This window comes from Cupressus sempervirens, chromosome 5, assembly GCF_028749045.1.
Source record: "Cupressus sempervirens isolate cs-2001-9-10 chromosome 5, ASM2874904v1, whole genome shotgun sequence".
NCBI classification, from domain to species: Eukaryota; Viridiplantae; Streptophyta; class Pinopsida; order Cupressales; family Cupressaceae; genus Cupressus; species Cupressus sempervirens.
The window spans coordinates 561726145-562014502 of NC_143122.1; the positions used below are offsets into that span (position 1 = coordinate 561726145).

General features: G+C 33.6%; 2 pseudogenes; one reads left to right on the plus strand and one right to left on the minus strand.

Annotated features, from left to right (window-relative positions):
• The first annotated feature begins 12991 nt into the window (after window positions 1-12991).
• On the plus strand, window positions 12992-202735 carry LOC149557170 (uncharacterized; annotated as a pseudogene).
• A 13846-nt stretch (window positions 202736-216581) lies between these two features.
• On the minus strand, window positions 216582-217670 carry LOC149557171 (eugenol synthase 1 pseudogene; annotated as a pseudogene).
• Between the last annotated feature and the right edge of the window lie 70688 nt (window positions 217671-288358).

A 288358-nucleotide genomic window follows, 5' to 3' on the forward strand; every position in this document is an offset into this window, starting at 1 on the left:
CATTTCTAACAAAAATTTCATCTTCATGTGATATGATGAGCTTGAACTAGGGTCAAGCTGTAACTTTTGAGCACTAGCCTTCATGTCCACATCAATCTTATTTAATTTTTCTTTAATATCCCTTGTATACTTGGTAACATCACAAGGCTTCCCAAAAAGTAATAATACATTTGTAAGGGATTGTTCAAGGTTGCTCAAAATTGTGGATAATTCTACCTACTTTATTGCAATGTGTTCAAGCACCTTATTGTCAAATTTTTTCTCTACCTTTTCAATGAGCTTCTCTTGGCTAGAAGTATCCTCATTGAACTTATTTACAACCTCTTCTAATTGTAACAAAATGTGTTGAGATGGATCAACATCAACACCTATAGCTTCAGTAATTATTTTTTTGGCATTCTCAATTATTGTGAATTCTCTATCCCTCTCTTCTCTTAGCTACTTTTGCCTTGCCTTTTGCTCTAAAAGTTGATTGACCAGTCTCATTTCGTTGGCTGAGGTAGTGTCCAAATCTATCTTAGGGATAATAATTTATTTATCCAAGTCTTTGCCTTACCAGTAAGAAAAAGTTTTAGAGGAGTCTTTGGTTTTACTTTAGTGCTTACTTCCTTGGATTTAGAAATAGAAACAATAGTTGATGTAATTGGACTAGCAAAAAAAACTTGAATTGGTCCAACTAGAGGAAAACTGAGAGAAGTACCAACTGTATCCAAAATTGATGTGCTTTCCAAAAATGATGTATCAATAGGTAATGTACAAGCTGGAATATTTACAATTAAAGAACTAACTAGAACACAAATTGGTGCAGTTAGAGCTATGGAAGACAAAATTTTAGAATGAATTCGTAGACTTACTATACATGGTGCAAAAGAAGTTGATACAATTATGGAATTGATAGTTGTGCACATTGGTGTGATGGATTGCTCAGGTGCTAATGAAGAGGGCTGCAACTCGGTAGATGAAGTAACTGATACTTCCATTGAAGATACCTGGAGCTATGAGGTGGCAGGAGCAGATGATATTTCTGATGTAGTTGCAATCGATCTTGCTGAAGCTGACTCCAACCCTGATGATATTGCTGGCTTAGGTGGAGACTAAGGAAGGGAAGCAATGACTTCTATTGCAATCTTCATTAGATCATCTTCTTCATCCACTTCCTCCTTGTCTTCCTCTGCAGCTTCTTCCCCTTTCTCTTCATCATCAGCCCTTAGTGCCTAATAATCTTCAACATCAATAGTAGCACATGGAGTGCTATCATCTTCTTCATCATCACTATCACCATCATCATCCTTGATCTCAACTAGATCATCACTAGGCTTATACAAATGATAGATATTCTTCCACATGTTTGTTGCATCTCTTACAACATGCTCAATGTCCTTAATTAAAATCAAACATGTGTGGAATTTGATCATCATTTTACCTTCATTATCCTTCATTGCTGCCTTTACTTCTACCTCAGTAAGATTTGGCAATAGTTTCCTCAATGATTGTTCATAGATGTCTTTGGTTGTCTGTGCAGTTGACTCCCACCTTGGCAAAAATCTTACTAATAATTCTTTTGAGATCTGAGAGCAATCTAGTCTAGGCAATACTTCCATTTTCCCATTTTGGTGAGTACTAGTTCCTCAATTTGCATCTTCTTAGCATCAATTCTGGATTCAAACTTTAATGCCTTGAAGTTTGTGATGCCAACTCCCTCTTCCATCTATTTCAGCCTTTCTTGAAAGGTAAGTTGGGGCTTGCTGAGCATTACTTCCCCTTTACCTTTGCCTCTCCTGGTAAAAATAGTTGTGGAGGCCTTTGGAGGTTTAGTAATGATAACCCTCCCTTTTTTCTTAGTTGGCTCTGCCTCCTTTTCTAATTCTTTCTCTTCATCATCTTTTTCTTGATCCTCTTCTTCATCTTCTCCTTTTTCCTTGGTAAGTATTAAGGGACCAGTGGCAGTTTTCATCTTGACAATATTCCTCTTGCCTTTGTTGATTGCTTGAGGTAGCTTGATTTCCAATTCAATTCTGGCTTTTTCCTCATCATATGTGCCAAAGACTGGTTGCTTGGGATCTATAGGCTCATTTACCAGTGCTTCAATGATGTCCCTAGTTTCATCAATATTGACTCATAAGGGAGAGGTTTCGCCCATGCAACTCGGGGCCTAACTGCCTAAATGTATACATTAGCACAGTCTACCATGAAACATACATCATCTTTATAATCCTCTACAAGTTTAGGAGGAATCCTAAACCTGTTGTTCATTCTTTCTTTGAAGTCTTCAAAAAAAAATTTCCATTATGCTATCAAAGTTTACACCCATTTCTACAATAAAATCATTTATCTGATACAAAATGGGAACATCCTTTCTCCATACGACAGAACCTTTGGATGGAAAGAATTTTTTCACAAAAAAGAAAAGACACGTCAACAAAGAACCAAATTTGCAAGGATTATTCTTTGATGACCTGATGTTGTCCATATTCTTGTTTAGTTGCTTCAGTAGTAGCTCTGACAGGTCAAACTCCATGCTTTTCTTCATGATTTTGAATGCTAAGTCTATTGCCTCAAATGGCACACTGTTTAAATGACTGGAACTATAAATTTTGTAGGCAATTACATGAATTCCAAACCTCAAGTTCACATCAGTAACAATGCTAATTTTCAAACCTCTACCATCCCACTTGGCTAGGGTTTTCTTCTGGAGTTCATCCCAACCTAGGGTTTTGGTGGTTTTTGCTTTGGTCAGAATGGGAAGGCTAGTAATCTTGTGAATCATCTTTTTGGTGATCAATATGGGCTGCTCCAACCATAATTGACCATTGTGAACATGGCTAAGAATATACCTAATCCATTTTATTTGAAAGCTTCTTGGCAAGTGTGATATGTGTGTCAACCCTTTTATTTCTAAGTGCTTGTGCTCAGGTTATAATGAGCCATCAACATGCATTTCTTGTAAAGCACTATCCACTTCTAGGATTGTTATCTCTTGAATTGAACACTTAAAATGAGTGTGGATATCATTAATTTGAAGTACCTTTGGTGGAATTTGTGATTACGCACCATTAGGGTCAAGTGCCTTTGCCACTGTTGGAACTATCTTGAAATTTGGTGCTTTCCACTCTACACCCTTAACCAACATCTTTGATCCCCTTTTTGCCTTGCTATTGTTGGTGCTTCTAGATGCCATTGTTGCTCAGTAAGTGATGGAAATTTTTGAACAAATTTCTTAGCTGCAAATTCATTCGAAATCTCTTGGAATCTCTTGAGTGCAACTAAAAATCTCTTTGATCTGAGAATACTGAAGATGTGGTGAAAAATGAACTCAAATTTTTCCCTTTTTGATGAAAATTTGCCATTAATGCTAGGTACCATACTAATGTAGCGCATGACAGACTGTCATCCACTAACCTAACTTGGCAAGAGTATCAACTTGGAAAATGAACTAAATTCCTTTTATTCCTGACCTCACTTGGTAAGGTCTTCAACCAAATTTTCTCAATGGAGTCTAATGCAACTTAGTAAAGGATAACCTTTCTGTGATCCTGGTGTATCTGGAATACTGATTGGATCAATTACATTCCTTATATTTGTTGGAATTGCTTATGATTTTCTTGTTGAGTACAGCTCCAACACATTCTTAGGAATTTAGTTTGAGGGGATGGAGTCACCCACTTCTTAAGTGCCCTCACTTCCATGATTTGAGCTTGTATCCTCAGTAGATTTAGGAATCCATTGCTGCCTCATTTGTTTCCTTATGTTGTCAGCCCTTGCTTTCTTTTCATCTTCAACTTTGCCTATATTCATGTAGTTTTTAGCTATATGATTGAGTTCGGTGCATGTGTAACACCTTATAGTAGTATCCTTGTTTCTTAGGTGATGCCTTGCACAATTTATGCCAGTGCATGCATATTCTCCACAATAATGACATTTGCACTAGGTATTATAGTCCCATCCAAATATTGCCTTTACAAGTTGTTCAGCTAGATTGAATGATTTGGATCTGCATTGAGATGCCTTGTGACCATGCTTTTTGCATTTGTGATATTTACCTTCAAATTTTGGTTTTTCCTTGCATTCATTGGCTTTGTGACCATGCTGATTGTAGTTGTAGCACTTTCCATTGAATTTTGTTTTTCCATTGGTCCAAAATTTGTTTGATATATGACCAATTTTCCCACAATGATTGCATGAGGGCTTTTGATTCCTTTTTGCACCTTGCTTGGAAGATTCACCTTGTTCTTCATTGTATCCAAGTCTTGCTTTACCTTTTTGCCTATGAAGATTCTTCTCATTTTGCTGATTCAATTGATTCATGTCTTCTTGTGATTTCAACATTCTCTCATTGATTTTTTTTTTAGCATTTATGTCATTCTTCAATTTTTCAATGATTTACTTTTCAGATCTTAGTTCTCTCATTATTTTTTAATTAATTTCCCTTTCATAATTTAGATCACTTCTTATTCTTTCATTCTATGCTTTGAGTATCCTGATTTCTTCATTTGCTAGAGTGATTTGATCAATGAGGTCTTCATGCTGATTGGATTGATTTTGTTCTTCATTGTTTCTTGCCTCGAAGTCTTCATTTGCCTTTTCCCTTTGTTCCAAAATTTTACATAGCCTGATTGATTGGATTTCTTGTTCTCTTTTGAGTTTCCTTACTTATTCTTGCAAAGAGCCATTCTTTGCTAGGAGTTCTTTGATTGCCTCATTAGCTTCATTTGAGTTGCTTGATGGAAAAAAGTCTTCAATTTTTTCTTCAACATACTAATGGTCATCCATTTGTCTTGCAAGTTCCTTCCTTTTTTTTAGGGATTGGGAAAGATGCTCCTTTGCTTCTTTGAGTTGAGGTATGGCCATCTCTAGATCTAGCTTTTCATTTTCAATTGCCTTGTCAAGTTTGAATATTTCCATTTGTCCTTAGATCTTTGCTCAAGCTCTCAAACTTTTATCTTGAGAACCACAATGCTCTGATACCAATTGTTGGAAATATTTAAGATATGACAAGTTACTGAGAGGGGGAGGGGTGAATCAGTAACTTTAAAAATTCTTCTTTTTAAATTTACCACAAATGAATCTATGCTACTACATGCATTAATACTGAAAGATAAAACATTCATCACACAAAAGAACACAATGTTTTGGTGACCCAGAAACCTTCCAAATAGAAAGTAAAACTGGGGTGGGGATGATACCTACAAAACTTCAATACTATAGCATAAAGTTGGCCTATTAAGGCTTGTATTGACCACTTCTAGTGATTTTCCCTGTTAGGAGCACAAAGGACTAGTAGGTCCACCTTGTTAGAGGATTTACAAACATACAATGAAGTATGCACTCAATTAAGAGATTTGTACAAAGACTATTAAGTCTACCTTATTAGAGGATTTAGAAATCGATTCACCTGTTAAGATGAAACAATGGATCTACTTACAACTAATAGCTGATAAGATCCTTTATGCACTGATCACCTTATGTGATGGATAAATTTTTTGCCTTTGCATTGACCTTGATGTATTCCTTGAACTGCTGCTGATAATCCTTCACATGTATTTCTCAAAAATACTTCACATTACTTCTATATTGCTTCATACATATGATATCTTGCAATACACCTTACATATATACCTTTCAAATTTACAAAACTGCAAGGTCGACCAAAACACAATTGAACTACACATTACAAAGTCGGCCCAATAGTAAATAACTTGGGTTCACTGAACTGACTTGGTGACCTTCTGATACACGGTGTCCACTGCATTACTTAGCATCATCATGCACTTAGTGGAAGTGAAGGCTCAATCCATACTAATCACTTGGAGTAGTTTTGAACTCAGTAACCACTAGTGACTCAATAGATGTAGTGTCACTTGGTAGATACTACACACTAAGTTTTACCTTGCTTCACTTGGTAAACACTACACATCCATCGCTCAATAGAAATTGACTTCATGTCCTATAAACTAATAACTCAGTAGATACTGTGAAGCTCAGTAACCATTATTTGTTTGGTGAACACTGTAAGCTTGGTAAACATAGTTTAACAACACATTCACTCGATAGCTTCAAGAATGCTTGGTGTGAACTGCTTAACTACTAAGCTTACAAGGTAACCACTAAATGCTTAGTATAAATTGTAGACTGAGTGATGAGCTCAGTAAGCATTTAGAACTGAATAAGTGTTGTCACTAATGACAAATACAACATAATGCCAACATTTCATGCATTGTTTAAACCTTGTACATCTTCCAAAAGCAAGAAAGTGACATCTGTAGATCTTGTAAGATATGATAGCTCATGGAAAAGACTATGTTTTTTAGTTTGTAATGTAGGTCCACATTCCAACTGCATACCTCATGTACTTCATAACTAGATCCTAACTATGCTTCGTGAAAAGTATTGGCCCATTGGATATGTGTCTCATTGTTGCTTCTCTACATTGTTTATTTCTTGAACACTTCTAGAATGCGAGAAAGTTTATGCATTAATCTTTCAAGATCTAATGGCTTGGAACATGCATGATCTTATGTTAAAGAAAGGAGGCCCAACTGACATCTAAGACTTTGAATTTTAATTGGCCAATAGCATGTAGTGTTTCATTCAATTGAATTTTGAATTTGGTGATGTAGATGATTATACATGTTTTAATTCATTGATCCAATTTCCACTTAGGTCTTCACTACCTTTGACCTTGTTTATTTTCCATTTTTTTATTTCTCTGGTTCTCTTGCATGTGAATTCAACTAATCTTGTTTTCATGATGTTCATATGATTTGCATATCATCTTTTGGCCTCATCCTCATCTTTGTCATTTTCTATGCTGAATATTGTTAGAGTAAATAATTATTTATTTACTCTTTAGTTAAGTTTACTTAGGTTAAATGTATTTGTCACCTAGGAGTTAGCATACCTTTACGTTTTGATTTGTTGACAACATAGAAGTTTGTATACATGTTGTGAACACCTTGTCATACTTATTCTATCATCTACATGGAGGGTAATCCACATTTCGTGGATGTATGCTTAGTTGTCATACTTATCTCCTAATGCTTTCTAGCTTATTCTAGAAGCATTCTAGAGGCCTTTATATATAGGTTCTCTTTGTGTGTATTGTACAATCAATTCATTCTTTATATCAATTCTTCTTTTTTGCTCATCAAGAATGTCTAATCTATGGATCTGGCAATTCTTGCCTCCATAGTTTTTTGCCTCTCTCTTCAGTGATAGTTGTTTGCATGCAGGTGATTCCTAGGAGTTGTGGGGTTGATCGTTCATCAACTTCAACATGGTATTAGAGCTCGAGATCTTCATGCCCCTATTCTATTATTAATAGATTTGACGTTGGTTTTTAGATCAGAGCTTTTGGCGATTGTTTTATTGGATCTATGGGGTCATTTTTTCATACACTTTGAGTCTAAACAGACATCACCATTGAGCTCAAAGTATTCAAAAACCCCCATTTCCATATAAAATATATCTAGTTTGGATGCTGTTGAAATCTGAGGCAATTTGTTTTTGCATTCAGAGTTTTTTGACTTTGGAAACGCTTCTCAAGATTTGCCTTGGGAGCCATACACAATTCATTCAACTCATGTTAGCACTATTTTTGATAGAGCCTTGGATTTGCCTACATTTTTTTTGGAACATCAGTGGTTTGTGTGTTGAGACTCCTAAAGTCTTCACATTTCATGGTTATTGGTAGTCCTGGGAGCTATCAATACGTGCTTTTTGGCTCCTCCCACATCTCTACCATATCCACCTTGTTTATCGGCCTCCATTCAAGCCTGCACCCACTAATTCTACATTTTTTAAATTATTGAATGGACTTGTGGTCTTGCTGTTACATGTGAATTTGGAGGAGTTATTTGGCCTATAACTGCCCAAGCTGTCATGTGACTTCATAAGTCTGTGTGTCAACTTAAGGTCTTGCTAAAGTTTATCATTTTTTCTAAGTGATTTTGAAGACTGCTTAGCTCGGGTGCAGTGGTAGCTTGTCAACTATGATTTTAGGTGGTTTGACATATTTGAGTGCATGGTTTTTTAATTAAAACAAGGTGGTGTCAATTTTTTTTTAACAAAAAGGTACCTTTTCTGCCCATGTGCATGTACTTGTGTTGAACATCACACATGCACTCAACGCATGCTAGATAGAGGAGCCCACACTTTTGAGCAACTCCCATTGGAACCCTAAGTAGCCCTACATGAAAGTGTTAGTCCTCACCAACATTAGCACCCGGGTGGTCTCAACTAGCATGGTTGTTCCTTCTAGGAGAACCCCCACATTGAGGAAATGAATGAGCTCTGTCTAAAGCTGAGCTCCCTAGTTTGTGCATTTGTGAGATGTGGCTCCAAATTTAGTGGTAACACCATAAGTGTCCATGCCTTTGCACATCTATTGCACAACCCAATTCAAGCTCTCCTCCACTCTGCTCTTCGCGGCCTCTACATCCACATAGTGATCATGCATGGGAATTGGTGGTTTCATGAGATTTTGATTGAGATCTCCAATAGTTTTTTGATGGGTGGGACCTTGCCATGTTCCCTTTCTCACACTCATGGCCTTTTTCTATGCCATGTGGCCCTCGCCATGTCTACTACCATCAGAATGTGCAATTTTTTTTGCATGAGTTTTGGGAGTTTTAAATTGGTGGCACTTTTCTATCTTTGTGCCCACGTGGACCTTCTCCTTGAATTTTGGTTCTCCTTCATTGGATTTTATAGATTATTTTCTAGCTAGGCCACTTCTTTGACTCTTGTAAATTGATTTTGGGCAGTTTCCTGAGATATGGTGGTTTATGGCCATCAGACCTTTTTTTGAATCCAACTTCCACTTTTTCCATCTACTGCATCCCTTTTTCTGCATATGTTTTTTGGCATGTAGATTTTGGCCACCGATTTTAATCTAGCACTATCCCTTAGTTTTTCAGGTCTTATTTTTGGTGGTTGGATATTTTTTCCAATAGGGGTCAGTTTTTAGACTTTTTTTGCCTTGACAACCATTTGATTGTCAAATTTGGGCTCTTCATTTGCTGATGTCAACACTACATCACTACTTCCTGTCACCTCCTTAGTTAATGTTTGGACCTATCTTCAATTTTTTTGCTCATATCTTAGGAATATGGACTCCATTTTTTGCAAATGATATATCATTAGAGAGCTAGTTTTGAGCCCATCACAGTGGTACAATTAGTTTTTAGTTTTGATGGGTTTTTTTGCTGTCAAAGTCCAAAGTTTAGTTTTGGACTTTGGGAAGCATATCTTGAGCATCTGATCTTTGATTTGGGAATTCTTTATATCATTGGAAATCTCTTTCTAAGCTCTTTCTAGTGATGCTAGTTGTTTTTTCTAGATTCTACTCTAGGAACATTCTATTCAGTCTTCTTTATTTTTGCATTCTAGTGGATAACTTGGTTGTTTTAGGTCCAAGGATCGATTACTTTTCTTTACATGATTCATCATGACTTATACTATCTTTTGTATTAGTTGTATGCCTTTTCTTATCATTTTTGATATCATTTGTAAGCATCTTTACACAAACACACTAAGATAAAGTGTCACTCCTTGCATTTCAGGATCTTGAATGTTGTTTTGAGTCAATTGTACTTGTACTCCATTATAAAGTGCCATGGGGGGAAGTTTTTTTCCTTTTAGTGCCCTCTTCCTTTGTCAAGTGATTTTACCTTCCATGACATTAGCCCCATGATGTGTTAGTGAAACGTGTCTTTATAGGTGTTTGTACCTCTTCCTCACTCTTGATGCTCTTGGTTTTTTTTGCAGGAGAATTTTGGCCCACTTTCTCAATTGCCTATCACCTCACCCTATCTGCATCAGGGGGGTTCTTCTATTGTTCCAATGCTTCCTTGGTTTGATGGTTCGATGGAGTGAGCTATATATTCAGTATTTGATCCTATATACTAGGCAATTGTAGTGGCTAGCTACCTATGCATTTTGGTGAGATGGATCATCTACCATATAGACATTCTTCTTGGCATTTATTCTTTGGATGTTGTAACCTTCTATTTCAAAGGAGGTTCTATAGATTAGTAGTTTCCTTTTGATAGATTTTGTGGCTTCTTCATACTTTAGTGATGTTCTTCATGATCTTCTCTTTGTTCCTATTTTCTTGGACATTCCTCTAGTTGGAGGCTTCTTCAGTCCTTCACTATAAAGAACCAACAAGGAAGAGGACCCAACCCCCCATAGCTCTAAGGAAAAGACCCCTAATGACAGCTCAAGGAAGTGCACTAGATCCAGCATGAGGAAGAAGGAGACCCTGGATCCTGACTAGGATTACTCAGAAATGAAGGAGGTGGTGGGTAGACTATTAGAGCTTGAAATCAATGTAGTGGAAATTCTTAGAGAGATCTCCTAAACACCCTAGATTTTCTTGGATTATTTGGCTCTTTGTATTGTCTCCTTGGCTTTTTTTTTGGTTCCTGTCCTTTTATGTGGGGAGAAGTTTCAAATGTTTGCTTTTAGATTCTGTTGTTACTTTAAGCAGTCTCTTTTTATTTGAACTTTATATTGTATGGGTTTTAGGAACCTATTAAAACTTTTTTTCCTTAATAAAAAATATTGTATATTTTCTCATTCAACATTAGACTCCTAGCACAACCATGTCTAAGGTTGTAGGGATAAAACACATTGCTGCTTCTAGTTGCGATAGTCATAGACAAGGACAAGAAGCTAGAACCTAGACAAGGACTACACTAAGACTGAGTCTCAAAAAGGACAAGATAATAGTAAGAATGTTGTTCACTAAGGCACAAATAGTTTGACTTAAAGGCTAGAATAGCCAAAGATTATGACCAATGTGACACAAAGTATGACAAGCATTAAGACAAGGACCAAAATTACTTATGAGACAAGACTAGTCAAGGTGCAAGACACAAGTCTTCAGCTAAGCGAAGTGTTGCTATTTCAGGACTGTTTGCAGATAGAGAGCGATAAAAGGATGCAAAAAAAGATAGTGTTCAAGCCGCAGATAGCTAAAACAGACCCAAATTGGTAATGCTAACACAAAGTCTCACGCGAGAAACTTTTATAGGCCGCGCGAAGAAGTTTTACAGGCCACGCGAATAAGTTTCCTAGATTGCACAAAGGTCAATGATAGTGTTTTAATTTCACGCGAAGAAGTTCACAGGTTCATGCAAAGACTGACAAAAAAGGTTTAATTTTGTGCAAGAACAAAATTATTTTGCACAAGGACCAGATGATTTCATGCGTGACCCAAATGATTTCACGCGAGAAGGCAGACCAGTTTTACAACAGCAACTAATTTTGACAAGGTTTCTGGACTTTTTAGACAGATTGGGCAGATTTTGGAGACAAGTTCAATTTAACAGACAGTGAAGTTGACCTCGCAAGATGTTTGGACAGTGCTTTCAGTTTGCAATTTTTTAGTTTGATTTAAATGAAAATTATGTAGTCAAAATCAACTCGTTGTTTTGGCAAATTTGATCATTTTAGTAAGCAAGCAGATAAACAGGCACGTAGAACAGCAAGCAGGTGATATCAAGCATGTCTGAAAATAATGAGCAAGGGCAAAAGCAACCTTGCGCATGAACAATCAAGTGACTTAGTACGTGCTGATTCCTAAGAGAGCTAATTATGTATGTTTTCAAAAGGTTTTACAGTCACGCATACATCCCTAGAAAATAAAAGTTGGCCTCTCTAAGGTTTTTAGTAATATTTTGACTCTGCAACTTTTATGACTCACAGGGGTGACCTCTAATCTCGGTACATTGAGGTTTCAACACAGTCTAAGAACTTAATCTTCAAGAGCTGTTGGGGAGATCTGACAACCCACAATGAACCACACCGATGGAGATTTCTTCCACAAGGACATTTATATAGCAGTTGTCATTACCACGTCAAAAATGGCTATTACCACTCGAGGTTCTGTCCACGCAGTTTGCCCTATAGAGGGATTGTCTGCTATGGTTAACCCTCTCTAAAGGTGACTAAATCACAATAGTGTACCACAAGGGGACTTAGCTTCCGGATTCAAGGTTTTGACACCTTTTCACTTTTAGTCCAATCAAAGTAGATAGATTAATCTGACACGCTAAACTAAGAGTATCTCTTAAAGATCTATGATATCAACTCCCAGTGATCTATCAACCTCTCTGGAGAAGGGATGCCTCAATCAACAAGTTGAAGATTCATCTATCTGCGAGATGCTCAAAGTATCCTCCCCACCTACAAGGAGTCCATCATAGAGAGGAGTTTCACTAGGAACCCACTCTCTCAAGATCCATGAATAGTGTTCATGGGGCCTAATTACTATATGTGTACAGATGTTAATTCCCAAAAGAAAATCTATCCAAAAAAAATCAAAGAGAAAAAGGTGGTACACTTAATGCTTTAACTAATGCGAGATGAGTCCAAAGATGTGGAACATTTGACCCCTCACACAAGCCAACACGAGTCCACAACTCAGAAACTAGTGAGTTCTAGAAAGCACAAAAGGGTTGCCTAGTGGAGCATTTAACGCTTCTTTCCTGTAGACCCCTCCCTTTTAACGTGGTGCTCATCTTGCAACCACCGGGTGAAACGAGGCGCCGACAGATTAGCAAGTCCAATAACCCAAGATAGCTAATTATATCTATCACTAGTAACTAAGCCTACTAGATGAAAAATAATGGAGATCACAACCTAGTATCAAATTATGCATGTGTTGTAAAATGAGAACATGGAAGGAAACACACACAAGCTTGACACAAGAGATGTTCATTTCAGGTCCAAATGAAGTGTTATCAGTCAAAGAGAATTACCTGGTAATCCTCACAGCGGTAATCTAATTGTCCTGCTAACTACTGTTATGCTATTCCAAAAAATTAGAAAACATAAAAAAACTAGAAACAGTGAGCAATTAGCAAAAAAACCAGAAAACACGAAAATCAATGCAAAAATAGCCTCTATCAGCAGAGTCTCGCACAAAATTCCTGACAGTCCGCACGAAGAAGTTTTTTGACCTGTGCGAATTTCTAATACGGCCCGCATGAAGAAATTAGTGCCACGCAAAGATTCGCATGCTCAGGCACTTTCTCACATGATACAGAAAGAATCTTCATGCAAAGATTCTGGATCCTTGCGCAAAAATGAACAGTCTCGTGTAAAGATTCCTGAATCTGTACAAAACAGTACAGACAGAGAACAAAAAAATGATTAAAAAAATGTAGAAAGAGGCCAGAAAAATTGATTTTCCTGGCCCCACAGTGGGTGCCAGAAATGTATATGTGAAAATGCAGCCTATGCTAACACACACACTTCAACATGGTCCTTATTTGCAGATTCATCCTAGAATGAACATTGGATTGTTCATCCAAAAATTAGCCGGTAAGGTGACCTATTGCCTTCTATCTAAAGGGAATCGCTTGTTAGATATCCTCAGATTTGAGGTGTTAAGCAATCAGACCCTCTATAAATGAAGGATTTAAAAGAAAATATGACTAATCTATATGAGAATGCAGATTAATCTAGAATGGAGTATGCACTTTTAATCTAAGAACATGTAAAAGAAGATTATGCTAAAATGTATGCATATTATGCTAAATGAGATTAAACTAGAAAATGAATATCTTATGAAAATAATGAGCTCAAATGAATGCACAATCCAGTAGCAATTCGATACAAATTCTCATTCAACCTCCAAAATGAAGAGATGAAGGTCTCTTAAATAGACTTTCCTGGAATCCATCAACTGTCGAGATTGATTTCAATCAACGGTCAGGATTGAAGATGAATTTTAGTCATAAAGGAAGATTCCCAAATTAAAGGGAATTAACTAACTCAGATTTGAGTGTAAGAGTCAGTCAACTCAGATAGACTTTAGTGTAAAAGCAAGTGATCTGGGTCACTTCTAATTTGATCAACAGTGAACTGGGAATTTTCTTTTTTTGAACTGAAGAGAGATTTTGGTGAGATATTTAATTTAATAAAATGAGATATGCTCTCATAATTACCTTTTCTATTTAATTAAATAATTCTATTTAATTAATTAGAGACACTTTTCTTATTTAATTAAATAATTCTATTTAATTAATTAGAGACACTTTTCTTATTTAATTAAATAACTTCATTTAATTAATTAGAAATGGCTTCCCATTTAATTAAATAACTTTGTTTAATTAATTAGAAGTAAGTTCTCCATTTACTTAAATAATTTTGTTTAATTAATTAAAATAGGCACATTTATTAAATTAAATAAATTTAATTCCATAGTACATTAGCATTAGGATATAATTTAATTTAATTAAAGTATAAATACTTAGTAATTAAATTAAATATTAATGAATAGGTTTAATGTGACTAATATGAGTAAATACTATAGGAATTAAATAATAAGCATGATGAATGTAGATTAGGGTTTTTTGCATCTGACAATTAAGTCAAGTAGCGAGTAGCCGAATAAGAATTTTCCTAATGGAATAGGACTTTAGGATTGGTCAAAAATAGACCAGAATTGGTATCATGGCAATGAGCCAATTTTAGGGTATTACAAGTATGGCCCAAAGCATGACTATGATACACCTATTGTGAGGAAGAACAATAATTGTGTGATCTTTTAATTCTAGTGTTTACCTTATGTTAAAAAATTCCATTTTTGTAATGAATTGGAGAAAGGGTCACTATTGTTTTTACATAGCATTTTGTCTCATGTGAGTGCACTTTCTGTGGCCTCACAATGTGATGAAATGTGAAACATCTTTTGGGTTTCATTGAAGTTCCCATTGATGATTTCATTAGTAGAGTTGAGGAAGTGTTTCTCCTAATTTCATTGGTTTCATGCCAGATCCTTTTTATAGTTTAATTTGTAAATGTGTTGTTGTTTTGGCTTATGTCTATTACGAATTTCTCTTTCAATAATTTTCTTTAAATCTCTTGTTACTCTATCTTTGTTTTGTTATCTTCAAACATTTGGTTAAAATAGGAACTCATATAGTTGCAGTGATAAATTGCATTCATCATAAAACAAAAAATAAAAAAAATATATTGGTTTTTTGGTTATGTTTTAGCAAAGTTGTGTAGAATTGGTGGATACCAGCAAAGGCCTCCTTGTGAACATTCACATTTATCTTCAACTGAGTTACCCAATAGGTTGAAAAATAACCATCTGAAACCTTGGAGTTGGTCATCAATCATCTTTTCAATGTTAACGTTGTAGCTTTAGTCGAATTGATTTGATATGGTATACATTATTGTTATTGGTAATCATCATTTACTATATATACTTATCCATGTTAACAATATATATTATTGTATATAATACATATATATTATTATATATAATATATATTTATTATAGTATATAATATATATTATATTATATGTATATTATTATACATATTATTATTCATGTTAATATAATATTATTTAAATGGTGATTACACCATAGAGACATGTCTCCTCTCATATTTATATGAGATCCAAATTTGCATTAGGAGATCATCAATAACAATGGCTATGATTCTACATTTACAGAAACAATCCTAGAAATTAGCATGTTATTAGAGTAGGACTGCAAATGTAAGAAATAACAATATGAAATAATTTGACTTAGAAATTTCAAATTAAGATAACACTATTTATTTATAGCCCAGATTGTATCAACAAGACCATGCTTGATGAGATTCATAGTCTTGTTAATGATCTGCATGACTTAAGACTACATTGATGAGATTCATAGTCTTGTTAATGATCTGCATGACTTAATGATCATGTGGGCCTCATTTTCACTATAAGCCTAGTTGGACCTGTGTAGGAAAATTCCATCCTAAAGTAGCATAAATTAATACAAGTGAACACATTAAAGAAACAAGTTTTAAACACATGTGAACTATCCAAATCAAATATGTTTGCATTAATAATTGGACCAAAATTCTTTAGAAGAATTCTTCCAAACACTATTACTAGGTGCTGAAAAATCCAGGATGATTCTTCAAAAAAATTTTAAATACTATCATCATCCATAAATATGCATTGGATTTGTGCATTCACTATGGACTAATTCTAAAAGTGTGCAAGTGTTTTATGAAATTAGAAAGGTCATTAGTGAAGTATCTAGAGCCAACTTATTGGTGCATTATGGATTGAGAGGTTTCAAATGATGAGGAAATGTTCAAAACTTGAACTGATATTCTGTATAGGTAAGAATGCACACAAGAATCACCATCATGATATATTCAACCATGCAAGAGTATAAATTCTTACAAATATTTATTTCATCAAATGATGACTACAATGGAACATTTCCTTTAAGTAATAAAGTTAGTAGATATATAACAATGAGAAAATGAATAGTTGTGGAAGTTAAATAGCCCAAAGATTATCTTATCATATCTAGCACAAGTTATTTGATAAAATAGAGGTGCACAACAACTTTATGATATTGTAAGAATTCAAACTTTATATCCAATTGCCAAATAATAGATATATTTATTGAAAGATAAAGGGAGTATCTCTATTTCCAAAGTATTACATTGAACAAGCTGCTAAAAAAATATGACATCACCATATTGCAGTGTGAAGATTTAGAGGGTTGTGGAATGATATAACCCTAAAGTTTGAAGACTAATTATTGTATGTGAGATCCTGTTGAAACTACCAAGATTAATAAAATATCTTCATGTTAATAAAAATAATGAATACATAAAGGAAATTATTTGCTAATCTAGAAATATGTGAGAATTAGAGATCATGTCCTGCAACATGAGAACAAATATATAAGTTTTATGTATACATGTGATGCTGAGTATAGAGTGCCATGGAACATATATTTTAACACTATGATATTATCCAATTTTAACACTAGTTTCATCCATTCAAGATGAAAATAATGTTGACATTGCAATTAAGTTTTTTTATTAGTGACACACACACTTAATCAGATGGTTGTATCTACCAAGCTTATAGTATAGTTAATAGTGTGTTTCCCCACTTTTCATTCTGAATCCATGATGCAAAGTGAAAAATGTTATGTCTTGGTTAAGTCTAAGTGTGCCTGGGTCTAGTTTTAATCTTTCTTAGGTACAAAGTTTCTCCATCAGATTATCCATTCTTTGCTTCCTTCAAATCACATGGCCGGGTAGGTTCCCTCTATGTCATGAGTCTGTGGTAGTCTAGGACCTAATCTAATGGAGATTCTTACAATTCACAAAGTGATCTTTGGTAATGAACTTGTTTCTAGCTTATCATATTTTTCATGAGAAATAAGGGAGCTTGCAAAGACTAGAGTATTGTCTTCTCTTCGATGGGTTTTCTACCCTTGAAGGTGATTTCCCGCAAAGACCAACAAATGAGCCTTGTAGGCTGAAGCAAGAAGAAAATAAGTTGTCCTATGGATAAGTCATATCTCCATTATAGTCTTCCACCTTGGAAAGCATTTGGAATCCATCATAGTGCTCAAAATCACCTCTAGTGAAAAGCTCTAAAGAAGCTTCTCCACAGTGGGCTTTTGACCCATGAAGTCAATTTTTTATGAAGGCATTGGTGAAAGAGAAAAACAAGTAAGTGGGCCCCACTTCAACTTTCATAGCCCTTTTGTGATTTTCTAAAACTAAGAGGCATATTGGCTTAAAGGGTAAAGTCAAAATAAAAGCATGGGTGAAAAAATGGAAATCGTCTTCACCTCAGTGGGTTTCCAACCCTTGAAGGTGATTTTTCGTATCTAGTAAGAAAGTGGCTTCAAAAGAATGTTGGGCACACAAATTGATCACAAGATACTTAAAGATGGTAATGAAAATAAGTTAATTATATTTGGGAAGGTATTTTGAGAAAAATCTAACTCGACAGATATTTCCTTACGAAGTACTCTGTTTTCAATTCTCTAAAATTGGGTAAAAAAATGGAAAGGTAAAGTTGAAATAAAGGAAAGTTTCTATTAAGCCAATGAAAATAGTGAAAATACATGGAAATATCCATTAGGAACTCTTGCATTTACTGATCTAATAGATTCATCCTTTAATTCATTCATGTGGTGTAGATCCTGAAAATTAATGGATGGATTAGAATACCTATATAGAGGGAAATATAATAGTTTTAAAAATCAACACTTTTCTTGAACTATTATATTGCCAAAATTGTGTAGCATTTTCAGATTTCCTATGTTGCAAATTCATTTCTCTGTGCCTAATACGGATTTGAATTTGTGAATTTTCCTATATTCTGATAGAATGGTAACCAGATTCATTGGGTTCGATGGACTAGGTGGGATCAAGTCCACATTACAAAGTTGCATAGATACTTCACTACATTTCTATGACATGCAAGACTTTCAAAGGAGGTTGAGGTCAGAGCTGATCCACCCCATAACTGAGAAACTCTGAGGGAGTGAATTAGTGGAGGTAGCTAGTTTCTCGGTGGCCATGCAAGCTCTAGAATTGATTTTTGAATGCATAAATCATTACAACCCAGACACCAGGCAAATTTTTTTACCTAATCATATCGTGCTAATCTCAATTGATAGGCAAACTATTGTGAATTTCCTCAGAATCCTAGAACAAGAAGAATTCTCAGAATTGATAGTAGGAGGGGCAATTTCTGAGTTCTCCTTGAAGAAAATGGTGTGGAGAAAAGAAATTATGAGATCCTAGTTCCAAAAGCTATGGGGCACTAAGAGTAAGGTTCCTAAGACTCTTTTCGACACTAATCTCAAGCCTAAGATCATAGACATTTTGGTTCTCTTACGTAGATTGAAAGGTGAGGTAGAAGCACTTAATTTTGTTGAATAATATTTCTTTCTGGTGCAAATTATCTATTTAGATACACATTATGTTGACTAGGCTTATGAGGTAAGTGAAAATTTGTCTAGAGCTCTCAGTGTTGTGAAGTTCTAAAACACCTTTTAATTGTATTCATTTCTAATTTACATGTTAGCATCTCTTCAATTGTAGCCAGGTTTTTCGAGATTAGAAAATTTTCCTAATGATGTAACAAGAAATGCCCATAAAGGAGATTCAACACAGAAGTTATGGTGGCCATTAGTCAATTTGGGAATTATTTTATCCAATTCTCAACCTTTTCCTATTTGTGTCTTGTAGCTTTTGATGGATTCCCTTTGAAGCTACCTAGATACTCGAGTGACATGATTGTGTTGATAGAGATTGTGAGGTAGGAAGTCCAAGTGAACATGCTAAGTGGAAGCCTGAAGAAGAAAAGGTATGAATTCCCTATGAAGGTTAGGGCTTATAGTTGTGAGTCTTGATCTAATGCAAAGAACATGCTCAAGGCCTTCAAGATGAAATACAAATTGGAAGCATATGAGGTCATAAGACCTATGTTCAATCCTAATGGATATGCAAGGGATGTGTTACAAATTGAGAGTGTGATCAAACATATTACCACTATAGAAGATTATTGGGCAGATTGCAAGGATGAGCTGGAGAACCAAGATCATGCTTTCGCTAGGCTCACAGTGGAACAAGTAAAGACATATGGTATTGATCTCAATGTTGAAGGATTGGAGGATGATGGGCAACATATGTATAGTAACATATATTTAACTAAGATAAGGAACACTCCTATTAGTTCAGAGCCTTACATTGATATAGAAGAGGACTTTGATGTCATGATGGCCCAAATCATTAAGAGAACTGGGAATGGGTTGAATGGATCACTAAAAAGAGTCAGAGTAAGAGCACAACCACTCAAGCTTTTTCAACAACTACTACTCCCACTTCTTCTCAAAGTGCTACACCTAGTGTCATAACAAAAACCACTCAAGGACTAGCTCAACCTATAGGAGGAGGTGATCAACCTCCAAACAAGAATGTTTCAATAACTCAGACTTGTTAGGATGGTTCTCTACCAGTTATTGGAACCCAAAATGGTGCTGAAGAAAAGAAAACATAGGAGCCAAAGGATAGTGCTTCCACTCCAGTCCCATCCCCTCATGGCACTCCAATTCCAACTCCTCACACTACTCTAGTTCCATCTCCTCATACCACTCTAGTTCCATCTCCTCATCATAGCCCTATCCCATCAATAAGTGCTTCACTTATGAGGCCAAGTGGTTCCCTTATACAAATAGTAGATTTGGGAGATGGAAAGAGCAATAGCAGTGAGTCTACTAAATCTGATGAGGCAACAAAGAAAACCTAGGAGGTGGAGAAAAGTCAAAGCTCTTTTGGGCTCATTGCCCAAGATCCAAAGAATCCTTTCTCCTCAACTACAATGGTGGTGACCCTAGCTAAAAAGAAAATGTTTAGCATAGAATCACTTTGGACGACCTCCAAGGTAATAGGTACTAAGTCTTGGTTGGAGGACACTTTGGAAAGGAAGAGAAAAAGGAAAGGTGGAGGCAACCTTGCCAAGGATATTGTTTCTATTGTAGTTCATTCTGGAGCAGCTCTTACCAAAGTTAAGAAGCAGAAGACTTTGTCCATACTTGGGCAAGTTCTAGAAATAGGGCACTTAATAATGGAAATAGCCAAGCCAAAAAAAGAAGGAAGAATCAAGGACATGATAGCTAATGATTTCACTTTGCTCTCAATTGATCTTCTAGAGGCTAGACATGATACAAAGGTTGGCTTGTGGAGGTCAAGTAATGAAGTAATAGAAGGATAGTTAGAAAGTCTAAAGTTGTCAAAGATCAGGATGAAGGCTAAGATAGAAGAGTTGAACAATTTCATCAGGCAACTAGTCACCCCATCGGCAACTATTTCTAGTATATCAATGACAAAGAATCCTACTGCAGTTGAAGTGCAAGCCCTCATTTCCCAGCTTCAAGAAGATAGACAATTCAGTCAAATCAAGAAATAATGGATTGAGAAGCTCAAATTAGAAGGAGTTTCTATCATAGAACAAATTGGTAATGTTATCCTTAGATTGGAAATATAAAAGGATAACCTCATATCAAATAGTAATACTCTAGCTAGATAAAGGACAAAGTGTGATGATTGCATCTCCCTTCTAAAGATGATCATCCAGATGAAAGCAAAGGAAGCAGTTGAGGCAAAGATCTTGAAGAAGGGAAATGAACCCCTATTCGAGTGGCTTTAAAGCATGTAGTTCAAGCTAGAAATGACCCAGCTAGCTAAAAAGGGACTTAAAGAAATAGAGGATAAAGAAAAGAAGACTCAAGATAGAGGATTCAAACTCATGAAAGGGTTACACACTAATTCAAAAACTAGTGGCCAGGGAAAGGCTCTCATTGGAATAGATGTAATGAAAGGTAACTTTTCTACATTTTTGGATAATCTGTCCATAGTGGTTTCCAGTAGTCAAAATAGAGTTGCAAAACTCCAGATACTCAATGGATGTATACACGTGGCTATGGAGGAGTTTCCAAATTAGTTGAATGTAGTGAAAGAGCTAGCTAGGGAACATTCAAAATGGCTCATGAGATTCACCAACATACACGTGCCTAACTATGAAGAGCTAATTCCAATTATAATTGTTGCTAAGGCATATAGAGCAAAATTAGAAACGGGGAAGAAGTCTAAATGATTTACATTATGCCTTCTTTTCTTTTCTTTTTTGTAATTTTTGTAATATGATAAACTAGCATCTTGCCATTTATCATTTTTAGAAGATGAACCAATTAACCTTCTATTGTAAGGGTCATCTCAAAACTCTATATGCATGAAATTTAAAGATTAATGAAAGGTTGGCAAATTTTTGGTGTGAGATACTTGATGTTGCAAAGACAATTAATGGTATTTTGTGTCAATTATTTCCTGTTCCATTTTCTGTTATTTCTAGTTTTTGTTTTCTCTTTTGTCTAAATGGAAGCAAGGAAAGGACATAGTTTCACTCCCTTGTTTCGAGATAGAGAATAAATGTGATAAGAATTTTTATTATTTTTTTAGAGAGAAATCTCTTGAATTTTTTTTACCCATAACTAATGGTAGTTTAAATTCAAATTAGCTAATTTGAATGTTGGCTAGAGTGCTATTAAGCCTCGTGAATGCATAATATGTGTGGGTTCATGAACTTAATCAAATCTTCAAAAATCTTCATTTTGTCTAAGTTAGATTCTATTTAGGTCTAACTTGGTTTTACCTCTTCTATTCTCAGGTCAAGAACATACCCCTAATTAGCTTTAGGAACAAAACATAATTCACTGAAGATCTATCATTGGGAGGTGTATCTATCAATATAGAGAAAAGCCTATTTATCTGTGAGTGGATTTTTAGCTATTTGTAACCAAATATTTTTCCAAACTTGGGTATTAAATAGTAATAATCAAAAGAATAAATCTATTTACCAAAATAGTGTTAACCAAGTAATTCAGGTTCTATTGAGATGTACAGTTGCTACTAAGTTCAAAGAACAATATTCAGTTTGCACCAAGCAGTATCTACCAAGTTGGTGATTATCAATATAAACTAAGCTTCATAATGTTTACCGAGTTCCTCAGCAGAAACTAAGTTCTCCAGTGTTTACTAAATTTGCAATTTTAGTAATGTGAATCTAGTGTTGATCGAGCTATATACCAAGTGATTCAGTTTATACCAAACTTGTAGTGGTAGTATTGATTAAGCTATGTAGTGTCAAACAAGTGATTTAGTTTATATCTCAAGTTTCATAGTGTTCACTAAGTCACCAATGCAAATCAAGTTTAGACTACTTAGAAGTGATCAGTATAAATTGAGCTTCTACATCTACCGAGTGCTTGATGATGCTGAGTATTGACAATGGTTGCCGCATGTTAGAACCTCACCGAGTTGGTCTTCAGAACTTGAGTACTAGTAGTTGGGATGACTTTGTGTATTATGGTGAAAATTGTATTGTAGCCAACTTTGATGAATTATAAATTGGATTGGTATATATGTAATGTATTGTATCACATCCAATAAGATGATATGAATATGAAAGATATATACAAGAGTAGAAGTGCAAAGTGAAAAGGCTACAAGCAGTATAAGGAACAACAAAGATTTATCTATCATAGCAAGGTGATCATTATACTCCAAAGGAATCTCATTCAACAAATCAAGGTTGCAGATCAAAGATCAACCACTGGTTCATGCTAATAGGTTGAACAGTTAAATCCTTTCACAAGGTAGACTTAATAGTCTTTTGAAAATCTCTTTACCGAGTGCATACTTCACTCTATGTTTGTAAATCCTTTTGTAAGGTGGACCTAGTAGTCCTTATTGCTCCTAATAGGGTAGATCATCAGAAGTGATCATTGTAAGCCTTAACAAGCCAACTTTATATTGTAGTACTAAAACTTGTGGGTATCATCCCCAACCTAGTTTAACTTTCTATTTGGAAGGTTTTTGGCTTACCATATTGTTTGTCAAAGTGTTATGAATGTTCTAATGCTTTCATTATTTCATGAATTCAATTAGATTAGAATACATATGTAGGATTAATTGGTAAATTAAGATTTAGTTTTATTAGTTACTGATTCACCCTTCCCCTCTCAATAACTTAGTGTATCTTATATTTCCAACAAATGATATTAGAGCTTTGTGGTTCTCAAAGAAGAATTCTAATAGCTTCAACAAAGATTAGAAGCCATGGAAGTATTCAGACCTGATAAGGCTATTGAAAATGAAAAGCCAGATTTGGAATTAGCTATTGGGCAACTTAAGAAAGAAGAGGAACAACTTTCTCAATCCTTGAAAAGAAGAAAAGATCTTGTAGTACATATGAATGAAAAACTCTAAATTGAAGAAAGAATTGAAGACATCCATTCAAAAATTAACTTGGATGAAGCTAATGAGACAATCATAGAACTATTAGAAAAGAATAGTAACCTTCAAGAAGAAGTAAGAAAGTTGAAAAGAGAACAAGAAATTTAGTCAATAAGATTGTGTGAAGTCATGGAAGAGAAAAACAAGATAAAAGAAGAGATAGAAGGAAAGAACAATGAAATTCAACATCTATCCCTTCAACATGTAGTTCATTGATTAACTTACTAATGAAAATGAAGAGATCATGAATCTAAGATCAAAGAATGAAAGATTGTAGAATGATCTAAACACTTAAAAGAAAACCAATGAGAGGATGATGAAATCTCAAGAAAACATGAATCAATCTAATGAGAAAAACCAATAGAGACAAAAGGGAAAAGTAGGAATTGGATATATAGAAGAAGGTGAATAATCAAAACAAGGAGCTCAAAAGAATAAAAAACCTACTTGCAATCATTTTGGTAAGCTAGGTCATACATCTAACAAATTTTGGAGTAATGGTAATGTTAAATTTAATGGAAAATGCTACAATTGCAATAAGCATGGTCATAGAGATGATGAATGCAAAGAGAAACCTAGATTTGAAGGCAAATGTCACAAATGCAAGAAGCATGGGCCCAAATATTTTGAATACAAAACAAAGATATTGAATCCACTAGAATAGATTATAAATGCTATATTTGGTTGGGACTACAACACTTGGGGCAGATGTCATTACTGTGGAGAATTTGGAAATATTGGAATAAACTATGTGAAACATCACATGAGGACAAGAGACACCACTAGCAGATGTTTTATTTGTACAAAACTTAGACATCCTACCAAGAATTTTATGAACATTGAAGAATTGAAGATGAAAAGAAAACCAAGGCTAACAACATCAAAAAAAAAATGAGACAACAATGGATTCAAAAATATTTTCAGAATGCAAGTCCAGGCAATGAAGCACATGTCACTCAAGAATTGGGTGACTTAAACATTTCTACTTGATCTCCCACAAGGATAACTAGGACTAAGATTTTGAAGAAGATATCTCACATCAATTCAAGTCAACAAGAAAGAAAGATCCATATAAACATTCAAGATGCAAAGGGATCACCAAGTATCTAAATTTTTTTTGGACCTTACCAAGCTAGGTAGGGTTGCAAGACCTTGTCAAGTAAGGTCAGGAGTAACTAAGCCATTATGTGGACACCAAGTCATGAATGGCTCTATCAAGCCATTAATTCAAACTAAGTGGAAGACAGTCTGTAATCAACCAAGTGATCATACCAAGCATTTATGGCAATTTAAAAGTAAAATTTGTTAAAAAGGATGAAAAAAAATTCATTTGTCACCATGAATCTTCAAGAGCTTATGTGAAGAGCAATTTATGTGCATCCAAGTGATCTATGCAAATTGGTGTTGAGGTTTTCTATATTTTTTGTAAACCCTACTGAGCAATGGCATCCTCCAATAGAAAAACCAAGAAGGGGTCTAAAATGTTGGTTTGAGGAGTTGAGTGGAAAGCACCATATTTCAAATTGATTCTAGCAATTGTAGAAACACTTGATCCTAGTATAGCTCAGTCACAAATACCACCAAAGGTACTGCTGGTTAATGATATTCACTAACATTTTTGTTGTTTAATTCAAGACATAGGAACCCTAGAAATGGATGAAACTTTGGAAAGGTTGTGTGTGAATGGTGCATTGAAACCTAAGCATCAACACTTGGAAGCCAAGGGTTTAACCCACATTCCACACATGCCCTCAAACTTTTAAATAAAATGGATAAGGTTTATCCTTAGCCATGTACATAGTAGGAAGTTATGGTTGGAGTAGCCTATCTTGATAATGAAGAAAATGATTCATCGAATCATAGGACTTCCAATGTTGGCCAAGGAAAAGACCACCAAAATCCTAAGTTGGGTAGAACTAGAAATGAAAAATCTTACCGAATGGGATGGAAGAGGTATAAAGATTAGCTATGTAGCTGACATGGAGATAAAATTTGGAATTCACATAATTACACATAAAATATATAGCTCTAGTGGACTCAATAGTGTATCATGTGAAGCAGTGGGTCTCCCTCTCAAGGTGGTGAAGAACAACATGTCCTTTGACCTTACTGAGCTAATGTTGAACTAATTCAACAAAAACATGGAAAGCATCAAAACTTTGAAGAATAACTTGTGTGAGTCTGGATCACTTTTAACCTATTTATTCTTCTTTATACAAAATTTTTCCCAGGGTATAATATAGTGGAAAATTTTCGTATTTTGGGGAATTTGACATTTTGCTAGTGTTATTTTTGGTGATTTGTAAGCCCTTCCATGGTTTCCCTAGTTGCCAAGCTTTGTTGGATTTACTTGGTTTCCTAGCATTGTAATCACTAATGAAAACATTATGTTTGAGTTTTTTCCTGGTGGTATTCGCCTTTCATGCAACTGACCAGGTAATGCTTAACAGGAAATACTTACTGGGTTTCAAGTTTCCATTTCATGCAGTATGGGGGAATTCACCATCCCACTTTCATTTTACCATGGAGGAGTCAGCTCATTTCACGTTATGGAAAGTGGAGGAGCCGACTCATTTCACCAACACACTTTCATTTTGTCATGGAGGAGTCAGCTCATTTAGCATGGTAAATTGGTAATTGATTTGTAATATGTATAAATCCAAATTCACGTAAGCAATGAGACATTCACTAAATATGGCTGAAACTCCATCAAATTTTTGGCAGTGCAAGACACATCATGGGCACAACTTAGACTCCAAAGATAGCTTCCACAAGTGGTAGTATACTAGTATGTGTTGTAAAATACTCTCCTTGAGCTTATCTAGTTTAATTTAATCAGAAGCTTATCTACAGTTTCCTTTCTTATCTCATTTTCGTTAGAATTTTTTCAAAAAGTGGACACAATAATAATGTTGGTACTCAGAACCATTCTTCCTATCTATGTAATTAGAGTGTCAACTATTCAAGAGATGATATGTGATTCCAATAATAAGATAAATATGGATGCTCTAGTGGGAAGATTGACAATATTTGAGATAGATAATTATGATAATTATGTTCCTAGTTCTAGCAATCTTGAGTCTACATTTGAAGCCAAGTTGTCACTCAAGAAGAAAGCTAAAAAGTCTAAAGGAAAACAATTTGAAAGTAAAGAGGAAGATAGTTCTAACAATGATCTTGAAGACATTAAAGCACTTCTTGCAAGAAGATGCCCCAAAGGAAAAGGAAAGTACATAGGTAAAATTTCTCTAACATGTTTTTCTTGTGAAGAAGTTGGTCAGATTGCTACAAGGTGTCCAAATAGAGAAGACAAAGAAGAAAAGAAGAATAATAAGTACAAAGGCAAGAAGGATTTCAAGAACTACAAGGACATAGGTAATAAGTCTTGTTTCATGGCTAAATATTTTGATAGTAGTGATGATGATGAAATGGTTTACATTGTTGTAAAAGATGAATTTGATAATGAAGAAGATAAAATGACACTTATTTCTCATGTTAGCAAAAATGATACATGGATTATTGATAGCGGTTGTTCTCATTATATGAATGGTGATAAAACAAAGTTTAAACATATGGAACAATATGATGGTGGAAGTGTAAGATTTAGAAACAATGAACCATGTTGTATAGAAGGAAAATGTCGTATTTATCTAACCAATGAACTTAGATGTGACAATGCTTATTGGGTTGAAGGATTGGAACATAATCTATTGAGTGTCACATAGTTGAATAACATTATATTCAAGGTAGAATTCATGAATGGGAAGGCCAAGCTATTAGATGGAAAAAGAAATCTAGTTGGGTTTGGTAATCAAACAAAAGATAACTTATTCTACCTAGATCTAAGTGAAAGTTCATGTTTCATTTCTCAACTAGAAGAAAGCTAGTTATGACATAAAAGATTGTGTCATGTGAACTTTGATAACTTGATCAAGATAAGAAAAAACAAAAGAGTGAGACGTATTCCTAGTCTAAGGAAACTTGATATGGGTCTATGCAAGAATTGTCAAATTGGTAAGATGGGAAAGACAAGTTTCAAAAGCAAGAACTATCATTCTAAAGAAGTCTTGGAGCTAGTTCATATAGAGCTTTGTAGACCTATTGGAAAAGAGAACTATAGTGGATTTAAGTATTTTATTTTATTTGTTCTTGATTATTCTAGGATCATGATAGTAATGTATCTAAAAGATAAGTCTGAAGCTTTTCAAAAGTTTAAGTGGTATCTTGCTAGAGTAGAGAAGGAAACAAGAAAGAAGTAAAAATGGTTGAGATTAGATAGAGGAGGTGAATTAATTTCTAATGAATTCAATGAATTCTACATTGAGAAAGGAATCAAAAGACAAGTATTAGCCCCTAGTACACCTCAACAGAATGGTATAGCAGAAAGAAGGAACAAATCAATCATAGATTGTGCATGAACCCTAATGATAGAAAAGAATGTTGCAATCAAATACTGGAAGGAAGAAATTAGTATAATAGTTCATACCTTAAATAGAGTACAGCTGAAGAAAGTCTCAAATCAAACTCCTTATAAATTATGGTATGGCTATAAACCTAATGTAAGTTACTTGAAAGTATTTGGTAGAAAATGTTATATTTTTAAGGAGACTAGGAAAGGTAAAGTTGATGTCAAAAGTGATGAATGCATATTCCTAGGATAATCTAGAAGAATTAAAGCACACAAATGTTTGAATCTAACTACTTATAAGGTCATAGAAAGTGCACATGTGAAGATTGATGAATGTGCATAAAAGAGTGAAGAAGAGAGCAACAAAGAACTTGAAGACTACAAATTTTTTTAATTTTGAACCTAATACATTGCCTAATCCAATTGGATGTAAGTAGACTTCACTCTTGAGTCCCCAAAATCTCTAGAAGCACTCAAGTTGTAGCCATTGCAACTCAAGTCATAGTCTAAAGGACCCAAGTCATAGTTAGAAGCTACCAAGCTACACCCAATGCAACCCAATTTTGAGTCTGAAAGACCCGAGTCATAGATAGTGGGACCTGAGCATGATCCAAAAGATCATGGTGAGGCAAGTGGAAAAAGTTCTAAATCTAAAGTACATATACTTGAAAGATATGTCAGCAGGAACCATGCACTTGAGCAAATCATTGGCAACAAATCAGATGATACAATGACAAGGAAAAATTGAAAGGTACATGTTTTCTTACTAAATTTGAACCTAGAACAGTTAAAGATGCTTTGGATGATGAAATTTGGACTGAAGTAATGAATGAAGAGATAGAGCATATAGAAAGGAATAAGACCTAGAATCTTGTTCCTAGACCAAAGGATAAGAATGTAATTGGCACAAAGTGGGTTTTTAGAAATAAGCTAAATGAAGATGGAGAAGTTTCAAGAAACAAAACAAGGTTAGTATTAAAAGGTTATTCTCAAGAGGAAGTTATTGATAATGGTGAAACTTTTTCTCTTGTTGCAAGATTTGAAGGTGTTAGGACTTTACTTGCTTATGCTACACATAAAGGACATCAAGTGTATCAAATGGATGTGAAATGCAAATTCTTGAAAGGAATTCTAGAAGAAGAAGTCTACATAGAGAAACTTGAAGGTTTTGTAGATCCAAACAAAAATGATATGGTTTGTAAACTGCACAAAGCAATATATGGTCTTAAACAACCTCCAAGAGCTTGGTATGAAAGAATTCATAATTAATTGATGAAGATTGGTTTTCAAAGGACAAATGATAACAACAACCTATACATCAAAGAAGGACTAGACAAGAAGATTGTGTTGGCAAAAATCTTTGTGGATGATACATTGTTTACTAGAAATGATGATTTGTGCAAATCTTTTTAAGAGGAAATGAGTAAGGAATTTGAGATGTCAACGTTTGGAAAAATCAAATTCTTTATTGTCTTGGAGATTCCATAGAAGAAAGATGGTATCTGCATTACTCAATCTAATTATATTAAGGAGATACTAAAGAAGTTTTGAATGGGGGATTCAAGAACAGTTGGAACACCTATTTCTACTAGACACAAGCTTTCCAAAAATGATGATTCCAAGGAGGTAGATCATACCACATATAGATCTATGATTATACACTACATTATGTAGTACATAACAGGCTTGATATTGCTCTTGCAATTGGTATGGTAGCAAGGTTCTCAAATAATCCTAAATAAAATAATATGATGGAAATAAAGAGAATCATGAGGTATCTTAAGGGTACTAAAGATTATGGATTATGGTACAAGAAAGGAGGCAATTTAAATTTGAAAGCCCTCACTAATGTAGATTAGGAAGGAAGTGTTGATGATAGGAAGAGGCATTCTTTCTTGGTAAGAGACTAGTGTCTTAGAAAAGTAAGAAGAAAAATCACACCCCTCCATCTATATCTGAGGTAGAGTATGTTGTAGTAGCAATCAATTATTCCAATATTGTTTGGTTCAAATAACTGTTGGCAAGTATGAAGGTAGAAATCAAGGATCTAGTGGTTATCTTTTGTGATAACACTAGTGCAATCAATATATCAAAGAATCATGTGTTGGATACCAAGACCAAGCATATTGCAATAAAATATCATTTTCTAAGAGAATTGGTACAAGAAAAAGTGGTGAGATTAGAATATGTGAATACTAAAGAGCAAATTGTAGATATACTCACCAAGCCATTACCTAAGGATGCATTTTTGTATCTAAGAGGTAAGCTAGGGGTTATTCCCCTATCTAAAGCTCACTAAACAAAAATCTAGTGATGCATTAACTAAGCATTCTTGAAGATAAGTCAAATTGATGCAATAATGAATGGGTAAATTGCATATGAATTAGTAGATTAGGTACATTGAAATTCATTGAATATTTTCTTTGGCATAAGATGTCAAAGAGTGAGAATACTATCATATCACAAAAAAATTGTTTAAAGATATCAAAGAGGGAGAGTTTTCTATCAGAATAAAATGTTGAAGATAGAGAAAACTTGGAGAGTTTGCTAACAGAGAGAGACACTAAAGTCAAAAGGAGAGATTGATGTTAGAGAGAGTTCACACTGATAGAGGGAGTTCTCATGGATGAGAATTAGAATGAAACTAAGGATATTATCCTTTATTTTACTTTAAATTTTTTATTGTATTATGACATGTTGTGTTTCCATCAATGCCAAAGAGAGAAATTATTGAAAACAATTGATCAATTATATATTGTCTTTGATGTTACACAAAATGTTATATCTTTGCTAGTTAGTGTATGCCAAGATGACTTAGGTAATGAAGACAATTTCCTATGTCTACTAAGCATTCTAGTATTTTCCAAGTTTAGAAGATAGTGTCTACTGAGTTCACTCTGATGTCAAAGAGTTCACAAAAGTTGAGTGTTAATTGAACTCACTCAGTTAACAAAGGAAAGTTGGATGGAACCAATGTTAACCAAACTCATCCAGTTACTAAAGTAAGTTTACAAAGTTGTAGTATTAATCGAGTTCACTTGGTTAACATAGAAAAATCATTTTAGTGTTAGTATCTACCAAGTAGGTTGGCTAATAAAGAACTTTCTTGTTTTTAAATATTGAGTTTAAAGGTTTTATTTTTTGGTTCTATCCGACTAAAGAGATGAAATATTATTGTTATAAGTTGTATTCAAGCTGACTTGACAATGTATATGCTATAAGTATAAGGTCAAGTTGAGGATTGAATATGTGTGAGAATCTGTGGAAAATAAGATGCTTAGAGGAAGTGAATTGGAAGGATAATTAGATTATCCTTGTTGGGTTGCAAAGATTAATCTAATCAGAAAGGATCAAGTATTCGAGCTAGAACTGAGATCTGAAATTAGTAATATAGTTGCATTAGTAATCAAGTCATTTCATTGTTACTATCTAACCATTGTAGCAGTGAACTAAATCTCTTAACAAAGTTAGCCTAACAACTATTTGCCAAATCCTCTAACAAGGACACTCTTAACAAGGTGATTAAATCCTCTAACAAAGTCACAACTAATAGTGTGTTTTGTAACCTTGTTGGCTCTTAACAAGGCTCACTTCAAAAGAGTGAAAAATAGTAACTAGTTGCAATTGGTAGTTTTTCTCAAATTGAGTTTCCAAATTAAATCTTGGTGTCACTTATGTTCATGCCATTTCTTTTATGTGTATGCAACTAAGTTAATTATGATTAATCACACTTACTATCTTAAGATCTACATGTTTAGTATTTGTCAAGTTATAGTTGATATTATTGTGCTTGTTAAGTTAAACATATTGTTAGTGTTAACCGAGTGACAACAATTTCATTAGAGTTTATGTTTTGTACTGACAACTAAGGGATCTAGGATTTATTTTAGTGGTAACTGATTCACCCCTCCTGTCTTAATTAATCCTCTTATATTTACAACAAACTTGACACATAATTTGAAAGTGGTTAAAAACTTTCTATCAAAAAGTTGTAAGAAAAGAATTTGTAGAAAATTGAATTTAGTTTCTAAAATATTAGGCGTTATCTATAGAAAAATTATTTGATTGGTCAAAATTTTAGATTTTAATGCAATACTACAAAAATTTTAGGAAAAAAATAAGAAGTAGGTGTACGTCTAACCACCTTAATCAAAATCAAAAGATAATATTTTTTAATACAATTATAGATATAAAAAGTATACTCATGCTCGGATGTAAAGCATATTTTTGGGTATTTTTATTCTAAATAATTAATCAATTATGAATTTTCTACTATACCATTTTTAGAATTTAAAAAATCCCATGTTTGACCACCTTGACTAGTTCAAAAAAATTCAAAATTAATTAATTAATTAATTTTTCCTTAGAGTAGTCAAAGCATAGAATGTGATGCATATTTTAGATTTCAAAAATCTTATACGATTTGAAAGTGATAGTTATTTTTGAATTAGTATGTCAATAAACACTTTGTAGCTAACACTATTATAAAATAAGTAATAATTACTTACTAAAATCATAACTTAACAAAAATTATATTGATGGAAAGCTGAGAACATTCTCAAGAAACCCCTTTGGTTTCATCAAATTTGGATGAAAAAAAGTTGTTAGCTACATTGTTGAAGTCAAAAACACACAATAATAGGCCAAAAATATATTTTTGGGACATTTTTGGGTTTTGAACATGGAGGGTTGTTATCTAGAGAAAAATCAAGCCTAATTGGTTACCTAATACCCATTCCCAAATTAGATACCCATTCTCAAATTGGATACCCATTCTCAAATCAGATACACATTTTAAAAATTATTTTAAATTTTTTTTAAAAAAATTTCATTTAAAAATAATAATAGTATGACCCCTTTCTAGGATCCTTAATATGTTTTTTTAAAGGCTTAAGGACCCTTAACCATACATATAATGGTTCGAAAGGATCAAAAGGTGTCATAGGGTACACTTTGACACTCTCTAACTCATTGAATCACAATATGTCTTCTTATGGGTCCTAGGACCCCTAACCACATAAATGACATGATCTAATAGCTCAAAATGGTCCTTAGAATACCCTATGACCCCTTTTGACCCATTTGATGACACTAAGTGTGATTAGGGGTCATAGGATACTTTATTACCCCTTTCTACTCATTCAAACACATGATATATGTTACTAGGACTCCTGGGAATGTATTTTCTTGTTTAATGGGTCAAAAGGGGTCATAGGGTACTTCATGACACCATTCAAAAAATTCAAACACATAATGTATGTTCCTAGGGGTCCTAGGACACCTAGGAACATATGCTATCATATAATATGTTGAAATGGGTCATAGTGTACTCTACAACCTCTTTCAACTAATTTGTGTATGTCAAAAATGTAAGCACACTTCTATGAGTCATTATATCCAAGATTTCTCAAGAATGAGGCCTTGCATGGTGGCTCATAGCTCTCTATTCATGGAGTGCAAGGGTTTGTAATAAAGGCCTTCAGTTTGACCTAGTTTGTGCCCATGCAAGTGCACCATAAAATAAGAGATTCAAGATTCCAAAATGCATGTAATGGAGATGAAAACTAATCTATATGATAACAATGCAAAACAATGCAAGAAAGGAAATGTAATAACAATGTAATAATAATCTATGAAAACAAATATGGATCTAAGCTAATATACAAATGCAAGGATAAAACCTCATGATGATAGCCACAGATGCATGAGAGAAGAAGACAAGAAGATAGAAGTTCTCCATAAAAAGCTTTAGTATTCAAACTCTTTCTTCAAAAATTGCTCTCCAAACCTGCATCATAACAATAGCATGCTAATGGATGCCCAAAATTAGAAGAGGGCTCTCCCTTATAAAGAAAAATGTGGAAGTGGGAAGCTTCTCACAACAAATATGGGATAATAGAGTTTGATCATGTGAGACAAAATTCCACCAATGAGAAAAAATAAGAAGAATTAAATGAGGGAAGGAAAAAGGAATTTATTTAATTTTTATTTATTTAATTTCCCTTTTCACATGAGATTTATTTAATTAAAAGGGAGCAAGTTCTTTTAATTAAATAGGAAATATTTAATTAAATTAAAAGAGGAGTTTTTCTCTTAATTAATTAAATGTGGATGAATTTAATTAAAAGAGAGGTTTTATTTTAATTAAATGGGGACTTATTTTATTTAATTAAAAGGGAGATTTTTTTTTAATTAAACAAGACTTAGGATAAAATGATTAACCTTAGAAAAATAAATAATCGAATTTGATCAAAGAAATTGATTTAAATTGATCTAACAAAATATTGCAAACCATTGATTCAGGAAATTGATAAATTGATAAATTGAATAATGGGGGCCCATAGTCTAGGTGACCATTTTAGGTTGCATACATTTGCCCCTCTTTGACTGATGTGTGACTGATTTGGGAACATACATAATCAAAGAAAGAAATCAAAGTGTGAGATCGATTTGGTATCACAAAACAACCCAAATGTGTGGTTGATTCAGGAACACATTAGGATAAAGAATTCAAATAAATTTTGACTTGAAAAAAAGTTGAGGATAAAATTAATAAAACTAAATCAAGGATTGAAGTTGATAGGTACTACCCCCTCATGATCAAAATTGAAATGAGATAGAGGAGAAACAACAAATTAATAAATTTGATCAAATCGAACAAAAGATAAAGTTCTTGATGTAAGATGAAAGAGATAAGAATCACAGAACCAAGGTAGATCATCAAGCATGAAATATTATGTCCCAAAGATGAGTTAGAAGAAAAGAAGTGGGGTAAAAGAAAATGGAAGACAGAAGTTTGGAAGATATAGAAAGAAATAGAAAGAGGAAAATATGATGCCCCAAAATCAATCAAATATTTAAGATAGAAATTTTGATTAAGATCATGAAAGAAGATAAGGAAATGAAGATCAAAACATGACCACAGTTGATTAAAAGTCAACAAGAAAGATGAAGAGGAAACCCTTTCAAACTCATAATGCAGCCTAAAAATGCAAATTAACATAAAGTCTAATAATGCAAGCTACATGAAAATGCAAAGGTGTACTTGCAATATAGAAACTGTAACATAGGATTTTGTGTTCATCATTCATTAGAGGATGCAAATGAACTTATTTTCATCATTGGGCCATTATTAATGGATATCAAAAAATCACACAATCATCACTAGTCACAAATGCAACTATGAAGATATGAATGTGATTTATATTGGATTGGAATGCGGAAAGATTCTAACATAAGCATCAAAGATATAAAGGTCAAGATAACTTTGATGTTAGCTTACCCAATTTAATGTAGCAAAACCATGCTTGCATCAAGGTATAGATGCTAGGATGACCATAAGAATAGTTGTGCAAAAGCAGTCAAGGATGATGTCTTGAATCTTCTAAGTGTTTCAAGGGGACAACAAAAGACACTTTAGAGTTTCAAGAACACACCCACAAGGAGAAAAGAAATAAAAACATGCCCCATGCCCCAAGTCCTATAGTTATGCATCCTAGAGAGACTTAAGAACAATGACACTCAACAAAAATTAATAACAGTCAGCACACAAAGAAAAGATCATGACATAGCTCAAACATTAAGTGTTGCATTTAAAATTTAAGTATGTTAACAGATATTGAGTTCTAAGGATAAAGATCAAATGCTTGCAAGTAGGGAAGATCACATGACAAAAATAGGTAAGACCAAATTGATAAGTGTTGAAAAAAACTCAATGTTAGGGGTAATATTGAAAAATACATTTGGGGTGGTGTTGAAAAATACTATTTTTGAGGTGTCCTAAAGAATAAGGTAGCCAAGAGACCAAAGCTAACACAGTTATGCCCCCTAGACAAAAACTAATTCCAAACCAAGGCAACAAGGACAAGGCATGATGGAGAAAGGCTAAGTGTCAAGGATACACACTAAGAAACAGGGTGTAAAGGCCTCAAGTAGTGCCCGTTTCCAGGTTTTCACCACTTGGATTTTGTTTTCAAGACTTTTTATAATTTTTTTGGAGATATATCAAAGTGCTTCTTACTAAGATGATCATTTTTTCAGGACATTTTTCAATTTTCAAATTTTCACAATATATAATTTTTTTTGGATTTTTGAAATATATGTTTTTTTTGTATTTTTTTAGGATTAATAAATATTTACAAATAATATACAATGCCCCTAGATAGAATGAGCATCAAATTCTCAAGCAAGATCACATCATGCAGTCCCAATGTCTAGCAAGGTGGAGGACAAGAGTGATAAGCAAGTTGGTGGCAGAAACGAAAGACAAGAGAATGAAGGAGAATAAAGGGAAGAAATCCTCAAAGGAAAACTCCTTAACAATACCCAAGATAGGGAAAACTTGTCATGTAAAGCACATCTGGACAAGAAATGAAAGGTCATTATAGGATAATTCATGAAAGCATAATGTAAAAGTGGGAAAGATGCAATCCAAAGGAGTAGACATGTCAAGAGGCTTCATAGCATCGTGTTTTACTCTTTTTTATTAGATCAAGACCAAAGGGGCAAATGGGAAAAGGATAGAAAAAGACTAGAATGAATGGAGGCAAGTAGATATGAAGGCTAAACATGAAAGGAATGAAAACAAGATCATCATAAGATAGCTCACAAGATAGCCAAATGTTTTTGTATAGGTCAACATTGTCAAGATAAAAGAGAGAAGATAGAATGGATGAAAGATGTAGAAGAACTACACATGATGCTTGACTGTCAGGTTTGCATCATGGTACTTATCTAAGGCAAAAGGGAGTGGTTTTTACCATAGGATGAATTTATTTCTCTTTACTTTTGCTACTAAGGTGCCTAATTACCAGGTTTTCACCAAGGCACATTTTCAAATTTTTCATTTCTTCTTTCTTTTTTTCATAAATTTTCAATTTTTTCTTTCTTTTTTCAAAATTTTTGTATAAAAAAAAATTGAAGTTTTTTGTTTTCAATTTTTTTTAGGTTTTTTGAATTTTTTGGAAGAAGTCAAGATATTTAGATAATGCTCCTTGAATGTTTAAACCATGACATTCAAAGGAGTTGAAATGATATGCTCAAAGATGTTGATAGGGAAAGGAAGATGGAAGACAAAAATGGAGGATATAGCTTTATGCAAAGCGAGTGAGATTGGAAGATGGAAATGAAGGTAAGATCAACGTCAACACACACCTTGAAGGGTGGCAAGAGGATGGAGAAAATGTGCATGAAGGAATATGGTGAGTGGATAGAAGAGGTTGTGGTTTAGGCGCATGGAATGGAAGAATGCTTTTGGAAGAAGATGATGTGGAATTCTTTGGAAGCTTTAATGTCAACTTCAATTTTTATTCAACATTATAATCTCTCAAGAGAGAATTTGGAATCCATATAGCCATATGCCTCTTTTCATTTCTTTTTGATGATTTAGAGATAATATCTTCAATGATGGATTTTGGAACCCATACTTGTCTTATAAATTTTTTCTTAGATATCTCTTTTGACTTTATGCCCCCATGTTGATTAGAGGAGACATTTCAGTCTTCTTTTTTATATGGATTCTTGAATTGCTTCTTTTTCTTATATTGAACATTCAGGTTACTTCCAAAAGACTTGGGACTTGTGGAATAAGAAGGATGATATGACTAGTTTAAGTAAGTGGGTGGATGAAAATGATTCAAGGATATGCATCTACGTTGATCTTAAGGAAAGATAAGAGAGGGAGGGATGTAAAGACCCAAGATGGATGATGGATTAGGAGACTTGGGTGGGGAAAGTGAAGGGACATAAGGGCCCAAGATGGATGGAAGATGTGAAGCATTTAGTATTTGTGGGGGAGGTCCAAGGATGGATGTGGAAGATACAAAAGGGTAATCAATAAGATCATCAACATCTATAGAGTGAGCATTAGAATTTTCAATAGGATCATGAACATCTTGAATAGAATCAACTTCTTTGATAGGAGTACTTGAAGCTTGAGAATACTTAGGAAGAGTAGAAAGTGGAAGGGAACATGGAGTGGTAGAACAAGAAGATGGAAAATTTTGATCTTGACAAGGATCTTTGGATAGCATAAGTGTAGAGTTTTTCTCTTGATTTTAAATAGGATCAACATTGGAAGTAACAACACTATTTTTAATAACCTTAATGGAAATATCATCTTTGGAAGATGCAACAGTATTAAGGTCATTTTGATTCTCAATGAGCTCAACAATGTAAGTAGTAGCTTGATCTTTCTTAGGAGAAGACTTAAGACATTGTGGAATGAATGAGGAAGGGCAAAAAGAATCAAAAGGACCATGAAATGAATCATAGACATCACAAAAATAACTGGATGACATGGAGGGTTCTTGATCTTGATCTTTCCTTATATTCTTTTCTTTATCATTTTTAGAGTCCTCTCGACATGAAACCACTCCTAAGGAGAAGGAAGCATGTTGGAATTGTATGTAAGACTTTGCAATAGATGATGAATGACTAGCTGAAGTAGGCATTATAGTACATGAAGGCTTAGGCTCTTTAGGTTTAGCATTGTCAAAAGTATTTGTAGCTAAGTGGGGGTTAGCTTGAGTTTCTTCAAGAGGTAGCCTTTGAGGATAACTATAGGGAACCACATGAAAAACATTAGGATATTTTTAAGATGAAGGATTGGTATAAGATTTGAGAGACTCAGAATCTTTAGGGGATGTATGGATAGTGGAGGAAGTACAAGATGGAAGGGAAGCATCAGAAGACAAAGGTTCAACATTAACATGATCTTTCTCAATAGTGTAATCTTTATTTTCAGCATGAGGGTTCATAGAAGAGGAACTATTATGCCATTGATGTTTTATTTTAGCCCAAAAAAATGCTTTCTCTTCCTAAAAAAATGTAGTTTTATCATTTAGGTATTGTTCACAAAATTTATCAATGTTCTTTTCAAAATTTGAGTCATATGGATTACTATCAATATCTATCCATGACTTATCCCCTTTAAGCATAAGCATAGGACTAGGAGGACTTTTAGGACTCGTAGGGATATAATAGTCATCGTCATCATAATCATTGTCACTATAGGAATTATAGATAGGCATATCACAAGACTTTTCATATTTCTCATTATGGTATGTCTCAATAAGAGGAATAAGACTCTTGGTAGAAGTAGAAGAAGAATCATATCATGAAGAGGTAGGTGAAAGCTACATGAATGATATTTAAAAGAATCATGGTAAGACATGGAATATGAAGAATGTGAAGAATCATGATAAGAATTAGAAGATGAAGAATGTGGATGATATTTAGAAGAATCATGATAAGACTTATAAGATGAAGAATGTGAATGATATCTAGAAGAATCATGATGAGACTTGGAAGATAAGGAATATTTAGAAGAAGGATATTGTGATCTGATCTTGCATATGATCCTAGCAAGAATGTTTGATTTCTTCCCTTATTCAATTATTTTTTTCACAAGGTTAGCATCCATATATCTATTTTAGTAACAACACTTTTCAAATTCAAGAAGGAGGTCAAGTTCATCTAAGCTCAAATGAGGATCCCTAACAAGATATTCAAGATCCATGGTTCTAGAAGAAGAAGAATTAAGCATGGAAGAAGAGAAAGGGTGAATAGAAGAAGGTAGACTATAGGATAATAGGAGGAAAAGAATCAAGAAGAGATCAAGAAGAGAAAGAATGAAAATGGGAGATTAGAAAGACATGGAAGATGAAGAAGAAAGAAGATCAAGAGTCATTTTGTGAAATTTGATATCATTTGAGTTCACTTGAATGATGAGCAACATATAATAGCACTTGTAACCAACATGAAAGAAAAGGTACTAGTTGATAGGATAGCCCTAAGAAATGTTGGTACCAAACTAGGATAGAAAAATCACTCACTTATCCAAAGAGAAATGATAAGATAAATATTGCAATAGGTGTAAACCAACACTACCATAGAGGTGCCCAAAAATTTGGGTGAATACCTTAGCACATATGGAATAGGAGGATGATTTACTCAAATTTTAATTAATTAAAATTGAATTTTGATGAAAGTGGATGGACAAGAGATTACTAAGACTCTCCAAGCATAATATCAAAGAATCCAAGGTATATCTTTCTCAACAAGGACAATATCTAACTCACCAACTCCAAACAAGGTCACTTGTGAAATTAAAGATCACTAATTCAAGGGGTCTTTTGGTGTTTTAAAACTACTAAACCACAAAATGTTCAATACCAGAATGATAACACTCACATAACCTAAGGATCAACTAATTCCTATTATCAACTATAATGAGTAAACCATTTGGACCCAACTTCAACAAAACTATGGGTGGTTTCCTACTCTTTCAGCTCTACAGAACCAAGGTGGGTATACCTAGGGATGATTCTGATGCAAACTGCAGCGTAAAGATTCTTCTAGTTTCATTTTGATTCTCATCTATTACCCACTAACACATGAGTAGTTTACTTCACCTTTTTTTATTGTTCTCAAACTTGTATGCATCCCTTATTAGTAGATTTGGTTGTCTTTCTCCTTGAATTTACAAATATTCTTGGAAATAGCAGCTACCTAAGACTCAAAGAATAGATATAAATGAGTATTGACCAATATTTATAACTTTAAACATAATTCAATGAAAAATGATTTTGATTTTATAATTGTTTTGATATGCAGCAACAAAATTTATCCTTGTTCACTTCTGACTTATATGACTAGTGCCTTATCCGTTGGGCATAAAATTGACTATTGGGAGGAGATCTAATTCAAATAACTTGTAAATGGATTAATCAATTATAATCACCCATTCCCATTCTTATGAAATATCCTTTTCATAAATTCATTAAACCTACTGATTTACTGAAGTATTTCTATAATTCCTTGAATTAAAAGTAATAATGAAATCAGTATACAACCCATCTAGATTGCATTCAGTCAATTTAAACCTTATTTAAATGACTTCAAAGCAAATAAACACATAAAATGGAGACAAAAATTGATGACACAGATATAATGCAAATACCCTTTTGTATTATCCTTTCAGATGACTAATACAATGACCAATAGAAATGAAAAGCCCAGAATAGCTTACTGATTCTGTCATTACAATATACCATCAAAAAGTACAACTAGAAAATAAACTCAGAACAGCTACACACTATTGGACCGACTGTGTTTTCTCAAAATACTCAAAATTATACAAAATTTGAACCATCACATTGCCTTGAAAACTCACTCATATAGGCATGAGTTGCAACAAGCAAAGGGAAAATGTGATTAATATGTGTCCTTTTATGAAAATGAATATACTACCCCTTCACAAAAATATCTGGACACCTTAACTAAAAAAGAAACAATAGAAACAATTTCAGATGATAGTTGGAGCATAAAATCTTTAACTTTGTCTTCTTCTTTAACTGCTCCCTGTTGGTAAAGCTTTGATTTCTGCAATTGCTTCCCAAACAAATACTTCTCTTTTGGTGGGCCATTCACATTCCTTGACTGTTGTTAGTTCATCAACAATTATCTGCCACCTGGCATTAGTAAACACCCTTCCTTCTATGATAAACCTATTCATTTCAGTTTCAACCTTGAATAGGGTATCAATTAGTTCATTGAAAAGACACTCATCAATACCATCTTGGAAAATGGATACCACTTGTGGCAAGTCTATAATGTGATCAAAAGAACTAAACCACTCACTAAAATCCTTTATTTTGTCATTAGAATTAATAACAAAAAGAATTAAAGAATAAAAACCATTTGTCAGCACTTTCAATTTGCTTCGAATTATTGCTAGCTTCCCTTTGAAGATTTGCAATAAGTCTTTCACTTTATCCATACCTTCCTTCATAGTAATAAATTTATCTGGGAGATCTAGCTTCTTGGCTAACAAGGGTATCAATCTGTCAAAGAATTGCATATATGGCCCTCATTGTTGAAAAATACGCTCAAGCCATCTAATTGCATCCTTGCATACCTATTCTGCAGATTGTAGATTGATGAATGCATTATAAGCATCTTGAGATATTCTTTTCAGAATGCTTATTCTATGATTTAATACATTCATCAAAGCATTTTTCTTGGTGGCACTATCAGATTGGGAAACTTCTATTTCCACACTAATCACATGTATTGGCACTGTTACCCCTATAAGTATTTCTTCTGTTTGGGCCTCCGCTTCTACATTGTGCCTTCTTTCTTCCTCTTGCCTTGGTGCATGTTCTGCCTCTGGTATTGTCTTGAGTTATGCTTTGAGGGATATTAATTTTGTTTCCAAATTTATAATTTTCTCCTGCAACTCTTCTATTCTCTGCTTCTGTACATGGCTCATTTTGAGCTCTTCTTCATACATCTTTCTAATGTCAAGGCATTCATTGCACATTGCAGCTAGCTTATCCTCAATTTCATCAACCTTTTCCTCATTCATGAGAGCAAAGTGTTTAACCAAACTAGAAATCTCTTTCCTAGTAGTGCTCTCCAATGTCCACACAATCATATTGCCCTGTGCAGTCTCCTTTATATCCATCATTTTGGGCTTCTTAGTGTCAGGGGCTACACTCCATACTAATAAAGTTTTTGTGTCTACATTAAAACCTGACCCTCTTTTAAAACCTTCATTTCTAGTAGCTTCATAATTGATGGCCTTGTCTTGTCTTCTCATTTGATCTAGAACAAAGGCCTTCTCAATATCCCAATGTGGTATTAGAATCATACCGCTCCTATGTACCAACTCCCTAGCTTTTGCAGTAGTCATTATTTCACTCTCATGATCATAAGCCAATAGTTTTTCAACTAATTCCTTATTCTTCTCTAGATCCTCTCCTAGCATGAGACTCAATGTGAGCTCCATTTTTTTAATTTTATAAAGAAAACTTTTAAACTCTGATGATTTAATGAAATCATCATCCTCCATGAACTTTTTAGATTGAATGAGCCTATCATCCAATCTTGATGCTGCAACCTGAAGATCAGTAGAGGCCTTCCCTACTTCTGTAGCCCTTTGGTGCAAATAGTTTTGCCTAATATCAGCAAAATACTCACTACTCCCCAAAATTACTCATAGGGCTCTTCTTACCACCTTTTCTAGGATGTGCATTGTCTTTTGTCTCTTATTCCCTTTTGGCACCCAAGTTGAAGCTGATGGTTGCTCCTGTTCTATCTCAATCTCCAATTGTGTATCTAGCTCAGGGGATTCTCTATTTACAATGGCTTCCTCTCCCTCTGGCTCATGCAGCATTTGTGACATAATGTGGTAAAAATTATCCAACATTCTCCTCAAGTTATTAGGACATGGAATCTCTGTATAAAAACCCTTAAAATCAAGGTTGGTCCTCTTCAAAGCTTCCTCTACTCTCCTTGTCTCTTCATATTTTCTTAATAACTCATTTGCCTCCCCTATTGCTACGATGTTGGAAATTAGGTCCTCTCCAAGGATTGGCTTGCTTGGAGGCATAATGTATCCCCTAATGGCCTTGACCTCATTGGTAATGTAATTGTCAGGGTCATACATCCTATAGGACCCAGTAGAAAATTTGTATTGGCCTAAATACTCACTTAATTCCTCAAATGCATTTTTGCCTATTTCAAAATCTCCTACTTTAAAGGTTCTACAGACAAAAGTAGGCTTGTGAAAAGAGGGAGGGATTATTTCTTTATTCATCAATAAAAATTGCCAAAAGAATTCAATAATAGCCAACCTAGGGGGGTAAATATTTAGGAAAAAGATGAGGAGGTTGTGGGCATGCAAACACTTTGATTAAAGTGCACTCCTTAAACAAAAAGATACTCCCCTAGTTATGATCTAATTTGGTTTTTTCATCTAAGAATGAGGGCCTAAGAAAAGGCTTTAAAACATTTGGTGCCCTAAAGAAAGTATGATCTAATTGTCTCATAATAGGTGAACTAAACAAATTAAAGAACATAAGGGCATTTGAATAATAGAAATCCTTATGCCAAATACAAGTCTAGAGTTACACAGGAAACTTACCAAATTCATCAAAATTTTGATCAATGAAGTCCCTACTGATGTATCCAATGTTGTTATATAGGCTAAGGTGCGTCAACATTGAATAATGGTGGAACTTGAAGTCTTTCAACTCTCCCTTCTTTGCATCACAAATCTACATGTGTATACTATCAATGATGAAGGCCACATAATCATACTCCTTATGGTGGAAAGGGTCCTCTATACGATCTTCTACACCATCACTTCCCAACACCTTATGCAACCCATACACTATGTTTTTGAAATAATTCTTAAACCTACTCAAAGGCAAAAAATCTCCCACCTTTTTTGGAAGTAACCCTGCCTTTTTTTATCCTGTAAGGAATATATGGCAGCATAACATTGTTCACAAAATAGGTTTTATTCCTATCAAAATTTCCCTGCAAATTTGCAATGTCAATAGGTACATCCATTTGTTTGATTAATCCAAAGGCTTCAACAAAAGAAGTTTTGTCCAATGTGCATAATACACTCCCATTATGCCTATGGAATGTTTTGGTTGTTGGATTGTAGGAATTCATTAGGGCCTTCAACAAATCAACATCAATGAACACTTTTGGAAATATCAATTTTGCCATGTTTATATTCCATGGGTTACAGACTAACACATTTTCTGTTTTATTCTGATAAAAGTACATAAAAAGATCATAACAAGTCACTCTAGGGCATTTAGCATCTCAAACAAAAACATATGGGTCTCAAAAAATATGGTCATTTGTAGAAATTGTGTTCAATGATCCTGGGAGAATTTTCAACCAATCCCCAGCATGCTTATTTGGTTTCCTGATTCTTGTCTTCTTCTCGGTCTTAGCAGTAGATTTCTTCCTTTTTCCTTCAGGTGTGACTTCTACAACATTGTAACCCTCATCTTTGACTTCAACTTCTTCTTCATGAATCTCTTCAACTTCTTTGTCAGCCATGTTCTCTTCAAATTATATTTTGATTTCTTCCACACTAACATAGAACACACAAAGCTCTACAATTTTCAAATTTTAGAATGGACTAGAAAACAAACTCTTCACAGTGGAAAATATGCTGACATTCAATCAAATCTTTGATATTTTAATCATATAACTACCAACTTTTTTTAATAAATTCAGCATGCACAAGCTTTAAAACTACCAATGCAAGTTGTTAGCAAGGTATATCAACCTCAAATTCTGATTTGGGTGAACTTTTCAATGCTTTATTTTACTTGACTACGAGGATTCTATCCTTTTTTCTTACTTGGTATGACACATCAACAACTTTCTTCTCAAAATCCAGTCTCCCATTCTTATGTTGAGTCAAACCTTCAATCTTTGTAACATCAAAAATGCCCTTGATGAATCTCTATGATCACTCGGAGATGCTTCAGCATACCCTAATTATAAGAACGTAATAATGTCTTGGCACTGTAATGAAAATCCCTTTTACATTCTTACGATTCCCTTTACCCCATATGACCTGAAACCCTTTCACTTGATACTTCCATTTTTACAATTTAGGCTTTCATCGTATAAGCATAAAACCCTTATCTTAGACTTCTTCACCTTTTATGCCTATACGCAACCCTGTACACCGTAAGATCTCAAACCTTCTTAGTTGACACCTTCACTGTTATGATTTAACCACTCCTTGTATGAGCATAAAAAAATCTTGTTAAGACTTTCTCATTAGCCTTTACGCTCACACGTACACATATCAACAAAAACACTAAAAAATTCTTCTAGGTTGCTCTGCTTCTTCATTACTCGAGACATCATAAGACTTCAAAATTTTTCTTCTAATCATATGCTCTTAGCTTCACCCATAGCATCGAAATATCTTTTAGCTTTCTTTTATTAATCCTTTACACCTTTACGGGTTACCTTCACCTTGTATGATTGGAGAGCCTTCTCAAATGATAGCCCGCTCCTTCATTTTCCCTTTCTCGTAAAAGCGTAAAGAACCCTTTCCTTTATTTCCTTTATTTACCATTTTACGCTTATACGTTTAGACTGAACTCATAACCATGGAGAAAGGATAAAACAACCTTTCACTCATACACTCACCTTGCAAGTGTAAGGGCATAATGACAAAACTTCTTTTTTCACTTATCAACGACCTAGATCTAATCCAATAAAATGAAAAAATAATATTGCTGTTGATTTTCTGCACATGCAAAATTTAAAACTTAAGTTGTATGCCACACAGGCTGGGCCCATCTAACATCGATGTCATGTCTTCATCTGATTTGCTTGCACCAAGGCCCATCTGACACTTTAATAGGTCCCACTCGGCACGTTTACTGCTAGAACAAGGCTTTACGATTATCCGTGAGCTAAAAAATGTATGTATGTAAATACATTTGAACCTTACTTTCATTCTTACAGAATCTTTTTACTCGTAGAACCAAAAAAAATTCAAGCACCCTTTCAGATCAAGCTTTACGCCATGCCAGGGTATCACACCCTTACGCTATCTATTGAAACGTATATGCGTAAATCATAACTCAAAACATCTCTACCCTTTCGCTCAAACTGCATACTCGTAACCCTGTAATAAGATCTTTCAAAGCACAACAAACCTTTATGCTTCTTCACTTAAAAACCATTCATATGATCGGGGAGCCTCTTGACAGACCATTCTGCTATTACGAAAAACAAAAGCATATCCCTGTAGAACATGAAATCGTTTATGCTGTTATGCTACATTATGAGATGTGACCACAGAAATAAAAGGAAAATGGTATTATGCTCTTACATGAAACCCTACACCGTAAGACTGTAAAGGATGAAACTTAACCACTTTACAAACCCTTTTCAAAAAATTGAAAGGAAACCTAGGGTTTTTCATACTTAGGGCATTTTCATGGCTATGTTAAGGGATAAACTTTGAGAATTTAATAGAGTTTGACAACACATGAAATAGGGCATGACTAGGGTAACCTAAAAGTTTAAAAACTAATGAGGAATGGAGACCCTAATCTGCTTAATTCAAAGACCGAAATGATTTTTCACCCAAATTTTTAAAAAATTTCTATACTGTGAAAAATCAGACCAACAAGGTCAAGGCACAATAAACCAAGGTGCAAACAAGCTTCTAAGAATTGGGTAAATAGCCTAATTTGAACTAGATCAACTTAGGGAGATTGGAAATAATAGGACAAAAAAGCAATTTGATCATAAAGTCTTGACTCAGAAACTCAATTTTTTTTCATTTTAAATGTCCAACTAGGTGTATTGATAGATTTTTAATCATGAACCAAGCATGCAAGACAATAATCAGGGATTTTAAGAAAATGTCTTCAAACAATGAGCAAGAGACAAATCAACCTTGTACATGAACAAGAACAATGTCATAGTATTAATATAATTCGTAGAACTAGTATTGTGTATGTTCTCAAAATGTTTTCCAATCATGCACATTGATGGAGACACAACCAAAGACTAGAATAAACACATAGGAGAAGGGAAATAATATTATCAATGAAAAATGCCCTATGGGATTACAATAGTATGATTATGGGGAAAGAAATCCTCCACACAATACTTTCTCTCTAACTCCACTGAGAACTGCTGTTACAATACCAAAAGTGTTCTTAAATAAGCCTCAAATTTTTTAGGGTTAGGAATACATTCTAGAATATGCTAGTTGGCATGCAATACCAAAAGATAAGGTTCTAGAAGTCATGCTCGAAGTAGGCATAAAATTAGAAGAATCCAAACATGGTAGTCTAGCTTTCTGGAGGCATAACTTTTGAACCATGACTTCGATTGACAAACCATTTACATTTCCAAAAAGCTCTCAAAGTGCTCTACGACTTTATAGACTAGCTTTGCTCATCCCCCATTTTTTGGCCCCATACGAGGCCATTTAGTGCCCCAAATCTAACTTTGAAGCATTCTTAGGAGGTCTCCAAAAAAATTAAAACTACAATAACTTTCTCACTATATAGCCTTTTGACCTGATTCTTTTTCTGGAGCATTTTAAATTACAAGTATAATCATGCCTCCAACTTACACCCTATAACTCATCATAATTTTGGCTTAGTTCCAAAATAACTCATTTTCTACATTTACACATATCCCAAGGTGCTTAAGGTGCTTAAAAACTAATGAGAGTTGGAACCTTTATTTGACCCAAATGGGTATCCAAAAATAAAAGGACATTAAATAGAAACTATATCTAAGCATATTTTTGGGTGATACAAGATTGCCCTTATAGCACTAGATGCTCCTGCATCACACATAGTTCTAGAAAAGAAAATTTGGCAGCACTATGGTTCTTAGTAATGTTCAACTCTATAGATTTTGCAATCTACAGTGGGAAAAATCCAATCCCAACACACTTGGGTTTTGACATATTCTAAGAATTTAATCAATCAAAGATACTAAAGAGATCTGATAGCCCAACAAAAGACTACACCTGTGAGGATTTCCCCCACAAGGACATTTATATAGTAGTTGCTACCATGACATAAAAAATGGCCGTTACGACTTAAGGTACCATCGACATGGTTGACCCAATAAAGGGAATGTCCACTATGGCTTAACCCTCTCTAATCAAAGAAAACTCACAAAGTTGTACCACATGGGGACTTGGTTTGGATTCAAGGGTTTGAAGTTTTTGATGTGCCCAAAATGGAACAAAGCATACTCTAGCCTCTTCACCTTACCCAAACATAGCAAACAAGATTTTTTGACGTGCTAATTTGAAATCACTTCATCAACTATTTGGGAAATCCAAAAACAAATATCACCAATCTCAAAAGAGAAAGGACTAGTGGATGTTGAGGACAAATCCAAGTAGAATAGTGAGATAATAACAAATATCCTTCCCTACCTATAAGGGAATGAAGCTCAGTCTCTCAAGATCTTCCAAATAGTGTTCATAGGGCCTAATTACTATGTGAAACATAGATGCACGAAAGAAAATCTAGATCCAATTTTAGAGCACCAAATGAAGTGTGAATATATGAAAGCATGTAAGAACACTCAAGCCAAACACATGAGAGGGTTCATTTTACTTCCAAATCCAAATGTTATAGAGATCCAAAAAAATACTTGGTAATCCTTGCAACACATCTTTTCTCCATTTTACCTTTCATTTACACTTGAACACTCACTTGCAATGAACAAAGTAACAAGAAAAATAAGAAAACACAAGATATGCAATATATATCCAACTTATGCAAAACTAGGGTTAGATCTAAAAACCTAATTTTTAAGAGTGATAATAATCAGCAAATAACCCAAATGAAAGCTCACATCATGCATTGATCCATTGTAAAAATTAAATGCAAGATATTCATTAAATGCCCTTTTTCTTTATTGATTTTTGACCTAGTTATCAAGATTAGATGTATATGATATGAATTCAAATCTAAATCCCTAAATGTAGAAAAGTGAACCCTATCAAAAATTAGATAGCTTTCCAAAAATGTCAAAATTTTGAAAATATCTTTTCATTTGTTCCCTAAGGAGCCATTTTTCAAAATAGACTAGTTTTTGCAAATCAAATTATTGAGCCCTAATATGATCTATATAATCAAAACATAAAGAATGAAATCTTTTTAGAGTTCAGAGAGCTTTCCAAAAATGTAGAATTTTTCAAAAAAATTGCTAATTTGATCCTTACAATTATTTTTCATTAAAAATAAAGAAAAATTATTAAAAATTATAAATAGCTCAGAAAATTTGAAAATTGGATTAAAGCTTGTCTGATATGTCATCACCTTGCCATTAAAAATTAGATCAAAATACCTAGCTGTTTGGGAGATATGATCAAATCTTTTAGATCTAGGGTTTTTTTTCTCCAAACAAATCTGCACAAGGGGGTTAAGTTCAAAATATCTAAAACCAACAAGCAAAGGTGAGTTGCCCCATGGTGGGCACCAAAAATGTATGTCTAAAATGTAAGCACATTTCTATGAGTCATTATATCCAATATTTCTCAAGAATGATGTCTTGAATGGTAGCTCATAGTTCTTTATTTATGGAGTGCAAGGGTTGTAATGAAGGCCCTCAGTTGGACCTAGTTTGTGCCCATGCAAGTACACCATGAAACAAAAGATTCAGGGATTCAAAATGCGTGCAAATGGAGATGAAAACTAATATATATGATAACAATGAAAAACAATGCAAGAAAGGAAATGTAATAACAATGCAATACTAATCTATGAAAACAAATATGGATCTAAGCTAATATGAAAATGCAAGGATGAAACCTCATGATGGAAGCCACAGATGCATGAGAGAAGAAGACAAGAAGATAGAAGTTCTCCATAAAAAGCTTTAGTATTCAAACTCTTTCTTCAAAAATCACTCTGCAAACCTATAGCATAACAATGGCATGATAAGGGATGTCAAAAATGAGGAGAGGGCTCTCCCTTATAAAGAAAAATGTGGAAGTGGGAAGCTTCTCACAATCAATATGGGATAAGAGAGTTTGATTATGTGAGACAAAATTCCACCAATGAGCAAAGAGGAGAAGAATATAATGAGGGAAAGAAAGAGGAATTTATTTAATTTTTATTTATTTCGTTTCCTTTTTCATGTGGGATTTATTTAATTAAAAGGGAGAAAGTTCTTTTAATTAAATAGGAAATATTTAATTAAATTAAAAGAGGATTTTTCTCTTAATTAATTAAATGTGGATGAATTTAGTTAAAAGAGAGGTTTTCTTTTAATTAAATAGGGACTTATTTTATTTAATTAAAAGGGATATTTTCTTTTAATTAAACAAGACTTAGGATAAAATGATCAACCTTAGAAAATTAAATAATCGAATTTGATCAAGGAAATTGATTTAAATTGATTTAACAAAATATTGCAAACCATTGATTTAGGAAATTGATAAATTGAATAATGGGGGCCCATAGTCTAGGTGACATATGTTCTCATTTAATGGGTCAAAAGGGGTTATAGAGCACCCTATGACCCCATTAGATCAATTCAAATAGATGTTATATATCATTAGGGGTTCTAGAACCCCTAGGAGTATATGTAGACACATAATGCATCAAAAGGGGTCATAGGGTATTCTATGATCCCTTTCAGCTCATTTTTACACATTATATATGTTTTGGGTCCTAGGAACCATATGAACATATGATATCATTTAATGGGTCAAAAGGGGTCATAGGAAACCCGATGACCACATTCGAGTCGTTCAAACACATGATGTATCTCCCTAGGGGTCTTTAGGAGCATACATTGTCATATAATGGGTTGAGAGGGGTTACAATGTACCCTATGACCCATTTTGATCCATTCAAATATATGACATATGTCCTTAGGGATCTTAGTACCCACAAGAACATACATAGTTATATAATGGGTCAAAAAGGATCATAACGTACCTTATGACCCCTTTGAATCCATTCAAATAGATGATGTATGTCCCTAGGGATCCTAGTACACCTATGAACATATTTTGTCATATAATAAGTTGAAAGGGGTCATAGGGTACTCTTTGACCCCTTTTAACTCATTTGAGCACATGATATATGTTCCTTGACATCCTAGGAACCCTTGGAACATATTTTATCATTTAATAGGTCGAAAGGGGTCACATGGTACCCTATTACCCATTTTGACCCATTCAAATACATAATGTATGTCCCTAGGGGTCCTAGGAGCCCTAAGAACATTTGTTATAATATAATGGGTTAAACAGGTTATAGAGTACTCTATGACCCCTTTTGAGTTGTTCAAACACATGAAATATCTTCTTAGGAACATATGTTCTCATTTAATTGGTCAAAAGGGGTCACAAGGAACCCTATGACCCCATTTGACCCATTCAAACACATGATGTATGTCCCTAGGTGTCCTAGGACCCCTAGGAAGATATGTTGTCATATAATGGGTCGAGAGGAGTCATAGAATACCATATCACCCCTTTGGATCCATTCAAACACATGATGTATGTCCCTAGGAGTAATATGTTTTGTCATATAATGGGTTGAAAGGGGTCCTAGGGTACTCTACAACCATTTTCAACTCATATAAACACATGATATATGCTCCTATGTTTTCATTTAATGGATCAAAAGGGGTCATAAGGAACCCTATAACACAATTCAACCCATTCAAACACATGATGTATGTCCCTAGGGGTCCTAGGAGCCCTAGGAACATATGTTGGCATATAATTAGTTGAAATGGATTATAGCGTACTCTTTGACCCCTTTCGACTCATTCAAACACATGATATATGTTCCAAGGGGTCTTAGGACCACTAGGAATATATGTTCTCATTTAATGGGCCAAAAGGGGGAATAGGGCACCCTATGACGCCATTCGACCCATTGAAACACATGATGGATGTCCCTAGGGGTCCTAAGACTCTTAAGAACATATGTTGTCATAAAATAGGTCGAAAGGGATCATAGTGTATCCTATGACTCCTTTTAAATCTATTAAAACACATCATGTATGTCCATAGGGGTCCTAGTACCCCTGGAAACATATGTTGTCATGTAATGAGTTGAAAGTGGTCCTAGAGTACTCTATGACCCCTTTTGACTCATTTGAACACATGATATATGTTCCTAGGCATCTTAGGAGCCCTAGGAACATATGTTCTCATTTAATGATTCAAAAGGGGTCCTAGGACCCATAGGGTTATATGTTATATATCCCTAGGGGTCCTAGGGCCCCTAGGGTTATATGTTATCATGAAATGTGTTTAAAGGGGTCATAGATTATCGTATGACTCCTTTTGACACATTGGAACAAATAAAATTGGTCCCTAAGAGTCATAGGACCCCTAGGGACATATGTTGTCATGAAATGTGTTCAAAGGGGTCATAGGTTATCTTATCACCCCTTTCGACCCATACAAACAATTATAATATGTCCTTAGGGGTCTTAGGGTCCTTGGTTATCATGAAATATGTTGAATGAGGTCATAGGTTATCCTATGATCCCTTTTGATCCATTAAAACAAATAAAATATGTCCCTAGGGGTGCATATGTTATCATTAAAAATGTTGAAAATGGTCATAGGTTATTCTATGATCCCTTTCAACCCATATGAACAATTACAATATGTCCCTAGTGGTTCTAAGACCCCTGCAGACATCTGTTGTAATGAAATATGTCGAAAGGGGTCATAGGTTATCCTATCACCTCTTTTGACCCATTTGAGCAAATGAAATAGGTCTCTAGAGTTCGTAGGACCCCTAAGGACATATGTTATCATGAAATGCATCAAAATGGGTCATAGGTTATCCTATGACCCCTTTTGATCCATACAAATGATTATAATATGTCCCTAGGGGTCATAAGACCCCTAGGAACATATCTTATCATGAAACATGTTGAAAGGGGTCATACGTTATCCCATGACCCCTTTCGACCCATTCAAACAAATAAATTAGGTCCCTAGGGGTCCTAGGACTGTGAGAGACACATGTTGTCAAGAAATGTGTTGAAAGGGGTTATATGTTATCTTATGACCTCTTTTGATGCATTCAAACAAATGAATTAGGTCTCTAGAGGTCCTAGGACCCCTAGAGACATATGTTATCATAAAATGTGTCAAAAGCTACCATAGGTTATCCTATGACCCCTCTTGATCCATTTGAGAAAAGTTAATAGGTCCTTAGGGGACTTAGGACCTCTAGGGACATATGTTAGAATGAAATGCATCAAAAGGGGTCATATGTTATCCTATGATCCCTTTCTACCCATTCGAATAAATGAAATAGGTCCTTAGGGGTCCTACATGCCCTAAGGACATATGTTGTCATGAAATACATTGAAAGGGGTCATAGGTTATCCTATGATCCCTTTCAACCCATTGAAACAAATAAAATAGGTCCTTAGGGGTCTTAGGACCCTAAAAGTCATATGTTGTCATGAAATGTGTCAAAAGGGGTCATAGGGTGCTCTATGACCCCTTTAGACTCATTTGAATACATGATATATGTTCTTAGTGGTCCTAGGACCTTTAGGAACATATGTTATCATTTAATGGGTCAAAAGGGGTTATAAGTTACCCTATGACGCCTTTCAACCCATTTAAACACACTATTTATGTACCAAGGGGTCCTAAGACCCTAGGAACATATGTTGTCATATAATGTATTGAAAGGGGTCATGGAATACTCTATTACCCCTTTTGACTCATTTGAACACATGATATATTTTTCTAGGGGTTCTAGGACCCCTATGAACATATGTTATCATTTAATGGGTCAAAAGGGGTCATAGGGAACCCTATGACTTCTTTCAACCCATTCAAACACATGATGTGTGTCCTTAGGGATCCTAGGACCCCTAGGGACATACATGATGTGTTATAATGAGTTAAAAGGGGTCATAGGATACTCTATGACCCCTTTCAATGCATTACATGACATTATATGCTCCTAGGGGTCCTAAGACCCAAGGACATGCATGTTGTGTTTGAATTGGTAAAAATGTGTCATAGGGCATGCATGACACATTTTGACCCATTACATGACAAAATATGTTCATATGGTTCCTAGGACCCCTAGGGACATACATGTTATGTTCCAATGGATCAAATGGCATTAACATATATCCTATGATCCCTTTCAAGCCATTACATGACAAAATATGTTCTTGTGGGTCTTTAGACACTTAGTGACAAACATGTTGTGTTGAAATGGGTTGAAAGGGGTCATAGGATAACGTATGACCCGTTTCAATCAAATACATGACAACTTGTGTTCCTATGGGTCCTAGGGCCCCTTGGGACATGCATGTGTTCCAATGGGTAGAATGGGGTCATAGGGTATCCCATGACCCCTTTGGACCCATCACATGAAAAAATATGATCCTAGGGATCCTAGGACCCCTAAGGACATACCTCTTATATTCCAATAGGTAGAAAGCGGTCATAGGGCATCCAATAACCCCTTTGAACACATTGCATGAGAACATATGTTCCTAGGGGTCCTAGGACCCTTATCATCATGTGTGTTGTGCTCCAATGGATCAAAATCCTATGACCCCTTTCGACCCATTACATGATAAACATATGTTTCTAGGGGTTTTAAGATCCTAGGGCCATACATGTTGTGTTCTAATGGGTCAAAAGGGTCATCAAATACCATATGACCCCTTTCGACCCATTACATGAAAACATATGTTTGTAGGGTTCCTATGACCCCTACGAATGTATGTTGTCATGTAATGGGTTGAAAGGGTCATAGGATAATCTATGACCCCTTTCAACCCATTGGAATACAAAATATATGTGTATAAGGTTTCTAGGACCTCTCGGAACATATGTTATCATGTAATAGGTCAAAAGGGGCCATAGGATACTCTATAATCCCTTTCTACCCAAAACACAAGATGTATGTCCTTAGGCATCTTATAACCCCTAGGAAGATATGTTGTTGTATAATGAGTTGAAATGGATCATAGGGTATCACATGACCCATTTGGACTCATTGGAACACATGTATATCCCTAGGGGGACCCCTAGGATCATACATCATCATATAGTTTATTAACTTAGGTTACTAATATATGTAATATATAATAATAATAAATATGATATATAGTTATATAATAATATATAATAAGTAATATATATAAAATAATTATATAATAAATAATAATTATTAAATACTATATGATAAATTTTAGTAACTATATATAATAATTGGTTCCCCCTAATTATGCTATAAGTATATTATACAAGGACTTGATTTAACTTATAAATTGGCCCCCCTTTGAGTTTGGTAAATAAAAATAAATATTTCTCTTAAAAATTGGTCTCTACTCATTTTGCATTTGAATTTGGCACCATGATTTGGGCACATAGATAAGGTACTTGTTATGAAATCGGATACCCATTTTCAAATTGGATACCCATTCTCAATTTGGATACCCATTCTTAAATCAAGTACCTAATAAGGCAAGGTATTACATTTTTGGTTTGGTATTAGGATGGATGGGAAAAAAGACAAAGTAGATTTTAAAACACTTTTAGATGTTTCAAAACTACATATTTCTCAAATCACCCCTTTTTGGCACACCATGGTCTTGCACATACCCTAAATAGGCTTATAAGGATAAAACAATGTTGGTAGGGTAGTGTCTAGACTATTAGGATTAATAAAATATAGTTTTAAAGGTAGCTTCATTAGTTTATTGACAGCTTCATCCAATCCAACCATAGTAGAAGGATGGTTCTCATCGAAGGCAAGGGGCCCATTAAATAGAATTTCATTTAATCATGGTTTAGTAGAATTAGGCATATGAGGGATTAAACAATTTTTTTTAAGGGTAATAATTGAGGAAACAAATATTAAAATAAACTTAATATATTTAGGAGAAGTAATTAAATTAAATTTAAACACTTTAGTCAATGGGTCTTTATAAATAAATAAATTTTGATTGATGTTAAAAAGATAAAGCACAATTTAGGCATCTACATTTCCCCCCCTTTTTGATGTGGTGTCAAAAATGGAACTATGTCAAGAAAAAGAAAATAAGATACTCTAGAGAGAGAAAGGGGTCCTAGAAGTCATGCCAAAAAAATAATGGTGGAGTAGTGTGGCCCCTCAAGAAAATGACAATTTGTTTTTTGAAAAAAATCTCTAAAAGGGCTCACGTGAAGAAAGGTAGAAGGAAAAAAAGAGGAATTGGACAATTAGGGAGAAATGGGATAGAAAATTTGGACTAGGATGAAAAATGAGTGTTACGGAGCCTATAAATACTCCCCTAAGGGATTGAGAAGATTCATTGTCATACACTCAAAGTTTAAAAAAATAGAACAAGATGACAAACGCATAAGAGAGACTACATCTCAGAGAGTGAGTGGTGTCTTTACTGCTTGTGTGACTGGTGTGTGCACATTGTGTTAGTGCGCCACATCAGATTTAAGAAGACATGACAGTTGTACAAGCATTCATTTTCATTCATTACTTTCTTAAGTAGCTCTAAAGAATATTTTTCAACCTCTATAATAATGCTTCCATACGATTTCATCTAATGAACAAGTTCCTTTGTCTTAGATATTGGTTTTCTCAACTAATCCTTGGGTTTTCATATAAATCTATCATCTTCCTTAAGTTTTATCTTTTAACTCATTGTTTCTATTTCTGCTTGTTAACATCTTCAAGTGTAATCTAGATCTATTTTTTGATACTAATAGATCCCATTATAATTCTCCTCAAGTTTTTAATTGAACTTCTTTCGAGGCACACAAATTTGATACTAATTATTAAGATTGAATAATATTGGGGGTAGGGGGTGATGAATCAATATTCTAACACTTTTATTAACTTCAAACCAATTGTAAAAGTACCATAAAAAATATATGAGAAGCAAACTAAAGCATGACATGTAAGGAATCAAAGAACTCATAACATTGTGATTTATTTTTTAACAAAATCTAGTTAAGGGAAAAACCCTGGCAGGAATGTTATCCACAAAGATCTCACTATGACAGTAATAAGTGCCCTATTAAAGGCATAAGTAGAGAATAATATTTTTGGAATGCACTTGCATTGAGACAATTGCCTTGAGCTTACTACTCATATAAAAAATAGATTTGACCCTCAATTAGGTTCACCAATCAAATTAAGTTGGATTGAGTATCCTTTGCCAAACTAACTAATTTAATCTACTATGCTTGAATATGTAGAATCTTCAATCAAGATGATAATGTGATGCCCACTGATCAAGAGTAAAATACTCTTGTATCAAATCTACCAAAATATACCACTTATTGAAACTAATTCTTCACACAAACCAACAAATTGGTCAATCATCACCAAATTGCCATGTCCATACAAAATTACCAAGTCGATTCTCATTAGGGAATATCTCCATGATGCAATATACCCATACCTTGTGAAGACTAGATTAGAAACAATCACATGTCTTCTTCCATTCTTTGTAATAAAATGCCCTAACTCTTTTGACTCTACTTACATTGAACTAATCTATATGTCTGCATGAACACAACTTTCATTAAATTAAAAATCTCTAAGTATAATTCTTTCAATAAATCATTTTTTCAAAAAAATGGTCATGAAATGGAATAGTAGTTTTCATCAATGACAACATACCATGTTCTTCTGGTCACTCTTGTCAATAGAGGATCCAAGGAATATTAAAAATACAAAAAAGAAAGAAATTGTCTTCCTATCTCAAAAGTTTGTTGAGTAGAACCCACATAGAAGAGAAAGTTATAGAACTCAACAAATAACCATTGGAAGTTAGACTAGGAAGTGACCCTCAAGGGAAGATCCTTAGCTAAGTCAAAAACCACATGCTAGGGTCTGACAAAAATATCAACTTGATTTTAATAATTTCAAAAATATCATTTTTTTCACTATTCACAATTAAAAAACCATAAAGTAATTATTTAAAACCATCATTATCTTTGTACCACCTTCAAGGTTCCACATTCGTTGAGCCCAAGACTCCAATGTTGAAATCTACAACATAAGCACCAACGAGATAAAAACAAAAGAAGAACACCTTCTACAAACAAAGGTAAATAGATTAAAATTAAAAATTTCTCAAGAACAAATAATACAAAGTTATTAGAATAAAAATAATGAATTTATTTTATGGAAAAATATCTCTATATAAGAAGAGGAAAAATACAACTAGATATTTGATATCAAAACTTGAACACGATCTGCAAACTAGAGATTAAAAAACTAGAGTTAAAATAGAGTCAACTAAACTAATCTAGCCTCAACCAAGTCAACTTAATGATTCAACTATGCATGATAATATTTTTGGCATATACAGAATTATTTTATGGCAAAATATTAAATGTCCATGAACAAACAAACTTATGTATGAAGAAACATAAATGTTTTCTCTAACACCACCTTAAGTGAAGCTTGAGGAGAAAATAATCTCTAAGCGTGAAATGTAGGTGCCCCCCAAAAATAGGAACATATAAAACATCCTTGAGTCACAAAGAAGTTGTACAAAATTATCGAATGATAACTTCTATAGTGCTAAATGAAGAACCTCCTTTGAAAAAAGGATGGTGATCAAGATCAAGAAGACACAAATTTGCATGAGTGTCCCCAATGACACACTTAGAAATATGAATAAATGGAACAAAATGGAAAAATAAATGTTAGTCAAAGACATGGATGGCACATGAATTTGAATGAGTGACCCCAAATACACTAATCAATCATGAAAGTGTATGTTATGACCAAAAAAGTCGGTGTTGATAGTTTAACTATCTGTTTAATGAGGATAAGTTGCCTCCACAAAACTAGAATGCAAGTGTCAAAATGAAAAAAAATTCCATCTGATTAAAATACAACCATTGAAAACCAAAGTGTACATAGGAACAAATAATGAATACACAACTCACTCAAAATAAAAACCAAGGAAGCACTACAGAAGATCTCCCATAATGATGACAACAAATAGACATGATGGGACCGCAATAACATTGTGTCACTAATTAGTACATGGAGAAGAATTTGAATGCATGATAAAGTACTTACAAATGAAAAATGGTATGCAACCAATGCATGTGTACACAGAGTAAACATATCTAGGGATTTGATGTTTTCATAGAGAGAAACTCACATACCATAAATATGTGATGGAAAAAGAAAAGGCACTACACAAACCACTCCAACACTTTATAACATAATGCATGTACAAAACAAGGGATAATAGAATGCACAAAATCATTCAAAATAAATACATATGTGTGACACGACTATAAATAAAAACGTAGATGAAAAAATTGTTCAAAATGCTAATTTAAGGAAAAGTGGTTGAAATACATGTAGAACTGTCTAAATGAAGTCATTAATCCAAACACAATCCACAAGCCAAAAATACCGAGTAATCATCCATAATGTGAAAACATTAAAAAAATTTGACTAAAATACACCTAAGGTAGAATCTCAAAAGAGTGATTAGATAGATATGAAAATCTAATATCTGAAAGATCTTAAGCCATCCAAAAATGATAGTAAAAGAGAATATATAACATAGAAAACAATATCACCGGCATATGATGTACGCATTTCAGCAAACAAGTAATGAAAATAAAAAACATACATTAAACAACAAATTGAATTCAGACCTGGAGAGAATTGAAAGTCAAGGATAATCATTAGAACAAGTCCAAGTTCTATCATAGAAAATCAGGTCTAAGTGTTAGAATTGCATATATATTTTGAAATTTCAAAAATCTAAAAATAAATTGTGTACTTAATAACTTCTAACTAGTTCTACATCTGGGCTTCAAACTCAAAATTTTATTAGAAACAACAAGATGAATTTGATCTCTTATGAAATCTGTGGAATCGTGGTTTGTGAATGCATTTGGATGAAAAATTTGAATGAAAATTAAGTTGATAATTGAATTATTTAAATATGGATTCTCAATTTTATTTAGATATGATCAAGTCTTGTAGTTTAAGGGAATTCACTCTTGCACTTTAATTCAAGTTTATGTCAGATTTCGAGTGGAGTATCCAATAGTTGAATGGTTCAACTGCAAGCATGATTCCCATATTAAGAAAAAAATGGAGACCTAAAACCACAAGTTGTTCATTGAGAAAGCGAGGTATTTTCAAGTTAAAGATCAAGATAAAAATCCAATTCCAAGTTCAAGACATCCAAATTGAAATTCAAAATGAAAATTTCACAAGGAAATGAACAAGTTGAAGATAAAGGAAAGAAATCATTGCAAACTTGGATTTCCTTTGGATTTCCAAATTCAAGTGAAACAATTTACTATATGAAATGCTACAATGCAAGATCATGGTAAGGACATCAAGATGAAATTGAGATCTCAAGTATAAGTGTGAGTTCAAAGTCAAGATAATAAAGAAAGCTTTTGAGGTGAAGAGCTTCATAGGAAAAAAGACCACATGAAAATGAAATAATTTGACAATATGAGTCCTCGATGGATTGGGGACATAATAATTTGAGTTTAAATACACAAGTACATTATTGGTCAAATTTTGACCTAAAGTTTTGACCAAGCTCTTAATTGGCTTGTTTAATACTTTTTTTGTTTTTATGCTTGAGTTAGTCAAAATTTTGACTAACTCAAGTTCAAATAAAGAAATAACAAAAAGTTTGTTTGTTTGTTATTTCATCTCCATGGTGCTATTGGAGCTATTCGAGTTGAGGATTGTGGGAGCTATTAGAGATGAGGATTTTAGGATTGTGGGAGCTATTGGAGCTGAGGAAATTGTGCATATCTCATGGGAGGCATGTGGTCAATTTGATAGGATTTAGTTAAATTTTTTTGCTCCATGCTTCCAGTGCATACCATATATGTGATGTGTTTATTTATTATTTTTTGACTTGCCTATGCAGTGCCATTGACATCAAAACTACATCTTTCTTTGAAACAAAAATTTTATGACAATTTTAGATTTGACAAAAGTGTGCTAGGGAAAGGGCCAAGTTGTACATATAAGAATAATGCCATGAAAGTACCAAAAAAGGGGAGAAGAAGAAATTTATTCTTATTGGGATCTCCATTGAGAAGCATAAACCCCTAATGAAGCAAAGTTCTCTCCCCATTAGCAATAGGTGAGCCCCTATGACAAGCCACAAGAAGGGATCTCCTACTAAATGATAGGCCCGGATGGGGAGTTCTTCTAGTTGGAATTCATTAGTTTGGAAGCACCTGGTTGATTGCTAAAAAAAAAAATTGTTTAGCAAAAGAAAACTCTGTAAGATTTGGTATCATTGATTTAACCTATAAATGTGCATCTATTGTTATTAGTTTGATATTTTTCATCTATGTTAAATGTGGTATCTATCCATCTGAAAATAAATCACAATCCATTGGTTATGTTTCTATGTTTGATTAGTTTATGGCATCATCATTCTCGGCTTTGAACTTATTTGAATGATTATCATCTCCTGCTACCCCAATTAAATCATTGTAAAAAATCTTCATATCATTATACTGGTCATACATGTCTGTGTTGGACTTTGTATGAATGCTATATTACTAAAAGAGGGATAAAATTTTTATTGAATACCAAAGAGAGTAGAACAACACAAGAAACAAAGAGAGCTAAAAAGCTTTATCCTAGTCCACAAGTTAAACTAGAATCTGAGATAAATCAAGGGGAAGCATCCTATGATCAATAATGTTCCAATCTGATCCATGCTCAAAGGTCCATTTAGCTAGACAATCAACTACACCATTTCACTCATGAGGGATATGCATAAAAGACACAAAATCCAAAGAATTACATAACTGAATGATCTGCTGAATAACCAAAGCTTAATGCCAATCCACATGCACAAGGTTCTGACTATTCAATAAATTCACAACTACCTGCAAATCAGTCTCACATATAATTCTTTTCTAGCCATGTTGACAAAACTATTCCACTACAACTAGGATAGCCAGGGCTTCCATGAGGTTATTAGTATGGTGGCCCTTGTATATAGAAAATAGAAACTAAATATCATTAGAACTATCATGCCCAACTATCCCAATACCAGCCAAACTAGGATTTCCATGAGAAGAGCCATCTGTGTTGATTTTAAGAATGCCCACCTTAGGAGGAGACCGATGCCCCTCACGATTAACACACTGAGAGTGTTTCCTAACTCTATTCCCAAAGCGATTGTGGAGGATCGAGGGAGTGCTTCCCTAAAGAGGAAAGGAAAGGCATGAGTAAATACCAACATCTCTAGGATCCAAACCTACACCAATGTCACCTTTAGCTAGGAGTGTTTCATGAAGAGAATTAGCAATTTTGCCCCATAGGTGCTTGATCTCAAAGTACACATCATGAAAGATCCTCGTATTCCTCTCAACCCAAACATGCCATAATATAAGCGAAGGGCCAATAGTCCAAGCAACCTGAAGAAAAGAAGTCTTGGAAGGGGGATGGCCCAAATGGTCCTAGAATTTAGATAGAGAGGAAACATGCTAGCAAGTGCATCCCCACACACTCCACTAAAAGTGCTAAATATTTTTGGCAAAGGGGCACTGGAAAAAAAGGTGAGAAATAGTCTATAAACTTTTGCAGCATAAAACATAGATGGAAGGCACGTGGAAGCCTCACTTATAGAGATTTTCCCAAGTAAGACAATGATTGTAAACCAAAATTCAGAGGAAAAAGTTACACTTAGGCCATGAAAAACTATTCCAAACTTTCTTCCACCAAGAAACCTCCACCTCCCCAAAAAGTTGCTTCGTTAGCACAAGGTACCCTGAAGAAATAGAATACTTACTAGAAGAAGCACCTCCCCAAGCCAAAACATATGTTTCTATAGAGAGTTGCACTCCCTAGAAGCCAATATTTGAGATAGTTCCAACCAATCCCCCAAAGAGCCACCCAATGACCAATCAGAAGAATTCTTCTATTTGTAACCCATAGCAAGGCCCAGATTATAAGCCTCCTTATAATGAGCCACAATATTCCATCCAATAGAAAGGAAAAAATCATAAAGAGACTGCAAATTTGGATGAGAGGATAAGAGAGGAGGAAGCCCATTCCAAGAATTAGTCCAAAATAGAGCCTTAGTGCCTCTGTTATAGATCCAAAATAAACTTCTCTTCACTAGGTGAGCACAAATCTTGAGGGTATTCCACACCATAGAACCTCTTCCCTCAAGAGAAAACCTAGAAATATCTGAAGGTTCAACACCAGATAAATACTTGTGTGACAAGATACAGGCCCAAAGCTAAGACTAACTAGAACACCAATGCCAATAGAGCTTGGTAGTAAGAGCTTGACTGTACAAGATAGAATAATGAAGGCCAAGGCCTCCTTCCTTTTTTGGCCTACAAATGGTATCCCAATTGATGAGGCTCCATTTGGAATTTTGGAAATTGCCACTCCAAAGAAATTGGCAAGAGAGAGCATCAAATTCCTTAAGAAAATACATTAAGGCAGCCTGAACCATGCTTGCGTATATGGGAAGAGCCTGAATGATTGATTGAAGGAGTGTCGCCTTGCTAGTAGTAGAGAGCCACCTATGAGTCTAATGATTGAATTTTTGTTGAAGTTTGTTGAGAAAGCTTTGCCAGAAAAGCCCAGTTTCTGCAAGAAATCCCAATTGGATCTATCACAAGCCTTAGCCATATCAAGCTTAATGAACATGGCCCATTCCCTAGAAGTACACATAGAGTGAATAGCTTCAGAAGCAATAACCACCCCATCCAAAAAAAATTTTCCTACCACAAAACCCCCTTGTTCCTCAGAGATAACCATGGGAAGCCAAACTCTAAGCCTCTCTACTAGGAGCTTAGTAATGATTTTATAGACCACATTACAAAGAGCAATTGGCCTAAAGAAGTCCAGCTGATTAGCCTCTTCCTTCTTCAGAATTTGGACTAAGAAAGTAGCATTTAAGGCCCGAAGAAAATATTTGTTGGAATAAGACTCCTGAACCACATCCAAAAGGTCATTATTGATAATATCCCAAAATTCCTAAAATAATTTAATAGGGAAGCCGTCAAGCCCTAGAGCTTTGCTTTTCTGCAAGCCAAAGACCCCCTCCAAGTTAGACATACTAATAGGCCTCATAAGAGAGTCATTCATCTCCTTGGTCACAACAAAGGGAATACAAGACAAGATAGTATTCTCCTTAATCTCTATTGGAAGTAAATCATCTAAAAACAAAGTAGAGTAAAACTAAATAGCTTCCTTGGATATAGCCCGAGAGGAGGTCAGACATATCCCATTAGAAGTAACAAGAAAAGAAATGTAACTCCTGTTATGTCGAGCCTGGACAGATTTATTGAAAAAAGTGTGGTTCTCATCCCCTTCTTGAAGCTAGTTAACTTGAGCCTTCTATTTCCAAGAAATTTCTTCTCTAAGATCCCACTCAGCTGAATCAGTAGAAGCTCAAGATTCTGCTATGCTAAGAGCTTCAAAAAAGCCCAAATCCTAAATCTGCCTAGTAATAACATCAAGATGATCCTGAGCCCACTTCTTCATAATGTGGAGATTACCAAAATAATTCCTATTCCAATGCTTCAACTTCCGTTTAACATATTGAAGTTTTTTAGAGAAGGAGAACATAGCAGTGCCATAGGAAAAGCCTCCCTATCTCCACTAGTGAGCCATTAAGTCATGAAGAGAAGAGTCTCAAAGCCACATCAGTTGGAACTTAAAGGGGGGCTTCTTGGGGAGAACAAAATATCTAGCTGTGAGCTTAATAGGCTAGTGGTCAAAACCTCTCCAATCAAGAATTTTAGAAGAGAGAGAAAGAGAGCCACAATTCCAAAAGCAAGAAACAAGGAACCTGCCCAAGCATTCTAAGATGGTATTAGTTCCAACACTTTGATTGTTCCAAGTAAAGAGCCTGTTGAGAGGTTTGACATCAGAGAGATGTAAAAGATCAATATTTTGTTGAAGAATCTCAGAAGAAGGACCCAAGTGAGCTAGCCCACCCCTCTTCTCCTCCAGACTAAGAATAGAATTGAAATCTCCAGCCACAATCCAAGGCAAGAAAGGATGACAGCTTTTGACATGCCTAATATGTTCCCAGAGCTTAAGCTTGCTAGGGTGATCAATAGGAGCATACATATTAGTAACAAGAATCATCTCTCTAGTTTCTGAAGAGGATGCAACCATTGAGAGAGCTGTGAGGCAAGAGACCTAGTAAAGTGGCATAACTTTCCTAAGATCCTAGCAAATGGCAAGACCACTTGAGCTCCCCAAAGCACCAACACATTGACATTGGCCTAGAAACCAAATTTTAGGAGCACATCTAAACATGGAATCCACTAAAATCTTGGTCTCCTAGATACAAAGGATATCTAGAGAATGATCAACCACCAACTCATGAATAGATTTTTGTCTAGGGATGCTATTCAATCCCCTCATATTCCATGAGAGAATAATCATTGGGTAGAGTGGGGAAAATGCTCATCCAAGGTCGTGATAGCCCAAAACTCTACTAGTAAATCTCCTGTAAGTTTAATTTTTTCCTGATCCTGCTTTCGTCCAACTCTTGAGGGAGTAGCAAAAGAGACTTTCTTAAATGGACTTTGCATCAGGCCCAAAGCAAGAGAAGATCCCTTTCCTTTACCAAAAGAAAACATATCTTTAACCAAATCTGCTAGAAGTTCATCCTTTTCCTGTGGAGTAGGAGAAACCACAATGGCATCAGACTCAGGGCCAATAGAAGTCTCTGGCAACAGTTGAACTACAACATCCTAGTTGCCACTAAGAATAGAACTCCTCCCCTCTAAGCTAATAACCACATACTGAGCCTCTATAGGAATACCTTCTTCTATGACCATGTTGTCAAGAACCTCAAAATGATTGATCCCTGAGTCCACTTGCTAATCTAGATGAGATCACTTCTAACCCCACCCCTTAGCATGATTTTGAGTTGAGATAACACCATCCTTATTAGGACCAATATTATTGGATGGCCCTTGCCCCTCACTTGAAGTGTTCATTTGAGATTTTCCTTTACCTATACTATCAGTCTGAACATTTCCTTTTCTAGTACTAATAGTTTGACCATTCCCCTTACCATCATTGGCCATCCTTGGGCTAGAGAACCCACTAGGGGTACCATTGCCTTTGGAGGCTTGAGGGCATTAACACTATAAATGGCCATATGCATGAAAAATGTGGCAATAGAAGGGAATAGATTCATAGTCTAGCTGTTGGATCCAAGAAGAAGAGCCGAGGAAAATTTCTAAAGAATCTGGCAAAGGATTATTTAAATCAATTTCAACACAAATACAGGCATAAGAAATAACCTTTTTGTCTGGTGATTGATGTGTTATATTAGTTTGCTTTCCAAGCACAACAACAATCTATCATAAGATATCCTCGTGCCAGAACTCCAAAGGAAGCCACGATAGGTAGACCCAAACATGAACCCTCGAAGGAAGATCCTTAGCAAAATTGAACCCCATATGCCAAGTTTTGACAAAAAGACCTACACTGTGATAAAAATATGGGCCTCCCTCAAAGACCTAGTTCCAATCTAACATGCAAGAGAAATTCACCAAAAAGTAGCTATTACTAGCCAACATTATATCCATATCACCTTCCACCTACCATGAATGACAAATCTAGGTTCCAGAGTTGACAGGAAAATCTGAATACCAAGAAACTTGCATATCAATTCATGTGTGGCCAAATAGTCCACATCTTCCATTACTGCTTCTAGAGGAATAACTAGCATAGGCTGATCTTGACTATGCAAAAAGCAGCCATTAACTTTATTTAACTTCTGGCGCTTGCTAACATAAAATGGCTCCTTCCCCTATGACTTTTCCCTAGGAGAAGATCCATCACAACCAGAGGCTTTGGAAAGAATGAGACTTCTAGGGGCCCCACTCATGGCCATAAGAACCTAGCAAAAAAATGCTGAACTAAACCTCAAATTTGTGCCAAAAAATATCAAAAAATCTTGTTGTCGTGCCCTAGTCGCTCCCAATTTCCAATCAGCATTTGTATGAATGCTATAACTTTCTAGGTCATTATATCATTATGATTGGAGTAGTAAATAAGAAGAGGAGGATGTGAATCACCAATTCATTAGGCATTCATTTAATTGTAATATAGGTCAACATTATGTTTTCTAGTTTGAGACTAAACCTAAACTTTTATAACTTTCTAGGTCATTATATATAAAAGTCTGGGTTTAGTCTCAAACTAGAAAACATAATCTTGACTTGTATCACAATTTAATGAATGCCTAATGAATTGGTGATTCACATCCTCCTCTTCTTATTTACTACTCCAATCACAATGATAGAGATTCTTTAAAATGAAATACAAGCCATTCAATAAGCTAATTGAAACATGTTGAAGTAGTACTACAGTCATAATTGTAACATGTTCAAGAAAAGTATTCGCAAACAATGATCTACATAACTTCCTTCAAATATTATTTTAAATTTAGGAGCCTTTCATCACTACTACATTTAACATCATTTTTCGACCAAAAATTTTGACCATCAACTAAATAAATTTAGGGTGGTCGAAATGTAAAGACAAAAATTTCATTTTTTTACATATAAGACCCGTGTTGGTCAAAATTTTGACCAACATAGGGCTTATACATCCGCAAATTTCAAAAAACATTTGCCCAATTATGTTTTTTGCACCCAGTTTCATTTGACATTTTTGGAGCATTTTCGCATGGTTATCTCTGCATTTTCACATGGTTATCTCTGAGCCCAATTTCATTTCAGGTTTTCTCCACCCACTTGATTAATGATGCCTGCTAGCCCTAGGAATAATATGAAAGGGGGCCCTGCATTTGTATCAATATAGGGGGGGTGGAATAGTAGTTTGAAACTCTCAATATTGTCTTTCTTTCATTCTTCCTGATGTGCTCGACTTCGAAAGCTCTTCCATTCACGACCTCCAATCACACCTGCATCTCTGGTGGTTAAGGAGAGGGATTTGTCTTCAAGCATATTTCCATAGGTACATGTGTATTTTTGTTGTAGGTTTTTATGATAATATTGAAGATGGAAGTGAATACTATTACTATCATTATTATTTTTTATGCCAAAGTTCAGCCATTTTTGTGTAATATAAATGGGAGAGTCTCCGCTCAAGTGTTTTTTCTCAGTGATGTTTTGATGATAAGTGTTAAAAAGAGTCTAGTTGCAAAAAGAATGTAATGTACTTGTTGTTTCATTTTATTGAAAGTGTGTAGATGTAGATTTATCATTTGGAATGTTGGTCTATTGTAACAACTATTATACTTTTTGTTATAGTAATGAAAGAAAAGAAAGGAAATGTATATGCAGAAGCTATAGTTGTAAAAGCTTAGAAGAAATAATAATGACAAATTTTTTGTTTTATAAATATAGTTGTGTTGGTATCATATTTTTCTTGTATTTTTTTTTTAATAATACATAATTATATTGTATCATTTAGACAACAGTTTCATATTCAAAAAAAGAACAAAAAGAAAATAAAATTGAGTGTGTTTCTCTCTTCAACTCTAGAACATTCAACTTAAACATCAACACATAAAGATAATAATTTGAAATATGGTGTGTTTAGTGCTTGGAGTTGTACCCTCAATACCTAGGCCATGTGGGCTATAAAATATGATATTTATGTGATTCTATGTTAGATGATGATGATGATAATGAATAATCACCATCTACTACTAGCTCATGTAGTGATAAAAGGTCTTCAATGCACCTCTAACTACAAGTATGCCATGGAAAACTTGTGATGGAGATGACTCCTCAAACTAATACACTATCATGAAATTTTTTTGATGAAGATGACACCTACAAATACTGGACTATCTTCAAAAACTTCTGATGAAGATGGCACCTAAATTTACTAGACTATAATTGAATTGATGTACTTTGGATCCTTCACCGAAAGTCTTTGTAATTTTGTTAAAAGATGATTTATCTTTTAGGTCAACCAAAAGAATCTCTCTCCTATATTTCAACATTACATTTAATTGTTGCATTCCAATTAGGTCTTCCTACAAGGGTTTCCATTTGGATGAATAACAAACTTGTTGGTGTTTTAAAACTACTAAGCAACAAAATGCTTAATACCAAGATGGAAATACTCACATAGTCTAAAGACTAGCCAATTCTTATTATCAATTGTATGTGCACACCATTTGGGCCAAACTTCTACAAAACCAAGGGTGGTTTTCTACTCTTTTGGCTCTGCAAAACCAGGGTGGGTATACCCAGGGATGATACAAGACTGGGAAAACTGTATGAGAATTATCTTAGTTTCATTTTGATTCTCATCTCAAATTCTCCAATACATGTACAATTCTTGATACTTTAATAAACACATCCCATATAACAGATATGGCAAAAAATCTTCTATAGGTCTGCAGATTTTCTCAACAATAATGGCTAACTAAAGCTAAAACATTCCATGCAAACAAGTAGAGGCCAACTTTGAAGATCTATAGGAAATAAAAGTAAAGTTGATTATAATTCTACATTTTGGCAATCATGTGTGACACATTTCTCTTTCAGCTGGATTAAATTTGATTAGTGCCTAATCCATTGGGGTTCAGAGTCTACTACAAATCTCTAGATCTAATTTGTTGCCTTACAACAAATTTTATCAGTAATTCTTATCAGAAATCGTCATTCAAAATCCTTTCCACTAGTGCAGCAACCTTATCAAATTCAACAAAGCTTTTACTTAATCCATTGAATTAACAACCATGATAAATAGATATAAAACCTAATTGAACTGCATTCAATTGCACAAGCCTTTACTTATACAACATCAAGATAACCAAGTAATCAAAAGGAGACAAAGTTTAGAAAGAACTGATACGGGGACAATTCATAATTTGTATTCATTTTCCTTGAAAATTGTATACAATTTACAATAGACTCAGAATGACCTTCAGAAAGAAACACAGATCATTCTATATTCATGTATTCTCAAGATCTGACAGAGAAAATACATCATGAATTTTTGCTCAAAAATGGTGGACCAAAAATAGACTAAGTGTATCACTTAGCAAATAGAATTCGGACCTTTTCTCTTGCCCTAGAATTTCACTTATATAGTGTGAAATGCAACAAGCTTCAGGCTAAGAGAAACTGACAAGTGTCTTTTATAAGGAATATCTACATACACCTATAACAAATTGAAAAAACTATGGGTAACAGAAGATATCAAAATCAAATCATTCCTTTCGGTGGGTCAGCTTTTGTTACATGTTCTGATGTTGTTGAGTTGGCTATTGATATGATTCATCTTCATATGTAACTGCTAAATTAGCCAATGATGAAGCATTTTCTAACGAGGGCACATTAACCTCCACCTACAGGCTTCCACCACCTTCATTCTGCATGGTAAGGACAACTTCTACCTTTTCCTTTTCTTTAATTGTATTGGCATCTTGTGGTCCCGGTTCTGCAACTGAAAGTGACAGGTTTTTCTTGTCTTCTTCTTCTGATTGGGTTTGAGTAGTGATGGTATCAATGATTTGGACTTCCTCACCCTGCACCTCATCACTATTAGTTTCATCTACATCAAACTGTTCACTAGAAGGCATTTCTGCCATCCACCTGTCAAATAATGTGTCATCTAGCCAATTGAATTGCAAAATATGCTTCTATTTCTTTATTATATAATCAACCTCATTATCAATATCACCAAATTCCTATTTTAAAGAATCAAAGAATATTTTGGCTTTTATCATTTCTTCTGTTGTGGTGGCCCACCATGCATGCCCTATTTCATTTATGACTTGATTCATTCTTAAATAGAATAAATCATCAAGTTCCTTTGCCCATTCCTCTTTGCTTTTCAAACTATTTTTCTTATCTAGGGCATGAGGAAATAAATTGAATTTTTGGCTCTTATATTTGTCTAAGTAGCCTATTATTATCTTCTGTAAATGTATCCTTTTGCTATCAAAATCAGCAAGGTTAGAAACAATGTCTAAGGTTTTATCAATCTGATCACGAGAATTATTTATAATAGATAGACACAATTAGGTTATTGATTTCTCCCTTCTCACCCATTTGTTCACAATAGGCTTTAGAGCCTCATCATCTGCTTTTAAATCCTCCCAAATGTTAATCACCCTAGCCAATTGATCATGGATTAGTGGCCATTCAACCTTGTCTCCTAGATATGTAAGAGATGTTCTTAGTTTATCTTCATATTTAGATTCCAGCTCTACATGTAAGGCCCACAGTTTACTCTTTTCTTCTTCAAAATCCTCAACAGTGTAATACTATGGCCCTTGGGGTGTGTCTAGTATTTCAATGAGGGGGGTAGATTTGAAAGGTTCAACAGGGGGGTGAGGGTATGTTATTTTAGGCCTGGTGGATTTTCGCAGTAGCTCGTTCTCAAGCTCAACTCTCCTTTTTACCTCTTTATTTTAGGCATCCACAACTGCCTCATATTTACTTTGTAATTCAAAAATTTCCTTTTCCTCCCTTTTAGTAGTAGCCAAGGCAAACTGAGAATAATCCACATTCATGTGGGCTGCCTGTACATGTGAGGTATCATCAACTCTTCTCACAATAATATTCCCTATCAGTCCATAACCATTAGGCTGTGCTGATACAATCCTGGATCCTCTTCTTAATGACCACATAACAAGAGCAACTTGATCATCACTAAAAGCAGTCCCTGGAAATTTTTTTTTATTTGGGTCTTGTAACTCCAGTCTATTAGAAACAAAGTTAAAAATCAATGCATCTGTAATATCCCAATTAAGCAACAATAGTATGTTAGAAGTTTTTACCATTTGCCTTCCCTCCTTAGGGGTAATGTTCTAGAATTCTTGCATCATTTGCTCCTTTATTTGGTTTTGGATGGAGGCTTCATCCATTTCTGGATTCTCTGTTCTCATGTTCTTACATCTTTCCTCAAAATTGTGGATGTTTGCCCTCCAAGCAAATTGATGGAAAGCCCTAGACCTTACAAAACTATCATCTGACAAAAATTTCTGGCTAGCTTGTTCCAAAATAGGGTCCAATTCCCTTCCCTTAAAATCAGCTACAGTCAGCTCGAGGCTTGGCACATGAGGTTCCTGGGGGTTCCCTTCATCGATCTCTGCTTGAGTGACAAAAACTTCCCCTTGTGATCCAATTTGTTCAATTTTCTCAATAGTGAGTTGCTCCTCCCCAGTTCTCAAAGGGGTTTGTGAAGGTGAATACTCCTCAACATGAGAATCCTCCTCTCTTATTATTTTCCTCCTCTTAGGGGAGGGCTCAGTAGGCCTCTCTTCCAAAATCCTACTAGTGGACTCAATTATTTGTTTTCCTTTGTCCACTGTATTTTTTTTATTTTGAACAATAGTATATCTTGGCCTTTTTTGGACAATTAATTGACCTGCCTTATATTGGGAGTAAAACCCAATCTTCCCATTACTTCCCTGGCCTTATCTAGGTAGAACCTAATAAATAATTGCTTCTTTTCATTCATTGCCTCTATTATTTCAGGAAAATTATTCATAAGTTTTCTCATCTTATCTACATTTTTAATTACATCGTCCAAAGGACTATAATCTGGATCAAAACAATGAATGAAATCCAAAATTTTAGAAAAGACTTCCCACTTTTCTTTCCTAGTCTCTTGCTCCTGCAAGGAGTACTCATTCCTTATTAAGTCTTCAAGAAAATAAAATTCATGCTCAATTTTACCAAGCTTAATTCTCTTCCTTAGAGCCAAATGATAAAATCCTTCAGAATCACAAAAATGAGGATGGGAAGTGGCCATCTTATAAGGATTCAAAATCTTGTGTAGAGAAAGCCAAACTCCTTTTCTGATTACAAAATGATGAGCCACTATGCAAGTAGGAAAAATTGACCCCTTTTGTCTTATCAATAGAAGGGCTTCCTCCACTCCTCCCAGCTACCACAATATCTCAGCAACTCCTACCTTAAAAGGCACTTGGTAGGGTAGTACGTGAGGGCTTCCTTTAAAACCATATATTCTAAATATAGTAGAAACAGAATATGGAATGACATCTCCCCAATTATGTGAAACTTTCAAACCACTTGGGTTGTCCGTAGGCCTAATGAGATTCATTAATGCTTTGGAGATTCTGGGATTGTCCCTTAATAGGAGGCATCTCAGCTTTGAAGTAAAATACCTATCAAACCTGACAAAACTGGCATTCTCTACATCCCAATTCATATTTGCACTCCACAATTGAACTGGTAATGCTTCCCCACTCTCTTCTCTATCTAATTCCATTTTTCTACTAAAATATGTTACTCCCTTGAATAAGAACATGTGCATTAACAGAGAATAATGGCCAAAAGTTTTTTCCACCTTACTCTTAGCAATTCCAATCAGTCCAATGTGAATCTCCTCAGCTAAGTAAGAAGCAAAATAAAAAATTATATCCACACCAAAAGAGGAAATCTGAGTAATCATATACATAAAATCCGCAGGCATGAACTCTTCTTAATCTCTCCCAAAAACTTTACACAAGGACCTATATATTTCTATAGCCCTAGAATTGAAGTATGCCCTTTTGAAAGGCTCCCTGGAGGATGCTGTTATTGCTGGCAGTATTCCAATTCTACCTATGTGTGCACTCAGTGCTCCTTGCCTAACTACATCTCTCTTAGACATATACTCATTTTCTAACTCTTTCAAATCAATGGCACATGATAATCAGTGATAGGCCCTAAACTAAAAACTTCCCTAATCTCCTCTGCGCTGATTGTAATCAAGATTTCACCATAAGTTCTCCTCACTACCCTAAGGGCTTGGTCGTAATTCTTAGCTACAGCTTCCAAAAGATCATAATCCATGAAAACACTGGGAACCACCATTTTCCCTAGACCAAATTTCTAGATGTTGGCATGTGGGGCAAAAAGGTTCCTCTCTGAAAACCATTTTTTGAATAAAACAAGACTAGTCTGTGAAGTTGTTGCATCCCTAACCCAGTTTCCTTTGTCATACAACCCATCTACTATTTTTAGCCTAGGGTTTAATGAAGTTAGCCTCTTAACTTCTATAGTTTCAATAGTGGAAGAAGGGAGTAGTTCAAGCAAATCATCATGGACATTCCTATCCAAATAGTTCTCTTGACTAGAAAATGCTTTCTATTTTGGAGCCATTTTAATTAACTCTTGAAGGAATTGAAATAGCAGGAGGATTATAATGCAAGTACTTACTTTGAATTTCACTCTAGTTCTTCTCAATGTTACTGCAATCTTTCTGTGAACAAACTGCTTCACAATCTTACCGAATCTAACACGGTCTTCTCAACAACTATTTCTGCTTAGAAATGATCTGAATCTTTGTTCGAGTACGGTAGAATTAAGAAAATCTTCTATGCTATACTCTATTTTTCTTCACATGCAAAGCTTTCATCTCTCATAAATGCACAGGGTGGCATCACCTTCTATATTCAAATTTACACTGTGGATTTATGAAAAATCCTATGATCCAGGGATGCAAGCAAAGACGACTCATGTTCCTCTTGACAAGCTGGCAGTCAACCCAATGAAAATTTTCCATGTGTACCTTTCCTTCATTGTTGGCACCTCTAAACTGGACCCACAGAACTCTGAGGACACATGTCACTTAGGCGCTATCTCACTATACATAAAGAGTGAGCACCTTGCCATAGCGAGATAGCGCCCGTCATTGATCCTAATTTGATCATGCGGATGAGATTTGATGCATTTCTCAAAAGAAATATGGTGGGCCCCTTATCGCCATGTCGCTATTTGTAACCTTCGTGCAACTCGCCATAGCGAGATAGCGACGATCATGGATTTGAGATAGATCTGATGATCATTCTTTCATATATTTTGTGAACAGGGCGTGGGTCCAATCATTGATGACATGATGAAATCCTAGCTATATTACTTGCTGCTTGGGGCCCATATTTTTTTATTTCTCGGCTAGGTGCTATGTTGCTAACGGTGAGAAGAACAAGTTCCCGATAGCAACATAACGAATCTCGGTGTCTTTGCTTTTCTCAGCGTATACGTGTAGCCCTTTAGATGCCAACATGTTCCAAAGCTTTATAATTGATATCTGATGGAGTACTTTCTAGGACCCACTTACTCTAAAAAGTTGCCACAGTACTACTTTTTGTCTGGTCACTATGTCGCTAACGGTGAGAGACACCAATTCTTCGATAGCGACATAGCGATTTCTAGTGACTCATCAAAATTTAGGGTCAGAAAGATAAAGGCGAGTGAAGTCATAACTACCCTTGTTAATGCATCTAACACATAATAAAATAGCATGTGCACCACGTAGCCTAAAAAAACTTACGATCATCAAAAAATTTAAAAGTGACTGCCGGCCATTATTTTTGGTGAAGGCATCATGTCGCTAACGGCGAAGTGCCTAATTTCTCTGATAGCGAAAAAGTGACTAATCAGAAAAGCTAAGATTTCTATTGACTTTGTACCTCAATGTTGTAATTCCTTTTTAGGTTCTAACATGCCTGTTGTAAATGTGATGAAATATCTCTAAAACAATACAATCTCCAGTCATCGTATTTCCACTTGATAGTATCGCTTTTCAACTTAGCGGTGGTCGCTATGTCGCTAAGGGTAAAATACTTGCATCTTTTCATAGTGAGGTAGTGATTACCATAGATCTTTTAGGGATTGGGCGGTCAGAAACACAAAAGAAAAGATGTGACTCAAGGCGTGGAAAGTTTGAAAAGGATGGGAATCTTTTCATATTTTTAGTTTCGCGCCTAAAAAATTTAAAAGAATACAAGACCTAGGGTTTCGACAAAAATTTGCTTCAAAGACCTACAAAATATGACTTGGCTAGAAACCCTATTCACCATAGGTGGATCCCAATCTGAATTCTTCTATACCTTGGACAAAGGAATTCGATTATGCAAAAATTCAGACCAACAAAACTATCATGGAAAAATTGTGACGAAGATGCCACCTACAACTATTAGACTATCATAGAAAAATTGTGATGAAGATGACATTAAAAACTATTGGACTATCATGTGTACAAGTCACAGAATGATTCCAACATATGAAATTAAGTGTACTACATAGGATAGTGATGACTGAATTTTTGTGCCCTCCAAATTTGGTGGTTGTAAGATTTATACCAATTTCATTTGTGGGATACACACTCTTTAAATACTCCAGGCAATTCCTGAGTGCGGATGTTTCAATTTCTTAGTGTCAAAACTTGAATATATTTCATGCTTATCATTTCCTCTAGCAATTCTTATGTAAAACATCATTAAAATAATTGTTCCCTTTGACAACATCAAAGAGTGTATATATACAATATTTTAAAAGTTGTTTTGTGCTAAATGAACCTTTTTTGATCAAGTCTTGTAAATATCTTGGTTGGTACAACTGCAGATTTCTTACTGGCTTTGTACTAGTACCCAAGATTAACATTGATGACATTAGTAGAATTCCAAGTTTTGCTCTTGTATTCCTATTAATTGTACTTGATTGTCGAATATGTTAAAGAAGAAACAAATGCTAGTTAATTTACAGACTCTAACTAACCTGAATTGCTTGATGTATTTTTTAAATGTTGAGATGCATATACTAAGAATTTTTTGTTGCTGCAGGCCAAGCCATAGCTGACAGACAGGTCAAAGCTTCCAACTATTGTGGATCCTATGATTAAAGAGTTTCTGAACTTGAAATATCTTTAGCAAGTAAGTTGCATGCAAAATATTTCTTTTGAAGGGAATTGACATTATTTTTAAAAATACATTCAGTTTATACAATTTTACTCATGTTTTGGTGGATAAAAACTTAACGTTCTTTCACATTTCTTGCCCATTTTATTGCATATATGAAAAAAGACACAATCTTACCATTTTCCAATAGCTAAATGTCTTTAACTATGATTGGAATTTTGCATAAAATGTATTTTTTAGGTTAGATTGTCAGCTAGTTCTGGTTGATTTCCATTTGAAAATTAGAGGTGCTAATCCTTTCATTGAAGATAAAATTTATAGTGCACTACATATCATCACACTTACCCAAAAAAGTTGAGCCAAACATTTGATTATCTAGATTGAAAGTCATTTTCCAGTTCATAATCTTAGCAAGAAGAACACCATAAGTGCTTGTGCACCAAGTATTTATGATGAAGCAAGAAGGAAAGAAAAATGAAAAAAAATGTTGAGTCGAGAGATAGACATTGGAAAGAAAGCCGTTGATTATAAAAAGTATTAAGATCAAGTTTAAAAATAATGTTTTAATTGACAAGCACAAAGCAAGATTAGTAGCTAAAGAGCAAAAAAATTTCCTTGTACATCCGTGCACTATCTCCATGATTCCATGTTTGGTCCTTAGCCTCTTTGCAATAACCACATGATCGATGATTTCCAAATAGTGCCAACATAGTATGTGGAAAGGCCCTTTCTAGATCATATTTCAATGCAACAATTTATCAAACAATGGTGCTTTGAGGGGACAATGATCATCTTCAACCGTGTGACTTTGGCTCATTGCTTCAAATTTGTTAGAGGATAAAGAAACTTACTGACTATAAACAACAGGTATGTTCTTAGAAAAAAAATCCATACTCATTGTGAATAGCAGGTATGGACTTAATGCATATTTCATGAGTTGTGGTTCATAAAAACCCATACTCATCAGCTTGAATTTTTTGTTTAATACCCAATGCATTGAGGTGATGTTTACAATTTGAATTCATAACAACCATTTCTCATCAACTTAAATTGTTTGTTTAGTACCCATTGCATTGACGTGACACTTACAAGGTTGAAGTATTGCAACTTCCTAGAAGGTATGCCTACTCAATTCCATGATGATCCAACTTTCCTTGATCCTTGGGAGAATGATGCAAGAGCATCAAGGTCAAGGTTGAAGGCATGAGAAGACATTAAGGTCTCAAGATAACCAACATGACCATGTTAGAATAGTTGATGTAATAAAACCCTTTGAAGGTCCTTTTTGATATGTTTGTAATCATTTTAGTTACATTTGAAAACATTAATTAACAAAAACCATATGTGCAGGTATAAACATTAATCAGAACATGTCCAATTTATTTGTAGGTATATTTTCCTGTGAAGAAAGACCACACCTGACAATATGAATCTAGAAGAAAATAATGAGACAATGGCTGCATTGTGGGCTCAATTTCGAAGAAAACCTGGTAAATGTTATTGTCCTTGCAAAAAGTGTAAGGGTTTAAAGAATGAAAGAATTCTAATCACAACAGCCCAGAGTCATTGTAGGCAATACGGTCATGTTGAAGGGGGCCACAATTTTTGTCCATTGCTGAATGTGGATTTCCTATTGGAGGAACATGGAGGTGTGAATATCCAAGCTGAGGATAACGCTCCCATGGAAGAAGATGATAATGTGCCAGAGGACATGATTGAAGAAGATGGTATTGGGACAAGTGATGAAGAGGCTCACAATGATGGTACTAGCCAATCTGATAATAATGATGAAGATGGTCTTGATATACCTTTACTTGAGAAGGCACATGAGCCCTTATACCCTGGCTCCCAAACAACTCTATTGTCAGCTATAGTGTTGTTGGTGAACTTAAAGGTTATGAATAGCATATCCAATGTAGAAATGTCACATATGCTAAGGTATCTCATTTTTGTCATCTTCAAGCTTAACATACAATTACTATTCATTATATTAACAATGCATATTTTTTGTTGTAGGTTGATTAGTGAGTTTTTGTTACCACCATCAAACATTTTGCCTCATTCATACCGAGAATTATGTAACATTATGGATCAGATTGGAATGAAGTATCAGACAATACATGCATGTCCCAATGATCACATTCTATATAATAAACAACATGAATTTGCAACAAAATGTCCTGATTGTCATGTTAGTTGATATCGGTCAGATCAAATAACAAAAAAAGTGCCTCACAAGGTTCTTCGATACATTCCCATTATTCCACGTTTGGAACAATTATTCAGGTGCGCTAGCTTGGCACAATTTATGGATTACCATGCATGTAATAGAAGTCAGGATGACATTATGTGAATGCCTGGCGATGGTTCTGCATTTAAAGAGATAGAAGAAACATGGTCACACTTTAAAGAAGAACCTCGTAATCTGAAACTTTCATTGGCAACGGATGGTGTCAATCCATATGGAGATATGAGATCTGTTTACTCAGTATGGCCTATTTTTGTTATTAACAATAACATTCCTCCTTGGATGTCCATAAAGAGGGAGCACATAATGTTGTCAATGATTGTGCCAGGTATTTTTTTTTTATAGTTATCTAAATTAATTTATAAATAGTGCATGAAAATAGTTATAATAATTACGTAATGTTTATGTTCATTCAATTGCCAGGTAAATACCAAGTTAAAGATATGAACATGTATATTGAGCCCATAATTGATGAGTTGTTGAAGTTATGGAATGGCATCACTATGTATGACATCTCTAAACTGATAGGACATCGACAATTTCAATTCCATACAATGCTTGTATGGACAATACATGATGCCCCTGGGCTGACTCATTTTTGCGGTATGTTATATTGTTAAGATCAAATCTTTTTGGTCTATTATAGTGCTTACACATTACTATCAAATGCTTAAGTTGCGCATGATAATTGTACATGATCCAATTATACATGATCTTTTAGGTCTTCAGACAAAGGAAAAATTGCTAGTCTAGTTTGTGGTCCGAAGATGAAATGTCGTCATTCAAAAAGTTTAGGAAAGCAGGTGTTTGATGAGTTTAGACACTTTCTCCACAATAATCATAGGTTTCAAATTGTCGAAAAACATCTTTTCAATGGGAAAGAAGAGACATCATCAAGGCCACAAAGAATGACACATCATTTATGGAAGTTGGAATACGATCGACTAAATTGTCGAGGTAATGTCCAATTTGTCGCCCAAAGTTTACAATTTGTATTTCGATATTGTCTTATATTTACTAATGCTGTAACTGATGCTCATGAAGGTCATCAAGGCATCAATGACCAACTTCCTAGAGGAATGAAAAGTTATCCTACTCAATTTAGTAGGTTACCATACTACAAGGATCTCCCAATCGTGCATTTTTTTGATGCTATGCATATTGGAAAGAATGTAACAGAGACACTATGGAAAATCTTGAATGGAAGGCATGATAGAGAACAAATTGCTAAAATTTTTACTAACATTGATGAATCTAATCATGCACTAAAAGTTTTCATTGAATCAAATAGGAATGGAGATCGCATAAATACCAGTGCCCTTCCTTGGTTATTAACGGAGCAACAAAGTGATGCATTAAAAGAAGTCATAAAGAAAACAAAATTTCCAACAGGATTTGCTGCAAATATAAGCACTCTTCTATCAAAGAAAGGTGATTTTGGGCCAGGTTTGAAGACACATGATTGGCATACCTTCGTCAAGATAAGTCATGGTTTCTATTTACAGTATATTTTTAAAATTGAATGTAGTACCAGTTGCATTATTTAATAATATATTGGAATGATCATTTTTTAATGATTACAGTTCGTCCTACCTCTATCCCTTCCACAACAGTTTGAAAATAGTATTAAACAAGTTATATATGATCTTGGAAAATACATGAGGTTAGAAGAGTGTTTTGTCTTAAATTTGTAGCTTTTTATCTGAAATCTATTGTATACTTTTATTTGAAATCTTCTCTATGTGTTTTTGCGTGTTGAATCTCATTTAGGTGGTTATCATCTAAAAAAATTGATAAAAAAGATATAAAATATTGGAAGAGAAAAATTCCATAGCTTATGTATGAAATGCAAAAGTGTTTACCTCCAACATTTTTCAATGCTCAAGAACACTACCTCATACATCAAGTTGAGGAGATTGAATTGTGTGGACCTATACAAGCTAGATCAATGTGGATGGTTGAGAGGCATTTGAAATTTATGAAGGGCTTGGTTTGACAAAGAGCATGTCCTGAGGGTTCTATGATAGAGGGATATATGATATACTAGACCATGGTGTATATCAGTGAATATCTTCCAAAGTTTGCAGCAGGTATCCATCTAGATCGCATTTGGGATCCCAACTATAATGATAAAATCAAAAGGGGAGTACCTAACAGGGAAAGGTAGGTTGAGGAGAGTGAGAGGTAATTATAAGTTCTTTTTTGTAATTTAACAATTCTTATCCATCATCAATATATATATATATAAGTTGTTTCTAACTGGTGTAATTGTCTTCTTTATAGTTGGTCGTGAGTGGGATGCACTACACTTGTATATTGCAAACAATCTTGATTGGATGACAGTGTGGATTGAACAGTCTCAAAAAAATGGTCGCTCATTAACATGGGATGGTGTTGTATCGTTGGTTAAAGAAGCTCATCGTAATGGAGATCCCAATGTTACGCCAATGGTACTTGATCTAATATATGGCTTAAGAGATACAAAGGTATGCATAAGATTACTAATCATGAGACATAAGTTTAATATCAACTCATAGATCAATGAGAAGATTCTTTACATGTTTGAATAATTGCAGGTCAAATAGCACAAAGCTATGTACTACCATGGCTATAAATTCCGTACAAAAAAGTTAGATGAAATGAAGAAAACGTGTGATTCTGGGATAAGTGTTGTCTTCGCGGTCACCAATATTTCATCTAGAACTAACATACATCCTCAACAATCTAAAAATTGATACTATGGAATTTTGGATGATATACTTGAGTGCAACTTTAATTCATTCAAAATAGTTTCATTTTTCATCAAATGGTTTAGGTTATGACTGAATCGAAATGATCTCGATAGGACTATTATTGAACACAATAGTGGATTTACTATGATTAATACAAGGTCATTTGAGCCAGTCAAAGATGAGCCCTATGTTCTTCCAAGTCAATGCGAGCAAGTGTTTTACTTTGGTGTTCCAAACAAACCAAGTTGGTCATTTGTTGTTACACATGACCCAAGAGGAAGGTCGGTAAAGTATAATGTGATCGAAGAAGAAGATATTGAAGAAGCACAAGAGGAAGTAAATGATTATCAAGAACAACAGTTACCCAGTGATGAAGAAGCAGAAGATGGTGATGATTTTGGTCATGCTAATGATAATGGTGATAATGATGATGATGATGCTGATGACGATCATGATCATGGTGACAAAGATGGTGATGATCATGGCGATGATGATAGTGATCAAGAGGATGATGATGGCGATGAAGATGGTGGTGGTGACGATGACGATCAAAGTGATGAGTACGATGATGGTGATGATGATGATGATGATGATGATGACATGGATGGCGATCATGATGATCAATGAAATCTTCAGGTACGATCAATGTCAACTATGATGGGGTCTTGTATGACCAAATATTTCTTTCCAAACCATATGTGCACATATAAACATTAAGTAGAACATGCCAAATATTGTTTTAGATATAAACACTAGTTATGCTAAATTTTTAACTTAAGACAAATGATTTACATATACAATCTACTTTATTATTAATATTTTTTTGGTAAGTCTATTACTTTAATTTCGCTGCTGATTTCTAAGACTTACTAATTTTTTTCACAGAGCAATATGGATGCACCATGTTAGACACCTTCAGTAGAGGTAAACATTAATTATTATAAATTTTAATGTTAATATAGAAACAAATGTCCTATTATTATGTTCTTTTCTTTATGCCTTTGGAGTTATTTTGATGAAAGTATACAAATATTTGATGTCACAACTGATAGGAAAAAGCTACAATGATCGCTGATCAAATGCAATCTGAAATATGGGCATCATATCTACATGACATTGGCCTTAGTACTGACCCTGTATTCATCACCCAACAAATTACACAAAGATACACTGATGAGCTTGTTCAAATTATCATCAAGGGTGACAGAAGTGAGGAGAAAGAGGCACTGAGAATAGAATTGGACCATAGAATCCAATCTTTGAAAGTAAGCAATAATTTGACTAAAGTAGTAATAGAAGTTCAATAGATATTAATATTTTATAGTATCTTATGGATCATGATCTTTGATTTTATGTGTTGTTGTATAGACATATGTGCCAGTTGCGACATCACATGCTAAACATGGTCAGGGTTGTTTCATAGTACCTTCGTGTAAGTAACACTTTGTTTGTTTTGATCAACATTATAACACTTACCTTTTTTTTTGTTGACGTTTCTCGCTAGTATCCCATTTGATGTTTATCCACTGCAAATGTCTTTGCTAACAATATTCTATTCTTTAGCTCATGATGAAGTGTGGACTCCTCCTTCGGTTGGTTGTCCACCATTGTCTTCTGCATTGTCGGCAACAAGAACCATGCAAACATTATCGTCTATGCCTAGTAGAACTGGTAAAACCTTGTTTTGCTATATTTTTTAATGTGCTATATTTTGCAATGTCTTTCTACAAGTTGATGAACAATGAAGTAGCACATTAGTGCTTAAATGATGTCTACAGAAGCTTGCATACACACAAACACATGCATACACACATACATACATATATATAGCCACACATAGAGAGACATGGACATAGGCAGGGAGGTAGACCAACAGAGAGTAGTACTAAAATTTTCATTTAATTGTTATGATGTTTCAGTTGATAGAGCAACAGAGAGCAGTACTACTGAAGCTGATCCATTTCCTGGAGCAGTTCGTGTGATTAGTACTGGTTCGTATGAAGGGACATTATTGCTGAATAAGAAAACTATGTTTCCATTAATAGAACGAAAGCTTCCAGGTGCTTTAAAATTGATATTTTTTAAAGTGTAAATTGAGTTTACTTTTACATTACTCATTTTGGACTGATAAATCCTTTATGCTTTTGTAGGTAATAATGCTTTCTTTGAACATCTTTTTCATATGACATTGATCTAACAATCTATTTGTTTTTAAAAAGGTGGAATTTACAAGCTGGGGAATTAAAAAATCAGCTAATTGCATCCATTGAGGAGAAATTTGGAAAAAATATTTTTGACATTGGCCTACTTCTGAAAAGAGCAACAAAGCATATAAAGACTGTGAGGGATCAATATAGAAGGGTTCTTAAGGATAACCCAAAGTACGACTGTCCTCCTATGATTCCACCAATGGAGTGGAATGAAATAATAGAAGATGCAAAGGAGAAAAGACTATGTGAAGATAGAGATAATGAAGCAGCACAGGGCAAAAAGAGGTATGCCATTATAGTATTAAGTACATTGTAATCATGCACTAATTATTGATATTTGTAAATATATAACCTAAGATGTTTGAAATTGTTCATAGATTGTAGGACACATCCCTGGCTACAAAAGCGAGAATAGAAAAGGTTGGCCAACACAAACTTGGCTCTGGTGGCTATATGAATCTGCAGTCTCGACTTGTAAGTAGAGCAATGAATTTTGTTTTTTTTTTTAATATAATGTTGCAAATAGTTTTTTTTAATGAAACCATACATGGAAAACTGACGTTATCAAGAAAAAACCACAGGGCACAGATTTCAATGTGGAGGTCACAGATGAAGATAGAAAAATTGCCTTGAAGGAAGGCTATAAAGTTGTGGTTGCACGCCTACGTGAAGAATCTGTAAACCTTGCCCAAGAATCCAGTGTGCCAAATGATATCTCACAGGTAAATTGGTCAGATGAAAAGTAAATGAAATTAAATAGTTGAGAAGATTCTTTTTTGGTATTAGTTTTAAACGTAAATTGACTACATAACAATGTGCATAACATTTTACTGCAGCCTTCATATCCTACCACAGAACCTGCTCCTGATGAAGGCCATGATGTGCATTATAGTGGTGGAGGTATTAATTTGCTATTGGAAATTAATTATGCAATTATGAATACAATTTAACATCTTCAATTGGAATTTGACATGTATCCTTTTTTTGAATATTTCAGAGCATGTTGAACATTATGCTGAAGGACTGGACCATGTTCCAAGTGTTCAACATGTTGACGTGGTGGCAGATCAAAATGTTAATGTACATGATGTGGCATTGTCTAGTAAGGAAAATGCATTTTATGTTGTACTCGTACTTAATTACAAACTTGTAACAATTAGAAAAAGAAAAAGAGTATGCCAATTTATCGCATTCACTTGTTCTTGCAACAGAGCCCCCTTTAGTGCAGCAACCTCCTGCTCCTCCAAAGAGAAGGAGCCATTGTAATTTGACATTACATGTGCCAGAAGAGGAGGAGAATGAAGCAGATATGGATGTCCCTATGAGCGATTTTCTTAAGAGAGCTCAGAAAAACAAAAAAAAAGAAATGATGTTTTAAAAATCTTCTTTGATAAACCTTGTTGGATAATGAAAGAACTTTGTTTTAAGTAATTATCTATGAATGATGCATATTAATACAGATCTTTATTTTATGTTAATGAATATTGTTATGTGTTAATGAAGTTTTGATTAGTATTGTGTATTAATGATTTTTATATCATATTAATGAATGTTATGTGATTGTATTGATTGAATGTTATAGTTCATAAATGGATGAATGAATGAAGTATGTAATTAGATGATAATGGGTACTTTAGATTGATGTTAGGGGGAGGGGGGTGAGGCTAGATGAGCTTCCACCTTCACGTGGTTGGCCTTGTTTAGTAGAGAATAGTATAGTATTCTTGAAACCAAGTGAAGCTCAAAATAAGCCTTCACATGTCTGTTCACTTAGGTCTGATTTAGGTCTTCCACAAATTTGGCTTATAATTATGCTCTTGAATCTCTTAAAATCTTCTTTGTATTCAAATGATATTTAATGAATTGATTGATACAAATTTCCTCATACTTGAATCCAAATATCATTGTCATTATCAAACATAACACAGACATAAAATCATTTTGGTTATTCGCTTGTTATACAAGTTAGTCTTATCTTTTTGGTTTTCACAAGTCATGCACTTATGCATCTTTGGGATATCCACAAGCTATTAGAGATGTTTGGATGGTTCATGTCCTTATTTTTTTTGTGTTGTTTGTAGGGTTTTTTCCATGAAGTCTAAGGACAGACATGTTGGATGTTTGTGATAGACATGCCCACCTATAAGGAAAGTATCAAATGTACAAAAAATGCAAAGAAAAGCTTGTAAGGGTTTTAGGTGTCTTTAGGCCTAGTATAGCTCGTAAGGGTTTTAGGTGTCTTTGGAAGGGTTAGTGAAGTTATAAAACCTTTGAAAAGGTTAGTGAAATATATTAAAGGCATATATGATTGTAAGTTGTCGAAGTTGACACTTTGTGTCAACTAGACAACAAATTTCAGTTTATAACTAACTGGTAACAGTCAGATAGTTAGACAGCAGTGGTTGTTTACTGTTGTTTGGTTATTTAGAAAGGATTTGTTGAGTGTTTGGGGGAGAAGTAGAGTTGGGGTGGTGAGACAAGGCATTGTGAAAAATTATAATCAATAAAATAATCCCGTTCTCTGCAATTCAGTCTCTGTCCCATGGAACAGTGAGTTCCTATGATGTATCAAATGCATTTTGACTAATATTTAATGTGAGAACATTTTATTATTTTTGTTATCTTGTCCAGCATTCTTTTAATTTTCATTGTGGGTTGAGTAAGGAATAATAGACTAGTGCATTCAAACCAATGACTGGTTAGACACAGTCAACTATACTTATTCTGAAGTTTCCAATGTAGATTCTCTCCTACCACTTGTAGTCACTATTATTGGTGGGAGACAATGAGGTTGTGATAATTTATTTGTACTATATTAACCAAATGCAAGAGAGTGGGAAAACTTGGTATGATGATTGAAAATAATTTTGATTTTGTACGATGATTTGATATGCAGCAGTAGAATTCATCCTTGTTTACTTCTGACTTATAGGACCAGTGCCTTATCCATTGGGCAAGAAATTGACTATTGGCGGGAGATCTAATTCAAATAACTTGTATAAGAATTAATCAACTGCAATCACCCATCTCCATTCTTATGCAATATCCCTTTTATGAACTCATAAACCCTACTGATTTACTGAAGCATTTATATAATTGCTTGAATTAAAAGCAACAATAAAACTAGCATACAACCCATCCAGACTGCATTCAGCCAAATAAACCTTATTTAAATGACTTCAAAGTAAGCAAACCCATAAAATGGAGACAAAAATTGATGATCCACAGATATAGTGTAAATACCCCTTTGTATTATCCTTTTCATATGACTAATACAATAACCAATAGAAAACCAATTGAATGCTCATAATAGATTGCCATTTCTGTCATTTAAATTTGCTTATCAGAAAGTACAATGGAAGCAAACTCAAAACCTCTGCATACTATTGGACTGACTGAATATGTACTCTTCTTGAAAGAAACAAAAAATTGCACAAGTCTCAGACCATCACAATGCCTTGAAAACTCATTTATATAGCATGAGTTGCAACAAGCAAAGGGAAATTATGATCTGACAAGTGTCCAAGGAACAAAGCATCATACAAAAGACAAAAACAACCACAACAGAATGCCAGGTGTATCAAATATTCCTTCAAGTAGGCCCATTCCATTTTTTTTTGTGAATCATCAACTTCTAATTTGTCTCTCATTATTTCGGCTCCTCAGAATATGTGGCTACCAAGCTGGCCAAAGAAGGATGATCTTGTGATACCTCCAAATCAGTTTTCTCCTATGGGTTCTCACTACTTTCACCCTGAGCAGGCATTATTACCTTTTCCCCTTCTTCTTTTTTCAGTTTTGGTGCAGAGGTGTCAATAACTTGCACCTCGCCTTCCAGTTTCTCATCATCATCTGAACTGTCCTCCTCTAATGGCTTGTCCAACAGAAGATCTTCCATCCAAGTGTCAAATTGTATATCATCCGGCTAGTTGAACTATAGGATATCATTTTTCTTTTTTAAAATATAACTAGCCTCCTTTTCAAAACCAACAAATTCTTGCTTCAAAGAATCAACAAATAATTGGACTTTAACCAATTCCTCTGTTGTGATGGCCCACCAGGCATGCCCCTTTTCATTAATAACTTTATTTATCCTTGTGCAAAAAAGGTCATCTAATTATTTACTCCACTCTTCCTTATTTTTCAATTTCTTCTTTCTATCCAAGTCACAAGGAAATAGATCAAATTTTTTATTCTTGTACTTATTCAAATAGGAAACAATTTTCAGTTGCAGAGCAACTCTCCTGTTATCAAAATCTGACAGGTCATTAGCAATATCATACAATTTTTCAACATGGTCATGGGAAGACTTTATAACTAAAAAAAATAGAAGGGTGATTTCCTTTTCCCTTCTTCCCCATTTATTAACAATAGGCTTCAGGGTATCATCATGAGTTTTCAATTCCTCCCATCTATCTATTACTTTTACCAACTGATCAAAGAATAAGGGCCACTCAATTTTGTCCGCTAAATACATTAGAGCCTTTCTAAGCTTATCCTCATACTACGTATTTAACTCTACATGTAAGGCCCATAGTTTGCTCTTCTCTTCTTCAAATTCCTGAGCTGTATAATATTCATGCCTTTGAGGTGTGTCTGGTATCTCTGCAAGGGGGGTGGATTTAAAAGGTTCCACTGGAGGATAGGGGTATGTTATTCTTGGCCTTGTGGATTTCCCCATTGCCTTGTTTTCAAGTTCAATTCTCATTTTTACCTCCCTATTATAGGCCTCAAGAAGTGTTTCATATTTATTCTGTAACTCAGACATAACCTGTTCCTCCCTCTTAGCAGTGGCCAACACAAACTTAGAAGAATCCACATTCCAATATGCTGCCTGTACATGTGAAGTGTCAGCAACCCTTCTTAAAAGTATATTTCCCATCAACCCAAACTCATCTGATTATGATGGTGTGGCTCTAGATCCCTTTCTCAATGACCAACTGATCAATGCAGCTTGATCTTCAATGAATGAAGTGCCTTGGAAGTCTCTTCTATTTGGGTCTTGCAACTCCAATCTACTTGAAACAGAATTGAAAATTAATGCATCTGCAATATCCTAATTGGGCAATAATAAAATGTTAGATGCCTTTATCATTTTCCTCCCCTCCTCAGGGCTTATATTCTGTAATTACTTCATCATTTCTTCTTTAATTTGGTTTTGCATGGAAGTTTCATCTATTTCTAGATGCTCTATTTTCATCTTTTTACATTTCTCCTCGAAAATGTTCATGTTTGTCCTCCATGCAAAAGCCCTTGATTTCACAAAACTGTCATCAGTCAGAAATTGATGACTTTCCTACTCTAATACAGGGTCTAACTCCCTGCCTCTATAATTAGCTATTTTTAGATCCAAACTTGGGAGAGGAAGTTCTGGAGGGTTACCCTCATCTAATTCTACTTGAGTAATAAAAATATCTCCTTGTGATCCCATTTGTTCAACTTGTTCACCAGTGAGCTGCTCTTCTCCAATCCTTAAAGGGGACTGGGTGGGTGAATATTCCTCATCTTGAGGCCTTTCTTCTGTCATTACCTTTTGCCTCTTAGGACTAGGCTCTTTAGGTTTCTCCTCTTGGGCTATACTGGTAGATCCTATTATTTGTTTGCCCTTGTCTATAGGAACCCTTTTATTCTAAATTATAGTATATTCGAGCCTCTTTTGTACAATTATTTTATCATTTCTCACATTTGGAGTGAAAGCCAACCTCCTCATGACCTCTCTGGCCTTATCAGGATATGAATCAATAAAAAAATGTTTCTTTTCATTTATGACCTCCATTATTTTAGGGAAGGTATTCATGAGCTTACTTATTTTGTTAGCCTCTATAATAGCATTATCCAAAGGATCATATTTATTATCAAAACAATGAATGAATTCTAAGACTCAGGAATAAACTCTCCATTTTTCCTTTTTAGTTTCCTACTCCTGCAATGAGAATTCACTCCTTATAATATCCTCTGGATAATAAGAATTGTGCTTGACCGGTCCCAACTTGATTCTATGCCTCAACATCTAATTGAAAAATCCCTCAGAATCACAAAAACAGGGATGAGAGACAGCCATCATATACTGCTCCAAAATTTTATGCAAAAAGATCCATCCCCCTTTTCTAATCACAAACTAATGGGCCACTATGCAGGTAGGGAAAATTGACCCTAATTGCCTTTTCAACAAAAACATTTCTTCCACTCCCCCTAACTGCCATAAAACTTCAGCCATTCCCACCTTCAAAGGAACTTGGTAAGGAAAAACATGAGGGTTCCCCTTGAAACCATAGAATCTAAAAATAGTAGAAACAGGGTAGGGGATGATATCTCCCCAATTATGTGAAACTTTCAAGTCATGGGGGTTATCCATAGGCCTGATGAGACTCATTAGTACCCTAGGGATTCTGGGATTGTCACTCAATATGATGCATCTCAATTTAGCAGCAAAATATCTATCAAATCTGACAAAACTAGCATTACTTGCATCCCATGTCATATCTGCACTCCACAACTGGACTAGTAGTATTTCCCCATTCTCCTCTCTGTTTAGTTCCATCTCATTACCAAAATATGTCACTCCTTTGAACAAAAACATATGCATTAATAGAGAGTAGTGACCAAAAGTTTTTTCCACCTTGCCCTTCGCAATCCCAACTAAACCAATGTGAACTTCTTCAGCCAAAAAGGAAGCAAAATCAAAAATAACATCTACGCTGAAGGAAGCAATCTGAACCATCATGTACATGAAACCAATAGGCATAAATTCTTGCTCATCTTCACCAAAAACTCGGCATAAGGTCCTGTATATCTCTACAGCCTGGGAAGTGAAAAGACTCTTCTTAAAAGGCTCTCTAGAGGCTGCAGTAATTACTAGCAAACTTCCTATTGTACCAATATGTGCCCTTAGTGCACCTCCCCTAATTACATCCTTCTTTTCTTTATACTCATTCTCTAATTCTAGCAGGTTGATTTGCACATGGTAGTCTGATAATGGTTCCAAGTGAAAAACCTCTCTAATTTCTTCAACAGTAATCGAGACCAGAGGCACACCATCCTTTCTTCTTACAACCCTAATGGCTTGGTCATAATTCTTAGCAATGGCTTCAAGCAAATCATAATCCATGAAAATACTTGGGACTACTAACTTTCCCAAATCAAAATTTGAGACATTAGCATGCGGGGCAAACAACTTTCTTTCCGAAAACCACTTTTTAAACAAGATAAGGCCAGTTTGAGTAGTTGTTGCATCCCTAACCCAGTTCCCCTTGTTATATAGGCCATCACCAATTTTAAGCCTAGGGTTCAAGGAAATTGACTTTTTAACTTGTGCAAGCTGTAAAGTAGATTATGGGAGTAATTCTAATAAATCATCGTGGACATTCCTATCCATATAATTAATTTTCCCAAAGAATGGTTTCTTAGGAGGCATTTTGACAGTATTGAGAGAATTGGAATGCCACAGATGTTATAATATGAATACTTACTTGACTTGCTGAACTTGTTCTTCTCTGAACTTCTAAAATTTCTCTCGAATGATAGAATAATAGTTTCACGTCTTTACCAGGCTTAACACGACACAATCAATCAGGCTCTTGTGCTCAAAAAGTTTGCAATCTCTGTTCACATGGGACTAGAATTAATGAAAATCTCTGTTTTATTCTTTGTTTCTCCCACACGCGAAGCTTTCACTTATCATAAATGCGCCAAACAAAAAAATAGAGTGGCATTGCACTTTCTTTCTTAAACTTGTGCTGTTGATACTTGAAAAATCCTACGATCTAGGAATTACAACTAAGCTGACTCAGCTTTCTTCTTAACACATTGGCAGTCAAGCCAAATAAAAAACCTCCACCTCTACCTTTTGTTCAAGGCTGGTGCTTCAAATCGGGCCCATACATGACTACGCACACGTGTCATCAACTCGCTAACTTGTTATACATAACTCTCAAGAACCTTTCCACAGTGAGCTAGCGATGATCACTGATCTTACTTTAATCATGTGGTAGACAATTAAAACAACCTTTGAGAACACGATGGTGGGTCCATTGCTCGTTAACTCGGTATACCTAATTTTTGTACATCTCTTTATAGTGAGTCAATGAGCATTGTCGATCCAGACTTGATCTTGTGGACAACAATTTTACTTCAACAGTAGTGGGCCACACTCGCTAACTCGCTATACTTAAATTCTGAGCACTTCTTCATAGCAAGTTAACACCACCCTTTGATCCCAGCTCAATCTCATGATCAAAAACCTTCATACCTAGTACATGGGAAGTGGGTACATGATATCACTATCCATGATATGGGCCCTACAGATTTCTACCAAGCATTGGTTGAAAGTTTGACCAATGAATGGTAGAAAATGCGTTGACAACGCCAACATTTTTCGACCATGTATTCGTCAAAGTTTCAACCAACCTACTAGATGGTCAAATTTTTGACCAAAAAGTTTTCAACCAGTGCCATCAAGTTTTCCACCATGCATTGGTCAAAATTTTGACCAATGCCCCACAAATTTCTATCAAGCATTGGTCGAAAGTTTGACCAATGAATGGTAGAAAAAGGCTCAACAACCTGGACATTTTTTCACCAACGTATTGGTCAAAATTTTGACCATCTAGTAGGTTCGTCAAATTTTTGACCGAAAAATTATTGACCAATTCGTTGGTCGAATTTGGTCGAAGATTGGTCAAAAAATGGGTCAAAATTTTGACCAATAAAGGTCAAAAAATGAGCCCAAATGTACTAGTGCATGGTTTTCCCCCTTCTACTATGATTATAATCAGAGACACCACTTGGTGATAAACTTAGTACAAAGAGAATTGTAAGTAGATAATTTTTCATTGATTATAATATGGGTGAATTTGAGCAAGGTGACCAAATTTTTCTTTCAAAACTATATGTGTATATATAAACATTAAGAACAATATGTCCAATACTTTTGTAGATATATACATTAATTAGATCAAATTTTTCTTTCAAAACCATATGTACAGATATAAAGATTAAGTATAATATGTCCAATATTTTGGCAGATATACACATTAATTACACCAATTTTTTCTCTCAAAACCATATGTGTAGATAGAAACATTATCTACAACATGTCCAATAATTTTGTAGCTATATTTTCTTGTGAAGAAAGACCATTCTTGGCAATATGAACCTAGAATAAAAAAATGAGATAATTTCTAGATTGTGGTCTTAGTTCCAAAGAAAAGTTGATAAATGTAATTATCCTTGTAAAATGTGTAAGGGCTTAAAGAATCAAAGAATTCTAATCATAATAGCAAAGATTCATTATAGGAAACATGGTCACATTGAAGGGGGCTACAATTTTTGTTTATTGGTGAATGTGAATTTCCAGCTGGAGGAACATGGAGGTCTGAATATCCAAGCTGAGGATAATGCTCCCATGGAAGAAGATAATAATGTGCTAGAGGACATGATTGAAGATGGTATTGGTGTAGCTAATGAAGATGATCACTCACATTTGATAATGATGATGAAGATGGTCTTGATATACCTATACTTGAGAAGGAATATGAGCCCCTATACCAAGGCTCCCAAAAAACTCTTCTCTCTACTATAGTGTTGTTGGTGAACATGAAGGTTATGAATGATTTATCCAATGTAGCAATGTCATGTATGCTAAGAAATGCCATTTTTTTCATCTTTAGTGTTAGCATACCATTATTATTCATTATATTAACAATTCATATTTTTTGTTGTAGGTTGATAGCTAAGTTTTTGTTAACAACATCAAACATTCTACCTCATTCATACTGAGAATTATCTACCATTATGAATCAAATTGGAATGAAGTATTAGAAAATACATGCATGTCCCAATGATCACATTCTATATCATAAAAAAACATGAATTTGCGACCACTGCTACATTTGACCTCATTTTGATACCAAAAATTTCAACCATCAATATATATTTTTTAGGCTGGTCAAATTGTAGAAGGAATTTTTTTATTAAAAAAATCTAAGCCAGTGTTGGTCAAAATTTTGACCAACATGGGCTTAATTTTAAAATGAAAAATCACTTTCTATTTCATTGAATTGGATGAAGTGTGCAAAGGAGCTAGAGCTACATAACCTTTACCACTCAAAATGATTGGTGAATGGAGTGGATTAGAAGGAGTAGAGTAGGAATCAAGTTCTAGGTTGTAATCCTTCAATTAGCATGGGATACCAAAGCAAGAAATGGGGGGACCAAGTCTAATAAACAAGGTGGGGTCAAGTATCTAAGCTAGATCAGTAAAGGAAAGTAGGTGAGAGAGATGGTTGAGTTTTTTTGTTTAGAACCATTATAATATAGGCATGTCAGGCAATTCCTCTGTTATGAGATGAACCATAAGGAATCACCACCCTAGCTAGAGCCCTACTATTATAAGGGAAAGGGAAATTGGAGTCATAACATTGCTAGTTATCAACATAGAAATTCTATTAGGTGGGATGGTGACTCTCCATCTTCATCTATTACTAGGGTGTAGCTAGTGATGCTGTCAATGCCTCTGCTATCTAACCTATTATTACCATGTTGGTGAAACTTAAAAAATTTATGCTACTGCCTTTTGATGACTTTATTAACAAGATATGAAATGGGAATAGGAACTGATGAACACCCTTGCCCTACTATATTCCCAATGATGAAAAGGCACTTGTTCTCTACAAGCCAATCAATCCTCCAATTTTTCTAGGTCTTCCAGCAGCTAGCTCACCTGATCTTCCAATCAAATTCAACACAAATTACTTTTCAAACTATAAGGGTAAGTACTAATCAATTCATTATGCATTATATGTTCTAGGTTTTTTTGTTAATTAGAATTCTTACTAATGGTTGTATGTGATAAACATCCTATAGTGGTTTTTAGATATCTTTTATTCTAAAGTGGATTCAATTGATTCAATTTTTTTAGCTATAAAAATATCAAAATAAAATGTAGCTTTAATTGTATGAGGTGGCACTAATTTTTTTTGTGTTGCTAGCAACATGGGAGATTCAAGGGAGGGGAAACTTTCCTGACCTATTTCATCTTGCAAGACAATCTAAGCCTGCATCAAACATGAAGGCATTAGCAAGTAAACCTATAGATAATCACCTTGCAGTAGTTCCATGGACACCTTCCTAATTTCCCACATGTGTGTAGGAGTTTTCATTAGATCAGAAAGCAGGTTGTGATAATGTCACTAGAAATGAGGACCACATGATAATGGATGATGATAATGAGGTTTTGATGGAGGAGAATCCAATCTTTCAACCACAAGCAATCATTGCTTGTAATAATGTAGCAAATGAAATCAGTAGTGATGGATTGCAATGGCACCATTGCATGACCCCTTAGTCGCCACTCAACACATAGGTGATGTGGTCATATTAATGAATTTTTGAACTTGAAGCCTCTTTCCATGATGAAAGGTATGGTATGTGTAATATATATATTTTTATTTTTATAAATGTGGAAGGATTACAAAAAACAACAAAAGAATAATAAATTGATGTCTGAAGATGTAGATAGATCTGTTAAGTGTAATATATAAGGAACAAAAATCTAGGGTAGTTGTTTCTTAAGTCTTTGCATTGAAAGGAAATAAACATTACCACTTCAAGATATCAACAACAAAAGTTAACATAACAAGTCTCAAAATAGATGTCAATTCTATACTAAGTGATGCATCATAATAGTAGTTTTAACACTAGTTTTTGGAGTTGAAATACTAATCAAAGTGTGTGTTTCTCAAGGTTTGTACATTTTGTTCTCAAATCTATACATTTAAGACAATTGGTTCCTTGAAAGTATCTTAGGATCAATATATAACAATATGAGCTTGGAATTAAATTTTGAATTGGCTTGAACATAGAGTCCCTCACCAAACTACAAGGAATACCACAGAAGGTTGATATGAGCAACTAAAAAAGTAATTGAACTAGACAAGCTTTGTCTTATAGGCACTATACAAGATTGTGAACCAATCATCCAAACATCTATTAACCATGTTAGTCTACAATTTGAAAAAAAATTCAATGTAACTCATCAAAGAAAGAATATGATGATTGTGTGTTCATTCTTATGGCTATCAATTTGGATGGATGGATCATGAGAATGATAAGCTTAGAGAGGCTTTATTACCAACTAGCCTTTTTTGATTTCTTAAATATCTACTCAAATGAATTCTAGTTTCTATCATAAACCACTCTACAAGAAATCTTGTTAACAAGTGCTTGTCGTACCATTTTAGTTTTAACCCTTTTGGATATGTTGAAAGTTAAAAACTATAATAAGGTTTGGATTAGTGTCTCACTTGAAAAAGTGTTCAGATGACTTTTAGCTATAGTTGAATCTTTTTCTGACAACTGGAAGGATCTTTCTATGCAACAGATGCTTTAGGTTCCACATTCAATATAGGCATTTTATGAATAAATAAAACTAATACTTCCATGTGTAAAATCAAGCTCAAATAGAGCAACATTTTGTTTACCTTTCTTCCAAGTCCATGTCCTTCATAACTATAATGGTGTTTACTATATAGACTTCAAATCAATACCATGAAGTGGCTCACAAACAATGATATTTAGAGTTACAAACAACATAAACATCAATGTTGTTGTTAAGTATCATCTTTTGCATCAGTAGGATAATCAATAATATCTTTAAAATCATCTATTTCAATTTGAATTCTTTTTATGCATAAGATAAGATTTTCATTTTTCATATAGCAAAATCATTTTTGATTTGAATATAGCAATATCCAAGTTAATCTAAATGTAGCAAACTCTTGGTTCAAAATTTAATTGTAGGAATTTCCCTTCTCAAATTTAAATATTGAAATATTGTAATTATATTTATCCTTTTCTAGAGATTTATACAAATAGAAATTTCTTCATTTTCAAAATAATTATCACAATTTTGTTTAATCCTTGTTCATTAGTTTAGGCAAATAGTTAACTCCTTTCATAATTGAAGCAATATTTAATTTTTGGTTGATTTTTTTCTATAAAAAACTTGTTTCTTGTTTAAAAAAGCTATTGATATTAACACACTAACTACATGTGATGAGCCTTCCTATCCATGGGTTTTAAAAGATCCATTTACTTGACGGTCTATGTGCCATGTCACAATGTCACAATGGCATATCTATTATCGCACTAGAATAGTCACAACCCCACATATTAAATAAGATAAATTAGAACATAACTTAGAACCACATTCCGATATAACTTGAATGCTACATATATGTATGCAATAAATCATTTATTTTGTAGAATTTTTTCATTATCTATGTTACTCGGTATAGTTTTAGCAGCAATAAAGTGTCTTAAATGTACTAATTTAAAAGTTTCTTGTTGTGTAGGTTTTGTTTTTAATTATAACTCATATGCACATATTTTTATTTTTGATAAGTGATATGTTTTTAATATTTTATTACTTCAAAAGAACTATTTGATGGAGTTTCTACATTTTTAACAACAAAGGCCTAAATGCCTTGTTTTTTTTATTCCTTCATATTGTTGCAGCTTATTCATGGTGATCTCAAAAACTAAGCATAGCCTCCTTGGACTCATTGAACATTACACCTCCCACTGTCTCAACTTTATTCTTTCTTTTTCCTTAATAGGAGGCAACATTGCATTGGGGATTAGCCCTTTTTACAATGTTGCCTGGTGTCACTTTTGGCTTTCTCCTCCATTCTTCCTCCATCCTTCATTGGTCCTCCTCCCACTAAGCAATAAAATGTAGTAGCTCATTATGCCACCCTTAAATTCCCAACTAGCTTCCAAATTGGCTCCTTGGTTCTAAAAACCATGAATAGTTGCACCCCCTCTATCTAGTACACCTCCAGTGACTTTGTCATGCAAAAACCACCCCTAACCTCAGCTTAATCCTACCACTTTTGGAAATTCAAATGCCCTTCTGATTCCATGTAGAGTTCTATCACTCTTGCCACTCTGCTTTGTCTCGTGTTAGTAGAAAAAGCCATACACAAGACAAAGACAAAATGCCTACATTTGTCCTTAGACAAAAATCCCCCCCAATAAACTCCTTGAACAATTGACACAAAATTCTGAGAAAGTCCTCATTAACACATAACACCTCTCCCAATCTCCTTGGTGTGATTTCATCACACAGGCTTGGAGTTTGTTTTTTCTTTGGCATCATCTAATAAAAATTTGCTTCCATTCTTATTGTTATTATTGTTCTCCTCTTTACTTTTAGGCATTGACTCCTACTTAGAGAGCTACTAAATTCTCTCCTACATCTAGAAATTTCTCTCCATTTCCTTGCATCACAAGGAACGACACTAATCTATCACTAAAATCTCTTTCCACAACTAGAAATCACTAGCATGTGCCCATGTACCACAACACCTACACCCAAGTTGCCAATCTCTCCTCCTCCTAATTGCTTTGTCACTACCAATAAAGGAATTTTAAATCAATTACAAAACTATATTTTAGGGGGATGAGAAGTTAATTGATTTATTTCCCTCCATCATATCTATATTTTCTTGCAAATCAACTCCAACATTAGCCATCTTTTCCCCAAGCACATTCCCTTCCCACCCAGTGTGACTAACTTGACAATCCTCAAATCCCTCTAAACGCCATCAAATCATTCTAACATACTTGTCTAAAACCAAGTCTCCATATTATCCTAAATTTATCCATTAATTACAATCTACGAGTCTCCAATTAGATGAATTTTCTTTCCACCTAGTTTCTTTGCCATTGATTAAGAAAATTTTGTAACATTTTTTGTTCGTATTGGCAATGCCTTTGCTCCCAAAGACAAAATATTGTAATAATAGCCAATGATTTCAAATTATATTGCAAGATCATCTAGGCATTCCTTTTTGAAGAACAAAAGATTTTCAAGAAAGTGTTGAAGATTCAAAAGTCCAATGAGAAGACTACTAAGAGTTAGAATTGGGGATATGATATTATAACCTGCCTTTTTTTTCCTTGTAGGTAATCAAGATCAATGGTAACCAAATATTTTGGCTAATCCTGAGAGAAGTAGATTGTTTCCTTTTTCACCTTATGGGTAGCTATGATTGTACTTGTTCCCTTTCTTCACAGAGGGCTTGAGGTTTTATTAATCTTATGATCAACATGTATTTTTCATCATCTATGGAAACTCTTTTTCAATCACATTATAGTGGATTATAGGTATTTAATGCTTCTTGCTCATTTATACTTAGTGTTACATGTTGAAAATTGCTAATTGATAATAAAAAAATTAAGATTTATTCTTATTCGCTTTTTGAGGTTTGATTGTATTTTTTTAATACAAATAATATGCAGAACTAGAATTAGAATACTGAGTTTGAGCATGTAAGGAATTAAATAAATCATAAGCTGTAAATTGGAACAAGGTTTAAAGCTTAGGCTTGACTATAGAGAAATTTTTAGAGGAGGTTAATTTGGGCAAGGTTCCTAGCTCAAATAGAATTGGTAGAGAAATGAGTCAAAGAATAGTTCAGAAGGCCAAACATTCAATTCCAATTAAGTGATAGACTTATTAGGGATTCACCAAGAGACTCACATAAAGAACAGGTCTAATTTTCTTTAGAGTATGGAATTATAGTTATAATTGGTTTCATGGTATCTAATAGTCTTCCATATCTAACAAGAGCTTTTGATATGGCTCATTCTTCATGTTTTTTGATTCTATGGAATAAGTATGGTATGATATTTGATCCTTCATAGATGTCTAGAAAATACACTAAATGTGCACATTAAGAGTATGGAATTATAGTTATAATTGGTTTCACGGTATCCAATAGCCTTCCATATCTAGCAAGAGCTTTTGATATGGCTCATTGTTCATGTTTTCTAATTCTATGGAATAAGTATGGTATGATATTTGATCCTTCATAGATGTCTAGAAAATACACTAAATGTGCACATTAATTTCATCTTGGTTTGTAATTTAAGTCCATCAGAAGTGAATATTCATCATGTTCTTGATTTGCATATGTTTCTATTGCCTGTAGATGTCTATTTGTTTGTAGTTGACTAGATATTAAGGCCTAGTGGCTACTAGGTTTTATCTGGACCTCCAATACACTAGAAGCAATATTTAAGTGCTAAAAAATAGACATTTGAGGACTTGAAGAAAGAACAAGATGAAATTTAGGATTTTTCCTATAGTTTATGTTGGCAAAAGATTGTTGAAAAGAAAAATATTTTAATTTAGAAAAAGACATTAGATCACATGACTCCTTTTGGACATATCAATAGCATTTCAACACTTGTTCCATTGGATGAATAGCTTCCATCAAATTGTAGGGTACAAATTTCTCTTTTTTTCTTCCCTTGATTCCCCTACTTGAAGTGATGACTTTGTAACATGAAGCTCTTCATTGGACATCATCATGCATGTTCTTTCCACTATGTACTATAGCCATGAGATTTGTGTGTTGGATCAAGCTATACCTTCTTTGATTTAATTGAATTTTTTGTAGAGCACAAACCCAATTAAACTTCACCTCCCTTAGTCCTTGGAAAACACTTATATTTAGGAATAATCTACTTTTGGCTAGAATATATGCTCTAGTATGCTCATTGCAATTCTTATTTTAGGATATTACACTGCTAGAAAAAGAAAACCATCAAAGTTGGCACTAGGTGGAAGTTCAAGTGGATATATTGATCATTGAATTCCAAGTTGAATTTTTAATTAACACCAATTTGAAGAAGTTTTTGAATGACTATCTCAAAACTTTCAACTTATTTGTTTTATTTTTCATTTTCAAACATTGAGCTCGATACAAATTCATGTTCTTATTGCCTTTAATGTTATTGAATTTTATTTTCAAGTGATGAGGCTTGATGAGGCTTGCTAGTTCATCGATATCCTTTTGTCATTGAAGAATCATATTTATAGGTTAGAAGTTAATGTATGTTGTGTTGCTCTTATTTGAAGGCCTATAAACTCAATTGCATCTTAGAAATTCAATATTTAGATCTTTTAAATCTGCTTACTATTATTTATAGTAGTATTCCATCATGAAAATAAATGTTGATGTTTTTATGGTTAAAGAGTATTGCACTTGCAAAACACACTAAAACCTGCAACAAACTTACAATAATAACCAGACATTGCACAAAAATTTGGAAAAGCTTTTCCTCGAATAAATTTAGAAAATACAACACATATCTTCACGCTCAAACATAGTATGTTGATTGTTCACAATGAAGAATGCATATGATGGAGAAATATCAATGAGAATGCAAATTGTTTGACTTAGTGTCTAAAATTCTAAACAATAAATCATTTGAAAATCACATCTAATAGATACAAAAAATTCTAGTAGCAACAGGGGTGGTCTCCTACACCAAGGCATACCAACATTAAGGACTTAATTGATTTGACAAGAAGGATATCATTGTTGATGTTGATAGGACAAGAATGACCTAAAATTTGGTAACACGTATGATTGTTCTCAAGTTCAATTAAGGGTAGCACTTTTGAGTATCTTCATAATCAAATGAGTATATGCTTTAAATATATCACTTTATATTTCTTATAATGATTTCCTATAATGGATTATGTGCTTAATTGTTCATTCCATCTACATGTTTGAATTGGCAAGAGTTTGTAATTCTTTTCACAAAATAGGTAGAATGGGGAGAATCAATTTGTAGATGTTTCAATTACTAGAGCTTGTATGTTTGAATAATTTTTTACATCATGTAAACTAAAACCATCCTCTTCTTTCTTCCCACTTTGAATCTTCAACAATTGCAAGTTACTACAGGACCTCTGGATGTTTCCAACCACTATCCAGCAACATACCTTATCCTGTTCAGCTTGTTTTTCCACATATAATGAATTATTTAAAACATGATTCAATTGATGAAAGTAGTTCTCATGTGATTTCTTAAAGAGCAAGTACATTTTAGTGTTATTGATTAATGATATGGAACCTACTATCTTGTTCATAACCATAGACATTGCATGAAAATGATAGATGAGGAGAATATTAGGGAAGCTTAGTAATAATTATATGTTTTTTGATGACTTCAAAAATATCTTATTTGTGATACCAATCATTTGTAGAATCTTCTGGCACAAGGTTTTCCAATATGTAATAAGAAGACTGCAAGGGTGACCTATTTAATATATATGGATATTTTCCCAAATGATTTGGGCTAGTGATGATACTAGTCTATCCTTCATATCTAAAACTTTCTCCAACACATCTTTAAGAAGAGAAATCAACTCTTTCATCTTCATAATACAATAGTGGAGTTTATTTTGGTGATCCTAACCATCTACTAAATAAACTCAAAATTTAGAAAGCTTTCTAATCCTTTTTTGTTGAGTTTGAATCCCAAAAAGTGCATGAGATATCTGATAGACAATAAACCCTTAAATAGTATTGAAACCAAATGGTAGACATTTTATGTCTACAAACAAAGCCTATTTAAGAAATTCAAGAAGCATAATGTATGTCCTATTTAATTATTCTAGTTTTGGAATCCTCCTTGAAATAGTTTGCTTATATATTTCCAAATAGCTTGAGAAGTTACTTAACCTAATGATTACCTACCAAAATAATTGATCACAAGGTCATCGAACATCTATATTTTGTGTGCTATTTTGGCCTCCCATTCTTGAACACCTACGATCAGTTTGAAAATTCCATATAGGATCAATCATGTCTTTTCTAGCAAATAAGGTTTGCATCAAATTGTATTATCTACTAGTGCAGGGAATCTATATTACTCTCTAGGATTGAGGTTCATTGCATAAACAGGCCCAACATGATCTTGGAATAATGCATGAGATCCTTTTCTAATATCTAAATATGTTGGATTTTCATTTTGATCCTTGACAACTTCTTTAATTACACTAGAACATATCACTAATCCTTCACAACTCTCAAGAATCAAAGGGTCAAGCAACTCACATAAGGACCAAATGTCATCCTAACTTAGGTAAAATGAATTATAGAGATAAAAAATTTAGGTTTGGACTATCCTAACAAGGTTGTCTAGATTGTACTTTGAGGCTTTCGATACTTATTTTCTAGGTACACCACATTTCTAATTTAAATATGTCAATTCATTCAACAATATAGAAATAATAATCAAAAGTAAGAGGGCTAAAGGTAGAGCACAAGTGGAAACACTAATTTGAAAAATTTAGGGCTTCACTAGAATACATTCCAATTCACATGAATGGTAGAAAAGTAGAAGGGTTGTGTACCTAGGTACCACTATATTTAATTCATAACCTTAGATTATCTAAATAATCTTTTTGGTAGTGATGAATCATAGGGAAACCTCCCCTCATATTTACCTAGTCAACCTATTACATTATGGCCTTAAAGAATAATGGAAGCTATTAATTATCTCATCTTTGATTATTTATTTCCTTAAGGAGGAGTTTCAAACAAGAGTTGCAACTTTGTAATAGAATACTTGACACAGTTGGATGCAGACATAAGATATTAAGGTGTACCTAGAAAATCTCCAATATTTGATCAATAGAAGTTATTTATTACTTTGATTCTCTAGGCCAGTGTGCAATTTATGTATGTTATTCTCCTTCTCAAGATTTCTCCTTTGTTAAATTCTCTTGTTTAGAGGTAAGAGTTTCTTATGGTCGTGCATTTTCTATTATTGACATTTTTGATAATTTGTTTCTACTCCCATTGACTTGTTTTGTTGACATGAGTGTGTGTGTGTGTGTGCATTAAAACATAAATATATGTTTGTTAGGGCATTTTAAGATAGTTTTTTATACTTGACAATGCTATTAGAACTAAAATAACAATAACAATTGAAATGTGAGAGTTACACATAAATTAAATGGACATAGATATATTAATTTTTGTTTATGTACCCTAAGTAAGTGTAATTCATAAATGCAAATCAATTTTATGATTCCACAATCTCTTTCGAAATGAGAGGTTGATACCCATTTAATAGTTTTCATTAGTAAAAGGTCTCAATTGGTAATTTAAAGTTCACAAGCACACATAATTAGATAGACACTAGATATTAATTGGTGCCCATGTACCCTAAATAATCATAATTCATTTATAATAATTGCATAATTTATTTTCAAATGAGAGATTGATCCTTATCTAAAGAGGTTTTGTTAGGAAAAACTTTTGAGTATTTGAAATAGATACGATCTTTTAAGAATAAGGGTCTATAGGATCTAATATGTTGCTTTTACTTAAAGGTTCGTACTAAACTAACAAGTAATCATGCTTCATGCTCCAGTCGAAAGCTATGTTCCACAAGGATGCTTCACCATCCCTTGATCTTTGTTCTTCCCATTCCCATGCTATATTCCTAATGAAATATGGATCTAGGGTTTCAAGGAATGCTCTTTTAACATTTTCATGTTTGTTTCCCCTCTCACTCCACCTCCATATTTCCCACTTACTACCTGATCTCTCCACACAAAAACAAAAAAAAAATGAAGGGAGGGGGAAGCGTTGGATTTAATTACATAAATTTTTTCCAATTTAGTGAAATGAGAACAATACTCCAATATTAGCACTGTGGACTAAAAGTTTGAACTAATGATCTTAGATACTTGATAATTATTTCGTCATGAAAATTGCTTTTAAAGATGAAGCTTTCCTCATAGAACATATACGAAACATAAAAGTGATAAATCTAATATTATTGTTTTGTTAGAATATCTTTAGAATCTGTGATACTACATAAGTATAGTTGACTTATGTCCTCGCTCCTCACATTTCTATGTCTGATTGCAGGAACTAAAAGAGTAGTGTGATGTAAAAAGGTAGATAGTAGTTTATTTATTCTTTACTTCCCCCCTTTTATGTTAAGTGATACTGTTAGAGAAATATATTTTTATGAGTATATTATCAATTTCAGACAAGCATACAAGCATATTCATGTAGAGAGAGAAAAATAAAAATCTAAGACTAGTAAAGGGGAAATATTTACCTCTGAACATTTGTAGTCAACTAAAGAGGACTATGAGAATGAGGTGGCACTCCTTGTTTTTCGATTGAAGTCTTTGAAGAAAGGGCAATCTCACAGTCTTTTAACTCAATCCACTCATCACTATACCACTCAGGTTTATAACTGCAATGCTTGCACTCTTCCCTCACTATCTTTTTAAGTTTTAAGAAATCAATCCGTGGCACCTTTCTCACCAATTCTTTCCTTTTCTCAATGGAACAAATGAATTTATATAGAAAGGGGCTTGCTACTCTTGAGGCCCTTGAACCTCATGTAAAGAATATTTCTAAGGAGAAACATATTGAATATCAAATTAATGAGCTAGAGGAAGATGATGGAGAACTGAGTTTTGAATTCTATCTAGAATATGATGAATCTACCACTAGTTCTGATAATTCCATGGACATACATTGCATTTTTTTTTTTTTAAAGCATAAAAAGGGGTCTATTATAAATCATCATACCAAATTCAATTCCAATTTTCAAAATCTAATTATTTCATACATGTGAATTAGTTGTGTGAGAATAGATTTTGCTTAAGGATATAAGGCATATCAAATTAAAGTTCCTTGATTCAAAAGTTTCTATACTTATTTTGGCATGATTTTTTATTTTATTTAAAATACAAATGGTAGATATTGCTGACCTATTTATATGCATTGAATTCTACTTGCTATTGGTTTGAAGAAAAATCAGACTTGTTTGGAAATCAATGCAAATTTGTGGGTGAAGAACAATGGTAAGAACTATAATAGATGACTCAAGAGGGTTTATCATGCCATAGAATCGGGCATTGATTTTTATATAAATTATGTAAAAGATGACTATATTGATTTTAATAAATTGGTTACGCACTTCAAAGATTCAAAAGAATGTGAACCAGCAGTATGCATTCACTTTTTTTGGTATTGGTTTTGCCATATCTTTGACTAAAATTGCATTTGATAGTGTCAAATGTATTAATTCTAATATGCAATTTATATTCCTTGGTCATGGGTATGTGATCTGAGACATTAGATAATTCTAGAAATTCAATTTTGGATATTTATTGACTCAAGTTAGTGGGAACCTATTCTGTTTGTTTGGAATCAATTCATATAGGAAGGAATTGAGCCTGCTTTTTGAAATATCAAATAGTGTTGGGGGATAATATTCCTGCAACATTTTATAATTAGACTCATGATATTTGAGTTAACCTTTTGGATGTTTTCCTCTTGTCAGTAACAACTTTATAGTGCTTGGAGTATGGAGATTTTTTTAATTCTTTGAGATTTCTAGTTGTATTTTTGGTCTTAGTTTGACTTGCATCAAACACTTGATTACATGTTAGAGAAGGTATTAGTCTCCCCATCTCCTAATTTACAGCTGAATTTACTACACTAAGTTCAATTCTAATTTTCACAATATAAATAATCAAATTTTGAATACATGTATGATTCACATGTATGAAATAATCAGATTTTGAAAAAGGGGTCTACTATAAATTTTAGTTCAATTCCAATTTTCCATGAGGATCATAATTTTTTCTTTATTATCTACACTGTTATTATTGAATCCTTGTTATATTTTGTTTGTTAGAGTAAGAAACAAATTTAAGATGATTTAATTTTTTGAGTGATCTAAAACATTAATATGTTTGTGTGCATAGGCAAGACCCAAAGAGGTTGAGTATAGACTTAGTACTACCAAGTGTCCAATGGTTGGCAGTAAATCAGCACCCTTGGCACCATCCATGCATAGGAAGTCTAACAATATTGACAAGATACAAGATACAAGCACATTAACACAGTGAAATCTGCACACTTATGGTCTACCAATTCCAATTGGTTGTGGAAGTGGGAATACAACTGGTAGAGCAAGTAAATTTGCAATAGGATAAGGGACAACAGGTGGAATTGAGACTATTACCTCTTTGTGGCATACATATCCATTATCACAATCCAATAATCAATATACAAGATCATAAAAGAATGAGTTGAATCTTGTTGAATCAACTAGAAACCTTCATACTACTCACATATTGAGTCAAAATGGCATATCAAGAGGTCAACCACTTTTGAAAGAACCAAATGCAAGCATTCAAGCAAACACATTGCCTATTCCAACTTTAATTGAAAGGATACCTATGGTAAGGTTTGACATTCCATATGCTTCCGATTCTAAGAGAATCAAATGACATGTTGTTTTTGGTCCATTAACAGGTCTAATCAACCAAGTATACCTGGCAGTGGCCCATTGACATCTAAGTGTATAGATTCTTAATTCAAATCTGGCCCTATCCTTTGTTCCTGAATATCTTGTCGTGGTGGTCCATAAAAATTCTCTCCCAATGTCTCACCTCCTAATCTATCTCCACCCCACAAAACCACACTATACAAGCTTCCCAAGCCACCTATTGATTCAGTGAAGCCCTTAAAGTCTTCTAACATATCTAATATAACTCTTTCAACACCTTTGCTAGGTAAGAAGAGTCAAGAGAATTCAATCATACAAAATCTTGGATCAACAATCCCAAAGCCTACATATCCATTGCCTCCACCTCATCCTAGTCTTGCAACTTGTAATCTATCTATACCACCCAATTGTCCAAAGGGTCAATTTTTGCAGCTACCAAAGAGTACAAAAGTCTCAAAAACTATATAGCTCCTTGAGGAAGCTCTATCACCACCTTTGGTGCCCATCCCCTTTCCTAGCACTAGACCAAAACAATCAAGTATAGATATTTTTGACACATCTAGAGAATCATCAAAAGTGAGTATGCTTTACAAGAATATATATTTGGTTTTCTTTTTCCTTGAAAATTTCCTATTAAATCATATAAATCATAGCGTGTGACCATGCCTTTACAATCTTTTAGATCTCAAAGTATTATGTAAACAGTGAAGTATATAGTTTACATGTAAGTATTCATACAAAGATTGAAGAAGTATGATATGTCTACTTTGATGAGATAATGGGAGTTTGTGTCTGATGTTCATGATATCATTGAATCTTGAACAATTAACCCTTAAGAGTTTTAATCATAAGCACTCTGATAATTCAAGTATAAGTTTAAGTATGAACATATGGTTACTTTGAAGAGGCAAATATGATTTTGCAAATATGATATCACCATCTCTAATTATTGTCCATCTTTTTCATGTGATGATCTTGTTGTGATGCTATCTCAGTTTGAGTCTAGATGCACGTGCATTTCTTTATCTTGATAATTATAGGTTAATATGACCGTTCTTGGCTACAATAAGGCTCCTTAAGGGCTTGATTATGGTGTGTAAATATGAATAGATTTGATTGATGTCCTTTGAGAAGTAATTTAGTATTCTTTAATATATTTTGAGGAGGCATGATGGTAGAAGTCACATCAAACCATTTTGTCTCATGCAACAAATCACACTTCTTCATGTAACTTAATCAAACTTGGTAATTTGGTCAACTAATTATATTTCCTTTAGTAGCATTTATGGATGTTTTCCTTAATATATGAACTTTTGTTGTTTGTTATAAACAAATTGTAGCAATGGATTGTCTTTTCCCCTTACACAATATTGCTATTATTATCGTATTCATTATGTATATCATCTTGATAAGTCGACTGGCCACTTTTATCAGTTTGCTTGATCCATTCAATTGTAGACTATTGATTCCTCGATTGTCCAATGATCAATTGAACTCATCCTAACCTATGCATTAACTAAAAGCTTGATATATATCAAATTAGATATATAAGTGGTACACATATATATACTAATATGCATACAAGTCTGTTGAGAATCTCTATTGTATTATCTACTAATTCATATCAAGTTGAAGACATTTTCTATAGTTCAACATACTGATAAGGGATTAGGTTTAGTATCATTGTATATATTCTAAGTATCAATCTTTCATATGGATGATTACGCTATGCATATTTACTCTTTATATAACTTGTTGTGCATATTTACCTTTCATATAACTTATTGTGCATAGTTGTGCATTTTACCTTTCATATTACTTTTTATGCATAGTTGTCAAGCTTGCTTACACTATTTAATATTTATTTCTCATTCCACAACTTCTATATTTCTAGTTTACATGCTATTCAATTTCTCTAAGGGTGAAGCTTGGTTGAGGTAAGTCAACTGTATGCTTGTACTCATTTTCATCTTTAGTTTTACCTTGAGATGTTTTATGTGTTGCTGCCATGATGGAAACCTTCTCTCCAAATGAAAGAGTTGAGCAAGGCCTATCAGAAACTAAAACAAGAAATGAGTATTGTTTTATTGCAGAAAATAGATGCATTACCAAATTTATTGAAATTGGGGATGGATGTAGAGCTATGTTTAAGAAAAACTTGTAAAGAAGAAAGTGCAAGGCTAGAAGAAGAAGCCAACAACCTATTTCCTCTTGGGGCTATACATGTAATAGTTAAAGAGGATGCAATGCTACCCCTAATTGGACATTGAAGAATTGCCTAGTCCATAGCCCTTAAATCAACAATGTTGAGCAAATCAAGATTAGAAACCTTATTCAACACGCTTTCACTTTTTCCACTTCAACATCTACATTAGCACTCACATAGGGGATAGGAGCCCACAACAAAGATGAAGACCATCAATCTATGGTGCAAGTTAATTAGTGGTGAAGTAGACAATGAAGAAGTGCCCTCTCGACATCCCTTACAACCACAATGTTGACCTAGTGGAGATTCGAAACCTTATATTAATGGTGGCTTTGACCCCAAAAAATTGGCTACATCTACATCACTCACATAATTGATGGTACCCTATGCATAAATGTCCAATTGTTCCATGTTGTATCAAGCAATTTTTTCTTATCCAAGCTATTTAATTTACAACCTTTTAAATCTCTACAAAGATAAAGTTGGAGCAAGAGAATTTTTCTTCTCAAAGGTGTCCTCTGATTGTAAAGCATCCATTCCATTATCTGTTGAATAGATAATGGAATGGATGCTTTACAATCAGAGGACACCTTTGAGAAGAAAAATTACGAATAATGGAATGGACGCTCTACAATTAGAGGACACCTTTGAGAAGAAAAATTCTCCTGCTCCAACTTTATCTTTGTAGAGATTTAAAAGGTTGTAGATTAAATGGCTTGGATAAAAAATAATTGCTTGATACAACATAAAAGAAAATTTTGACCAAACATTGGTGGAAATTTTTACTAATTCTTGATAGTTTTCTAAAATTTTCACTAATTATAAAAAAATTCAACCAAACATTGGTGGAAATTTTGACCAATTCTTGATAGTTTTTTACCAAGACTTGGTCAAAATTTCCACCAATTATAAAATTTTTAGATCAAACATTGGTGGAAATTTTTACCAATTTTTGATAGTTTTCTACAAAGAATTGGTTGAAATTCCCACCAATTCTAAAAAAATTTTGACCAAACATTGGTGGAAATTTTGACCAACAATTACAAAACAGAGCTAGAAAAAATTAAAACTTTTCAACAAATGTATTGGTTGAAAATTTGACCAACATATAGGTTGGTCAAAATTTCAATGAGAAAATTAACCATGAACTGCTTGGTCAAAATTTTAACCAAAATTTGTCAAAAATTGAGCTCAAATTTACTAGTGAACAGAATGCCTTGATTGTCATAGTAGTAGATATCAGTCAAATCAAATAATAAAATAGGTGCCTTACAAGGTTCTTCAGTACATTCTCATTATTCCATGTTTTGGACGATTATTTAGGTGCACTATCTTGGCAAAATTTATGGATTTTCATGCACACAATAGAAGTCAAGATGATATTATGTGAATGCCTACAGATGGTTGTACATTTAAAGATATAGAGAAAATATGGCCACACTTTAAAGAAGAACTTCATAATCTCAAGCTTTCATTGGCAGTGGATGATGTCAATCCATTTGGAGATATGAGATCTGTTTACTCAATGTGGCCTATTTATGTTATTAACAATAGCATTCCTCTTTGGATGTTCATAAAGAGGGAGCACATAATGTTTTCAATGATTGTACCAAGTATTTTTCATTTAATCGTTATTTAAATTAATTTATAAATAGTGCATCAAAATGGTCATAATAATTATGTAATGTTTTTGTTCATTCAATTACTAGGTAAACTTGTACCAAGTTAAAGATATAAACATGTATATTGAGCCACTTATTGACATGGATAACTTTAAGAAACCTTGCCCAAGAAAAATATGTAAAATGCTGACGAATTCAACATTATCTATATAGGAAACATTTCTAATCGAGGGCAATTTTTTCATTTGAGGAAAGAGAATTATTTTCTATTGGCAAAATTTTCCTTTCTATATCAAAATTTAATAATAACTGTGTTGAATTAATTTTTATTTATTTGGTATGCAAATAAATTTAGGTGACTTTTTTGTTGGTCATAAACATTTTCATAATGTAAGAGGTGAATTAATTATTTCATATATGACAAAATACTAATATAGTTGGCTAATATGTTAGTTTCTAAAGAGAGATTATTTAATGTTTTGGTGAATTTATAGAGTCAAAAGTGGTCCATGGCCCACATGCCAAGTGTACATTGTACAATGTACTTGTAATATGCTAACCCATTAAGATTAAACTAATAATTGTCTTTTTTTATTGCCAACTTGGTTGTCATCACTTTTAATGTTGCCATTTTTATGGTGAAAGGAATTAATTTGGACTGTCAATGTAATATAGATCAATGGTTTCAGCTCCATTTTGGGCCTAATTATAAACAAAATACCATAAAGTCTGAATCTTCCTAAAATTAGGACACATGTCACAAATACCAAAATATAAAATATTTGGCTAAACTGGGGTAGTTGGAGACACACGTAAGTAAAATGGTAAGTGATGCTCAACCTAAGTGAAAATATTATTTTATTTTAAGGGTGAAATATCATTGTCCAATAAGAAAACATTAAGGAAAGGCTAGCAATTTTTTTTAAAAATTCTCTTCTAAATGTAGATTACATTGACAATTGGATCAGGATTTGGGACCAATTATGTGTAAACTAATGAGTGATTAGCCTGTGATTTGGACCCAAATTATTTAATATCTCAGTGACATGGTTGACCTTATATATAGGTTTTATTTACCAAATTGTAAATTATCAAAGATACAGAATAGCCAATTTTCGAAGATTTTCCACAAAAAAAATCATTTCTTATTAATAACTTGTTGAAGTTATGGAATGGGGTCACTATGTATGACATCTCTAGACCAATAGGACAAAGACAATTTTAGTTCCATGCAGTGCTTGTATGGACAATACATGATGCCCCTGGGCTAACTCATTTTTACGGTATGTTATATTGGTAATGCCACATATATTTGGTCTATTATAGTGCTTACACATTATTGTTATACGTTTAAGTTGTGCATGATAATTGTACATGATCCAATTGTACATGATCATTTAGGTCTTCAAAGAATGAGAAAATTTGCATGTCTAGTTTGTGGTCTGAATATAAAATCTCCTCATTAAAGAAGTTTAGAAAAACAAGTGTTTCATGAGTTTAGGAACTTTCTCCACATTAATCATAAGTATCAAATTAGTAAAAAACATCCTTTTAATGAGAAGGAAGAGACAATATCAAGGCCACAAAGAATGACACCTCATTTATGGAAGTTGGAATACGATTGACTAAATGACCAAAGAATGTCCAGTGTGTGGTCCAAAGTTTGAAATTTATATTTTGATATAGTCTTTTATTTAGTAATGATATAATTGATGCTCATGAAGGTTTTCAAGGCATCAATGACCAAATTCCTAGAGGAACTAAAAGTTATCCTACTCAATTTAGTAAGTTATTGTACTACAAGGATCTCCCAATCGTGCATTTTATTGATATCATGCATATTGGAAAGAATGTAATAAAAACACTATGAAAAATATTGGATAGAAGGTGTGACAAAAAAAATGCCAAAATTTGTAATAACATTCATGTATCCTATCATACACTGAAATTTTTTATTGAATCAAATAACAATGGAGACCGTATAAATATGAGTTCCCTTCCTTGGTTATTAATGAAGCATCAAAGTGATGCATTAAAAGAAGTCATAAAAAAAATTCTCATAGGATTTGATGCAAATATAAGTAGTATTATATCAAAAAAAGGTGATTTTGGACTAGGGTTGAGAATACATGATTGGAATACCTTCATCAAGGTAAGTCATATTCTCCATTTAAAATATATTTATAAAATTGCATGTACTACCTATTGTATTATTTCATGATATATTGAAAAGATTATTTCTTAATAATTGTAGTATGTCCTACCCCTATCCCTCCCACACTAGTTTGACAATAGTATTAAACAATTTATATATGATCTTAGAAAATACATGAAGTTAGAGGTGTTATTTCTTAAATTTATTGTACATTTATTATATTTATGTCTCACTTTAATTTATATGTAATTTATTGTATATTTTTATCTAAAATCTCATTTATATGTTCTTGCATGTTGAATCTCTTTTAAGTGGTTATCATCTAAATAAATTAATAAAAAAGATATAAATATTGAAAGAGAAAAATTTCATAGCTTATGTGTGAAATGCAAAAGTGTCTACTTTCAACTTTCTTCAATGCTCAAGAACACTACCTCATACATTAGGTTGAGGAGATTGAATTATGTGGACCTATACAAACTAGGTCAATGTGGATGGTTGAGAAGCACTTGAAATTTATGAAGGGCTTGATTTGAAAAAGAGCACATCCTGAGGGTTCTATGGTAGAGGGATATATGGTATACCAAATGATGCTATACATTAGTGAATATCTTCCCAAGTTTGCATCAAAGATCCATGTAGATAGCATTTGGGATCCTAACTCCATTAACAGATTCAAAAGGGAGTAGTTGATGGGCAAAGGTAGATTGAGGAAAGTGAGAAGTAATTATAAGATGTTATTGTAGTTAATTAATTATTATCCATCATCAATATAAGTTGTTTATAACTAGTTCTAGTTATTTTCTTTATAGTTGGCCATGAGTGGGATGCACTACATTTGTATATTGCAAACAATCTTGATTAGATGATGGTATGGATTCAAAAGTTTTAAGAAAATGGTCACTCATTAATATGGGATAGTGTTGCATTATTAGTTAAAGAAGCTCATCATAATGTAGATCGCAATGTTACACCAATGGTACTTGATATAGCATATGGTTTAATTGATAGAAAGGTACATAGAAGATTACTAATCATGATCCATAAGTTTAATATCAACTCATATATTGATGAAAATAATCTTGAGATATTTTAATAATTTCAAATCTAACACCATAAAGCTATGTACTACCATGGTTGTAAATATCGCATTAAAAAGTTAGACAAAACAAAGAAAACTTGTGATTCTAGGATACGTGTAGTCTTTGAGGTCATCGATATTTTGTCTAGAAATGATATATACATCCTCAACAATCAAAAAATTGATACTATGGCATTTTGGATGATATAATTGAGTGTGACTTTAATTCATTCAAATTATTTCTATTTTTTGTCAAATGGTATAGGCTACAACTTAATTGAAATGATCCTGATAGGACTATTATTGAACATGATAGTAGATTTACAATGATTAATACAAAGTCATTTGAGCCAGTAGGAGATGAGCCATATGTTCTTCCAAGCCAATGTGAGCAAGTGTTTTACTTTGGCATTCCACATAAACTAGATTGGTCATTTGTTGTTAGACATGATCCAAGAGAAATGCTAGTAAAGTATAATATGGTGGAAGAAGAAGATACTAAAGAACTAGAAGATGAAATAAATGATGATCACAAATGACTGTTATATAGTGAAGAAGAAGAAGAGGATGATGATGATTCTGGTGATGCTAACAATGATGATGATGATCATCATGATCATGATGATGATCATCATCATGATCATGATGATGAAGAAAGTGATGATCAAGGCAATGATGGTAATGATTATGGTGATAAAGATGATGATTATGTTGATGAAGATGGTGGTGGTGATGACAATAATCAAAGTGACAAGTATGATGATGGTGATGATGATGACATGGATGAAGATGATGATCAATGACATGATCAATGAAATGTATGTTGACATGTGATCAATATCAAGTATGATGGGGTCATGATTCATTTTTTTTTGGGAAGTCTTATTTTATTTTGTTTTTGATTGCTAAGAATTACTCATCTTTTTTCATAAGGAAACATGGATACACCATAAGGCACAGGAGGGGATGCACTAGCTCACACACCCTGTTTGGTGAAGGTAAACCTTAATTACTATAATTGTACACATTATATAGGAACAAATGTCTTATTTTTATGTTCTTTTATTTATGGATTTGGAGTTATTTTGATGGAATTTTACTGATTTTTGTTTCACAACTTGATACTTATTGATAGGGAAAAGCAAAAATGACAACAGATCAAATGCGATTTGAAACTTAGGTGTCACTTATAGATGACATTGGGTGTAGTTCTAACCCTATCTTCATGGCCCATAAACTTATACAAAAATATAGTGATGAAATTATTAACCTATTCCTTGACTGAAACATAACCGAGGAGATAGAGGCACTAAAAGAAGAATTGATCCTTAGAGTCAATTCTTTGATGGTAAGTAGTAATTAATCTTAAGCAATAATAAAAGTTCAATAGATTTTTATATATTATAGTATCTTATGGATCATGATCTAAACTATTATATGTTCTTCGTACAGGATTTTGTGACACCTATGAGATTGCATGGTCAATATGGTGAGGGTTGTAGTGCACAACCTTCATATAAATAACACTTTCTCTTTACAAAATTATAACACTTAACTTTGATCTTTATCCATTGTAACTAAAAACAAAAAATGTTGCAAATGTACTTGCTAACAATTTGGCTTGCTCCTTTGGACATCCTTGCAAATCACAGTTTGATTTATGCTCCAAAGTCCATAAAACAACTCCTATGAGAAGAAAGAATGCACCAGTTGTACACCAGATTCCTCCAACAAATTTTTTACTACTATAATTATACAATGATAACCCTAGTATGCGTATGCAAATTAACTCTAGTGCACCAAAAAATGCAATGCGAGAATCATATGAGAGCTATAACCTATAGATGATTATCTTAAAGTATAGTAGCATATATAAGAATAGTTCTACATACCAACCTTTGAAGCAACTTCTTGCACAAGCTCATCATAATTGGGGCTTGATTTCCCATTTCCAAAAGGTTCAAATTTGTACAGAAGGGCATAAGGTAACAAGGCCACTACAAAAACAAACATATTAATAATGAAGCCCTTCATCATGTTGGTGCTACCTTCCATTGTATGCTCAAGCTCTTGAAATTTGACCTTTTTGGGCATAGCTATCAAAAGATGTTTGCCATTATTAGGAAATACCCACCCACATGGTACTAGTTTGTCTTCACCTGGCCATACTATATCAATCATTTTCTAACCCACAATTTGCTGGATGTGTGACTTAGAAACTTTGATTTCTAGAGGAATAACAGAAAAGCCAGATTGATTTTCCTAATAACTTACCTTGTGAAATCATATTCCAACTATATTGAGGATCTAAAAAGTAGAACCAAGCAAATTTCCATTTTTATCAAATTTTACAGGACTAGTTAAGCTAGTGAAATTTGTTTGTAGAAATATATTCCACAACTATGATCCTCAAACAAATACCTTTAACTCTACTAATTATGTTTCATTTCCACTTAAATTTGAGAGCTAAGGATAACTTGTAAAATGAAAATTTCCTCCTTTCCTTAAGAAATTGTCAATTGAATGGGCAATTGTCTAGATTGCATCATAAGAATATAGTCCAAATGCATTCAAGTGGACTATATTGTAAAGATTGTTCCACCTTACTCTAAAAGAATGGTCCTGATTTGAAATTGGAATATGCTTGTGTATAGCAAGGACTCCTTAGAGTGAATTCATGGTTTCATAGTCAAGTCTGTCAGAATCTAGAAGGGAAGAAAGTCAATCTATGGCTATCCAAATATAGGCACTGTTCAACATTCCAAGGTACAATACCTCAGAGAATAGATCAATACTCATGTCTAGATTCATATACACAACAAAACCCTTGACTCCATCAAAGCTAACTACACCAACACACTTCCAATATCATTTTTATTGACTCTAGGAGGAAATGGTATTTTGTTAACAATCTTAGCATTAACATCTTCTACCACATCATTCAAAGAAGCTACTCCATTTCTCCCCTAATTATCATCTGTATATTCAACCACAATATATTTCTAGACATAGAAACCAATTACAGCTACAACCACCATCATTCCATACATATCATTTGTATATGTAACCACAATAAGAAGCTATTCATTTCTCCCATAGAACCAAATCATTCCATACTAATATGATGAGAGAGTTGGATCTATTTCTCCAAATAAAAGAATTGGTACATGAAGTTCACTGGCTACATGTGAAACAATATGAGCAATAATAGAAGATTGTGTCCCTTCTAGTGCAACATTATTTTTGTAGTGCCTCTCCCATTTGACTTTTGTAAGTCGTCCTGATGGATGCACCCTTGATGATCTTTTGTTGTGATGGATCATGATTGTGACCCTGAGTGGTCTACACCGTTGAGGTGTTTGGATTTATGTTTCTATATTAGTTGCTTTGTGTATGCTTTTGGGTGATCTTTGAGATTATGATGTGATTTTTGGTTCACTGAGGTTTGTGCCAGTGGTTACCAGGATCGATGTGGTATCATGAGGTTGTTCCATGATTATCCTAAGATGTGTGCAGAGATTGCACTATGTTCTTTTACCATGCTACACTGGACTAGGTTCCTGTAGCAGTGGTTAGTCATGTTTATGACTATGTTGCTTATGTGTTTTAAATGCCTTTTTAATGTAGAGTAATCAATCATTATTAAATGCATAAGTAATTAGAATGGATTGTTCTTGTTGGATTATTTGGTTATGTGCTGCAGGCATTTACCTTGTTATATTTCTGATTAGAGAGATATTTGTTACTCATGTTATGTTTATATTTGAGAGGACCTGAGGGTCAGATGTTACATCTTGATTCTAGTATCATAGATTTTAGACTACTATGTTGTTCAGTAAATCATATTTCATTATGATGCCATTTTTAGATGACAGTGTGTTTTATGATGATATCTAGTTATCTAGTATTTGGACATACCTCTGATTTTGTTATGTGATGGATTTAATGCTATGGTTATTTACTTCATTCCTGCATTGTTATGCTTTATGCGAACATGAGTGATGTAAATAGATTATTTTAATATAATTAAATAAATGGTTAAATTAGGTGATTTAATGCATTTATTTCTTTGGCTATGTTATCATATGCAATTGCACTTGATCGTGTTGTTTAGTGTGCAGGATTATATCCCTGGTAGTGGCACATGGAGTTAGTGATTCAACCATTCATATTTTACCAATGTCATCCTTATATGGTCGACGTATCCTTTATTAAAATGTTTAATTTAAACCTTTCAGTGATTATTAAACTGAAACTCATTTGTATTATGTGATTAGACCAGTAAGCGTGTTTGTGCATTTAGAGGTTCGCATTGTCGCGAAAGTTATTTAGGTGATTTCTGTGTTTTTGGGTTTTTGGGCTTTTTAATTAATTTATTTTAATTTCTAGCAGTTTTGCCATAGATGAATTCCTATTTATAGGAATAGCCTGTTTTCGTTTGGGTCGATTCAGGGTTTAACTAGATTGGCTGGTTATTTGCCCTAATCGATTATTCACTCGAAAAGTGAATAAGTATCCAAAGAGGAATTTAATTCCTCACTTCTCACTTTCAAATTGGAAAGTTGGAGAGTAAAACCCAAAAAAATTCTCTTCATGAGGATTTACTATTTTGTTCGTTGTGGGAGCTACGGGTGTAGGATCGTCGCAAGGTTGGGCTCATCGGATCCAACTCGGGGAAACCTTGGATTGCCGTGATTTTTAGCTACTTCTGCGAGATAATTATTTTATGGTTTAGATTCTCGTTTTGCCCTTTTGGCTGTGAGGTAGGGCTTTCCTGTTTTATTGTTTTTGCTCCATTTCTGCTTCTGTTTTTGGTAGCCATTTGTTTGGAGGTTGAGAACTAGTGTTCCCCTCCGTTTCTGTATGCTAGTTCTACCCGATTGGGCGGGTATGAACATTTCCCTATTTTTTTAGATGAGGGTTTGGGATTTTGCACCGTTATGCTGACCATTTTTGCATATGTTGTCCGATTCCATTTATTTTTGGATTTTTGGGGTTTTTGAACCCAAGGGAAAAATGGGTTTTAATTTTGAAGTTTTTAAAAAATTTTGGAGTTTTTACCTCATTTTGCGTGCTGCCCTATTTTCTCGAGTTTTCTTGGCACAATGTGGGTCATGGACCTTGATGATCTATTTGGATATTAGTCAGATCACTTTTGTACCTTTTTGTTGCATTGGGATGCGTGTTGCATCCGTACTCTCGACGTTGTGTTCGGTTGAGTGATTTTATACTCGTTATGGTTTTTATTGGACCTTTGCTTTTGTTTCGTGAACGCTAGGATTCGTGTAGAATCCATACTCTCAGATTGAGGCTGGTTGAGTGAGTTCACGATGTTTGGTCTTGTTACATCATTGGGATTCATGTAGAATCCATACTCTCAGATTGAGGCTAGTTGAGTGATTCCATGATGTATGATTTTATTGGCTTTGGGATTCATGTAGAATCCGTCCTTCCCATGTTGCTTTCAGTTGGGTGTTTTCTTTGCATTGTGTTCTCATTCCTGTCCTTGTGTTATGATCTTCGTGATGGTGGTGCACCACACACGAGTACGTGCGCGTATATTTTTTGGGTGACTTGCGAGGCCCGATCTTCCGTGGATTTGCCGAAAGTTATGATCATTGGGGTTGGGATGGGAGTATGCATGCCCATAGGCACTTGTTGTAGGATGAGCATGGGTAGGGTAGGGTAGCATCTGGAGGGGGCTTCTATCTCACAGCTCGGGGTTCATGGTGCCAGAGGTTGATGGAGGATAAGAAGTTTTAAGCAAGTGATAACTAAATAAAATGTGTGATTGTTAATAAAACTTAAGATAAGTAAAATGTGTGAGCACCCGATTAAGTTCGAGGACACAATGTGTGAGCACCCGTTTAAGTTTGAGGACACACGATCCGAGCTTGGGATTTTTGATGCCAAGTGACTCTCCAGGATGTCAGCCCCTACATAGTAGCCTATTGAGTGTCTGACCAGGACCTTTACTCCTTTCATTGTCTTAGGTTCTTGGTTTAGCCATCATACTGTCTGGCGTGAGTGTTAGCCTTGGATGTTGTGCTTTATGTGTGTTTGTGGTTGGATCATTATTTCCATCAGCACGACGGGTGTGGACCTACGGGTGCCATTTGGTTGGGAGGCGTAGCTACCTTCACCACTGCTAGGGACCGGTGTACAGAGATGATCTTTGTCCTAGTGCGACCGTTGCTGGATGTTTTCACTTGGTACTTTAGGTTCCAGAGTATGCTTTCTTGTGATTTATGCTTTCATTGGGATGCTTGTATATCATGTTTAGATGATGTTATTTTATTTGACGCATTCCCTTATTATGATGTTTAGCATATGATTAGATGATGTTATTTGATTTAGTAGTATATATGTTGCTTACTACCATTTAGCATGTGATAGGTGATGTTATCTACTGTAGGATTATCTTATGCTTTACTACTAGCATGTTAGATTTCCTTGTGCTTGTATTGTTGCATGTTTTTAGTAGTGACATCCCTATTACAACAGTACCGACAATTTGGTCAGTGGCTTGGGATGTTACGCGCGGGGGATGGCTAGGATCCATGATGGTCTTATGATGCTATTGACAGTTGGGAGGAACCACACACTTATTTGGTTGTTTAGTTTTGAAATGTTGCTTTTGATCTCTGCGATGTTTATATTTAGCGTGTTCTTTGTTGCTATAGTTTAGATGGTTTATGTTCTTCATTCTATGTTGTTCTTGCACTCAAGTGTTCATTCCTCGAGCCTTTGTGGATCTGGCACTCCCTGGTGTGGAGGTTCTTTGCTCTAATTTTGGTCCTTTTTGCTTCTAGGAGTGTTTTCATGTTTCTTTGGGCGACATTTGTTCAGCATGGTGTGACACTTTAAAAAGTATCGCACGCCCATGCAAACTATGTCATACGACACTGTAAAGTATCGCATGCCTTCTTGAGAAATGTCATACGACACTGGAAGAGTGTCACACGCCTTCTTGAGAAATGTTGTACGATGCTGAAAAGTGTCACATGCCTTCTTGAGAAATGTCGTACGACACTGGAAGAGTGTCGCACGCCTTAAGGAGAAGTATCGCCCTCCCTTAGTAAAAAGTGTCGCACGATTTTTGTGAAAAACCTGTGCGTGCTATCAGCGGGCACTTCTCTTCATGATCCGTTCTTTTTGAGAGTGGTTTTGGATACCCTTTTGGGCGTTCCTCAACCCTATGCTGTGGCATTTTGAATTCTGTCAGTTTCTCTTGAAATCGAGTTTTCATGTTTCTATTTTAGTATGTTGGGGTTTAAAATATATCGTTTAAGTATAATTTAACTTATACTTAAGATATATTTTAATATATGCAAAAAATCATTTGAGATAGGTTTCAGACCTCTCGGAGATAAGTTATGGATTCTAGGAAATTTTAGGGCTTCAGAAATCCAGACTTAGCCAATTTTCAGGGCTTCAGGATTTCAGGCTTAGCCAAATTTTGAGATTCTACATTTTACCCCAGCTTGGTGTTTTGTTGATGAGTGGTTTTTTCTTGTGCCCTCATCATGTGCGTTGTTGTTGTTGGCATTGTTTGTGTGTGTCAGTTTGGTAGTGGCATTCAGAGATTCGTTGGTTGTCGGGATTGTGTTGAAGTCTTCCGTTGCGATCTTTGTGATCCCTGTATGATGTTGTCTTGTGCATTCATACTTGTAAAAAAAAAATATTTTGGCTTGATTTGAATCCTTGTTTCCAAGGATCTCCGGGTGGGGCATTACAATTTTTTTCATCAACATTATAACACTTAACTTTGATTTTCTGATGCTTCTAGCTAGTATCCCATTTGATCTTTATCCATTGCAAATTTCTTTGCTAACAATGTATTTTTCAACTCATGATGAATTTTAGATGTCTCCTTCAATCACTGCTTTGATATTTCCAACTGCATTGTTGGCAGCAAGGAGCTTGCATACATCTTTGAGTATGCCAAGTACAACTGGTAAAACCTTGTTTTGCTATATTTTGTTATATTCTAATCATGTATTATTATTATTTTTGGATGGATACTCATAGACCTATTTTGTGCACTAATAGATACACTTACATTTGACAGAACAATAGATACCACTACTAGTGAAGGTGAACCAATTTTGTAGCAACCCGTGTGACTAGTACTGGTTCATTTGTAGGGACATTATTGTTGAATAAGAAAACTATATTTTTAAAAAATTACCAAAGCTTTCGGGTGCTTTAAATTTTTTATTATTTATAGTGTAATTGTAGTTTACTTATACATAAATCATTTTGGACTAATAATTCGATGATTTTTTTGTAGGAAATGATGTTTTCAATGATCATCTTTTTGAAATGACATTGAAGCTATTTGGACTCGCCATACATAGAATGTACGTAGTTTCATATCATTGGTACAATATTTTTCTTTTCTTCCATTTATTTTACTATATTAAAGGTATTGGTCTAGCAATTTTTTTTAAAAGGTGGATTAATGAACAGGGTCTTGAATTAAAAATTTAGATCATTACATCTTTTGAGGGCCTCTTTGGAAAAAACATTTTTGATAGTGCCCTACTTCTCAAAAGAGCATCCAAACATATAAAGACTATGAGGGACCAATATAGAAGGGGTCTAAATGATAACCCAAATTATGAGCATCCTCCTATGATTCCACCAATGGAGTGAAATGAAATAATAGAAAATGCAAAAGAGAAAAGGCTTCATGGTAAAGGACTTGAACCAGAAAAGGGAAAAAGAAGGTATGTCATGATAGTATTAAGTAGAATGTAATCATGCACTAATTAGTGATCTTGGTAAATATATAATATAACATGTTTCAAACTGTAGCTATCTTATTATTCTCAAGAATACTATAGGCATTTAGTATATTGGGAATTTCATGTCTAGTTAAAAGATAAAACTATATGCATGACTCTTTGTAGGTGCATTGTATCCTTTAACACTATATTATTAATATAAATTATAAATGTGGATCTATACGAAGACATTTTTTTTTCTCTTTAGTTACCTGAGACATTATGATATTAATTCCTTTTAGATCAAAAACTTTGTATAAAATCTAGAGAAGTCAATATATACACCAATAATTTATCTAGGAATGATGTCTGAAAAAGATAGCAATAAAAACATTACTAACAAAATTAAGTGAAGAGACATCATAGAGTATTAGGATCTAGTTTGCATCATAGTGAAGAACACATTGAATAACCTCGGTATGGCAGGACACTTTTTGTCGTTTTGTTCCTATGATTTAAGTCTGATCATCCTCACATGCAAAAAGAAATTGGTAACATGCATCTACTGTAATATCCCCTGTACTTAAATTTTTCTTTCAATCTAAAAGATCTGAAAGGATCCAAGGTTGTGAGTAACCAATTATTTCTAAAGGTTAAATTAAATTATATATCTGATTATAGAAATTTTCTAGTTCACCCTTGGTTTTATTCAAATTTGAACTCTTTTACACTAGAATTTATTAATGAACACCTTATACATTGATAGAAGAAGATAATAGATAATATTATCCACACCGAAGTTTGATATGATTTAAGGTAATCTATTTTGAACACTAGTTTGATATTGAGAGTTGACAAGGGTATGAAATTATTTTTCTAGATATATTTTGATGTGTATAAGATAGTACTTATCCAGTTGTTGTTTTCTAGTTAAACCTCTATATTCTACGGTAGTCTATTGATGACTTATCTAATATAATATCATAGTACTAGTGCATGCTTATTCTGGTCATAGATGGGTCATGTATACTCTTAAATGAATGTGTGTTAGGTTATGAAGCCTTTCCTATTTGAAATTTTCAAATATGTAATTGATAATTCTCCTCCAATCTGCTAGTTTATATATATGATTTCATCTTTCTTGATAACATTAAGTGAACTGGAAAACATGTGAATAGTTGTGTTTCACACCATGGCTGCCTTGTATAGGTCACATTAATTGAAGCACCAAAGGCACAATCATTGTAACCCTCATTTGAAAAAACATCTATGGGTTCATATGAAATGCTGGGTTTAGCTTTATTGTTATATCTTTAAGGGTGGATGGCATAACTCACCTGGATGTTTTGGTTAGAAATCATTTAAGCATTGGCCACACTAATTCCACCAAACATTTATCAGATGCTGCTAAACCTTGCCTTGATTTCTCTGTATATTTCTTCGATGCCCCACTTCACTCAAACCATCAAATAAGCATTGGAATTTATCATTCAACATTTTATTTAATTGTTAATGAGATTTATTTTGCATAGGCACGTTGGAAACCTCAATTGATAGAAATTTTTCTTCTTCATTCGATGTTTCATATACTGTTATACTTACAATGATTAGGCTTTATGAATTGGGATACACTATAGAAATTGTAGTTTTCTCGAAAGGGACTCTGGGTACTATATCACTATAGAATATAGCGAACTCTTTTATCACTATATGAAGAAGACCTAATCTTGACATAGTAATGCATGATGAGGAAATTATATTGCTATGACATATGGTGATCTCTTTTATCCCTATGCAAAGAAACTACAAAAATAATATAGCAATGAGCAATAAAGGAGACGTATCACTATAACATATAGTGATAATTGGAAAATAGAAAAAAAATATAATAATTACATCAATGAGCAATAGATATTTTGTATTGCTATATGTCATGGTGATGAGTGTTTTCAGTGATTGAAAAGGAGGAGATATCACTATAGAATATTGAGAGAACTCTTCTATTGCTATATAGAGAAGGCTTAATCTTGACATAGCAATGAGCGATTAGGAAATTATTTTGCTATGATATATAGTGATCCCTTTTATCGTCATGTGAAGAAACTTCAAAATAAATATAGTGATGAGCAACAGAGGAGGCTTGTCACTATAACATATAGTGTATTAGAAAACAGAAAAAAAATATAATCATTACAACGATGAAAAATAGAGATGTTGTATTGCTATAAGTCATGGCGATGAGTGTTTTCAATGATAAAAAAGGAGATATTACTATAGAATATAGTGAACTCTTCTATCTCTATACAAAGAAGGCCTAATCTTGACATAGCAATGAGTGATGAGGAAAGTATATCACTATGACATATAGCAATCCCTTTTATCGCCATGTGAGGAAACTACAAAAATAATATAGCAATCAGCAATAAAGGAGGATTATTGCTATAAAATATAGAGATCATTGACAAACAGAAAACAAATATAATGATTATAATGATGAGAAATAGAGATGTTGTATCACTATAGGTCATGGTGATGAGTGTTTTTAGTGATAAAAAAGGAGGAATATCACTATACACTAGTACATTTGAGGCCATTTTTTGACCAAAATTGGTCAAAATTTTGACCCAATTTTTGACCAAACTTGACCAACCCATTGGTCAAATTTTTTCTCATAGAAATTTCGACCAACCTACTAGTTGGTCAAAATTTTGGCCAATACATTGGTTGAAAGCTGTCAACATGTTGGCCCAAGTTCTACCAAGCATTGGTCAAAATTTTGACCAATGCCAGTAGAAAACTACGTAGCAATGGTCAAAATTTTGACCAATGTTTGGTCAAAAACTCCAAGAATTGGTCAAAATTTTGACCAATGTTTGGTTGAGAACTACCAAGAATTGGTCAAAATTTTGACCAATGCTTGGTAGAAAACTGCCAAGAATTGGTTGAAATTTTTTTTAGGCTCACACTTGTTGAGGTCCACTTCAACAATGGCCCTTCCTGTGAAATTTTTTTGTTAAACCTTTCTAATGAGATAATATGTTATGAGCTCTTCATCAGTGGGATGGAACATGAATCTAGGAGGCAATTGTGCATCACCCATATCACGACTGTAACTAAAGTTAAGAGCCTCTATTATTGAATTCTCTTCCCTATCTCCCATATTCATTTCCTTTGCTATGGGAAATAGGGAAGAGAATTCAATAATAGAGGCTCTTAACTTTAGTTACAGTCATGATATGGGTGATGCACAACTGCCTCCTACATTCACGTTCCATCCCACTGATCAAGAGCTCATAACACATTATCTCATTAGAAAGGTTTTAGACAACAATTTCATAGGAAGGGCCATTGCTGAAGTGGACCTCAACAAGTGTGAGCCTCAGGGAGGGTTCAATTCCCTCCTTTATTATTCACTATGCGTATAATCCCACACACCCATTTGATCTTGAATGATGATGTATTGAGTGTTGAGTGTCTATGATGAGTGCTCCAAAACCATCCATTTCATGCCTTCATCTATACACAATGTCTTTCTAGTTTCTTTCTACTTGCACATCCATTTCATTTCATATGATCATCTAAAAATTTTGTCACTCTAAGCTCTCAACTATTTCCTCTTGATTGATCATCTCATAACTGTTGAATGAGATCTTTGGGATAAGCTATAGGCATCCATCAAAGCATAAAGGATTTTGTCATATGGTGTAGATCAAGTAGTAGCATTTTCCTTCGGAAACTTCCTTGCAAAATGGAAGCATAGATAAGTCATGTGAACTGTTTGACAAGATTCTTGAACATAATTTGGTCATCAAAAGACATGGTTGTTGGATATGCACAAAATAGATATATTGGGAGAATATATTTGTTTAAGTTGCAACTGCCCTGGTAGACATGCATGAAAAATATGGAATCCTAGATGAATAGTTCAATTACATCCTCCTCCTAGAGGAAGGCTACAACAAATACATAGTTCAATTGAATGGTCTATAGATACCATCAAGATAAATAGCAACTATGGATAAATCATCATATTAGAGAATCGCAACTATGGATAAATCATCATTTAGAACTATTTTCAATAGTAGCTACGATATCAATCTGCATCATACATGGAAGAAGTTGAAGAGTAGTCAATACACATCAACATCATGAGAAGTGGTGATTTGGCTAATGAACCAATTACTAAATCAATATGGAGTGATATAGAATAACAAATGTAGAATCTGTAATGGGTATTCTGGTTCCCAAGTGCTGATAAGTATGATAGCTACTATGAAGACCAAAAACCAAGTGATAATTGATCAATGATCATATGTATATCCAATGATGGTCCATGGTTACTATGTAACAGGATGATACACAAATCAGGATAAGTTGTATCAATAAACATAAATAATCAAGAGGACATCAATCAACATATGATTGAGCAATAATAAGCATACAACACTCATAATCAATACTGATATGGAGGAACAACAATTATGTTAGGATAATGATTAAGTGAAAAAATGACAAAATTTGAGATCTATTGAACCAATGAACCATATTATTATACTAACTCATGCACATTGACGAGTGAGATTATTACTATTGGCATCCAATAAGGAGAATATTATAATCAATAACTAAAGGCTGATTAATTATTGAATGAAAAGATGCAAATATAACAAGGAAAAGGTGCATCTAGAAATGATCATAAAGGGATAAAATCTTCATTATTAAAAAATGTTATACTAACTGATCTTATTGTTAGAAGACTTGTCACCAAAAGGTGCGATTAGCAAAGGAAATGAAGGGACATGAGACATGTCCCATACAATGGCACTCCTCACTCAAGGATGCAACTATAAGAAAGTTTTTCCATTGATCATTCAGAAATACAATACAAATTATTCAAAACACAAAATAATTTAACACAAATGTCTTATATTCTTTTAAAGAGGTTCTTCTAAATTTATTTCTTCTTTCAATCATTTTATCTTTATTATTCCTAGCTAAAATAAATGAATATTTCTAAGTTTTAAATCTACATAAATAGTGCACAACTTTTATTCAACAGAGATATGAAGAATACTCATGATAGATAGTCATTGTTAGTATGCTTCAGAATACTGTCTACTGGCTTGTTCTCGTATGTTTTGATTGTCTCCAAGTAATGAGCACACTCTTCCACACTGCAATCTCCAAACAACAATTCTAATTAAAGAAAAAAAAATTCTCCCATTTAAAAGAAAATAAAATAGTTTTTTATGCATGTTTGACCCTATGTTCTGAGGGTTCCTTGGTGGGGTAGTACAGAGGATCCGTGGTGTCTTCCTAGGAAAGTCTGCAAGAGGTTGGAACATAGTAAATTAGAAGCAAATCCCAGTAAAAATGTATAATGTATAGTAATATTAAAACATGGAAGGATTGCTACCAAAGAGGCAAAACTGATGCTAAAGATAATAATCTAATTTTGGAAGGTGAAGTAAAAGCGATTGCAATAGATGATCTAGTACTCAATTATGAAGTATTTTCCAAGACTTCAAAAATTGTGGCAAAACATTCATGTGAGCCAATATTTTAAAAAAGAAGCCCCATTTTATACATTTGTGAAGTTGTATATTAGAAGTGTTACTCAACGTTTTGACTTTTACTAGCTTTAAGGATGAGTCTCTTTAAGGAAAAGGGCATGTTGTGTGCCTAGACACAAAATAACATTATACTTGTTTTCTAGCCTATAGCCCCAGTTCCCAAAAATACATCTCTTCTTTTCAAAATGCAGTAGACAGAACCACCATTGTTTGAGTACTCTTTCTTTATAGTCAGGAATTTGTAGCTATAGTTTATCTTAAGAGAGCATGTACTTCCCATATTTTTCAAATATGGTGTTGTTTGATATTTTTTTGCAATTCATTCTATGAATTTTTAAGGAACTCCTCAGAATCTGCACTATGAAGGAAACAAAACAATATTCAAAACTAAAATGAAAACTATTTATTTCATTAGTAAATAGTAGGGAACACAGTCCTCTAATGGTAGAAATGATAGCTTAAGGTGAAAAAGTCTTCTAAGGAGATGCAAGCAAGATGATTAAAGAATTTTTTCATTCTTGATAGATAGAATCATACCTCAAAAATCCATCCACAAGTTCAATGAGAGGTTCCCAAAAGTCATGCTTTTCATTGTATGACCTTGTCACTAATGACCGATTTACTATTGAATTTAAGTGATCAAGTCTTCGATGTAAACTAGACATGATGCCAGTGAAACAAGTGTTCAACAATGGAACCATCTACATGGACAAATGAAAAGTGAAAACCAATGTCAAACCATTGATGGATTCCATGATTTAAACATCATCATATAGATCAAAACTATTGAGATATAAGATTTATATAGCCATTTTCATCACTAAATTGTGAGAGTACATGCAAGCAAAGTGTCACATTACAACATTCCTACCCATGAAATTCTTACCAGACCCCCAAAATCATCAAAAAGTGTTTTTGAAATCCTTTGTACTTGGGCATCGATCACTAAGTTAGTTGGTTCATGGGAATTGGTCTGATCAGCTAGTCTTAGGGTAAACCTTCTTGGTGGCCTTTTTATTCCAATTCTTAAAAGCAATGTACTAGCCTGTAAATTGCCTCACATGGTCAGATTCTAGAAAAAAAAAAAAAAAAATCTCAATTATCCTTCTACAAAAGTGATCAAAAAATTATACCTCACTATCTAGCATCCATATGCTAAAGTCTTCTCTTGTCTGTTTAATTTTAGTTGTGTCCCAAATACTGTTATCAGGGAATTGAGCTCTAGTTACTAAATCATTACAAATACAATGCAATGATTTGAATTCACCTAGTTTTGGGGGAGATTTTCTTGCAATTCATCCTAGAGAAACATATCTAGGAGGAGCCTGAGGCAACCAGAAGGAGATACTTTCCACGCCTCTATGCTTATATATATGTCCCATTTTTATGAAGTCTAATGGTGGTTTTAAAAGAACCTCGTCATTTAGGTCATGAAGAATCAAACTTTCATTTGGAGGCTCAAATCTACATTCTAGAACATTTCAACAATAGGAGAAATGTTAATAATAGTAGTCGCTTGAAGTACAAAATAAAGAAAAGCATTATAGCAATTGACCTATATAGTGAAGAATTGAACATGTAAGGAAGATAGTTAAGAACCAAGATTGATGTACAACAATTAAAAATATAGATAAAGTGTGCTTTTCATATTGAGGTATAAGTGGCATCTACTACTATTTCTAGTGTTGTTGAATGAGTGCAGCTCCAGACCACTTAACATTAGATCGTTGTCCTTGTTGTGGCTGAACTAGAGGAAGATAGAAATTTGGAATAGGTGCATTTCCTAGCCTAATACCAAGGACAAACTACTACTGATAACCAAATCCACTAGCCTACAACAAAATTGGCATCATATCATAAAATACCAATGAAAACAATGCTGAATGAAGAACTTGCAAAAATTTGGAATGGTTTTCCAAGCATGACATGCTAAAAAGGGCAATTTGTTCTTATATAAGAACATAACAAATAAAAGCTTATGAACATTGAGCTTTTCATTTCAAATTGGTCACCAAACAAAAGTTGACACATCCTTTTTTTCAAGATAAGCATAGAGCCATTTGCAAGGTATCAAAATTAAATTTGAATTGATTAGCACAAATTAATAGCATCAGCAACAAATATATCAAAAAATATGAATATATATATCATATTTACTTGAGGTGGCATGAGTGTAGGTGGCCCCTGTCCATAGAACATTGGTTGGCTTAGACATAGACCTCTAGGAAGTTATATAGGAAGATGAGTTGGCATAGCTTGTGCCACGCCAACTGGATTTCGTATTTGTGAGAATTATGCCTACATAAAACAATCAAGAGATGCCAAATTAGTATGGCATTTCCACTGATAGAATACTAATAATTTCAACCAACCAAATAGACATTGTGAATAAATAATTCCCAGAGTCATACTAGTTATAACAATATATTGAGTAAGAAAATACATTCTAGTAATAAACACACATTTAGGAACCCAACAATTCCTAAATTTCTACCCAAACTTAACCATCTAACCTACTGACTATATTATTAATACTCTTCCACCCCCTATAACCTCATGACCATTCTTTCCTACTCTTATCAGAAATAGTTCCATCAAGATAGCTCAAGTCCATACTAAATGTCTTAATGATTGAGTTTCTATATATAGTTATCTTATTTAGACTACCTAACTTTGACTTTCAGTAAATTTGCTAAATCTTAGACATAAATTGTAAGATAAGCACAAGAATTGAATATGGATCCATCTTGCTGAATTGGTTTCAAAATAAATAGCATGGAATCAAGTTTTTAAATCTACTTCTCAAAATAAGAATGAAAAGAAGTACCTGTAACCTTCCTCTTCTCTCTTCTTTGTGCTGAGCTAGTGCAACATAGAGTGTCTTGTTGACTACTATTTTCCCATTCATTTCTACAAGCTACATACATAAACTTACAATCTTAAGACAAGAGATATCAGAAGACAAGTTTCAGGAGTTCAAAATATTTAATAAACATTTACATCTGCTCAAAACAAGCCATATTTATAGCTTGAGATGCTTCATCAGGAGTTGAGAAGGCCACAAAATCGGAGCCCCAACTATAACATTCAATCAATACAATCACATAAAATTCATTAATATGATATAAAATTTCATTAATACGCAATAATCAAGATTGTTTGCCATTCATTACTGATGTAGAGGAAGGGTGGTGGTCTTCAAGATACAATGAGAATTTAGAAATTTTAGAGGTTTAGGCACTCTAGCCTATCAACTACTTCAAATGCTTAAGAGATCAAACTTGTCAAAGCCTTATACTACACTCCTAAATGATAATTTTAGTGTTATAGGCTATTAATGACTTTGATTCAATGGATTCTAAGGTTGTATATCAATCCCATACTCCACATTTGGTAAGATTCTCACAGTCTGTCACAGAGACCTACTTCAGCAACCAAGTGGCCCTGTATCAGAGCAAAAAATGGAAATAACTTTGTTTTTACTCAAAACCCCTAGCAAGAAATGTGCATTTACAGATACCCTTTTGGGAGTACTACAACATATCAAAAACTTCTTGTTGACTATTTTGGACCAACACACCTATTCTTAATAGTTACCCTATTTCAATGCATGAAAATTGTCCAAATTAACAAAGAAAGTATGTGGTAGATTAGACCTGGTACTTCCAACTCCTAGATAGTGACATATTCTATCTCCAATTGCTCAAATCCAAAGGCAATTTGTCTCATGGGCCCTACAACACCTATATCCCTAATTGGTGTCTTCCAACCCTATCAACTAAGGCTTCCTCAATCCACTGTCTCCACACGACCCTACAATGAATTGATGATAGATTCACCATCAAATGAACATTGTGTAATGTTCCCAAAAATAAAATATACCCATTTTTTGGCTAGGTTAGCCACTGCAATACTCGGTACCCAATTTCAACACTTGTTCTCACTACTCAACTTGTGATCACAGTGTTCCCCCATGATTTCTGTATATACATAGTTAGCAACATCTATAGACAAGTTTGGAAATGACCTTCATGAATATTAGGCCTTTATATTCATGGAATGGTCCTCATTAATCCTAAAACCCGACTGCTATAATAGGAACAATCAAAGACAAATCACTGTTCTACAACTCACACAACAACAAGTTCAATGTAACGACAAAACACATTCAAGAATAGATAAATTGAATGATTAAACTTGCTAATTTTATTAATGCATCAACCCAAATCAAATTAAGATTCTACAAAGTGAAACAGTCCACAAAAAATTCAAGTTTTTATTGTTGTCGTTCTCTAGTTCATACACCTAATCTCACTGCTCCCTCCATACACCCGATTCTTACATAGATAAAAGCTTCCAAATAACTTCTTTAAATGGTTTCAACCAACTCTCATTATCAGTTTCTAACCTGATACATTTCCTTCAACTTTAAAGAAATGGTATTGAATCCAAGCATGAACTTGTCCAACCTAAACATTAGGCAATCTAAAAATTACAAAAATATAAAGAAGTTGCTGACCTGGTTATACATGAACACAAATTGAAGAGTATTTCTAGCCTAAGAATAATGACGATTAGAGTTTAGTGTGTAAAATATCAATACTAATTTTATGACAAAATTTCATCCTTGAAGTATCATGCATGTCCATGGTTGAATTTTGCAAGTCTTCAAGCACTCACCTTTGTTTTCGTAGTTCATCATATTGTCTCTTTCAATTATCATGTTCCAAAGTTATGTTATTGAGTTCTTCAACCCGTTCACTATATAAAGCAACCTTCCTCCAATACCTGAAAGATTATAGAACTTAATAACATTTATGTACATCAAAATCTTTGAACATCATAAGCAAATCAAAACTTATGATTTCTTTATTTATATTTTTTCAAGTAAAAATTAGGTAAAGAATTTTACTCTTGTACTGAGGGTGGACTTGGAATTTTCATCCTTGAGTTTCCAACTACCTTTCAAATTGTTCACTAAATAAAATTTCTGAACCAATAAACTACATATGGAAAAGTAGATGGTACAAGAATTTACTCTTGTATGGAGTCCAAGCTTGGCTTTCACTCCTTTAATTGAGCCTACAATAAAGCTACTTTCTCGAGTACTATTTCAAGGGTACTCAATTCAAGCAATTGTTCATTTCCTAGTGTTGTTTGAAGCAAATTAGGATCAATGCCTTCAATTCAAATTCTACAAGGACAATAGCACCACAAAAATTTATCAGCATATCAATGTCTATTAAGAGATTGCTTCAAGTTCCAGTCCCTAGATCAAAATAGAGCATACCATAGTTTGATAGCCATTCCAATGCCCACATTTGAAGAGTGCAACTCACAATTTGGCAGGCATGCATATGTAATAACATGCCCAAAACTAGGGCTTTTGCATGCCTAGAACTGGTCAAGGTCCAATAATGTTCCCATTTACCTATAAATCAATGAAAAAGGTAGATAAATGACTTTAGATCTATTCACAGGGTTTGACCAAGTAAGAATAAAGGAAACCCATTGCTCAATATGTTGTTCAAGTGCTTTGTTTAGTTCTTCTAACTTTTTAGAATACCCCTGGCCCTTTGCTTCCCATTCTTTAGACATCTTCTTGACATCTTCTAATTTGTATTGCACATCAACCTGTAAATGAAGCATATTTTTTATTTAGTTAATAGCAAAACTATTTGATCATGCATGAATTGTCTATTTCACTAAAATCATGTATTTTGCCCATCCAAGGTTTTCAAACACTTTATGTGAGTTTTTCCTTTAAACAGAGGCAAAGACCACTTGCCTCTCCTAATTGCAGCTCATCCACAACCTTTTTGACTTCATTGTATTCATTCTTGGCTTTCTCTATCTCTTCATTATGTGTGTCTAATAGCTACAAAGTGAAATAGTCAAGCCTCATAACAAATGGGAAAAGAACTCATATATGTGAATACAAGACTCAAGACTATCCTAAATAAAAAAATTGACAACATAAAAATTGTTAAAACCATATGAGAAAATATCCATCTATATAAGCACGTCTATCAAACTGGGAAAGACATAAGCACAAAACTCATAGAAAAGTAAAACTTCTTGTGTCTTTTTATAGTTTTCTTGCATCACAAGTGCTTTTTGTTCAATCTCTTTAAAAGCGGCTATTTTTTCCTCTTTCTCAGCGGTGACTCTTTCTTTTTCTTTTGTTGACTCCTCGATAGCTTTCTGTAATTTCTATATAGTTTTCTTGCCTGTGGTAATCTGAACCTTACGGCGATTTATTTATGTGCTTGATTTGTCAATATCCTACTCAAATGATGTAAACAATACAAAATTTGGAAAATCAAACAAATAAATTTAGTAAATTTAACATAGCCAAAAAACACACTAATGGTACTTTCACTCTGCAATTTTGCAACTTTAGATTTTTGCTTCTGTAACTTTTCTCCTCCTGCATTCTCCATCTATATGAAATTAGTTTTAAATTTACTAGAAATGGATTGTAAATAAGGATTGCTAGCCTTCTAAGTTCATGAGATCTCATGTACACTAACCCAACATGGATTGAACAAAAATCCTATCATGCTCATGGGCTATGAGGCAAATAAGTGTTCCAAGGATTAAGGAGGACAGTCAGCCTCCAAGGTGGGCTGAGGCATGGAATGGACCGAAGATCATATCATATTCATGGACCAAGAAGTGTATGAGTGTTCTCAGGCCAGAGGGTCTTATCAAGTATGCCACACAAAGATGGATGAATAGAGAATTCACCCATGTTCTCACAATACAAAGACAACCACCCTTGAGATTTATGTTCAGAAAATATTTCCAAAAAATTCTTTACATTGATCACTCTTTAATTCTTACAAAAATGGTCTTGTCATTGATATTTCATAAATTGAACTGAATGTTTCAATTTATATGCCTTTTAAAATGAATAAAAGCCTAAAGTGCAAACCTGATTGTGAAATAAAATTATTTATTCTACTTATTAGTTCTTTTTCTTTCTCTTCCTTTTCTATCACTAGCCCAAGATCTTCTTCTTTCTCTTCTTTCCCTTCAACAACCAAATATATCAAAGCATATATATAATATACTGGTGATATTATATGAAAAACATTTGATAAATGTATCTTTGATGAATTGTTTTTTAGAGGTGTTAAATGTATCTTTGTTGGCTATGACAATAGTTTTAAAAAGGAAAAAGAAGGGTAGAATTTCTTTGGGACTCACCAAACCTTGGTTGAAGATCGGACAGGAGATCTCAAGATAAGACAACTTTTTCAGTACGTTGAAGCCTTTAATGCTCTGCAACTTCCACAAACTATCGATTTTAATTATTTCAATTCAGCTTAGATATTTTTAATTCAAGACATCCAGTTATATTAAGATATTTTCCTCTTTCTAGATTAGAAAAAAATGCCAATGTTGTTAACCCTAGACAATTGTTCAAATCCAAACTTAGTAAAATGCTTGATAAACTTCCAATCTTTGTCAACATTTTGTTGTTGGATAGAATAAGAAATTCAAGATTAGGAAAAACAATTCTAGTTGAGGAATGTGTTTCAATTTATATAAAGTGTTGGGACTAATGTTCTCTCCCCCATAATCACTTTTCAATCTCTTATTAGAAAAGTTCCCTTGATGATTAACTTACATTGAAGAAAGGCCATGGCTAGTCAGTTACTCTGGGATCTTCAATCTTTCCAAAAAAGGATACAATAAAAAAAAACATTTTTTAGTCACCATATCTTCTACATTGTCCATGAAGGTTTTAAATAGAGAAAACAAAACAACAAAAATAACATAGATAGATCACCAACAAAAGTAACAAAGATGATCATAGATAGAACTACATAAAAATCTATTGGTTATTCTTATTTATCAAATGTAATAGCAATACATATATATAATACAATGTGATTTAATAGATCATTCAAGTTTTAGCAACGTTCCTTTAAAGCTCGAGTTTGACAGAAAACTTGCAAAGTAATAGAACTAATGAGCAACTCTATAGTCTTTAATTAAATCCTACTCAAACTCTATGACACATGAACAAGAAATAAAAACTTAGTTAGACTAACTCAAACAATTTTCTGAATAGATACCTTGTTTTGGTTCTACTCAGGGTTTGCTTAACCTATGGATTCAGTTGTTTTTTCCACCATTCCAAGATCCTTAGTATTATATTTAGTAATGAATGCATTAATAAACCACCTACTAAATATTATGCCCATGATTGAGGGGGTCATCAAGGAGTTTCAATATAGTGAATTTTACAGAAGTAGAGTGGAGATAATACTGAAGTTGGAGAAGAGTGAGAAGAGAGCAAAATAAATTAGAGTATAGAGCTCACTATAGTTTAAAGTATGCTTTGGGGAAAATAGTCGCAAGATAATTTATCAGCTCATAGCCCACTTTTTACATAATTGATGACCCTTTTAAAAACATTATTTTTGTATTGATACGTTTCTAGATTCGATTGTGTTAAGATTTTTACCATCAACATTTCGAATCACACTATGTGATCCATCAACCTATTTTTTTTTGCATCTCTTGCTCTTCATCCTGATGATGGATCACGTAGTGTGATTTGAAACGTTGATGGTAAAAAGCTTAACACAATCGAATCTAGAAACATATCAATACAATATAATGGATTGTGGAAATTTGTTCTCTTTAATGGTATTTTTCTCTATTCATGATGTTTTGCTTTCTTAGTTAGGTAATAATGAGATTACAGTTGATCATTTAAGCTACTTTCAAATAAAAATTGTAAGTGCACTGTTTTCATTATACATGTCCAGTTAGAATTAAAGTTCCAAGATGTCAAACCCTCTATTGAGGATCTACTATTGATATTTCATAAATTGATATAATTTCAAATGCCTTATGCCTTATCCTAGCCATTAGGGATTCCCAATATGCATGAAAAAGAAAACACAACAATCTAGACTTCATATTCACATCCCATCCCAGATATAACAATCTAAATTTTCCATGTCCATTATCGAAACAACCTTTCCTAACTGTGATTAGACAACCAAAGATAAATAAATAATAAAAAGTATTGAAGATGGATTAAACTGATACCAAGAAAATTTAGTTTGGAAATTGTTGATTTGCAAAATCCATGTAATAACCCACAAATCACTAAACAATTAAATCAATAAGAATTAAAATAGTCACACACTTAAGAAATTTACTCGCTAGAAGTTGACAACCCATTAAAGAGGAAGATGGCCAACAGTGACCATTTTCACTAGGGTGAATAATTAATCTCCCTTAAGAGATGATATTTTTAGAGGCTGATTATAGAAAATTAGAGTATATTAATAGAAAAACAAGACTTGTTCTAATCACAGGGAGTACCCAAAACATAGGGATATATAAATAGAAAAACAAGACTAGTTCTAATTATTTTAAAAGTCATATATAAATCTTCTTCTTAGCCAAGTATTATATACAAGGCATTTATATAAGTATTTAGGCATTTATTTAGGGTTTTTGGACTAATGATAGAAAATGAAGAGAAAAAAGAAGAACTAATAAGTAGAATAAGGATCCTTAGCCAAAAGATGCCTAGTTATAGAATCAATATTGGCTGGTGTGTTGATGAGATCCATGAGCTTCTATTGCTCATGAAATGATAATCTTCAACCTCCATACCCAATTTCAGGCCTCCATTATCATTAACATTAGGCAATTGTTTCTTGGCCTCTACCATTAGACCAACAAGAAGAAATAGCATTATCAAGAATGACAATGATAATGGAACTCTGGTGCACAATCTAGGCACCATGAGTTGAAGACAATGGAAATGCATGGAAATAGAAGAGGGAGAAGAAAATACTTAGTATTCATGGTTTTTGATGTTCAATGTGGTTTGGAGACGCGGGAGATGGAGGGTTTGCATGTGGATGTGAGTACCACTTGTTTGCTTGCGGCATCATTATTGCTCTCTTCTGCCTCATTATCCTTGCTACCCTATTAATTCTTTGTAGCAAAACAAGGAAATTATATTAAAGAAATTTTATGATTTCAATGATATGGGGTAATTATTGTTGGGGTAATTATTGTTGTTGGTGATGGTGGTACATTGCAAATTAGTCTTTCTTTTGTTGGATGCAGCAATTCCATGGCAAGCTGAATGCTCATCTATGTCTCAATATTCTACTATTTTTCAAAATGTTTGCAAGAATACATATAGCCATCATAGGGATTTATGAACATTTTTTGTGTGAGACAATAATCTTCAGCCATGTAGATAAACATGATGCTACAACAATAAGTAATGAGAATCATGTTATTTTATCAAATACAACCAAATGGAAAGAGACATAGAATTTGAAAAGCTTTCAGTAATATTCAAAACAACATTTTCCATTAGGTACAAGGTTTGAATCTACAGCTACATAAATAGTAGAGATATCCATAAATCTCCATAATGTATGTACTTCAAAAGGAATTCCAAATGAAGATGGAAAAACCCTCATTAGCAGGAATGAAGTTCAAAACAAGAAAGCATGAGAAACCATAAGACATTCACTACTATTCACATGTATCTCATAGAATTTTAGAGCATTCTAGCAAGAGTAAAGAAAGAGAGCAAATACCCACAAGGGTTTTTGTGAAAATGAAGCTATCTACAAAATTTCTTTAAAATTGGCAGCCAAGGAAAGTTCAAACATCTTAAACTTTGAATTCTAGAAAGAATTTAAAGCCACATACTCATAGCTGAGTCCAAAGAGTTTGTAAGTAAAAGTTTCTCAATACCAGTCAAGATAACCCAAAAAATTGAAAATAAAATGAAGAAGCTAACCCTTTAAATCAAGGAGATATGTATCAGCAAAGAAGCACATTTCATTGAAAAGAGAAACAAGCAACAAGAGTTTCCAAAAGTTCTCAAGTTATTATTAACTTGCAACAACAAATCCAGATCTGGTGATGCAAAATAAAATGTTTCCCAAAAATTAAAGATAACTTACCACTATTTGAAAACTTTGTCTCTTCATGAAAGATGGCTAGAATAGCATAAGGAAATTTTTTTTTAAAAATAAGTTGAGGCTACGTTTTGTGATGGCCAAAAACTCTAGCAAGAGTTAATAATGTAGTGAAAGACCAAGCGCAAAACACTTCGGTAAAACTCCAAAAGATTAGACCAATTTGTGGTTGTAGGTGAAGACTCCAATGTGCTAGTGAAATGCAAAACTAGGCAGGATAAACTGTAAAGACAAAGCTCCAAATCTTCAATCCAAATGACAAAAGGAACAGAGATTCCCACCTCTTAGGAAGCATACGTTTCGTGTTAAACAAATAGAAAATTCGCAAATAAAACTTTTTTTATTTTAACACAATGAAGCCCGTGTTGGTCAAAATTTTGACCAACATGGGCATGGATTTTAAAAAAAAGATGTTTTCCCTTGCATATTTCGACCAATTTAACCCCATTTTAATAAATGGTCAAAAAATTTGGTCTAAAAATGGGGTCAAATGTACTAGTGATAGAATATAGCAAGCTCTTCTATCACTATACGAAGAAGGCCTAATCTTGACATAGCGATGAGTGATGAGGGAAGTATATCACTATGACATATAGTGATTCATTTTATTGTTATAGAAAGAAACTATAAAAAAAAAATGTGAATGATGAAGGAGGCTTATCACTATAAAATATAGCGATCATTGACAAACAAAAACCAAATATAATCATTACAATGATGAGTGATAGAGATGTTGTATCACTATAAGTCATGGAAATGAGTGTTTTTGGTGATAAAAAAGGAGGAGATTATAGAATATAGAGAACTCTTCTATCAAAAAGGAGGAGATATCTATATAAGTCATGGAGATGAGTGTTTTTGGTGATAAAAAAGGAGATATCACTATATAATATAGCAAAATCTTCTATTGAAAAGGAAGAGATATCACTATAAGTCACGGTGATGACTATTTTTAGTGAGCAATAAAGGAGGCTTAACACTATAACATATAGCGATCATCAAAAATTTGGGAAAATTTTTTACCAAAGCAAAAATTGGTCAAAATTTCAATGACAAAAATAGTGAAAACATAGTTCATCAAAATTTTGACCAACATGAGTAAAAAATTTGACCAATTTTTGTCAAAAAATGAGTCAAAATGTACTAGTGAGATATATTTCATCTCCTAGAGATATACAATAAGATAGGTATATCCTCAATGAGAATTCAATAAGGACAAAATTTAACATAAGATAATCAATAAACTTAAGGAAGAATAAATTCTTGTGTAGTGGTGATCCATTAGAAGGTCATTGATGAAATACACTTAACATTGGAAAATATTCAAGAAGAATTTACTCAACTAAACAGTGACCAAAAAGGGAAAAATTGGAAAGGAAGGTTATAAGTTGTGACTTTGACGAACAAACCAAGATTCAAATTTGGAATTGTAAAGTCTTAGAAGGAGACATTACTTAGAATTCTTTGTGCTTAAATTTATAATGGATAGGGAGTGTGTCAAAGGGGAGGAGTAAATCATTCACTTTGGGTAAAAGAATCTCAAGCAAATCATGTCCAAACTCAAGAAATAATAAATCTACCATCCACTATAGAATTAAGCATGTATGGAGTAGGTAGGGAGTGTGCATAGGGGGAGGAATAAATTGCTCACTTTGTGGCATGATAACCCTAAATAGATCATATCCAAACTTGAGGAGCAGTAAATTTACTATCCACTATTGAACTTGCACATAATGAGTGGGTAGGGGGTGTGCACTTGGGGAGGAGTAAATTATTTACATTGGGGAAAGTGAATCCCAATATGGGAACCCCACATACATTATGTCCAACCTTGAGCAATAGTAAATCTACCATTCACTACAGAATTAGGCATGTGAGAGAAAGAATGCAATGAAGGGGGCACTATTGTAGTATTAGGTACAAGAAAGTTGTTAAAATACACATTTTCAAGAACTTTTAATTGCCACACAGAGGAAAGACACACAACAATTACGATCAAAGTGGTAAAACATTTCCTTAATCATTTCTTATTTCAAATTGTAAAACATAATCTAACAAAGTTTTAGCATGTATAATTTATGTCTACATCGCACATCTTCATGCATTAATGTGTCCACTTTGTGTATGCATATTAATGTGTTTTCTTTGTCTTCTTTGTGTCTTCATGCATTCATATGTCTACATTGTATTTTCATTGTGTCTCCATGCATTAATGTGTCCACTTTGTGTATGCATATTATTTCCATTCATATGCTCTTACATAGGTCATTACATATTTAAACCACCTACTTTTGCAAGTATTTAACACATAGGTAGGTAAGATCATGAACAAGACCATAGCCAAAGCATTTCACAACAATAACTCAAGGATAAGCAAATTTGAAAGTGTGGACTTGTCATGAGCCCTAATTCTAGTATGTATAATAAAAATATATTTTAAGTACATACACTATTTAAATACCTTATTAAAATTGTTAATATGATATTAATCAAGGTAGTATTAATATTTATATGTAAATATTAAATTTTAAAAAATATAATCTCATTTATTATTAAATTAACTATACTATAATAAGATTTTATATTTTATTATAAATTAATAAAATATTAAATGAGATATAGAATTTTATTAGATAATATTAATTATTCTTATATAGAATAAAATAATATTAATTAACTCTCTCATATAAGATACCTTTTAAAAACCAAAAGATGTAACTTTTCAAATATAAGGTATATAAATTTTAATAAAGGAGAACAATGGGGATTATCAAGGAATCATTATAAATTAAAGAGTAATAGAGAAAAGCAAGGGTCATCACATTTAAACACTACCATACCCTATAAGAGATATAGAAAAAATGATATGATTAACTTATTGATTCAACAGTGATCCACAATACATGAAGATTGCTCCTTTATTTATAATGTATATATGTTTGAATATATAGGCAATAGAAATGATAATCTATAAATTGCACAAGTTGCGATCATATGTCTTCCAAAGGTAGATGATCCCCAATTTTACAAAAAAAAGTGGAAAAATGGGAGGATGATAATGTGATAAGAGCACTAAAGAAGGTTCTCACAAGTAAAGAGGTATGTACACCAATAACTAACTCTACCTAGTGTGGATTTCTCCCACACCATGTACTAGAATGAAATGAAAGATCATATATGTGTTTACACATAACTAATATATAATGCATTATCCTAAGTAAACTTAAGTAAAATATAATTAAGAGTATTTAATTACACTAGAACTTGTCATGTCCACCTTCCAAGAATAGTATTTTTTAGTTACCCCACAAATAACAAACCATTAGTTATACTTGAACCAAAAATGATATTAGTATAGGTGAGATGATTTGAATATATATATTATTTGGTCACAATAGACAAATAAATTAAATAATCTTTCAAATTGTGACCTAGGATATTAGAAAATATCTTTTGGCATTTTTTGTGACTCTTTGGAAGCTTATGGTAAGTTTTGAAATTTGACAATTTACATGAAAAGTGGGAAATATTGAAGGATGTGACCAAGCCTAGAATTTGATTGTTGTATTGGTTGTATTTGTACTTTTGAACCATATATAATAGGTTGAAATATTAGTAGACTATATGAATAGATAGGTTAAATATTTATAAAATCATAAAAATTACAATTAAATATATTAGTAAACCATCAAAATTTATGATAGATAATTTAGTATTATATTTTATAATAAGAATACATGTGATTCTATAATAGGCACAATATATAATATATTATGTTATTTTATAATATAATATATATTTTTATTTTCATTATTATATATTCATGTTAATTTAAAAATCTTTAAAATTAAACATATAGTTTTAAAACTTGCTTAATTTATTTGAGATTTATATATATTTTTAATTTTAAAATATTTTTTAATTTTATGATTTTTTTATATAAAAAAACCAAAACTAGGGGGTTGGCCTATTACAACCATGGTGGCACAACCAGCAAAAAGCTAGCCAAAAACTAGTGGACAACCACACACAACACCCTTAACATTTACATCAAAAACAAAAGTAGCAAAATAACAGTAATTAAAAGTACTAGGGATCCAACCCTTAGGACCAACAGAGTTTAACAGTTTAACAAAAATCATATAGGTGGTCATTGCATCATACCACCTATAGCCCAGAACTAAGTTTAACAAAAGAACAAGACCATCACCAAAGGATGGAGAGTGAAAACCAGCAAAGTACCAAACATAATAGAAAACAAAAGGCCACTAAGTGGCTTCTTTTTTATTTCCTTTTCTAGCCAGGAGTACCTTGGCACAATCTTCAACAAAGAAGCCATAGAGAAGCTTTGAGTCCTCCTTCTCCAAGTTATCCTCCTCTGACTCATTAGCCAACAGCTAAAGAGTAGTGACAATCACATGAGTCACCTTAAGGGTGAACTTTGAGAACAAGGAGAAGCCCTCCTCCACAACATTTCACATGTGTTTGAGCTCTTGGAGATCTTTGTGGGTAACCTCCCCTTTTCCCTCTGTTCCCAACTTTAAATCCTTGTTGTTCACCAGAGTTTTGCTGCTATCTCGCACCACAAGATTGTCAGTGGGGGCCTTTAGGTTTACCAGACCATCTTTTTTAACTGAGGAGGAGATGGTGTTAGGGGAGTCAATCATAGTTTTGTAGTTCTCCTACTTTTTAGTTGGAGGTTGTGTGATGTTGGAAGAGACATGGGTGGGGTCAAGGGAGGGGTCCTTGATGGGATTGTTTGCCTCAAAATCTGAAGTACATCTAGGGTATCTTCCCATTTCTCCACCTCTTTGTCCATTTCATCTTTCCCCTTCTCCTAGCCATCCCCTAAGTTATTATCACTCTCCCCAGAGTTAGTGTCATCCTCCTCCCCCTCTTAAGTGTGACAAGCCAATTTCTTAAATCTTCCACAAGTCTTAGCAATTCTTCCCGGCCTTCTTCTACCGCCATCAAATTCCTCATCCAAATCCCCAATTTTAACCTCACCCTCTTTTCCATTTTAATTCTCTTATTAGTAGTTGGTTTCAAGGCCATCTTGTTCTTCCTACCCTTAACAAGTGTTTGGCTAGGAGAAGGCTAAGGGGTGGGGACATAACTACCATGCAAAAATTCCAAGCGTAGGGGAGCCCCAGAGGGGAGGAGATTGTCAATTGCAATCACACGAGGTGGGGCAAATGGAAAAGTGAAATTGGAAAAGATGAAACATGAGCCCTTGGTGAAGGATAGTGAAGTTGGCCCCTTTCTTCCTTTTTTCTCTAACATCCATTATAGTCTCTTCAAGCATGTGCATTAAAAAGAAATGAATGGAAACAAGCTTCCTATTACAAAAATGGTTAAGAAGTAGGGAGTGATATAAGTAATGCACATTGTGTCTTCCTTCTAGCATCATGTATTTCATGATCATCAAACAAGCATCATCCCAAGGTTCTGACAATTTATCCCTCCTAAAAACACTGTGGTAATAGTCTGGGGCCTCATCACCTCTGAAGAAACTAGTCATACTTGCCTCATCAACCACCTTCATAATCTTCTACCATTTCCTACCAGTAAAGTCTAGTCTCATCACAATGGCAATAGAATCCTCATTCACCTAAAACATAATGCCATTTATGGTCACATGCTTATCCTTCCAACTAGAAAAAAATTGTTGCAAATAATTCTCATTGTAGCCAGCCATAGCCTACATATAGGGGACAAACCCTCCTTCCTTCAACAGAATCCAAGTGGCCTTCCTTTTGGAGAAATCTCCCTTAATTTTATGATTTTTTATCAGATAGGAAAGTTTTTTTTTGTGTATTATTATTGACTTATATTATTTTATAAATGAAACACATGAATTTAGAAACTTATTCATAAAAAGTCTTTATTCTATTTATTTATAAAATATTTAACATTAAAATAACTTATTAAAGGTAATGGTGAGTGGGAATGGCTAGAGGTACTTTGGCTAGGGTTTTCCTTCCTATTGGCATGATTTTTGGGGCTTCCATTAGGGTTCTAGGATCTTCTAGTGTTGTGTTTGCTAAGGCCAGTGGTGTTTCTTCCTTGGTTTCCATTCCTACTAACTTTGTTTCGTCTGCTGAGGATTTAACCAAGGGTTTTTTTTGTGCCATCTTTTATTGTTGGGGCTTTGACTAGGGTCCAAACATCTTTTGTTGTCTCTTCTTGTGAGGTGGGTTATGCCTGTGCCCTAATCTCCCTTCCCGCTAGTGTCATGTTAGCTGTTGAGGTTCTAGTTGTGTCTTCAACTAGTACTTCTCCATCTACTAAGGTTATTTTTTCTATGGTTGCGGCTTCATTCTCTTCTTCCTCTATGCATTTAGTGTTGGCTAATGGGGTTGCTAAAGTTTTATTGGTTGCTAGTGTTTCTATGGGCAGTGGGGTTAGGGTTTTACCAATGATTGGAGCTTCTAAGTCTATTGGGGCTTTGCATGTCTCTTAGACTTGTTCTTTATCTAGGGGTCCATTATTGGCTAAAGCCTCTAATCCATCAACTACTAATTTTATTTTGGAGGGAATACTCCTAGGACCATTCCTTCTATTGGAATACAACAACCTTGTCCTATGTGGGAATGGTATCTGTTGGAACTTTTGATGGTGATGGAAATGGTGAAAATGCAAGTTTGAAAGACATGTAGTCTTTTCTTATTACTGATCCTATTGGGATTTCTTTGGATAAGAAAGTTTTGACAGAAATTAAGGAGGCTTCCTTTTATTTTTCCTCTCATGGGGTTATCTATTACTTCATGGGTGTTGTGGTTTTCGCAATGTAAACTCTATTTTTCCTAGAAATGGGGACCCCCTACTTCTTCTTTTTTTGGTTTTCTAGAACCCTAGTCTAGGTCCAAGTCTTTTTTTAAGGGTTTTATCTATTGTTTCTAGTTAGATGAGGATCCTAGTTTGAAAACCTAGATCTTGAAAAACAAATTTCTAAGAGTTCAAGTCATTTTTTTTGCAAAAAAGGGGTGCACTAGCACACCTCATTGAGTGTGCTAGAGCACCAAAGAAATTAAAAAAAATTATCACTTGGTGATGCGCAAAAACACAACAACACAACTGGACAACACTATGTGGTGTGCAAGGACCCAATTCTATAAAACCTGGGGAATCTTCTCCCTCTTCTCACTTGTCTTCATTCCTTCCAAATCTAAGCTCTTGCACTATAGAACCACAACTCCCTAGGTATGCATCATGTCTCCATCTCCACTCTTCCCCTACACACACAAAGACATAAAACAACATTAACACTCAAAAATGCACATTGACGCACCTATCTAGGTGCTATGTTGTGCACCTTTTACCTTGTAAAAGCTAGTAAACTTTAAAAACAAAAAAAAAAGAACAAAAAATAAGGTGCACTAATTAGGTGCACTAATCTAAACCCCTAAATAAAAAACATCCTTCATGCCTAGTAAATATAGGGTGTAGTTAGGTTTTTAAGGTTTTGTTCATGTCAGTTTTAGGGTTTGATTTAATCATTTTTTCTTTGACTATAGACTAATTGACATGGTTTTTGTGTAGATTCAATGGCTTCTTCATCACCCTCCCTTGCTGCAAAGATGGTTCCAAAGCCCATAATATTCAAGTTTCAAGGTGTTCTGACCAATTCACACTTTCAAGATGATTATTTAGAGATCCAAGACACTAAACTAGCCCAGAAAAATTTGGGTGGATTCTTGGCATTGTTTAACTAACCAACAAAGATATCCCTAATGATATCCGCATTGATCTGATTAGGACTTGTTAATGCAACATCATACCCAGTATCGATACAATCTTCAAAACTAATCATGACACTAACAGAGAATTATGTTCCTGAAGAAAGGGTCATGATGAGCATAACTGGAGAGATCATCCTGGATCTCCAACCTAATAACATAGAGAAAGTATTCCATATTCTAGGGGCAGATCAATTCATTAGATTGACTTATCACCAAGCCAAGAGATGGTACAGGGAACATATTGATGAAGCTTTCAAAATCATTCAATCTTTGTACCTCATTGAAAAGACATCATATCAGGTATATTTGTTAGTTGCAAGACCGATAGATTATCTGAGCCTCTAAAAATGGGGTAGTATGCAAGATGCAAATGCATGGCCCTATATAGTATATCCTTAGCTAGTAAAGAAGAAGCTTCAAGAGCATAGAAAGGAATACAGGATCATAAATGATGCATTTATATTTACAGTAATCCAGTTCATTGAAGGCAATTATGCTAAGAGGATGTCAGAAGAGGTAGTTGCAAAGATTTCAAAGGTTGGTGCTGATTACATCTAGTATTGAACATTCAGATATTTGAGGGTAGCAGGTACAATGATCAATCAAAAGAAGCTCCCTAGATACCCAAGTGACAGATTAATAGTATTGGAGATTGATCAAAAACTCTTGTTTGCATACGATAGAGTACGAAGGCAACACAAAGTAACATGGGTATGGCCCATTAATATAGGACTATTTAGTGTGGATCAAAGACAACTTATTCCATCTTTTGAGTCTAAGTGGGACCCATATCCATTGGATGAGTATAATTCTCCTTAGCCTTATTTTGACAACATTGAAACAGTGCAGTATTTAGCTAGCAAGACATTTCAACATGAGGATGTAGTTGAAGATCATTGGATGAATGTAGTAGACAACTACAATATCTGCATAAGGGATTATTATAGGATGAATCTATATATAGTAGGGAGTGCTTTGAAGATAAAGATTCCATTGAAGATCATGTAACAAGATACTAAAGATATCCTTGATCCACTATTTAATAAGGACAAGATTGGTGATATACCTATCATGAATGTTGAGGTTGATAAGGAAGAAAACTCGAACATCAATCACAGGGAAAGGATCACCATCAAATTAACAAAGGATTGGATTAAAAGTTCATTCAAACTTGATCCAATTCCTCAAGCCATAGTCTTCCAAGCTCAAGCCTATCCAGCAAAGGGTCGAGGAGCTAAGGTCATAATACCTACATTCATAGCTTAGGCCCTTGTGAGGCTAGAGATAGTACACCAACTTGGCAAACAAGTTAGATATTATAGAGCTCAAAAGGGTAAAGGAAAGAGGAAGATAAATTCTCCTCAATGAGCTGAGTTAGAATAGGAAGCTACTCAAGTATCACCACAACCTGAGGTAGAAAATGTAAAAGGGTCTAAGAATGTGGAAGCCGTACAAACTCAAGACAATCCTCAAGTGTCACTAGTTGAACAAGGCCAAGGAGAAGCTAAAATTGAAGTACAAGAACTACCTTCATAAGAGGAACAAGCCTCCCCTTCTTCTCTTAAGAGAAGAAAGATTAAGACCCCAGTCAAAAGGAGACATAAGCTTATTATGAGAGTTATCCCTTTCCCATCCATCCCCAAACATATCTGAGAAGAAGTGAAAGAAGAGGATGATGAGGATGAAAAGGATAATCTACCTTTAAACTAGAGGACTTGTCTTGCAAGAGCCACATAATCTAAATGGAAAAGAAGCTCCACAATTATACTACCCTTTATTCCTGTGCAGTCTATTTAGTCCACTACATTAGAAGATGAGATGCAACAATGGATAGATGAGTATGATGTTGAGGGGACTGATGTCTTTAAGATATTAGATTTTGATTTTATGTTAGTGGGTACTAAATTTGTAGGAGACAAGATAAGAAACACTCCAACCAATCAACCTCAACAGGAGGATTGGAGTTAGTTACCACCTATGCCAGAAGGACCCAAGGTAGCTCCATCATCCCTAGTGCAAGTCACATTGTGTGTAGATAAGGGTTTGACTACTCTGCTACCTCCAAATATTGAAGAAGAACAAGTTCTAGCAGAGAAGGAGGAAGAGCCACAACAAATACTTGTTGATGAAGTGTCTAAGGAAGGGAAAAAATGTGAGTATCTTCAACAAGTTTCCCAAGACATGGAGGTGAGGGTTGTGGACTCTACAAATATAGAGACTCCCAACACGGATCTCTTAAAAAAGTAAAGGACTTTAGAAAGGGGAGATAAGGGTAAAAGTATTGTTGAACAAACTCCATCATCACCAAAAGGAAAATCTCCAATGGATCATATCCAAAGGCAGCTAAAGAAAGAAGTGATAAGAAATAAGAGGTAGCAATTCAGCACTAAAGAGGAGGATAGAATGGAATTGATTGAAGTTCTAAGGAAACCTAAATCACCACCAAAGGATACATGAGCATTAGCCTTCACTACGAGTGATTAGAACTAGGACTTATTTGCACATGTGGCTATTCCTCTACATACATATGTCAAAGAATTGAATCCAAGAGATTATTAGATCAGGGAGGTCATTCTTGGAAAGCTGACCTTAATTACTAAACTAAGTTGATGGTTACAACAAGAATTAAAGAAGTATTCAGGAGCTTAGAACATGATGGAGCTGAATTGGTAACACTTCAAAGAAAAAATGAGATCCTAAAAGAATATCTAAACAAAGTTTTTGGTCCCTAAGATCCTACACATGCAGAGGAGATTTTGAACACAACATTGGAGAGAAGAGATAAGGGAGCAGTACAGTTGGACCCATTTTTGAAAGCTTGTCAGTAGTGGAGAGAAAGTTTTGAGGAAAAGGGTGTACAAATTATGTAAGGAAACCTAAAGCTATTACACATTATGTAGGATAATGTGGATAGACTAGTCACCATTTTGAGTCAAGATTTTGGTCTAATGGATGAAGTACATACTTGGGGCAAAGACTTGCAAGAACTTCAACCAATTAAGTATTAGATGCTAATGGAGGTGTATATGGCTAAGGAATTAGATAAAATCAATGATTAGATAGAAAATATTGTGGATAGTAATAAAGTAATGGAGACATTACATGCGAAGATTCATAGGCTCAAGGATCAAACACAAGAGAAAATTTTGGAGCCTAAGAAATATTATAGTGATATGTGTTTAGACATTTTTGAAGATGGTGTGAGGGATAGATTAATAAAGATAGAGGTGGTAGTTAAGAAATTCTAATTTTTTTTGAGGAAGCTGCTAATGATGATTAAATCAGGCAAGCATTTAGAATGGAAGAAGCATTGTTAGACTTGGATGTAAAATTAGGAGATTTTGTGAAAACTTGTATTAAGGTGGGAAACTATAGGCAAAAAGTGAAAGACAAATATGAAGCCTTAGATTTTCCAAATGTGGCTCAAGTCACTAAGATCATTGATAAATTCAAGGGCAAATACCAAGACATAGCTCTGGTATAAAGGGGAACAAAATCTAGAAGCCATAATTTCAATTTTGACACTTAGTGAATTTTTGCATTTTTTGAACCTACTTCTGAGGTGCACAAGTGTGCTTTTTCAGTGGTGTTCTAGAAGATTTTGAAGATTTCAAAGGTGCACCAACAGTTAACTACCAATTCTAAAATTAGAGCTTTCTATGCATCAAAAAAGCATTCTAATAGCAGTTTAACTCCTACAGATGCCTAGTGAAGATGGAGCTCCTATTTTTGGCACTTCTAGACACTTCTATATTGATGAATGACTTTATTCTTCTTATTTTCTCATATATTTTTTATTTTATGGCATGTAAAGGCTCATACATCCAATTAATGATATAAATATGGACAGAGTCCTACTAAGCACCAGTTAGAGAGTTAGTTTGTACATAAATAGATTTTATTTATTTACTTAGAAGCATATGTTTACATAAAGATATCTCTCACTCTGAAAAACAAATTAAGGAGAGGATTTCTTATAAATTCAAGAATGTAATATGTATCCTAGGTCTTCATTATTTTGATGCACTAATATATGCTTTTGGTGCTCGCATTTGGAGTATAGTGATTCTTGCCTGGATGTGTTATATTTTGTGAATGTATGTTCATGAAGTGTAATTGAGCCAACAATTTTATTACATTATTTTGATTGTTTGATCTTTTAATTTTGGTGTTTACTACAGTTCTACAAATTCTACTGATGTGCTTAGTTCAAGAAGAGATCATCATTACTACATAGATTTTTGTCTTGCATGAGTGCACTTTTTGTGGCCTTACGATCTAATGAAAAGTGAAACATCTTATGGTTACTAAATTTCCCATCAATGATTGCATCAGTGGAATTAAGGAAGCATTGCTCCTTCTTTCATTGGTTACCTACCAATCTTTTCAAAGGATTAATTCACAGACACATTGTTTTGATATTTTATTTAGGAATTTACTTTTCATGTTATTTTCTTAAACTTCTTATTACCCTATCTTTGTTATTTTCTTTTACAAACACTTGGTTAATTTAGGAATTCATATAGTTTTTGATTTGGAAAACAAGTTTTACAGGGATCTTGAAATCCAAATTTTTATAGCATTTAAACAACTTTAAAGCATAAAAAATATAGTTAATTTAGGAATTCATATAGTTACATTGTTAGATTGCATTCATTAAAAAATAAAATATACAAAAATATATTTCTTTTTTTTGTGTTTTACTCTTTTGAAGTAACAAATAGTTTCTACATCTTATCCAACTTATTTGAACTAGCAAAGGCCTCCTTTTGAACAATCACATTTATCTTCTAAGCAAATTCCAGTAGGTTGCAAGATCACCTGGAGACTTGGGTTTGATCCCCAAATTAACTTTTCAAGAGAGGAGTTTGAAAGGATTTCTATTGTTAAGAATCATGCAAAATGATAGCTCAACAATGGGTTTGTGGCCAAGTCTTCTGGATTTAAACAAGTAGATTTTTGTTCATTGGGAACATATTATCTCAGGCACTATTCACATTTTCCCTATGGCTAGGGGTTTTTTGTTGCTAAATTAGATGTTGTGGAAGATAGGAATTTGATTCTATATAATAATTATTTTACATAGATAATCATTACATGCTTATTGTGAAACCTTGGACCCCTAATTTTTCCCCATCCTTAGAAATATTTAACACAATCCTGATTTGGGCCAGGTTTCCCTATCTTCCACTTCATCTTTGGGTTGATACTCTTTTGGAAGCTATGGGAGATGTACTTGGAGAATTTTTTTATGGTAGATGATTTATCTAATGATAATATGCACTCTACTTATGGTTGTATTCTAGTAGAGATGGATACTTCCAAAGGTATACTAGAAATGATTATTTTATAACACTCAGGGGTTCTTGGATTGAGGATTTGGACTATGAAGGGATTCATTTTAGGTGCAGAAAATACTTTAAAATAGGTCACCTTGTAGCTCAATGTGGTCTACAAAAAGTTAAGGGTAAGAAGTATTCCTCTTGGTGGGAGGGTGTCTTTGTTAAACAATACACTATTTATAAGAAAAACTAGGTTTCAACTAAGGCTAATGGTGTTATTCCTAAACTTGATTCTATTTTTCCTAAACCTGATCCTATCAAGGCTACAAAAACTACTCCTAGTATTAGACAATTTGTTGCTTCTACCTCTACTAGAGACTTTGCTAGTATTGTTGATGGCCAATTTGCTACCCTATCTTTTTCTAGAATCTTTGTTCCTCCAATGGCTATTAGTAGGTCTGGACCTAGGATTTTGAATGTTGGCTTTATCTAGTCCTCTATTGTTGGTTCTATTGCTAAAGGTGCTATTGTTGGTTATGTTGCTGGTTTTTCTAATTTAGGCTCTACTACTATAGGTTTTGTCACTACTACTAGCTCTGATACTACTAGACGCTCTACTACTATCTCCTCTTCTATTGTTAGAGGTTGTGTTGTTGTTATTCCCATTGAATTTGGATCTACTAATGATATTCATGTTGGTCCTATAGTTGGATTTTTTACTAATGCTATTATAATTTCTACTAACTATACCATTATTGCTTGTAGTTCTATTATTGACATTGTTATTGTTTCTAGCTTTGATACAACCAACTCTACATCTTTTGTCTTGGGTACTCGACTTCGCTTCCCAAGATTGGCATAAGAAGGCATCTATGATGGAGGAGGGGTAGACTCCTATTATTGAAAAGCATAAGAATAAATCCCCTCTTCAAATTGATATGAATTTGCACTCCCATAAAAAAGGGGGAATGGAAAAGAATATTTTTTTCTATTTTTCTCTTAGGGTGTGTGTAGAATATGATTCATTTGTTTTATTTGCCTTACTCCCATATTTTGTGGAGTTTTAGGGTCCCATCAAATCCTTTTGTTTGTGGGGTATATATTTTGGTTGCCTTCCCCTTTTTTCTATTGTCTTATCTTGGTTTCATTTCTTTTGGTAGAGCTTATTGAATAACTTGTGATGTGGGTTTCAGGTCCCCTTGTCTAAAACTTGCTATATTATGGGTTTCAGGGTCCCTTGAAAACCTATTTTCTTATTAAAAAACTCATTAAAGGAAACCAATATATTTTTATAAACAAAAAATGAAGTGAATTTATTAGATTATCAACCCATCATTAAAAACTCTTATGACATGCAAGGGTGGTTGTCAAATTCTAGGCTCAGATGCAACTACAATAGTTCCCATTCTTGACATACAAGATTCTCATTCCTTGGTTTTAGGATTTTAGTGCCCAAACTTTCATTTAAATGTAGTTTTAATTTATATAAATTCTTGCTCCATTTTTCATTCATTGTAATTCCCCACCGAAGAGATCCTTGGAACAAGGATAATATACTTTTCTTTTATAGGTAAGGTGCAATAACAATAACAACTTACACTAGATAGCAATGGAAGACTAACATAAACGAACACCAAAGATCCCCCAAGTGTCACTACTTACCAACTTAGAATCAAAGATCACATGAATCATGAGAATACCTAAAGTAGATCCAGATAACATCCATACATTCCAAGAGGGAAGTACTAAACTATGAATCCCAAGCAAGATGTTCATTTTAAGCCCAAAGTAAAAGTTCCTAGCATGGTAAAACATAAAATGTCAATTTCTAGCTAATCATAAAATAACAAGTAATATAAAGTGGAGAACCTCAAGTGGTCTTGCACAAGGTAAGGGCTCAAGATTACATCCACACATCTATTGGACACCATGCTGAAAGACAATGTTGAACCCTAAAATTTAGCAAAGTTTGAAATCTTGAAGCCATTAAATTTTCTAGAATCTCTATCGTAACACTTGGAGGGATGGAACCTATCTCAAATGAGTCATCACATATGTAAAATATATCTTAAGTATAAGAAATATCTTATACTTAATGATAGATTTTATATACCCTATAATTGATTTGTTTTGATCTAGGAAGATGCAAGACCCAAAAAGATGTCCAAAAGTATATAAGTTACATCTTCTTGAAGTGTGTGGAAATACTCACTATTTTCCATGCAATAAAATAGCTTGAATTCTCATGCTATTTAGGATTTGATATTGGGAAAGTATTCTCCATGAACCATGCAAGACACCCAACTAGGATCACATGAGACTTTTCTCTACCATGCAAGTAACTACATACTCATGTGAGACTTTTCTCTATAATAAGAGATAATGCCCTTCCCATGTAGAAATAAATATGGCAACAAAGAAAAAATGCAAGAAGGAATGTGTAAAGATATGAAACCTCCACATCACAAAGTATCAGATCCATGTAAATTTAGGAATGATCACTCGAGAGCATAAAGGTAAATCTAAGAACTTAAATAAGGTAAAATACACATCTCAATACATGCATCCATCTAATCAACATCATTAATAAATGAGAATAAACAACATTATCGTGAAAAGGAAATGATAAGAAAAGAAGCAACCAAACTAAAACAATCATGCTCATTTCCTCCCTACCATAATGGCATCATGAGACCTCAAGGGTCCAAATCATACCCCCAATCATGAATCTTAATTTTTCAACAAGAAGATTGGAGTGGCCTCATGAGATATTTTTTATCAATAAATCATCCATTAATGTCACAAGAAAAAATAAACATCTACATGCTACTCTACCAATATCATCACTAATTGAAAGCAGTGGTAAGATATCTCAATATGAAATGAGATACTACAACGTGGTAAAGGAATGCATCAAGTAAGATACTAAACACCATCTAAAAATGATATTAAATGTATCGAAGATAAAGAATAAATGACAAGGAAACATACTCTAGATAGACTAAAGTACCAAGTGAAAATTCAACCTAGCCTCAGACTAGAAGTAGACCATCTCTATACACCAATCCCCAGTAGTGGTATAGGGAGCTATGCCTCCCAACTATGTGGTACCCGTAGGCCCACACCCATCTTTATCATGGCCGAGATAATGACTCAAACGCAATCACATAAGATACTCACTAATGATGAACAACCACACCAATCAAGTATGATACTGACATCTATACGATCATGAAGACAATGCAATACATCAGGTCACTAGTCATACCCACTATAGGATAACTATGTAAGGACTCAAGTGGAGTGTAAGTTGCTTGGAATAAGAAAGACCAAGCTAAACTGGTATGGTAAATTAAATCCCTTGGGAGGCCACATACTCGATGCAGTAAGATCAACTCCAACAAGAGGCCACACAACCCTTGTATGGTAAATCAATTCCCTCTAGAGGCCATGCACCCTTTCCCTTGTATAGTATGGTAAATCAACTCCCTTAGGAGGCCACATATAATACAAGTATTCTATTATCTTATCATTAAGTTTTATTTCCATATATTAATCTGGTTATCATTAGTTTAAAATCTCTTCACATTACCTTGTTGACCACTTCTAGGTCGAGGTACACTAGAGAAGCCATTTCACTATGTACACTACATAACCATGGTCGCCACATGATGAGTTCCTATAAGAAATGCAAGTTTCTAACCCATTCCCCAAATGAAAAATCCATCAATCATCTTATATCTAGGAATTTAGGTCTCGTAAGATCTATCATATGCATGCACACATGCTCGTATATGGGCACAACCAACTTCATGAATGTAATCACATAATAAAAATGCAAAGGTTTGATATGAGAAATGCAAAATTAAACAAGTATAACAATCTCACTTAATTGGCCCATATTTGGGAGTATAGATTCGACATGAATCCCAATATCAAAACACCAAGCATCATGAACTCAGTCAACCTACCTAAATTTGAGAGTATATATTCTACATGAATCCCAATGATGATAAAGTAAAACTATGGTTGCATTGGAAACCTAACAATATTCTAGATCCATGACCCAAAAAATGCCTATAAATACCTAAAAAAACTAGGTGGCACACAAAATAAGGCGATTTGAAAATCACTCAAAAATTAACATTGTAGAAAATTGACAAAACTAAAACCATAATCCAAATAATTTCTAAACTCGCAAAAATCAAATAAAAATTGAATTCTAATCTTGTATGAAAAAACCCAACATAAAAACATAAAAATTCAAACTAAAACCCCCCAAAACTACTCAATTATTCACACCTGCCCAACCGGGTAGAACTAGCATGCCACAATGGAGGGGATCACTAGTTGTCAAACTCCAATCAATTTTCTATAAAAAATAGGAACTAAAACATAGCCAAAAAAATAAAACAAGTGAATCCTACCTTGCAGCCTAAGGGGCAAAACCAAGAACGGATGGCATAATACAATAGAATGGCCATGAGTGATGAAACCCTTGGCAAAGAAGGAGTTTCTTTCTTTGAATCCAATGATCCTATCCTCAGGATGATCCCATGAGGTCAACTCTCACAAGAAACAAATTTCTAAATTATCACAAGAGGGTTTTAGAGGATTTGCTTCAAAATCCCAAATTTCAAAAGTGAGAAGTGAAAATAAATTCAATTTTAGCCAATCTATGCACTTTTACAAAGTGACTTATAAATTGAATTATTTAAATTAGATAATCTAATTAGACACCTTAACCCAAATAAATCTTGCAATTCTAATTCCTTGGAATTCAACTAAGGAAAATTAGCCACTAAATTAATTTTTTTATCAAATTCCCATTAAATTATTAAATTATAATAAGTAATAACTTCCACAACCATCATGAGCTCCTAAATGCACAAACACTTAATTGGTCTAGTCTTACCAATTAACCACAAGGTTTATTATTTTAATTAAACATGATACATCACCCATACAAGGATGACATTGGTTCAGTATGAATAGTTGAATCACTAACTCCATGTGCCACTTCGAGGGATATAAGTCCTACACAATAAACTACTTGATCAAGTGTAGATGCATGATACTAATATAGTCGAAGCAACAATGTGTGAAATCATGTAAATGATCATTTAATTAATTTCATGAAAATTATTTATTTAAATCATTTATTTTTACCATAATAAAGGTTATACAAGAATGATATAAATATTTGTAGCACAAACACATCAACTAGCTAATGCAACAATAATCAAATCACCCCGGGGGTATATACCACTCATGGGTCACAATCATGATCATTTACAAAGAAAGATCATCAAGCTTGCATCTATTAGGATGGCTTACAAAATTCAAATGGGAGAGGCACTACATTCATTTATTTTAGTTATTAACTATTAAGTATTAAATCTTTTCTTTTTCTTTAGAGGTTGACAAATTTGTTGAGATAGAGGATCAAGAAAAAATAATTGAGGATTTCCAAATGAACTACATACTACAGTCCAGGGGTTATTAAAGTCAAATATTTTTTAAAGTTTTCCATCATGCAAAAAGGTTTCAGATTTCATAGTTTGTTTCAACATTTTAAGGGTTTATTAGTATTTTTGAGGTAAGTTTTATGAGATTGCATTCTTAGTTTTGTTTATTTAAATCTTTGACAAAATGCTAGAGGTTGCATTTTACCATATTTTCATTATGAACATTTATTTCTATCATTGAATTTTTTTTGGTGAGTTTGGTTGAGTTTCATATTAGACAATGTGGTTCTATAATGCTTTTTAGCATTCTATTTGAGTTTCCTTCTTAGAAACTAAGTAGCAAAAACCCATTGATAGGCTTGAGGTAGTGGATTTTCTATATTGATATGTATTTTCATGCATTTTTAAAAAAAAATTTGTTTAATTTTTTTGGTGAGGTTTGTCTCAAATAATGGTATTTGTCAACAACATATTTTGTTTCTAGAGTGAAATGAAGTTGTAAAAGTTACTATTTTAAGTAAATTAATTTTATGATACTAAATAAAAATTTCTATGGTAAATTGTGAGCCTCTCATCTGGTAGATCTTGGATTGGAGTCTACTCAAACTTAACACATAATAATAATTATTTTTTACGAATAATAATATGTCATGCCCAAAATTCCAAGGCAAAACACGACTAATTTTTTTTTTTTTGAATGGTAATCTTTAAGATGTACATAAGGATCTGAACATTGCTATACTAGTTTATATAGGACTAAAAGTTCAGATTACCTATCGGTTATCATTTTAGGGTTGCAACCAAAACTCAAACCTTTAAACGAATTGATCCTTATCAACATGGTGAAGGTCCCATCCTTCTAGATTAGGTACAAAAATAAATTTTCATAACATTATAGTATATTTTCTATGAGGGAGGTGGAGTCATAATAATTTGCTTGAAAGCCACATACTTTTCTATCAGGCATTAATGAGCTTGAAAGTGACTAAAGATATTTTTCTTAACTATTTTATTTATGTGATTAAGTACAACTATGCATACATTGTTTCCACAAGATTTCTCATTTTATGGAGTTGAATTTAAGTCTATTCATGAGATAATTTGATAAAATCATACGAGAAATGAATTTTAAAACAACTAGCCAGGAATCTCTCTGAACACATGTATTAACCTACACATTCTAATAGTCAAACAATTGATAATATCCACTTATTGATAAGTTTGCATGAACATTAGCAACTAAGTGTTGGATACTTATTATGACCAAGTATTTGTAGCCTTGCCTAGGTAGAGTGAATGCTTCTTGGAAGAAAAATTTGTATTTACTATTGTAACCCATTTAATTGCTTGTCAAAAATAAGTACATGTATTTATCTCTAATTAACTATTCACTACCAACACCCAAAGTTAATTGAACACACTTAATATTAATGAATTTAGATCCCAATATACGTGATCCTCACCTCATTTTAAATTTTAATCAATTAATCAATTAATTTTTTCTTTTACCATTCTAAATTGTACATAGAATAATTAAATCGCCCTTTCACATTTATACAATTTTTATTTGATACTAGCCTATGCAGCATCCTAAAAGATATATGATTTGCATCTCCCTATATTTTATATTATAAATATATAAGTAGTTCACTATCCTAACTAACTCATATACACCATTTTATCATAATTACAATACCGATTATCTACTTTAACAATTAAAATTAATGTTGTCTCACTACTACCCAGTTAACAAATAAGCTTCACACTACTAATACATAGCATTTAATATTATACTAACTAAACCTCTTTGCTCCCCCATTTCTAAGCGCTCCACTTATATGCACTATTACCTAAACATATTTACTTCTAATCTAATAACTTAATTCTATCCTAATGTTAAGACTTCCTAACTACCTTGCGAACTTTCCAAAAAACTTCAAACCCACTTTTCCCTATAACCCATGTGTCTTCCTATTAACTCATCCTTCCTAACCCATCCCAAGTGCATTGAATGAGCACTACTCCCCAAGCACTCAAGTGCTCGTACATGTTCACCAAGGGCTGCACTATGATTATTCCACTTCCTCTCCTTCTGCTCGCACGTGCCATAGGGAGGCCTTGTCTTGGTTAGATAGTATGAAGGCAACATGCAATGGAAAGTGTGGAGGGGTCCCTTCCAAAGTTTATAAGTATATTTTTTTTTGAAGTTCGCTTTTGTATAGAGGTTGGTCAATTATCTTGGGGACTTAAAAGGGTTTTAAGAAAAACATTAAAACATTATCGATGACTCTCATATATATATATGTATATGTATATGTATATGTCGATGTGACTAAGGATCACGTGAATCTTTAAGGATCGTTTACATATATCTATTTATTTTCTATTTGATATCATAGGATGTAGGACTTTAAGTTTTCAATTATTTTATTGATCTACCTATGTAAGAAGGTGCTAGAGAATATTCTATTTGAATATTATATTAGACTATAATAATAGGCATAATAATAGGTAGAGGATTATTTTTCCTACTTGCCATACAAAATCTAGAGAGTGAAAGTTCATGTACAAGCATGCTTCACTATGGGTTTAATGTATTCTTTCTCTCTTTTTATTTTATAAGACTATGATTATGGGTTTGATGATGGCTTCTCTATTTCTTTTAATTGTAAATTGATATTATTCTTTTGCTTCCATCTAATCTATAAGGTTATTAATGCTTACCACCTCAAGAGTTTAACATATGAGATACATTTGCACAAGATCAAAGATATGTTTCCAAATGATGGATAACCTCATGTATGGAATTGCTTATTAACTAGAAACATAGTGAAATATTTATTATGCATGCACGTGACTATTGTAACATATGAATTTTTATTTCTATTGCATCAAAATAATGAGATCACCTAAGTTTAAATTGAATAACTATTACACATAAGCAATCTATAAAGTTTAACTATTGATGGATACATGAATTTTCATGAGGAGAAGTAACTCAATTACATAACTTCCACATAGAATTCACAACAATGGATGTTCCTTTACACCTGAACTATTTCTTTCCTTCTTTAAACAATTATGAATATGATATCATCTTCTCCTACAATGTCATTTATATGCATAACATCCAATCTCAACTTACACATTCATATTAATATACAATAGGATGTAAATTTCTTTCCCAATAAATAAAACCACAATCAAGATTTTTCCATCATAATACATTACAAAATGACATGAAGGAAGATAGCTCCTTTCAAATACATTACGTATTGAAATAAATTTTTCTTTGTCCATGCAAGGGAGGAAACCCTAATTTCATCATGGATCCAATGAGCACAAAACTTGCAACAACATTTACACAAGAACCATGGAGCCTAACCTCCCATCCTCGGCTTCTAAGAAGCCACTCATTGAGCTTCACCATTAGAATCATCAAAAAATGGGTGAAGGTGGGCTCTCCAAAAGAGGCTAATGCCATATCCACATAAAAATATATACATTTGCAATTGCATAAGGCCTCTTCAAGGCTGCCTCTTCAAGGCTATCAAATACATCTTCCTCATCACATCAATACACGTATACCTCCCATGATACAAATGCCTCTTCAAGGCTATCAAAATACATCACTACACTTATTCCTCCCATAATAACAAACAAGGCATATGGCTTCAATGGAGCCCATACTCCATGAACAACAAAACCCTCTTCAAGAGGAAAATTTCTTAACTTCAATGTTGAGCCTAACTAACCCCTTCACCCAAGGTACCTCTTCCATCCCAAGGGTGAGCAAAGCCTTGGTCCAAGCTAAAGGAAATGATGGTTGATAAAGAGCTTCCTTCTCCTTAGCTTCCTCTCCAAACCCTAATTGTCTCCAAAACTTAGTGAGTGGGTGAACACCCCATTGGTTTGTCCAAGTCCAATAAAAAGACTCTCCCACTATCTCTTTTTGGCAAAAACATCAAGCTACTATCTCTTATAACTTTGTCCCTACCAAATTTGCTACTTTTGACTAAGTGAAAAGATGGGGGTGAACTGATGGGACAATTCAGTTTTTGAATTGGTGGAAGAATGCATTAGTTAAGGGGCCCCCTAGGCTAGCTAAGCAATAAAATGGTCAAATTTAGGCCTCTAACATTTTGTGCTAACATACATGTAGCTTATTTTCACAAAAATGGCACTTTGGGACCACATATTGACCCTCTAAAATCTTGGTCAAGTTTGAATTTGAGTTTCTCTTGATGGTGACCCATCCTATACTTTCTCCAAGCAATTTTGCTTAAATCTTTTGAAAGGCAATTAGTTTAAGGTTAAGTGCTACCATGACCAAAATCCTAGGTGACATGTCATTAACATAAAAATAATCACCAATGTCAAGTGACACATTTAAAAAACATTACACATCACCATGACATGTCTCTAATGTATTTATGAGATTAAATTTACCACACACATGCAAACTTACATTTATGAAATAAATACATCACAACAAGGCTTTGAATCCTTCCAAAGATTCACCTTGGCTATATTGTGTCCACATAAGTTTGGGCCTTGTTTCCCCAATTAAATTCCATGGTTTAATTGCCTGCACACTAAATTTGAACATCAATAGCCCAATGAAAAATCATATAAAATACATGTACAAAGGTGGATGACACTTTCATATTAAATAATTCACCTTAGGATCATATATAATCAATTTTCATTTTCTAATCATTTTCATATAAAGCATTTAAAACATTAAAATATCAAAATCTGCATATTAGCATTAATATCTAATCACATGATCTGATTAACATTTTGAACCACATCAAAATCCAATTCCTATCATAATGATGAAATACTAATTTTATAAATGTTAAATCAGCCGACCTAAAAACTAGTTCCAAATGCCTATCTTAGGTGAAAATCACCAAAATGTAAACATCACAACTAGTATCCTTTGGTTCAATTAAACATATTGTGATTACTAACAACATCTTGTTATCATTATGAGACTAAACATCATAAGTTGTATTAATTATGTTAGGTAATCAGGATGTTTGCATAGTCATGTCACATAGTTTCAAAATTAATCATCAAATCAATCCATTACATCTTGTTAGTTATTATATTATATTCACATGAATTATCACATCTTACTTATTATTCACCACAACATATCCATCTAATACTAATTTCACAATAATTGGCTTATTATGTTTACATCATACCAACTTCTACTATGTACCCCCTTATCCAATTTTGATAATAATTTCCATCTACATTATTGGTAATTCTTACAAGGGTGGTGTTTATTCATCTTTCTTAAATAATTCATTATCCTAATAGATCATAAAATACCATGAATCTATTGACATAGTTGCTAGGTTATGACATTTCGAACCTTTATTCCATATGGCCTTAACTCATCAACCTAATGCAACTAAATAGGTTATTTAACCTAGCAATAACTAAAATCTATATCCATCTCAAGAAACATCTTGTAGTTCATTATTGATAAGTAAGTTATCACTCATGACGCACATAAATTCTAAAATCTTCTTACCCTCATTTTATCATAAGATGCATGGATAACTATATATAATTCACATCCTCTTTACAAGAAACTAAAACATATCATCTTATGTCCTTGCTCTCCCTAAATCCTAATCATATCCATAACATTTAGGGTTTGAAATAAGGTAATATGGAAGGGGCCTTACATAATAATAATAATAATAATAGATAATAAATTCTCTAGGCTTAAAGCTCAATTATGCGTGTGCGCGCGTGTGTGTCTATACACACACACAAACATATAAACACACACATGTTAGGAAAATTGCATTGATGGGGTCCAAAACCCAATAAAATATATTTTAAAGGGGATTGTGGAACTGCACTAAGATCAACCATTGCCACAAAAGAAACATGATTGATTCAGTAGCCCAAAGGTAGCTTAAATCCAAGAAACACCAATAAACAAACACTAAAAAGGAATGGGACAATAAAGAAAAAAATTTTAACAAAATAAAAATAGAGGGAAAAGAATAATCCCTACATAAAATTATACAAAATGAACTACCAAGGAAAGACCTCTCCCCAAGCAAGAGAACAATGGGTTTTGTCTTGGCTCCCACAACCAACATGACTATCAACCTCATAAATATATTCATCTAATAGTAGGCTAAGACTAAATCCAATCCCCAATGAATACTCCCTTCCACCTCCATTGAAAGGGAAGCTAACTTCTATAGGATCACTAAGAAAAAGATAAGATATAATCAAAACCAACTTTCAAATTCATCCCACCCCCCAAAACAAAGTTATGAGTTAACACTAGACCTAGGCATAAACAACTTCAACCTCACAATATGACATTACCTTCATAGATGATTGAACCACCTTGATAGCCCTAGAAAGTTGAAGAGTAAACCCTAGAATTTACTCAACCCACCAAAACACCATAAGAAGGTTCCTTAAGAGGAGGAAAAGCTTTACCTCTATAGAAGACTTCCTAGAAGAAAATAAAAGAAGTCCCAAAAGAGTCTACCTAAACTTTAACCTAGTAAAATAAAAGAATCTCAAAAGAGTCAAAAACTCCCAAAACCATGAAACTCTTCTAAATAAAAGTAATTACAAGCCAAATATGTTATTTCAAAACTTTCAGCATCCTCCTAGTAGCCAACACTAAAAACAAACAACAAGGCCTCGTCAATCAACACAAATTCAAATTTTGCTCCAATAAAGAAGATGAGTTGAAGTGAAAATAGCATTGTTAGAGCTACTATGTTGATAAACATATTGTTCTTTCCTTTTACTCTTTGGATGTTCTATGTTTGTGAACAACAACTGATTACAATAGTTGGAAAGTTGTTACTAAGTGACTAACTTCCCTTTGAATTCTTAGGTACAACTCCCTTTTGTATTTATAATTTGCAATGAATTATGTTTATTCCTAACTATAAAATGGGGTATGTTTTTAACTCAAGAATAGGAAAGGTGTTACATCCCAATTTTTTCCCTAAATTTTTTAAAGCTAAATATAGTCATTGAACAAAAATAATTTTTCATGTTCAAGTGAAATTAGCCATTGTTTTATCATGGTAGTTATAGCCATTGTTTTATTTATTCACGTTCATGTGAAATTGAAGCAGTTATCTTAAACCATTGCATCAATCTTATTATAATATGAAATTGAGTTAGTTAAATTTAGCCATTGTGTTCATGTGAAATGAAGATAGTTTTTAGCCATTATACATTTATGATGAATCAGTTAGTATTTATGATGAAATTTCCTAACGATATTATCTAACAAATTATGAAGAGAATGTTTTGGTGAGAATGTTGTTTTAAAGGTTGCAGGATGAAGACCAGAGAAAGAGGGGAAGCATTACGAAGTGAGGTCATCGAAATGGGATGGTCATAAGATCCAATCATCAGGAATGATAGGTTTTACCTAAAAATTGCCTTGGCAAGTTTATTTGGACTTGACAACAAATTTCTCGGTGGAATCTGCATGAGCTAAAATTAAAACAAAAAATAATATAAATAATAAATATAAACCAAAATTCTTACCTTAATTAAATTTATCGAACATAATATACTCTCTTAATTAAGATCATATATATATATATATATATATATATATAAACACAAAATGACACTTTTACATTAAAAATTATAATTCAATAATGCCACCTTGTACGCACATATTTATAACCTTAATAAAGATAATAAAATAATATGAAATTATATTATTAAATTGACCCTTCATCTTTCCTCCTCTTTCATTTTCTTTTTCCTCTTCCCAGATTCTTTCTTTTCAAATTTCGAAGTCGAAATAAAATATTGTAATGGCAAGAAGCCATAAGGTCAGATTTGATTTAATAAATATGTGGCCTTGTCATCTATCAGGATATGAATATCAATCTTCCTTTCATTCTAAAAAATGTCTACAACCCTGCCAACCACGATACCCATAACACCATTATACTCTCATCTTTGCATTGCTAGTTGTCATCTGTACCTGCAAAAATCTGAAGGAAGCAACCAAGCATAGATATAGTTAACCTGACTGTGTAGCCATGAGTCAAGTAAGGACATGTTTGAGTTTTATTTTCCATATTTCATTTATAGATTCTTGTTCTTTATGAGTTGGGTTTTGATTCAAACCTTATGCAATACTTCAAATTGTAACAATCATGTTGTTTACTTTATATTTTGAATTCTTGTTAATGCCTTATAGTCTACATCCATAAATTGCTTATTGAATAGTTGGGTGAATAATAGAAAATGCCGACTATGACAAAATTAAAGTTTGATTACTCTTTTCTTACTCAAAGTAATACTATATGCCATTACTTGCAATTTTCTTTTGATAATTCCATTGTCAAATCATGTTAAACTCTATTTTTTTTGAAAGGATATATTCCAGACAAATATGTTTAGCATTATAAGAATAATGTTCAAATTCTGAATTACCAAGGAATATTTAGGGCTGTAGAACCAGGATATTATGAAAATATACAAGATAAAATGGTTCAAGCACCAAGGATACACCGATCTCATGACCTATTGATGGTGAAGAGGTGTGGATGAACCTGATAAAATAAAAACAAGAATGATATCATTAATTGAAAATACACAAATTAATCTAATGCATTTTGCTCATGCAATTCCACTTTGATAATTAGTTGTCAAGTTGAGTGGTGGAGATTAGGTTATAAAACCCACCTCTGAAATCCCTAGCCAAGGTGATAATAGGCATACTTGCCACAACAAATTGATCTTGTTGTTATCCTAATGCCTTAGTTATTCAACCAAATAGATGTTGGAAACTCAACCCACTTGATTACTCTGATGGATGGATCAATGAATGTCCTAAGCCCAACCTCAGGGTAGGGAGGGTCGTTCTATTAATTTAGAACCTGTGAGGATAAGTAAAAAGGTCCACAGTTGGGAGGTTAAGCCTATGATAATGCTTCTCCTTTGACCAAAGTCAGAGCTTGGACAACAAATTGGAAAAAAATTTCAACTAAATCAGTATGTTCTATTCAACTTTTAAATTAGTATTTTTCCTTTTTCAGCTGAAAGTTTCTCCTTTGGAAAAGCTAGTTGTTAACATAAAAATCTAGTTAGTTTTTCGTAACATGTTAAATGCATCTTTTCATTTTAGAATTTAGCTTAGATTTAATTTTAGAAAATAGTCTAGAATTAATTTCCGTATTTAGTCTAGATTTAATTTCAGCAATTAGTCTAGAATTAATTTTCATATTTAGTCTAGATTTAATTTCAGATTAAATTTTAGTTGATTTGTAAAGAATAGATTTGTTTGAATTGAATAGAAATGTAAACTTAATATTCTATTTTAAGACAATTTTGAGTTGTGAATATGAAATGCAAATCAGTTAGTTAAATGATGAAAGTAGTAGTAGAAAAACCCAGCTGTTACAAAAGGAAAACCAAGTTAGGCCTAAATAGGAACTAACTTAGGCAAGGATGTGAATGCTAGGATTAGTCAAATTTGTAGATTCACACATCTTATAAACCCAAAAGTTTAACAATTCCACAACAAATGCTATCTACAACTAAACTAATATTAGCAAGACTCTAGTTCTAGGAACAGAAAAGACTAACTTGAAAGAAAAACATAGAAAAGAATCTCTCTTGAACTTCTAATAACAATATTATTATCTTCAGCTCACTGTTTCAAAATAGGGGAATAAAACTCTGTTCATTCCTTGATTCAATTCAATCCAAAAGAGAAACATAAAACTAAAATGAAAATAATTGGAACAAAAAATGATTGATACAAAATACTATCAATTTTTCTCTGCAACATCAAGTATTTCACCAAAAATTACCTGACCTTCTATTAATATTTCAATTGGATACATATAGGATCCCAAGATGACCATTACAAAATGGGATTTAAATTGGTTCATCTCCTCAAAATTGACAAATGGCAAAGATCCAATTGTTAGTTACAACCATTACATCAAAATGTGAAAGGGTGAGATAAGAATCACTTTTCCTTCTTTCCTTTTTTTGACTTTTCCCTATAGGATTTGGTGTTGACAATGGTTAGAATCAACTCCTCATGTCTATGAACATGAATTTTAGTGTATCTTAAGAGCCACTTAAAATTATCTCTAGCTAGATCCTTGAAAATATTCAACCACTCATGTATTTCCTCCATAGCCACGTGTATACATCTGCCAAGTTTTTGGAGTTTCAATATACTTAGTTCTGGTGGTTAGAAGATTTCTCTATTAAGCCATCTAGATAATTGGAGAATTTATTTTGTATAAAAAGAACTCCAATTATCCCTTTTCCTTGTCCATTATCTTGGAAATTTGTATGTAGACCTCTTAATAATTCATAGTCTCTATCTTGATCCTTTTTAACTTTACCTTTTGTTTCTTTCAATCCTTCCTTTGCTGCCAGGATCATTTTAGATTTGAATTGCATGCTCTATAGTTATTCAAATAAAGGCTCATCTCCCTTAGGTAGAATCTTTTCCTCCACAACTTCCTTACCCTTCATGTGAATAATCATCTTCAGTAGGGAAATGAAATCTTCACTTTTGACTTTCTCTATTTCTAGGATAACTTGATTAGCTAAGATATTATCCTTCTTTATTTCTAGCCTTAGTACCACATTGCTAATTTTCTCTATGATTGAAAGTCTCTCATGTTGGAATTACAATAGGAAAGATAAACTTCTAAGGGTGGGGGGGCAGCGAATCAGTAGTTAAAACTTGAACCCATAAAAATTTCACCACACATCCACCCCATTCATTCAATAGATAAACTGAAATAACATGTAAGCAATCACACATAACACTAGATATGCTTACCCAGAAACCCTCCAAGTGAGAAGGTAAAATTGGGGTGGGGATGACACCCACAAATCTTCACTGTTGTAGTTGTAAAGTGTATCCAATTAAGGTTACAATGTTTTGATCATGAATCATGATCTACCCTATGAAAGGTCTACCCTATTAAAGGCTTACAAAGATTGTTAGGTCTCAACTTGTTAGAGGATTTCAACACCCTATTAAAAGTGTTCCTTATTAGAGAACTTCAACTTACAACTAAGTAAGCACCCTATTAAAGAATTTTATACAACCTGCTAGTACTACTCTATTAAGAGATTTGAATGAAATTACTTGTTAAAATGTCTCAACATAGATCTTGTGATTAGTACTTGCTTACCTGATGATAGATAAACTCTAATCATTTATCTTCTTGATCCTTCTTGATCAGATGTCTCAATGTTGTATCCTTAGCTCTATCCTTTGTTCTTCTCTAACTGATTCTACAATTCACTCTTTCTTCATAACTTCTAAGTCTCCATGAATGCTTTGTTTGTGCATGTAAACTTCTCTCTTTGCTTCTTTGACATTCATTCAACATTTATATGAAGTTTAGGGTTTTGTCCTCCTTAAGAAGACTAGAAGACTTAGGGTTAGGTATGAATCTAAGGCTAAGATTCATCCATATTACTACTTAAACCTTCCCATTTTTTGATTGGTTGCATGTAATTGCATGGGGAATCTAAATAGAGATTCATCCTTATCTCCAAAAGATCGTCATCTAATCTTAAGTTGGCTCAAAAATAGTTTACATAATTGTTTGTGTAAGAATTTGGTATATCTATGATACCATATAAGAATTTTTCTTAGGGAAAAATCACCCAAGATCAAGGAACTCAAGCACAAGCACAATAGTAGACCAACAAGGTATGATTAGAATAACAATATCCAAAATTGATTTATTGTCATTCAATGTTCTATCATGTGTTCAAATGCACTAGGAGTGCCTATATATAAAGGCCTCTAGAATGCCTAGGAATCAACAACATGACAAGTCATACAACTAGGAACATCTCCATTAGGTGTGGATTATCCTCTATTAAGCATGGCAGTAAGTGTGATGATGAGAGGATAAGCCTAAAAATGTGTAGCATGCAAAATAATGTTGTAGATACCATGTACTATAATAGGAGTGCAAATAACTATGTTGTCTACATGACAACTCAGTTAATTATGCAAACTCCAGTGTTGTAGACACCATATGTTGAATTAGAGTTTCTTACTTCTATGTTGTCAACATGAAAACTCATAAAAGTATGCAAACTCCTAAGTGTCTCACCTAAGAAATAATAAAATAATGCATTAACCTAAGTAAACTTAAGTAAGTGTAATAAGTAAATACTTATTTACACCAACAGTTTGTGCCATTACAAACAAATATGTCCAAATTGTGTCACTCAACATATGAAGTCTTTGATGCTCGGTATGCACTATATTTCTACTCTGACTTAGCACCTTCACTGCTTGGCACCCACTATTTACTTGGTTCCTAAATCACTCAGCATGGTCTATCTGCTTGACACTTGAGTGACTTGACACTCATTGCAACTCAAAATTGTCTAATATTTATATGTTGTGCTTGGCATGTATTACTAGTTTGACATGAACTAAGTAAATGTCTTAAGTGTGTTGACACTCACTTGCCAAAACCAATTTGAGATCAACAACCTCCCCCTTTGACATGAGTGTCAAAAACACTTGAATATACATAATCAATCTAAATCTCTTGAGCATAACAAATCCATGACTTGGATTGTATACAAAACTTCAAAATTTCAGAAATTTGCAATAACTTATATACCTCAAGATTTTATAACTCCCTTTGAGTTAATATATCTATTATGTATCCAAAATCTGTGCTCCTCTCTGAGTAAATGTGTCTTTGCTGATACTCTTTGACTTCAAATGCACTAATACTCTTTCATGCTCTCCCTTAGCTAATATCTCTTCATAGTATTTCTTCCCTAATTATGTATCTCCCCCAGATTTTCTTTCTCTCATATTCTCTATCTCCCCCTTTCTTTATTTCTCCCCCTTTTTGACACTTATGTCAAATGGGCTATACACATATAGTGTGTTTTTCCCAAAAATATTTATGGACATCCATTATGATCTTGAGGGCTACATCCAAATTGTCACATGCAATATCCAATGATTTGATTTGGATTGTAAGCTTGATAGCAAGGTGCACTAAGCGATCTAAAGTAAAAAGATTGGGGACTTTCTTCAGTAAAGTCTCAGCATAGCCTAGCTCCTTGTGCAATATCTCCATGTGTGAGGTGAGACATTCATGTATACATGTCTATTTGGCTCTTATGCTAGCCTCATCTACTATCAATATACTATAATGCCCTAAATTTATGAGGTAAAAACACTTTTTTTTTTAAAACATTATTATTATACATCAGAGATTTTTCAATAATAATGATGATCAGTTAAGGATTTCATACTAGCATTAGGTTAAGGTTATCTTAAGGGTAGGATGGTTATGACTGAGAGTGCAAGTATCAAGTTTCAAGGACATGCCGGTCATTGATTGACCGTCTTCTATGATCTACAATTGTCCTGTATATTAATGTAGGAGGTAAGGAAACTTTACCTATACATCACTAGCTAATGAATGCTTCATTAAACTTGGCCACGATGTTAGGGTAAATCTTGTATGGTTCTTCCTAAATCTATCTTAATGAGGATGAGTTCATTCATTATTAGTAACACCACTACTCACAATTTTCACCATAACTATAACTTGGTAATGGTTGGGTTGTTCCTCTACTTTCCATTGTTCATCAGATAAAGTTCATATCCTTATTCTATTATAATTACACATTATAATCCTAATTGTGGGACATGGTAAAAGACTCTAACTCAATGACTTAAAAAGAAGATATATCTAGTTACTTAAATGATGGGTATACATATAATGTCCATACACACTTTTAAGGTTCTATTAGAAACATAGCTAGGACTATACTTGAATATATCTATGTACGATCTGAATGTAAGCCAAATTTACATATATAAGTATCATCATAATCATCTACTATTCCAACCCCTTGACTATTCAATGGACCGTCTAATCCCATCATAATCTCAGTAATTAAACCATTATATCTGACATGCTTCTTTTTTCTCCATTATAATAGCTAACCATATCTTATTAAAGTATACTTAGCCCCATTAATTACTTTAATTGTTGCATCAACCTAACCCTAATATCATTCTTTTTATCATTTCATTGACTCCTAACTAGTCACTTTTTTTACCACTTCTATTATTATTACTTCTTTAGTCACTATTATTATAATTATCATTATTATTATCATCATCTCATTTACTAATCATGTAAAGTTAGTTACCAATTAAATCCTTATTAGCTTACGTTTACATATATCTCATGTATAAAAATGTGTGTCAATGATAAAATGTGGTACTTAACTCTTTACACTTGAACATTTATGTCAATTATAAAGTATTTAATTTATTATTCAATGATTCCCCTACACTAAATACATAATTTCCTAATTAATTCAACTCTAATCACACTAGCTACTAATTTAAGTTATCTAATCATGCCATTCCATTAATTGTAACATTTACCATACTTATGTTAATAATTGATTTTACACTTCATAATATATAGCCCTAACTCTTAAATTACTACTTATAACCACTCACTAATACTAATGATGCACTACACCTTATACCAACTACCCTATACTAGCACTTTATACTACCTTTTTCCCTACCACACATTATTTCCAATCAGAAATCCAACTTAAGCCATGTGTCTACATACCCCCTTGACCTTTCCCAACCACTATATCCCATGCAAATTTACCCCTTGACATGACTTTTAAAAAAACTCCCTTTTACCCCTATATACACACCGCCCCCCTGTCCCCTCCTCCCCCAAGATATGGACCCCCTTTATTTCAGTCAACCAAGGCCTTGACTAAGGTGGGTGACTTCTTTTAAAGCAAGTGGAGACATGGTACACCTGACTTATGTCAGGTTGGCAAGTGCTAAAAGTGCTCATGGACTTGGAAAAAGTGTGGGAGGGGTAGATGGGAAGGTGGGACCCCTTCCCTCCCCATAAATTATATATATATTTTTGTGTTAAAGATATGTTATGGTCACCTACTTTAAAGTGGGCTTCACTTGATTAATATATATATTTTTAAATTGGAAAACTTGCTTCCAAGGTACTTGATCTATTCCATGTCACTTTATAAGCTGACATATATTATGATGTAGGTGACTTATTACTAGTGGTTAGGTTATATCATAATTTGAATTTATATTATTTCACTCTAGGGGTGAATATTATATTGACTATATTGGGAGGGGTTTTAATTTGTTCTTGCCATTCATTTTCCATAACATAATTTGCACCTATAGGCCTTACTTTTGAGATTCTTGAGCTTTTTCTTCCTTTATCTTCTAATTCACCAAGTATATATATTAGATTGAGTTCATGATTTTTTTTTCCCTATATGCTATCTATTTCATTTCTAACTCATAGTGTTAATGGTGTGTCTTATTGATTGTCATGAAATTAATATCTCATTACATAAATTGTTTGGTTTTAGGGCCCATACAATCTAATCTTATCAATTGCATTACAATATATTGCTATTGGAAGTTAGGAATTTTAAATGCAGGGAACATCAACATCTAACCTCTAGTTTATTATTGATATCTATTAAATCAAATCTATTGAAGACACATTTTATACCTACATATGATTCAAGATTGAACATATAATGCATCTAGTTATTTCTATGAGAATGGAGAGCAATAGGATAACAAGGTGCTAGTTTCATTTACATCTTGCTAATGTCTACTATGATACTATATTCATTTTCCCAATATATTGATATTCATGATAATGGATCTTCAACAACAATACAATGTAACTCTCTCTACTATTTCTCTTTTAACTTGCAACAAGCTTATCACAATTGAACACAAGGTGGTAGAATCTTCTTTTCAACACTACATAATGTAAGATTTGTACACAAGATGATGCACAATCCTTCTAGTGACAAATGACTAGGAGCAATATCAACACTCTTACAATCACAAATAGAAACACATAACAAGATGGAGTTTGCTGCTCCATTTTCAACCAACTAAAATAGTATATCCTTCTCTTATGTTATAAAATCTTCATGAGTTGCAACTAATCAATTGCATCAAAAACCTACAAGATCAAAATTATAGAACCATGGAGCATCACCTCCCAACTTAGGCCTCAAGTAGGCCACCCACTGAGCTAGGGGAAACAAGGCTCAAATGAGAGACATTCAAACATCATCATAAGACAACAACCAACATGAAAACAACATTTTAACAACACATTTACAATCCCCAACCAAGGTTTGCACAATGATTCACAAGTGGAATCATAAACTTTGGGTGAAGGTGGGCTCTCTAAGGAGGAGAATTCCATATCCTTATGCATTAATATTTTTTTGCAATTTCAATATGCCAAACAAGGCTTCCAAGAAACACATTCCATCCAAGTGTTGGGCCCATTTTCTGTTGCACCAAAAGCCATGACTGTTAGTGAACATGGAACACCACATAATTAACCACCTATGGGCAGGGGAGCGCATCGCATCACCCAACAATCTCCCCCTCGACGCGCATACCAGGTGCTTACGCAGGTCGGGAAGGCACCAGGGAGATTTGAACCCATGACCAGGCGAAAACCAGGCTTTGATACCATTAGTGGAGCAATAATCTTCAAATTCATGACTGCAATACTCACCACCATTATCAGATCTGAGACATTTTAATTTCTTACCAGTCTCATTTTCAACCAAGCATTTCCATTTCTTAAAAGTTTGAAATACATCATATTTCTGTCTAAGGAAATAAACCCATACTTTTCTAGTTGCGTCATCAATAAATGTAACATAATAATGAGAGCCACCAAGGGAAGATACCTGAGCCGTTCCCCATACATCTGTATGCACAAGCTCTAATTTCTCCTTTTTGTTTTCCTTCCTTGTCTTTACAAAACTCACTCTCTTTTGTTTTCCATACACACAACTTTCACAGAAATCCATATTCACACATTTTAGACCTGGTAAAACTTTCCTTGAATGAAGTACTTTCATACCTTTCTCACTCATGTGCCCAAGTCTATTGTGCCATAGCGCTGTATCAGAATCTACAGCAGCTATTTGTTCTCCCTGCTCAACTGCAGTAATTGTTCCTGAATATTCATTTTTCTCTGAAACAATCAAAGTAGAAGGAACAATATGACCGGTAGAAAGATATAAGGTGCCTACTTTCACACCTTTTGCTACTACAAGGGAACCTTTTGAAACCTTCCAATTTTTATCATTAAAAGTAATTACACAACCCTCATCACCGAGTTGCCCTGCTGAAATTAAATTCCTACTCAGCTTTGGAACATGTCTTACCTCATGTAGTAGCCAATGATTCCCATTCTGCAACTCAATCTTAATTTTTCCCTTTCCAACAATCTGACAGGGTTCATTATCCCCCAAATAAACAAACCCAAAATCCCCTTGGACATAATCAATGAAATAACCTCTATGAGGTGTAGCATGAAAAGAAGCACCAGAATCTAAAACCCATGAATCATCAACACTCTCTAAAGACAGAAGCAAAGCATCCTCTTCGGATTTATTACTTACCACATTTGCCTCTTTGTCTCCATCTGATTTATCTCCTTCATTTTTCTTTCGAGTCCATCAATCTTTCTTTTTGTGCCCTGGTTTCCCACAGTACCAACAATCATTTGGTCCTCTCGATTGAGACCTCCTCCCCTTTGACTTTCCTCTTGATTTCCCACGATTTCCAGAGTTACTTCCTCTTTCAGTCGTTCTGCCCCTACTTTGTGCATTTAAAGCACTTCCTGATGTAGATCCACCTGAGGATTTTCTACGAGTTTCCTCACTTAAAATAACACCGATCACATCATCATATTTTAGGGTACTAGATCCAGGAACAGAATTACTCACCGCCATTACCAAGCCATTCCAGCTTTCAGGCAAAGAACACAAAATCAAGAGAGCCCTAATTTCTTCATCAAAATTGATACCCACAGAAGATAATTGACTAGTAATAGTATTAAACTCATTTAAATGATCTGCAACAGATCCACCTTCTGCCATTTTCATATTAAATAAACACTTCATGAGAAATATCTTATTTGAAGCGGAGGGCTTTTCATACAGTGTCGCTAGGGTTTTCATCAAATATTCTGTCGTCTTTGCTTTTGTAAAATTAAATGCCACCGATGGTGCCAAGCATAAACGAATGCTTCCGAGTGCCTTTCTGTCCAAAAGATCCCATTCAGCCTCTGACATAGTTCCCTGATTCTTGGCTTTTCCTTCCAACGGCTTCCATAAATCCTTCTGATATAAATAGTCTTCCATTTGCATCTTCCATAACTGGAAGTTCTGCCCATTAAACCTATCAACCCTCAACTTACCCTCATCTGCCATCGCTCCCACTCAACTGTGAGACTCCCACTTAACCGTGAGACTTTTTTGCAGAGGATAACTGAAAGACAACCTTGCTCTGATACCAATTGTTGGGCCCATTTTCCGTTGCACCAAAAGCCATGACTGTTAGTGAACATGGAACACCACATAATTAACCACCTGTGGGCAGGGGAGCACGTCGTATCACCCAAAAATCTCCCCCTCGATGCGCATACCAGGTGTTTACGCGGGTCGGGAAGGCACCGGGGAGATTTGAACCCATGACCAGGCCAAAACCAGGCTTTGATACCACTTGTTAGGATAAACCACGGACAGAAATAAAAACTACATGCAAATATAACCAATAACAAAAATAATAGAACACACACAGAAATGAACACAAGGCACCAAGATTTAACGTGGTTCACCCAATCCTTGGGCTACGTCCACCAAACAGCAAGTCCGATCTTATTACAATCCAGTGATTACAACCTGATTACAATCTGTAATCCCTTACAACTCAATACCGCCGCAAGAACCAATTTCGTATCACCACCTATCTAAAATACCCAACCCTAAGCCCTTTTTATACAAGTATTAAACCGCTTTAGGGTTATAACATGTCGGCCATAATATGTCGGCTACTTCCAAATTTTTTTTTTTTCGGGGCGATGCCCCGAACCCCACTATTTATGAAGTATGTACAGTACTTTCCTGATCAGTCACCACAATCTAACACCAAGGCTATTAATATTCACATGCCTCAAAAAGGTTATCCATACTTGCTCTATTCACAAATTCTCACTTATACCTCCCCATAGAACAATAGAAAGGCAAATAGCTTTCAATGGAGCCCATACTCCATGAAATCTATCCTCTCTCCAAGAGAAGGATTTCTCAACTCCAATGTAGAGCCCAACTAACCCCTTCACCCCAAGGATTCTCTTCCCTCCCAAGGTTGAGTGAAGCCTTCACACCCAACACAACATTCAATCCACAACCACAATCCAAGAAAACATAACAAAATGCAAATAGATTCAACATGCTCACTCACATGCACAAATATTTACAACATGCACCATAAGCAACCACATAGATCCTACAAGAAATACTCTTACAATTTCTGTCTTCAACTTTCATGAGATGAGAGAAAACATGGCATGAAGAACTAACCTCCTTTCAAGCTAATGTTTAAGAATGATGACGAAGGGATTTCCTTTTGTGGATTCCAAGATTCTTCCCTCAAACCCTATGTGTCTCTACAATTAGAGAGTGGGTGAACAAAGACTAAGTTTGGCACAAGCTCCCTAAAAAGACCTCCACTTCCATCCTCACCTACCCCTCTTACATCCTTGTACCTTTCTACCAATGGAACTTAACCAAGTGGTGGGATGAGGAAAGAAGTCATGTGACACTTTGATTTTCGAATTAGCTTGAAAATGACTAGTTTAGAGGGTTTCCTAAGTCCCATAGACCAACTTATGCATATATCTAGACCCCCAACCTATACTACTACCATGTGGGTGACTTATTTTCACCAAAATAGCAATTGGGAACCATTTTTAGGCTCTCTAAAGTTCCTATAAAATTTTAATTTGAATTCCATCATGAAGGTGACTCATCCTAATACTCTCCAAGGTGGTTTAACTTAATTTCATAATGGGTTAGGTTAAGTGACTTCATGGACAAAAATCCTACATGCAATGTCATTTATACATAGACAACACAAGTGTTAGATGATACACACACATTAAAACACTTTACACATCACGATGACATGTCTCTAATTAATCATGATCTTTAACTTATAACACCCATGCACAATCACATTATGAAATAAACACAATACAACAAGGTTTTTGAATCTTCCAAAGATTCACCTTGGCTTTACCATGTTCACATAGGTTTGAACCTTGTTTCCCCAAATAATTTCCTTGGTTCAACTTCCTTGCACACTCAACTTAACCATCAATAACTCAATGAAATATTATAGAAATACATATAGATAAGTGTGGAATGATCCAATATCACATAATTCACATTAACATATACAACTAACTTCCATCTAATCATTTCCATAAAATATCCAAAACATTGAAATATCAAAATATGTGTATCAACATTTATCTTTCTTAACATAACAAAATTGCCATTCTAACACTATTACAATACTTATCTATCATAACCATGGAACACTGAGGTCATATCTATTGCATCACTAAAACAAATAAATGGATCCTAGCATATGTCATAAGTGGAAATCACTAACATGAGAACAAGCAACTAGTATCTTTTCAGTCAAGTTAAACATCACATCATTTCTAGCAATACCCCTTTATTACATTACAAGGATGTGGTGTTATAGGTTAATACCTCAAGCCATTAGAATGTTCCAAAATTATGTTGTCATGATTTTAAAACAATCTACAAATGTAACCATTAATGTTTTGTTTTTGTAATAATCTACGTCCATTGTCATTTTTTATGAGAGAAAATGTTAATTCATCTTTCCTAATTTGGCTAGTGAATCATTCTATGAATCCCTTGATTGAATCCCTAGCTTGAACATATAGAGTTTCATTTCCATGTGATTTTATCTATTCAACCTAATATTATTGAATGGGCATTACACTTATAATAACCAAAATCAACTTTAATCTCTAATAGAATCTCCTAAATCATCAAAAATGTCAATCATAACCTAATTAACTCTTAATCATATTTATTTCATCAAGATCTATAATAGGGTACTAGTGTGGGACTTACACCCTCCCCCCTAACTATCGAATTCCTCCTAGAAGTCTTCTATAATTAGGGCATAGCCTTCAAATATAGGCTTAACTTTATTCGACATAAGTATCTCACTTAGGGGTCTTGCCTTAAGATCACCTTCCATTCCTAACCATTTCATTTATTTGAGATTTGACTATATAGACACTCATACATGGATAATTCTTCTTAAAATTGATTAACTCGCCACTTGATTTGATTGGATACCATCCCAATTAGTGCACCTATCAATACTTAATATACATATATTTGTGTAACTTCTTCCTAGATAGGTAGGGTGGCTGTCATTTATAACTAGAATGTTCATGCTCATTGCAACATTCCCAATCTCTTGGCAGTTATGATGTTCTTTTGGTTATATCTTAATTGAGAAATCTAGTCATTACACTATTGGTTTGGTATATCTATTAGATATTAGTCAAAATAGCATTGTGTATCCTTCAGCTTTTGATCCTTATAGTTTTATCACTTCTAGTGCCTTTACCTAAGATCCTTAGCATGGTGTGCTATTGGGGTTTATTCATTTGAGGATTAAGGTATTTCCATGTTTATAGGTTTGAATGAAATCATATCTTATGTTAATGAAAAGGATGTATTCAAATTTTCTTATGATGGTTATCAAGAATTCTCTCTGATATAACCAACTTACAGAAAGATGTCTCATAAAATAACTTAAAACAAAATAAAATTACCAATTAAACATAAGTGTGGCCACAATGGTAAATCTTTCACTAAAATAAGTCATGTCCCGAGGCAAAAGGGGACCATACCAAGAAATCATCATAAATGAACATTCAATGAAACTACCACAATATGTAAAAATTGAAAACAACAATAATAATTCATAACAAGTCAAATTCTCAAAGGAATTACGGTTGTACCAAGGTCTTCCTAATGGAAAGAAGAGGAAGGGTTTTCCTAGAGCTACATGGTAAATCAATGGTATGCAAAAAAAAATTCCTTTGTGTTTGTGGTCCTTTTTGAGGATAGATCAAGAGAGTATTCCACACTCTATTGCTTATGGTTTACCGAGTCTTAGAAATTCATTCTTCAATTGCCTATGTTTCCTTACCTACCTGCCCATTACTTTCAAGAATTGTGAGATGTAGTCTAGGGCTAGGGTTTCCACCCAAATTACACTAGTGATCCTTGAGATAAGTATAAGATTATGATTCATTTCACTTAATTTTAATTATAATAAGTTTCTATTAGAAAGATCACTAGGGATATCGCTTGTACTGTTGTCACACCTTCCTTCAAGCATCATTTGGGTGTATCAATAAATTTTAAAAAGGATTCTACCATTTGATCCCATAATAGACTGGAATTCCTTAAGGTATTTATTGATATAGTGAGAACTATTCAGTCTTTATTGAGCTTCCATTACTTAAAACTATAGTGTAAATCGAGTAGGAAGTCAATGCCCATGAGACAATTCATCACCAAGTTGCAAAGTGTTGTTGAGTAACAACAAAATGTTTGAGCAAAATTTGGCTTGTAAGTTCCATTGATCAACATTGAGAAACATTGATGTTTCCATGGATTACCCTAGCTGGTAAGTGTATATGGTCACGTTGCCCATCCAAATATATTGGTGCCACTGGTGGTGAAGGGTTCTCTTTTGCTATGGAAGTATATATTGTAAATGAAATTAGTGAACCATGTTATATTTGGAATTATCTATTTTTGGTGTGTATTGTTCTCTCTATTATTTGTATATTGTTCCTTATTATTCCCCTACCTATTTAGTAGGAGACTTATCTTTATCAAGGATCACTTCCAATGGGATTCTTCCCGTGTGATTTCTATCACTTAAATTATAGGGTTTGTATCAAGATAATCAAGGTTAAAGATATTACCTTATTGTATAACATATTAATCCTTGCACCGTTATGCTACATCATGGGGGTTTCTTGTCACAATTCTATAAGTTTCCATTCTTATCATTCTCATTTACCCTAATTAAGAGCATTTTCCACAAAGGACCAAAGTTCACATTTTACAAGGGGTTTCAAGTTCTTACCAATACCTAAACATCATCAAGATGAGCTATCACCCATTTAGTCCTAAATATTGGTATGGTTTAAGAAGAAATATTTTCACATGTGCCAAGATCTGGAATCATTAAGTCTCATAGCTATCGAGAAGGGTTACATAGAGATCCTTTTAAATTTGAGCTTCCACAAGGTCAAGATAATATGCTATCATATCTTAATCCTTATTAGTTTTAAATTGTTACCATGACAAATTAGTGTTATCCATTTAGGGTATTCAATTTCATTGTTAAATAAGTAATAATATTATTACGAGTTGATTTCCTATGACTATTATGATTACTTACAATTGTACATTAATTAGTGGACTCATTAACACCCAATGTTGTATAACCTAGGGCTCTGATGCTAGAATGTCATGCCCTAAATTTATGAGGTAAAAACACTTTTTTTTTGACAACATTTAAATTATACATTAGAGATTTTTCAATAATAAGTATAATCAGTTAAGGATTTCATACTAGCATTAGGTTAAGGTTATTTTAAGGGTAGGACAGTTATGACTGAGAGTGCAAGTCTCGAGTTTTAAGGACATGCCAGTCATTGATCAACTGTCTTCTATGATCTACAATTGTCCTGTATATTAATTTGGGAGGTAAGGAAACTTTACCTATACATCACTGGATAATGAATGCTTCATTAAACCTGGCCACGATGTCAGGGTAAATCTTGTATGGTTTTTCTTAAATTTGTCTTAATGAGGATGAGTTCATTCATTATTAGTAACACCACTACTCACAATTTTCACCATAACTATAACTTGGTAACGGTTGGGTTATTCATCTATTTTCCATTGTTCATCAGATAAAGTCTGTATCCTTATTCTATTATAATTACACATTATAATCCTAATTGTGGGACATGGTAAAAGACTCTAACTCAATGACTTAAAAAGAAGATATATCTAGTTACTTAAATGATGGGTATACATATAATGTCCATACACACTTTTAAGGTTCTATTAGAAACATAGCTAGGACTATACTTGAATATATCAATGTACGATCTGAATGTAAGCCAAATTTACATATATAAGTATCATCATAATCATCTACTATTCTAACCCCTTGACTATTCAATGGACCCTCTAATTCCATCATAATCTCAGTAATTAAACCACTATATCTGACATGCTTCTTTTTTCTCCATCATAATAGCTAACCCATATCTTATTAAAGTATACTTAGCCCCATTAATTACTTAAATTGTTGCATCAACCCTAGTATCATTCTTTTTATCATTTCATTGACACCTAACTAGTCACTTGTTTTACCACTTCTATTATTATTACTTATTTGATCACTATTATTATAGTTATCATTATTATTGTCATAATCTCATTTACTAATCATGTAAAGTTAGTTATCAATTAAATCCTTATTAGCCTACCTTTGCATACATCTCATGTATAAAAATGTGTGTTGATGATAAAATGTGGTACTTAACTCTTTACACTCAAACATTTATGTCAATTATAAAGTATTTAATTTATTATTCAATGATTCCCCTAAACTAAATACATAATTTCCTAATTAATTCAACTCTAATCACACTAGCTACTAATTTAAGTTAACTAATCATGTCATTCCATGACTTGTAACATTTACCATACTTATTTTAATACTGTTTCTAAATTTTAACACTAACTACATTAATGTGCACCCTCCCCCCCGCCCCCCATGATATGGGACCCCTTTAATTCAGCTTACTAATCATGTCATTCCATGACTTGTAACATTTACCATACTTATTTTAATACTATTTCTAAATTTTAACACTAACTACATTAATGTGTACCCCCCCCCCCCCCCCCCCCCCCCCCCCCATGATATGGGACCCCTTTAATTCAGCCGATCAAGGCCGTTACTAAGTTGGGTGACTTCTTTTGAAGCAAGTGGAGACAAGGTACACCTAACTTATGTAAGGTTGGATAGTGCTAAAAGCACTCATGGACTTGGAAAAAGCATGGGAAGGGTAGATGGGAAGGTGGGACCCCCTCCCTCCCCATACATTATATATATTTTTTGTGTTAAACATATGATATAGTCGCCTACTTTCAAGTGGGCTTGAATTGATTAATATAAATTTTTAAAATTGGAAATCTTGCTTCCATAGTACTTGACCTATTTTATGTCACTTCATAAGCTGACATATATTATTATGTAGGTGACTTATTACTAGTGTTTAGGTTATATCATAATTCAAATTTATATTATTTTACTATGGGGGTGAATATTATATTGACTGTAATGGGAGGGGTTTTTATTTGTTCTTGCCATACATTTTCCAAAACATAATTTGCATCTACATGTCTTAATTTGGAGATTCTTGAGCTTTTGCTTCCTTTATCTTCTAATTCACCAAGTATATATATTATATTGAGTTGATGAATTTTTTTCCCCCTTTATGCTATCTATTTCATTTCTAACTCATAGTCTTAATGGTGTGTCTTATTGGTTTTCATAAAATTAATATCTCATTACATAGATTGTTTGGTTTCAGGGCCCATACTATCTAATCTTATCAACTGCATTACAAAATATTGCTATTGGAATTCAGGAATTTCAAATGCATGGAACATCAACATCTAACCTCTAGTTTATTATTGATATTTATTAAATCAAATCTATTGAAAGAACATTCTATACCTACATATGATTCAAGATTGAACATATAATGCATCTAGTCATTTCTATGAGAATGGAGAGCAATAGGATAGCAAGGTGCTAGTTTCATTTACATCTTGCTAATGTCTACTATGATACTGAATCCATTTTCTTGATACATTGATATTCATGATAATAGATCTTCAACAACAATACAATAGAATTTTCTCTACAATTTCTCTTTTAACTTGCAATAAGCTTATCACAATTGAACACAAGGTGGTAGACTCTTCTTGTCAACACTACATAATGTAAGATCTATACACAAGATGATGCACAATCCTTCTAGTGACAAATGAATAAGATCAATATCAACACTCTTACAATCACAAATAGAAACACATATCAAGATGGAGTTTTCTGCTCCATTATCAACTACCTACAAAAATATATACTTCTCTTATGCTATGAAATCTTTGTAACTTCCAAGTAACCGAGTGCATCAAAAACTTGTAAGATCAAAGCTATAGAACCATGGAGGCTCACCTCCCAACCTAGGCCTCAAGAAGGCTACCCCTAGAGCTAGGGGAAATAAGGCTCAAATAGGAGACATTCAAACATCATCACAAGACAAGAACCAACATGAAAACAACATTTTAACAACACATTTACAATCCCCAACCAAGGTTTGCATAATGATTCACAAATGGAATCATAAACTTTGGGTGATGGTGGGCTCTCAAAGGAGGAGAATGCCATATCCTTATGCATTAATTTTGTTTTTGCAATTTCAATATGCCCAACAAGGCTTCCAAGAAATGCATGCCATCTGAGTATATTAATATTCACATGCCTCAACAAGTTTATCCATACTCCCTCCATTCACAAATTCTCACTCATACCTCCCCATAGAACAATAGAAAGGAAAATGGCTTTCAATGGAGCCCATACTCCATGAAATCTATCCTCTCTCCAAGAGAAGGATTTCTCAACTCCAATGTAGAGCCCAAATAACTCGTTCACGCCAAGGATTCTCTTCCCATCCAAGGGTGAGTGAAGCCTTCACACCCAACACAACATTCAATCCACAACCACAATCCAAGAAAACATAACCAAATGAAAATAGATTCAACATGCTTACTCACATACACAAACATTTACAACATGCACCATAAGCAACCACATAGATCCTACAACCGACACTCTTACAATTTCCATCTTCAACTTTCATGAGATGAGAGAAAACATGGCATGAAGCACTAACATCCTTCCAAGAAAATGGTTAAGAATGGTGATGAAGAGCTTTCCTTCCTTGGCTTCCAAGATTCTTTCCTCAAACTCTAGTTGTCTCTATAATTAGAGAGTGGGTGAAAAACCACTAAGTTTGGCACAAGCTCCCTAAAAGGACCTCTAGTTCCATCCTCACCTACCGCTCTTACATCATTGTACCTTTCTACCAATGGAACTTAACCAAGTGGTGGGATGAGGAAAGAAGTCATGTGACACTCTAATTTTTGAATTGGCTTGAGAATGACTAGTTTAGAGGGTCTCTTAAGTCCCCTAGACCAACTTATGGGTGTATCTAGACCCCCAACCTATACTACTACCATGTGGGTGACTTATTTTCACCAAAATAACACTGGGAACCATTTTTAGGCTCTCTATAGTTCCTATCAAATTTTAATTTGAATTCCATCATAAAGGTGACTCATCTTACACTCTGGAAGGTGGATTAACTTAATTTCATAATGGGATTAAGTTTAGGTTAAGTGACTTCATGCTCAAAATTTTTATATGACATGTCATTTACACATAGACAACACAAGTGTCAAATGACACACACACACATTAAAACACTTTACACATCACGATGACATGTCTCTAATTAATCATGATCTTTAACTTATAACACCCATACACAATCAAATTATGAAATAAACACAATACAAAAAGGTTTTTGAATCTTCCAAACATTCACCTTGGCTTTACCATGTTGACATAGGTTTGAACCTTGTTTCCTTGGATAATTTCCATGGTTCAACTTCCCTACACACTCAACTTAACCATTAGTTGCTAAATGAAATATTATAGAAATACATATAGATAAGTGTAGAATGATCCAATATCACATAATTCTCATTAACATATACAATTAACTTCCATCTAATCATTTCCATAAAATATCCAAAACATTGAAATATCAAAATATGTGTATCGACATTTATCTTTCTTAACATAACAAAATTTCTATTCTAACATTATTACAATACTTGTCTATCATAAGCATGAAACACTGAGGTCATATATATTACATCATTAAAACAAATAAGTGGATCCTAGCATATGTCTTAAGTGGAGATCACTAATATGGTAACAAGCAACTAGAATCTTTTCAGTCAAGTTACACATCACATCATTTCTAGCAATACCCCTTTATTACATTATGAGGGTGTAGGTGTTCTAGGGTTAAGCAATCAGGCCATTAGAATGTTCCAAAATTATGTCATCATGATTTCAAAAAAATCTACAAATGCAACCATTAATGTTTTTTTGTTGTAATAATCTACATCTATTTTTATTTCTTACAAGAGAAAATGTTAATTCATCTTTCCTAATTTGGCTAGTGAATCATTCTATGAATCCCTTGATTGAGTCCCTAGCTTGAACATATAGAGTTTCATTTCCATGTGATTTATCTATTCAACCTAATTTTATTGAATTGTTATTACACTTATAATAACCAAAATCAACTTTAGTCTCTAATAGGATCTCCTAAATCATCATAAATGTCAATCATGACCTAATTAACACTTAATCATATTTATTTCATCAAGATCTATAATAGGGTACTAGTGTGGTCCTTAAATATGCCTAATTGACTTTATGTCTAAAGCAAATTCCTAACTCTAAGCTAGGTTTGTAGGTAGGCTTGCTACTAATGTAGTTATCCTACATTCCAATGTTAGAATGTGACTTCTGGTCTATTGAGTGAAGAGTGTTGGATCACATAGTTTTGTGTGCAATGAGAATATATTCTCCTATACCTTCTTCACCTCTTTGACCTTAGTTACCAATGTAACTTGAGTTAGTGCTATTTCGCTAGATATTTTCTCATTCACCTTGCCTTGAAACTTCTTTTTTGACCATTCTAAAAGTTTTGCATTTGTATCAAGCTCTTCATTACTGACCTTTTTCACTATATATATCAATTGTTATATTAGTGGCTTGGTCTCTTTAGAGGTCAATAGACTAAATTCATCTAGAAAGATGTCCTTTATATCTTGGATTGCTTGCTTTTGCCTATATTCTCTCCTAAGCATTTCCTAATGCTTTTTCCTTTCTAAGGCTTGCTGCAATATGCCTATTTTTTCCAATGTCATATTATCATAGTTATACTTTGGAATAAAAATTTCTTCATCAAGGCTTATATATCTATGATGAATTACCTTTTTAGCCTTTGATGAGCTAGGGCTTGGTACTGAAATTTGCAATGGAATAGCTTTTGTGCTTGGCTTCTAAAGTGTTTGTGTAGAAGGTGTGCCAAATGTCAGTAGGGCTACCATTGCTTGGATGGCTTCTTGTTCCTTCACCTTTGGTATTAGCTCACTCTCTTCAAGCTTTCCTTGGTTTATCACTATGACTTGGCTAGCACATTTTTCCTATGCTGTAGGTATAAATGAATCTATCTATCTTATTTCCTATTGTCCTGTACTATTGTCTTTCTCTCCTACTTTCTTCTCAACAGTATCAACTGTAACATTTGTATCAACCTTGGTAGATGAATCTACTATCATTTAGAACAAAGGTTGTACATTAGTAACTAAAGGGATGATATAAGGTGGTTCTTGTGGATTCACCTTTTCCCTTGTGACCTCAGTTACTGCCTTTTGCATTTCTTCTACACTAACCAAAACTAGATTTTCATAGAGTTTATCTTGGAGTGTAGATTTGTCTAGAATCTTCTTCAAATATTCTATAGTAAGTTGATTTATTCTCTAACTTGATGGATTAGAAAAATCCTTAATAGTTATAGTCATAGTAGTTACACTTGTGTCATGAGAAGGACTAGCATTTGACAATTTTGTGTCATGCACACTCTATTCTTCTTGTTGCTTAGGCTCAACTGTTGCCTTGTCATATTCTTGCATTATCTCTCCTCCAACTATATTGTCTTTGTCATCATCTTCCTTATCACCATTTTTATTATCATACTTAGCATCATCCTTAGCCTCTGAAGGATTAGTTTAACTCCTTTCTTCACTATGGTTAACCCATAGATGAGTTTCCATATTTGTGCTGACTTGTTAACCACATCCTCAATATTATTTTGAAGAATGCTAAATGCTCTATATTTAGGTGTGAACCTAACTGCATATTTCTTAATAGCCTTAGAAATTTTTCCCTTACTCAACTTTGGCATTACTTGGGCTAATTGTGTCTCCCTGATTTGTCTTTCCAAATATAGACAATAATGCCATTTTTTCTCAACTATACCATATAGACTCTTAGGTATTGAGTTGGAAAATTATAGTATAGTTGTCTTAAACTTTGACATCATGGCATATAATGCCTCTTCCACTTTGTTTTTCTCCACTTTTCCCAATTTATCAAAATCAACATGTGAAAACCTTGACATATCTACATTATTCTTAACATTTTCACATAAGTTCTCAAGATCTGAGAGAGGATTATGACTCACCACCTTGAATTGGTTGTTGTCGTCTGATTCAATCTTCACTTCATTAGACTCTAGTTGTGCCACATATTCCATCTTTGTTTCTTTTGCACTTGGCCTCCTTTCTTTATTATCTTTGTCTTCTCCTTGGCCTTTTGAGTTGTTGCATGTGTACTTTCTCTAGTGGTAGGACTAGTGGGCTTAGCTAGACTTAGTTTGAAAATCTTCTTTTCCCTTGCCATTGGTTGTGCCTTAGCCTTCCTCTTCTTTGGCTTGGCAAGAGTAGGTGCTTCCTTGGCTTCTTCTCCCTTAGCACCTTCAGTTTCCTCCTTTTCTTTGTCTTCTCGAATACCTTGGGTCAATGCTAGAGGTGCAAGTGTTTGTATTTCTTCTTCCTCTTCTTCCTCCTCCTTTGTACCTTCTCCAATTTTGGCTTTTAGTTTCTTCAAAATCTTATCCTTCTTCTTGATAGCTGATGTAGTTTTCAATTCCATGGTAATCTTTGACTTTACCATCTCATAATTTCCAAATATCTTTTCACTTTTATCTATTTCATCTTCTAGTAGTGCTATAATGACTACTGAGGCTTCATCTACATTAATTTCATACCTTAAGGGTCTCAACCATCTTACCCTTGGTGTGGTAGCTTGCACACAATTATAGTCAGCATAAACAAGAAAACATATATCATTAAAGTGTTGTTCAACTATAAAACTAGTATCCTCATTCTTTCCTTTGTTAATTTCTTGAAATCTTCAAAGTAACTTATTCTTAAGAAGACTAGGAGACTTATGGTTAGGTATGAATCTATGGCTAAGATTCATCCATATTTCCACTTAAACCTTCCCATTTTTTGATTGATTGCATATAATTGCATAGGGAATTCAAATAGAGATTCTTTGTTATCTCCAAAAGATTGTAATATAATCTTAAGTTGGCTCAGAAATGGTTTACATAATTGTTTGTGCCATTACAACCCAATATGTCAAAACTATGTCACTCAACATATGAAGTCTCTAATGCTCAGCATGCACTATATTTCTTCTCTAACTAAACACTTGTACTACTCAAAATCCACTATTTACTCAACTCCTGAATCACTTGGCATGGTCTAATATTTATATGTTGTGCTTGGTACATGTTACTAGTTTGGCATGAACTAAGTAAATGTCTTAAGTGTGTTGACACTCGCTTGTCAAAACCAATCTGAGATCAACACCTTAGACTTTAGTTTTCCACTCCACTCTCTACCAATTTGTTTGAAGTGCTTGTCTTTCTACAATTGGGAGATGATAGGTTGAATGTCAATGGTTTTAGGATCACTAGTGGTTGACATTCTTGAGATGCTTGCCAACGGGGTGACTAATTTCCTATTGAAGCAATTAAGTGCATGAATCTTTTCTTTCATTCTGAATTTAGCTAGCTTAATGCTTTCAATTTGTCCCTCTATCACATCATTTGTTGACATCCATAGGCCCACCTTGGTGTCATGTCTAACTTCTTTGAGATCCATAGAATGTAATGTTAAATAATTCATAGACATATCTTCAATCTTCCCTTCTTTAGTGGGCGTAACAATCTCCATAGTTAGATGCCCTGTGTCAGGATCTTGCCCAAGAATTGATAGGCTCTTCTACTTCTTGACTTTACTCAATGCTGATCCAAAACAAATAGCTAGAGATAGAGTTTGTTTATTGGGAACTCCCCCTTCTTTCCTCTTCCCCTTCCTATCTAAGGTATCTTCTAACCATGACTATGTGCCAATCACCTTGGATGTAGTCACGAGTGTGTCTATATTGAACATATTTCTTTTGATCAGGGTTAATTCCTTTGTAGCTAAAGAGAAAGGGTTCTTTGAGACTTGGGAAATGAGTTTTGAAGCTTCAGGACCCTTCTCTATTTCTATGGTCTTCTTTATTGCTTCATTAGACTCAATAGACTCACTTTCACTGCTTCCACCATCTCAAGGGTCCACTACTTGTACTTGGGGACTAATTGGTAGGAGTAGTGCAACATTCATAGATGGGATTGAATTGTTATGTGTTGAGAGAGCTACTATGACTACACTATCTTTCAATTCCTCTGCCTTCTTTTTCTTAGCTTCAATTGTAGTTCCAATTATTGGCAAAGAACTGTCCTAACAAGTTTTGGAAAGAGGAAAGCTCTGGTTAGGGGGTTGATCACCTCCACTTGATGGTTTTGCTAGCCCTTGAGTAATAGACAAGGTTGCACCTAGATGAAGCAATTTCTACTTTTGGGGAAGCTTGAGTAGATGTGCCTTTTCTTTGACTTCTTTGAGATATGATCCATTTGACTCATTTTTTGGTCCTCTTGTAGATTTGAGCCATCATTATATCTAGCTCTTCCTGGTGTCTTTGTAAGGCTTTGAGCTTATTGGAGTTCTTCTAAACTTTATTAGATAAGTGTTCCTATACACATTTTGGCCATCATCTTCCACCCCTTCTACATCAATGTTAACTTTGTACATCTTCACTTGATCAATTATTAGTTTGGTGAAGACTTGATCCTAACTCTCGAACTTGTCCTTGTAGTCACTCAGTAATCCTCAATGGTGGTGATATGTTTTATCACACTTCCTATTTGCAAAATAGCCTTGACATAGCCATTTGGATTGAACATGGGCCTTAAGACTTCATACGTATCCAACTTATACTTCATATCAAATACCTTCAACATGTTCTTAGCATTGGAATGGGTGTTGTAGCTGAAATCCCCCACCTTCATGGGGAATTCATATCCTTTCTTCTTCAAGCTCCTGCTCAAAATAATCACTTGAATGGCTTGCCACACAATGTTGATCAACACAAGCATGCCATTGGGGTACCTTGCTAGCTTCAACAGGAATCCATCAAAAGCTTCAAGATGCAAATAAGAGAAAGATGATAATTAAATGAAATAACTCCCAAACTAGCTGTTGGTCGCCATGACTTTAGGATTGAATCTCCTTTCTAGAAATCCCTATAGCTCCTTGCAAATCGTCGTAGTAAATGCATCACTTACTTTCACATAGTTTTCATAACTATTTAATAACTATAAGCATGGATAAAACTTGTAAGATTTGACATCATCAAGAAAATTCTCTATTCTTGGAAGGCCTTGCCATAGTTGTAATGAGGCCAACATATAAATGAGGAAAGAGGACATATAGAATGTATTATAAAAATTTTCCACAAAGAGAGCATTAGACATAATTTTTATTACCTCTTGAGCCTAATCAATGTATTGAGTGTTAGAGCAAATTACTTTTACTAAAAAGAAATACTACTCAATAAAATTCAAGGATTCTACCTCACCTTTCAACCTATGTAGGAGAACCATAATATCAATAATCTCTGGTTTGAGGTTGGTCCCAAGCAAGGTTTTAGGAACTTTACTCTTAGCACGCCCTAGTTTTTGGAACCATGTCTACATGTTTTCTTTCCTCTAGATCATCTTCTTTGTAGAGAACTCAAAAATGGCTCCCCTAAAGGTCAAGTCTAAGAATTCTTCTTGTTCTAGCATGTAGAGGCAATTCACCATAGTTTGTTTATCAATCAAGACACTATGTCATCAAGTAGCACAATCTACCTTTTCTCTAGGTTGTAATGATGCATGAACTTGTAGATTAGCTCTGGGGCTTGAACTGCAACAATAAAACTAAAAACTTCAACTAACCTACATCCTCAAAGTTTCTCGGTGATGGAGTGAATCTACTCAAACTTTACTCTCTTTTGAAAATAAGTGAAGAGAAGTGTTTGTGAAATTTTGCAATTGGGATTTGATTTCATTCAATCCATCAAAACCTATGAACCTAGTTGTCATGATTTTGAGAGCAATATTTTAATTGTACTGATGAAAGGAATGGCTAATGCAACAATCACTGGCTTTTTAGAAAGCTATGCAAGTTAGTAGAATAATAGTTCAAAGAAAAAGTAGTAGCTCGTTCAAATTTTTATGTTTCTATATACAAGAGCCTTGAGTCATCTGTTGATCTTCAAAATCACACAAATGAATTTAAAGAAATACCCATTGGATAGTAAATGTGAGAGTTCAACAGAAAATTAGAGATCTTTTCACTATTGCATTGAACTCATGATAACTTTCTATATCAAGTCATTACTTACTTTCCTATTTTCCTTTAAGTTTCAAAAAGTTACCATTAGGGTACTCCATGGGAGATTGTCTGCTAATTGAGATCCTACCTATCATTTCTTTTTTGTAATGGCCTGATTCACTTTAGTATCATTCTAAGATGTTATAAATACAACATGTGGATCCAACTTGATCATTAACTTGTTTTTTCTTTGAAATTCGAGAAACTATCCTCATGGTTTGAAAACCCACTGAGGAGAAAACAATTTCCATTTCTCTACTAATGTTTCCGTTCTTAGCCAGATTTTAGATAATCTCCCTTCTTGAAGTTGGAAATGTCTAAATGAGGTGTGAAGACCTTTTAAAGGACCAATTGATATCCCTTTGCATTTCAAATCTTCCTTTCTGAAAAAAAAACTTCATGGGTTGAAAACCTGTTGAGGAGAAGTTAGATTTGAGTTTTCAATCAAGGATGATTATTGAAGGCTAGAATGAATCTGAATCATATTTGGGAGTCATAATCATAAATGAAAACACAATTTTCTATAGGATTCTTTGTTACTTGCATGTTTTTGATATGTGTGCATCATCTAGTGTCTTACATAGGAAATCATCCTCATGGGTAGGAAAACCCATCGAGGAGAAGACATTTTCCAAATTTTCACTAGCATCAATTTTTGAAATAGTGAAACAGCATAAATAGATATATAATATAGTTGATCTTTGAATGAGTAACTTGAATCTCTATTGAACTAGGCACTAACCTACCCATAAGATCACTCAACAAAATGAAAACCCACCCGGCTAGGAATGAGGAGAGGGAGAAAAAGGAAAAGTTCAATAGAGATTCACCCAACCTAAAGGCCTTAGACCTAGACACAAATGAGATTGAGATTATGCTCTTTTCACTAATACTTAAGAACTCACTTTTGCCAATTAGTTAGAGAACAAAAAGTAGGGCAACACACTACAAAAAACCCCAAGTTAGGGATCAACAAACAAGGACTTAGAGAAATCATCAACAAAATCCAAGAAAATGACAACAATCATATAAGATGAAGAAATGAAGCACACAATCCCATCATAAATACTGAAGTAATTCTAACTCACCTAGAAAGGGAGACTAGTAGGGTAATCTTTAAGAAACCTCCCTCCAAAAAAAGATATAAAATAATGACAAATCTTTCATTATTTTAAAAAATGTTTGTATTGCTGAATATCTCAATTTTTTAATTTTAAATAATATATATATTGGCAATTATTTTGGAATCATAATTTTTGTGTAAAAAATATTGGTGAATTTCAATAATAATAAGAATTTCATTAATTATCATAGAATATTAAAAATCAAAATTGAACTTTTTTACCTTGTGGAATATTATGAGGATCATTACATTATATTTTACAATAATAGTAAAAACTAAATATTGGTGATATATCCCTAAATTAACTAATAATTATGATAATTATTGGCGAACTAATTTTAATTTCTCTAATAATATATAATACTTAGGTGAATAAAATCTAATCATGTATTGAATATTGTGGTGAATATTTCACTTCAAATTTTATAATAAAATAAATTATTGAGTGATTTTAAATATTTTAGAAATAAATTTAATAAAAATGTGACCATTTAGGTTAGATAAAATCTTAAATTATTAGCCAAAAAATCTAAAATTAGACAATTGGTGAATATTAGCTACTAAAGAATATTGCGAAGAATAGGAAAAAAGGAAGATCTCCCAAAATCTAAAGAATTTTATCTTTCTTGTAAGAAAAACACCCTTACATCATACAAGGAAGACCTGCACATGGTCTAGATAGTAAAAAAAAGAGCAACATCATCAAGGATAACCAACCCAAGATCAAATATATCAACCTATCATAAACCCTAGATGGGAACCACCCAAGGCTAGAACAAAAGATCTTAAAAATACCTCCATATCAAGAGCCAATGTAGAGAAAATGACATAAATCCCTTTGATCTTCCACACAAGATGCCACCTAGAGAAAAGGAAGGATGAGAAAGACATTGAAACACAACCACTACTTCCAAAAAAGAAACACTCTAAAATTCTAACCATTGATCACCAAACTTGAAATGTTTGGCAATGCTATCAAGCAACCACAACCAAGGAAAACACTGGAAAAGGGCCATCACCATCCTTATCAACTTCTTCATTCAAATATACAAATCCTAAAATCCCATCTTCTCCCATAGGCCTCCTACCTCTTTTCATTCTCTATTCAAATATTTAAATGGTAAACAAAATGTTTGTATTCTATGTTGCAATTTCAAGAAATTTTTTATCTTACATTTTGTATTAAGTTATTTTCTGTTGAGTGTGATATTTAATCAATTTATTTGTAGAATTTGATATAATTTTACAATTTGGTAAAGATTTCAAGGGATATTATAAGCTTGCAATAATTCAAATAGAATTTAGATCAAATGAAAGACATGAAATTAAAACCAAACAATTAGTTTGGCACATGTAAAAATAGAAAAATCATCTACTAAGGCACCTATTCTCCCATGTATGAAATTAAATATTTAATTATTTAAAGCATCATATAAATGAAAATGATAAAATGCAAGAAACTATCAATTTTCATGATGAGTATCAGGCTTACTATGATATTAATTGCAAAAAATAAATATAAGCATCTAGATCTAAACGATTGCCAAAATACAATATTAGTAGCTAAATGCACTAGATCAAGACAATTAACAAAACTAAAGAAAGACTAACTACCAATCGCCTCCACCTAGATGAGTTGGTGTGATTCTCCTTTAAGGGATCTAGAACCCTAACAATTTGAGAGAACTTCATTTTTTATTGTCCTTTAATGGTTCCAAAAGGAAAAAATAATAGAGTGAAACAAATTCCTGTTTTCCACTTGGAAAATGGAAAATAGTAATAATAAGAGATAATAGATATTTAGGGTTTATTGTTAAGGCTTTGATCAAGGAAACAGACCATTAGAAGAGAAGTTACTCATCTTAACAATGTGATCTATAGAATCATACAATAGAATTGTTGAAAATTTTCTAACATATCCTTTCAGGATTTGATACATGGTTTATCAATCTTTTGTGAAATCCTTAATTGGGAATCAGGATGGTAGTGGTTTTCTAAGAAGATGCATCTTTTAGGAGAAACAACTAGCTCAAATCCCTATAAAAAAGATTCTTATATAGATTTAGGGGGATCTTCTCAAAACATGAGGAAAGCACTCTCTTCCTTATAGTGGCCAAAATAATTGAGAGTTTCTTGTGGTGGTTTTAGTGTTATTCGTGATTTAACTAAGAGTTTCTCAATCTTGAGAAACAACAATAAGTTGGCCAACTAGGAGTTAGTCTAGTTAGGATGAAGTGAAATTTAATTGTTGAGGCCTTTATTAAAAAGGTGGGAACTAGTAACTTAGACTATAGTTTATTGACTCACTCTTAATATGACTCTAGCTTCTCTACTTTAGAGACATTCCAATACTTTGATCATGAATCCTACAATACTTAGTCATAGAAACATGTGTACTCATGCACAAAAATAAGGAAATTCATCATCTAAGAAAAATACTCATGCGCAAGAAAACATTTCTAAATGCATGCTCTATTTAGTATTTATATTTGCTTCAAAACAATTATGAAGCTTCATATACTAGGTCATGTCTCACAACATTGATACTATAACTCTAGATCCACCACTCCCCCTCATCAAAATTAAGCCATATGTCCTCATGGAAAAAGTTGTATGGCTACATTATTGGTTTAGTGTCCTCTTTTCATCATACACAATGGTTATGTTTTGCATGTCTATATTCCCCAAATTCCTCCCAATGTTTGTATAACTATGTGTGCAAGAGACTCTTCTAAGAAATCATATGAGCATATCATGAGGTAATTGATCTAGAGAGGTGTTACCTTAAGTAGCTTCTTACCACTCAATAATCTGAGAAATTATTAAAGAAGTAGCATACAAAAAATTTAAACTTTTTTGCATTTGTATTATATTTAATTCTATAGAGAATTAAATATTATGTAAATTCATTAGATATTAAACTATTTATATGTGAAATTAAATTATAATATTTAATCTCTAGGAAACATGTATAAATTCTTTCTACTAAAAGTGAAAAGGTATAATAGGGAAAATTATTACAGAAAGAAAATGTTGGGAAAAGAAAGTTGGGAGAAAATTACTAAGAAAAAATTTGTGTAATTAATTATACATTTACATTTGAGGAATGCCCATTTTTAAGCAAAGGAGAGTCATTGTTTTTAGGGGACCCAAAACCCCTTACAACTAAGCAAAAAAGATATACAATAAAAGTTCCCCAGGTTTTACAAGGACCTGAAACCTAAAGTTTACAAATACATAAAAAAACTAGGTTTAACAAGGACTTGGAACCTACAAATTAATGAGAAAAGTTCAAAACCAAGTTTTACAAGGACCTGAAACCTAAAAAAGTATTAGAAAAACAAAAGTTAATGTTAAAATAGAAACATGAAAACCAGGACCAACAACTAGAGTTGACAACTAAACTAACTCTTTGATCACCTTAGCTAATTCCTTACCAGCTACAACATTACCTTGAAGGATATCCTCCACAGATGAACTTGGAGTAGCAAAAATGTATTTTTTTGTACTTTTCCTAGTTCTCTTACTTGGACCACCAGATATCTTAACTATAATAGAGTAAATGATTTCCTCATTACTTTTTTTTACCAATGCTTGGTAAAAACACAAAAAAATGAGGCTACAATGCCAATCCTTTGACCACTATCCTTAACCAATTGGTGTAATTCTATTTTGTAGCCCTTTAAATTCTCAAGGATATTACCCGCCTGATTCTCCAGCTAGATTCTCATTAGTTTTTCTTCATCCAGTTCATTATGGAGCTCTCCCATTTTTTTTATTGAGGACAATTATTTTATTAAAGAGCCAAGAATCAACCTAGAGAGAGGCATCAACTTTCAATTTATCCTTATGGAGGAAATATAGCTTCACCATGTTGTTGTCATATTCATTGGCCTCATCATTACACATTTTATCTAAATTAATAGTCACATCCTAGGTACCATCCAACTTCATTTGTTTTTCTTTTTAAAAATCCTCTTGAGCCATATTATCCTTATGGTTCTCCTTGTTCAAATTCTTCTCTTTGATCATAAGGGCATTATCCTCAACATTTTTTCTCCTTTTCTGAGTCCACTAGGAGCTTAACCTCATTAATATCCATCTAGGTAGGCATTGGCCCTTCATTTTGAGTCATGATATTCTTTTCCTCATTTTTGCCTAAGGGTTCTAAATGAAACTTAGTCTCCATTTCCCCCTCATTACTGCTTTCTGCATCATCTTTAGCCAAAGAGACTCCCCAACTACTAGAATACCTATCCAAGTTAGAGATGTGATTACCAGTTTCTATTGCACCCTCATCTTCTTCACTTCTCTCAGAATCCATAGATTCCTCATTAACCTTCCAAGTATTATTAGCCTTAATCTCCTTCTTTTACCCTTACTATCAATACAACCCTCCTCAGTTTTTACATTACACATTTTCTTAGCACTCATTTTGTCAAGAAACTCTTTTCCAAGAGAATTCTGCTTCTTTTTCATTGCAGGTGAAATAGTCACTGCATTTTTTCTACAATAATTTTCAATTAAAAAAATTAGACCTTCATGGAGAATGAGCCTAGACTCTTTCTTTCTATGGGCCTAGAGGTTATTCAAAAAAGAAAATTTCAAGTAAAAGGGAAAGGACAACCTATCCTTATACTAAAAATGGTTCAAAAACACAAAATGAAATTATGGACCCTTTTTGATCTACCATATAGAATAAAATACTCATGAACATAAGATAAAACATCTTTCCATATTACCTTAATTTGGTCTAGGTCATAGAAGTCCTTGTCCTTTGCAAGATTTTTTTCCTCTTCATTTTTGGGAAACTTCTTGAATTCCACATTAGATATAGTAGTTTCCTTCTTGAATTTTAGACCCTCCATAGGACGATGAGTAGTCTCAATAATGAACTCATCATCAATTCTACTATAACGCCATCAAGAGTAACCCTCTCTACAGACCAATTTTTGAAGAAATAATCAATTATGTGGGGTTTAAAGCCATGTAAATTCTTAATATATGCAGTCACCTTACCCTTTTGGAGTATATCCCAACTATGCATTTAGCTTTCTGTTCTTTAGAGCTAGATGACTCTTGCTTCCTTGACTCCCCACTAATTCTGTAGAAAATGGTAACAATCAGAGAAGACTTGTTATCTTTTAACTCAAAGAAACTTCTCTCCTAGAATATGTGTCCTATCCTCTTGGTAATTATGAAAAGGTACTCCCTCAAGAAAAAGATAATAACCCATATTGAAGCCACCATTTGCATTATTAATCCACATAATCTCACATAATCTTTCCTTTGATTGCATTAGTCATATCATAATTAATGATCACCATTAGGTCCTTTTCCTTGCTATGGTAGTTAGTCCACATCAACTTTTCATCCGCATTCACTACTTTATTAGAAATCCAGTTAGCCACTTGATTGCTCTCTTGGTAATTATGAGATATAATAACATTATCACAAATTTTAATTAGATTTTTTATTTCTAGAATACTCCCTTCAATATTCCATGTCACCATATTCTTATTATTTAGCATATTAATTATATTTAAGGAATTTGCTTCTAGCCATATATTTTGATAACCAATTTTGATTGCCATTCTAACAATGTAAAGAGAAACAATAGCCTCTACTTTATGGCTAGTCAAATGACTAATAGGGATCATCATGACATCCACCACTCTACTATAATGGTCCCTCAATATTCTACCACACCTAGCTGTTCTTGCATTCCCTTTAGCTAGACCATCAAAGTTAGTTTTCAGCCATCCCAAGGCAGGGGAACTCCATATCACACCCTCTCTGTGCTCATCATGCTTCATTTTATTTCCTATTACTTTCATAAGGTTTAAAATATTCATATCACCCATTTTTCATTCTGAGATATAAAATTTTCTTTAATAGACCTAATAATATTTTGGTCCACCACCCATTAAGGAGTTTCTTTGTTTCTAAAATTTTTGTTGTTCCTTTCTTTCTAGATACCCCAACATAAATGAGGAAGAGAAATACTCCATAGGAAGCCAATATCATAACCTGTGATAGGGCATTTCCAATTCTAAAAGCATTCAACAAGATTACTAGGTTGAACCCATAATATATTCTAGTATTGGAGGAGGGATTGTAAGAATTTTTCTTAGGGAAAAGTCACCCAAGATCAAGGAACTCAAGCAAAAACACAAAATAGACCAACAAAGTATGATCAAAATAATGATATGAAATTCAATTGATGTAATTTCATGTACATACATGGTAGGAGTGCCTAAATATAAAGGCCTTTGGCATGCTTCTAGAATGTCTAGGAGTCAGCACACTAATAAATCTTACAACCAAACATATGTACACCAAGAGTGGATTATCCTACATTAAGCATAGGAGTTAGTGTGACAATGAGAGGATAAGCTTACAAAGGTGTAGTATGTAAAATTATGTTGTAGACACTATGTGCTAAAATAAGAGTGTGAATAACTGTGTTGTCAATATGACAACTTAGTTAATTATGCAAACTCTAGTGTTGTAGACACCATGTGCTAAATTAGAGTTGCTTACTATTGTGTTGTCAACATGAAAACTCATAAGAGTACACATACGCCTAGGTGTCAAACTAATAAATAATAAAATAATGGATTGGCTTAAGTAAACGTAAGTAAAATGTAATAGGTAAATACTTATTTACACAAACACCCCCACTTAAGTGCAACTTAGGGGAATGCACTTAAGCTTACAAAAGCTAGAACATAAATGCAAGATGGGTCCTAGCTACTAGGCCATGTTAGGTACCCATGTACAAAATGTAATGAAATCTCTCATAAAGTAGAGAAAGAGGGAAAACATCATGGGAAAAACCCTCCTCCAAAAAGAGAGATGAAAAAACAAGATGTATGGATGGATGGAGTAATCAAGACCCCGCTCATTATAACATACATCATGCATATACAATAGAAAAGTATGAGAAGAACACAATACTAAAAGAGGAAAAGGTCCCCCATAACAGAGAAGAATAAGAAAGGAGACAAGGTAGCCTCCCCTCCCCCACAATGTAGAATTCCAATTAGTGATAATTGCTCCAATATAGAAGTTGATCCATGACTGCTGAATAATGTTCCTCTCCTTAGGAAGAAACAATGACATAGGTACATATGAGATGCTTCCCCAATGTCTAGGAATAATCCTGAAGCTGAATGGTGTCTCTGGAACCTACTCAATTGTCCCTGTGTCAATACTAATGGTCACCCCTTTCAACATTGCTGAAAAGAATAAGTGCAGATCTAGAAAGGATGGATGTAGAACCTGTCCCAAAGAATCATCTCCTTAAATGATAAAGAGACCTCTTGCAACTACTATACATAAGGATCCATAATCATATAAACCTATAAAGATTGATCATGTAGAGAATGGATAGGAGGATAAGAGTGAGCATTCACAACAACTGAAGAAGGATCTTCTTCATCAAAGAGAAGACGTATGAGCAAGTGCACCAAGTTGTGGTTCCAAAAGGGGGGTATAAGTGGACACCTTTTTCCTAAAATCAGCAATTTTTAGACTTCAACAAGAATTTGAAGATATTTACACTCAAAAATTTAAGATACGACAAAAACAAAAGTCATAGTCCTTTGAATCTAGTTTCTAAACTACTAATTTTTTTCAAAATGGTTTAGTTTTAGGTCCTCAAAAAAGGGGGCCACAAAAAGTGGTACTATTTATTCCAAAAAAAATACATAGCACAAAGTGTGGCCCCCCTAAAATTTTAACTTTTTTTTTTTGAAATTCTTTAATCACTCCAGTCAAAAGTTACCTAACACTATGTAGTTTATCCCAAATTTTTTAGGTAATTTTATAATGTGTATTTTTTTTAATGATTTTTTTTAATTAGACACATCCCAAAAATGTGAAATATATGTGTGCTCCCCCTAGAAATGATTGAAACCTAATCTAAAATAAAAACTTCTTTTTTTAAAAGTGTGTAGAATGGAGTCTAGTTTCTAAAAAACTAAGTTGTTGCAAAATTCAATGAATGAGCTAAAATCTACAACCCAATTAGTACATGTTGACTTTTGACAAAAATTGGACATACATTCAAAAGAAATTATAGATGAAAGGCTTGAAATAGTTCAAATAAAAAATAAATTATATGGTTGTGTAGCTAACATAAAGACTTACAATGTCATGTAACCTAATTTTATTGATGTTCAATCATGAGGAAACTAGAAGGAGAGCACACAAGAAAATTCAATCATTTTTTGTATGTTTGCAGAAAAACACATCTCAAACCATTTTATAGATTCCAAAGCTTTGGGTTGGATCCCCAAGGCAAAACCAAACATTAGGCTTGGTAGAATGGAAAGCTTTGAATAGCACGTGCACCCTATAGTGCACACACACCATTTAAAGCTTTTTAAATTTACTTCTAAATAGTGCGTATGTGCTTTGTAATTTTTTTTTTGAAAAGCCCGCATGCCCTATGGTGCATACACACTATAGTGCATATGCACTATGGCTTGGCATACCCAAGCCATAGTGCATGTGCACTATAGCATGTATGTGCTATAGCACGTGTGCGCTTTTCAAAACTAGAAAGAAACAAAAAAGGTGTCATCTTTTTGGCACCACACACTAATACATTAGGGGTCAATTTGCGATGGCAAGAAAAGGTAATGTGTTTTTGGCTTTTTTTTTCAATTTTAGCTCGATGCCATCACAATTGCAATGACAGCGGGATATAAGAGAAAAAAAGCCAAAAACTCTCATTTGAATGAAAGCGCGTGACACAGGGTTCTTCTGAAAGGAAAGGCACGCGTGCGGGAGATCACTTCAGCAGCATTGAGAGGGGCATTGAGGCAAACTCGAGGCATTCAGAGGGTTGGGCAAAGACGCGCATCGGCAAGGTGTAAGACAAATAAACCCATTACTCCTTTGTTCTCCAATCATTATTGTTATTATATATATGACCATAGACACAGATGTACATTTGACCATCGTCAACCATTTTGTGTTTTCAAAAATCATTTGCATTGAACAACACAATCGTAATAGTCTGATGTACATGTGACACCAACACAGGCAACCACAAGAATGGACTACATCAAATTGCTCATCCATTGTTCTTTGACTCTAAGTAGAAGTAATTCATCGACATGTTTTTCAGGATCAAAAGCATGCCCATTCATTTCAGTGTCCAAATGTTTGAGCTCCTTCAAGTCTTTTAACGAATGCAGAGCAAAAGAGGCAAACAAGAGGCCTTTTAGTAGACATTTAGGGTAAAAAATTGTTCTATTAAGATATGGCATATATCTATGAATATAGATTACAATAAGATCAGGTTCTAGTTTAAACGTCATAAGACATTATGGTCTTGACAACAATATGGCAATCTACATTTGACCAAAGAAAATTGCAAAATATCAACCTTTATGAGATAAATTCATTTTGGTAATTGTATTTTGGTTCATTAGGCTCAAGCTATTTGCAATTTATCTTCCCATGTCCCAAAGATGCTCATGCATTCTCATTATAACTGTTAATGTTTCTCATGAATGCCCTTTCATTTCTTGAACAAGACACTTGTTTTTAAGTGTTTCCATTGCATGTCGAGAGCTCCATGCTGATGCCTCCCGTACTTCCATGGCAGTGTGGTTGGATTTGTCAACAAAAAGACATGCGAAATCCATGAAAATTTGTTGTTCCTCATAGTCCAATGCATCAAAGCTTATTTTATTTTGCATAGCATTGGGTGGTAAGATCTCACTCTCGAAGCCCATTATGGTAGGATGGTAGCAACAAATTTACGACTATATATTAAAAATTTGGGATACAAGTTGGAAAATTGTTACAAGTATCCCATTACATGAGATCAAGATTCAAGTTTAAACGTTCATATAATGAATAAAATTCAAAAATCCTTGCTCAATATTCATTAATTCAAGTATAAAAGTAATAATAGAACATTATTTTCATTGGAAATGAAAGGCCCTAAGTCCACAAAATGGCCAGTAATAAAAAGTACATTTGGTTGCATGTATCATACATAGAAATGCAGTGGTATTATATATCTGGCATAGTTATGAAAGTATGGCCCTCATTGCGAAGGTCTATAGTATCTACCATAGTACTGAAAATCTTCTTAGTAAAAAAAAGGCAAACCAAAAGATTTAGAAATTATCAAACTATCATGAATCAATCAAGAAAAAATCATATTTTCAACACACGTAAAATAAAGATAAAAAAATTAACAAAACATGGTTTTATAGAATAGAGATACAAAAATAAAATAAAATGAAAGCTTATTCCATAAACTATGAGATACATTTTTTCTTATTTATGTTCATATTGTATTTGATTAAATTGTATTGCACAATACATACTACACATTGCATAAATGATAACTAATTGTTGATAGTTTTCAATTATAATTTCCTTTGTATGAAGTCAACCTAAAAACTAAGTACAAAGTTGCAAAAAATTCTATGTTCCTTTAGAGTCTTGGGAAGGGTGGGACCTAGGATCTTGATTTGGGGATGGTGGTTAGCAAGGGTTGATTTGGGGACAATCATTGGCACAGGTTTAGGGATGGAGCACCTAAAAGGGTCAAGAGGCAATGTCCCTTATAGAGATTTGGGGTTAGTACCCTCAGCAAGATTGACAAGCAACATCCCTTTTGTAATACAAGAAACATCACACTACCATTTTTCACAGTGATAGGATGAAAATTGATTGTAAATTAGAGTAGATACAATTCAGACATGCCCTTCACAATTACATAATCACGAACGTTGGCAATTAGTGATTAATCAAAAAATCACATTTTTTGGCTTCATCAACACATTCCTCGCAGCATCATATGAAGTTCCTTACATAGTTGGAAAATGTGGGCTTAGCAAAAACTTTGGTAAATTAAAAATTGCTTAAGTTTATTTAAAAACAAGTTTCTGTTATACATAACAATTTTTCTGCTATCCAAGATTTTACTTGATGTTGTTTCTAGAAGAGATTGTATATGTTTTTTGAATCACAATGTTTCAGATCTCACTCTATGATCTATCATCTAGATGTTAGAGAGCAGAAGGGATAGAAAAATATATTTTTTACAAAATTAAGTGATAAAATATATCCAATGAGTCCAAAAATGAGTACAAAAGTGTTTTCTATCAAGGTTGACTCATTTGAATTTAATTGAGAAGACTAAATCCAAAAATGCATCAATGCATTCCTTGCGGCATCATACAAAGTTCCTTGCATGGTCGGCATACTTAGGACTCAACCAAAATTAGGATTGTTTTTAAAGTGATTATCTTTAAAAATCATCATGATGATTCATAAACAACATTACAACATTTTAAATCTTCATCTTCCCTAGTCTACTAAAAACTTGGGGAGAGGTTGTAATCCTTGCACTCTATTGCAGCTCCTCACTTCACATTAAAGGTTGTATTTTTGGCACTGAGTTGGCCAAATAATATGTGACAACTAATCATGCTCTTTTCTCTTTCTTGTTTAACTCAGTACCAAAAACATAATATAGAGCACTTGTGCTAATTTAGAAGCATTAGCAGTGATGGCAGTGAGTTGATTGGCATCCTTGTATTGAGTTGATATTGTCATTATTAAACTAAGTATGAAAATATGAACAATCACATTATATCTATCTCTTGGATTGGGTAGCATATCCCTAATCAAGATGGATTGAATGACAATCATATGGGATCTAGTTATGATCCTCTATATTCATATTAGAGGCTTTGATGTTGAAATTGGCTTAGCAAATAATCATGACGATGACCATAGGGTCTCTAGATAATTTTATTGGTGACTAATCATAATAGATAACCTTTGGATTTTTTGGCTAATTAAGTTTATGCCTATGTGTCTCCTCAAGGAGACATGTAGTTGAACAGTTACAACCGCCCCTCATATGCCTCTTGATTACACGAAATAAGATGACTGATCACAAGAGATGGATTATCGAGATTGATAAATGATTCTATCTCTTTAGATTGTGAATTCTAATAAGTGATCTAATTATATATTTAGAACTGGCAAACATTTTTCAGAGCCAAGTTAATAAAGGTATCACTTTAAGAGAGGAAGGCTGCCAGCTATGAAATCAATACCATATGCCTTTGCAATTTTGTGCCCAAGATGGTGAGAGATTTCAAGTCGTGCCTCATTTTCGTCCTCTCTAACATCTGCAACAAAAGAGTATCTGTAAATTTGTATGATGTTCTACACATATTTAGTTTCGATAACACTCGTTGAGTAGCATTTGGCCATGAAAGAGAAGAGGAGAAAATCAAAAAATCAGTGTTTAGGTTGCTGTGCTTGCTGGCACATTTTGGCATGAGGGAGTAAGTACCAAAGTGTTGGGCCTATCATTCTCGTAGAGGGTGCTCCTGAGCTTCCCATTTCTACAAATGGTGTAACACTTGTTTAATTGTATGTTTAGTTTGGCATGCAGATGAGCATGTGTAATATTTTTCTTGTAGATCTATTTATTTTTCTTGCAGGGAGACATAGCATAATAAAAGGAAATATGGTTAAAAGTATTTGCTTAGAGCTCATTTTCAAATTGTTTGAAAGATCACTCAAGTCATTCTTTAAATGATGGATTTGTGGTTTTTTCTGTCAATGCAAATCATGTTGTTGTTAGTAGGCTTAATTCCTTTTGATTACTATCTATGGTATTTTTTCATCTTCTTCACAGGGGTAGGAAAAGCCATACAAAAAGTTTCAAGTAGCCAGTGTAGCTTCTGTTATTTCTCAACTAGTTAACAATATACCAAACAAATGCATCATTTATCTATCTGTATATTTTTACTATTTTTCTTAAGTTGAAAATGCTTCCTTTTGAATCTATTTATGTTAAAGCAGGATGTAGCAGAAAAATAAGTTACACAGATGAAAACTTGCATTGTTGCACTTATAGCTGACATTTGACACTTGGAGTTGATATGCACATTTCTTTGAGGTGAGTGATAAAAAAGAGCTCATCAATTTTCACTGTGTTATCTTCTGGCTACAAGTCTACACCATTCTTCACTATTTTTTATTTATACCTAATACAATTTTATTTTTCAAAATGTTTATCATTGCCACAGTTTTTGATAGTTGGCTTCTTTGTATTAACGCCTATAAGGAGCCATTGGATATTGGAAGATAAAGGTTATACACCATTTGATACAAATAATCAGTTTACCAATCGACCCCTACGTTCATTCCATTTGCAGTAAAATCTTCATTACATAGAAAATGTTCACAAAATCTATGTCAATGCTCACATATCTTCTTGGACTTACGCAAATCTATGTCAATCCTCACACATTTTCTTGGACTTACGCAGGAACTACGCTGCCCTGCAGATCTTGTTAAATATGTTATCAACTTGACTTTTCTATTAAAGACTCTCATGCTAAATTGAAAGCCAGGTAAAGAAATAGATATTATACACTATTTTGTTGGTAATTTGTGCAGCACAACAAACTTGTTCTTACTATAAGAAAATTTTCTTTTCTTTTGTTTCATTGCAGATCTTCTGCTTGCATGGAGGTCTCTCCCCATCATTGGACACACTTGATAACATTTGAGCTTTGGATCGCATACAAGAAGTGCATCTATACACATAAGTATAAACTTCTTCTTTTCCTACAACACATATAACAGCAATTTTAAGTGCTTACAAGGTATATACTTATGAATAAATATTACATCCTGATTTAAATGTATGAAAACAATTTTCATTCCTTTTAAGCTTCATTGATCTCGTGGTGCAATTCAAAAACTCAAGAATAGTGGCTTTTGTTCTTCAGGATGCCTTTAGGGGAAGAGTATGTGAATGCCCCCTCATGTATGGAGTCCAGTTTAGAGGAGATGGCTATTTACACTGCTAAGGTTTGTTGAATCTAATTCTGAATAACATTGCTTGCTATTGTTGAATCTAATCTAATGTATATTTTAACTAGACTTGTAGCTTATATGTTTTGAAATTTTTGTTAGGCCTTGTAGTTTGTATAATTTGATTGCTAGAGAGCTTCTACAGCTAAGCAAGAAGGCCGTTGCACGAGTTATAGCTATGCACTCAGGTATAAAAATTGTTTTTTTAAAATTCTAATGTATATTTTAACTAGAATTTTAGCTTATATGTTTTGAAATTGCTTTTAGTGGCTTAATGTTGTAGGGTCTCTTGAAATAAGACCTTCAAGCGGTTGGTCAAAGTTTTACAAATAATCTTAGGAATAAAGTCAAAGAAAGTATTTTTAAAATATTAAAGTATTTAGCTAGGTCTAAGAATATTTGTGTACTTTCGACAGTTTTGCTTAGTTTGTGAAAGTTGTAGACCGAAGTTTTCATAGCCCAAATTTTTCTTCCTGCAAAGAACGATCATGTCAGATAATATAAGTGAAGAACAAAACAAGGAGAAAATCGCTAGATTGTGGTCTAACTTGAAAAGAAAAGGTGATGGAAAATGTTATTGTCCTTGCAATATTTGTAAGGGCTTAAATCGTAGAAGATTGCTAATCAAAACAATTAAGAGACATTGTAGGGAGAATGGTCACATTGAAGGGGGGCATGACTATCATCCACTGGTAAGTCGTTCATTATATAATTTTAACAATTTATATACATATGAAATCACTTGATGATGAGTTGATGATCATGGTTTATTATGTTAATCAATTTTATATAGGTTGATCTTCCCAAGGAAGTACATGATATGAACCACAAAAATTTGAAGAATATAGTTTTCAAAGTGGAGGAACATGGAGGTGCAAATATCCAAGGTGAAGATAATGATCCCATGGAAGATGATGATCATGCACTAGAAAACATAATTGAAGAGGATGGTATAAATGCATTGATCCATGACACATCTAGTCCAAGTGTATCTGATCATGATGATGATGATAGCCTCGATTTACCTCTACTTCAGAAGGCATATGAGCCCCTATACAAAGACTCCCAAACAACTCTTCTCTCTACTGTATTGTTGTTGTTGAACTTGAAGGTTATGAATGGTTTATCCAACATAACAATGTCACGTATGTTAAGGTATGTCATATATGTCTTTATAGTTAACAAAGGGTGAATAATGTACCACTAATATTGTTTATATTAACAACTTATATTTTTTGCTATAGATTGATAGGCAAGTTTCTGTTACCATCATCAAATATTCTACCTTGCTCATATCGAGAATTAACTACTATTATGAAAGATATTGGAATGGAGTATGAAGCAATACATGCTTGTCCCAATGATCATATTATATATTATAAAGAACATGAATTTTCAACACAATGCCCTATATGTCATATGAGTAGATATCGAATAGATCAACTAACAAAAAAGGTGCCTCAAAAGGTTATTCGTTACATCCCCATTATTCCACGGATGCGACAATTATTCAGGTGTAGTAGCTTGGCTCAATTTATGGATTATCATGCACGCAATAGAAGTCAAGATGACATTATTCGAATCCCTACAGATGGTTCAGCATTTATGCACATAGAGGGAAAGTGGCAACACTTCAAAGAAGAACCTCGTAATCTTAGGCTTTCATTGGCAACAGACAGTGTCAATCCATTTGGAGAGATGAGATCTGTTTAAAAGGCGTGGCCTATTTTTATTATCAACAATAACATTCCTCCGTGGATCTCAATAAAGAGGGAGCACATTATGTTGGCAATGATTGTTCCAGGTATCTTATCATTTGATAGTTATTAATTTACATGTACTTACAAATCTTGTAGTAAAATAGTCACAATAATTATGTAATGTTACTGTTTATTCAAGTAGGTAAATATCAAGTAAAAGATATGAATGTATATATTGAGCCTCTTATTGATGAGTTGGTGGAGTTATGGAACGGTGTCACTATGTATGACGTGTCTAGACCAATAGGACAAAGACAATTTCAATTCCATGCAATACTTGCATGGACAATACATGACGCCCCAGGGCTAACACATTTTTGTGGTATGTTATAGTGAATTCAAGTTGTGCACAATAATTATAATTATAAAAATCAACATATTTAATAATCCAATTATATCATTATCTTGTAGGTCTTCAAACAAAGGGAAAATTTGCATGTCTAGTTTGTGGTCCAAAGATGAAATCTTGTCATTCAAAAAGTTTAGGACAGCAGGTGTTTGATGAGTGTAGACACTTCCTCCACAGGATTCATAAGTATCGAAGTACGAAAAAACATCTTTTCAATGGGAAAGAAGAGACTACATCAAAGACACGAAGAATGACACCTCGCCTATGGAAGTTGGAATATAATAGAATTAATTGTCGAGGTAATGCCGTTCCACCTAATGGTTTATGTTTGTAATTTATATATTTCTATTGTGATTTTTGTTGACTAACTGTGTAATTGATGATCGTGAAGGTCGTCACAGCAATACTGACAACCTTCCAAGGGGATGAAAAAGCTATCCCAGACAATTTAGTAGGTTGCCCTACTACGAGCACTTACAAATTGTGCATTTTTTTGATACTATGCATATTGGAAAGAATATAACAGAGACATTGTGGAAAATATTGGATGGAAGGTGTGACAAAAAAAAAATTGTCAAAATTTGTAATGACATACATGAATCCAATCATGCATTAAAGAATTTCATTCACTCAAATAGCAACAGAGATCGGATTAATACAAATTCCCTTCCATGGTTATTAACGGAGCAGCAAAGTGATGCCATAAAAGAAGTTATACGAAAAATTTGATTTCCCACAGGATTTGCTGCGAACATAAACAATCTCATATAAAAAAAAAGTGAATTTGGGCCAGGGCTCAAAATGCATGATTGGCATACTTTTGTCAAGGTAAGTTATGTTCTTCTGTATTTACAATATATTCATAAACTACATGTACTGTTCGTTATGTTATGTTAGAAAACAATGAAATGATTGGTTTATAATTACTATAGTACGTGCTTCCTCTATCTCTCCCAGAGCACTTCAACAATAACATCAAATAGGTGATATATGATCTTGGAAAATATATGAGGTAAGCAGTAATATCTGTTCAATTTGTTGTATATATTTATTATATTCGCAATTTTTTTTTCTTGCTATGCAATCTATTGTATTTTATTTTGTAAAGTCTCATATCTATATATTTTTTGTGATTTGAATCTCTTAATGTAGGTGGTTGTCATCTAAAGAAATCCATAAAGAAGATATAAACTATTGGAAGAGAAGAATTCCTCATTTACTGTGTGAAATGCAAAAGTGTCTACCTCCAACTTTTTTCAATGCACAAGAACACTACCTCATGCACCTAGTTGAGGAGATTGAATTGTGTGGACCTGTACACACTAGGTAAATGTGGATGGTTGAGAGGTATTTGAAATCTTTGAAGGCTTTGGTTTAAGAAAGAGCACATCCTGAGGGTTCTATGGTAGAGGGATATGTGGTATACCAGACTATGGTGTACATTATTGAATATCTTCCTAAGTTTGCATCAAATATCCATGTAGATCGCATTTGGGATCTCGAGCCTTTTAAAAAATTAGAAGGGGAGTACTTGATGGGGAAAGGTACATTGAGGAAACTGAGAGGTAATAAATTATAAGATGTTTTTGTAGTAAATTATTTCTTAATCTTCAAAATAAATCAGTTGTAAGTTGTCTATTTTTTTTTTGTACAGGTGCTCGAGAGTGGGATGCACTACATTTGTATATTGCAACCAATCTTGATTGGATGACGGTATGGATTGAACGATGTCAACATTCTGGTCGCACATTAACATGGGAAGGTGTATCTTCATTGGTTAAAGAAGCTCATCGTAATGGAGATTCCAATGTTACACAAAGGGAAATAGATTTAGCACATGGTTTAAGAAATTTCTAGGTACGCACAAATTTATTAATCACCCGTATGTTTATCAACTCACAATGTAATAATTTTGATATGTTTCACATATTATTGCAGGTTAAACACCACAAGGCTATGTTCTGTAATGGTCATAAATTTCGGGTCAAAGTGTTGGATGACACGAAGAAAACTTGTGATTCAGGAATAACTGCAATCTTTCAAGTGACTAATATTTCATCTAGAAATGACTTACATCCTCAAGAGTCTGAAAATCGATACTATGGCATTTTGGATGAGATACTTGAGTGTGACTTTAGTTCCTTCAAATTAGTACTCTTCGTTGTCAAATGGTACAAGCTATGACTTAATCCAAATGATCCTAATAGAATTGTTATTGAACATGATAATGGATTTACAATGGTTAATACAAGGTCGTTTGAGCCAGTTGGGGATGAGCCTTATGTTCTTCCAAGCCAATGTGAGCAGGTATTTTACTCAGAGGTTCCACATAAACCAGGTTAGTCATTTTTTGTTAGACATGAACCGAGAGGAAGGCCAATAAAGTATAATGCGATGGAAGAAGAAGATGCCAAAGAAGTAGAAGATGATGTAGATGGTGATCACGATCGACAGTTATTGGATGATGTTTTTGACACAAATTTTCATGAAGAAGAAGAAGAAGATGATGACGATGATGCTGCTACTAATGATGATGATGAAGATGATGTTGATGATGACGATGACGATGACGACGACAATGATGATGATGATGATGGCGAGGATGATGATGATGACGATGACGATGACGATGATGATGATGAGGACGACGACGACGATGATGATGATGATGATGAGGATGATGATGATGGAATTTAGAGGTATGCCATCAATCCTTAATCTATTTAATATTCATTTCTTGATAGAAATATATTTTTCTTATATATATGGTTACATAGTTTATTCATTATCTATTTAAAAGCTACAAGTTTCAACTACAAATAGAATACTGCTAATCTAAATTAGCTATTAATCTAAATTAATTAAATAAAAATATTTAAAACACATATTGATGCATGAATGTATTGAGCCTTATTTTCTTTTAGGTCAAAAGCATTTGTAAGTGTTTAGTTTAGAAAAGGGAATTCATTAAATATATATAAAAGGGAGTTGTACCTAGAATAAAATTCATAGGGAAAACATAATATAAGTGCTTACCCAATTTGTTGGTTAATAATTCTACCTTTGTAGGTGATGCAAAGACCCTAGGTGGACTTGCAATCATTCATAACAAGAGGGACTTCCATAGTGTTCTCACAACACCAACCAAGCATCTTCATAAGATCCCTCCAACTCCATAACCTATCAAAGTGCACACCAAATCCTTTTGCCACCTTAGGTTCTACATTTTTGGAATAATCCCATGAATGTCCCTCAATCCATCCAATAGATTCATCCAAGTAATCTAATCAACAAACTATGAAATGCTCACAATGCCTCAATAGGTGCCAAACTTGACTTCACCTTAACTAGGTGTTTTCCCCACCTCCACACACATCAAAAAACTTCAAATAACATGTCCCCAAGGTGTCTAAGCCCTCAACTCATCAGTTAATACAAAACCCAATTTTAGCCCTTCACTAGGCCTACTTCCCTAGTAGGCTTATAATGTGAGCCTGATTTAAGTGTTTTTTTATGTACCTTTTAATATTTTTAATTTTTATGTGATGCTACTGATGGATGTGATTATGATTATGATGTGATTATGCTCACGATAATTGAATTACATTTGCAGGAAACTGAACCCCTTTCAAGAGCATCCTGCATAGTCTCATGGATCGACAGGTATAAGTCAATACTCCTTATAGATAGTCTATTTAATACACTTATCAATAGTAAGATTGATGTCTTCTAAGATCTCTCCCATTTGCAGGTACTAGTGAATAGGTATTTTTCAGAAGTGTCTTCCTCGAGTGAGGGAAATATAGGAATAGAAGAGGAAAGTGAGACATGCAGTTTATCTAGAACAAGGAGATTAACTAGATTTCAAAGGACTAGAAGGAAATTCAATAAATGCATGAAAATTTTCCTTGCTCAAGGGGGGTCATGTTCTTATGATGATGAGATGGAAGGTGACATCGAGGTGCCCTTGAGGTACCAACATCTACAGAAACATTGGGTACCCAAGGAACTTCCACCAATAAACACTGATTTTTGTGTTAACGAGAGGATATATCGCATAGCACCATCATCACTACATGGTTTGGGCCTATTTTCTATGGACGGCATAAAGGTGTCTTACAACAAAGTTTTTGAATTGATGGAGTATGTTGGACCATGTTACGATTACAAAATTTGGATGCATATTGTTCAATATAAAAAAAGTATGCGTAGGTATGCCCTCTCGACAAATTATATACAACAGCAAGACAATAATCAAAGTAAAAGTGTGGCTATATACATTGATGGAAGGCCAAAAGCAACAGGGAATATTGCAGGTTTTATAAATAGTACATGACTTGGGTCAACTATAAGGCAACCCAATTGCATATTTGAGGCACGTGAGGGAAATCGTGTATTAATCTGTGCGATAAAATCAATACGTGTAGGGGAAGAGCTTCTTATTGATTACAATTTGAACCACATAGATACAAACGAGGCTACTATCATGGGGGTGCTACATACTATTAAACCAACTTCTAATCAATGACTCCAACATACCATTTAATCAATAAATTTTTGGCTAACATTTTTATACTTGATCTTTGACACAGGGGCACAATATGGAGCAACCACTCGGAGGGGATGCTGGCAATGTTCCCAACTCATCTACACACGAGCAGGTAAAACTCATTGTAATTGTGCAAACTAGATAGAAGCAAAATGTTATTTTTTTAATGTTGTTTTCTTCATTGTTCTGGAGTAATTTTGATAATACTAATAGTATTGTTGTCACAGAGGGCCAGTGGTCAGAGGGAGGGAAAGGAACCTACAGTCCCTGATCAGTAGCCCCCCCTGAGGAGGACCCTTTTTATATTTATTTAGCAGACACCAATGACCCGATTGGTTCGACTAAAAAGTTGCTAAAGAAAATTAGCAGAGAAATTTTACGTTTGGCAACCATAAAGCCTACTACTCAGGAAATAAGAGAAAGGGGAGCTAAATTGATGCACACCTCTGAAACCTTAAAAGTAAGTATTAATGAAATTTTTTATTATAACAAGAGTTCAATAATGGTTTTTATGTTATGCTCTTTTATGACATTAATTAAAATATGGATGCGTTGTCTTTACAGAGTTTTTTGTGTGATTTCGAGCCCCATTCCCATGATGAGGGTGGTGCAGGTGGTTTAGGTAGATCGCATGTTCCATTCCCCACTTCTGTTTTCCATTGAATATATATAGGAATGATCATAATCATTGACAATACATGCTCGAATAATCCTTTTTTTTAATGCTCTAACAATCTTGTCCATGCTAGTCCACGTGTTCTATATTTATGCATGCTCTAACAATTTTATTCTTCAGCTTCACATCAATTGAATCCTATGATGATGTCGCCTCCATCCAGGACAACCACAAATCTCTTTCTGATTGCTGAGTTAGCAACATGCAGCTTACAGGCATTGACTGTTGCACCATTTGCTGGTACACAAATCCCTCTTTTTCTCTCTTATGACAGCAACAAACAGTTTTTTTTTTACAACTTTTTAACATCAATTATCATTTTTTTTTTAATACTTCGTGACAAAGACTTATGAAACTTATGAAACTTTTTGCAACAGGAGCTGCAACATGATTTCTTGGATGTTCCTATGTTCCTAGTACAGGAACAGTGAAGGATGTCATATTGATCGTCAGTGACGATGAAGGCATTCCATTAAAAGTAGCCAAAGTTCTAGGTACTTTAAAGTTATTATTATTCTATAGTGATATAATAGTAAGTTAGTTTTTGATCACTCTTCATTGACTAATGATCCCATGATTGTTTTGTAGGGAATGATGTTTTTTGAAGAAAACTTGGTGATGAGTGTTTGCGAATATTCGGGCCCACCATGCATACCTGGTGGAACATCATATCCTAACTAAAACCCCAAACCACTATTTTGATTTCATATCATTACTATAATAGTTTTCCTTTTCATCCATTTCTTGAACTATATTAAAGGTAGCTTCACTTCATTTATAAGTCTAACATGTTTTTTTTACTTAAAATGTGGAATAACCAATGTAAACCGTTGAAGGATGATCTTATAGAGAGCATGACCCAAATCTTTGGACGTCGTGCATTTGAGAGAAACAAGCTCCTTGAAAAAGCTGGTTTATGTTTGAAGTATATTAGGGACCAGTACAAAAAAAATTTACGGGATAACCCCAGGTACGAGCGCCCACCCTATGTTCCTGAGGCTGAGTGGCAGGCTCTGATTTTGGATGGAAAGTATAAAGCTGACAAGAAAAATAATATTACACCAGTGGAGAGTATAGCAAGGTATGTGATACTATTGAGAATCTAATTATGTACTAATTAACCTCTATATTTATACTATCTAACATATTTCAAACTTTTCATAGATTGCCTGACACATCAAAGGCAACAAAGGCAAGACTAGAAAAGCACGGGACACACAAGCTCGGCTCTGGTGGTTTTTCAAAACTTCAAGCAAGAGTTGTAAGTATTAGTAAATGAAAAATTGTATCAAATTTTTTATATAATGTGATCGAAAATGCTAGGACTCCCTTATTTAGCTCATCAATTATAAATAGGTCAATAGAATATTATAACAATAGTGGATTTTCATATTCAATATAAAAAATTCAACAATTGAAGTCAGATTCTGCAATCTATATTAGTGAAGATTCCTTCATTTACTAATATGAAATTATTTAAAATATCACCCTTGATGTTTCCGTCTCCATAGATTTCAAACTAATCTTGGGGAGGAGCAAGCTCAGAGGGAAGGGTATGATAAAAGTAAGGCCACCCAACAATAGAATTGCAGCAGATGCAAGTGTATGGAATGTTGGATGCCTCAATTGCCCTCCTAACAACTCTCTTTTCTTTATAAAAGCTTAGCCCTAGTTCTACTGGATTGGCTTTGTCTATACCATGCCCAAATTCCAAAGGAAGAAACCTCTGCATCAAAATTCAACAATTCTTAAGTCTATTATAGTTAACAAGCATTCATGGTAATAATGTTAGGGTCCTATTTTCTGACCTTAATAGTGCCAATTTCTTTAATGACATCTACAATCTTAAGCTGATCTGTAAGTTGACCACTGCCCACAATTGAAATAACAATATCAATGCCTTGCATGGCCTTTACCATTGAATTATGATCACTTAAATCTCCCTGCAGAACACCCATTATAATATACATGCACATTAATAAGACCCATTACAGAACATGTAGACATTAATAAAACCCATTACAACACAAATTTTTACAACTATAATATAGCTCATGATCCCAACCAAATTAGACTCATTGATAAGGAGATCACTGACTGAACACCCCTTCTTAACATAATTTCTAAATACCCAACTTCACAACAAGATAGTCAAACATGATTATTTGTGAGATGAATGCTATCTAACAATTTAGCAAACAACTGCAATAGTAGTTACCATGAACAAACAAGCAAAGCTTAATCATATATTCTAAACCTATATGACCAATCAAAACAATCTACAGTCTGTAAAATCAATATTTTAAACAAGTACACACACTTTACAACTATGCCATTCATATCTACCACAAAATCTTAGTTATGAACAGAGCTAGTGACATACATAGACAATGTTAAAACTAGAATCTTTCAATTCATGGAGGCACTTGTCTTTGGCAGAATCATGGGCAGTGATGGGTCTAATGAGAGCATAGGTAGAATGGCCTGCATTTACAACTACAAGAGCAACAAAGCAACCAATATAAGCAGTGGCTCCAATCACTAATATTTTACTTTTCTCTTCGTTCAAAAAATCCTCATATGAAGAAATCTCACAAATGGAGGCCATGGTTGAGACTGAATTTTCCTCCAATAGTTGAGAATAAAGGCAGTGATTGAAAGAATGAGGGAATGCAGCAGCACTTGCAGCCATTTTTATTTCCAAAGAGCTGAACTAACTCTTACCCAACTTAAGAATTTGGAGAAAATATGTTGGTACAAGAAAAGCATACAAACACACAACATTTATATAGCAGATTGCTCCATCAAAATTGCTCAATTTTTCTCCTATTATATTGTGATGGATATAGATGATTTGCTGTTGATTGTCAGGTAGACTTCACGTTGCTAACAAAAACAAAATACAAGTTGAGTATTAAATGTTTTCAGCACTGCCCATTACATTAGACTTTAAAGTTTTAATTTTTTTAAGAATAGAAATAATTGCGGTCATGATGGAGTGAAATTGGATCCTCTAGGACTCCCAAAGACCAAAGACAATTTAGAACAACTCCAACATGACCAAAATAAGGTGTAACAAGGGTTGGAAAACCTGCTAACTATTTACCATTTCGTTTTGATATTTTAAGTACCATCCATTGGTTGATGAAACAATGCAAGTAAAATTCACCATACCACGCAAAAATGCAGGGCTCAGAGTTCAAGAGATGCCTCATAGAAGAGGATAAGAGAATTGGCTTCCAACAAGGCTATAGAGCCATGGCTAAACGACTATGAGCTGAAATCAGTTTGGAAGGTTCTAATAATGATGCATCTGAGCCACAGGTAAATAAGCTAAATGAAATTTATTTCAAATTGAATACTTTACCAATTAGTCTATTTGATGTTAAGTTCCAATATAAAGTGAGTATATATGTTTTAAGAAAGCAATGATAACAATGCATAGGATGTTGGAATGCAGCCTGACAATCCTTCTACACAATCTGTGGATGCCGAAGGTTTGCATGATGTGCATCCCAGTGGCGGAGGTATACATTTGCTATTAAATTTTTTATATGTAATTGCAATTGGTGTTTGGGTTAATGTAACATTTTGTATAGCAGCTATAGAGGATCGAGGGGTCGATGTTCATGACCGTGTTGATGTTGAGTCCAGACAAAATGATGTGGTCAGATCAGGTAAAGAGCGCCATAGTTATGTTATTTAAAATAATTAAATACTTGTAACAATTATAATAAATTATTTTTAATTTAACTCTTTTATTTGTTATTGCAGAGGACCCCCCTTTGCAACAGCATAGGAATTTGAGATCATCAAGAACAGAGAACAGAACAATTGATGAGGGGGGGAACTGATGATGACACTAATGCTCCTCTTAGAGCTTACATAGAAAACAGAAATAGAAAGAAAAAAAAAATGATTGTCATCTACATACCTTAATTGATAATGACTGTATTTTATGTCTCAATGAATTTAATTATGTGCTAATGAATGTTCATGAATTATGTGTTAATGTAGAATATTGATGAATGTTGCATGTTAACGAATCTAATGTGTTAATGAATGTTATCATGTGATATTGATTGAATATTACATTTTATTAATGGTTGAAAGAATGAATGAATGTTAGATGTTAACGGGGAATGTAGAGTGATGTTAGGGGGAGGGGGTGGGGCCAAATGAGCTTCCACCTTCACGTGGTTGGCCCTGTTTAGTAGAGAATATTAAACTATTATCAAAACAAAGTGAAGCTCAATAAGATACTAATAATAGGTAGAAACAAGAAGCAATAACAAGCTCCTTCTAGAACATAACTCTTACCAATTATTGCTATCTTCCCCACACTAGGAATCTCCATCATATTCTCATATGCCTGCAACAAAATTAGAATAAAAAATCAAAATAAATCATATTTTCATGCTTCTCCATGCTTGGAATATAATCACCTTGTTTAGCCTTCCCTTGGCTCTTCATATCCATTGTCTTCTCATCCTTAGTCTCTTTGCACCTTGAGACCTCTATTGCTATCTGCAACATTTCTTCACACCCTTGCCATTTTCCTTGGTATACCAACTCCTGGTTGGTGGCTATTCTATCCAATTCAATCATCATTGTCTTTGTGAATTTTTTTTGTCCAACTTTCAATGGACACCATATAGAACCAATCAATATCATATCTGCTTCTCCAAGCCTTGTTTCTCTGCTATTTACATCAACATTTGTACTTTTCATCTTTTTTCCAATCATCTCCTTTCCCTCAAGCCCTTGAAGACTTGATCTTTTTCTATCTTCATCAACATCCTTTCTCTTTACCTCTGCTACAACCTTTTGAACCTTTTTGGTGTTAGGTTCTCCTTGCTCTTCAACACTTGATTGCTGCTCATTTGTTATTTGTCCTTCAAATGGACAACTTGTCTTCATATCATCCTTTTCTAGGTTCTTTTCCTCAACCTCATTCTCATTAGCTATTTCCTTCAAAGCATCATCATTTTTTATCAAAACATCTTCCATTGCTTCACCATGTTCCTCTTTTCTTAGGAACCTTTCCCTCTCAAAGATGCCAATGCTTGCTGACACCTTCCAAGTTTTCTTGTGCTCCTCCAATGGTGTTAATACCATCTTCTCTCCATTATTTGTGAAAGTGTAGGTGTTCTTTTTGCCATCATGTAGGGATCTCTTCTCAACCTGCCAAGCCCTTCCTAAAATTATATGACAACAACTCAAAGGTACAATGTCACACGGTATAACATCATTATATGATCCAATGATGAAGGGAACATAAGCTTTCTCCTTCACATTAACACAACATCCAACATCCAATCCTTGTGCTTTGTAAGGCCTAAAATGTGCTATTCTTGGTAGATTCAATTTGTTAACCATCTCAAATGAAACAAGATTTGTAAATGAACCACTTGAAATAATAACCTTTTAAAATTTCACAGATCCAATCTCTAATCTCTAAACTTTTAAAATTTAATAAAATTCATATTCTGACTTGTTTATTATTTGACAGGTTGTTCCTGGAATCATGATTGTAACTTAGTTTCATCACAATGATCCTTATGAACTTACATGTACATTCACTAACAAGTAACTCTAGATGAAACTTTAAGTTTATTTATCACATTTCAACATTCTCACCAAAATCTGAACTACATTATCTCATGATTGTTGTAGAGTAACACTGCACACATGTGAAATATGTATCTAGATTACTGAACCCTTCTTAAAATTAGTTTCATTGAATTAATATATGTTATGCTATCACTGGGTGTGTAATTTGAGCATGAGAATAATGTCATATGCTCTAAAGAGCCAATTTGAGACAAGCATCTACCTTCAGGTGAGTAATTTGTAGTGATCTACTGATATCCTAGAGATCATTACTAGTCTTATACAGGTTTGTCACTCGGGCATGCTTAGTAGAAATGAGGATTTTCTATTGCTCATATAACCTAGTAAGCATATGATAGTATTTTCTATGATATTTATATTGAGTAGAAATCGTGTCCTTACTATTTGTGAAGTGCTAAAATGTTTTTCAAAAAACATGATTGGTTTCACCCTGAAAGCTTTAGTTTCCCCCAATAGGTTGGCTATCTAACACTTGAGGCATTTTTTCAATTCTTGGACGAGTTTCATGAGGAGAAACCTGGGGATTTAGTCCTGGGAAAAAATGAACATGAGATTGGATGGCTTGAAGCTGGGAAACCTTTCTATCCAACAATGTTTGATCCTGTACTTCAGATTTTTAGTCATGACCAACCACTTAGTTCTCTGGGAAGACCCAGGTATGTAATTGCATTGTATTAGATATGGTTTACATTTTTGTCAAGATTCTATTACTACAAAAATGTTGTGTAGTATGGTACTTCTAATTGTATGGTGTTTAAACATAATTTTTGTTTTAATTTGATTTAGTTAGATTGAAAAATGTCTACATAGTTACTGCTAGAAGCTCTTTCAATTTTCACTTGATGGAATGTAGAAATCTCATGTCTTCAAATGTTTAATAGAATATGTATATGAATTTTGCTCACTTTCTTTTATTGCAGGTCAATTATTCAACTAATTTTTTGGGATCGACATTTGAACTTCCATTTTCAGAGGTTAGAAAGTTAGGCTTAGAAACTCAAGTTATGCTGAACCATGCCTGGACATCAATGTCTGGTTCAAATAATAGTAAATCTACACAGGAATCTCAATCTAAGAGAAGCTCTAAGGTATTCTTTTGGTCAATAAATAAGTTTTGTTCTTGAATTGTGTTCATCATTGAGGTTGTACTGAGATTTGAAACGATCTATTGTTTTAAGTTCTTTCTATCAAGCTTTTGAGTTTTCTCTCCAATTCACGCCTTTTTGGATTTTGGATTTTTTAGACTTTGGTTATGGTAGTTTTTGTAACCTTGTGAGTAAAGGAAAAAATAATTGGTTCTAGTTTTTAGGATTGTAGCAAGTCCAAGCAGGTCTACATTCCTCATTAATAGACTAATAGTTTATGTTAAATCTATTTATGCTAAAAACAAAAGGCTTCTAGACACATCAATGTTACCTACACTACATAGTATACTAATTGTTCCTACTTCAAAATATTTTATTATGATCTTTGAAGAAATTTAACAAGCTTAGATTATTTTTGTCAGTGAAGAAACACAACCCACTGAAATTCTTTCCACCAAAGCTTAAGACATTGATAGCTTGATCCAATTTATCTTTACTACAAGATGGTAGTCCATCAGCACGATCATCAATTTTTTTTGGCCTAGCAGGAATAATATAGTTTATCAATATTTCTATATGTTTATATTCCTGATTTATTGTCAATTGTTGCTGATATCATTCATAGGGCATATAGGGCATATTGTAGGGTTCTTTGGAGCCATACCTAAAACAATATTATGATAGCTTTATTTCTTTTTAGTCTTCTTGCTTCATTCATGTCAGTGATTCTCGCAAACAGGTTATTCATGAGTTGCTCACAGTACAGGGTTCTGAAATTTAAATTTTTTAATCATTTCATTGATTATATGGTTCTATGTGGAATTTGTGTATCTTTTTTTTGTATGACAGGCAACTAGCTTCATGGAAGAGCGAAATTGAGAAAAAACAATTAATACTTACATACGTGCATATACTTGGTTTTGTGTCATTTGTTGCTGGTTGCTGATACTAGTTTAAGAGCATAGGATGGTTTAATGTAACCTTGATCTTATATTTAATATGGCTCATTAGATCTACTTCCTATTTCCTTTTTATTTTCTCTATCCCTTGATTTTAACATTGTGTCAATAGAAATTAATGGATTAATCTGAGTTGTGGTTCTGATGTCATTTTCAATTTATCAATTCTCTTTTAGGTCATATGTATAAATTATTAATGTTATATTTGTGTAGGTATTGTTGTATGGTGGACAAGTGACCTCATGGAAGAGTGAAAATGGAGAAGAGTTACTTTTCATGAGCAGTAAGGTGATTGTGACATCACTAATGAATTCATTATTTATTCCTTAGTTACTAATTAAGAAACTTGTAACATTATGAAACTAAGTGGTTTGTCATTCATTCACAAACAATAAAGAAGCTTAATACAATCACGGTGTTATATGATAAAAAATTGCAATTACAATTAATATTTTACAAATTTCTTCTATGAGTAGAACTTCTTAGTGGCTATGTGGGTGCTCTTGAAGTTGATGATATTGATTCAACTTGAGAAAAATGACCTAATGTCATAGATCCTAACGATCTAATGTTGATTACTGATCTGCAATAAGTATCATTAGAATTTCTGTAGAGCAATTTGCAAGACCAAGTAATCACTGTTACAAATACATCATAATGTAAAAGTGATATGTACCATACTGGTCTGAAGTTATTCACTGTATCTGATATCTGCCTTATTGAAATGTGATATGATTGATTCTATTTGGTTTGTAAAGATGTTGGATATTTATTTGATCTCTGTCTGATATAATATTGCACCCTTTTGGATAACTAATCTGTGATTAGTATTTGTGATCAACATGATATAATTTAAAGAGAAAACACTTACATTTTAGTATCAAGCTTGTTCTATGAATGAATGGAGAAAAACTAGCGACATATCCATTTCAGCTTTGTGTTTTTTACTTTTAGTATTTGATTATTAGAACATAACTATACATCCTTGTGAATTGGAGTTTCAGCAAAGATTTAATATTATTTGGATTTCTTTCTTATTGTAGCAAAGGTTATGGAGGCCCTGAACATTCCAAGAGGTGTCCGGCATGTGCTTTTTTGAACACCTAATACTGATAGGTATTTTAAGTTTTAATAATATGGATCTCTATAATTCTAGTTTTAATATAATCTTATTGCAGGTTGATAAATTTTCTTAACAAGTTTTCAAAATGTTTTCTGTAAACTCATTGTTCACTCCAGTTCGATCATCCTGACTTTTAGCTGCAGGTGCCTTGCCTTTGGTCAAGCATAAAGCTTTCCTTAAGCCCATGTAATATGGTGGGTAATTTGTTGGGTTTCTCCTTACCAATGAAAACTTTGATGTGACCCTTACTGTATGCTTTTTTCATGTATAACATGAATAAAAAACTAGCAATACTACCTTGATGTGCAATGGGTACACAATGGGTAAAAAGACGTTAGAAAATGATTGATTATGGTGTTCTTTTTCATGATGGCGGGAGCACACATTTTGGTTATTATTTTTGCTTTTTTGAGTCACTTAAACCTTTCAAAATTATTTTTATGCCGGGAACTCTAGGTTATAGTCTTAGAAAAGTATTTTATTCATTAAAAATTACTTTAATCTGGCTTGTAGCTGAAGTGCACACAATGTTCTTATTGCTCAAATAAATTTGATCCTTTCTTAGATTTGAGCCTAGAGATCATTCGAGCAGATTCCTTTTTGAAAGCATTATCCCAATACACGGCAGTGGAGTAGTTAGATGGGGGTGTGAAAAGAGATCAATGTGAATGATGCAAAGTAAAAGTGAAGGCTCTAGAACAACTCAAAATTGATAAAGCACCACATGTTCTTGCAATTCATCTCAAGCGCTTCAGTGTAGTTGGATCTAGAGGAAAAATTGACAAAAAAGTAGACTTTGGTTGTACGTTGGATCTCAAACCATTTGTTAGCAGTTCACATGTAAGTAGCCCTTACAATATTATTTTCCAGTGGATCACATTTTTAGTGGAATCTAATAATATAGTGTTTGTAATATCTATTGGTTTTTTAATAAATATTGCACATTTGAATGATATTCTAGTTTCTCTGTCTATTGATCAATCATAGGAGGGAAATTTTAAGAACACTCTTTATGGTGTTCTTATTCATGATGGCTAGAGCACACATTTTGGTCATTGTTTCTACTTTGTTCATTCATCCACAGGCATCTGGCATGCTTTAGATGATAATCGAGTATATATTTTCTACAGTTGTGAAGACATGTTTAATTTTGTGGAGCAAGCTCATTATAATTTGTGTATAACAGGATACACAAAAGAACTACAATTTTATGTCGAACCTTTTCTTTATATGGTAACATTAATTATATTGAAGTTTCTTAGACTGATTGAAGTTATTCTTAAGAAATTTTGTACTCTAGGTCTATTCAGTCAGTGAGAAAAGTGCGCTTTCCTAGAAAGCTTACATGCTATTCTATATATGAGATAAGAAAACTAGCATTCAAACAACAGGTGGGTCTGAATCTCAGTATAATGGCTCTAAACTAAAGAAGAGGGTGTCATTGAACATTGGACATCCAAAGGAAAACCACTTACAAGATTCATATGCCCCCCAGGTGACAGAAAACATGCATTCTTTCCAAATGACAACAATCTCTTTTAGTGTTGTAGGTGTAAACAATATATCCCAACAGGTAGAAAATTTGTCAAATATCAATTTCATTTCAGAAAGTTTAGAAAAGAACACAAGTTCTAGCTAGTCATGCAGTAAATCCAGATCATCAGCAGATCATGATGCATCATGCTTGCGGTGGGGCCGTTGTGGTGGCAACGCGAACGTCCTCGCTGCAAGCATGATGTACCATGATCTGCTGATGATCTAGATTTACTCCATGATTCGCTAGAACTTATGTTCTTTTCTAGACTTTCTAAAATGAAATTGACATTTGACAAATTTTCTACTTGTTGGGATATCTTGTTTACACCTGCAACACTAAAAGAGATTGCTATCATTTGGAAAGAATGCATGTTTTCTGTCACCTGGGGGCATATGAATTCATATGCCCCATGATGCATCATGCTTGTGGCGGGGCTGTTGTGGTGGCAATGGCAGTTGGTTTCGTCATCACAGCGGCCCCGCCATATTGCTAACCACGGATGTCACAATTGTGACGTTCACACACGCATTACGATGAAATGTGCATCACATGCATTGACGCCATCGCAATTCCTAACTTTGCTTCGCAATTGCGACACATTTGGAAACATTGCGATGGCCGACGACATCGACACCAGCGCTACCGTGCCACTAGCACCGTCGTGTCCCTATCATAATTTTCCAAGGATGTTGCAATTGCGACGCCCATGAAAGAACTGGAAAGGCTCTCGCCTCAGCGAACTCGTGGGTAGATGCCGATGCCACCCCATCGCAATGCGTGGTGAAGACGTTGGAATTGCGATGGGATCTGCATGCATTGCGACAGGAGCCGTGCCGAGTTAGAATGGTAAAATTGCGATGAATAGGCATCGAAATAGGGATGTCTAAGGATAGACATCATAATTTGCGACTAAAAAAAATGACATCTACTACCGTCGCAGTGGCAACACATTGCCGTCGTAATTGTGACACTTAGCCATCGCAAATCGATGCCAAATGTATTAGTGACAACTTGGTGCACTTACCCATATATCATCAATCATGTCTCCTAAATCCATTGTGTGTGACTCCACAAACAAACATGAAATATCTATCATGTAGTCATCCATTGATGCTGGAACTAGAAGACAAGGTGTACTTAACTATGCTAAATTGACTGGACCTATCACTATAGAAATGTATGCATGTGGAATGTGTTGATGCTATGACATCATGTTGTATCTATCAATAGGATCCCACATATTTGAATTTGTTGAATCACTGTCATTGTTGTCATTATCAGTTTTCATAGTGTATGAAGTATGGAGAGGATTAGAGGATAAGCTAGGTGAACTTTCCTCAAAGTGAACATTCCTATCTTAAAAAATCTCATGAGTCTCACAATCCATAAGTCTATATGTCTTAACATTGTATTCATATTTGATGAAAGTACAAGGCCTTAGCGGTGGTGCCTTGCATTCTCTGGAAGATATGTTTTCGCATGCTAGACAAGCAAAGACTCTAAAGTGTATCACAACTCATTTTCTACCACACCATGCCTCAAAAGGAGTCTTTCCATCTAAGAAATAATGAGGAAACCTATTAAGCATGTGATTGGCATTGCTTATAGCTTTGACTTCAAGGGATGGATCAAGAGACTTGGCTTGAATCATGCAACTTGCCATTGACTTAAGAGTTCTAATCCTCATTGCTACAACATTTGTCTTTTGTAGACTGAATGCTACTAAATTTTGAAGATCAATACCCTCAAGTTAACAAAAGTCTTTAAGTCTTGAGTTCACATATCTGCTTTCATTGTCCATATGAAGAACCTTGATGGTTTTCCTTGATTTCTTTTTAACATGACTCTTGAAGGCTTGAAACTTATCAAACACTTCATTATTCTGATCAAGAAAATAGACCCATGTGTAGTGTGAAAAGTCATCAATGAAAGTGAGGATGTAGCCACCCTTGCTAACTGATGTTACTACAAAAGGACTTGCTAGAACCATGTAAACTAACTCAAGAACAACTAATTCTCTCAAAGACTTCCCTTTATCAATCTTCTCTTCTAGATGCATATCCATAGAACAATTTGAACATTCACCCTTAGAAAAGCTATTTGTAAGTAGACCTTTGACCATATTGTTTGAGTAAAGTTGATGAAGATAGTGGAAGGCAAGATGTCTATACCACTCATGCCATAATTTTCTTCGTGATTGAGATTTTGTCAACAAGGCATGTGAAGGAGACTTAGGCAAAAAGTGGGAAAAATAATAAAGCCTTTTGTCATGATTGACTTTACCCACTACAATGAATGAATCATCTTTAAGATTGTGCACCATTACTAATTCAAGAAGGAATTCAACTTTATTGCCATCTCCATAGTGAGTGATTTGGTAGATTGAAAGGAGATTAGAGCTAAGGTTGGGAACATAGAGAACTTCTTTGAACTCCCCATTTTCCATCTCAACTTGACCTTTCCCTTCAACTTCCATTTTTGTATCATCCCTTGCAAAGATATTAGGTACCTTAGATTGCTTCAATGAAGAAAAGTCCCCTTTTGAAGAACCCATATGATATGAGGAACCTGAGTTAAGAATCCATTCCCTTGAAGAACTTGAAATGGCCATAAGTGCTTGTCCTTTTCCTTTGAACTAGATGGATTTGAATCATTGGAAGGATTTGGCACATTGATTTTGTTCTTCCTAAGTAGGTTTTCCAACTCATCTATTCTCTTAGTCTTGCAATGATGCTCATCATGATTTAACTTCTTGCAATATGCACAAAATATTTTTTCCTTCTTATTATTGTTTCCCTTCTTGTTGGAAGAAGAATTGCCTTGCTATGAGGAGGAAGATTGTTCTATCTCTGATTGTGATTTTTGCTTCCACTTCTTTTTCTTGTTGTTGGTAGAACTTTTTCCTTATTGATTTGATTGGTTCTAATTAGTAGCCACCAATGCTTTTGTCTTTGATGACTTGATAATTCCCATATCGATCAACTTGGATTGTTTCAACATCAACATTTCTACAAATGCATCTAATATAGGCTTAGTGAAGGCACTTCCCATGGTCAACCCATGAGTGTTGTAACTCCAAAAAAATATGCATACTATAGAGGTATCCCTTCAAGATGTGATGAACCAATCTATCATCCTTCATGGGATTACCACAATCCTTGAGTAGTGCTCTCAATTCATTGGCTTTGTTGATATAGTCTTGAATTGTATCAAAATTCTTGGGATCCAATAGAAGTAGGTCATCCTCAATTGGAATCCCTTTTCCTCATTTACCTTACCATACAACCCTTCAAGTTTGTCCCAAGCAGCCTTGGCTTCCTTAAAGTTGGAAATGTGGAAGAAGAGATCTCTATGAACACAACTAATAATTTCTAAAGCCTAATTGTCTTTAATTTTCCAATCAACTAGTGATGTAGTATCAGTGGGTTTGGTAATTGTACCATCGGCATATAGATTTAAACCTTTTTCCATTAATCTACTCCATATAATATCTTTCCATGTAGCATATTTGTGTGAAGTTAGAAGTAAAGTTTTAAGTGAACTCATGATGTAGAAAATTAAAAGAGGATGAACAAGAAAGAGAGACACAAGAACACAAGACACCCCCCCGCCACCCCCCCCCCCCCAATGATGCTTTTGGCACTTTATATGTAGTGTATTTACAATAGGCCACTTGTCAAAATGTACCAAGTGGACTTATGATTTTGCTATTTACAACTACCTTTTGAGGTTCAAATCTGGTACTAAGCACTATATCTTAGATGTGCAACAATTTTGAAAAGCAATCAAAGTAATACAATGCAAAAAAGTACCTAACTCTGAAAGTGATATTTTTATCCACACAACCTTATAATTTTATTGTAGATCTTAAAAGTAGACAAAAATTAAGCACTTTCAAAAAAATGAAACATGAAAATATGTCCAAATGAGCTCATACAGAGTGTTCGAAGTTGCAAAATGTAGGATTGAATAGGTATAGTTGCCAAAAAAAAAAATTCTGACAAATCCATGCAAAAAAACTAGAAAATAATAACACCACTAAAAAGTTCAAAAATTCTACCAAAAATTAAAAAAAATTGTACCTGATTTGGAGTTTGGATGATTGAGTTATGCCCTCCCAAAGTTGGATTGTCAAATCAAAACAAAATCTGGAGAGGGGTTTGGGCAGCACAACACTGGGTTAAATTTGATAGTCAAATGACCATCACAATAGTGTATTCTAGGCTACAAATGATGGTCAAATGTTTGTCAAATTTACCATAGAAAAATGCTTGGGTTAGCAAAAAAATGCCTAAGATGACATGGATGATGATGTTAGTAGTGTAAAATGATGATGCCAACTATACGAATTGACGTGGTGGTAGACATGGAAGTATGGATAGTATGACAAACATGTCACTATGTGGCATGTATGGATCCACTTACGTGGCTCTTGATGTATCAGGTGACTGGGCCTCAGGCTGACGTGAAGTAGCTGAGGTGTCTGACTATGAAGAAGGCACATGGTAGATGTTGATTGGACTGGTGGGTGACTATGCTCTCCTATTGTGGCAGAAGGTCCACATGGCATGTAGATGTGGTACTACATTAGAAAGAAGATGGAAGGGTATTCAACAGTCAAGAAGATGGTTGGAAAAATAATAGCAACCACCTAGATGTTATGCGATTGTCGTGAAAGTCTTTGCTGGTGTTGAAAGTGTTGCTGGTAGTGGGATTTTCATCAGTCGGTGGGGGTTATTTATCCCACATTTCTATGGAGAAAGGTATTGTGAGTTTTTAAAAAATAATGGCTATAGCAATCAACTTGGCTATAAAGTGTTGATGCAACCACTGTGGGCTACCAGTGTGTGATAAGATGTTTGAATTTGTGAATGGAATATGTCAGAAATGAGTGTAGTATGCCAGATTTAAATTAGAATATTTTAAAATACTATAGTGAATATTCCCTATAGGGGTCAGGGTTTCATACTTGGTTCCTCCAAAAAAAAATTCTCTACAAGCCTGATGGCCTAATTTTTTTTTGAAAAATTGCTCCGAAAATGGTGGAATAATGCAGAGAAAGTAAAATACTAATTTGAAACATAAATTTTCAGATCTAATAAATGATCACACTAAATTTGCAAATTGGGCCTTTGGGTTTTAGTTTATAAAAAAAATTTCCTTAATTTTGACTATGGCCTTCGGTAGGCAAATTTATAGTTAAAATTCACCAAATTGACACTCTAGATGCAATGGTGAGGTTCGCTTTAGCTCTAGCCTCTCCCAATGAATACAATACTTTGGATCTAAGTCAAGATTCTCTAAGAGGTGCAGCAAAAAAATGGTCTCCAATGGCTATGTAAAGAGAAATTCCCTCAGCTTTGATACCATATAAGAATTTTTCTTAGAGAAAAATCAACTAAGATCAAGGAACTCAAGCATAAGCACAAAATAGACCAACAAAGTATGATCAGAATAACCATATGATACTTAATTGATGTAATGCCATGTACATACACACTAGGAGTTCCTGAATATAAAGGCCTCCAGATGATTCTAGAATGTCTAGGAGTTAGCACACTGATAAGTCTTACAACTAAGCACATGTCCACCAAGAGTGGATATTCCTAAATTAAGCACAGGATTCAGTGCAATGATGAGAGAATAAACTTACAATGGTGTAGCACATAAAATTATGTTGTAGACACCATGTGCTAAAATAAGAGTGTGAATAATTGTGTTGTCAATATGACAACTCAGTTAATTATGCAAACTCTAGTGTTGTAGACACTATGTGCTAAATTAGAGTTGCTTACTCTTGTGTTGTCAACATGACAACTCATAAGAGTATGCATACTCCTAGGTGTTAAACTAATAAATAATAAAATAATGCATTGACCTAAGTAAACTTAAGTAAAGTGTAATAAGTAAATACTTATTTACACCAACACCCCCCCTTAAGTGCAACTTAGGGGAATGAACTTAAGCTTACAAAAGCTAGAATACAAATGCAAGATGGGTCCCGGCTACTAGGCCATGTTAGGTACCCATGTACAAAATGTAATGAAATCTCTCATAAAGTAGAGAAAGAGGAAAAACATCATGGGAGAAACCCTCCTCCAAAAAGAGAGATGAAAAAATAAGATGCATGGATGGATGGAGTAATCAAGACCCCCCCATGATGACATACATCATGTATATACAATAGAAAAGTATGAGAAGAACACAATACCAAAAGTGGGAAAGGTCCCCTCATAAGAGAGAAGAAGAAGAGGAAAGGAGACAAGGTAGTCCCCCTCCCCCCCCACCCCCATAATGTAGAATGTTGATCAGTGATAGCTACTCCAATGTAGAAGCTGATCCATGATTGCTGAATAATGTTCCTCTCCTTAGGAAGAGACAATAACATAGGTATGTATGAGATACTTCTCAAATGTGTAGGAAGAATCTTGAAGATGAATGGTGTCTCTAGAACTTGCTCAACTGTCCTTGTATCAATACTGATGGTCAGCCCTTCCAACATTACTAAAAAGAATAGGTACAGATCTAGCAAGGATGGATGTAGAACCTATCCTAAAGAATTGTCTCCCTAAATGATAAAGAGACCTCTTGCAACTGTTGTACATAAGGATCCACAATCATATCAACTTGTAAAGATTGATCATGTAGAGAATGGATAGGAGGAAAATGAAGAAGGTTCTTCCTCATCAAAGAGATGTATATCATCAATGACATCTCCCAAATCTACTATGTGTGACTCCACAAACAAACTTGAAATATTTGTCATGTAGTTATCCACTAATGCTAGAACTGGAAGACAAGGTGTACCCAACTATGCTAAATTACATGGACTTATCACTATAGCAATGTATGCATGTGGAATGTGTTGATGTTGTGACATCGTGTTGTATCTATCAATAGGATCCCACATATCTGAATTTCTTGAATCACTATCATTGTTGCCACTATCAATTTCCATAATGTATGAAGTATGGAGAGGATTAGAGGATGAGCTAGGTGAAATTTTCTCAAAGTGAACATTCCTCTCTACAAAAATCTTATGAGTCTCATGATCCATAAGTCTATATGCCTTAACACTTTCTTCATATTTGATGAAAGTACAAGCCCTTGGTGGTGGTGCCTTGCATTCTCTGGAAGATATGTTTGTCCATGTTGGACAACCACATACTCTAAAGTGTCTCACAATTGGCTTTCTACCACACCATGCCTCAAAAGGAGTCTTTCCATCTAAGACATAATGAGGAGACCTATTAAGTATGTGATTGGCACTGCTTATAGCTTTGATTTCAAGGGATGGATCATGAGACTTGGTTTGAATCATGCAACTTTCCATTGACTTAAGAGTTCTAATTCTCATTTGTACAAAATATGTCTTTTGTAGACTAAATGCTACTAAATTCTGAAGATCAATACCCTCAAGTTCACAAAATTCTTTAAGTCTTGAGTTCACATATCTTCTTTCATTATCCATACAAAGAATGTTGATGGTTTTCCTTGATTTCTTTTCAAAATTTCTCTTGAAGGCTTGAAACTTATCAAACACTTCATTCTTGTGATGAAGAAAATAGACCCATGTGTAGTGTGAAAAGTCATTAATGAAAGCGAGAATGTAGCCACCCTTGCTAACTGATGTTACTACAAAAGGACCTGTTAGAATGATGTGAACCAACTCAAGAACAACTAATGCTCTTAAAGACTTCCCTTTATCAAAATTCTCTTCTAGATGCATATCCATAGAATAATTTGAACATTCACCCTTAGAAATGTTGATTGTACATAGACCTTTGACCATATTGTTCAAGAAAAGTTGATGAAGATAGTGGAAGGCAAGATGTCCATACCGCTCATGCCATAATTTGCATTGTGATTGAGATTGTGTCAACAAGGTATATGAAGGAGATTTAGGCACAAAGTGGGAAAATGATTAAAGCCTTTTGTCATGATTGACTTTACCCACTACAACCAATAAATCATCTTTAAGATTGTGCACCATTACCGAATCAGGAAGGAATTTGACTTTATTACCATCTCCATAGTGAGTGATTTGGTTGATTGAAACAAGATTAGAGCTAAGGTTGGGAACATAGAGAACTTCTTTGAACTTCCCATTTTCCATCTCAACTTGACCTTTCCCTTAAACTTCCATTTTTTTATCATTCCCTACAAAGATATGAGATACCTTAGATTGCTTCAATGAAGAAAAGTCTCCTTTGGAAGAACCTATATGATACGAGGCACCTCAATCAAGAATTTGTTCCCCTAAAGAACTTGAAATGGTCATAAGTGCTTGCCCTTTTCCCTTTGAAGTGGATGGATTTGAATCATTGGAGGCATTTGGTACATTGATTTTGTTCTTCCTCAGTAGGTTTTCCAACCCATCTATTCTCCTAGTCTTGTAATGATGCTCATCATGATTCAATTTCTTGCAATATGTAGAAAATCGTTTGTCCTTCTTATCATTGTTTCCCTTCTTGTTGGAGGTGGAATTGCCTTACTGTGAGGAGGAAAATTGTTGTGATGCTCATTGTGATTTTTACTTCCACTTCTTTTTCTTGTTGTTGGTAGAACTTTTTCCTTGTTGATTTGATTGGTTCTCATTAGTAGCCACCAATGCTTTTGTCTTTGATGACTTGATAATTCTCATGTCTATCAACTTGGATTATTCAAACATTAGCATTTTTGCAAATGCATCAAATATAGGCTTAGTGAAGGAACTTCCCATGGTCAACCTGTGAGTGTTGTAACTCAAAAAAAAAGATGCATACGCTGAAGGCAACCTCTTCAAGATGTGATGAATCAATCTATCATCCTTCATGGGATTACCACAATACTTTAGTAGTGCTCTCAATTCATTGGCTTTTTTGATATAGTATTGAATTATGTCAAAATTTGTCGGATCCAATAGAAGTAGGTCATCCTCAGTTAGAATCCCTTTTCCTCATCCACCTTACCATACAACCCTTCAAGTTTGTTCCAAGTAGCATTGGCTTCCTTAAAGCTAGAAATGCAGAAGAAAAGATCTCTATGAACATAACTCTTGATAATTCCTAAAGCCTAACTGTCTTTAATTTTCCAATCAACTAGTAATTTAGTATTAGTGGGTTTGGTAATTGTACCATCAACATATATATATTTAAACCTTTTTCCATTAATCTACTCCATACAATATCTTTCCATGTAGCATAATTGTGTGAAGTTAGAAGTGGAGTTTTAAGTGAACCCACGATGTAGAAAATAAAAAGAGCATAAACAAGAAAGAGAGACACAAGAACACAAGACACCTCCCCACCCCTATTCACTCAAACAAAGAACCCCCCTCGAAAAAGGATGCTTTTGGAACTTTATATGTAGTGCATTTACAATAGGCCACTTGTGAAAATGTACAAAGTGGACTTATGATTTTTCTATTTACAACTGCCTTTTGAGGTTCAAATCTGGTACTAAGCACTATAGCTTAGACGTATAACAATTTTGAAGAGCAATCAAAGTAATACAATGTAGAAAAGGACCTAATTCTAAAAGTGATATTTTTGTCCATACAACCCTATAATCTGATTGCAGATCTAGAAAGTAGAAAAAAATTAAGCACTTTAAAAAAAATAAAACATGAAAATATGTCCATATGAGCTCATATAGAGCGTTTGATATTGTAAAATGTAGAATTGGATAGGTATAGTTGCCAAAAAAAAAAATTTCTAACAAATTTGTGCACCAAAACAAGAAAAAAATAGCACCACTAAAAAGTTCAAGAAATTCCACCCAAAATCAAAAAAATTGTACTTGATTTGGAGTTTGGATGATGGAGTTATGGCCTCCCAAAGTTAGATTGCCAAATCAAAATTGAATCTAGAGAGGGGTCTGGGTAACAAAACACTGGGTTAAATTTGACAGTCAAATGACCATCCCAATAGTATATTCTGGGCTGCAAATGATAGTCCAATGGTCGTTAAATTTAACATAGGAAAATGCTTATGTTAGCAAAAAAATCTACCTAAGATGGCATGGATGTTGATGTTAGTAGTACAGAATGATGATGCCAGCTATATGAACTAACATGGTGGTAGATGTGGTAGGTATGGATAGTATGATAAACATTTCACTATGTAGTATGTACGGATCCACTTATGTGGCTCCTGACATGTTAGGTGATTGGGCCTTAGGATGACATGTAGTAGCTAAGGTGTCCATCTTTGGAGAGGACACATGGTAGATGGTGATTGGATTGGTGGACAACTATGCTCCCTTATTATGGTAGAAGGTCCACATGGCATGTAGATGTGGCATTACGCTAGAAAGAAGAGAGTAGGGTATTTAGTATCTAAGAAGACGGTTGGAAAAATAATAGTAGTCACTCAAAGGTTCTATAATTTCTGTGAAAGTCTTTGTTGGTGCTGAGAGTGTTGCCAACGATGGGATTTTAAGTGGTTGGTGGGGGTTATTTATCCCACATTGCTATGGAGAAAGGTATTGTGAGTTTTTAAAAGCCAATGGAAGCAACAATCAACTCAACTGTGAAGTTGCATGTTGATGAGACCACTGTGGGCTACCAATGCGTGATAAAATGTTTGAATTTGTGAATGACATAAGTTAGAAATGAGTGCAATAAGACTAATTTAAATTGAAATATTCTAAAATATTATAGTGAATATTCCCTATAGGGCTCAAGGTTTCACCACCTAGTTCCTATAATTTTTTTTGTCTCTATAGGCTTGATGGCCTAAAATTGTTATTTGAAAAATTGCTCTAAAAATGGTAGAATAATGCAGAGAAAGTAAAATATTGATCTAATTTTTTTTTTTTTGCAGATCTAATAAATGATGACACCAGATTTATAAATGGGGCCTTTGGGTTCTAGTTTGCAAAAAAAAATTGCCTCAATTTTGACTATGGTCTTGGGTAGGCAAATTTATAGTCAAAATTCACCAAATTGACACTTCTGATGGAATGGTGAGCTCTTCTTTGGCTCTAGATGCTCCTAATGACTATGATACTCTAAATTTGAGTCAAGATTCTCTAAGAGGTGAAGCAAAAACATGGTCTCCAATGGCTAGGTGTAGAGAAATTCCCTCAACTTTGATACCATGTAAGAATTTTCCTTAGAGAAAAATCAACCAAGATCAAGGAACTCAAGCATAAGCACAGAATAGACCAAAAAAATATGATCAAAATAACAATATGATACTCAATTGATGTAATTTCATGTACATAAACACTAGGAGTCCTTGAATATAAAGTCCTCTAGAATTCTTCTAGAATGTCTAGGAGTTAGCACACTAATAAGTCTTACAACCAAGCACATGTCCACCAAGAGTGGATTATCCTACATTAAGCACTGGAGTTAGTGCGATGATGAGAGGATAAGCTTAGAAAGGTGTAGCATATAAAATTATGTTGTAGACACCATGTGCTAAATTAGAGTTGCTTACTCCTGTGTTGTCAACATGACAACTCATAAGAGTACACATACTCCTAGGTGTCAAACTAATAAATAATAAAATAATGCATTGAAATAAGTAAACTTAAGTAAAGTGTAATAAGTAAATACTTATTTACACCAATAGGGATCCCCAAACGTTTTGGCTGAAACTACAATTGATGAAAAAGCGATCAATATCTCCAGTTTCCATCTTACATAATTTGCATCTATTCACTATATAAATACCCATTTTTGGAGATTATCCAGAGTTAAAATTTTATTTTGAAGGGTCATCCAAAAGAAAATATTAATTTTAGGAATGGGCTGTCCTTTACATCAGATTTGAACACAAAAGACACCTTGAAATCACCACTAGATTCTACCCCCCAAACTGCAGTATCCTCCATGTTAGGATAAAGATTATAGGAGTTGAGAGAAATTTAAATATTATTGCAACTATGGAAAATCTCATCAATATTCACCCAACCATTATTTGTCTAGTACTTACCCACAAAAAATCAAAAAACCTTTTTACATCTTTCTATAGGAGTGTTATCATTAAACTTATCCAGCAATGGATGATCTAATAACCATAGATCTTCCCAAAATTGAGCCTTTTTTCCTCCCCTACTTTCCACTTACAATATTTATTCAAAATATGTTTAGTACCTTGAACCAAACCCCAAATAGAAGATGAATTTTAGATATTTGGGTAGGATAGAAAATAAGATATCAAAGGAATATTATAAAGATACTTATATTTCTAGATAGAATTGTATTCTTTGCCATCTTGGTATACTTTCCATCTTTTTTAGCCAAAAGGGCTTTATTCATACTTCTAACTGATCTAATACCCATATCTCCTTCAATCTTAGGTTTATAAACCTTTTCTTAGGCTACTAAATCCACCATCTTTCTTTCTTTAGTACCTAGCCATAATTTTTTTTTTTGAATTTTATCAATAGCATTGGCAAATTTAGCTAGAATTTTGAATAGGCTGAGAGCATAAGTAAGGAGACTTTGAAGACAAGCCTTTAGTAAAATCTCTTTTCTTTCTTAACTTAGTATGTTTCCTTTCCATCCAACTAATTTCTTATTGAATTTCTCACCTAGATCCTCCCAAAAAGATTCAAAAGGACTAAACCCCAATAGGAGACCAATGTAAGTACTAGGAAAGGATCCTATAGTACAACCCAATATGTTTGTGATTTTTCAATTTCCTATGAACAAGAGTGTTAATAAAAAAAATAAAGAACTCTTGTCCTAGTCAACCAATTGCCCAATGACTAAAGAATATAAGTTAAGAGCCTTTTTAAGACCCCTTGCCTCCCTTACAACAACTTTACCCATGAAAATAGTATCATCCACAAAATTTTCATGAGAATAGAATAGCAATTGGGAAGTTTGCCTCACACCTTGAATTTCCCCTTTCAACACAAGCCTACTGATATACCTACCAAGACAATCAAACATAATAGAGATAAAAATAGGGGATATAGGATCACCTTGTCTCAAATTCCTTGAAGGTTTGAAAAAATTAGAAGATCTCCCATTAACTAAGGAATTCAAAGAAGAGGTAGTAACAAGCTGCATTATAATCTTAAGACATTGTTCACTTAAACCAAAGGTCATTAAAACCTTTTGGAGAAAACTCCAATCAACTCTATCATATGATTTTGCTATGTCCATCTTTATCACAAAACCCTGAGAGTTAGATAGAGATAAAGAATGAATATTTTCATGAACATCAATAATAGAATTTAGAAATTTCCTTCTAGGGATGAAGTCATTCCATCAATCAGAAATTAAATTAGGAAGGATAGTCAAAAAACACAAAGTTATAAATTTAGAAATAATTTTGTAGATCAAATTACATAGGCTAATAGGACTGAAATGCTTAGGGGAATCAATACCTCACTTCTTTGAATTAGATAGAGAAAAGTAGAATTGATCTCCTTTAGCATTATTTTAGCCCTAAATAATTCTTTCACTACATTATAGACATCTTTACCAACAAATTCACATAGTTTCTGGAAGAAAAACATTGGAAAACCATCATGATTAGGGGATTTATCTCCTTCAAAGGAACATACAACTTTATAAATTTCATCCCTAGAATGAATAACTATAATCATTTTATTCTAATCATTAGTTATCACTTGAGGAATAGATTCAAGGAGCTCCATCTGTCTAGTGTCATCAACATTTGGGTTAATAGAGAAGAGTGGTGAGAAATAGGACACCTTCTCTCTAGTTATATAATTTTCATTTGTGATTTTATCCCTTCCCTTAGTAAGGATATAAATTTGATTCTTAGCCCTATGTTTCATAGTAGATAGATGATTTTTTTTTGTGTGTTTCGATCACCTTCTTTAAGCCAGATAGACCTTGATCATTGCCTCCAAAAGGTTTCCTGTTTAGAGATAATATCATGGTAATTTTCCACCTTTTTTCTCTCTTCCTTTACCAATTCCTTTGAGTGATCATCAAACTAGATTCTATCTTGGATAATCTATAGCTTCACTTTGAAATTAGTTTTACTATCGAATATATCACCAAAAGAAATCTTGTTCCATTCTTTAACCCTTTTTTTCACATTCTTAAGTTATTAGAAAGACGAAAAAGAGCAGAACCATCAATTTTGATATGCCACCAAGTTTTCAAAACAAAGATAAAGTTTGGATGCTACATCTACATTTTCTTGAACTTAAAAGGGGAATTCTTCCTTTCTTGAATAGGCATAGCTTCAAAAAGAACTGGGAAGTGGTCAGTCAAAGCAATCTTCTGAATAGCAGAATGGGCAAAACAAACACAGTTTTCCAATCTAGAGATATAAGGACTTTATTTAGATGAGCTTGAATACAATCATCTCCAATTTTTTTATTGCTCTAGGTAAAATCAATTCCTTAGAGGTCCATATCCATTAATTCTTCTCTATTATTGAAATTCCTAAGATCCAATCTTCCTTCCAATTAGCTTGGATTACCTCCTTCTATTTCATGTTCATAGAGAGAAACATTAAAATCCCCAAGTAGAACCCATTTATCATTATAATCTAAAATCTTAAGCCTAGATAAAGAGTCCCATAACTATTTAAAGGAGAGTCATTTTTTTCCATAATGGTTTTATCAAAAAATTGAAAGATTTTTCACTCTCATTGAGAAAAACTATGACAAAAAGCATAGTGACCAATTCATTTGCAAACATTTTTGGTGACTCTATTAGAGTTCAAAGTATTTTGTTGGTTCCATTTTCAAAAATATAGATGTACCTTCCCCTAAGATGGAGGTTAGAAGAATAAAAGATGATATTTCAAAAGTATCCATAAATATTAGAAAATTGGATTCCTATGTAAAAAAAATATAAATAAAATGGATATATTTCTTTTCATGTCATCATATAAAGAGAATTCAAATACTTAAGTTACATGAGATTCAATAAAAGATGTAGATTTTCTAAAATCTTTCTATTATGCTATAAGGTGTTGAACCAATAGATGGTTTAAACATCATGCACTAAGACTTGATTCATAGACTAAAAATGTTAAATAATCAAACTTGACTTATCAAAACCAAATAAAAACCAACAAATGAAATAAAATGATCTCAATTTTTTTAGACTTTTTGAAATCCTTATCTCAAGTTCCCCTTTGAAATACTTAGTGCAAAAAATTAAAGAACCACATAATCATTCACAAAGTCAAGACACTCAAGGCATGTCAAAATTTCCTAGATACTTGAAAGGTGACAAAGATATGAAGAATGTTGCTTTTCCCATTTGTAAGGAAAACACTTATCTGGTGTATTCATGTAAAAGGAAATGACATATAAAAACACTTTTATTGATGAGAAATATTTTGACTTCATACCCATTTTCATATGCATACCTTATACTTTTCCATTGATTGTTGGAATTCTCTAGAATAACTGAGAGGGGGGTGGGGGGTGAATCAATTATCCAAGGTCCATATATACAAATAAAACTTTTTTAAGCTTAGTGAACCCATATCCATAAAATATATTCATGCATGCATCCATTAGATCATACAATCACTTAAACTTTGTAGGTTATTGTTAAATCAACTTTGTAGAAATGTAAGCAGGAAACATAATAGATTCAATAACACATTTAGCACAATGATTTTATGTGGAAACCTAATTTGGGGAAAAGAACTAGTAACATGCTACTTATTCTCACTCTTCTAAAGTGATTCCCTATGAAAGGCCAATCTTGTTAAAGGTTATAGTGCACATTGTTAAATATAACCTGGTTAAAGGATTTCAATTATCATATTAGGAGTGAGCCTTGTTAGAGGACTTTAGATCATTCACTTGGAATGTCACCCAATTAAAGGTTTTACAAATGATTGTTAGAACAACCTTAATCCAAAGGATTTACCCTAGACTGGTACAATGATTAGAAAGTAACAGTAAGGCTTAATTTGATAACAACTTACAATACACTTGCCGATTACAGATCTCTATTTTAGTCCTCCTTGCTACTTGGCTTTCACACACTTCAACTCTGACAAATTTTTCACCCTTCAAACATCCATACTCTTAAGCCTTCTTTCTTTTCTTGCCAATAGTATTCTCTTATGTTTGGTCTCTGAATGAAGCAATACCTTAGACCTATTATCTTTCTTAGGTTCTCACACATGACTACCTTTTCTTCTAACCAACCATCTCTATAAATATAAAATAATGATCTTTTGTCATTCATCCTCTATTGTCCATTTTAAGGTTAGGTAGGATTAGGTAGGATTCAATGAATCTACCCATCTTTTCATTTTAGTCCCTTCTTGAAACTTCTCCTTAAATCCTCTTTGAATTTGCCTCAAAAAGGTTTATGAATTCTATGCTACCAACTCATCATATTTATCTTCCACATGCTTCACGAAATTCAAGCAAACAAAATAGTCAGATTAGATTTGTCAAATCCACAATTTAACATGAATACTAGCTCTCGACTTCCATATTGTTCTTCCACTCATCATCCACTAGATAACTTGGCAAACACTAAAGTTTATTGGTGCTCAGAATCAACTAAAATTCACTCGACTTACACTATATCACTTGCCATACACTAAAATTTGACTTCTCTCAGCTCCAACTAATTTTTTGCTTTGCTTACACTAACTATGCTTGACACCTACTATCCACTTGGTCAAGCTTGGTAGACTCAATTCTTCTAACTTGTTCTTCTAGACTTTGTCAGTATATTCATCCTTTGTAACCTTAGGTAGATAATCAATGCACTATATAATCACTATCTTAATTGATCTTTGTACTTCTTTTTCATACCATAACTCAACCTTTCCTTTAGGTTCATTTTTTAATCTCATTTGATCAAAACCTCCTCATCAATCAAATAAATGATAGTACTCAAATCAACTAAACAATTATCTTACTAGCAAGTAGCAAGTTTGACATCAGTGACAAAACAATAATTTAAACACATTCTCATACTTGTACCAATCTATTTTTAACAATATACCTCTTTGGCATTGATGGAAAACTAGTACAAATAGTACAACCAACAATAATACCAAAAAGAAAATAATCCTTTGTATTAAAATCTCTCCCTCTATCAACAAATTTCATCTTCTATATAGGTTACAAAATTCTTTTATGATCAATAGACAATCAACTCATCCTTATGACTCCCTCTTGATCACTTCTTATCTCTTGCTCAGCACTATCTCCCTCTTACTAGGTAGATGTAATCATCTCTCTCTCTCTCTCTCTCTCTCTCTCTCTCTCTCTCTCTCTCTCTCTCTCTCTCTCTCTCTCTCTCTCTCTCTCTCTCTATGTAGTAGATATTTTCTTCCTTTATGTATTTCTCTATTCTATTACAACTCCCTCTTTGACAATCAATGAAAAAGACTTGTCATCTTAATACACAGATATGAACATTCTTAGTTTCTCCCTCTATCACCTAGCTTATGATTGATCTATAGCTCTAGCTCTTTGATTCTTTTAGGCATCTCCTAAAGTAAGATCTACTGCATCAATGTGTAACATATGTCAATCATCTCAATTGATGTAGATGACTTCTCATGCTTTTTTAATAGCCTCAAATAGGGGTATCAACACTAGTTTAACTCTTAGATACTCATGAAAATCCTTAGGTAATGCTTTTGTGAAGATATCAGTTGTTTTCTCTTTTTTATTCACATATTCCATCTTCACCTCTTTATCTTGAACTAACTCTCTCAAGTAATGATACTTGATTGCAATATTCTTAGCCTTTGTGTGCATCACATGATTATTTGATATATTTATAAAACTTGTATTATCACAATAAAGTATCACAAGTCTAGTGATTTCAACCTTCAAACCTTTGAGTAGTTGTTTGATCCATAAAATGTTTATATAGTTTACTACAATAACAACATATTCAGCTTCAACAGTAGATTGAGATATACAATTTCATTTCTTGCTAGTCCATGTAACTAGCATTTTTCCTAAGCTAAATTCTCCTTCACTAGTGTTATTTTTATCTTCAATATTTCCAACCTAATTAGCATCAATGTAGGCTCTCAACTCAAACTTCTCATTTTTCTTATAGTATAGACCATAGTCTTTTGTTCCTTTTAGGTATCTCATTATTCTCTTAACAACCATCACATGATTATCCCTAGGATTAGTAGAGAATCTTGTAACTACCCTAATAGATAATGCAATATCAATTCTACTATGTACTACATATTGCAAATTTTCAATTCTAGACCTGTACAATGTTGGATTCACCTCAGTTGAATCATCATTCTTTGAAAATTTTTGTTTAGTCACCATAGGTGTGCTTACGGGCTTAGAATCTTCCAATCCAAAAGCTTTCAGTATCTCATGTACACATTTTGATTGAGTGATGTATACATCATATTTCATTTGATGTACTTACAAACCCACAAAGAACTTGATCTCTCCAAACATAAACATCTCAAATTCTTTCTTAATTTCATTTGCAAAAGCTTTACATTAAGTATCTTGACCTCCAAATATGATATCATGATGAAGGGTGCTCCCCTTAAAACCATAAACTCATAATAGAAACAAAGAAACAATAGCAAATGTGAGAACAAAATATTGACTTCTTAGTTGTGCCACAAATGCAAAATTATAGAATTTACAAGTATAAAATGCTAACCCACATGGGTGCCTTCATTAGAGTAATATGCAAGACTGAGCTATGAACTATCACTCAGAGATGTCCTACACAATGTTTGTGCCTCTCTTAAATAGGCAATTTTATGCCAGCTAGGAAGGTTCTAGACATTGAAACTTAATACCTAGGGCCAATGGACCCTAACAATACATATAAATTCAACCAAATACATATTTGACAATTATTTTAGATATTTCAAGTAGCCCAACTTTGAAAGGCCATAACTCATGAATTGTTACTCCAATTGGCTATTATAACCACTTTTCAAAAATTCCAAGTCCTGATCTACAGGCTCAAAACCACCTAAGAACCCTTCCTTTGAGTTTTAAGACCTTATACGGGCAATCTAAGGCCTCCAACAATGAGCCTGAAGATTTTTTTACAAATATTTCAACCAAAGATCTGCAATAACTTCTTAGATACTTAAGCTAGTACAATGATAATTTTATGATAGGCTTATAACTCTAAAAATTCCCATAAATAGTAATCACCCTCTCTACTAGCCCTTATTAAAATAGAAAACACTAAAAAAAATATTTTTGGGTGATGCAAGATTGCTCTTACACCCTGGATGCTCCTACATCAGACACCTGGGCTAATTTAAGAAGTGACTCTATCATGTCTCAGGTGTTTAGTAGAAAACCAAGATAGTTAACTTCCTCCGTTGCTAGCCATGATGAAACTATTACATATTGTGCTCCCCACCAAATATTTGAATTTTAAATACTTGCCCACCCAACGATCACTTCTCGGTTTAATGTTATTTTAAACATCCTAGGAATATCGAAAAAATTAAATGATTGAACCTTATGATATTCCTTATTTCCTAGGTTTATTTCTATAGGCTCGTAGCTTCCCCATCATCAGATCAAAAGATATCTATGGTTGGCACTATCTCGCTATGGGAAGTTGCATGGTCCTTTTCCATAGCGACATAGTGCCTTTTCACCACGTGGCAGGTGGGTCTGCAATTCACAAGACTAAGGTTATTGTGAGGGCGGCAAAGTGATGGCACCAGAGGGCACTATGGCGCTATTGAGAAATTTGTTCTTCTTGTCGTTAGCGACATAGCACCCGATCGGTAAAAGAACATGGTGGGACCTGAGGCAATGTGGGAAAGTGATTGTGATTGAAGGAGGATTTTGATTTATCACCAGCTATGCAGATCTTTTGATGTTAGTAGTAGCCTGGACCCATGCCCCTTTTGAACACATTAAGATTTCCTCACCCTTGGATCAATCTAGATCAACGGTGGGCGCTATCTCACTATGGAAAGCTGCAAGGATATTACCCATAGTGACATAGCACCTCGACGATACATAGCAGGGTGGGGCCGAGTATTATGAAATCGCAGGGATGGTACCAGTTTGAGTTGATTTGAATGCCAGGTGTGCTGAGTTGGTTTATGGGCCCAAAGTTTTAAGGGAAAAGCGCAGTAATACGATGTGCCTTCACGATTGTTAGATCAGTCTGTATCCATGGTGGGCACCATCTCGCTATGGGAAATTGCTCAAAGGTTACCCATATTGACATAGCGCCTCAGCGATGTGTGTCACAGATGACATCATGAGCCCACCCTTCTCTAAAGAATATTATAGCTCATCCTTGGTGGCAGTTGTCACATGGGTCATAGTACAACGGTGGTATTTTGTTGGTCCACTTAGCCAACTTGGTGTGCAGTCGCGCAATTGATCACCATAGATCTAAGGAAAATCAACAGTGGGCGCTATCTAGATATGGAAAGCTGCGAGGATATTACCCATAGCAACATAGTGCCCTTGTGCCACATGGATTAGTGGTGCTAGGTCATGCCAGGATGAAGATGCTAGGTGTTGCCAAGTGGATTCATAGACCAGAAACTTTATGGAGGCAAGCATTGTATTAAGTGAATCTTTCGCAATCATTGATCTTGTGGAGATCAACGATCAGTGCTTCCCCGCATTATCAAAATGCAAGGAAATTAAAAATTGCAAGGAATCCTCATTAGGACATGTGTCCCAATAGGTCTAGCTAAGGTATAAACAATAGTTAAGGCATTGACGGTTAACGATCGATGGTTAATATAATGTCGTGGTCAGGATTTAAAAAAAAAGGTGGCGCGGTTAGTCCACAAGGCATGATCAAATTCAAGAAGACCCGCTGGGTGGAAAAATGAAATAGGCTCATTGGTCCACATGGCTTGTCCTACTTGCAATTTCAATTTGACTCATTCACTTGCTGATTCACGAGCCAAAATGATGGAAAACTAGGGTTATCTTGCGAATTTGACCAACCCAGAATGAGTGCAAAACAAGAGGGACACTCCACTACCCATTTTTTGATCCATCTACCTAGTCAAAATGGATTAATGGTGCCATTTCCATCCTCTCAAGGCATTATTTGACATAGAAGATTAGATATCATTGCATCTGGATCCGTATCCAGATTAGATTTTCTCCATGATTGTTCTTTGCAAGACTTAATGGCAGGTTGTTGCGAAGTAATTATAGTTGGAGGACATCCCAGTTATGCCTGAGCTATAAAGGAAAAATTTTATGAATTTTGTAGAGGTCGACCTTTCTTTATTTTCTCTATTATTTCTCTATATATTCTTAGTGTAAATTCCCCTGTGCCTCTAACTACATGATTTTCTGCCTTATCTCTTTCAGCCATTGGTATGATAGTGCAAGAACTCTTTGCCTCTTACTAGTGTTTTGTAGAGATCTATAATATGCATGAGTGTATCTCCTTGGCCTATGAATGATAATATAAGTGAATCTCTCTTTCCTTATGTCATTCATCTTGGTCTTCTGATCTGCATGTGATTATTAGATTAAAGCAAGTCTAAATGTGTATATCCTTAGTTTCATTCTGGTTCAATGCTGCATATATGGGTAGAGTTTGGTCCGAACACTCTATTTTGGTGTATCATATCTTTAGATTAGATTAGGTAGATTCACTTTCATGCTCTCCTTCTCCTTTTTCCTCTCCAAGAGTAGTTAGGTGCATCTTGATAGTAAGAGGAAGCTAACCTTCTCCGGAGACTCAACCTCATAGTTCAAGTCCCATAGCTTGGAGGTTGTTTCCATGTTTCACGAGATCGTCCTTAGGTAAAAAATTTGGACAAGGGTACAAACTTTAGTGACAAAAAAAACCTCTACTTACCTCCCTTTCCATTTGACTAGGTATTCTTCATAGGTTTTGTTCCTTGTACTCTTACCAACACGACTATCTAGTATCTCCTCAATCTCCTTTATAGCAAAACTAGCTACTAGAATACTTCACTATGCTTCTACAAATTCATCTCCATCACCTTCTTCATAATACTCTATCAAATCTAAAATATTAAATTCTAGTGAAATATTCAATTCAATAGGTAACTCCACTTCATCAACATTTCTAGAATCATATCTTTTCACTATCTTGAATGGTCCAAACTTCTTCATCTTTAACTTATTATATGTACCCACTAGAAACAAATCTTTTCTCAAATGAACCTTGACTTGATCTCCAATCTAAAATTCCTTATACCTCCTTTTCACATCTACCTTAGCTTTGTATTGTATATTTATAATTATGACTTGTTTCCTCACATCCTCATGGATGTTCTTCAAATGTTCAAGAAATTCTTTTGCTTCGATACTACTTATCTCTCCTTAATCCAACTACCTCAATTCAAAAGCATTTCTAGGACTACTTTGATATATAATTTGGAATGGTGATTTACTAGTACTCCTATTCACAAAATTATTATATGCAAATTCTACCTATGGTAAAATCATATCCCATCCTTTTGGCTTGTGTCCAACCAAACATCTTAGCAAGTTTCCCAAATTGTGATTCACAATTTCTGTTTGTCCATTAGTTTGCGAATGATGTGATGAACTAAACTTCAACTATGTATTCAATTTCTTCCATAATGTATGATAGAAATAACCAACAAATTTGGTATCTTGATCTAGAACCATACTCTTTGGCAGACCATGCAGTCTCACCACTTCTTTAGAAAATAACTCTTCTACATGTATAACATCACTAGTCTTCTTGCAAGAAATAAAATGTGACATCTTTCAAAACTTTTCAACCAACACAAAAGTAGAATAATACCCATGCTACATCCTTGGTAATCCAAGAAAAAAATCCATGTTGATATCCTCCCACAACTTCTTAGGTATAGGTAATGGCTAATACAACCTTGTATTTTGCTTCACTCCTTTCACCATCTGACATACTCTACAACTATGTACAAACTTCTTCACATCTTGTTGCAACTCTGGTTAGTAATAATTCTCAGCAACAATAAAAAAAAGGTTTTTATCTCTACCAAAATATCCAACCTATCCTCCATTATGCTTCTCCTTAATGAGATTCTCTCTCATTGAACTTCTAGGAATGGACAACTAGCTTCCTTTGAACAACATACCATCCTAGATCATAAAATCCAACCACTTTTTCCTATTAAGTGTAACAAGTTCTATGCAAGCCTTCTACATTCACAAAAATTGGGATCATCTAGATATAAAGTATTGAGTTCCTTGAACCCAACCACCTCTATCTACATTTCTATAAAAAAAGTTGTCTTCTACTCAGATAATCTGCAACTCTGTTAGACTTCCCACTCATGTATTTCAAAACCAATATATAACTTTGTAAAAACTCAACCCACTTTAAATGTCTTTTTTTTCAATTTTCCTTGACTATTCAAATATTGCAAAGCTTGATGACTAGAATACAAAAGAAAATCCTTAGAAAGTAGATAGTGTCTCCACTTCTTCAATGCTTGAACTATAGCATAAAAATTCTGATCATAAACATAATATTTTCTTTTTGTATCATTCAAATTCTCACTAAAATAAGCAATAGGTCTACCTTCTTGGCTAATAACAACTCCTATTGTAGTATCACTAGCATCATAGTCTATTTGAAACACCTTTTTAAAATTAGGAAGTTCTAAAATAGGTTGCTCAATAACTTTCTATTTCAACAAATTTAAACTCTTATCTTCTCCTATATTCTACTTAAGTTCTTTCCTATCCCCTCTCATTGCTTCACATAGAGGTCCAAAAATATTGCTAAAACCTCTTATGAACTTTCTATAAATGCTAGCCAGTCCATGAAAATATCTTACCTCTATCTCACTTCTTAGAGTAGGCCATTCAAGGATAGCTTTCACTTTCTCTAGGTCCATTTTCAGACCTTCTACTGAGACTAGAAATCCCAAGTACACCAACTCCTTCTTTACAAAATTTCACTTCTTCAAGTTTATCAACAACTTTTCTTTCCTCAACTTATCAAATGCCTTGCAAATATGGGTCAAATGCTCCTCCAATGTCTTACTAAAGATCAAAATAGGATCTAGGTAAAGAATACGAAACTAACCTAGAAAATCCTTTAGTACCTCATTCATGAGTTGCATGAAAGTGCTCAGTGCATTGGTTAGCCCAACATGTATGACTAACCACTCATACAATCCTTCTTTTGTCTTGAAAGTAGTCTTTCACTCATCACCCTCTTTTATGTGAAACTGATGGTACCCACTCTTCAAATCTAAATTTGTGAAATACTCAACTCCACTCAAATAGTTTATAATATCATCCATCATTGGCAATGGAAATTTGTACTTGATTGTGCTCTTTTTGATAGCATGAGAATCTATGAACATCCTCTATTCTCCATTTTTCTTTGGTGCTAATACACCTAGTACAACACATGGACTCAGACTCTCTCAAATCAAACCCTTTTGCAACAACTCATGAACTTGTCTATTCAACTCTACACTTTCTACTAGTGTCATTCTATGCATTTCCTTGTTTGGAAAACTATCTCCTAGAACCAAATCCATCTGGTGACTAATCTTCCTCATTAGGGGCAATCCATTAGGTAAATTATCTAATACAATATCAAAAAACTCTCTGAACATATCTGCAACTTTTGCAAGTACCTCCTCTACTTCTTTACCATCTTTTGGAATTATAGCAAAACACATATGCTCACACTTCATACCTTTTCTTCTTTCTCCTTCATTAACTTCAACTTATGTTTCACTCCATCCTAGGTTGGAGTGTAGGTATTTGCTTTCCCATCATGTACAAGATGCCTATCAAACTGCCATTTCCTACCTAAAAACATATGAAACATGTCAATATGTATGATATCACATAGTATCTCATCCTGGTAGCTTCCAATCTTGAACTTCATTGAGCACTACTCATTGACCATGACCTTGTGGCCATCTTACACCCAAGCAATATGGTATGGATGCAAGTGTTTCTATCTCTTTATCTTCAAATTGGTGACCATCATTTCTAACACTAGATTTTTAGTACTCCCACGATCAATGATCACATCATAATACTTATCTTCACATCTACACCTTGTGCAAAACAAAATCCTTCTTTGGTCAAGTTCATTCTCACCATTCAACATGACTCTTATGTTAACTAGGACTTCTCCTCTTTTAGCATCTTCAAAATTTGAGGATTTGAAATTTTCATCAACATCTATAACTCTAGCGTGGCCTTCTGTTCTTTGATCTATCCTTCATTAGCACTAGGAACGTTCAAATTCTCTATGCCCTTCTTCTCTATAGTGAAAATGTTTCCCACAGAAGTCTCCACTTCTAGATCCTTGTCCTCTACCTCTTCCTCTCTGATCTCTATTGTTTTGATCATGGAAATGATTAGAATTGTTTCCCCTTTGGTTCTAACTACTACTTCTAGCCTCATCCTTGTTCATTTGATCATCATTATGGATTCCATAAGATCATCTACCAGATCTTCCACTGTGACCTCTTCTATTCTTTTTGTCAAACTTCTTGCTTAGTTTCTCCTCAACTTTTAGAGAAAACTGGTATTCCTCCTTAATACTGTTCATTCAAACTAGACTTAGGTTGTCCTACATGCTTGGTCTTAACCCATAAACATTTAGGCCACTTTCTTTGTATCAACTTCTATTGGCTAGTTCTAATAAGAACTTGATATAACTCTTTGGTATACTCTTGATTAGATTCTCTTACTTTCTTCAACCTTTGTATTTTCTTCAACAAATCAAGCTCATAATCCATAAGAAAAAATTGTCACTTTAGTCTAGCTATCATCTGATCCCATCTAGTGATTTTGTGTTTTCTCTTTCTATTTCACTCCTACTGAACCTCTTGCCACCAGATCTTTACATGTCCCTTCAGTTTTGCCTCACAAACTTGACCCTATCAGGATCCTTAATATCTTCATACTCAAAGTACTCCTTCAATTTATTAATCGAATCAATTAACTCCTCTGGGTTAAGATTTCCCAAAAATGTGGGAACTTCAAACTTAAGACTTTTTCCAATCTTGGAGATGGCTCTAAAAAGGCTCTCTTCCTCTAGGTCTAGAAGTGCCCTTGCTTCAACATTTTCTTCTACTTCATCATCATCCTCACTTTCATCTCTTATGGGAATATTTTCTTTATGCATTTTTTCTTTCAATGCTTGCATTTGTCTTTGGAGCACTCTAAAACCCTTAGGTCTAACACCTATAGCTCTTTTTCCATGCTCTCTTCATGGAGGCATTTTCACACTTTTTCTAAAACCCTAGTGCAAACTACCTCACAACTCTTGATTTATCTACACACTCAACCCAAACCATAGTCCTAATGCAAACTACCTCACAATGGGTGCTCTATCCACACACTTAGGAACTCTAGCTCATATACCACTTGATGAAGTGTGCTCCCCTTAAAATTATAAACTCATAATAGAAACAAAGAAATAAAAACAAATGTGAGAACAAAATATGGACTTCTTATTTCTGCTACAAATGTAGAATTATAGAATTCACAAGTACAAAATGCTAAACCACATGGGTGCCTTCGTTACAGCAATCTACAAGACAAAGTTGTGAACTACCACCCAAAGCTACCTTAGATAATGTTTGAGCCTTTCTTAAATAGGTAATTTTATGCTACCCAGGAAGGTTCTAGATATTGAAACCTAATACTTGGGGCTGACATACCCTAACAATACATATAGAGTTAGTCAAATACATCTTTAACAATTATTTTAGATATTTCAAGTAGCCCAACTTTGAAAGGCCATAAATGATAAAGCATTGCTCTAATTGGCTATTATAACCACTTTTCAAAAATGTTAGCTCCTTATCTATAGGTGCAAAACTATGCAAGTGCCCTTCCATTGAGTTTTTAGACCTCATCTAAGAAATCTAGGGCCTCCAATAGTGCACCTAAAGATTTTTCTTCAAATATTTCCACCAAAAATTTGAAATAACTTCTTAGATACTTAAGCTAGAGCAATGGAATTTTTATGGTAGGTTTATAACTCTAAAATAAAATTTCATTAGAAAATTAGAACATTCTAAGCTTGTATGAAAAACTTACTAAAAATAGCAAGTTCCCATAAATAGTAATGACCCTATCTACTACTCATCAAAATAAAAAAGACAAAAAAGAAAATATTTTTGGGTGATGCAAGATTGCTTTTACACCTAGGATGCTCCTACATCATATCATCAACAAAAAATTTAGATAGTAAAATAACTTTACCTTTCTCCGTCTTCAAATATAGATTACTATTATCATTAGTCCTCTGAAATTCAATATTCACAAGATAATTGTGAAGCCTTTCATACCATGTTGTTGGTGCTTTCTTTAAGCCATATAAAGCTTCATGTAGTCTACATACCATGTTTTTGTTGTTAGCATCAAAAACTTCTTCTAACTATTTTATATAGACCTCTTCTTCTAATATGCCATTCAGAAATGTAGATTTAACATCCATTTGATAAACTTTGAAACCTTTGTATGCAGAGTAAGAAAGTAGAGTTCTTACTCCTTTCAATCTTACAACATGAGTGAATATTTCTCCATAGTCTATCCCTTCTTCTTGTGCATACCCCTTTCAAACTAATCTTGCCTTATTCCTTGTGACTTCACTATTTTCGTCTAACTTGGTTTTGTACACCCACTTGGTGCCAATCACATTTTTATCTTTTAGTCTAGGAACTAGAGTCCATGTCTTATTCTTATAAATCTATTCAATCTCTTCTTTCATGGCTTTACTCTAGTTCACATCTTCTAAAACATCTTTCACTATTTTAGGTTCATGTATGCTAAGAAAACATGTATAATTTCTCAACCTATTTCTTGTCATTGGTCTTGCATCTTTATCTATAATAATTTTTGCAATAGGGTGATGTCTTTTGACATACTTTGACATTCTTGGTTTTGCTATATATTCCTCATTTGGTCTATCAACTTCTTAATCATTATGTACTTCTTTATTAAGTAATTCAACATCTCTTTCATCTACACTAATCTTAGAATCAGAATGTGCCTCAACTTCCTTCTGTAACTTGACACTTGACTATAGCTTAGTTCTTGAATGCAACTTGACATTCATTGTATTTGACTTAGCAGTCACTTAGACTTCTTGTTGATTTGCAACTTAATTTACAACATCTTCTTCAATAGGCATAACTTGATAAAAGTATACAAATGATTTGTATTCCTCTAGTTCCTTCATAGGTTCAACCTCAAGCACTTTTGTAAATTCATCAAATTTCACATTTGCACTTTCCACAACTTTGTTAGTGTTGGTATTTAAGCACTTATAAGCTTTACACCATGTGGAATAGCCAAGGAATATACCTTCTTCACTTTCTGCATCTAATTTACCATTTCTGAAATCTTTGAGAATATAACACTTGCTTCCAAATACCTTAAAATATTTTACATTGGGTGAGTATCCATACCATAGTTCAAATGGTGTTGAATGAGTACCTTTCTTGACTTGCACATGGTTCAAGGTATATATAGTTGTAATTACAACCTCTCTCTAGTATTTCAAAGTAACATTATTCTCCATCTTGTTTGTCCTAGCACAATCCATTATAGATCTATTTGTCATGCTTGAAATTTGTGGCAAAACACACCAATTTTTTAAATTTTTTTAAAGGTTAATTAATCTACCAAAACATACTAATACTTGGTCTAGATATTATCATAACTCACTTAGGACTAATTAAAATATTAAGGCCTTAATCATTAAGCTATATTTACAATGCCTAAACTCATTATCTATCATAACCCAACTCATCAAAATACATTACCTAGTCAACTTAAATTATAACATTTCCCGATTTACAAATCCCCCCTTCTAGGTTGAAAAATACTCAATAACTGATTTCTATAATCATCATAAAAATATTTAAAACCCAATAAAAGGGTTACTAACATAAAATTACCAACTAATTCGTTTTCCATCCTATTTGAACATTCGTTATTAAATCAATGTTGATATTTTTTTTGTAATACATTAATTCCTACTCTCAACCAACCACTTTTATATTTTCAAATTTAGTACTTTAGTATTCAAAATAAAACACCATTTACCACTTAATTAAATAGGTTTAAACAACTAAAACAAAATGATAGTCATTAAATCTCCAAGCTAAATCTAATAACAATCATATCCTGAACATGTAGCAAAAGAATTAAGAAAACCAAATTTAATTCTTGCTATATTTGTATTTATTAAAAGAAACTAATTTCAAGCCTAACAATCAATTATATCAATGAAGCTTCCACTTAAAATTTGAAAAAAAAAAAAACAATAAAAATTTAATATAGTTATTGTCTATCTGCTTTAAACTTTAATTAAATTCTAACATTTAAATCTAAATATAAAATTTCATAAAATAAAAATTAACATCTAACATTAATTAAATCTATTAACTTCAATTAATTTTAAAATTTAAAATAATAAACACTAGAATAAATCCTAAAATTATATACTAATTAATTTATATTTAAAACATATGAAGTAAATTACTAAACATAAAACTAACTAAATTTAAAACTTTACTTAATACTTTAAAAAAACTAGAATTATTAAATGCTAATAACACTTAATTTAAAACTACATTCCCAATTTATCATTACTAACTATATTTAATTTAAAACTAAATTATAAAACTTGTTAAAAAAAACCTACTAATACTATTTAAACTAACAACTAACTACAAAACTTAAACTAACCTAAACATTCTATTAACCTAACCCATGTGCCATGACCCCAACAAACTTTCTACTTACATAACATACTAATTTTTTTTTAAAAAAACAACCAAACACTAACTACCCCTGACCCACTAACCCTTCTACCTTAACCCACATCTCATATTTCCTAAACCCCCTAACTCTCCAACCTAGCTGCCCACTTGCTTCCCTTCCCATATGTGGCATAAGGTCCCAAGCCTATCCACTTATGCAGACCCAAGTTTTAAGGAAAAATGCAACCCCAATGTGTTTGCTAAGTGAAAGGGTACGCATGCCTAGGAAAAAGGCTATGAATGAAGGGTTGAAACTTTAACCACCTTGTACACATGTAAAAATGCCCAGCCCCATTAATCTCCCACCCAATCCAATTTCAAGTCACGTGGGTCAAGGCATAGTGCTAGAAAATTTTCCAGGCTTCTAAGAAGCAATAAGAATGGTTATAAATTTTGCCAGGGTTTAATAAAGACTTGCCCTCCAATCCTATTTAATATGTTAGACAAGACAAGGGCACGTGGGTACTTGCTCCCCAATTTGCAATTTCATGTGCCCACTTTAGGAGGAAGGAAAAAAAAGAGAGTTTGAAAGTTTTATTTTTAAAAACAAATCTGCATCCATTTAAAAGGATTTGATCGTCCAAATTTGATTTCTCTTCAAGTGGCTGACATGGGCAGCTAGTTCCAAGCCCAAGTAAGTGTGTTGCTAGTAGAAAATTTGCATACGGGGGGAAAAGGTTAAGATTAGACCCCCTGTCCAATCAAAGGATGATGACAAGGTGAAACTTTGAAATTAAAGCATATGACTTTTGTTATGTTTTTTGTTTAATCTCCCATTTACTTCAAACTGATGCCAAGGTGCTTAGCAGGGGTAGTTATTGTTAAAATTTTATTTGTTGGGATTGGGATATACTTAAGTAGATATTTTAATTTATATATTTAGTTATTTGTTTGCATATTCTTTTTGGGATTAAATAAATTTAGAAATTCAAATTTTCTAAGGGAATCAATTTAGAATATTCTCTATTTCCAAAAGGGAATTCAATATTTTGCCCATACAAAATCCAGAGGGCTTTTTACTCTAGGATGCCACTTTTTTTTTAAGTGTTATTTTTTTTTTGTCTATATATGGAAATTTCAAATTTATAAATTAGTGAAGGGGGGTATTTTATTTTTCTAAATGGGTTTATAACTTAGAGTTCAATAGTTTGTCTTCACAATAATGTAAGATTAATTTTATCTCCTAATAAACACAAAATTTAATTGACATTCCAACCCAGACATAAATTTTTTTCCTTAACATAATTGAACTCAGAATTGTATAACTTGCATGCCACCATTTTATTTATTTTTCCATACACACATGTAGAAGCTGAAATACTATAAGACTCAAATGCAAGAATATTACTCAATCTCTTTTTCTATTAAACCACCTGATTCAAAGGCTCTACCAGGAAAGAACCAGTAAGTAAACTCGACATCATTTCCACTTCAACAATAAGTTTAAATGTAACATTTTTACACATGATATTATCCCAAGGGAAAACTCCCAACATATTTGAAATCCAATACAATTCTAAATTTCCTTCCTAGACCTTAACAAAGGTTTCATTACAAATTTTACAATACATCATGGTGATTGTGGAGAGAACAAAAATTGACTAGGAGACAACTAATCATAACATGAAAAAAAAATCAAGCATTCACTCCCATCTCGGTTTGCACAACAGGTTCAACTTTGAACCAGACTAGGGAGAAGGTGGATTTTTCCAATAGAAAATATCAGAAACAACACCATAACATATGCCCTTTTGAGGCTAAAATCTCAAGAACTTTTTTTCTTCTACATATGCCCTTTTGAGGTTGATATCAGAAGGAATTTCGATCTTTCACTTCGCAAATTCCAAAACTCAAAATATGGTTTGTGCTGGTGAGTAGGGGCCTATAACACCCACTCTCTTTCCCTCTTCCATATTAAGAAGAGACTCTACACTGTTGGAGTCCAACTAAAGACCTCCTCCTCTACATGGCCACTTTTACCCTATCCAAGGGTGAGTAATGCCAATACAACCCATACAATCCCTTCGAAAATCAAAGCAAAATACAAAGAATTTTTTTAATGTAGAAACCCATTTCAATCCCTCCCAACATACTCAACACACACATGAACACACATATGCAAACAGATAACTTAAGCATGCAAAAAAATATGAACAACATGAGCTAAGGGATTCCTACCTTCAAAATTGGGTTATGGCAATTGAGCAATTTGAGATGAGCATTCCCTTCCTTTTGCTTCTCCTTTAATCCTAAATTCCACTCTAAAACTAGAAGTTGGGTGAACACTCAAACCCTCTCAAAATTTCCTCTAAATAAGATCTTAAACTCAATTACTCCCAAAAAGTAATAACTTCCCCACTTACCTAAAGTTCTAGAGGCTTCTAACTCAACCAGACCTAAGGCTAACCTCAAGATGGAGCTAAAGTTATCCAACTCATGATGGAAACAATCAATTTTCGTCAAAAAGCAAAAATGGAGTTTTTGAGAGACCATAAAAGTCAACAAAAGGGGCTAGGAGGGTGGAAAATGCCCCTAACCCATACCCATACCCCTTGGGTACTTAGATTTCATGATTTTAGGCCTTTAGGATTAATTAGGGACCTATCAAAAACTTAGAAATTTTTAAAAATTTCTAACAACTTTCACAAATGCAGATTAATCACTAATCTTGATTAGGGTACTTAATCTCAATTACTAGCTGATTAGCAAAAAGGCCACTAACCTAGCCTAACTTAGATCTTTAGGTTACTCAGTTAACCCTAAATTTAATGTTGGAATGCATATACACTTCATGAGTGTCAAGTGACACTATAAATGTTACAAAACATTAACATTTAAAGATTACAAAGTGATACATTCATTCAAACTACAATGCAAATTAAATACAAACAACAGGGTTTGCATCTTTCATCAAATTTAACCTTGGTTTCCACAAATGGTACATAGGGTTTAGTTTCATTTATCCATTAGATATCTTAGCTAAAATATCTTGCAAACCCATTGCACGCATTAGTAGCTCAAGAAAATCACATACATATATTCAAAACTTATCTGGAGAGTTACATAAATCAAAATATGAATCTTTCATTTAAGAAATCCTTTCTTATTTCTACACACCTTTAATCATTAGTAATTACATAATCGACATAACTTTATTCATTAATTCAGATTAAAATACTAGAATAATCATTGTTAGGCATGCATATAATTAAATATCATAAACATCATTAATAAGGCATAATGAACTATTTGAAAGCATAAAACTTAATCATCGAGGTACCAAAATCAACATCGTCATTATTAGATGAAAATATCTTACATCATTTTTAGTGAAATTTTAATGTTTAAACACTTGAGATAGTGTAGTAGTTCTCGAATAACTAAGTATTAAAAATATGGATGTATCAATTGATCTCAATTTTCATATAGGACATTCACAACATATAACATTTCTTCATATAGATTAAAACTCTTATCTACTCCTACAGTCCACTTAATATCTTTCCTATCCTATCTCATTGTTTCAGTCAAGGGCCCAAAAATACTACTAAAACCTCTAATGAACTTTCTATAAAAACTAGACATTCTATGAAAAGATCTTACCTCTATTATACTTCTTGGAGAAGGTCATTCAAGGATATCCTTCACTTTCTCTTGGTCTATTTTTAGACCTTCTATTGAGACTACAAATCCAAGGTACATGAACCACTTCTTTACAAAATTGCACTTCTGTAGGTTTATCAATAACTTTTCTTCTCTCATCTAATCAAACACATTACAAAATGAATGAAGTGCTCCTCCAATGTCGAAGGCCATTCAAGGATATCCTTCACTTTCTCTCGGTCTATTTTTAGACCTTCTATTGAGACTACAAATCCCAGGTACATGAACTACTTCTTTACAAAATTGCACTTCTATAGGTTTAACAACAACTTTTCTTCTCTCATCTTATCAAACACATTACAAAATGAATCAAGTGCTCCTCCAATGTCTTACTAAAGATCAAAATATCATCTAGGTAAACAATGAAAAACTTACTTGGAAACTCCTTCAGTACCTCATTCATGAGTCCCATGAAAGTGCTCAATGCGTTGGTTAGCCCAAAAGACATGACTAACCACTCGTACAATCTTTTCCTTATCTTGAAACTAGTCTTTCACTCATCACCTTCTTTGATACGAATCTAATGGTACCCACTCTTTAGATCTATCTTTGTTAAATACTTAGCTTCACTCAAAGAATCCATAATATCATACATCCTTGGCAATGGAGATCTATACTTGATTGTGATCTTGTTGATAGTGTGAGAATCTGTGCACATCCTCTATTATCCATTCTTCTTTGGTGCTAATATGACAAGTACAACACATGGACTCAAACTCTCTTGAATCAAACCCCTTCTACAATAATTCATGAACTTTTTTGTTCACTCTTCACTTTTCATTGGTGTCATTCTATGCACTACCTTGTTTGATAAATTGGCTCTTGGAACCAAATCCATCTACTGATTGATCTTCCTCATTAGGGGTAATCCACTAGGTACATTATCTAATACAATATAAAAAAACTCTCCCAACATATCTACAACTTCTATGGGTACCTCCTCTACTTCTTCTCTACTATCTTTTGGAATTATAGAAAAATACACATGCTTATACTTCATACTTCTAAGAAACTATTTTCCATCAACAAAATAGATTCTGGCAGCACTACATAACTTTTCCTTTTTATCCTTCAATAGATTCAACTTATGCTTCACTCCATCCTTTGTCAAAGTTTAGGTTTTTGCTCTCCCATCATGTATAGCATGCCTATCAAACTACCATGACCTACCTAGCAACATATGACATATGTCCATAGGTATAATATCACATAGTACTTCATCATGGTAGCTTCCAATCTTGAACTTTACTGAGCATTACTCATTGACCATGACCTTGTGATCATCTTGCACCCAAGTAATATAGTATGGATGCGAGTGTTTCTATCTTTTTAGCTTCAAATTTGTGACCATCATTTATGAAACTAGATTTTTAGTACTTCCACCATTAATGATCACACCACAACACTTATCATCACATCTACACTTTGTGCAAAATAAGTTCCTTCTTTGATCAGGTCTATTCTAACTACTCAGTAGGATTGTTCTTTTAACTAGGACTTCTCCTCTTTTAGCATCTTCAAAATGTGATGATCTAGCATCTTCATCAATATGTGTAACTTTGGCCTAGCCTTTTGTTCTTTGATCTGTCATTCTTTGGTGCTAGGTACACTCAAATGCTTTGTGCCCTTCTTCATAGTGAAGACACTTCCCATGAAAGCTTCTTATTCTAGATCCTTGTCCTCTACCTCTTCCTCTCTAATCTCTATTGTTCTAATCATGAAAATGATTGGAATTATTTCCCCTCTTTTTCTAACTATTACTTCTAGTCTCATCCTTGTTCTTTTGATCATCATTACGGTGACCATTAGATCATCTGATAGATCTTCCACCATGGCCTCTTCCAGTATTCTTGCTATCAAACGTATTGCTCAATTTCTCCACAACTCTTAAGAAAAACTAGTATACCTCCTCAATACTATTCATTCAAACTAGACTTAGCTCATCCTAAATAATTTGCTTTGATCCATTAAGAGAATGGGTCACTTTCTCCTTATCAACTTCTACATGGCCTATTCTAATGAGAATTCCATAGAACTCTTCAGTATACTCTTGAATGGATTTTACCACTTGCTTCAACCCTTAAATTTTCTTCAACAGATCAAGCTCATAATCCACAAGAATGAATTGTCACTTTAGTTTAGCTATCTTCTGATTGTATCTGGTGATTTAGTTCTTTCCCTTTCTATTTCACTCCAACTGAACCTCCTACCACATAATCTTTGCATGTCCCTTCAATTTCTCCTTTGCAAACTTAACCTTATTAGGATTATGAATATCTTCATACTCAAAGTACACCTCCAATTCATTAATCCAATTGATCAGCTCCTCTGGGGCAAGATTTCCCAAAAAAGTGGGAACCTCAAACTTAGGTCTTTTTCCAATCTTGGAGATGGCCCTAGAAATCCTTTCTTCCTTTGGGTTTAGAACTACCTTGGTTTAGAAATTTCTTGTTCTTCATCCTCATCCTAACTTTCATCTCTTATGACAAGATTTATTCCTCTATGAATTTCTTCTTCCATGCTTGCATTTGTCTTTGGAGGGCTCTAAAACTCTCAGGTGAATCGACATCTCTTCTACCATGCTTTATTCATGGAGACATTTTTGCATTTTTGCTAAAACCCTAATGCAAATTGCCTAATGATTGGTGATGTGTCTACACACTCAGCCCAAAACATGGTCTTGGTGTGAACTACCTCACATTCAGTAATCTTTTCACATGCTCAAGAACTCTAGCTTTGATACCACTTGATGAAGGCTGCTCCCCTTAATACCATACACCCATAACAAAAAAAAAGAAACAACAACAAAAAATGCAAGAACAAAATATGGACTTCTATTATTGCTACAAACACAAAGTTACAACATTTACAAGTACAATATGCTAACCCACATGGACACCTTCATTATAGTAATTTGCAAGACTAAGTTGCGAACTACCAGCTAGAGTTATCCTAGACAATGTTTTGGCCTTTCTTAAATAGGAATTTTTATACTGCTTGGGAAGGTTCTAGACATTGAGACATAATACCTAGGGCTGACAGGCCCTAGCAATACATATAGAGTTGGACAAATATATCTTTAACAATTATTTTAGAAATTTTTGATAGCCCAACTTTGGAAGACCATAACTATCAAACCATTGCTTCGATTGGCTATTATAACCACTTTTCAGAAACTCTAGCCCCTGATCTATAGAATCAAAACTATGCAAGTACCCTTTCATCAAGTTTTTAGATCTAATCTAGGCACTCTAAGGCCTCCAATGGTGAGCCTAAAGATTTTTCTCCAAAATTTTCCACCAAGAATCTGCAGTAACTTCTTCGATACTCAAGTTGGAGCAATGAGATTTTTATGGTAGGATTATCACTCTAAAATGAACCTTCATGTAGAAAGAGAGAACATTTCAAGCTCGTATGATAAACTTATTAAAAATAGAATGTTCCTAGAAATAGCAACTTCTTGTCTATTGGTCCTTATTAAAATAGAAAAGGCTGAAAATAAAAATATTTTTAGGTGATGCAAGACTGCTCTTATAGCTAGGATACTTTTGCATCAAAAATTCTCCTTCAATCCTCTTTGAATTTTCCTCAAAATGGTTTACCAAAATTTTTGTGCCACCAGCTTTATTGGTTTGGTTTTTCACCCTGCATAGTTTTGTTACACTCTATAGTGAAAGAACTAGTGATCCTATGTTTTAAATATGAGATGTGTTAAAAAACCCTAGATGAAATTATTAAAATCTCATAAAACCTTTGTTATGTGCCCTAGTTTTTTAAAATTTCAGAAAGTAATGTTTTATAAAAAATGCGTAGGAAGCTTTCACCCTAAGGTTTTATTTTTACCTTTTCTCATATTTATTTTTACATTACTTTCCTAGAATTTAAATATCTTTTTTTGTAAATCTTATCCTGTCTGTGGTTTTACCTTTTGTTAATTTCTCATTATTTCCCAAAGTGTTTTATCCCCTGCATGGTTTACATTTGTTAACCATTGATCACAAAAGTATCAATGATAAGTGTTGCCTACAATATGAACTTGCTCAACCTTTAGCAAAAGCAAGGAAGTGTCTGATTGCCATGTAGTACTTTGGGATGTTAGCTCTTTAATACGCCACAAAGGATGGAAGATGTCTAAATTTTTTTAGAATTGTTAAATGGTTGCTACAACATGTTGGGGATTTTGAGCCATTTCATTATTCTAGTTGGGCAGTGGGATTAACTTTTTGTATTATAAACATGATACAATCAATCTTTGAAAGATCTATGGTAGGCACATTACCATAATTTGAAGATAGGTGAGGTTTAACTAATGTGGGAAAGTTCCCTAATGACATGTGTACTATGTGATATCATTCACCCTAGTTTTAAAAGGGCGTTGAAATAGTTGGCGAATGTCAAACATGCTAGAAAAAGCAACACATTCCATTGGTTTCTCTTGTTGACTAGGTTATAAAAGGTATGAGATATATGCACTATTGATCTTGGGAAGATCAATAGAAGGTGCATTCCTGCTCTATAAAAGTGACCAAAGTTTAAACAAAGTGGGTAAGTTCCTACTTGCCATGTGGACAAGTGGGGTCAGTCATTCAAAGGATCACCTAGTCACACTAAGTTGGAAATCATATTGACATGATACACAGTGATTGGTGGAGTGGTCTACATGTTCATTGAGTTGGAAAGTGATTGTACTAGTGGGCTATTGGAAATATAAGAGGAACAAATGAGAGGGGAGGGATGAATTAGTTACTACTAAAACAAATCTAGATCCCTTAGATGTCAAAACAAAATAAACTTTGAGAATTAAATACTGTTGATGCTTAGTAAACACATATGAAATGTTGTAACTTGGTAAATATTGAATATGAAAATCTTTAAATGTTATCTATGATTACCATTACTTTAACTTAGTTGAAAACACATAAAAATAACATGAACACATTTGACACTAGGATTTTAACATGGAAACCCAATTTGGGAAAAACCACCAATAGTAACTAGTTACTATTTTCACTCTTTTGAAGTGAAATTTGTTAGGAACCAACCCTATTAAAGGTTAAAAAATAAATTTTTAGGTGTGATCATGTTAGAGGATTTAATGACCTTGTTAGGAGTGGCCTTGTTAGAGGTCTTTAGACAATTCAACATAAATGCTACCTTGTTAGAGGATTTGCAAATAGTTGTTAAGACAACTTTGTTAAGAGATTTAGATCACTACTACAATGGTTAGAGAGTAACAGTGAGATGACCTAATTTATGATGCAATTGAATTGCTAATTAAATATCTCTATTCTGGCTTGTATACTTGATCTTTTTTGATCGAATATATCTTTTTAGCTCCACAAGGATATTTGGCTTATCTTTCAAATTCACTTTCTCTCTTCATCATTAAATCTTCAATATATTCACAACTTTTTTCTCATATATTTTAACCCACAACTTGACCTTATACTTATATCATCTATATTATCAAGTCAACTAAAATAAAACTTTGGATAACTTATATTCATCTTCTTAGTCAGATAGAAACAATAGATAAATCAATTAAATTCAATGTACCAAAATGAGAAAATCCTTTGTTAGCCAACCCTTCTTGGTAGACACTAACTCAAAAATAATTTTTCTGTGTTAACCAAGTGAACTCAGTTAACACTGCATATTCAAAAAGTTCCTTTGGTAATTGAGTGATCTTAATTAGCACTAGTTCCATCCAACATTTCTTTCATTAGCTAAGTGAGCTCAATTAACACTCATCTTTTACAAACTTTCCTTTGGCACTTGAGTGAACTCAGTAGACATTGTCATTTGAACTAGGAAAACATAGGGATGCTCATTAGACATAGGAAGCTATATTTACAACCTAAGTGAGCTCATCATGTACTGATTGATAATGGTATGACATTTGTGTAACACTAAAGACAATACACAATTAATCAATTATATCCAAAAATCATGCTCTATGGAATTGATGTCAACACATGTCATAACACAATGAAAGTTTAGAACAAGAATAAAGTAAGGAACATATCCTTAATTTTATCCATGAAAACTCCCTCTGTTAGTTTGAACTCTTTATGCCTTTAATTTCTCCCATAAAACTTCTGTCTACAACAACTTCTACCAAGTTCATTCTCCCTCTTTGACAAAACATGCCAAAGGAAAAAACTCTATTATTATCAATGTACCTTAAGTATTGATTCATTTTCAATATGCCCTTGTCAATATTACATCAACTGATTGATCTTTAACATGTTTTGGTTGATGCATCAATAAACTTCATTTAGTGAGCTTCAAATAGGGGAATGAAACCTAGCTTACCTCTTAGATATATAAATGCATCCTTAAGTAATAGCTTGGTGAATATATTTTCAATTTTTTCTTTTGTGTTCACATATTCCAATTAGACTTCTTTATCCTGCACCAATTCTCTTAAGAAGTGATATTTTATAGCAATGTACTTTGTTTTGGTATGCATCACTGGGTTCTTTAATATATTGATTACATTGGTATTATCATAGTATATGACTACTAGATCCTTTATCTCTATCTTGATTCCTTCTAATAGTTGTTTGAACCAAACAATGTTTGAACAATTAACTACTGTTGCCACATATTCTTCCTCAGTTGTGGATTGAGAGGTACAATTTTGTTTCTTGCTTGTCCAAGACACTAGTCTTTTACAAAGACAGAATGCTCCACCACTAGTTCCTTTTCTGTCATCAAGACTTCTACCCAATTAGCATTAGTGAACACCTTTAAGTCCATATTGTCTCCAAGTTTGCACCATAAGCCATAGTCTTTAGTATGTTTTAGATATCTCATGATTCTCTTGATTTCCATCATGTGATTTTTCTCTAGGATTTGTTAAGAATCTTGCCACCATACCAACTAATAATGTAATATCAAATCTTATATGCACTACATACTACAATTTTCCAATCATTGATCTGTATGTGGTCTAACCTACCTCTTTGGAATCATCATTCTTGAAAGCTTATTTCCTTTAGACATAGGAGTTCCAACTGGTCTTGAATCTTCCATTCCAAACTTCTTTAGCATTTTCTTGATATACTTAGATTGAGCGATGTAGATACCATTTTTATTCTATTGAATTTTTAATCCAACAAAGAATTTTATCTCACCAAATATGGACATTTCAAATTCTTTATACATTTCTTCTAAAAATGCCTTGCAAAAGTCATCATTTCCTATAAATAAAGTATCATCAACAAATATTTCTACCAAACTTTCCTTCCTCCACTCTGCTAAACAAAAAGCTGACTCTTTCCTTCAAGTTGATTCTTGGTTATATAATGAAATAATGGGGCTAAAGAAGAAAATGGATACCTTGCAACATAACCAAGAGGCTAACCGGGCTATTATTCAACACATGGAGGTGAAAATGGGAGACATCCCAAAAAAACTAAAGGGTTATGAGTAGAATATTAGAGTGCTCATCAGGGAAAGTGGAACAAAAATGGAGCAAGTAACCTCAAGCATCTGTGTAGTTGTGGCGACACTGGGAAAAAGAGTTAATGAAGGAACCATTTCTTCGGAGGGCCCAAGCAAGAGGACAAGATAGAGTTTGAGGAAGAAAGCTTTGATTGCTGCTACTTCTTCAGCTGCTAACTCCATCCAGGACACTACTAAGATTGGTAACGAGGCTGTGAAGATGGTAATGAAACTGCAATAGTTTCCTGGGTCCTCTTTTCTGGTTGGGTTCTAGTTCTAGTCCTGTTTGCTAGCTGGCACTTTTGGTTCTTGTGTTTGGTCCTATTTTTTGGCTTTTACTTTTTATCTTGTACTATAGGTTCCAAGTCCTTGTAAAACTTGGGTAATTTATCTAGACTTATTTAGTAGTTTCAGGTCCCCATAAAACTTGATTTTGGTTCTACTTTGTAGTAGGTTTTTGGGCTCTATCCTGTTGGATGGCTTGTTTTTTCCTTTTTTGAGGATGTGAAAGGGTTTCGGGGTCCCTTCAAAACCTATTTTTACCGTAATCTAAAAAAAATATTTCTACCAACACAATCTTCTTGTTTGGTCCTTCTTTGATATATAGGTTACTGTTATTGTTTGTTCTTTGAAAGCCAATCTATACCAAATAGTTATGTAATATTTCATACCAAGCTCTAGGAGCTTGCTCGAGACCATATAATGCTTTATGTAACTTGAAAATCATGTCTCTTTTTCTAGGATCTACAAAACCTTCTAGTTGTTCAATGTAGACTTCCTCATCAAGAATTCCATTCAAGAATGCAGATTTGACATCCATTTGATACACTTTAAATCTTCTATGTGTTGCATATGCTAGTAAAGTTCTAACACCTTCTAATCATGCAATAGGAGAAAATTTTTCACCATAATCAATACCTTCCTCTTGAGAATAGCCTTTACACACCAATCTTGCCTTCTTTCTAAAAACTTTTCCATCTTCATTCAACTTATTTTTAAACACCCACTTTATGCCAATTACATTTTTATCCTTAGGTCTAGGAACAATAGTACAAGTTTTGTTCTTCTCAATTTTTTCTATCTCTTCATTCATTGCTTCAAACCAACTTTCACTATCCAATGCATCTTTAATATTTCTTGGTTCAAATTCAACAAGTAAAAATGTACCTTTCAATTTTCTTCTTGTCATTGTTCCATCAAATTTGTCTCCAATGATATTATTAGGTGCATGATGGCTTATGACATATCTTGCTAACATAGCTTCTTTGGATTTGGAGTGAGTTCCAATGTTTTCGTTATGAACTTTAGTATTAACCATGGGTCCCATTGTTTGTGACTCTAGTCCATTAGACTTAGTTTGAACTAGCTTGGTAGCTTCTAACTACAACTCGGGTCCTTTAGATTGTGACTCAGGTTGTAATGTTTACAACTCTATAACTATTAGAGATTTTGGGGACTGGTGAGGTGAAGCCTCCTTTATTTTAGATAGATTTGGTAGGGTATTAGGTTCATAGTAAACAAATCTTCTATAATCCTCTAGCTCTTTTTTGCTTTCTTCTTCACTCTTTTTTGCAAACTCATCAATTCTCACATGTGCACTTTCTATGATTTTACTATGATTTTATAAGTTGACAAATTCAGTCATTTTTATGCTATAATTTTGTAGGAATATTCTAGAAATATTCCTTCATCACCTTTTACATCAAATTTTCCTTTTATAGATTCTTTCAAAATATAAGATTTGCTACCAAATACTTTTAAGTAACTCACATTAGGTTTGTAGCCAGACCATAGTTCAAAAGGAGTTTTATTTGAATCTTTCTTGAGTTTTACTCTATTAAAGGTATGAACTATAGTTCTAATTGCTTCCTTCCAGTATTTGATTGCAACATTCTTTTCTATTATCAATGTTCTTGCACAATCCATAATGGATCTATTTCTTCTTTTAGCTATACCATTCTGCTAAGGTATGCCAAGGGCTGATACTTGTCTTTTAATTCCTCTTTCAATGTAGAAATTATTGAATTCATTGGAGATAAATTCACCACCTCTTTCCAATCTTAAACATTTCAATCTTTTTTCAATTTCTTTTTCTACTCTTGCTAGATACCACTTGAACTTTTGAAAAGCTTCTATTTTTTCTTTTAGATACATTATAGTCACCATTCTAGAATAATCATCAACAAAAAGAATAAAAAGTTTTTCTCCACTATAACTCTCTATTCCAATAGGTCCACATAAGTCTATATGAAAAATTTCTAAGACTTCTTCTAGATAATCATTCTTGCTTTTGAAACTAGTCTTTCCCATCTTACCAGTTTGGCAATTCTTGCATAAACCCATATTAAGTTTCTTCAAACTAGGAATACATCTTACTCTTCTATGTTGTCTTATCTTAACCAAATTATCAAAGTTTACATGACATAGTCTTTTGTGCCATAACTAGCTTTCTTCTACTTGAGCAATAAAACATGAATTTTCATTGAGATCAAGATAAAACATATTACCTTTTGTTTGCTTGCCACATCCAACAAAATTTTCTTTTTCATCTAGTAGTTTGGCCTTTCCATCCATGAATTCTACCTTGAATCCAATGTTATTCAACTATGTTACACTCAATATATTATGCTTTAATCCTTCAACCCAATAAGCATTGTCACATACAAGTTCTTTAGTCAAAGAAATACATCCTTTTCCTTTTATTTTACAAGGGTCGTTGTTTCCAAATCTTACACTATCTCCATCATAATATTACATGTGTTCAAATTTTATTTTATCTCTAGTCATATGATGTTACATATAGCTAAATTCAGTGAGATGAGATTTTGGTGCTTCCATCCAACATTTCCTTTATTAATTGAGTGAGCCTTGTTAACACTCATCTTCTACAAACTTTTCTTTGGTGCTTGAGTGAACTTAGTAGGCACTGCCATCTAAGATAGACAAACACAAGGATGTTTGACAGACACTAAAAACTATCCTCACTGCCCAAGTGAGCTTGGCATGCATTGACTGATAATGATATGACATTTGTGTAACATCAAAGGCAATACACAATTAATCAATTGTATACAATATGGGTCCATAGTTTTGAAGCCAAACTTATAAAGTTAGAAGGATTTTCATGATCATCGATCTTTAGAGGATCAAAGATTGGTGCTTTACTACTTTGTGAAAGTGAAAAAAGTTTAACTAAAGATAGCAGGACCCTATTGACATGTGCAAATTTCCAAAAAAGGTTAATGTAGTATTTTTGATTTTAAACTAAGCTATCTAATTCTTGATGATTGATGGTGGAATTTTAAACTTCACGACATGACATAGAATGTGACTATTGAAGCATTAACTTTGATCAATGTTGTTTCATGTGAGCTTAATATTGTAATAAAATTTCCAGTTCTCCATCATTGAGCCATAAAATTGCAAAATTATCATAGTGCAAAGATTTCCAGAGCTAAGGGAAAGATTTACCAAGGGTTTCAACATATTGCTAAGTGATTTTCAAAGAAGAAAAAGAAAGAAAAATTGTTAAGTTGTGTAAGTTTCTAGCAAATTGAGAAGTTGTAATTATATTAGGGTAAATTTTAAACATGCCTCCATGATAGGATTTTTTAGGGAAAGTAGATTATCTAAAGAGGGCAATACATGATGATTTCCTAGATAAAAAATGCCATAGTCTATGAGTGAATTAGCTAGCGGAAAAGAGCTCATTCAATTAAACCCCAGGTTATTGGTCAGTGAAGGTTTTTATGATAAAGAAAATTGGTTAAGGGATACAAAAGTGTATGTTGAAGGATTAGGGATTTTTCAAAAATGGTTTGTAGAAAGAAATTTAGATACTCTAGTGAATAATGTATGAGAATTCAATAGAGGTAAATTGATTGTTCCAGGAGTTTTCTTCGATGATGATCTATTGGCAATAATGCAAAAAATTATAACCTAGTTATCAGAATTGTAAAGAACCATGGCAGTGATAATCATTTTAGGGTTTTGCCAGAACTTATCAAAGAAGTTTTTAAGCTAAACCCTCACCATGCAGTTCATGAAAAAATAGATATAGAAGGTCTCCAAGCTAGGTCTAATGCCCAAAGAATATATCTAATGGAGGACCACTATTAGGATAATTTTATAAAAATTGGATCATTTCCCTTGGTTACACAAAACACCCCTGAGCCTCAATTGAAAAAGTATTTCAACCCTAGGGCACATGCCTTGTATTTCTCTCTTTGCAAGATCCTTGGCATGGATGAGAAAGATCGCATCCCAATTTTCATTTCTTTCATTATTGGTCAAACTTTTCAATATGGAATGAGTTCAATTTTTTACTTTGCTACTCAATTAGTAGAAGAAATCCATAATGTCTTAATAGAAATTGAAAAGGCTAAGGTCGATAAGCCCTTTTGCTAGTACCCTATGCTAATATATATATGCTTATATAAGGGAGTTACCTTTTCCTCTCAGGAGATAAAATTGGAATTAGAGAGAGATGGAGAGAAGCTCCCTATTCAATTATGGAGTATGGATATGACATGGGAGGTGAATGATGTCAGTTTTGTTAGGTTTGATAGATATTTTTCTTCTAGGCTCAAAATGTTGTTACTAGGGGATAACCCTAGTATACCACAACCTCTATTAGAATTGATTAGACCTAAAGACTGTGATAAAGGGCTAATAGTGAGCCATAATTGGGGAGATATCATCCCATATGGACTCTCCACTATTTTAAGAGTTTATGGTTTTTTTGGAAAACCACATGTGTTACCATACCAAGTACCTTTAAAAATAGAGATTGTTGAATTGTTGTGGTAAATTGGATCAACTGAGGAGAGAGATTTGCTAGATATATCTAAAGGTATATTCTTTCCATAGCTTACTATTATTTATAATTTTGTATTTGTCAAAAAGAGTTGGATAAATTTGGAGAAATTTCTAGATAGATATCAAATGGCTCAATCGCATGCCCATTTTATAGACTCAATGGGATTTTATGACCTCTTCAAAGAAAAGAGTATGGCTAAAATTCAAAATAAAATTGCATACTTTCCTAAGGACATAGTCAGAAATAAGTTCTTATTGCAAGAATAAGAGCTTAGGAAGGAAAAATGGGTAGTTCATAGTAAAGTCCTACACTTTATAAATGCCTTCAAGCTAGATTATGACCCCATAGTAGATTGAAAATATTGGGGTATGAAAGTAGATATTCTTGTGAATAACTTTACTAAAATTATGCAAACATTGAATGAGAAGAAAGAAATTATAACACAAGCATACCCAGACAAGGCTATTGAGGTGGAGAGGAGGCTGGCAAGAAAAATGATTTTGACCCCAAGGTAGTATACATATATTAAAGAGTCAGGTATGTAGTGGCTAGGAGTGTACAATATGTTCCTCCATACAAAAGACCAAGGTCTGAAAGCCCACCTAACATACATGCTCCCAAGAAACAAATATTAATGCAATGATCATTTTCAAATGTTGAAAAATATTCACCTACCTAGACTCCACTCAAGATAGATGATGAAGCATCGTTGAGAGAACAACTAAGACAAATTGCAGGGGAGAGTGAGATTGTGGACACAACTGTAGATATTGAAGGAGTACCTGAAGAACCTCCTGTACCATCACTTGATCTCACTGTTAGAGATTACAAAGGTAAGGAAATAGATCCTATAATAGCACATACTGCTAAAAAAATTATTGATGATAATTTTTTTCTAAAATCTAGAGGTTCTACTCAATTCTTATGGAGAAGAAACATTGATAAATTTAGGAATAACTTTAAGCTAATCAAAGAAGAGAAAATTAGTAAAAAGGACTCTAAAATTGAAGAGGAAGTTAAAGATGAATTTATGGAAGAGTTTTCACAAATAGCCCTTGAAGGGGGAAGGAAATTATTAAAGGATTTAGGAATTTTAATCTTTCTTGAATGGGACATAGCCAATGCTATGATTTTTTATGTTGTAAGGAAAGCAAAGGACACTCAATTTAAAACTAAGGAGGAGGTCTTACAGGCACATAGAGGTTTAAAATTTAGCAATGATCATCAAACACTGGTGATACAGTCCATTTAAAAAAGGGAAAAGACCAATAAACAAGAGATGTCAAATGCTAAGCATATAGGCAGCCTCATGGTTTATAGAGTAGAGGAAATGGACAATGAGAAAGTATGTAAGATTACCTAGGAAATGGTAGACTTTGGAGTTGTTTTTGTAATAAAGGACAAAAAAAATTCCTTGAGCTCAATGCCAAGTTTGCAGAGATGCTCAAAGCATATGAGGAGAGGGGAAATAAGATACATCAATTGGAGACTCAAATGGCACAGATTGATAAACAACTTAGAAAGAGAAAAGTAGGAGAATACAACTAGCCTAAGATAGCTTATCCTCCTTGTCCTCCAATTTAGTCCTTTCAGTCAACTCCTATTATAGAGCTACCTGATATCTTGCAAAAGCCATAATTTTACACTAATGAGGAATTTGAAGAGGGGAAGAATAAACTTTGGGCCTTACATGTAGAGTTGAATGAATTGTATGAGGACAAGATCAAAAAAAAATCTTGTATTTGGTGGATAAGATTGAATGGAAAACATTTTATGAACAACTAGTAAAAACAATGGACTTGTGGACTAAAATAAAAGGTGGCAAGGAAGCTTTACAGCCCATTATGAGTAAATGGGTTATTAGGGTTAAGAATGTCACCCTTTTATGTGTTTTAGTTATTAGTTTATGTTGTGAGCAGACAGAAAAAACTTTTGATATGACTAATAATCTATCTAATTTTGATGATAAGAGGGTTGCAGTGTAGAAAAGGATAATAATTTTCTTTTCAAAGTATCTTGCTAAGAAGTTTGAACCTTTCCCCTATGCACTTAGAAAAATAGATAGATTAAAAGAAAAGGAGGAATGGGGCAAAGAATTAGGTGATTTATTGTGCTTTAGAATAAATGCGGTTATAAGTGAAAAAGGGCATGCACTATGGGAAGCAAAAACTAAAGAGATTGTTAAAGTGAAATTATTCTATAACTCTGTTAGAGAAGAATTTGTTGAAATCAATAATTTAGGAGATTTTGTGATCAAGAAAACATGTGAGGTTTTGAGTTTTGATTAGCCAAATGAGATGATTTTCAAAAAATGGATGGAAGATTTCATGCATGCAAAGTAATTAGAAATAGAAGAAGATGAGGTGGACCAAGATGAGTGGAAAGCAACTGATATATCAGTTCAAGTAGAAGAAGAAAAAGAGGAACAATCAACTATAGTGACAAGAATAGAAGTCCAAACTGATGATATGGAAGCAAGAGAATTAGATACAATTGTTATTTTGATAGTGCATGATGACATGGATGGAGAGCCTTGAGTAAGCCTACAAACATCATAACCAGGTCCATCACAATCAATTCCATTGGTTACATCTTCTGAGGAACAACAATAGAATCAAAGCCAATCATGAATAAATTGACAACAAAAAGTGTAGCAGAAGTGGTTGCTATAAAAGAATATTCATGATGTAAAGTCATTTTGTTGCACTAAATTTTTTCTTTTGTGACAGTAACCTTGTAAATATCTTTCTATATTAAGGATAGCTATTAGTACTCTCTAAGCCTAAAGCTTGTTGCATTTCACACTATATAAGTGAGATTCCAAGGCTAGAGAAAGGGTTTGAGTCATTGTATAACTTTTAGTTTTTCTATGTTTTGTTTGGTCCAATCCTTGATGTAAGTTTTATGATGTATTTCTCTAAAAATCTAAGAATACATTATTTTTCCATGATCATGGTGTCTTATCTTGAATTTATTTGAGTTCTATTCCAATGTTATATAATTTTATCAGAGAATTAATACAAAGATGAACTGTCACCATATCTTTTCTCTCTGAATCTTGTCTCCATTTTTATTGACTGGTTATTTTGAGGTTGTATTGGTAAAGCCTTTTTTAATTGAATACAACTAGAATAGGTTGTATATCATTTCACTATTTCTTTAATTCAAGGGATTAAGTAAATGCTTCAATGAATATGATAGGATCTCTAGCCAGTAAGAAGTTTTTATGTAAGAATGAGTTTGAGGGAAAATTGCTGATAATTTTGATTGTAATGTAGTAAGTTAGGTCAAGAAATTAGATAGACTCTAAATCCCAATGGATGAGGCACTGACCAATTAGTCTATTTCTCATATGAAGAAATCATGGATAAGCATCAAGCAAAATCTTAAAAATCAAAATCAATTTTACTTTAAATGTATGAAGAATGTCAAAGCTGGTCAATACTCATTTGCACTTAATCTCAGAGTTATAGTTAGCTGTTATTGCCCAAAATTATTTGTAGATCTGAGAAGAAATGTGACCAATCTACTATAATGAATGAATATTATAATAAAATTTTGTGGAATGAATTAAATCTAAAAGTAGTATGAAGTTTTGAATCACTTTATCCCTCAGGTGCACTCACCTTGGTTGTGCAAAGCTAGAAGAGTAGAAAATCTTTTATGATTTTGTTGAAGTTAGGTCTAGATCTAAAGATCATCTAGCTGATCATTGGAAATAGCTAATCCTTAGGTAATTTTTTTCTTTACCATCTTGGTATTAAGTATTTTGTTTCTTAGTAGTGTAAAAAAACCAACAAACTCATCATAGTTATCTTTCACATGCTTTACAAAATTCAAGAAAAAAAAATGATCAGCTCAAATTTGTCAGATCCATGATTTAATATGAATGCTAGCACTCAACATCAATATGTTGTCACTTGGATTCCATATTTCTCTTCTACTCATCATCCACTAGATAACTTGACAAACACTAAAGTCTACTAGTGCTAGGCATCAACTAAACTTTACTTGACTTACACTATATCACTCGACATATACTAAACTTTGACTTTACTTGGCTCCAACTGATTTTCTTTTCAGCTTGCACTAACTTTTCTCGGAACCTACTATCCACTAGGTCAAGCTTGGTAGACTCAATTCTTCTTACTTGTTCTTCTAGACTTTGTTAGTGTATCCATCCTTTGCAACCTTAAGTAGATAATCAATGCACTATATCATTACTATCTTAACTAATATTTGTAGTCCTTTTTCATACCATAACTCAACCTTTCCTCTAGGTTCTTTTGTTATCTCATTTAATCAAAACCTCCTCATCAATAAAACAAATAATATTACTCAAATCAACTAAATAATTGTCTTACCAATAAGTAGCACATTTGACATCAATGACAAAAAAATGATTGAAACACATTCTCATACTAGTATCAATCTGTTTTCAACATTAATGTGATAAATATTACACAAGTTTTGTTTATATTTGTCTCTATACAAAATTTGTATTATTTTATCAAAAGTTAGCTCCAAAATGCTCATGTTCTCTTCAACCTACAATATAGTCACATTTAACCTTTGGTCGTTCCCATTTTTAAATTTTGATTTGTCTCTTTTTATATTTTCCATCAATGGTAAAAATAGGTTTTGAAGGGACCCTGAAACCCTTTATAACATCTCAAACAAGAGATATTCAATTGAGCATAATAGAAAAGACCAAACACCAAGAGATTACAACAACTTAAAACAAAGACCAAGGAAGATCCCTACAAAATAGGACCAAAATGGACTAGAGGATTAAAAAATAAAAGAATGAAGTGTTAAACTACCTCAAGTGAAAGAAACCCTTAACCAAATAAAAAAAGAAAAATACTAGGAATCTCATTTTCCTCCCTTCTTTTAGGAGTGAAGATTCATGTCAAAATGAGGAGAAAATATCTTATGGCATTTTCCAATAACAAGGATCTACCCCTCCTCAACCAACAAGACTATCACCTATGATTCAAGAATAAGAAAATCTACCACAAAAGAGCCAGTAGAAGAGACATGGCTAGGAACAACAAAGGGACTAGTAGAAGAATTGGCTTTGATAGGGATCTCAACTTGGTTTGCCTATGTCATCACAAGGGAATGGACAACAACAATACTAGTAACCTCACAAGCCACAAATACACAAGTAGTAGCACTCTTAACATGAACATAGTCATGAGTAATAGGAGGAGGCTTAATAGTGGGGGAATCTTGAGATGCCTAAGAAAGAATGTAGTGTTCAGGAGACACCCATTCCACCAAGAGAATGCCTTATTAGATTTTGTCCTTTGAAGACCATGATGAGTTTTAAAATGCTCAACGTTGAAGCATCTTCTACATCTAAAGGGAATCTCTTCTTAGTCTAGTGACTAAATCCAACTGTTCCCATTAACAAGGTCAACTTTATATTTATTAGGAAGACCCTAGAATATGTTCATACCCACAAAAATTCTCCCACATGTGGAATGCAAAATATTTGATGAATCATCATCAATCATCAAGAAGTTACCCATAACATTACCTACCACTTCCAATAGGGAATCAAACCAAAGATGAAGAGGGAGGTTAGGGAGATGAATCCACATGGGGAAGTTAGAAAAATATTTAGCTATAGGAGAGAAATCAAGATGCCACAGTTTCACCATTAACAAGTTGTGCTGATTCAACTAGGCAAAAAAAAGGGCCACAAAGGATCTTCTTCCAGTCTCTAGTTTCATCAAACTTAGCATTGAAGAACCCCTTAAACATAGGGAAAATGTGAATAATTCTAGATAATATAGGTTCCCAATTTGTGGAAACCCAAGTGTGCAAGTCTAAAAGATTGGACCAGAGACCTTGAAAAATGATAGACCACTTGATGGTCAAAAAGATTGTCCATCTCCTTTGTAATAAATTGTTCCATGTCCTTCTCCAACCAAATAAAAAGAGGAGAAAAAATAGAAAAAGAAACCTTCCCCTTAGGAAGAGTTGAAGATTCATCAATAGTCTTTGTACCATAGGACAGAGTATCCCTAGCATCATTATTCCTTCTTGACCTACTTGAAACCTTAGAGGTAATAGAGGCCACAAAACCCTTCCCTTAGACACCATACTCCACTACAACATAAAGACTTCCAATCACACCACTCAAGATGGCATCTGTGATAGAAGACAAAATAGAAAGGACACCATCATCTTTCATTATCAGCAATGAATCGATAGAAGGAACTATCACAACTAAATTCCTTATGTGCTTGGAGGAAGAAGCACTAACATGTGCCATGTTTGTCTCATGTATATTTTTATCTTATGTTTCATGTTCTTTTTGCTTTAAGCCTTCAATAAGGTTACAACATCTTTCCTAATTTATAGTATCCCTCATTTAAGTCATCCTTCATTTTGAAAATCATGTTGAATTGAAGGATCAATCTCTTTTGTCATTATGCTAATATAAAAATTTGATAAAATAATGTGAAGGAGTAGTTGTTGCAAACTATAACTATTACTATGGTAGAAGCACATATGAAATTATAACATCAGCAATCATCTTCATTGATTTCTCTCATCAACTTTGTGAAATCAAGATTATAGCATAACATTTTGGATATATGGGCCCCTATGATTGAGTAGGTTGATTTGATAGTTTTCAATGTCTTTCAATCATGTAATAGTAAATTTTAATATTTCAATAGGATATTATCTCAAAATTTTCTCATAAATATTTTCTAGAATGTAACAGATAAATAATGCAATTCAACTCAACAACATAAACTAGCTATTGAACCAGTATGTTCAATAAAACACTTAGTTTTAACATTTCAGATTTGCTATTGTATCATAAAATAGCAATACAATAATATACATACTGTCCAATCTTACAAACAATAGTAATAGTCAGATTGGAAACATATAAAAGGAAATGGCAAACTCAACATGAACTCTATCTTCAATTCACTCAATACAGTGATGAACTAGGGTTGCGTCCAATCCACAAGAGATAGCTTACAAGTTTGTATCCTTATGTCTAAAATGGAAGATGTAAACTCTCCCAATGTTTCTCCAAGAGAAACTCAAATTCTCCAAACAAATCAATAATCAATCATACCCAAATTGAATGAGACTTTCTTGTTTTAATCCTTAAAACTATGAATTTTTGACTCCCTTGGGGGTTTTTTCATCTTATTCCCCCTTTGTCACTTTTAGCCCAATTTATAATATTAAATTGACTTTTTATAAATTTAAATCATGCTTCCATAGTCAACTTTAATACTACATGTATATGCCTTTAAATTTCCCAAAATCACAAAATGAAACATTACACAAAGATATGAATTCTAATCTCTAAAATTCTATAAAGATTCTTTATGTGATCTTGGTCTCCAAGGATAAGGCTATTGGGAACATATTAAATAGATAACATTACATGCAATTTCTAGTTTAGGATAAACCAACCAAAGATTTTGAAAGAGATATGTGTCTGAGTAGATTTGGGAGTGGAATGGATACTAATGGGTGCATTGCCAAATTTCACAACATTCATGTTCCCCAAAACACTTCAAAAATCTTCAATTAAATGCAATTAGTGGATGTAGTGCCAAAATCTAGAACCTTCATGCATTAGTGTCTTCTACAAATAATTCACACAAAATATGCAAATAGGGAACACTCAAAGATTATTTGATCTAGTGTATCAGGGATATGCAGTTTAGAATGAATGATAGGAATTACAAATAATTATTTATTGAATTTTTTTTTATTGAAATGGAGCTTTGGGAACATTCAAGATGAGGAAGTCTACAAGAATTTGGTCAAATTTGACAACCTTTGACAAAATTTGATGAACTCTCCAAAATTTGATGAAAGTTGTAAACATATTTGAATTAATGTGACTTTTTGGAGAACATTATATCATTTAAAATATTGTTTATTCCTTTGGTACACATGTTTGTGCAAATTGCATGAAGGTGGGAAGCTTGAGGATGCATATACCATTGAAAGTTTTAAGGGATTGATGAGAATATGGATTGCCAAATGTAGAAAGAGTTGGAGGTGTTGAAGAGTGTATTTATTGGGACTTGTCGATAACTATAGAGTATACACAAATTTTTTAATTAAGTAATTACAACTGGTAGGAGTATAGATAGCTCCACAACCCAAATCAACAATTTTTATACCTATGAATGAAGGTCTAGGTATGCAGTGAAAAAAGAAAATTGTGGTCTCATGGCTATTAAATGTACTAAATGATCATACACTAAAATCATGGATAATACTATTTTTAATATTTTAGTGAATGATTTTAGATGAATAAAAAGTGTAGATGACATTTTTCTATTTGAATGATTTTGTCTAGTTAGTTTTGATAAATCATTTTTTTTCTATTTGTTTACAATTATTTTATATTCACAAGAAAATATTTTTAATATATTTTTTATTTAAAATAATTTAACTAAGACTTCTTCTTTTTTTATTGGTAAATGACCATAGGCCATAATAGTATTTCTTAAAATTAAGAAAACAATTACAATAGTGTTCCTCCATTCAAATGGGCACTGGTAGGAAAGAATGGGGAAATAAAACCTCCAGTCTAGCCTAGGACTATAGTCCTTTATTATTACAAAGTAAAAGGGGCATACCCTAGTCCAAATATCCATAGTACAATACAACCAAAATCAAATGACAATGAGCAATATGAAAGAAATACATTCTTTAATATACCCAGTCACCTCTCAATGAGGGTATAAAACTTCTCTTGCAAATATAGAGTCCGAATATATTGTCCTTGTTTGATCACTCCAAACAATCTTGTTAATAAAATTACATCATAATAAGCCAAAACCTTTTAATCTCTAAAAAAAAGTAGGGAGAATCCTTTATGAGAAGTTTAATGTAGAATCCAAAAATAGAGTTATCCTAACCTCCATAAATAAAGCACAATCATAACCATAGAAGGATCTAGTTGGGCATCTACCCGAATATTCTTGTAAGAAAATGAAAGCATTGCCTAGAAATTTCATTAAGTCATAAACCTTCTTATCATAGAGGCTAGTGTCAGTCCAACATTAAAAGCTAGACCTTCCAAATTGGGATGGTCACCAAAGTGAGCATATATACTTATTAGAATTCCATTCCAACTCCTAATACTAACCTATGTATGGAATGATGACTCTACACTAATTTGACATACCTAACAATACTTGAATCCATTAGTGATAATGCTTAATGAGAGAGGACATATATTACTACAAAACAAGCCACCAATATCTACTATCTAGAAATAATAAAAAAAGAGAAGGGCCAGAGCCATTAGAATTTCCTATAATCCATATCCATTTATTAAAAAATCATGATTTGAGTGGGAGAGAAACACCCAACCCTTTAATTATCTATTTGATCCTGCCATCTACATCTAAAACAAACAAGTTACTCTAAAAAACCAAAATACTATCCAATTTGGAATCTACCTCATAAGATCAATATCATGCTGAAATAGAGCATCGTGAAAATATCAAGTCACAATCTCATTATTCAATTAATTTGAGATGAGCAGAGTGCCCATTATCTAAACCTTAACCAATATTTCTTTAAAACCAAATGTTGCATCATAAGGATGAACCATAAGCTGAAAAATTCATGCAGATTCACAAACCATCATCAAATAGAAAAAAACCATAAGAAATTGAAGGAGTAGCTACAGAAATGATATATCAATATATTATTATTATATTTGCTAATGCCACACACAAAATAAAGGAGTTGAAAATTTCTCCTTATGATTGTTGTGAATGAATACATATAACATACTATGATATGTTGCCTTTCATAACAAAAGTTACTACTTTCAATCCCAAATAAACTAAAGTAGATACTAGAATTACTAAACTAGATACTAACACTATTACATACAACCTACCCCTTCCCATCCACATTACATACTATCCAACTAAGCACCCAAGATTTCTTATTTTCAATATACCATTATGACCTAAAAGACTTCATTGGGGTTTTCCACTTGAAAATTTGGGGGCAATTCGAAGTCAAACTTTGCCCTGCTTGTCTTCTCTGTGTTAGGCATAACAAAGTTAAGGACATCCAAATTCTCAAAGGTAACCCTAGGTTTGATGTATGCATTGAAGCCATTGAGATAATTTGTAAGCCAAGATTTGTTCTTGTCTACCACAATTCTCATCCATCTGAGTAGGAAATTGATGGGGACAAGACCCAATCACAGAATGGACACAACAGGAAAAGGAAAATTATATTAACTGTGAAAATAAGCTAGTACATTCAGTACAGAGAAAATAGACTTCAAAAAATGCCCTAAGGGCTTACAATGGCATAAATCTAGAGATAATTTCTCCTTTTAGTACCTCCTCTCAAACTCCACTCTGAACTGCCTTTTACAATGCCAAAAATCTCCTTAAATAGACCCTGGAGGGTTAAGGACTAGGAATTCATTCTAGAAAGTGCTAGTAGGCATCCACTGACCAAATAGAAGGCTCCAAAAGCTGTGTTAGAAGTCGATGCAAATCTAGAAGAATCCAAAAATGGTAACTGAACTTTCGAGAGGCATAACTTTTGAACCGTAGCTTCGATTGACGAATCGTTTACATTTCCGAAAAGCTCTCGAAGCACTCTATAGCCCTATGGAGGAGCTTTTCTCATCCCCAAATTTTCAGCCCTTTTTGAGGTCATTTAATGTCCCTAACCTAACTTTGAAGCATTCTTAGAAGGTCTCCAAAACTCAAAAAATTGCAATAACTTTCAAACCGTGGGGCCTTTTGACCTGATTCTTTTTCTGGAATGCTCTAAATTAAAATTACATTCATCTGGCCAATTTACACCTCCTAGTTCACCAAAATGATGGCTCAATTATATACTCCTTTTTTTTTGCATTTACACGTATCCCAAGGTGTTCAAATACTCTATCCTAAAATACTGATAGTGGAACTCTGAGAGTTGGAACCTTTATTTGACCCAAATGGGTATCCAAAAATGAAAACACATGAAACAAAAACTAAGTCTAAGTACATTTTTTTGGGTGACATAGGATTGCCCTTATACCTCTGGATGCTCCTGCATCAGAAATGGATGATGGCTTCCATCCTAGGGCATTCCCTATAAAATGCATAATTTTTGCAAACAACTAGTGAGGGTCGATGAAAAGCAAACTCCAGCTCTAGAGAACTAAGACTAATATTTTATTTTGAATATTTCATGATATTTTATAAGGTGAAAGTAAAGAGATAAGGGTGATGCCAAAAATAAGTAGCTTTCCATTTTTCCATTTTAGAATAGTTTGCTAATTTTGAACTTAAAATAAAAATAAAAAGTGGAAGTATTCTTGAATTTCAAAATTATTTGGTAATTTTAGTTTATTTCACTTAATTAACAATTAATATTTTTATTTCACCAATCAAAAATTAAAAAACTATATATTATTATTAAAATACTTAAAACAAAGTTATTAATCTACTTGTAAATGTTAAATATAAAAATAAAGTATGATAATTTAAAATAGGCAAACTTTTTTTTAAATTTTAGAATCATTTACTGAAATCATTCCATTTTAAAACATATTGATCTAATTAATATTGAATAAAAATTATAGACATCATTTTCTTAATTGAATATTTTTAAATTAAAAAATTATCAATAATTTAATAAATCTTTTTTTCCTCATTTTTCTACAATTATATTCACTATTTTTTTAATATCATTTAATTTATGTTCCTATATAATTTAAAAATATGTTTTGATTTTAAAACATATTAATTTTTTTGAACTTTTCTACATGTTCATAAATGAATATTGTTAATTTTGAATGAATGATTATAGATAAATATAAACTATAAACATCACTATTTTTATCAAATAATTTTAGATGAATAAATCATATATATGACTTTTCTCATAAGAAAACATCTCTAATCTATTGACTTAATTAATAATTATTTTTATTTCAACAATTAGAAATCAAATACTACATATTATTAATAAAGACTTATATGTATTAAGAATTAAAAAAAAATCATTAATCTAATTATAAATATTAAACATAAAAATAAAATATAACAATTTAAAAAAGTAAACATGATTTAATAGAAATGATACTTTTTATAATCTTGAATTTAAAGTAAACATTAGTACCCATGCACTAATCACAAATTGAATATGAAACCATAAAATTGAAATAAAATATTATTAAAATATGAACAAATACTAATTTGAAGTAAAAATTAGGTACCCATCAATTATTTTCATTAGATTTACTCACCTTGTGAAGCATTTAATGCAACTTAATTAAATTGATTTGAAGTCATATTTTAAAATTCAAGCTCACAAAGATGGTTCACAACCACCTTGTTTATGATAAAAACATGGGTAAATCTTCCCATGATTTCTTTTCAAATAAATCACACAAATTTATTATTGTAGATTCATACAAAGAATTATTGAATAGTGTCATGTTTTTATTTTAAGATATAATTATTAATAAATAGATAATATAATATTATTAAATAAATAATAATTAAATTAGATATTTAAATTAATATAAAAATATAAAAATAAGAAATAATAATAAAATATTATCCTAATAAAAATGGCTCACAAGAAAAGGAAAAGTATTTTGGCTCTGTAGAAGCAATTCTCATCCAAAGCCCTAGCAGAGGAAAAATGGTGAAACACTTTAGAATTTTATTCAACCTTCTCAATAATCTAGATTAATGTTGACAAAATAATTTCTGCTAGCTCTACTAGAAACCCAACATCATCAAATAATTTTATCCTCTCAAAGATGACACAAGAAAAAATAATCATGCCTCGATCAAAACCTCTACTTCCTAAGAAAACAAATAAGGGTGGTTTTAAATATACAAAGTCTAGCTTAGATTGGTTTTTCATAGCACACAAAAAAAGGTTTGATACTACAACTAGGTCAAAGGATCTATATGTAAAGCTCAATCTTCATCATAGAGGCATTAACTTTTTTGGATCCTTAACTACTAACTTCAGTGGTCAGATGGCCTTCAAATCTATGAAAATGTAGGACAATGCAGATCAATGTTCATTAACCAAAAAAAGAAAAAAAAGGTTTTCCAACAAGTCCCATCAGCTCCAAGATCAAACCTGTCCCAACCCAAGATGAGAATGGATCAATGCAAAAGGACAATCCTTGAAAAATAGAGATCAATTTGAACCTCTTTAGAAGTTTGAAACTATACAAGATGTAGGCAATTTCATTGAAACCATAATCATTAGCAATTATCACTTAAATTTCTTGTGGGATTGTTATAATGAACTAAGCATTTTCACAAATTGGAGCAGGCAAGGTATATCTGATTTTGACTTTCTGAACTGGTTAAGGTCTTCTTACCAAAACTAGGCTATAAGTTATAAACATACAATGTTAAAAGAGAATTTTTCGTATGGCCCTAAAATTCTTTGTAAAGGTTTCTCTGTTAATTTCTACAATTTGACCCCTAATTTTAACCCATCAACAACTAAGATGTCTTCTATGTATAAATGGATTACTATCAAATAGCTTTGAGTTGAATTCGTGCATGAAAATATATTAAAAAGAATTGATGATTTGCTAGGAAAAATTGTAGGCTAAGAACAAAAATTTACAAGATCAAATAATGTGAAAATTTTAGTTGATTATTGCATAAATAGAAAATTGAAACCTTTTAAAATAATCACAAATAACTCAATATACATCCTCAAACCATAGTTCTTTTCAAGAAATTTTTTGAACAAATTAAATTCATAGAACTTATAATTTCTAATGAGTTTTATGAAATCAATGATCCAAACACATATTGTCATCTATCTAAGCTGGAAACTAAATCATGAACCTCACCAAGAGGCTTTATAAACACAAGTATATTTGGCGTTCATTTTTTATGTTCATTTCCAATGTTACCCATTTTGGATTGTGAAATTCACTTTATTTTTACAATGTCTCAAAAAGGTCAAAATTTCAACACCACTTAAGTTTGTTTTCAAAATTTTGACAAAATTAGGATATAATCAAAAACAAGAAAAGTAAAGCTTAGTTTACTCTATTTTGGGCAGATCATGAGCATGAGGTCGGGGTTTAGTTGCATGCATCAATTTGGTAGTGGTAAGTCACTTTGAGCTACAAATAATACCCTTTTTTGTAATGCCCCGCCAAGGGATCCAAAGAATTAACCTAAAATTTCACTAAGTATCACAAATAACTTATGCACAATAATGGGAGCAATAGTAATGTCCATCTAAAAGTAAACATAACATACATAATAGATTACATTCTTTAAGATCCCTTAACGTTGAATTACATCTAAATCAACTAACATTATTAAATCCATCAAATATAACAACCGCATGAAATAATAATGATAAGTCCAATGTTTATACATTACATTTCAAATACTCAATCATCCACTGTACATGCCATAGGGTATGGCAAGCTCAAAGAATATACATACATAGAATAAGGTACATCATCCTATTCTAGTCCATGATTCATCAAAGTAAAGATAATCATATGATACATCATCATAGAAGACATATACATCCATCATAAAGATCAAACATAATAAATTAAGTGCACGGTTCCTCCCAACCGTTAATAGCATCATTAGACCATCGCGGGCCCTAGCCATCCCTCCGTGCGTAACATTCCAAATCACCGAAGAGATCATCGATATTAACATAGTAGGAATGTCACTCCTAACATATACAACATCATATGTAGAAAGTAATCTAACATAAGATAACAACATCTAACATATGCTAATCATCAATGAAAGGATACATATCCACCATCATGAAGGATGCATCAGCCATGATGTCTCAATGAATCTCAAATGATAAGAGTGGAAAATAGACTACCACCCGACCGCGTGGTACCTAAGTGGTCCACTCCCACAGTGCTAAGGAGATAATCTCAAGTCCCAAACAGGCTATCCAAAACACATAGCACAAATCCCTATAAGTCCAGGAATCCTAAAAGTATACTAACTCAAAGGTTCCAAACACAAAATCTGACATCTAATCCCAGAGGCACACAATGACATGTAGGAACCTACTATGCAAGCAGGAAAGTGTCATCACATTTATCACGTACAAGTTACCCTGGCAATTAGCTAAACTCTACGGGTCCATACTAATCTCATGCGGCCACTAGTATCCTCTCATACTGATGAGGCATACTACGGAATGCAAGGTCGCAACCATGCATTCTCACTACTCCCATCCTAGCCTGTACAAGCACTCAAGGCATGGGTGAAAAAAAAACACTTATCTTTTTAGGTTCATTCAGTTAGTATTAGGTGTGAATGTTATCACTTATTAATCCAACTTACAATGAGTTACCCTGGCAGCCTCTTAGGGCCCCGACCCCCATTGCAAGCCACTTCCCATCACTACATGCAGATATCCTACCCTAATGCTCATGGAAACATAAATCTCAAAATCACAAAAGATAATCCATAATAAAATCATCAAATATGCATAAAAGCATCAAATCTCCATGAGCAAACATCCATAAAAAATCATGAACACAACAACTCTCTATTGGCAACTGAAGTATCACTGATAATCAAAGTATCCAATGGTTCTCAATAATCAAAATATATCTCAATCATATTGATCGAAGACTCCAAAAATGGTTGAGTCAAACATGTCACAATATGACATCATCAAGAATAAATCCACATTTCAGTGCCATCATGGCGACTAGAAAATAACCAAGGATAATTGATCGATGACCAAAAATAATGGTTAAGTCAAGTGTCTCATACATAAGAATCTCAACTATAACAATTAGTAATCACATCCGATACATAGAGCATTCCATCACATAACCATGGTTGGGTTTATAAAGATCGAGATTAAAACATCATCATGACATCACAATCACATAACTCCCAAGCCCCTGGTAGACATCCTATAATTGGTCAACACTAGTCAACTCAAAACCCAAAATAATAGCATAGAGAATACACAATGTAAACACATGTTTTGGTTTTGCCAAGTTTACAACTTAAATTTAAATGCAAAAGTCTCGGTTTACGTTTCCCAATTCAATTGTCAAGTGGAGAAACTTCACGTTTAACCTAACCCATGTTTTTGTATTGGTAGATAAAAGTTTCTACCCAAAAACCATTAGACTCAATTTTCAAAATGTTCTAAATGTCTCTTATATTCCCATTTAGACCCCCATCATTTTCAAATTAATATTTGAAATTCTTTCCATATTCATCTTTCCAAATTAAAGATTATATTGAATCTATATTACTTACCATTATAAAATATCTTGTTATTAAAGATTTTCTCTTTAAATTCCAAACATCAATTAATATATCAATTATTTATTATTGATAATGTATATACATACACACACACACACATATATATATATATATATATATATATATATATATATATATATATATATATATATATACATACATACATACATACATACATACATACATACATACATACATATATATATATATATATATATATATATATATATACATACATAAATAAATACATACATATATATATATATATATATACATACATAAATAAATACATACATACATACATACATATATATATATATATATCTATATATATATATACATACATAAATAAATACATATATATATATACATACATAAATAAATACATAAATACATACATACATACATACATACATACATACATACATACATACATACATACATACATACATACATACATACATACATACATACATACATATATATATATATATATATATATATATATATAACATTTAATAATTTAATAACAATGCAACTTTGAAAAGCTGAAATTCATATTCAAATAACATATGAAATATCATTTAACAATGTCCATTTTAAAAAGAAATTCAAACCGCACGGAATGTAAGTACCGCTGACGCATGTATGACCTACGGATCGCAGGTACGTTGCGGGTCACATGTACTCTGCCGATCGCAGGTACACTGCGATCTCGCAGTACCTTGCTATACCGCAGTGGTCATAATAATGTTGATAGAGGTGGGGGAAAAGAGTCCGTCCGCACCTATATATATATATATATATTTTTTTTTTTTAAAAATGATATCAATAACATTTTTTCGAACGCTGATCCCATACAAATCGCAATGCGATTTTTATATCTATTTTCACTATGATTATAAAGTACCAGTATCCAATGTATATATATATATATATACATATATATATATATATACATATATATATATATATACATATACATATATATATATATATATATATATATATATATATATAGATGTGAAAATTATAAACATTTATATTTTATAATGAG